Source organism: Cydia splendana, chromosome 25 (genome assembly GCF_910591565.1).
Source record: "Cydia splendana chromosome 25, ilCydSple1.2, whole genome shotgun sequence".
In the NCBI taxonomy this organism is placed as follows: Eukaryota; Metazoa; Arthropoda; class Insecta; order Lepidoptera; family Tortricidae; genus Cydia; species Cydia splendana.
Window position 1 is genome coordinate 3,093,963 of NC_085984.1, and position 244,822 is coordinate 3,338,784.

The 244,822-nt window shown below is 37.9% G+C and overlaps 5 protein-coding genes and 2 non-coding genes across 11 annotated transcripts; 2 read left to right on the top strand and 5 right to left on the bottom strand.

The window, feature by feature from the left end:
* Nucleotides 1-17,804: 17,804 nt before the first annotated feature.
* On the top strand, nucleotides 17,805-50,036 carry LOC134802746 (serine proteinase stubble). 2 transcript variants are annotated; one of them, XM_063775429.1, is made up of 9 exons: nucleotides 17,805-18,421; nucleotides 35,572-35,751; nucleotides 41,261-41,584; nucleotides 44,006-44,183; nucleotides 46,459-46,558; nucleotides 47,599-47,691; nucleotides 48,287-48,391; nucleotides 49,214-49,321; nucleotides 49,850-50,036. In XM_063775429.1, the coding sequence occupies exons 1-9, from the start codon at nucleotides 18,094-18,096 to the stop codon at nucleotides 50,027-50,029; spliced, it is 1,596 nt and encodes a 531-aa protein (XP_063631499.1). In that variant the 5' UTR covers nucleotides 17,805-18,093; the 3' UTR covers nucleotides 50,030-50,036. The 2 variants fall into 2 exon arrangements, with proteins under 2 accessions (XP_063631499.1, XP_063631500.1); XM_063775430.1 differs by lacking the exon at nucleotides 41,261-41,584.
* Nucleotides 50,037-59,059: 9,023 nt separating this feature from the next.
* LOC134802765 (uncharacterized) lies at nucleotides 59,060-152,353 on the top strand. Its single transcript, XM_063775459.1, has 10 exons — nucleotides 59,060-59,380; nucleotides 114,202-114,273; nucleotides 121,312-121,465; nucleotides 122,087-122,228; nucleotides 143,983-144,155; nucleotides 144,886-144,964; nucleotides 146,562-146,704; nucleotides 148,195-148,351; nucleotides 148,891-149,019; nucleotides 149,972-152,353. The coding sequence occupies exons 2-10, from the start codon at nucleotides 114,204-114,206 to the stop codon at nucleotides 150,158-150,160; spliced, it is 1,236 nt and encodes a 411-aa protein (XP_063631529.1). The 5' UTR covers nucleotides 59,060-59,380; nucleotides 114,202-114,203; the 3' UTR covers nucleotides 150,161-152,353.
* On the bottom strand, nucleotides 109,935-110,006 carry Trnad-guc (transfer RNA aspartic acid (anticodon GUC)). The gene has a single exon. It is a non-coding gene; the product is annotated as a tRNA-Asp (tRNA).
* Nucleotides 152,354-155,258: 2,905 nt separating the features above from the next.
* On the bottom strand, nucleotides 155,259-206,357 carry LOC134802869 (NAD kinase 2, mitochondrial). Its single transcript, XM_063775604.1, has 11 exons — nucleotides 205,941-206,357; nucleotides 196,945-197,062; nucleotides 187,919-188,083; nucleotides 173,790-173,891; nucleotides 171,882-171,990; nucleotides 170,459-170,568; nucleotides 163,132-163,267; nucleotides 161,606-161,739; nucleotides 159,043-159,179; nucleotides 157,947-158,072; nucleotides 155,259-155,481 (listed from the first exon to the last, which is right to left on the bottom strand). The coding sequence occupies exons 1-11, from the start codon at nucleotides 205,987-205,989 to the stop codon at nucleotides 155,363-155,365; spliced, it is 1,305 nt and encodes a 434-aa protein (XP_063631674.1). The 5' UTR covers nucleotides 205,990-206,357; the 3' UTR covers nucleotides 155,259-155,362.
* Nucleotides 191,723-191,806, bottom strand: Trnal-cag (transfer RNA leucine (anticodon CAG)). The gene has a single exon. It is a non-coding gene; the product is annotated as a tRNA-Leu (tRNA).
* Nucleotides 206,358-208,753: 2,396 nt separating the features above from the next.
* On the bottom strand, nucleotides 208,754-222,970 carry LOC134802775 (endoplasmic reticulum junction formation protein lunapark-B). Of its 4 annotated transcripts, none has more exons than XM_063775476.1 (10): nucleotides 222,601-222,970; nucleotides 217,900-218,135; nucleotides 217,330-217,462; nucleotides 216,257-216,344; nucleotides 214,881-214,999; nucleotides 213,794-213,856; nucleotides 213,156-213,285; nucleotides 212,798-212,938; nucleotides 212,352-212,426; nucleotides 208,754-211,681 (listed from the first exon to the last, which is right to left on the bottom strand). In XM_063775476.1, the coding sequence occupies exons 1-10, from the start codon at nucleotides 222,625-222,627 to the stop codon at nucleotides 211,602-211,604; spliced, it is 1,092 nt and encodes a 363-aa protein (XP_063631546.1). In that variant the 5' UTR covers nucleotides 222,628-222,970; the 3' UTR covers nucleotides 208,754-211,601. The 4 variants fall into 4 exon arrangements, with proteins under 4 accessions (XP_063631546.1, XP_063631545.1, XP_063631547.1 ...); XM_063775475.1 differs by having other exon boundaries at nucleotides 216,227-216,344; nucleotides 222,601-222,966; XM_063775477.1 differs by lacking the exon at nucleotides 213,794-213,856 and having other exon boundaries at nucleotides 216,227-216,344; nucleotides 222,601-222,966.
* An 839-nt stretch (nucleotides 222,971-223,809) lies between these two features.
* Nucleotides 223,810-236,196, bottom strand: LOC134802761 (uncharacterized). The gene is made up of 9 exons (XM_063775456.1): nucleotides 236,082-236,196; nucleotides 232,579-232,708; nucleotides 231,962-232,072; nucleotides 230,935-231,070; nucleotides 227,525-227,610; nucleotides 226,201-226,410; nucleotides 225,176-225,380; nucleotides 224,501-224,586; nucleotides 223,810-224,026 (listed from the first exon to the last, which is right to left on the bottom strand). Exons 1-9 carry the CDS (start codon nucleotides 236,166-236,168, stop codon nucleotides 223,827-223,829), a joined length of 1,251 nt encoding a protein of 416 aa, XP_063631526.1. The 5' UTR covers nucleotides 236,169-236,196; the 3' UTR covers nucleotides 223,810-223,826.
* Nucleotides 236,197-244,822: the final 8,626 nt, after the last annotated feature.

Consider the following 244,822-nt stretch of genomic DNA (forward strand, 5'->3'; position numbering starts at 1 on the left):
TGGGACTGTCTGCATAGCGGCTGTTTAAACGTTCACAAGATGCCTTATAATTGTTTAGAGGTTCACTCGTGTATCGAAATAACGACTTGGACTGTATAGTGGTTCACTTAAGTATCTTTGTCAGATATATAACAGTCGTATGCTGCATATTAGAATTTTAAAGGTTCACGTTGCTTTTTAACATTGACCGCCATTTTATTACATACATTTGTATATAACCTACAAAATTGAAATTGCTTTTCCAACTTTTAAGGGTAATAATAAGGTTTTGTGCCTGAGTTCTTAACCTAAATCATTAGTTTAGTACTTCCTATAACGTATTATTAACTTTTTATCTCATAATTCTGTCCAAACCACTGAAATATTTTTTACACATAGCTTATTTATATCATTTATTTAAATAAATACTGATTATTTTTGTGGCGCACTGAAATTTTCTTAGATAATGTATATATATAATGTCAATAAACTTGCATTCCCAAACATCTTTCTCGCATTAATATATAAAAGATCATGTACAAACATTTAACTAAACACTTTAACAAAATGACTTATGGTGTCGTTGCGCTTAACGTTTTTGTTTCAATATAAATATGTTCACCTCTGCGTTCGTCGTCACTATACGAAATATAATAGCTGATTTTTAAGGCAGAGGTGTAAAAGTATGTTATTAATTATCTTTTATTCAGCCCAACGTCAATCTTTCCCGGTATTAGGGCGCACATGTGACATATTAGCTGAATAAAGGGTAACTGGTGGTCTCTTACCCAGTCAATATACATCTCTTATAACTCCTGTTACCCCTTATAATTCCGTTAAATTGCTGCTACAACGCTCTTAAGTAGCTATGTGAACTTAAGGCTGCCTAATTTGTGCCCATTTAAGAGTTATAAAAGCTGAAAAGACGCTTATACAGCTCTTATGCCGCTTTTATATTCCAGCTTCAAGCGTATTCGTACTTCATTATGCGGCTGCTATACAGCTAATCTGTGCTACTTGGGCAGTCATTACCCGCTTTAACAACAGCGTGCGACAGCGAATATGAATATAAAATGCCAATTAACGTAACGAAAGTAGCGTGTTGAGCACCTCTCACTTTAGTTCACAGTTTTCTTGTCACGGCAGACTCACAGTGTCGCGCCAGTGCTCTCTGAGGCACGTTCGACAAAAAAATGACGATCGGTTACGTGTGAAATATTTTAATTTTTTTGGAGCCGAAAAAAGGTTGCGCGCTACTGGTTTTTGGTTGGTTTTTGCTGTAGTGTTGTACGGTAAGTTGTAACGGTTTTAGTGTGTGTGGTGTGAAAAAAAATAATTCATAATTTATATGATTATTTAAATGAATAACAATAAAAAACATTCTAAATATAAATGAAAATATTCATTTATTGAGATTCTAAAACTATAAATAAAACATAATTAAATAACTAACCTATATAACTTAAAAAATAAATCTAAAAATAAATAAAACTAATCTTAAAATAAATAACCACAAACTAATTCCCCTGCGGAATGGTGCCGTAGATGCAGGCAGCATTTCCTCGCTGTATCGCAATAGGTACTTATTCTTTGTGCGTTGAAGCTGCCAGCTCTACGAACACCAGTGACGTCTGCGAAAATGAAATATAAAAATATATCTGGCAAATAATAAAATATACAATAAAAATTTCCTACAAACTATTTGAGACTATTCTCAAATTAATTCAAATTACGCACGGGAACGCCCGCATTTATAATATTATTAATAATATAAGTAAGCATTGGAAAATATTTTTAATAACATTTATTTTCGTCTGCTGTTAGTTTAAATAATCTTCTTCTTCTTCCTCGCGTTATCCCGGCATTTTACCACGGCTCATTGGAGCCTGAGATCCGCTTGACAACTAATCTCAAGAATTGACGTAGGCACTAGTTTTTACGAAAGCGACTGCCATCTGACCTTCCAACCCAGAGGGGAAACTAGGTCTTAATATTAGGATTAGTCCGGTTTCGTCGCGATGTTTTCCTTCACCGAAAAGCAACTGGTAAATATTGGTGTTGAAACTCTAGGTCCATGGGGTCCCAGCGCGCATAAGTTGTTCGCAGAAATCGCGAAGCGTCTGGTTGACGTAACTGGTGACCGAAGAGCTGGCGGCTACCTCGCACAACGTATCAGCATTGCGATACAGCGAGGAAATGCCGCCAGCATCCTTGGTACAATGCCTCAAGGGCCTATTTTAGATTTAAGCTAGTTATTAATTTCGTTTAGTAGTACCACTGTATATATATTGTATGTAAATAAATTATTTTTTCCTCCAAGAAATTAATTTCGAAAAAAAAAAAAAAAAAAAAAAAAATCAAATGATATTTCGTACATAAGTTCAGAAAAACTTATTGGTACGAGCCGGGGTTTGAACCCGCGACCTCCGGATTGAAAGTCACACGCTCTTACAGCTAGGCCACCATTAAATAAGACCTTTAATAAATCGGTCCATTGTCCTACAATTGTCCCCAGAAATGCGGATTACAGATGAAGGCATTATTGCCTCCTCCAATTGAGGGGGGATTTAAATCTTCTCGAGGCAGAGGTGTAGGGTTGGAACCGGTATAGCTTTATTTGACGTTCATAAGCGCATTGTGATATGCCTACTTGATTAAACTATCTTTATCTTTAACTTTGAAGTGCATAATTGTTTTATCGTATTTTCTCGGAAAATTTCGTATAGTCTGTCAAGCCATTTCCGTCAGTACAAAAAAGCGGCAAATTTAAAAAATGTAGACGCGAAGGGTAGTCCTCCCATAGAAAATTAGAATATCGCGCCTTTTTCTTCTGACAAAGTAGTTTGACCGGCTATATTTGTCATGGTACTTCAGTCAACCTCAGTACTTTTTGTACCGAGACTAACTGAAATATCAAGACACGTTCGTACGTTTCCGTGAAAATACGATGGAAAATAATTATGCAGTACAACTGTAGGTTTGTATGGAGAAGATCTCGCCCACTATCTTTAAACGAGCAATTCTCCCCGAAATATATAAATATTTATAAGGCCGAATTATTTAAGTTATTATTTAAACTATCAGCGGAGGAAAAGAAATGTTATTTTTGATAATTTCCAATCCTTTCTTATGTTATTAATATTATAAATGCGGGCATCCCATGTGTAATGTATCTATCAATCTATCTATCTAATCTAATAATACCTTTAAACAAGCAATTCTTGTTTATTTATTTATATATGTATTTCGGGGATCTCGGAAACGGCTCTAACGATTTCGATGAAATTTGCTATATGGGGGTTTTCGGCGAAAAATCGATCTAGCTAGGTCTTATCTCTGGAAAAACGCGCATTTTTGAGTTATTATATGTTTTCCGAGCAAAGCTCAGTCTCCCAGATATTCAAGATAAAGCTAGCAATATCACAACTAGCTATTAAGACATCCTGAATAGGGCCTCGGTCGTATAAAGTGGTCGTCGTATATCTTTCTTTGATCGTCAATATCTAGAACGTTTCTAATCTACCATTTACTTTCAAATTTATTCAGAAAACTTGCGCAGTGACCCTAAAGGGACTATTAATAGATCTACGGCCTTATTCATAAAACTTTACGGACCTGATTTAGTCAAATTATGTTTTATCCCATTCTTACAAATACATAAGTCATAATGACAGATAAGGACAAACGATTATTAGATAATTGAGGTTTGTAGCGCGTGTATGACTAAGGGGCTAGTTTATAAACGTTTGTTCCTAATTCTAGTTATTCTAATGAACTAGAATAACTATAGAAGAGTGACTAGAGCTAAAAAAACCGGAGTCGGACTCGCGCACGAAGGGTTCCGTACCATACGCAAAAAAAACCGGGCAAGTGCGAGTCGGACCCGCGCACGAAGGGTTCCGTACCATAATGCAAAAAACGGCAAAAAAAAAACGGTCACCCATCCAAGAACTGACCCCGCCCGACGTTGCTTAACTTCGGTCAAAAATCACGTTTGTTGTATGGGAGCCCCACTTAAATATTTATTTTATTTTGTTTTTAGTATTTGTTGTTATAGCGGCAACAGGAATACATCATCTGTGAAAATTTCAACTGTCTAGCTATCACGGTTCATGAGATATAGCCCGGTGAGAGACAGACGAACGAACGGACGGACGGACAGACGGAGAGACGGACAGTGGAGTCTTGGAGGGTCCCGTTTTTACTCTTTGGGGACGGAACCCTAATAAAAAGGTTGAAAATATCATAAAAAGTCACAGATCACGGGGACTTGATACACATACCAAATGTCATCAAAATCGGTTAAGTAGAAGTGGCCGAAAACTCGATAGCAAGATTTGAAGCTCTATATATACAAATAAATTTAGGTATATACGGGGTCAAGCTAAATAAAACCGTTTTAAAACTAGGGCAAACCATGGTATAATAATATACTCCGCCTGGTACTCCATTCCCGTCTTTTCTAGGTCACCTAACTGACACGGGCCTACGTCATCATGCGACAGCGCTATATGATAATATGCGATAGCGCTATATATAGCGGCCATGTTGTTGTGACGTAGCCCCGTGTCACTCTGGGAATGGAAGACCATGTTTTATTAGACTATAGGGCAAACTATAAATGCCACTATTAAGGGGTCATCCATTAACTACATCACACGAATTTCTAGGTTTTCTGACCCCTCCCCCCTCATTGTCACACTTGGTCACTAGATGTAACGTCACATTTTTTCAAAATGTTCAACGATATCGGCAAATCGAATTAAGTAGGTTATGTACCTATTATTAATAATTTATCAAAATATTTTTGAAAAAAGAAATATTAGTAATTTTATAACCCAAAACTGATTAGGAAAGAAAATTAAAGAAATAAAAATGGTTATCGTTCCATACACTTGTTATTTAACTGTACAGCGAATTAAATAATTTAAATAAGTTAAAGTGACGTTACAAAGTTTGTGACTCCCCCCTCCCCCCTGTCACAATATGTCACATTTTCTTGACCCCCCCCCCCCCTAAACGTGTGATGTAATTAATGGATGACCCCTAATATTTTTAAAGCATGGTTAGGCATGGCATGAAATCGGGGGCAGTGGGGACCCGAAATGCTCCGTTTCGCCGTCACGAGAGGAAACAGAGTGTGACAGACAGATGTGTAACTTGTGGCGTAATGTATTCTTTTCCTTTTGCTGTAAGGGCCAGGGTTCTGCATAACAAAAACAGTTTATTTAGGTGAAATAGGTTCAGAGGAATCTAAATTACTACAAGACATAAACAGGAATATAAAACTAAAACTACCTACAATTAAAATAACTAAAACTAAAAATTAAAAATACCTATCAAAATTTGGTGCCTTCGGGAGGGTGCCCAACACGCAGGCAGCGTTCCCGCGCTGGATTGCGATGGCAATTCTCTGCGCGAGAAAGCTGCCCGCGCGGGGGTCGCCCGTTGCCTCCCTCAGCCTTTTCCCGAGCGAGGAATCTTGTAAAATGGCGCTGGGAAATAACAAGAGATGCCACGAATATTCGGTATTCGGCCTTTTGCGGAATATTGGGTATTCGGTCGAATGTTGCTTACTATTCAGCCGAAAACCGAATATCTGTTGCGCCTACCTAAAAAAAATTACACTATAAAAAACCACAAACTAGGTATAAGTATAAGTATTTAATAAAACGTATTCTTGGAAACTTGTTAAATACAAAATATTACAAAATATTTTATTTTTATCACGGGTCTGATTTGATTAACTACATTCATTAATTCTGTCCAACAAAAAAATATAGCTTAGCAAACGTTGTGCTTTTCTTGGCGAACTATTTTCATAATATAATTGTGACTCAAAATGTTCGCATGATAGTTCCACTACTTGACGTTAGATGTCGACTACGAAATAACGAGCTTTTTGGTAAGAAAACTGATGTATGGAGTTACCACTCCTTCTTTACTTATATTACTCTATGATATACAAAGATATCAAAACCACAGCGATTTTCGCAATCTCCCGCGGAACCCCGACGCGAGAGATTTGCAAATGTGATTGTTTGTGACCGGATGCGCAAACGCATATCTTGTTCCAACAACTCTCTTAGTGCTAGTCGAAACTAGTGCTAGCAGAACTAGAGTCCGACCAAGCTAACTCTGCACTGCAAAATGTGAAAATATGACGTCTATAATGACATTTCCCCATATTGTTCTGTTCAAGTCGGTCCAAAGTTAACTAAAGGGGCCCTCATTAACAGTCCGTGGACGGTATGGGCCTGTCAGTTGTTCGGAACTGTCAAAATTTTGTTCTAACTGACAGGCCGATACCGTCCGACGGACTGTTAATCAGTGGGCCCCTTTAGACGTACTCTACCTTGCTTTGACAGAAGGGTTTAAGTCTCTTGTTATAAGCAAAGAGAATTTGAAATAGAGAGTTACTGTGAGAGTAGGCCAAAGGTATGGTGCAATCTTTTCGATCGATGGCGCCATAACCTTTGGCCTACAGTCGAGTAGATGGCGTTAATTTCAATATTTAACAAATTAACACATTATCAGTGAAAGAATAAAGATCAAAGTCAAATGGCGCTCTAACAGTTTTAATCTTCTGTCGATGGCAATAAATTTACAGTGGCTACATATTTTACTTTGACAATCCGCCTCTATACACTCTATTCTGTTTGTTATAGATAAGTAATGATAAAATTACATCTTTTACTTAAGTAAAAGCTTGCGAAAGTTTTAGTACTTTCAAAAGATTTCCTTGCCAGGTAATCCCTACTATCCCTAGGTTAACTAAGAATTCGTGGTTAATGAAGATAGTGATGAACGATCATCATCATCATCTTTAGCATTGTTCCGGCTTTTATCCTTTTACTTATATAATATACATAATGTACCTATATACTAGCTTCTAATACCTATACCTGCGACTTCGCGTACGTGGATTGATGATGATGATGATTGATAAAAACTATCCTAGTCTAAATGCGAAGTCGGGGTTTCAAGCTATCTCCACTAAATTTCATCTAAATCGATTCTGCGGTTTAAGCGTGAAGTGGTAACAGACAGACAGATAGAAGAATATTATGGATCGTTTTATCCACGTGATAAAATAACTGTCACTTTTTAACTCCGCGGGATAGAAAGTGACGGACACCGTTTTATCACGATGTCACGTAGACAAAAACGACCATCATAACCGTACAGTACTATACCGGGTGTGGCCCTGTAATACGAGCAAAAAATTAAACTGTAAGCTGTACTCCTCATACTGACCAACATTTGTTCAGCGACTTTTAAAAATAACTTTTGGTTTGATTTTTAATACACTTTAAAGTTTATTCTAAGACGCAATGTATTCCGAATTTTGTTATGTTTAAAGCATGACAAGCAACGTCAATCAGAAATGATACATGGCATGGCAATGGCGTCCATCTCGGAGTAATTAACAATGGAGCCGCCATTAACAGGCGTTCCCCTCTGTCGAAAATAGGCGGCCAATGGTCAACCACATGTCAACCATATGTATGGACTGACGTTTATCTGACATGACGTACCTATACATTTGATGTGCCCCTCCCCCGCAAAAAACGGCAGACTATTTTGTACCGAAAATTTTAGACATGGCGTCTCCGTTGGTTATATCCTCTAAGGCGTCCATTGAAGATAACATTTATTTTGTATGAAAAATAGGAAGTCTAAGTACTTCATAATTTTTAAAAGTTGTTTAACAAAAGTGTCAACGTTTGAGGAGTACAATCTATGTTTTAATTATTTGCTCGTGTTACAGGCTTACAGGCCACACCCGGTATATATACATATGTATGAATATAATAAAGAGATTATAAATCTTTTCGCAATCTCACGCAGAACTACGGCGCGAGAGTTTTGCAAATGTGATTGTGTGTTACCGGATGCGCGAACGCACAGGCATTGTTCCTAACTAGCGCGCGAGTGACTAGCTCACCTTAACCAGTATAAAACTGAAATTATTCATATTTAAGGTACAAAACATGTCAAAAACAATAAATAATAACAACTTAAAATTACAATTAATCTAAATACAAACTATTCTAAAATGAAACTACACTAAACTAAACTGAAATTGATTATTTCGTCGGGTGACAAGCAAAAGTCACTAAGTACTATCAAAAAATTAAAGTAACAATGCACTTTATTACACTTGTAACACGGTTTATTGTCCAATAATTTCAATGGTGTTAGTTAGTGACTTTTGCTTGTCACCCGACGATTTATTTGTCAATAGTGAGTTTACAAAGAGGTGTTATGGCCAGCCCCAACCCTATCCTGCGTTTGATAGCCGAGAGGTTTGACTGCCCATATATGAGGCACTGTGATGACATGCATGTTTCTAGAAGTACTTATTATTATAAGATGCCACGAATATTCGGCAACTATTCGGTATTCGGCCTATTCGGCCGAATGTTGCCTACTATTCGGCCGAATACCGAATATCTGTTGCACCTACCTAAAAAGAAAAATTACACAAAAAAATAACCAAAAACTAGGTATATTTAATATTTACAATGAATTCTTGGAAAGTAGTTAAATACGAAGGCAAGTTTTTGAACATTTGTTGATTACAAAATATTTAATTTTTATCATGGGTCTGATTTGATTGACTCTAACTACATTCTTTAATTCTATTCAAAATATAAAGAAATCTTAGCAAACGTTGTGCTTTGTTGGCGAACAGTTTTCATATAATAATTGTGACTCAAAATGTTCGCATGTCATGCCGAATATTCGGTATTCGGCCGAGAGAAGGGCCGAATATTCGGTTTTCGGTATTCGGCCAAATTCACTATTCGGGGCATGTCTAATTATTATGTATAAACGCTACTTAATTGGTATGTTGTACTTCTAGAAACTTTTTTTTTCTGTATATATAGTGATAAGTGTAAACACTAATATAGCTATAAGTACATACTAACAAAATATATGAGTCTGTAAAGTTACTCGAAATAAATGATTTATTATATTAAGTACCTTTTGAATACATCAGACTAGTTTTTATGTTGCTGGATTCATCGTACTATGAACTGAAAACTTAAACGGCCGTTTTAACTTTGGACGCATAGATTGACGAATCCAGTAGCTTGAAAACTAGTTTGATGTATTTAAAAGGTACTTAAGTACAATTTACAGTACGGTAGCGGCCCCCTTTTTTAAATATCTTTCGTTAAATTGAAATAATCACGATTATTTAGCTGTGGCGCTAGTGTGCACGTTGATGGGCTCTTAACAATATTACACAATTGATAATTTCATAGACAAAGCAGCGATTGCTTTTAGTTACGGCAATCAAAAGTAGATGGGCTTTATTTCCTACGGTCCAGGCTACATTACAAAGTAACTAATATTAACTTTACAACGACTTTTAAACATCTTAATATTCATAGAAATTTGTCATTAATACGTAATTTCCACACTTTGTCATTGCAAATGCCATGCAGAGCTACTTTGGTCTGATACTATAAGCATTCAAGTCGCTTATGTTGGAATATATTTTGTATGTCATTTCATTGTTTTGTGTTTCGACACAAAACGACCTCGGAAGGACATTTTCTTTTACGAATAACATATACTTAAGAGAAAATGACGGTTTGGCATGTCAGCTTCAAAACTACAATATTTATTCATGCAATTACAACATAATTATGTAAATGTGTACTATATAAAAACAAAGACACACGGTAAGGTGTGACTGTTAAGGTTGACTCACGCTATATCGGGCCGAAGCTTCCGGGGCATCGTTTTCTATGGAAAGTATCACGTAAGCCCCGGAGTCTCCGGCCCGGACACGGCCCGGTCTAACGTGAGTCATACTTTAAGGTACCTTTCGGATACATAATACACTAAAATTAGTGCAGCACTATTGCAGTGACATTACAGTGGACTGCATTGCTCTCGGAGTAATTAACAATGGAGCCGACATTAACAGGCGTTCCCCTCTGTCGAAAATAGGCGGCCAATGGTCAACCACATGTCAACCATATGTATGGACTGACGTTTATCTGACATGACGTACCTATACATTTAATGTGCCCCTCCCCCGCAAAAAACGGCAGACTATTTTGTACCGAAAATTTCAGACATGGCGTCTCCGTTGGTTATATCCTCTAAGGCATTGCTGCAGCAAATGTCGAAATCCGGGCGCTATAGTTCGAAAACCATACCTAAGATGGCGCCATACCTTTGGCCTATGCTCGTGTAGATGGCGACAATTTTTGACATTTAACTTTAACGCATATCAGTAAAAGAACATAATAGGGATGTTTCCTGTACTTAAAATAAATTATTTCAAACCGTGCACGAAATGCGTGCGTGCCGTGTACTGTTCCGATTGTTTGTGCTTACGAATAAATCTATTCTATTCTATTCTATTCTAAATAAAGCACCAGATAATTATTAGAAAAACATAGATAGCAGCTATTTTTAAACACAATTTGTATTTAATAAATCGGATTGAAATATAAACAAGTGCGAGTCGGACTCGCGTTCCAAGGTTTCCGTATATTACACAATTTTTAACAATCAGTGCCGGATTAAGATATGTTGATGCCCTAAGGATTTCTAGGTGCCCCCTCTCCCTCGGATCATCAAGATTACATTGATTTTTTGGTAAATTGAGAGAAGTTCATTGCCGCGTTACAGCTGAGAATGGAAATCAGTCACATCATTTTATCACGAAAATTGACAGTGCCGCAGCAGTAATGTTGCAATAGAGTACCTAATGCTGTTGCAGTCGCCACCCGAATGTCACCTTTATCATAGCTTAGAAAGTAATAGAAACGCGAGCGAAGCGAGTGCGGAAATTTTTCGATATAAAAACGCAATATGATAGACAGTTGTAAATTTTTACTTTTAGTATGGAAATCAGTCACATCATTTTATCACGGAAGTTGACAGTACTGCAGCAGTAACGTTATTTTATTTATTTAATCGTATGGCATAGTATGATAAACAGAAAACAAACAGTTATAAATGCAGATTAAGTCCAATCAGCCACTTGGTGGCCTCGTCGTTAAGGACGATCAGGTCTTCAGGAGGTCCGTTGGCATAGCGCGTTATGGGGCAATCCTCTATAATGTGCTGAATTGTTTGTACAGTCTCGCCACAAATGCAAGCCGGGGATTCCACCCATCCACAGCGGTGTTTGTAGTAAGCACAACGACCATGGCCAGTGCGAAGTCTGTTAAGGTTGCACCAGTGCCGTCTTGGGAGGTCAGATCCTTTAATTATGGCACCTGGGGTGATTCCGGAGCCCAGCTTTCCCGCCATCAATGAGTTCCACGACTGTGACCACTCACGCTTCAGGTTGAAACAACTATCGACAAGGCCCTTAAAGATACTGTAAGAGGCATTCCTAGATTTTAAGCGACAGTTGGCTGGGTTCAGAAACTCCGTATGAATTGGTAGGGCTGGGTTCTTTTGGATCCTTGCCGCTTCTCGCATCAGGGCCTCTTTCCTTCTCAAGTCTGGCGGAGCGATCCGAGAAAGCACTGGAAGCCAGTGGGAAGGGGTTGAGAGTAGCGTACCGGAGATGAGTCTCATGGCCCTATTCAGCTCAGCGTCTACTCTGGTGGCGTGGGCACTCCCCAACCATGCCGGTGCGCAATATTCAGCCGTGGAGTACACCAATGACAGAGCAGAAGTTCTCAGGACATCGGTCGCCACCCGAATGTCACCTTTATCATATATAAAGTTATTGAAAACGCGAGCGAAGCGAGCGCGAAAATTTTTCGATATACAAACGCAATTTTACTTTTAGTCCCAACCAGGCGCGAATCCAGGATTTCATACAGAGAAGGGATGGGACAGTTTTCTATCAGCCTAGCTTCGCATTGGGCTCGATATTTCTTAGGCTTCGATATTCGAGGTTGTTTTCATGCATAAAATATGCAAGAAAGCAGAGCTTGGAATTGAATTGGCGAAGTGTGAGAAAGGCAGTAGGCCCAGCTGCGAAAGAGGAAAGCTTGGATTTGGATCCACGCCCAAGTGTAATTAAGGCAGAAGGCCTCGCATAAGACCTAACGCCGAACCGCAAAAGAGTGGGTTGAAATCGAATCTATGCATGTAATCACGACTCTTCTACTGCGACCGATTGTTTCCCAAAGAATTACGCGCCATTATTTTTGCAAATTAGCTTTTGGACAGCTAAAAAAATCGTGTGGTAAAAACGATGTGTCTGTCCCTAATTTTAAAATTTGTTCACCTTTTTCAACCTGGCATTTTGGTGCCCCTCCTGAACGTGGTGCCCTAAGCACGTGCTTGTTTTGCTTATTGGTTACAAAGTCTTTATTAATTCAACCATTAAAGTCGACGAGTACAAAAAACTTTAAGCTAGCTCTCAATTTAACATTTTTTTTAAACATTATTTTTAATTTGACCTTACAATTACTCGTAAGTAGGTAAGACCGTTAAATATTTAAAATGATTATCTTATCAGAAAATTATCACCAATTACTCTAAGAAAACTACTACTCTAAGTAATCCGGCACTGTTAACAATGTATTTTTTATGTGAAACGTGAGTGAAATCTCTTTAAAAACTCCGTAGGGGTCGGATTTAAAACTGTAATTAAGTCCGACTCATGCTTGACTGTACATTTCTAATAGGTTTTCCTGTCATCTATAGGTATAGACTATTTTATGTATTTTTCTCAAAATTTTAGACATAGTAGTTTCGGAGATAAGCGGGGGGGAATGGTCATTTTTTGCCTATTTTCTTGAATAATTTCTAAACTGTTGATTCGAAAATTATAAAAAAAAAATTATTTGAAATCCTTACAATAAGCTCTTTCATTTGATATGTAACATGATATAGTTTGAAAAAATTTTTTTTTCATTTTTTCATTTATCCCCCAAAAGTGGCCCCCATGTTTAAAATTCATTTGTTTACGTTACATGTCCGTATTCGGGTCACAAACTTACATATGTGTACCAAATTTCAACTTGATTGGTCCAGTAGTTCCAGAGAAAATCGGCTGTGACAGACGGACAGACAGACAGACAGACAGACAGACAGACAGACAGACAGACGCACGAGTGATCCTATAAGGGTTCCGTTTTTTCCTTTTGAGGTACGGAACCCTAATAGGTGAGTTTACCGTGACGTCACTCTACATTTGTTTTCATATAAATTCCATATTAGCAAATCGTTTTGACAGTTCTAAAAAAGAAGCTGATTTCACTAGTAGGAATGTAGCCTATTGTAATTGTAAGAATTTATTAATACCATAGAGTCACCATAGTTTTTAAGTAAACCATTACCAATCCAATAAACCATTTGTATTTGTATTTTGTATTTGTATTTGTAAGTGTTATAACATTTGTACGCCAATAGGCAAAACACAGAGCTCTGTAATCACCTATTTTTACTTAAGACCTGTATCACCTGTGTTCTACAAATAAAATTTACTTTACTTTAACAAGGATCAAAGTCAAAAGTTTTAATCAATAGTCAAAACATGGCAGTAAAACTGTGGCTACAAAAATTACTTTGACAATCCGCCTCTATATAAAATTCTCTTTGTTTTAACATTACAATTGTATATTAATCAAAAGTCTGTCACTTCAGAATGTCTAATTGTATCTCACACCAGTCAATTATCATTCATCATTCACTCATTCATTCATCAGCTCAAATATCTCGACATGTAGCACATTAATCTAATTTTCTTCGAATGCAATTTTAATTAGGTCGAAGTTAATTACAAATTATGCAACATCATTAAGATTTGTGAGAAATTTATAGGACCTATTGTGTTAGGATTTAAATAGATAAAACGAAGTCAAAACAAGCAATTATGCAAGTTGTAGAATATTGTAGAAAATGCAAAACTTTCTGATAAGTGATAAGTTGATAACCTACACGAGCATTTCATGCAAGAAAAAATCTTGGGAGATTAAAAAATCATTTTAATATTGGTTCCTGAGTTATGGATGTTTTCTATGTATATAAGTATTTATATATATATATATATATATATATAGCTTTATTGAGCTTACTGTGGGACTAGGTCGTATTGTGTAAAATTGTCCTATAATATGTAAATTTATTTAATATAATTTTATAAATACGTATTAGTTAGACAAGTAGTAGAAATTGCTAAATTTAAATTTCTGAGTATACTACTTCTCCTATAGAAATTCGACAACTTCTAAAAATGTACCAGGTATTAAACATAATTATCAGGACTAATTTTGTCACGGAAAAAAGGTTACGGTAATTTATACACTCTTTTTTATTAAAATGCTCTCTTATACCATTTAATTTCGATAACAATCAATTTCAATTAAAAATAATTAATTTTCATCATTCGATATTCAAATCACTAGAACCTTATAAAAAGTCCCCTGCCGCGTCTGTTTGTGTGCATGTATGTTCGCGATAAACTCAAACACTACTGAACGAATTTTCATGCGGTTTTCACCTATCAATTCAATTAGAGTGATTCTTGAGGAAGCTTTAGGTGTATAATTTGACAAGGTTTTGTGTAACCCGTGCGAAGCCGGGGCGGGCCGCTAGTGATATTTATAAGACGAAACCAACACATTCCATTATGAGACGTAATTACATACCATTAAAATTGATTTTCGTTTGAAAACCAATACGCAGTTGATACGTTTTTTCACTGGAGGTTACCATTTGCGAGCGAAAGTGAAAAGCTGTGAATCATCTGGCTCGTCATTCCTAATGCTCGCATAATCCGGGCGGATCAATATGGGCAAAGAGAATAGATAGTATAGAGGGGTCCTGTCATAGTAAATTTTGTAGTCACAGTCAATTTATTGCCATCTATCGACACACGACTAAAACTCAAAATGAAAGCGTATAAAATTATCAAAAAAATGTATATATATGGATAAATGATTTTATTATTTTTATATCATTTTGACCCATGTTCATTCACTGACATATACGAGTATGTGTTAAAATTGTTAAATATGAAACGGTGTCGTCACGCCATCTAGCCGAGCCTAGGTCAAAGGTGTGTGCGCCATCTATCCGAGAATGACTTTTTCTTGATTTCCGAGGCACTTTTTTCCTTAGACTTTATTCATCTTATACGAAGTTACATATGTCTTTGATATAGGCATTAGGTGAAGGTCTCTAGAAAGCGACAAAATGGTACGATAGTTATATTTATACATTTTTTTTTTTTTCGTTTTCAATAAAGAAGGAAGTTTGAGTCATTTTTGTTAATTAACATTTCCTAACTTGTTTAAAAAATAACTTTAAGATATATTTCTACAAGTAGTACATTCGTTGACGTGTTTTAAATACACCATATTTATTTTTTATTTTTTAATGAATATGTAATACCTACCTTTAAAAGTATATTTAATGTTACGTAATCGCTTTTTCACGACGCGCGCGTTTCCCGAAAATGAGGCGCGGAGGGCTGTGTTCAGCGTTGAATAAAAAGTATAAATAATGGAGATACAGTTTTGCAAGTATGGAATTATTTATTGGAAGTATCCTCCTCTTTTATAATATTAATTTTGGTTTCAAAAATATTAATACTTTTTGAGATATTTTGAAAATAAAAAATATCTACGTTTTTCCCCTTTTTTGTTTATAAATGTTGATATTTTTTGTGTGCTAATACACGCTTCGAATACATTTTTCTAGGCATCATGACGAATCTAATGAGGTATCACACGTATTTTTAGGAGTAGTATCTCTATTTTTTACCGTTTTTAGTTTCTCGAGCAGTCTATAGTGAGCGTTTGGAACATCATTCATTATTATTTTGTCTGTGGTGCGTTCTGAATTCAAATCACTTTCGATTTCTGTTCGCGGTTACGTAGTGGTGTTACATACATTCGGCCACTTGACATTGTAGAAGATAAGATGATTTGACATATTTATTTTATTTATATTTAAAGAAAATGCCCTATGGAGCCATGAAGTCCGTCTGTTGTTTTTCATGTGCAATAAACTTTAATAAACTTTAAATTTAAAAAAAACAATAATTTATTTTTGGAAGCATACGGTTCATAAATAAATTAATAAAAAATTCGCTAAAGAAAATAAACGAAAATTTTGATTAAAATTATTTTTTGACAGTTGTGGACGGTTAAAATTGATGGCCAGGGTAGTTGAGTTCCTCAGTGGCCTTAATTATGATAAATATAAGAAATTCAATAATTACTATGAAATAGAGTATCAAAAATACTTTAAACGAATCTTCATAAAGATATATTCTTAATAAACTAGACTGTAGTCTAGTTCATTAAATTCTAGAGAATAGTCTTAATTCTAGCCAGTTATTTTGTTAAGATTACTATTTTATGGGCTATCGAATGAATAATGTTTAAAACTTAAATGACATATCTAGGTTGTAGTAACAAAAACCAATTATAAAACGAAAAAGAGCTTTTACATAAGCAATTTTATGAAAAACAACTACAGGTACCTAATATATTATACAAATTAACGCTACAGAGCCTTTTATTGTCACTCTATACCATAACACTCCTTCAAAATTGGACCTTATTATAAACTCCTAAGGTCCATTTCAAAACGTATCTAATCAAAGACGCAAACAGTTTTGAAGTCTCGCAAGGCGCCAACTTTCGCTCAGCTTTCCAAAACATTCGAACACTGGCTTACTAAACGTCATAAACGCATTAGCATTCAATCCGAATTCAACCTTAACATCAAGATATGAGAGTACAATTTTCATTGAACTATATTCTCACTTCATGTCTTAATTTTTTAAATAGGCATTCAAATTTCGAATTTCAACTTTTTTAAACGGGTGTAAAGTCGACAATCGGTTGGTGTTTTAATAATGAGATTTGTTGAGGTTATTTTCGGTTCGAATTGCGTAAAATTGACAGCTAATTGGTATTTGATAGGGCCAAAGAAGGCAGGAAGGAGGGCAATTTCACAAAGGTACTATGGTATTAGTGAAAACGGACATGGTCGTTATTGTCTTTTTATACAATTATCGGGTAGAGAAAAGTGGCATGTGTTTTTCCATTGAATAAATATAGTTAGTCAAACCAATTTGTCAGTCAGTAAGAACCAGGAAAACTATAAGTACTCATCCTTTTCTTTTGGGTAGTACTAGTGTAGATAGATAGATTTTTATTGGTATTAATCATACACTGTCAGTTACATACTTAGCAATAATTAATTAGGTACAAAACGATTATAAATTTAGATTCTCATGTCAATAATTTAAATTCGCATAACTATAAATTGATAATGTCAATAATTCAATAATTCAACAAGACAAAGATAGTATGATTCTCTCTGTCTATGTTTGAAATGAGACAGTCCTTGACAAACTATACTTAGAGTTAGACCAAGAAAATTCTGCAGAGATTTTGATAGCCCAAAATTGAAATTTTCTATTTGAGGACAACCCTTCGCGCGTTTTTTTAATTTTCCGCCTTTGTCTACTGATGGAAATGACTTGACAGACTATAATTGTTTTAATTTTATATGATTATACTTTTTTCTACGAATTAATTTGGTCACAAAATATTCATAAAAACATAACGTAGTAGGTACATAAATTTACTTTGTATGTAATATGATTAATTACATTCAATTTATTTATTTATCTTATATTATTAAAAAAACTATTTCTAACGTAAGAATTACCTACTGCAATTTAAACAAGTAGAATGTGTACCCCACACATAAAATTTTCAATAAAATTATAGATAGATATATTGCAATAAAAATGTTAATACCTACAAGCTACCGAAATAAATATAAATAATAATTAAATATTGCGACACCTATGCTAATCACATCACGCACACTAAGTAAATCAACTTTATCAAGGAAATAAAACGAAAGCCATTTACCAACCTCGTTAATTTTACAGGTAATGTTATAACTTATAAGCCATTAAATAATTATACCAAATCAGTATGGCAACATAACAGGAAAATAAGGCAAGAAAGTGAAAAGGAACTCAGTCGCCGCGCGGCTGTTACTTCCGATTTCCCAAGCCTAGCGCGCGGACGCATCGCTTTAAAAAAAATAAAAAGGTCTTTTATAGTCCGCACTCCGGACGGCCGACCGCGCGAAAACCAACAAACTCGCCCTCATAAAAAACCTAAAATGGAACGTTGAACAGTGATGTGTTGTGCAAACCGAACCAATGGATACGAATATAAAAATAAAAATTTCAAAATTAGAAGAAGAAACAGTGCAATGGGGTTCAAGGTGTTTTTGTTGTTCGCGATTTTGGGTGTTGTGTGTGCGGAGATAGAGAATGATGTGTTGACGCTGCAAGACGATTTGGACCTTAAGGACGAGGAGATAAAGTCGGAAAGGAGACGGCCGGCGAATGAGCAGGAAAAGGATATTTTATTGTTGGATGCTTTGGGACGGAGAAAAGGGTCGTACCATAGTTCGTATGGCGCGTCGCAAGAGGATGATTCCATTATGGATTTGTTGGGTAAAAGTGAGTATTTATTTTCTTTTTATTCTTAAGAATTAATATCGTCAATTTATAATTTAAAAATAAATAAAATAATACATAAAGTTTAAGAAAATGGTTATATAAATATAAGACAACTTTGGGTATTTCTAATAAAAAGAAGGTAATTTTAATTAAAATAAAAAATACATTCTGTGACAGTTTTGTTACGTATGCTAACATACACTCTAAACGAACATGCATTTTTTTTTAAATTATTACTACTTATTTTATTAATCAACACCTAAATTCTCTTGTCTTCTAAATTTCAAAACAAATTTCAAGGTGTCATTGTGTCATAGTTCTAAATAGGCATAAACAATTTTTTTTTATAAATCAAAATTAGATTTTTTTTTTCTATCCGCCCCTCTACAAAATAAAATATAAAAAGACTCCAATTACATTAATTTTTAAATTTATAAATTAAAATTGCATTTATTTTGGCAAGTTTTGATTTGTGATAATAATAGAAGTACATATTTTATATTAATATATAAGTAGAACTACTAAATGCAAGTTAACTTATAACTAACCTGAATACAGGAGGTTTTTATGAACACAGTGTTCCTTAAGGGTTGAAACACCCTGTACGTAAGAACAGGACTGCACACAATGTCATATACTAAGAAAAAGTGACCAAGGCCTCCAGTGCCCCAGGCTGGAATCGAACCAGCGTCCATACCATACTGTTAGGGATGGCCAGGGGCCGCCATATGCCATATGGAAAAATTCGCCCTATGCCGTTGTGGCCCGGTGGCCGAATGGCACAGGCACCTGCCGCGATGCAGAGGACGCTGGTTTTATTCCAGCCTGGGGCACTGGAGGCCTTCGTCACTTTTTCTTGGTATGTGACGTTTATTTCAGTTTATAATTTATATAGTAGTAGAAATCTACTTGAAATAAAAACAAATTAAAATATTAAATTAATTTAAAATAATTTAATTAACTCACATTTATAGACGGGTCTAACGCGAAACTTATTCAATTACCTTTATTTACCGACGTTTCGACACCGGTTTCACTGGTCGTGGTCGCGACCACCGAAACCTGTGAACCTGTGTCGAAACGTCGGTAAATAAAGGTAATTGAATAAGTTTCGCGATAGACCCGTCTATAAATGTGAGTTAATATGTGTTCAAAACGCGAAAGATTTAAATATTATAATAATTGAATTTGTTCTAATACTTCTAATAGTAAGAATGCACGGTATATTATTTATAGGTAACTTTAATTTCCAATAACCTTATTAAAGCGATATTAGCATAACTTTCACATAATAATGTAATTACGAAATTATCGGAATCGTGTGGGTTGCACAATTAAAATCAAATTAGAGCAAATTGCGAGTAACGACATCCGTTGTTTAATATGTCTATAAATAAATAACAAATAAATATGGAGCATTATCTATGAAAAGGACCTTATTGTCGATGGCGCTTACGCCGCACAGCGTCGCGCGGCATTGTATTTATATCGGAGCATCGTTAATAATGGCGTAAGCGCCATCGACAATAAGGTCCCTTTTCATAGATAACGTCACATATTATAGGACAATTTTACACAGATCGACCTAGTCCCACATTAAGCTCAATAAGGCTTGTGTTGTGGGCACTAGACGACGATATATACATATATAATATACACACATATATAAATACTTATATATGTACATAGAAAACATCCATAACTCAGGAACAAATATTTGTGATGAACACACAAATAAATGCTTACCAGGATTCGAACCCGGGACCTCCTGCTTCGTAGGCAGGGTCACCGACTAGGCTAGGAGGCCGTTTAGAGTAAACAAATGTTGTACAACTAAATAACAGTGGTACCTACAGTCACCTGCAATAATATGACACACAACGAAGATCGCATAAGCTCATCAAATTCAACCTTAACATAATGATAAGAAAGTGCAATTTTCATTGGACTGTATTCTCACTTAATGTCTTAATTTTTTAAATTGGCATTCGAATTTCGATGTTCAACTTTTTCGAACGGGTGTAAAGTTAACAATCGGTTGGTGTTTTAGTAATGAGTTAATGACATTTGTTGAGGTTTTTTTCGGTTTGAATTGCGTAAAATTGACACGATTTTATTTGTAGAGCCATAAGAGCGTGTCACATATTTTTGCGGTCTTCGAAGAGTAACATATTATTGCAGGTGACTGTACCTAATTAAAATCCATCCTTACTAATATTCTAAATGCGAAAGTAATTCGGTGTGTCTGTCTGTTTGCCTGTCTGTTATCTCTTCACGCTTAAACCGCTGAACCAATTAGGATTCCCCCCCTCCTCCTCCCTTTGCAACACGCTCCTCCTCCCTTTGCTCGTCGTCGCACCTATCTCAAATCTGTCAAATAACTAGACCTTATATTATATAAAAAATTGACACATAATTAAATAGTCACGAAATCTGCCAAATGTAAACTAATAAACCGGACAAGTGCGAGTCGGACTCGCCCACCGAGGGTTCCGTAATTTTTAGTAGTAGGACAGACGGACAGCGGGGTCTTAGCAATAGGGTCCCGTTTTTACCCTTTAGGTACGGAACCCTAAAAAGCAGATAAGATAAGGAAAGTCGGTTAGTAATATCATGAGTCTTATCACAGAATTACAATGACACACACAAATGTCTTTAATTACGTAACAGCGGCTTCTAACTTTCTTATTACAAACTTTTATTTAGTTTCACCTGACCGTTGTCTGTCTGTCTGTAATCAAATCTTGCAAGTTAAATTTGATCCACTTCCCGGTTTCAGATTGAGCTGAAATTTTGCATGCATGTATAAATCGGATGACAATGCAATATTATGGTACCATCGAGCTGATCCGATGATGGAGACAGGAGGTGGCCATAGGAACTCTGTGATGAAACAACGCAACCTAATTGTGTTAGGGGTTTTTAGAATTATCTCGATGAGTATTAGTTGTCTGTCGTAAGAAAAGTACAGTCAGCGATAAAAGCTTGTACCAAAAATTAAATTTTTGCCAAAAACTTATTTTGATAACCTGTTTGCCATCATGTGTGTGTGTTTATTTCTTACGGCATTTTTAGTCTGTTCGAGAAACTGATAACGGTGAAAAATAGAGATAGGTACTACTCCTAAAAATACGTGTGATACCTCATTAGATTCGTCATGATGCCTAGAAAAATACTGCAGAGCTGTATCTCATATTAAATATATTAAAAACGGGTCACTCACGTATTTTAAGTCGGTACGGAGTGAAACATGTCGAGCGTTTTTCGACTTAAAATACGTGAGTGACCCGTTTTTAATATATTTAATATGTCTGTGTCTCACGGAAGTTTTGTTATTAAAAGAGCTGTATCTCCATTATTTATACTTTTTATTAAACGCTGAACACAGCCCTCCGCGCCTCATTTTCGGGAAACGCGCGCGGGGTGAAAAAGCGATTACGTAACGTTAAGTACGTTGCAGACGAGACATACTGCCGTATTCGAACTTCAAGATATTCACAAGAGACGACACGTACTAGATCCATTCTAGATACAGCGCAATTCCGGGAACCAATGTCACTTTTACGTTAGATAGAGTAAGATATCTATTAGTTGTGAATTGGATCACTAAGTCATATCCTGTGGAATCCGTTCAACAGTATCTCCAGAATCGCGCAAATGTCAAATTTGACAGGTTAAATCTTAAACATAACGTTATCGTATCTTGGTGATGTCTAATAGATGTCTATTTCAAAATCCGAATCGGGCCCATAATATCAAACAAAAAAAATTTATCTACCAAGTAGATTTCGTAATTATATCATATTTCGTAAATACATAAGAAGCGCCAAATATTTAGAATCTCTACACCTTATGGAAGCGATGGTGACCGAGTGGATATGACGTCCGACTTTCAATCCGGAGGTTGCGGGTTCAAATCCTGGCTCGTACATTGAGTTTTTCGGAACTTATGTACGAAATATCATTTGATATTTACCACTAGCTTTTCGGTGAAGGAAAACATCGTGAGGAAACCTGCATACATCTGCGAAGAAATTCAAAAGTGTATTTGAAGTCCCCAATCCGTATTGGGCTAGCGTGGGGACTATAGCCCAAGCCCTCTCGCGCATGAGAGGAGGCCTGTGCTCAGCAGTGGGACGTATATAGGCTGAAATTATTATTATTACTACACCTTATAAAACAAAGTCCCCCGCCGCGTCAGTCTGTTTGTGTGTTTATATGTTCGCGATAAACTCGAAAACTACTGAACGGATATTCATGCGGTTTTCACTTTTCAATAGAGTGATTTTTGAGGAAGGTTTAGGTGTATATTTTGTCAACCCGTGCGAAGCCGGGCGGGTCGCTAGTTAGGTATATTACACAAAGTAAAATGGTATTTTAATTCTAAATCATACATTTGAAGCTTAAAAAAAAAATCTAAATTAAATATGTGAAATAAATAAAACTAAATTTATTTCGTAAAAAAAAGTATTCTAAATTTAATAGTATCATGTTTCACCTCGTGTTTCACAGTTCAATACCTGTTTAGAATTGTGAACCTTTTTTCTTAGGTTACCGTAAAATGGGGTGAGTAGGGTCAAAACTGAAATTCAAACCTCGATAACATTTTATTTTTACATATGAAAACTGAATGGTGTATATAATAAGTGTTCCGGATATTTGTATTTTAGTTTTTATTTTATTTTGGGTAGTTCTATTTCATAACTTTGACGATAAAGAGGAAAACCCACCTCATCCTGTAGTGCCTCGTATTTGGGGTGAGAGGGGTTTTCATACAAAAGTGATTTTGGAAGATTGTTGGATCGATTATTTTTTATTATGCGTATTACTATAGCTCCATTTTAAATTGGAATACATTATTTTTGTGGCCTTAAATCCCTTCTCACCCCCCTCTCAAACCTTCTCTCCCCATTCATAACCCACCTCTCCCCGCGAAACCTACTCACCCCGTTTTTGGGTACTATGTGCTTAGAGTTAGACCAAGGAAAGTCTGCAAAGTTTCGGGAACTATTTTGATAGCACACGCAGTGCAAGTGTTATTTTAAACGTCAAACTTCTATGAAATTATGATGTATAAATAACAAGTTTACACTGCGTATACTATCAAAATCGTTGCAGACTTTTTTTGGTCTAAAGAGTTAGAGCAAAAAAACTCTGTATCTTTAGGTATTTAAATAAAAGTGTGATAAAAGTAAACAAATAATTAGTAAATTTTAGTGATGTACCGACTATTGATTTGGCCGACTAGCCGACTAGCCGACTAATCGGCGCTCGAATGGCCGATTAGTCGGCCGACTAGTCGGCTAGTCGGCCAGATCATTAGTTTCGTATAAGTTTAGGTGAAAAACAATATTTTTGCTCCTTTGGTTGCGCTATTCATCATATTAGCTTGGCTAAAAGGTGTTCTCTACAGGTTTAAAGACCTATCACAAGAATCCTCGTTCAATTTCTGTCTTTAGTTCTTTTATTTTGCGATCCTGAGCAGACCGTCAGTACAGCTTGTAGGAGGTATTTCTAAGGATCTATTTCCCGTACGTAGTCGCCAGTTAAGAACCTATCCCCTGTGGTCAGCCTTATTACGAGCAACGTGCCCTATCTAAGTCTCTAAATTTAACAATAAAATTGATAGTTCCTCGTGGCTCCACCATTAAAATAATGATAATAAAAAAATAACTATAGAACTTGCACATGAAATTACACGAGAATCAGTTGAGATCGACCTGTAGAGGAAAAAACCAGCCCTCCAACATACGATAACGATCAAACGGTCAATTATATGAACAAAAGTTTTCGTATGCAACCCTGAATAGGTATTTTAGTAAAATAAACATAAAACATATGGTAAATATTGACTGTTGATTTTCTATATTTTCTATTTTTCTTTCACTAATAAAGTGCCGACTAATCGGCCATTTTTGCCGACTAGTCGCCGACTACAAATGTGGCCGGATAGTCGGCTTTCCCGACTAGTCGGCGACTAGTCGGTACATCCCTAGTAAATTTTCGGGTAGTTAATAACATTTATTGGTTAAGGTGGATGTGTAGGGCTGTCCTGCCGACTAGCCACCAAAAGATGGCGTGATTGTGCACAAATTGCGGATTATCACTATTTCTTTCAAAACCCAAACAATTTTCTAAGATGTGTTAATATTGGCGCAAACAATAAAAAATATTACGTCTAAATCGAAATATATTCCACTCAACAGTGTCTCATTTCATCAAAATCTGACAAAACTGCAAAATATTGCAATTTCATGCATTCACGCACACTACCATATCCCCCAGTGTCAGTCTTGTGACCATTAAGCCAAAACAGACTAGAGGTCGCTAGTACAGAAGATGGCTTTTCTGATTACTCTCATTAGCTAACTAGGGACAAAAGTGTAAACTAGATGGCGCGGTGTAAGAGATGATTTTTTTTGCAAGATTAATTTAAGGTAAAGGCGCATCCAGACGAACTGAATTTAGCACCAGAATGGGCGGATTGTCTATGGTCACGGACGGTATATTCTGTAAGGCCTCGACAGACCTTGCTACAAATACCGGAATGGAACGGAAATCACATGCAATTATCGGTGAGGTATATAGAGGTCCATACAATAAATTCGTGACCGTATGCAGACCTTTATTATTCTTTTTTGCTCGACGCTGCCTTCGACTGCCATACATTTGTTATACTACCTACATAAGCAATACCCACATTATATGCACGTAGCGTACGTTTCGTGGCTCCTGGCCGAGGCGTTAGCTTGGTCCGATTTTAAGCTACCTACATTCCAAATTGTAAATTTCAAAGGTCACGATTACATACTTTCTACAATGTTTGTTTTCACACCGCAATGAATGATGAGTGTTTCCAAATGGTCCAAAAGAGCTTTTTCCAAAAAAAAAATAGACCTGAGTCTCACAGACCCTATATATTATAATAATTTGTTTATCTAGTTCTTCCAGCTCAAAATCACTGGCATATTCAATCCTGATAGTAAAAAAATCCTCCAAATATTTGTGGCTTTCCATTACAAATGGGTCCTTATACTTCAAGTGCAATAAGGTCCTTTCCAACTGAAATTCTTATAAAAAGGTTCTTATTGCACATGAAACATAAGGACCATTGCATTGTCTGAATGGAAAGCCACATTTGTATGGAAATTGTAGATTCCACTAAGTAGGTACGTCAAACCATGAAGTTATATTGTTTAAACTGGAGCGAGTTGTCAGTTTTTTTGCCATACTAATTTGAACCTTATCACCGAGACAGAATGTTGTTCGTACCAGACTAGAGAAAACGGTCCACATGAGATAGAAAAACCTGAGCCCTGTGTCTCACTCGCACATGTTGCCAATGTTAAAAAGATACCATTGTGATAGAAATTATATCAATATACTACTGAAATTCATTACCTTCTTATACTATTTTAGTGCTATATTCTAATTACAGTTCTGATATCTTTTAAGTAATTTGTTAATTATTATGATGTTAATATTATTAACTGATTAAGCCAAGCATGTGCGCAACAAAAAAAACAGTAAATTGAATATGGTAGAAATTGTAGTAACTTTGAATATTAATTGGTATCCCCAACTTGATGACGATTAGGGTCACCATGATGTCGGTACGATTTGGATCGGTCTTACAAAATTGTTATTTCCTACTTAATGTAAAAATAACTTTACCTAAATAGTATACTAATAAATAAATAAAGATATACTTATTTTGGCATGTTTAATTATTCGGTTCACGTAATGAGAGCTACATAATTGCCAAAAATTAAATCCGAAGTCCTTACATTACAGATTGGACATTACAGACTCATATTTTTATACATAGTATTTAATTACTGGAACGTTAATTCTAACTATTTATATATATGTAATCGATTCTATATAGGTTGGGCCGACATTTCCGTCAGTATACAAAAGCGGCAAATTTGAAAATGTTGTTTCAATTACAGATCTACGATGACGCTAACGCTTAAAGAATAGCTAAAGTATGCAAAAGGGAAGTCATCACGTATATGAACACACCATGAGTATGATATTGATAGTGATAGGTATTTTGTTAAATTATGAATTATGAAGAGCATAAATAGTGTAGAATGCCGGTTTACACAGTTAAATGTAAGTTTTTATTTCGTCGTGTGCTAATATTTTATCATTTTAGTCAATAATCAAGATAATTTCGTGTAAAAACATAAATTGTTACGCTACGCTAGGGCTTCACAAAATGACTAGTATCGATAACCAGTGGGCATAGTAATAATATAAATTTATTTGCGTTGCAAGTGTTGAAAGTAGGAATTAAATTCGCAACGAGTGGTGATAAATTAAAACACGACCGAAGGCAGCGTTTTTAATCGATACGATTTGCGAATTACCAAGTACAACTACAACGTTTTACCCGACCCTAGATATTTGTCTCGCTCTCTCTTATAGCTGTCTTTGATAGAAATAGAAAATATTTATTTGGCGTACAAAAACATACCTACATTACGGTAAGTACACCATAAAGTTAACAATACAGTAAACATACACCAAATAGGATGCCGCTCAGCATAAGCAGTGTCTGTAAGACACTACGCTGGTTTTCACCCAATACGTACGATGGACGTACGGCGGACCACCTTCCTCACAATAAACCACGATCGCATTGATCGCGATCCAATACGCCCATCCCATCTGTAACAGCTTTTATAACGACTAAAAGCTTTATAACGACTAAATTAAGTAAGGTTGTGTGAAGCGTTTTACAGAAGAGAAAAAAACTATATCCATCTCTTTTCTGGGGCAATTATACTAGCATAGGGTAAATACAGTATGATTCTCTCTGATTATGCACGAATGAGAAAAGATCCTGGCCAAACTATACATTCCATCTTATGCTAATATCCCACATTCATATGACTTATGGTCACCCTAATTAGAAAGAGATGGAGGGCTCAGGTTTGACCTCTCATGTGGACACACTTTTTGGCCAGTGTACACTATCCAGTTTACTCTCTACGTCCGTGCGTCAAACACGTACAAGTGAAGTACTAAAACGTGACGTAATGGAACGGACATCTCGGGACATTTTTTTAAGTGGTAGTACGGAATGCTGACGGTGTAGAATGAGCCCAAAAATGTGCATGGACACAAAGTTAAATTTCAATGCAGAACTGAAATATTCATGTTTTAGTTTAGGGGAAAGTACCTACCTAACCTAATGCAAGCTTTAAACACACACACTTTTTTATACTAAGATTTAAGCGTATACTTGCACGAACAATGGATACCAGCAATCAGCTGTACGGCATACGGCCGCTTTTATGTATGACATATACAGGTTGTTTTTTCAGTCGCCATTGAAGGAAAATATGAATCTATAGAGGATAACGGGCGTCTGAATCCAAACGGCAACGACAGTTTCCTGTTATCGTCTATAGATTCGTATTTCCCTTCAATGGTCACTGAAAAAACATTCTGTATGTCATACATAAAAGTGGCCTTATACCGTACCGCTAATATAATTTCTGGTATCCATTGTTCGTGCAGGCGCACGGTGCACGTGCATGCTAAAAAAGTGACGTACTCAGAAAGTGACGAACTCCGAATGTGACGTCTTCAGAAAGTGGCGTTCTCAGAAAGTGACGTACTCAGAATGTGACGACCACAGAAAGTGACAAACCCAGAATGTGACGTCCTCAGACAGTGACGTCCTCAGAAAGTGACCTAGCTCGAAAGTGACCTCGTAAGAAAGTGACATACTCCGCCTAAACCCTTCCGACGGTAGTGCGATGGCCTTGTATACACGAGCAGTAATAGTTTTGAATACTATTTCTTCCAATAACAACACACAACACTAAGGGCCAGTTGCACCAACCACATTTGACAGACTGATCAACGTCAGCCGGCGCGCCCCGGCGCCTTACTATGAAACTTTCCATACATCAAAAATTAGCGAACTCTTTAACGGTACGAACAGTTTGGTGCAACTGACCCTAACACTATCTCGTACACATACTGTTGAATAACTTTTTTCTGCCGGTTGATACATAAAAAAAATTACATATTTAAAAAAGTGAGATTAAATTCTCTATTTTAAAACTAGTTTGGTCTCTGTACGGGAAAGTTCATAAAGCGGGTCAAAAACGCCCAATGACCTTTGACGTTTCCGCGATTCTGGAGGTCCTCTTGAACGATTTCGACAAGTTATGACTTAGATATCCAAGTCACATCTAGTCGATATCTAATGTAGATCTAGTTGATCTCTAAATCGTTGCAAGATCTTGTGATTATCTCGAAATCCGAATAGGCCTGTTACTTCCCGATTTCCGATTGAGCTGAAATTTTGCATTCATATGTAACTTGGAGGTTATTCCCACTAGTTACCACCATGTTGTTACCACCATCGAACTTTCCGTTTTGGTTTCTTGTGAACAATATGATAAATAATTATTAAAGCGGCAGCTGCACGACGACGTACGTCCATGGTTCCTGAGTACAAACTGGTCGATCGTCGGATTGCTTGCCGCGCGCGGCTGCCGCGCTATAATTCAAGATGGTGCCAAAAATGGCTCGCGAGCCAAAATACAGATTTGCCGCGGTCGAACAATGCTTATCGAATGCAATGCCGCCGCGCGATATCGAGTCGCGGCTTAAGAAAAAGTGACCAAGGCCTCCAGTGCCCCGGGGTGGAATCGAACCAGCGTCCTCTGCTAGGTCACGGCGGCAAGGGCGAATTTTTCTATGTACAGTCGACGTCTTTGATATGTTTACATTTTTCGGTTTATTACAAGGGAGTAAGGTGCAAACATGTAAACATATCTTTGACGTCGACTGTATGTACATATTATTATATATTTTAATGTTTGTTATTACCTATTTTAATTTGTTTGACATGCCTAGAATTAATTTGTTATTTTAGAATAAGAATTGCTGTGCCCTTACAGGGTTCATGTCACTGTACTCGAAATTGTATTGTAACACCTTTATGTAGCAACATGGAAATGCAATACACAATAAACAATGATGATCGGCCTAGCCTAGTCAAAAAGAATCTGAAGTAGATATGCATGATGCAGTTTGCAGGACAGGACCAGGTGCAAAAAAATATAAAGAATTAAATACGAATGTCACACATCGTGACAAACCATAAACGTTTATCGATTATATTATATATTCCTATACATATTTATACTCGCGCACGAAGGGTTCCGTACCATTAGGCCGCCGCCCCACTGCTGCGCACGCTATGTACACGACCCACGTTCCTATTAGTAGGAGATCCCACATATATGGTCGACCTTCACCAACCTGTCTGACGGATGAAACTATGAAAATATGAAAGAAAATATGTTCCAGAACATAAATAAGGGGTCATCCATTAATTACATCACACGTTTAGGAGGAGGGAGGGGGTCAAGAAAATGTGACATGTTGTGACAAGGGGGAGGAGTCACAAACTTTGTGACGTCACTTTAACTTCATCAGTAACCGAAAATTTATTTAAATTATTTTATACGCCAATATACATTTAAATAACAAGTCTTAGAAACGATAATCGTTTTTATTCGTTTAATTTTATTTCTTAATCAGTTTTGGGTTATAAAATTACTAATATTTCTTTTGTCAAAAATATTTTGATAAAATATTAAATAAATATTTGCCGATTTCGTTGATGTGACGTCACACCAGGGGGGAGGGGTTTGCCAAATGTGACCAAGTGTGACAAGGAGGGGGGGAGGGGTAAAAAAACCTAGAAATTCGTGTGACGTAATTAATGGATGACCCGTAAATAGGGTTGCCTAAAGAAATATGGTCAAGGCTATTTTTAATAAACTTTTAAAAAAAAAATTTTTTTCGTCAAATTTCACCGATTTGTCTGACGAACGAAATAAGTTTCAATGGAAAGTATACAACTTGTACAACATAAATAAACTAGGTTGCCTATCTTTTTCCGGTCACTATTATGTGGTTGCCGTGTTTAAAGAGGTGATTTTATATCGATAATTGCACTCATCTATCTGACGCTTGAATTATACATCAAAATGATGGCAATTTTATTGCAAATACAATGGTATAGGGTTGCCTGCGAAAATCCGGTCACAAATAAGGGTTGCCAGGATTTTAAATAAAATAAGAAGGGAAGACTTTATCGATAACTCATAAACGGCTTAACTGATCAAGTTTGTTTTAATTTTATTTGAATGAGTTTTTTAGGCACTATTTTCATGATTTTTTTCATATTTTTTGTTTATATATATTATATTGTTTGCATATTTATCCAACGACATGTCACACTATGGGATTGAAGCGAAAAAAATGGATACATACATTTTTTTATTTTTCTTCGGTTGATACCTATGTTGTGATATGTCATTTGATATGAATTTTAAAATGAATAAGGTTCTTCAAAAATTTTTTTTTGCTAAAGTGAATATTTTAGGAAATAATCGCTTCGAAAGAAACAAAATGTATGTGAGGATTTTTTTTTTCGTTTCAACCCTATGGTGTGGGGTGTCGTTGGATAGGTCTTCCAAAATTAATAGGGGTTTTGGAAGAACATTTTTTGATTAAGTGAATATTTTCGGAAATAATCGCTTTGAAAGAAACAAAATGTGTGTGACAATTTTTTTATCGTTTCAAACATATAGTGTGGGGTGTCGTTGGATAGACCATTCAAAATAAATAGGGGTATATAAACAACATTTTTTGATAAAGTGAATCATTTCGGAAACAATCGTTTAGAAAGAAAAAAAATGGCTTTTCCTTCTAACTTTTGAACCATTGGTCCAAAAAATATGAAAAAAATCATGCCTAAAGAACTCATTCAAATAAAATTAAAACAAACTTGCTTAGTTAAGCCGTTTATGAGTTATCGCTAAAAGTCCTTCCTTCTTATTTTATTTAAAAGCCTGGCAACCCATATTTTTGACCGGATTTTTGCAGGCAACCCTATACCATTCTATTTGCAATAAAATTACCATCATTTTGATGTATAATTCAAGCTTCAGACAGATGAGTGCAATTATCGATATAAAATCACCTCTTTAAACACGGCAACCACATAATAGTGATCGGAAAAAGATAGGCAACCTAGTTGATTTATGTTGTACAAGTTGTATACTTTCCATTGAAACTTATCTCGATCGTCAGACAAATCGGTGAAATTTGACGAAAAAATGTTTTTTCAAAAATTTATTAAAAATAGCCATGACCATATTTCTTTAGGCAACCCTATTTATTTATGTTCTGGAACATATTTTCTTTCATAAAATATAAGTTTCATCCATCAGACGTATTGGTGAAGGTCGACCATATATGTGGGATCTTAGACCATATACAAAATTTCGTGGGCTTGCCCACGGTTTGTATTAAAACGTGGGCCGTGGATGTAGCGTGCGCAGAAGTGGGGCGCCGGCCTTAAGCAAAAAACGGAAAAAGAATCACGTTTGTTGTATGGGACCCACTTAAGTATTTATTATATTCTGTTTTTAGTATTTGTTGTTATAACGGCAACAGAAATACCCGGAATGGTGGTGTGGTCTGGCCTAGTGGGTAGTGACCCTGCCTATGAAGCCGATGGTCCCGGGTTCGAATCCTGGTAAGGGCATTTATTTGTATGATGATACAGATATTTGTTCCTGAGTCATGGTTGTTTTCTACGTATTTAAGTATTTATATATTATATATATCGTTGTCTGAGTAGGTACCCACAACACAAGCCTTCTTGAGCTTACCGTGGGGCTTAGTCAATTTGTGTAAAAATGTCCTATAAATGTCCTATAATATTAAATACATAATTTGTATGAAAATTTCAACTGTCGGACGACAACGGAAGACGGACGGACGATCAAACGGACAGCGGAGTCTTAGTCTTCGCCGTATTCCTTGAAAGGGGTTATTCTATGGGTCATTTGAAATGATTTAAGTCCAGTCAACCAGGGGTCAAAACTCATTGGTTTTCAAGTTATATGAGTTTTTAGTTTTTTGTTTACAAAACCCGCCTTTCGACTAAAAAGTGGTAATTGTGAAAAAACTACTCAAATTTGGACGTAAAAAAACATTCACCTAATAGCCAATAAACTACTGATTACGTGAAATAAAAAAGAATTGCCAAAACTTTCCAAAATTTTCAAAAAAAAAGGATTTGAAGTCACAATGTTTTTGTAATTTTCCCCAAACTTTGTAACATTTTAAGGCATTACTTTAAAAAAAAGTATGACACTTTGCGTACAAAATACAGAAATGAGTTCCTCAGCTTTCCAAAAAAGTACGAATGTCGACATGTTCTCTTAAACTTTTTAAAATAATAATAATAATAGCAGAGCAGGTAGGTACCGAAGACAAAAAATGCTTACGTAGAAACTAATTACCGTAATGACTTGACATGTATTAGGTACTTACCGAAAATGTAAAATAAGTTTATGGCAAAAATTTCATTTTTGGTACAAGCTTTTATCGCTGACTATACTTTTCTTACGACAGACAACTAATACTCATTATAAATTCTAAAAACCCCTAACACAATTAGGTTGCGTTGTTTCATCACAGAGTTCCTATGGCCACCTCCTGTCTCCATCATCAGATCAGTTCGACAGTACCATATTATTGTATTGTCATCAGGCGGCTTAGCACGGTCGTGTTTTTATCCCTTGTCACCATGCCTGTCACGTTCTAACAAGTATGTAAGTGCGAAAGGGACGCGCATAGTGATAGTCGATAAAAATGGAACCGTGCTGAGCCCGCAGAACTACATACAGCTGTAAATTTTCATGACGCTACGATCCTTGGAAGATGGTTAAATTAGTTACCTTAGATTCCATTACATAGTTAGTTACATACAGGTCGAGAGTTCCTATGGCCACCTCCTGTCTCCATCATCAGATCAGTTCGACAGTACCATATTATTGTATTGTCATCAGAACTACATACAGCTGCCAATTTTCATGACGCTACAATCCTTGGAAGATGGTTAAATTAGTTACCTTAGATTCCATTAAGTACATAGTTAGTTACATACAGGTCGACCTAATAAAAGCCTGTTAATGAGTTTTAGTTTAGGCGTCCGTATAAATAAATCCAGCGAGTAAACCACAACCACAATACTCTTGCGTACAATAGTCTAATTTACGGTGAACGGGAAAAAAATAGAGCGGTAGGTAGGTAGTTTAAAAAAACGTATGCAGAAAAACGCACAGCTTATCTATGGAATAAGTACCCTTCACACTCTCGCGGACTTAATAATAATTTATTATAAATGTTATGATCTTATAAATTTGTAAAATCAATGAAAATTCATTTATAATTTATGAATATATAATTTTTATTTAAAATCATTGAAAAATTATCACCTTACTACCAATCCCAGTTTTGAACTGATAATTGATTAACGAAAATTCCTAGAAACCCTTAGAAAGCAAATCTGGCCTGACCTCCGATTAGGTAGTTACATGTACTAATGTAGGGATCAAATTTTAACGGAAATGGTTTGTAAGCTAAACTATTACAACATATTTTGTGAATTATATACCCTTACGTTATTACCATCTATTGAGTAAATTAGACACTACTTAGTTAGGTCACCTGTGTTAAAGTGACATCTATGTTGGTTATTATTAAACTGAATCTCGCCATCTTGTTTTACATGGATAGTGTAAAGATCACTCACACAAACAAGCGCTTAACTAAAATCTTCGCATTTTTCAAATGGTTTTTAATTAAAAATATTGAATAATTGGTCATTATTTTTAACTTGGCGACGACAGACGATTATGCACTACCTAAACATCAAGGTTGTAAGTGCTGTAAATCTACGTATTAAGAGAAAATTGACCAATAAAATTGTATGAAATTCGCATAAGGAGAACCACCTTAACCAACCAGATACAAAACCGCCTGGATCTGTCACTGAACGACCTGACTTTAACCTACATTATTTGATCATGTAATGTTTTCATCTACCCTCGACTGGCTTAACGAGCCATTTTAGGGTAGATTTTGTTTACTTTTATTTAAATACCTAAAGATACAGAGTATAGTAAACTCATACTCAGTATTAAGACATATGTTTACTAATAAAACAGGAATCGACCATAACCATTATTACTTAAATCACGTAACGCTATGCGCACGCAATGATCTATAGATCAATATGGCGGTGAACGACCCTCGATCGTTTCACTGTCGCGCGCACGGGCGAGAGTATTATGATGTATGATCTATAGATCATGCAAATTATAGGATAATGAAGTTATAGGCATATTTTATGCTTGATGGAGCTTGAACTTGTCAGCTTCTAAGTAATGGTATTAATTATTGAATCGTCTGAAAATTTCCGAAATTGTGAAATTTCCACTAAATAAAAACTAAATTTCCACTTGGATAAATATCGGAAATTTCTCATATTTTTTTATAAGAGTCGAAAATTTCCATTTCTTAAATGAAAGTTTCCTTTGTGAAATTTTCGAAAACATGTCCAATTATTGGAATTTTCTGCAATTTGCACAAATTTGTAGCGTTTACTAAAAAACTGTGGAAATGTGGAAAAATGTCACCATTTCGGGTGTGGCTTTAACTCGTGATCACTAACATACAACTGAGCTACCAAGTTTTCCCGTTGACAGCGAATATTTCAAGTGAAATGAACTAAAATATTAAATGTCTGTGTCGACAAAACGACAGGCATTTTATTTATACGAATGAGTGAAACTCGGGAAAACAGATCGCACTAACACTTTATGTTGTACCTATACCTACAGTTGTACAGAACATACATACTCGTACTGTATATATCTTTGATTTTATACTACTATCACATACTTATACTTTACTATGTGGCTGGTGTCCTCACGAGTCCTAATGTACTCGGGGGTTCACGTCGAATATCGGCTACGTCAGCCATCTTATGCGCACGAGCGCCGAGCTATAGCGCGACATAAAATAGTAGAAATAAAATAAAATGGAACAAAAAAAATCCATACTAAATTGTTGCCATGTTTATATACCTATACGTCAAAAATGTAACAGTTATGTAGGAAGTGACGCCCTCAATAATTTTCTAAAATAACTTGTCAGACTATAACTAAGAGTCGAAGTGGTCGCCAACGGTCGAAATCGGCCGGATCTTTTTTTTTTATAATTTTTTTATAGTCCTTATTTTCTCTTTCCAGTGATCCCCCAAACATGCCGCTACCGAGGCTCGCGGTACCCCTGTGGCCTCAGCATCTCCTGCGTCCTGGGGGGCGGAAAACCCATGGACCTCTGCTCTGGGGGCATGATATGGGCCTGCTGCGTGGACAGAGAGACCACTGAACGGCCTGCGGAGGTCGCTCCTACCATTCATAATGCTAGTAAGTTTTTAAAAAGTGTTTTTTCTACATCGACTGTAATGGTTGAATTAAGATTTTGTATACCAAACTATAATAAAATTATTAAATTGCACAACGGGACTTAATCGCGTATTTAAGTTTTAAGATTCACCTCCGACGTTTCGATGACGGCGTTGTCCCCGTGGTCTCGGAGAAGACTGAGTACGCGATTCAGTCCCATATTGTGCAATTTAATAATGTTCAAAATTCGTGAAAGTTTAAATCAGTGTATAATAAAATTGCGCGCTCTTCATGTATGGACTCCCAACTCAACTATAATATTCATTTCGATACGCTGTAGTCAACTATAAAAGAATTTGACCAATCACGTGCCGCCGCGCTCCCGTAGAAAAGACATAAACGCGGGACTATTTTTGTCTACTGAGACACTTACCAATTTTCATTAATTATTTAGGTTTTATAGTAAAAAAAAGTATTATTTTAAATGAATCGTAGAAAAAGTATTTTATACAATAGTGATATACTTAATCAAGCTTTTCAATCTCGTACCTTACTAAGAAATGAAAAAATCTGTATTATATCACGATTGTATAAAATACTATAATAATATAACATAACAATACTAAAGCGCTAAATGTCGTTTTTGTCAATGAAGAGACATGAAACACACTTTAAGTATTCGTAAATAATATGCCTTCTACATATTAAGACATTATAACACTTTAAACTCTCGCGTTTCATACACATATTTAATACACAAACGGGTCTACCGTGATTAATCAGTTATGGAAAAGGTCTACCTAATCACTTATTAAACCTCAAATTCCAACTCGAAATTCCGAGTCGAAATTTGAGGTAAAAACAATGAAATTATATCGCGGTAGACCCGTTTTTGGCATTAATCAGTTATGGAAAAGGTCTACCTAATCACTTAATATTTAATTACACAAATATTAAGTGATTAGGTAGACGTTTTCCATACTGATTAATGCCAAAAACAGTTGTCAATTGTTGTTTGACAATTCAAATTCGACTTAAAGTTCGTGAAATAGAGGCCAGGGGCAGAAATCATGCCCTATTGTTCTAAAAATGAGGGCACAGATTAAAGAGATTCACCAAATCTTATGTCACATGACACGTGATGTGCAAAGCATTGTGTCGCAATATGGGGACATTTGCACACAATAGGTGTATAGTAAATATAAGAACGAGAATGAGTGCTTTCTTGTGGCGTAAGTTAAGAGAGTTAGCGTGTTCGTGAGTCAATAGTTTGTGATAATTATTTATAGTACATTGTGCTACGTTACCCCCCGGCAAAGACGAATAAAGTCTAAGGAAAAAACGTGCCTCGGAATTGAAGCAAAAGTCATTCTCGAATAGATGGCGCACACACCTTTAGCCTATCCTCGGCTAGATGGCGTGACGACACCGTTTCATATTTAACAATTTTAACACATAGATATCAGTGAATGAACATGGATCAAAATGATATAAAAATAATAAAATCATTTATCCATATATATACATTTTTTGATAACTTTATACGTTTTCATTTTGAGTTTTAGTCGTATGTCGATAGATGGCAGTAAATTTACAGTGACTACAAAATTTACAATGACAGGACCCCTCTATACTATCTATTCTTTTTGCCCCCGGTAATTGAAATATTGTACGAGAGTCTATATATTCACGAAAGCCGCAGGCTGGAGTGAATTAAAGACTCGAGTAATAATATTCTTACCCCTTGAGTTACACACGATGTTTTTCATCACACTTACGAAGAAAAAATTAAACTTTAAGCGAAATTATTCTTAAATACGGTGACATTTCAAAAATTCGTCCGCCATTATCAATTTTTTTGGCAGTTTAGGCATCGAAGGCACAGACCTATCGACATTCAGCCACAATTGAAAATCTAGTAAAAATATTTTTCACTTCTCATGCTCAAAAAGTGCATCTTTATGTCGTGCGTAGACGACATAAAATCACATTTTATGCTCTAGAGCATAAAAGTAAAATTTTCTTCTAAGACTAAGGTAATCGGTCTCAACAGCCAAACAGTTAAAACATATTGCACAATTTTACTGAGCAATAAAATTGTGTAGATGACAAAACTTGTTATATTATTTTATTTTTGCTACAATTTATTAGAAATCCGTATTTTCTGTCATTAAATTTAGTAAATCACATAAAATAGGAGTCGATTATCGTTCAAAAATGCTCCGAAATGTTTGAGTTGGCAGAAAACCAAGCATCTGAAACTCTGATCACATGTTGAAAATTAAAAAAAAATTAACAAGTTAGTTGGCGGGAATTGGTTATGTATTATGTTCTTTCGCTTTACGACAATTTCGTGGTGTAAATTGCCGTGAAAAATATAATTTTATTTTCCTCGCAATCGAAGTGAAAAGCAGAGTGTACAACAAGGGCATAAATGTCCATTTTTACCCTCGTCTACTATTGCCTCGGGTATAAATGGGTCACTTTATGCCCTTGTTGTACAATCTACTATTAAACGGCTATTACAAATTACATAGTTTTAAACATAAACAAAACAATAATGTATAAACGTCAGTATTTTCAAAGTAAAGCTCATTTATACTCGTATAGCTATAACTCACGAGTGAGTTATTGCCGTTTTTTTTTTCAGAGTTCATAACTCCCGCGGGAACAATATAGGCCTTTGTCCTTCAGTACCACCTGCATGAAATAAGAGCTTTATCGAGCAAGTGTGATGAAAACTAAATATGTTGCTTTTTACAAATTTGGGGTGGAAAATTGAATTGCTACGAGACGCCAACATTTTTTTTAAAAGTTGATGTTCCTTGTGTACAGGGATTGAGTCCAAAAATTTAGTCCGACTCGCACTGTCCGGTGTTTTGAACCTCAGTTCGTTAAAACAAATGAATTTGATTATTTAATAAATACAACAATACAATAGAAGTTCCATCAACCTGCAGCAAACTGTAGTTTTTCAAAGTAACGTGTCTCGCTTTAGCTTCTAACTTGGACCGACAAAATTCACGGGCCGGTAAACACCGCGTTACCTTCCGGGCACTAATTCGACCCATTACGCAACTCTTTGTTTACTTTCGCGTAAGAAGACTCTTATAATTTGCGAGTTTTAGTTTCAAATTGAATATGAATCGACTAAACTTAACGACCGCTTCGCGAAAGGTCCGCTTTAAACATAGTGTCAATATTTTAACATCTTGTCTATGTGTAATAAGGATCCTGATCGAATTTTTATAAAATATATCTTAAAATTAAATACACACAATTTTACATATGATTATAAAATATATCTTAAAATTAAAAATACACAATTATAACTGCAATACACTTCGCAACCCCACAGTGTCAGGGAGCCAGCCGCGGAACCGCCGGAACTTGACACCCTTCGGCCAAAACTCCTCCATGGTTAAAGTTAACAACTTAGCAGCAAAGAGAATATTAACGCCATCTACTCGAGAGTAGGCTGGCCTACAGTCGAGTAGATGGCGTTAATATTAATATTTAACAAGTTAACACATATCAGTGAAAGAATAAGGATCAAAGTCAAATGGCGTTCTAAAAGTTTCAATCTTCTGTCGAAAGATGGCAGTAAATTTACAGTGGCTGCATAATTTACTTTAACAATCCGCCTCTATACACTCTATTCTCTTTGTCCATGGTTAAAGTTAACCAGTTAGTAGTAGTCAAATAATTTATAAGACCTACACAAATAACACATATAATATATACGTGGCGGACGCAGCAAAGCTATTAGAATATATTCCCGTCTCCCGAGCCTCGAGCAGTGAAACTGAGTGAAAGTGCTCCAGTGGAGCGTGCTAGACAGCTTTATTGTTCCGTGTATCTTACTAAGCTATTACTCAGACTGTGTTGTAAGTTAGTGCAATTATTCAGACAGTGTTGGGAGTTAGGCTGCGTTTCGAACAGAGATGTGCGAGGACGCGTAGCTCAGTCACAGTCAGGAAACTAGCATAACGAACCGTAACGATTGCGTTGCTCTTGAATAAGTCAAGTAACGCGTTTCCCGTTCACGTAACGTTACGTTACTCGTTCACCAATAAGTTCCGATAAGTATGTTTATTGCTTAATTATTTAATTAGCGTGTTTAACTGTTTAGCATGTTAACACTTTTGGTTACGTGGACTCAAGTCGTGCGTACAATCAGCAGCAGAAGTTGCTGAGCGAGCGAGGTGTTCAAAATGATCTTGTCGCGACTTTATTGTTAAGAGAATAAGAGCGTGTCAAGGTGATTTTGAACACCCGCTTAGCAACTTCTGCCGCTGACTGTACTATTACGATACAAACTTATCTAAACTATACTATCAGTGTTAAAGTTAAAACAGAGCAATAGAGAGATAAGAAATAGTAGATTGTTAACCAAGGGATGAAAGGCACTAATTTCTGCCTAGGTAGTTTGGCGCTCGAACGCAGTGAGCGCCAATAGTCCGAGGCTGAAATGCTGCCTTTCACCCGAGTTAAACACTCTACTTTTCGTTTCGAATATGAGGAAATTAAAATGCATGTGTTTTTTTATAAACGTGACTAAGTATTAATTTTTATAGTTTTTTTGAGGGTACTTTCAATTAACAGTTTAAGCAAAAGTATCGTTATTAGTTAGTCAAATATCAGAATGGAAATTGTATAAAAAATCCATTTATACCCAAATTTCAATTGCTTATGGAAAAAAAATTAATAAAAACGTACTTGGAACCTAAAATGCTCTAGTGCAGAAACGTATCATTTTCTGCATACCTTTTAGAACAACAATGACCCTCTTTCAGAGCATGAGAAATGAAAATATATTATCCGTACAAAGAGTATCCGGTTCGAAGGACCAATGTTCGGGTTGCGGGTTGACGGTGATGTTAAAACGTCCGGCGAGTAGTAAGTAGTATCCGTATCCGTCCGGGCGGTGTGGGGAGGGGAGACAAATATGCATATGCATATAGACACTTGTACATGTAATAGATAGTATTTTGAACATACTGAAAGCGTAAAAAACTACATTCAGTTGAGATACGTTACAAACTGACATAATGGAAATAAAACGTAAAACTGTCTATTCATAATCTCTAGGCTTAAGTATATTTGGTCAAACCAAATTGTCAGTAAATAAGAACAAATAAAACTAAACTCGTCCTTTTCTTTTGGGTTCTAATACTAGTGTAAGACAAAGATAGTATGATTCTCTCTGTCTATGTTTGAAATGAGACTGTCCTTTGACAAACTATATTAATCATTCATGTATACTTGTCAATAACATAATGGCGCCCACAGCGCTTCACAGTGACTTACAACCTAACACAGGGATTGGCAAACTTTTAAAGAGAAGTGCATTAGAAATCACAAGTTTTAGGAATGTCCAAGAGCCATAAATATGGTTTTAAAGCGATTGAAGCCCTCTAATTAAAAAAAAAATTGGGTGTCTTGAAGAGCGTATCGTATCTACAAAAAGCTGGGGTTTGCCGGTCCCTGACCTAACACAGCACACTACAATCATAACCATTAACCACAGGTGACCTAATCGAACTCATCGGAACATTCCCCCACGAAATCGACTACCAAAACACAAATCAGTTCGAGGACCCCGTCATCGTGTACACAGACCACCACAAACCCCACAGACCCGACAAATGGGACACCCAAAAACCCTGGGAGACCCAGAAACCCGACAAATGGGACCAAAAACCCTGGGACACAGAAAAACCGTGGGACACAGACCAAAACCACTATTTTCACGTGAAGCCTTCGTATCACGAGAGTACGACGAAGCCGTATTTTGGTGATGATGATTATGTGCCCGTAGTGACGAATGAACACACGAGACCTAGTTATCCGGGTGAGATTTTGGGTTTTTTGGTTTTTTTGGTGGCGGGTTTGCTCAAAAGTGTTTAGTTTGGGCAAAAGTGTTTAGTTTTTTTTGTTACAGTTTTTCGTTCATCTTTGTTGACGATTCAGGATTATAACATGATTACGAGTATGCAATTACTTCAATTATCAGCACTTAATAAAAATAGCACCTTAAAAAAAAATTATCCACATTTTTATAGGTAAATTCGTGTATTCAACAAGTAAAAAATTCTGATATTTCTCATTTTAAATTTTACTAAAAAGATAAAATTTATGACGCAAGTTTTATAATACAGTACATTATATTAGAAAATTAAAAAATAATAAAAAATTATGCAAAGAATTTTTTTCCAATATTTTTATACTTATTTATTTGATGTTTTTTGTTGACATTGAAATTAATATTTTTTTACTTATCAAAGCAAAACACTTGAGTCGACTCGCCATTTTCTTTCTCGCTTCACCTTCAGCACTGCGTTTTCATAATCATCACACACCTTTTTATTTGTAGCACATAAGATGAATGCACAATTGCACATGCACTGACGGTTAAAGGATCACGCTAGACCGGGCCGGGGCCGGGCCGGAGGTTCCGGCGCTTCGTTTTCTATGGAAAGCACCACGTGATCACCGATCAGCCGTCATAGAAGATGACATGTTGGACGGACGCCTCGGCCCGGGCTCGGCCCGGTCTAGCGTGAGTCAACCTTTATTTGGACCAACGGTTGACTTTTGAAAGATTTTTTTGGACTTAGAATAAATATAAAAGTGGAAATACCAGTGGCTTTTCCACTTTTACATTTATTCTAAGCTTAATAGCATCGTTCGCAGACGTTTCTGCTTGTTACAAATTATATTGATTTTTTTGGAGTCCGGTTCGCGCTATGTATGCACATTTTTGTTTTTAGCACGCTTTTCTGTCAATTCTATTCCAGGGTACTGGTAATATTTTTTATTTTGTAATAAAATTTGTTAAAAAAAATATTTATAAAAAATATTACCTGGAGTAAACTTAGAAAGCTTGTTTAAGTGTTGTTGGTTGCTTGTATTTTGTAATTAATATATTAATTTTGATAATAATTAAATGTGTTTCATAGAATGCACGGAGTACCACTTTTTCTTTTGTTTATTTTATGTAGGGTGTTATTTATTTAGAGTTAGGTATACTCAGTACCAAAGACATATGTAACTTCGTATAAGACGAATAAAGTCTAAGGAAAAAACGTGCCTCGGAATTCAAGCAAAAGTCATTCTCGAATAGATGGCGCACACACCTTTAACCTATCCTCGGCTAGATGGCGTGACGACACCGTTTCATATTTAACAATTTTAACACATAGCTATATCAGTGAATGAACATGGATCAAAATGATATAAAAATAATAAAATCATTTATCCATATATATACATTTTTTGATAACTTTATACGTTTTCATTTTGAGTTTTAGTCGTGTGTCGGTAGATGGCAGTAAATTTACAGTGACTACAAAATTTACAATGACAGGACCCCTCTATACTATCTATTCTTTTTGCTCAGTACCTACTGTACCTTGGAGTATTTCTTTTAGCTCGTAGGAAATGAGTCGTATTAGATGATGGCATCGTCATGTTTTGTATGAACATAAGTTAGTTCAAGCACAATTTCATGAATGTTTACAAAATGCTATCATCTATCACGAAAGTGGAAATATTTAAAATTTTACATTTTGCACTCAAAACACACAAACATATCACGAATATACTTATACTTTACGCTACCCACACCTATAAAAACCTCAATATACTTTCACATAAAGTATAATTTTGCAATATTGTTTACTCTCTGTATTTTCTGTCTCATTATGACATCTTTAAAAATATTGTCTCTCATACTTGCCATTATGAAATATATAAAAATCTTGTACAAGATCTAGTGCCTAATTATTTTCCGTCGTATTTTCACGGAAACGTACACGTGTCTTGCTATTTCAGTCAGTCTCGGTACAAAAAGTACTGAGGTTGACTGAAGTAGCATGACAAATACGAACGTCACTTTTTCTTATTATATGACATTTATTCCAGTTTATAAATACGAAAGTTTCCGAGAAAATACGATGGAAAACAATATACATCTGTTTTTAGTTTAGTGAGTCTAAACCGTAAAATTATTCAATGTTAGTATGTCTCACAACAGTTTAAATTCGAATATACATCTGTATCTCTTTATCTTTCTAAACGAAGAAGAAAGGTACCTTATGGCCGCAATAATATTGGAGCGGCGTTAATAATAGCGTAAGCGCCAACCGCCATAGGGTACCTTTTATCGTGGAACGTCACATATAGTTACTATTTCATATCTAGTGGATGTCTAATTCATTTCCCGACTCGCGCCGTGAGTCCTATGTACTAAAGGACCCCGCACACATTCCAGGTTGCGGCGAGCACTTCACACGCTCCAACCGGATCGTCGGCGGGCACTCGACGGGTTTCGGTTCGCACCCGTGGCAAGCGGCCCTCATCAAGTCGGGTTTCCTTAGCAAGAAGCTGGCGTGTGGAGGCGCCCTTATTTCGGACCGATGGGTCATCACTGCGGCGCACTGTGTTGCTACGTAAGTAAAAACCAAAAAAATTGCTAAGTTTAGAAAATTAACAAAATTATACGACTGAAGCCTGATCAAGTACTCAGAATCAAGATCAACTCTGCATGGCATTTGCAATGACAAAGTGACGCAGTGGCATTATCAGGGGTGCGAAACTCCTCACTTCGGGCAAACTCGGCACCGTTCGGCTCAGCATTGCTCCGAGCAATTATTACTCCACACCACCACAGATAAGATAATTACTTGTATTTTGACAACCCTAAATAGTCGAAAAGTATAATGCCATAAGTTAGAAAGGGATATCATGATTCGACCCTGAATCGTTGTCAAACTTCGGTTTTGTAGGAAGTTTCCTTTCTGTACGGTAGTACTATTATTTATTCTGTAGCATTATTAATGTCAAATTTCTATGATAATATTTTCACAATAGGGTACTCCCTTACTGCAATGTTCTGCCGCCAGAGTGCAGCACTAATTTGTTTAGTAAACCATAGAGTTTTTTCACAAGTTTTAAACAGTTTTTTGACAAGTTTTCACTATGACATTGATGCACCAAGGCGGTTTGTTTAGAGGTGGCCTACCGCGTAAATCGAAATTTCGTTATCTGCCTCTCTATCGATCGAATAAGCAAGTGTGATAAGGAGGCAGAAACCGAACTTTCGATTGTCGTGTTTCACGGTAGGCCATGTGATTGAGCAAGTGACGTTCCCTACGCAGAGTTTTGCGTAATATTCCCTATTGTAACCATTTTTCTTCATTTTTCCGATTGCTAAAATTTCGAATTTATAATTCACATTTCCACACTATTTTACCTATGTGTGTTCCATCCATTTATCATTCATTCCATTCCCTTCTTACTAAATTAAAGATTGTTACTCACAACACCTAATATACTTAATCAATACTCAAAACCAAAACATACCTAACTTATGACGTAATCATTACCAGTCACTTTCACACTCCACTAATGGACGTATTACCGAATGCAATTGTAAAATACGATTTGCTATACTTTCTCCATTACTCTAAGTTTCGTAACGATAATTGTATGAGAGGTATAATTTAAGCTAATGTATGCTTATTTATTTGAAATAGTTTTGCGAAAGGTATGTGTGCAAAATTTGAGGTTTTGCAACGTCTTTGGATTATGTAAGTTTAGAGTTGAAGTTAATAATATACCGATAAAATTTTGCCCTTTAACATAACTTTGCCCATCGCGTCACAGTTCAGTAAAAGCGAAATTATTTTAAGGGTACGCTTACAGGTAGGTATACACTTTCTGAAGAAAGTGTATCGGTATCTGTAACTACTTTTAAGTTATTTCTCTTTTTACTGAACTGTGACGCCGTGGGCAAAGTTATGTTAGAGGGCAAAGTTTTATACTTTTACGGTAATGTGAGAAGCGCTGGTGGCCTAGCGGTAAGAGCGTGCGACTTTCAATCCGGAGGTCGCGGGTTCGAACCCCGGCTCGTACCAATGAGTTTTTCGGAACTTATGTACGAAATATCATTTGATATTTGCCAGTCGCTTTTCGGTGAAGGAAAACATCGTGAGGAAACCGGACTAATCCCAATAAGGCCTAGTTTCCCCTCTGGGTTGGAAGGTCAGATGGCAGTCGCTTTCGTAAAAACTAGTGCCTACGTCAAATCATGGGATTAGTTGTCAAGCGGACCCCAGGCTCCCATGAGCCGTGGCAAAATGCCGGGATAACGCGAGGAAGAAGGAAGAAGAAGAAGGTAATGTGAGAATGTCTTGATCAATATTTTCCATAATAAGTAGATCGACAATATCTTAGAAGGTGCATGTAAAACAAAAACCCGAGAAGAAACAATGTTAGAATTTAGAATTAGCTGGAATTAGGTTGGACAAATTGATAGCAGCCTAAAGACTACCAGGAGGCGAATTCTGATTGTAATTCTGGTAATGAATTTGATCTGGATATATTATAAATTTATAACAAAATCAGTCGTTCACTTTTACATTGTAATTTTTTATTTACCTTTTTGTATTATTTATTTTTTTATTTTTCTATAGCATTAGGTACATTGATATAATATATTTATTTTACTTAAATCTTTCTTTTTGTCATCCGCCTACATTATTAATAGTTTTAATTTTGACATTTAACATTATATTCAATGACAGGCATTAGAAACAGTATATTGTACGCCCAATACTGGCTGATTGTGACGCACTTTATGTAACATTAACATCATTTCTATTGCTCACTTTCCAGTAATAAATGATTTGTATTTTATTTAATGTTTTATTGTGATTTTTCCAGCACACCGAACTCCCAGCTCCGCGTCCGTCTCGGCGAGTGGGACGTCCGGGATTCCGGAGAACGGTATTCTCATGAGGAGTACGCTGTACAGAGGAAGGAGGTAATTAATAAATAAATATTATAGGCTATAAGTGCTAGGAATAACCACAAAATAGCATTTTGTTATTTGTTATTTATTTTTTAATCTATTTATAGGTAGGTACTTACACCTACACCTACTTTTTCGATTATTTCTCGCTACCCATAGGTTTTCTGGAAGAGATCGCTCTTTAGCGATAAGACCGCCTGTTGTCTGCTCTATATTTAATCAATTGGTCTTTTCTTTTGTATCCTTTTACTGAGGTCTACTTTTGACGATTCAGCCAGCGGTATCCAGGACGTCCAATCGGGCGTCTCCCATTTGGTTGTCCCAAGTACGCTCTCTTCACGGCACGATCCTCTCCCATTCTATCTAAGCGTCACTTGTACCATCCCACTAAGCCGGGGTTAACCGGTTAAATTGTTAACCCAGTGTCAAATTGTACTAGTAACCATGGTAACTCCAGGTTCAACCGCTTAACCCCAGGTTAGTGAATACTGCAAGTGGCCCTTAGTGTCCGAGCCACTGAAGCCACTCCAATAATGTTGTGTTAGGACACGAGGTCTTCTATCTCTATGTTTTTAACACGCTTTTATTAGGTCGACCTGTATGTAACTATTATTTAATTATTATTATTTTTTTAACAATAACACTATGTAATGGAATCTAAGGTAACTAATTTAACCATCTTCCAAGGATCGTAGCGTCATGAAAATTGGCAGCTGTATGTAGTTCTGATGACAATACAATAATATGGTACTGTCGAACTGATCTGATGATGGAGACAGGAGGTGGCCATAGGAAGTCAGTGATGAAACAACGCAACCTAATTGTGTTAGGGGTTATTAGAATTGTCTCGATGAGTATTAGTTGTCTGTCGTAAGAAAAGTACAGTCAGCGATAAAAGCTACAAAAAAAAAAAAGATAAATATGTAAGTTTTGCCAAAAACTTATTTTTGATATTCCACCTCTTGTCGTCCGCTTTTGTCGGTCCCAGAAAAAACAAAAGCGAAAGCAGGGTTTATGATATGTACGTTAGATAAAATTTTGAAAAATTTTAGGTGCACCCGTCGTACGAGCCTGCCGACTTCAGGAACGACGTGGCGCTGGTCCAGTTGGACAGGGGCGTCGTGTTCAAGCAACATATATTACCGGTAAGTCATATTATGACTTTTACATTAAAAATATTTAATAACACCCCTACGCTTAATGTCAAAAAAATTTATACCAAAAATGCCTTACATTATTCGGAAAAGAGCTAATACTTTCAATCTGCTGGATCAATTTTTATCCAACATAGGAAACTCGCTTTTACACAAAAAACGCATCAAAATCGGCCCATCCATTGGAGAGCTACGAAGCCAGACAGACAAACAGACAGACATTGGTGGCGCTCTTTTTGCATCGGGGGCTTAAAGTAAACCCGCTTAAGGAGATGCTATAGGATCCATGCATGCCAAAACCGCTTCATAAACGGGAAAGCATTTACCAGTATAAAATTAATTTAGAATTAATAGGGTGACTGCTATAGTTACTACTATATTTTTTCTACGCTAAATTTCTCAAAGTATAATAATACTTCAATTAGAATTCTTTGATACATAGTAATTGGTCTACTAAGTAATAAAATATATTTAGGTCTAGGTAGTGAAAATTAGCTTACTTTTGCTATAACTTTACTCAGTTTAAATTCGAAAATAAAAGGCTTTTTTAAATTGATATATTGATTGATTAACGTTTTGATTCCAGGTGTGTCTACCTCAGAAGCAGATAAAATTAGCCGGCAAGATGGCGACGGTGGCTGGCTGGGGCCGAACGAGGCATGGGCAGAGCACAGTACCTTCAGTACTACAGGTAATTATTTATTGACCTTAAAGTCCCAGCCATAGACAATGACAATAACTTTTAGGCGCCACTTGCACCATCCCACTAACACGGGGTTAACCAGTTAAACCTGGAGTTACCATGGTTACCAGTAGGTACAATTTGACACTGGAATGCTTATTGGAATTATTCATAGACTAGGAATCCTTTAGACGGAGTTTAGAGCAATTATTTCATGAAACCGATGCTGCCAAAAATACGGGGATGCGGAGGACAAGGTGAGTGAGGTCCCGTGCCGTGATTGGTCCGTTCAAAGACACGGACGTCACACAAAGACACTTTCGACTCGAAAATGGAGTAAATCTACCGTATGCGTGGCAGAGGGGGTAGAGCTACTATGCTGTCTGGAGGATGTCTTGTCTGTGGAATCATTATATTCCAGTACCGGTTTACGTCATTGTGAACCGGGCATAAGCGGTTAACCCTAGGGTTAGTGCAGACTAGGGTAAGGGTTAATATGTCGACTCTCTAAAGAATGTTTCTCCTGTACTGTACCTTCAAGTTTATTAGTTACTTATCGTTGATTTTCGTTGTTCCAAATCTTTATTAACCATTCTATGGTAATTATATTTATTACGTATTACATAACACCAACCATATTAGAAAATTGATTTGACATTTAAAAATATAAGCGCGAAGGGTAACCGTCCCATAGAAAATTTGACTTTTGTGCCTTTTGCTATTGACGGACTTATTTGACCGGCTATAATGAATTGTGTTTGTTAATTAAGTACCTGCGAGAAATAAAAGGCTTTTTTAATTATTTTATTTATTATCTATGGTAATTTTCAGGAAGTGGACGTAGAAGTGATCCCGAACGAGCGTTGCCAGCGCTGGTTCCGCGCCGCCGGCCGCCGAGAGACCATCCACGATGTGTTCCTTTGCGCAGGATATAAAGAGGTATGAAAAGAGGAGGTATAAAGAGGGTGAAACGGGGGGTAGAAATGGTGGAATTGAGATAGTTAATGTATTGCTTTTTGATTGATGTAAGCAATTAAGCTTATGCTGAAATTGAATGATTGCCATAAGATTTTATTCAGGCGCTATACTTACTCCAGCTGCTGTCACTAATTCCACGCAGACGAAGTCACGGGCAAAAGCTAGTAAGTTTGCGATAAGGCCGCCTGTTGTTACCTCTGTCTTCATGTATTATCTGTGTATTCGTAGTAGTGTATTGTATTGTATCGTATCGTATCGTATCGTATCGTATTGTAGTGTATTGTATTGTATTGTATTGTATTGTATTGTATTTTATCGTATTGTATTGTATTGTATTGTATTGTATTGTATTGTATTGTATTGTATTGTATTGTATTGTATTGTATTGTGTTGTGTTGTGTTGTATTGTATTGTATCGTATCGTATCGTATCGTATCGTATTGTATTGTATTGTATAGTATTATATTGTATTGTATTGTCTTTTTCCAGGGCGGCCGCGACTCCTGTCAAGGCGACTCCGGCGGCCCACTCACCATGAAGATGGACGGGCGGAGCACCCTCATCGGCCTCGTGTCGTGGGGTATCGGCTGCGGCCGCGAGCACCTGCCAGGTGTATACACTAACATACAGAAGTTCGTGCCGTGGATCGACAAGCTTATAACACCTTAAGAGGTCAGAACCCGAGAAGAAAATTCACTATGGTGTAAAAAACCCGAGACAAAAAAATGGATAGAACTTGGATTGACAAACTTTTAACAGCTTAAAAACTACCAGATATACTTTTAAAAGTAAAAACCCGAGAGAAAAAAATATGAAAACATAAAGTAAAAACCCGAAAGAAAAATATTACAACTTGGATTGACGAATTGTTAACAGCTTAAAAACGACCAACAAACTGTTAAAATCAAAAACCAGAGAGGAAGAAATATGGAAACAACCCGAGATGACAATATGCCCGAAACTACTACTCAGCGGCTTTAAAGCATCAAAATACCTTGAAGAGACAATATCCTTGAAGCAAAAACTCTAGAAATAAAATATATAAATCCTGAATAGAGTTAGACCAATATAAATCTGCAACGATTTTGATAGCACACGCAGTGCAAGTGTTATTTATACGTCATAATTTAGAAGTTTGACGTTTAAAATAACACACGCGGTGTGCTATCAAAATCGTTGCAGATTTATCTTGGTCTAACTGATCTGACCCTAACACAAGACTACCCGAAGACGTATTTTGCTTATAAGGGCTGATTTAGGCGATGCGAGAACTCGCATGCGAGTTTCGTACCATTGTGGGTTTTGGTCCGCAATGTAACTAAAATCGCATTCGAGTTCGCACGCCGTCTAAATCAGCCCTAAGGAATTTAGGTAACTATCCCTAAGTTACTCCTATATTCGGGTCAAACAGATAACTGTGTTATGTCTTTCCTGTAGACATACACAAGAGTTAAGGGCTATAAAGGTTAATTTTCTTATTTAACCCTTATCCACGTGAAAAGGTCCTCCTTTTATTTAGAGAACTATGATAAAATCATTGCTTACATGCCCACAAGCTGTTAACTATTGCCCACAGTAGAGAAAAATGTGCTGTTCGCGATAACACGCTAGTTTTCTCTCCTGTGGGCAATAGTTAACAGCTTGTGGGCATGTAAGTAATGATTTTATCATAGTTCTTTAAATAAAAGGAGGACCTTTTCACGTGGATAAGGGTTAAATAAGAAAATTAACCTTTATAGCCCTTAACTCTTGTGTATGTCTACAGGAAAGACATAACACAGTGATCTGTTTGACCCATTCCCACTGATAGAGACGACATACCAAACAATGAAATTGTCGTAATCACAACTTGTACCACACGACCAAAACGTCGTAAGCGCCGTAAAATTTATGGCGCTTACGCGTTTAGCTCGCGAGACTCGTTCCGCTTCTATGGTTTGTTGTCAAAACAACAGCAACTCATGGCGCAATATACTGGTTCTGTGTGCCGGTTCTATACGTTAGTAATCAAAGTGACCAATAAACAAAGAGAATAGGTATAATTAGTATACAGACATAGTGCATAATAGGCTAGATGACAAATTTTCATTTATGGTATCAATCGATCAGGTTTGTTTTTAGGATCAAATGTCTATATGGGACCCATTGCATTAAAGCAATACAAAAGTCAGAAATGATAGTTAAAGTCCGACAGTCGTACTTCACTCGCGAAACGCTCCTAACAAAACGATAAGTGAACGTGACGTCAAGGTCACTGAGAGTCCATCTTGAAGTATGGACAAAATAAGAAAATTGCGTTTTTGTCTTTTTGTCGGTGAAATATTGCGTTTATGTATATAGTTGCCATACAATCTTTTTTTGGATAAAATGTAAGGAATCGAATGGTATCCTTACTTATTTCCTTTTTGGAAGTTAAAAATAAATATATTTTGTAACTTTCAGGTCCTGTATTTTTGTATTATTTTCATATACATAGTTTCCAAGAAAATACGATGGAAAACAATTATGCACTACATCTATACATTTACATATCTACGAGATTTTCTCGAAAGTTGTGATGATAATATAAAGTAATCATTGATATTATCTATATCGTCATCATTCATCAACATCATTTTAATTTAATATTATTTTCATTAATTGTATAATCTTTGATTACACATTGTCATTTTTCATTATGTAAACACAACACGAACACAACAAAAACTAGGAGCTGTTACCAATTTTCATTAAGAGGAAAAGGGACGGTCACTTCTCCATACAAACGTAGTTCCCATTTTCCTCTCTGAATATTGACAATATGGAAAATATTTTTACATAATTTGATGTATATTTACCATAGCTATGCCCCTACATTTTGGCTTTCTTAGATTTTTTGATTACTGTAAAAATTGTGAGCGAATAACAGTTTTCTTACAAATATCTAAATGCTCCTACCTTTTATAATAATTGAAACCTCGAAAAAAATCTGTGGTGGATATACAACTAATTGTGTGAAAATATTTTGCTTAATGTTAATATCCAGAGAGGAAAATGAGGTCTACATTTGTATGAAAAGGCGCTTACGCGCGGGCCCTCCACTTTCGTCGTAAGTACTTACCTAATTACTAATTATTAATAAGAATTTTGTATATTCTTTGTATTTCTTGATACCTACTGAGAAATGGTTATTTTGACCGTATAACACAAATTTTGACAATCAAATATGTTCGAAGGACTTAGAGTTGGTCCATAAAAAGTCTGCAGCGGATTTGATAGCCCACGCAGTGCAAGTGTCATTTATACGTCATAATTTCATAGAAGTTTGACGTTTAATATAACACTTGTTGTACATACTGCCAGGGCTATCAAATCCGCTGCAGACTAGTCTTGGTCTGACTCTAGTTACTTTTTGACACATGGATTTGTAATACATGTAGTCATGTCGCTATAGTTCGTTTTTGCATTAGAAAAAACGGTGAACTATCGTTGACGTGTCCTTTTATTGAAAAACACTTTTGAAAAATGTCACGGCAAATATGTAACAATTATGAATCATATACGATGATTTATATTCTTTTGCTTTCATAGGTAATAGTTACTGATTTTTTAAAAGCGTTTTTCAATTTACACGTCAAGATCACGTAGTCTTATTCTAATGCTAAAAAAACGAACCATAGTGGCATTTATTATGCTAAGATATTTAAATGATATTTTGTTAAAGGTCCTAAATTAGGATTGGACTATGTGGTCCTACTATTGTTTTAGTTATAGGTTTTTACATTATTTATTTGTAGAATATTTTTATTTGTAGCTTTTTTATGTTCATAAAATAAACCATTGGAAAAATATACAAATTGTTTTTTGTCTCGTCAACGACCTATGAAGTACTAGACCTCTAGATCCCTACAGTAGATACCTACCTGAAGCACTATAATGCGTGCCCCCTGGTGTATAAATCCAGAACTACGTAATTGACAAGACAGCTAGATCACGAAACACTAGCGCCATCTATGAGCCACGTTTGGAACTGCTTAGTAAGTACTAATAACTTGCACAAAAGACTTCGAACTCAGCCGAGTTTGTTCTGAACAAAGATATCATTTTAGCTCTATTTTAAACCACTAGATGGACCTACCGTTTTGTAATTATAATTATTTTTAAATAACTGTAACTCGTAAATAATAGTTTTTGTAGAGGTTTTGTTATAAATATTTAATGAGTTTAAACCTGATTGGTAATCGTGTAGAATGTAAAAATCGGAGATAAAAAAATTGTTAACAAAATATATTAAGAACACAATTTTTACAAATTCTGGAAGAGAGCACTCTGATAATTTGAATATTTTAATAATATGATTAAAGTTATGTATAAATAAATAAATTAAATATTTTAAAAAAATCTCTAAAATTACACAATATTATTTAAATGACATTCATTGCAATAAGAATGCGCGCACGCATGGCATTGAACTTGCGCGTTGATGTCTTTTCTGAGAAGGTGACACATCCGCCATATTGAATATGTATACATTCTTAGGGGTCATCCATTATTTACATCACACGTTTAGGGGGGGAGGGGGTCAATAAAATGTGACATGTTGTGACAAGGGGGAGGGGGGAGTCACAAACTTTGTGATGTCACTTTAACTTTTTTTTTAGCTTAATTTTATTTTACTTTTAAGTTCATTAGTAACCGTTTGATGTTTATATTTTTTTATCCACTGTGCAGTTAAATAACGAGTTTTTGGAACGATAACCGTTTTTATTCGTGTAATTTTCTTTCCTAATTGGTTTTCTGTTATAAAATTACTAATATTTCTGCTATAAAAAATATTATTGTACTAAAATAATAATACCTAATCCGAAATGCCGATTTCATTGAAAAGGAAATCGCCAAAAATGGGACGTCATACCAGAGGGAGGGGTTTGTCAAATGTGACCAACTGTGACAAGGAGGGGGAGGCGTCAAAAGACCAAGAAACTCGCGTGATGTAATTTATGGATGATCCCTTATGTTAACATGTCATCTGTTATACATAACGTGTTATTAAAATCAGAATACGCCGAATAACAATCTGTTATAGAATCAAACTACATATTTCTATACATACGTGAATAGAGGCTATTAGGTATAACACTAAAAATCAGAGGTCGGACAAATCATCGCAAAACCATCAAAAATCATTTATCTCTCAAAATAGGACAAGATTTATTAAACTCATATTATGTACACAGTATCTTTATAAAATTTCCAGATTAGACTCAATCACTGCAGTTCAAAATTGTTAAAAAAATTGTATTATGTTCCATACCATATTTATTTTTGCGATAAACTGTCCGAAGTCTGCTAATAATATTTATTTTCTTACACACCTAGGGGCTATTCATAAATTACGTCATTTCAAATTAGGGGGGGGGGGGGGGTCTGGACATCGGATGACGGTAGCATGAAGTAGGAGGGAATGGGGTCATTTGAAGCATGATTTTTGGATGATTATAGGGGGGGGGGGGGGGGTCCAAAATCGTCAAAAATCGATGACGTAATTTATGGACAGCCCCCTACCGCTTTTTAGGGTTCCGTACCTTAAGGAAAAAACGAAACCCTTATAGGATCACTCGTGCGTCTGTCTGTCTGTCCGTCTGTCACAACCTATTTTCTCGGAAACTACTGGACCAATGAAGTTGAAAATACACATATACTTGGTACACATATGTAAATTAGTGACCCAAAGATGGACATGTAACGTAAACAAATGAATTTTAAACATGGGGGCCACTTCTGGTAATGGGGTACCTAATACGGTAAATTGGGGGTAAATGAGAAAGTTTAAAAATAAAGTTTTTCAAACTATATCTTGTTATATATCAAGAGCTCATCTTGAGAATTTCAAATATATATTTTTTATAATGTTAAAATATATATGTTAGAAGTTATTTAAGAAAATAGCCAAAAATGACCATTCCCACCCTTTTATCTCCGAAACTATTGGGTTTAAAAATTTGAAAAAAATACACAAAATAGTTCCTTACCTATAGGTGACAGGAAAACCTATTGGAAATATGCAGCCAAGCGTCAGTCGGACTTATGTACGGAACCCTTGGAACGCGAGTCCGACTCGCACTTGGCCGGTTTTTTATTATCACCCAATTAAATAATACCTTAAAAGTACATTTAGTCGTATAAAATACTTAATAGCAATGATCCAAGCCGCATAAAGGCGGCCATACACGGGCGTAGGACTCCGCAAAAAACCCGTTAGTGCAGCTTTTAAATATCCTTCTGACATCATTGAGGGGCTAGCATGCTGCACGTTTTAGGGCCATTTTATTTAAAGTTGTCCCCTCCACTTTTTTTTTTAATTTGTGAAATTTTACGTTATTTCTACTCAGAATCACGAGCTCTTTCTATCCTAATAGGAGAAAAAAGTGTCCCAAGGTTTTTATTTCCATTCCGTTACCATTTTTCATAGACTTTGTGTGGCGGTCACGGAATGGAAAGATCGAAAATTGTATGGAAATTTTGGGACACTTTTTTTCTCCTATTAGGATCAAAAGAGCTCATGATTCTGAGTAGGTATAACATACAAAAATCCCAAATTTGAAAAAACAGTTTAGGTTACAACTTTAAATAAAATGGAAATCTAACCTTTAATATAAACTAAAACTACAAAGAAATTAAAATTAAAACTAAAATAAAAGAAACTTACCTATAAAATAAAAATTATAAAAAGAATACCCCCTCTAGCAGGTCCGCCTGTGGCATGGTACCCATTACCCAGCTTCATTCAATAAAATGGCCCTTTATAAGCGCAACAAAAAAAGTCTCTGAAAACAGACTCCGTCAACAATTTTGTATGTTTTATCTAGATAGTCTGAAAAAAAGAATAGAAAAAGTGGCAATACTGTAGTGTCGTCCCGTTTTATAAAGATTGGTTTGAATAGGACGACACTAAATTACGAAACTTAATTTCTACTCTTTTTCGTCAGACTGTAGCAGTAAAGAAAATAAGCGTTATTGTACAGTCAGCAGCAAAAGTTGCTAAGCGGGCGAGGTGTTCAAAATTACCTTGACAAGCTCTTATTCTCTTAACAATAGAGTCGCGTCAAGATCATTTTGAACACCTGGTCCGCTTAGCAACTTCTGCTGCTGACTGTATGGTGTACCCATACCATGAATATTACATGAAGATAACGTAGATTTTTTTTAAGTCTTGAAATGACTCAAGTCTCTACAGAAGACTCGGGTCTAACAAGTTAAAAATAACTCAAATTTCGAATTAGGTAATTACAGATGCTTTTGTTACACTCACTAAACTCTGAGGGGTGAATATGTAGGTCATACTGAACAACTTTTACTATGGGGCCAACCACGAAATCGCGAAAAAAAGTCAGCTGTTCTATAGAAAACGTTGACTCTAATCCACCGAAATGTATGAAACGGTAGTTTTTTTTTCGCAATTTCGGAGTAGGCTCATAGAAAAAGTTTTTGAGAATGACCTATAATATTCACCCCTTAGAGTTTGATCAGTGGCAGTGATAGATAACAAAAGCACCCTGTATATGAGCCTGAAAAACCGAGTCGAGTCTTAAATAAATATTATAGGGCATTTTTTTTTTAATCATTTATTTACAGCTAGATGTAATGTCAGGCGTAATGTACGGCCAAGATGAGTTTGACCTGATAATGTAACAGCTGTATTGTACGTAGTAAAACTATACATAGTAATTTATTGTAATGTATTCTTGACTAATTGCTATCTTTGTCTTTTGTATTCTTATTACTATCTTTGTATTTTGTATGTATTAATTTTGTTGTTAATTCTCTTGTTATTCATGTTACCTGTCGTGATTGTTTCACCGGATGGTCTTATCGGAAGATCAGCGCTGGAAGTCGCCAGCAACATGCTGAGGTGAGACCATTTCGTGGCACTTTCTCTTTTTTATGTTTCTCTGTTTAGTATAAGTTTTTATTTTGTGTTTGTGCTTACGAATAAAATTATTTCTATTCTATTCTATTTCTATTCTACAGCGGTACTACTAAACGAAATTAATAACTAGCTTAAATCTAAAATAGGCCCTTGAGGCATTGTACCAAGGATGCTGGCGGCATTTCCTCGCTGTATGGCAATGCTGATACGTTGTGCGAGGTAGCCGCCAGCTCATCGGTCACCAGTTACGTCAACCAGACGCTTCGCGATTTCTGCGAACAATTTATGCGCGCTGGGACCCCACGGACCTAGAGTTTCAACACCAAAGTAGGACATTATTAGTTATTACACAAATTGACTAAGTCCCACAGTACGCTCAATAAGGTGTTGTGGGTACTTAGACAACGATATATATAATATATACATATTTATAAATACCTAAATACATACAAAACACCCATGACACAGGAACAAATATCTGTGTTCATCACATAAATAAATGCCCTTCCCGGGATTCGAACCCAGGACCATCGGCTTCACAGGTAGGGTCACTACCTCACTACCCACTAGGCCAGACCGGTCGTCAGCCAGAGTCAGTCTTAAGCCAGAGAACACCATTAATCGAGTGTTAAGTTAACTTAACACTACTATAGCCACTTTTTTTTTTTTTTTTTTTTCAGAAAAGTATGGTACATTTTAAACTTATATTAGGTTCGCCAAACTTACGTTTAACGGCGACTTGATAAATCATAAGTAATCACAAGTATATTGCATATGTAACAAAAAAATCAAAACAACTGTTTCAAAAAGCTCTGAACCCAAGGTTTACATAAGAAAGAAAGGGACAGCAAGCCCCACCATGCTAGCCTGTTCGCCGTAGAGGCGAGAATCGTAGGAATCGTTCACCGCCGCAGCCTTCGATGGCGACGGCGCCTGCGCGGTGTTGCCAGCTCTAGCGAAATTATATAATTTCGGGATTTTTTTATCTCTAAAAATCAGCGCAGAATCAATTTTGATCAAATTGTATTGAGATGACATCTGTACCCAATTTGATTGAAAAATACTAAAGTACGCTATTTATTGGAAATAGTTTTAGTAAAAAATACTTAAATAGGAAGAGTAATTATTAAATTAATGAAGTCATATTTTGTTTTATAAGATGCCTTGGTGTCTTTTCTTTAACGAAATAATGCTTGCATCTTGTATCTAAAAGAATTGATCAACAAATATAGGTAGAGTTAAACCAAGAAAAGTCTGCAGAGATCTGACAGCTCACGCAGTGCAAGTGTTATTTTAAACGTCAAACTTCTATGAGATTATGACGTATAGTCAAAATCTCGGCAGACTTTTCGTGATCTAGTTCTAATGAGTAAGGTACCTTACAGGTGTTTGTAAATATAATCGAGAAGAAAACCAAACTGAATGTTAATTGAATTTTACCTCTACTTAAATTGTCGGAAAAAACTTTTGGCCACCTCCATAATCATTTAAAAAACATTAAAAATTCAAACATTTTCAATTTAATTGTGATTAATTATTAATTGTAAAAGTGTTAATTGTAATTTATTGATAAGTTGTATAATTGATCTTTTAATTTAATTTTGATAAGCGTAATATATTGTAATTTGAGTTATTGTAGTTTTGACAAATTTAATAATAAATTTATGTCTAACATTTGACTCATTTTAATTGATCTAAACACTCAGTTAGCCAGGTGTAGAACGATTACATACTTGACTACCATACGAGTATAAAATATCCCCCATAATTCCACCCCACCGCTGGCAACATCAACGCACGCGCACAGTACCAACCCGACCATCGCCCGCGCGGCCGCGATGCCCATCGCAACGAAAATCGATAACGAAACGCAATTAAAACTAAACTAGAAACAACCAAAAATAAAACGCGCGACTACTCGAACCCTTCAAAATTTCAAATTTCGAATTTATACTTTTTAAATCTCGCAACAAATCGAGCATATGGCCAGTCCAAGGATGTGAACTTTTTTTGTTTCTCAACAGTGCAATGAAATGTGGATCTTAAGTGTATACGTGTAAAGTTCAGTTTTGAAGTGTTAAGGATTAAAATAAGTTTTTTATTAAGGTAAGGTGACCTTTCGGGGTATTTTAATGTTCTTATTGGTTTTAATTGTTTGGTATGTCGTTGATTTTTAAATTAAAGATGGCGAGATAGAATTGTTTTGACAATTGAGCCCTTGACAGAAAGGGCGTTTTAAGGTTATTGTTAAGGCAAATATAAGTACATAATAATATACAGGGTGGTCCAAACCTTGACGTCCAAAATTTTTCGTGGATTCCTCAAGTCGTGGGCTATCAGAATATACCCCATGTATGTTAGCCGATTTTCCATAGTTTTCGAATTAATTTTTTTTTAACATTTATTTTTTGTTAAGAAATTTAAGTTTTTTTGTTAACACTTGCACACTGTGCTATCAAAATCGCTGCAGAGTTAGCTTGGTCTGACTTTAACCATAACTTTTTTATTACATATTTGTTAGGAAAATAATAAATATAATCAATATATTTAAATTAACATTTAACTACGTAGGGTACTTAAAGGCGGTAGAGTTAGAAAGACGTAGAGTCCATAAATTATAGCAGGAAGAATGTAGAGCCATATTTATGGCGTGAGTTCACACTATAAATTAACGCTTGGAGTAATGTATGATTATATGTACAGTAAAGAACTTGGCGTATTAAATTTTAGGTACTTCTAATTCAACCATATTTTGAATTACGGACCGATTCAAATTATGATTATAAAAAGTCACAGCGGTACGATACCGATCTTTCAGTGTCAAAAGTGAGATTACTTCAGGCAAAAAACGTCACTTGATACTGACAGATCGATATCGTATCGCTGTGACTTCTTATAAGAATAGTTCGAATCAGGCCGTTAGTATTGATTATTAATTGGTTGACGAAGTTTTTTATACCGCGTGTCTATATTTTTTTTTACAAAAGCAGAATGATTAGGTAGTGGTATAAAGAATTTAACTAATTAGGGTTCCGTACCCAAAGGGTAAAAACGGGACCCTATTACTAAGACTCCGCTGTCCGTCCGTCCGTCCGTCCGTCTGTCACCAGGCTGTATCTCATGAACCGTGATAGCTAGGCAGTTGAAATTTTCACAGATGATGTATTTCTGTTGCCGCTATAACAACAAATACTAAAAAGTACGGAACCCTCGGTGGGCGAGTCCGACTCGCACTTGTCCGGTTTTTTTTCTATAAGCATCTATAAAAATTTAACTTGTACAAATACTTCAAATGCAAAGACTACGCTTTAAAAACTCAGATATCTTCAGACTCAGAAACGAGCAATTCTTGTATATGTATTTATTTATTTATATGTATATTTCGGGGATCTCGGAAACGGCTCTAACGATTTCGATGAAATTTGCTATATGGGGGTTTTCAGGGGCGAAAAATCGATCTAGCGAGGTCTTATCTCTGGGAAAACGCGCATTTTTGTATTTTTATATGTTTACGAGCAAAGCTCAGTCTGTTAGATATTTTCTCGTAATCTTAAATCGTAAAAATCGTAAAAGTAGGTACCTACTTGGTAAGTTGGTATATACTACATTAAAGGGGCCCACTGATTAACAGTCCGCCGGACGGTATCGGCCTGTCAGTTGTTCGGAACTGTCAAAATTTTGTTCTAACTGACAGGCCGATACCGTCCGGCGGACTGTTAATCAGTGGGCCCCTTAACACGTTTGATTGTATCTTACATGAGGCCACTCGTCAGATAATAGTGTAAAACAATACATTAAGTTTATATTTCCGCCGGTTTGAGAATTACCCAGACAATAACAGTTATCAACTTATCACATCGTCTTGGTTACGTAATGACAAGGTTTTCTTAAACGTAACCTTTTAACCTGCGAGTGTGTAACCGTGACGTATGTTCTATTCTTATACTAGCGACCCGCCCCGGCTTCGCACGGGTTAACAAAATTATACACCTAAAACTTCCTCAAGAATCACTCTATCGATAGTTGGAAATCGCATGAAAATCCGTCAGTCGTTTTTGAGTTCATCGCGAACACACAAACAGACAGACGCGGCGGGGGACTTTGAGATGATGTAGGGTTTTTAAATAAATAAATAAATAAAGAAGGAGGTAGGGGACCATTGGGCAGTCGCGAGGTTCGGGCACCCCCATGTCCTGATCGATCTTGTCCTGATTTACAAGGGGGTGCCCGAGCCTCCCGACTGCCCAATGGTCCCATACCTCCCCTACCTAAGTATCTGATTAGACACTTAAGCCTATTTTAGAGTCGTTTAGATATTTGTAATCACCTTGGCCGCTCCGATATGTATGAAGTGTTAACCATTTCGCACTATAGGTACAATCTGTAAGCTATAAGCTCTATACAAACGAGTCAAGGCCCCGCCCACAACATTGCGTCATAGACGGAACTGACGGCATTCGGTTTGCGTTCACTAGGACCTCGGAGATAGGTATCTGTACTATCTGTCTCTGAGAAATAGGTGATTGTCCATTGGGACAGTTGCAGTAAATAGCTCAGACGAGACTCATGAGACCAAACCGTGTTTTTAAATAAATTATGTTTATGAGACTTATATCGACCGGGATATGAACCGTGATTACCTTTTGTATTGTTATCAAGCTCCCGATTTTTCACGATTTTTTTTATATTCGATCTTTAAAGATAATTTAATCACGGTCATATCCCGGTCGATATAAGTGAATCATTCAAAACTGTTATGTTTATGAGACAAAACTAGGAATTAAAACGTATTCTAGCGATAATTTTGTTGCCGCACAAGCATTCGCAACACAAATTTATTACAAGTTTATTACAAGAGAATTAGAATTCGTCAGCATAATTATAAAATTATAATTATCACATATTAAGTACCTTTGGCTACACGGTATATATCATTTTGCGACAACTTAGTATGAAAAGCACTAGTGCAGAAATGAATTTCATTTCTAATTTTTGCATGCTTTAATACAATCCCATACCAGTCGGGTAACATAGGCCGCGAAGGGTAACTTTAGACATTAAGGTTAATGCACCGAATGGCTCTAGGTATTATCGTGCTGAAATTACAACATTTGCAATCTGGTTGGCTTTCGCTAAAGTTACCCGCTGTTGGGTTTAAATGGTTAAATTTCCCGAATTTACGCTATATAGACTTTTACTCCATTAGAAAAAAGTGACACTAGTCATTCATTCATTCATTCATTTATTTCTATAACAATATGATATTGTGTTAGAAAGTCTATTTTCACCGTCCTTAATAAAGGTTTAATACCTGGGAGACCGAGCTTTGCTCGGAAAACATATAAAAACTCAAAAATGCGCGTTTTCCCAGAGATAAGACCTAGCTAGATAGATTTATCGCCCCCGATAACCCCCATACCTACCTATAGCAAATTTCATCGAAATCGTTAGAGCCCGATATATATCTACATATAAATAAATATACAAGAATTGCTTGTTTAAAGGTATTAGATTAGATCCTTCACAAGCTTACTTAAGATATAACATATAACAACAAACATCTGATACAAACAACTGAACAGGTAGATGAGAAGCGACCTTGATGAGATCACTGCGATCTTAATAACTTCACCTTCATAGCTTCATAATAGCATATTTATACACGTATTATACTTCTTGTGGGTATGTTATATTGTATAGATCATTGGGATGACGTGTTTTAGAATCCGGTTTATTAGTGAGATATAATACTTATACAATATAGAACAAAACCGGGCATAGGTTTTAATTCGATTTTATCTCACGCTATATCTGTATCTTTAAGTATTTAAGTAAAAGTAAATAATTTGTACATTTTCGGGTAGTAATAACATTTATTGGTTAACCAACCAAATACAAAACCGCCTGGATCAGTCACTGAACGACCTGACTTTAGCCTACATTATTTGATCATGTAATGTTTTCATCTACCCTCAACTGGCTTTAGGAGCCATTTGAGGGTAGATTTTGTTGACTTTTATTTAAATACCTAAAGATACAGAGTAGGTGATTTTTTTTCTCATTCACTTCAACCATTGTATCTTTATATTTTAAACATTATCAAACAACACAACGGGACTTAATCGCCAGTCGGGGCTTGAGCCAGTCTTCTCCGAGACCACGGGGACAACGCCGTCCTCGAAACGTCGGAGGTAAATCTTAAAACTTAAATACGCGATTAAGTCCCGTTGTGTAGTTTGATAATGTTTAATAATCGTGAAAGTTTAAATCAGTGTTTTATATTTTAAATCAGATCCCCAGATCAGAGATGTTACATATATGTCAACTTACAATAAAAAGTATTTTATTCAATAACAAAACTTATACAAACTATTATTAAAATTATGTATAAACTAAATAAATTAAAACTAAAACTAATAAAATAAATAAATAAAACTTACCCACCTACCTTAGGTCCCCCAGATCTGTCCCCTGCGGAAGGGTGCCCATAAGGCTGGCTACATTCCCAATACTTACAATTGTGCAACCTAAATGTATGTTTGTGTACTCTCTCTTGCAAAAGGCTTACATTAACATTAGCATGCCGATTGGGTCCTGAGTTAATCAGTGATGTAATAACAGATTATACACGTTCCGCCTTCGCAAGGCTTTAGTGCCACGGAATATGGACTTTACTTTGATTGAAAAACGGTGAAAAGTTACAGTAGGATCCAGTACCGTCTTTACCATAAGGGCACACGGGGCCCGTGCCCAGGGCCCCCAACCTCAGGGCGCCCCGAAGGACAGACAGTAACATTATATTTGATTACCTATAAAAAATAGAAGATCATGTTAGAAAAATGTTAGTTAAATTCGCTTTCTTTTTTTCCAAAAGGGCCCCAAATTTGGATGTGCCCAAGGGCCCCAGTATAGTTTAAGACGGCCCTGGTAGGATCATCATATGACAGAATTGAGGAGAAAAATGACATGTCGGACGCCCCGGCCAGGGCACGGCCCGGTCTAGCGTGAGTCGACCTCTATTCGCAAGCGTGAGCGTATCTTACTTTAAGCTCGCTCATACTGACATGTTAGTGCGAGCGAGATATTGTATAGAAAGTAAGTTACGCATACGTTAGCGAATATGTCAGTTTGACACTGCTAAGGCAGTCGTGGTAACTTGATAATATGAATATGAATATTTGAATGAAAATTAAATGTATGTATAAATTTTATTTCTTAAGTGTAGGTATAATTATGTTCTAAATTCTAATGATTAATATTTAATTTACAACTTGTAAATTTTGACATAATGCATGTTGTATGTTTATAAGTAATATAGTATTTGTACGCCACTATTGGCAGAGCATGGTGAGACTACGAAACTGTAATGTAAGATCAATCATTGTACCTGTGTTTTCACAAATAAAGAATCTCTCTCTCTCTTAAGGCTACTGACGATATTGGGCCATTTTATTAAATACAAATACAAATTATTTATTTGCCATAATACAGTGAATATGTAGATGATGACTTAAAATTAGTCGTACAGTGTAGGTAATTAAAGTTGTCAACTACACCTTTTTTTCGAATTTGGGATTTTTTATGTTAAGTATTTCTACTCTGGATCATGAGCTCTTTTAATCATAATAGGAGAAAAAAAGTGTCCCAAAATTTCCATTCAATTTTCGATGTATCCATTCCGTGACCGCCATACAAAGTCTATGAAAAATGGTAACGGAATGGAAATAAAAACCTTGGGACACTTTTTTACTCCTATTAGGATCGAAAGAGCTCGTGATTCTGAGTAGAAATAACAAAATTTCACAAAAAAAAATAAGCGTAGGGGACAACTTTAAATAAAATGGCCCTATTATACAAATACGTTCAGTGAAAAGTAAAACCTAAATTGCCGAGCTATTACAGACAGTGACTGTACACCGCTACATGTATGCAACCTATTAATACGTCAGAGTTCACAAAAGCATTAACTTTTGTTCGACGATCAACTCTTTCGTAATAACTGTAGGAAGTTTACAACATCTAAGTAACGCTTGCTACTCTTTAAATGAATAGCGAGTGTTATGCATGTAAATTCAGCTTTTGAGCATAGGTACAGTCAACTGTAAAAATATGGGTGTAGCCAACTTACTCAAAAATATGTCCCATAGTTCTTAATTCACTGATCAAACATCAAACATCAAACATCAACATTTATTCAGCAAATAGGCCACAAGGGCACTTTTACACGTCATCATTGAATTTACATACAAGGAAAAATAATACATCAACAATTTTATAAAATAAAACTAACAATTCAATCTAACGTATTACAATTACTAAGAGATGTATATGGTCTCTTAATGTCGAATTACATAAAAAATACAGATACAAAACACAAAAAAAAAATCTATAATATTTAGAGGTGTAAATGTCTCTAGGTGTCAGAACTATAAGATTATATAGTTTATCAAGTTATCCTTAGAGATGTATAGGGTCTCCAAGAGTCAATATCCTGTATAATTAATACATTCATTAAGAGAAAAGAAACATACGAGAGCAGAATGAGGCGTCTCACTGTAATTAATTAATAAAAATAAAGTTACTAAGTATAATAGCTTGTGTTAGCTTAAACAGACCAAACTGACATAAGAGCAAAGAGAATAGATAGTATAGAGGGGTCCTGTCATAGTAAATTTTGTGGTCACAGTAAATTTACTGCCATCTATCGACACACGACTAAAATTCAAAATAAAACATACTTATACAATTATCAAAAAAATTTAGGTATATATATGGATAAATGATTTTATTATTTTTATATCATTTTGACCCATGTTCATTCACTGATATCTATGTGTTAAAATTGTTAAATATGAAACGGTGTCGTCACGCCATCTAGCCGAGCATAGGCCAAAGGTGTGTGCGCCATCTATCCGAGAATGACTTTTTCTTGATTTCCGAGGCACTTTTTTTCCTTAGACTTTATTCATCTTATACGAAGGTACATATATCTTTGCATAAGAGTTATGGGACATATTTTTGAGATGATTTGTACACCCATATTTTTACAGTTGACTGTACATGTACAAACAGCAACACTCCTAACTGTACATCGGTGGACCTTATTAAAGAAGGCATAAGGTCCAACGATGTAGCTAGTAATGATAGACTATCACCACAGAATAAATAATAGTACTAGGTACAGAAGACTCAGTCTCTAACAAAACTCTGTTACGATCAGGACAGATATGTCCGCTAGGTGGCGACAGCGCCACGCGCGGCTTATGGCTAGCCACCAAAATTGGTGTGGAACGGATGTACTTTTAGCTACCTGTAGCAAAGCGACGAAATCGCGGAGTGAGCCACGCCTGCTTGTACCTACATTTAGAGTAGGACCAAGCTAGTAGCAAGAAGTGTGGCAATTAATGTCAAAATCTATGAAAACACGACGCTGACACTTCCTCACCTTGTTTTTTTCAAATCGGTGCAAAGTTACCTTAGACGAATTGTACACTCTTGAATGGACTTATTGTATTCTAAAGTTAAACCCCCATCATAAGACTTAGCAACCTCTTACAAACCAAACGATTATCAACAGTTTGTTAAAGGGCCCACTGATTAACAGTCCGCCGGACGGTATCGACCAGTCAGTTGTTCGGAACTGTCAAAATTTTGTTCTAACTGACAGGCCGATACCGTCCGGCGGACTGTTAATGAGTGGGCCCCTAGATTAGACAGACGTTTAAAAGTCAATATCGGACGGTAATATTACTAACTAGCGACCCGCCCCGGCTTCGCACGGGTTAACAAATTATACACCTAACCCTTCCTCAAGAACCACTCTATTGATAAGTGTAAACCGCATGAAAATCCGTTAAGTAGTTTTTGAGTTTCGCGAACAAACACACAAACAGACAGACGCGGCGGGGGACTTTGTTTTATAAGGTGTAGTGATTATATGTGCCGTCCCACGGGTAAAGGTACCTTATGACGGTTGGCGCTTACGCTATTATTAATGCCGCTTCAATACTATTGCAGTGCTATGCGATGTAAGCGCCAGCCGTCATAAGGCACCTTTTCCCGTGGAGAGTCACATATTATTTCATACAACGATGGGCACTTTCTTAGTGCAAAAGACATTAACGCGTCAAATTTATGGAAAATTACTTAAGATTAGGGCCGATACAGACGGACTGCGACCCGACTGCAATTTGTATGGGAAATGCACGCAAACTGCAACGCACTACACACGAACGTGGTAGCCGTCGTCGCCATACGACCGCGTACAATCTAAGCCATTTTAAAACGAAAGGTATTTTTAAATAACTTTAAAGGCATGGACTTTTTCTTTACTGTCCGTAAAATGGGGTGAGTATAGGGATTACGAGGGCAGTTGGGTTATGAATGGGGTGAGGAGGGATGATACCCCGGTGAGATGGTATTTTTAGACCAGAGTGTTATCACATTGTTACGTAAAAACTTTATTCTCTTGAGAAGTCAAGCTATTGTGTTGTAATATTGTGTCACTTCTAGCCAAAGACGAATAAAGTCTAAGGAAAAAACGTGCCTCGGAATTGAAGCAAAAGTCATTCTCGAATAGATGCCGCACACACCTTTAGTCTATCCTCGGCTAGATGGCGTGACGACACCGTTTCATATTTAACAATTTTAACACATAGATATCAGTGAATGAACATGGATCAAAATGATATAAAAATAATAAAATCATTTATCCATATATATACATGTTTTGATAACTTTATACGTTTTCATTTTGAGTTTTAGTCGTGTGTCGATAGATGGCAGTAAATTTACAGTGACTACAAAATTTACTATGACAGGACCCCTCTATACTATCTATTATTTTTGCTTCTAGCAAAATTGTCCCATCTCACTCAATTCCCCCTAACCCCGACCACAGAATAAGTAGGTAATAGTACCGACTTCGGGGTGAGCTGGGATTTCCTATTATTTTGTGTTTATCGTTGAACCTATAAAATGAAACGACAGATTATCATTGAAAAACTAAAGTTCATACCACCGGAACACTTTTCAAGTATATAAATCAACGTGCCACATATAAAAATAAACTTTTATTGAGGTTTGAACTTCGGAGTTGTCCCAACTCACCCCATTTTACGGTATGATATCTATTACAGTTTATCATTACCAAAGAGAAAAGAGTGTATAGAGAGTTACTGTCATGGTAAATTATGTAAGGATCAAAGTCAAATGGCGTTCTAACAGTTTTAATCTTCTGTGGAAAGATGGCAGTAAATGTACAATGGGTTAATTCACTTTGACAATCCGACTCTATTTTAAATTCTCTTTGTCATTACGGTTGCTCGGTACCTTAAGCAGACGTTTCTCTTTAATCAGGCGTGGGTCACTCCGCGATTTCGTCGCTTTGCTACAGGTAGCTAAAAGTACATCCGTTCCACACCAATTTTGGTGGCTAGCCATAGGCCGCGCGTGGCGCTGTCGCCACCTAGCGGCCATGTCTGTCCTGATCGTAACACACGCGTTTTGTTAGAACGTGAGTCTTCTGTACCTAGTACCGTAAAATGGGGTGAGTTGGGAGAAATTTGACTTTCAAACCTCGATAAAATTTTATTTTTACATGTGAAAACTAAATGGTGTATATAATAAGTGGTTCGGACGTTTGTATTTTAGTTTGTATTTTATTTTGGGTAGTTCCATTTCATAACTTTGACGATAAAGAAGAAACCCCACCTCACCCCGTAGTGCCTCGTATTTGGGGTGAGAGGGTTTTTCATACAAAGGTGATTTTAGAAGATTGTTGGATCGATTTTTATTTATTATGCGTATTATAGCCCCATTTTAAATTGGAATACATTATTTTTGTAGCAATAGCCTTAAAATCCCTTCTCACCCCCCTCTCAAACCTTCTCTCCCCATTCATAACCCAACTCTCCCCGCGAAACCTACTCACCCCGTTTTACGGTACCTACTATTATTTATTCTGTGCCTTAAATAATACAAAATTAATCGAGCGTTGTCACACACTCGTAAGGCTGGTAATAATCGTAGGTGTCGCGAGGCTGTGCGCGGGCGGCGCCCTTGCCGCGCCGTATCAGGCTCATCCTTACTTGTGAAACAGATGTCTTTATCAGATATCTAAGTAAGATAGTTTCCTAATTATTTACACGAAAATCTTTTTATCTCGGTATTTTATAATGTAGTGGCCATTGGGGCGGAAAGGTTCTCGAGTGGCAACCACGTACAGGAAGGCAGCGTGGGTAGACCCCCCACAAGGTGGACTGACGACCTGGTAAAGGTCGCGGGAGTCCGCTGGATGCGGGTGGCGCAAGACCGGTCATTGTGGCACTCTTTGGGGGAGGCATATGTCCAGCAGTGGACGTCCTCTGGCTGATATGATGATGATGATGATTTTATAATGTCGGCTGTACACACTCGTCGAGAGCCTCTCGCCGAGATTCTTGGCATCGCTCCGACAGTGGAGGGTCTACCATCTTGTGGTCTGAATCAGGGGTGCGAAACTCCTCACATCGGGCAAACTCGGCTCCGTTCGGCTCAGCATTGCTCCGAGCAATTATTAGGGTTTGGCACCACTTGACTTCCTTTTGCGTGCACGACCACAGATAATGACTTGAATTTTGACAACCCTAAATAGCCGAAAAGGATAGTGCAGACATTAGAAAGGGACAGCATGATTCGACCCTGAATCGCTGTCAAACTTCGGTTTTGTAGGAAGTGTCCTTTCTGTACGGTAGTACTATTCTTTATTCTGTGGCTCCGATCCAATCGGAGAATCGCGAGATGAAACAAGGAATAGCGAGACGAGAAGGGAGCAGCATGCACACACTCGTTCTCGGCCTGTCTCGAGGTCTCTCGACGAGTGTGTACAGCCGGCATAAGGATTCAAAGGAAAGAACTTTTTTTATAGAAATAACTGAAATCTCCCAGTGCCGGAAATTGTCCCAATAGTTGACTTTTTCAATCTTAAATCCAAGCATAAAAGTGACAAATTGTGGTCGTCTATTGGATTTAGGCTGTCAATAACTAGGACTACATATTTCTCAGAAAGTAGTGGAAATTTCTCAAATTTTCAGGAAATTTTCATGTAAAAACTGGAAAATTTCTATTCCCATACAAATATAATATGTATTTGACAAGTTTCTCATTTCATTTGATAATTTTGGAAACTTTTCCACGGCATATCAGTAGCTAGGACCTACCTCACACATTTCCTTTTAAGATCGGCTCATATTGGTCAAGCACTTGGATACTGAGATAGCCAATCAGCGGGAAAACCGATTAGTCGAATAAGGAGAATGTCACAATCAACTCAAATAGACATGTTACGACATCCCGCCACGGCTTATCTCTTGCGCAATAAGGACGGATATCGAATTACTGTTTACCATGACATGACTGACATGTCTGTGAAAGTTTATTGGACTATTTAATGATAATACATAGCCCACCGGATTAGCAAGCTGAAGTGGCAATGGGCAGGCCACATTGCACGCAGAGAAGATGGCCGATGGGGTCGAAAAGTGCTCGAGTGGAGACCACGGACTAGCAAGCGCAGGATGGACAGACGACCTTGTTAAGGCCGCCGGAGGACGCTGGATGCGGGTCGCTTCCAACCGGTACGAATGGAGGTCCAAGGGGGAGGCCTATGCTCAGCAGTGGACGTCTTATGGCTGAGATGATGATGATGATGAATAATAATAACTCCGCGGCCGACTTCGGCCACGGCGACTGCTGTCAACTCCGTTGCTGTCGCTGGTGTGCTCGCAAGTGGCTGATGTAGCCGATCTTGTTAGTAAAAGTTCGCGAACATTGCGGGCATGTGAGCACACCGTTAACATAGTTTTTATAGGGTATTGCCGCAGGTGGTCTGGCTTTTATTCTATCACGCTTGGCATCAAGCTCTAAGCGCCGCGCCGCGTCTAGTCTATTGGACTATTTACTGTATGTATGTATGTCGTTGAGTAATTTTGCCACTGGACTTTTTAAGCCTTTATAAGGCAGAGAGAAATATATTTCCCACGTGATTTTGAACTTTATTTTAAAGCGATGGAGTTCAATTTTACATAATTACTGACACTCTAGCCCACTCTACCCTGGCTAAGGCACCCCCTTGCCCTTTATAAGGCAATAAAGCAGTGGTGGGCAAACTTTCTTTATGGGGGGCCAGAAAGTTTAGGAAATTTAAGTGGAGGGCCAGAATTGTAGCCAAATTTTATTTTGATTTGTGATAATCGTGGGCCAATGTGCAATGTCATATAGCCCATATTCTAATTATTTCATACGACCGGCGGAGGGCCGGATAAAATCCTTTCGCGGGCCGGAGATGGCCCGCGGGCCGTACTTTGCCCACCACTGCAATAAAGGGCCAGGGTATTATAAAGCCATTTGTTATTGATTTACATTCTTAAAATGTATCGGTAATTTACAGCAAGTGCAAGCTACATCCTTTAATTATTAATCTGTTACAGACGTATCGATAACAGATGTATCGATGTTTCATTTTCTCAAACACTCGATTATGCCACAAAAACTTCTATGTCCGTTTATATGTTTTGCAACCTCTAAGTCTTTTGACTTCTTTAAATGCCACTAGACTAATGCTCCATACCCAAATCAGTCGAGCTTGATTCATTCAGACCAAAACTGAGTAGACATTTTATTATGAAAATGTTAGAATTATATCTGCGAACTGTCACTGGAGGGCATCAATTATGTTGTCTAAGGTGCCGCTAATGCCAAAACAAGAGAAATATACATACAGGTTGTTTTTTTAATAACTTGCAATATTTTACGGGACCAACGCCAAAATCGCGATAAAATATTGACTCTCCCATAAAGAATATCAAAACCAGAACAGCAAAATATATGAAACAGCCACTGATTTCGGGGTTGGTCCCATAGTAAAAGTTGCTCAGTATGACCTATATACCTATTAACATCGTAAATTATTGCAGATTATTAAACAAAAACAATGTATGTAGGTATACTAGCCTATAAGCCAGCAGCTTCTAGCGTGTAGTAAACAATTTTAGGCATTAGCCAGCTAGCCACAATTAGGAAGCTCACCGCATTTTTTTCTAGCTAGTTATTTGACGTTAATTGATTTTACTCTAATAGTCACTTTAAAAGCTTTCAAACCGGACAACCACTTATATAAACCTGCAGAATGAATCACATTGCAACACCTGATATGTCCATAAAGAATATTTTACTTAATTCGTGTAGGATTTGAGGTTACACGCCCACACTGTGTTCAAGGAAAACGTATGTTGGCGAAATATATGTGCGAAGTTTTACGATTGGACTTACTAATTTATACATAGATTTATCATTCTCGAAGATAGATAATATTTTAATTTATTTTCTACTCCTATATAAGGCAACACAGTTAACATCTTAGAGCGTTTTCACATTGTCCGATCCGATATCGGATGTCGGATGTGGGAAGGATACCTATTTATGTATGCATTTAATAAATCATTATTACTAAAAAACGATAAATAACGCAAAAAGGCGGACTTAATGCCAATGGCAATCTCCACCAGCGGTTGTCTATTGTTTGTCCGAAAATTATATAAAATAATACTCATATGCCCGAATTTAATTTGCCCGAATTGTTTGTTTACCATAAAAATTATGTGACTCTTTGTTTACCCGATTATTAGATTCCAGAACGTACGAGTGCCATACGTGTTGTTGTCCATATTATTAATTGTAATAATATTATTTAATAGAATATTTAAACCTCACTAACCCACTTTTCCAGTAGTATTTCTTTTCTGTAAGGGTCGCAGTTCAAACCTAACCTAACCCATTTTTCTAGTAGCATTTGGTTTCTGTAAGGGTCGCAATTCAAACCTAACCTAACCCACTTTTCTGATAGCATTTCTTTTCTGTAAGGGTCGCAGTTCAAACCTAACCTAACCTACTTTACTAGTAGCATTTATTTTCTGTGTGGGGTGCAGTTCAAACCTAACCTAACCCACTTTTCCAATAGCATTTCGTTTCTGTAAGGGTCGCAGTTCAAACCTAACCTAACCCACTTTTCCAGTAGCATTACTTTTCTGTAAGGGTCGCAGTTCAAACCTAACCTAACCCATTTTTCTAGTAGCATTTGGTTTCTGTAAAAAAATTTTATTATGGCTAGTGATAATTATGGCTTACAATGATGATGACAAATGATATTATTGAAATTGATTTTATGGGAAACAAAGTTTCTGGCACGTGACTAATATAGTAATCAATAAGTATTGCATATGCAATTATGGGAAACAATATAATGGCTGTTGACTATTATGGCAAATTAAATTATGGTAAATGAAATTCTGGCAAGTGGGTGTATACCCTCCACCAGCTGTTTTTGGTATAGGCGCCCTCCGACATCCGATATCGGAAAGGCGCTTCCTATAAATTCAGCCATGTCGGAGCCCCCCGTCAGCTGTCGGACTGATAACATCTGTTTGTGTGTGTATGTGCAGGCATTATGTTTGTTGTAGTGTGCGTGACCGCTAAAGACGGCGCCCCCGCGGCCTGACTACGGGGATGTAGGATCCTACATCCGATATCGGATCGGACAATGTGAAAACGCTCTTAGGCGTAAATACCTATTATTTTTTATATAAAAAACCAGCCGTTAAGAAATTTTAACCTCTTTTTCCTCCAATTAGAGAATTTGTGTATATGCTATAGTTTACATTCAGATGTAATATAGGGTATTTGACTACTAGGCAAATCAGTTTCTTTTTTGAACTGTCAAAACGATTTTGCTACTATCATACTATGGAATTTATATGAAACACTAGCATGTATGTGACATCACAATCAAATTACCTACTCTTTATAGTTTTACACCGGTTTTAAAATAGAAATTGTGTCTAAAAGTAACTGTTGTCTACGTTTTTGTATTAATCTTCTGGTGCTTTATTTCATGCATGGTGAATAAATAATTTATTTTAAATACAGTCAAATACCCTATTGTATTAGACAGCTAATATTACAAATAACATGTAATAAATCCACTTATATATTAACAACCAGTAGTATACAAAACAGCTAATTTCACAGTTTTATAACAACATGTACTTATATTTATTCGAGATAAGAATCACGGAAAAATGAAGAATGGACGGCGTGAGAAACGAGATGTAAAGATACTATTGTACCTAAAAATTACTTTACTTAATGCAGAAGCCAACGTTATTACATTTTCTCACTAAATCAATACCTTTTTAGAACTTATAAAAGAAACTGTTATATAACTACATAACAGTCCAAAACGCAGACTATTCGCAGACAAGTGTCCGTCCCTACAACGTACCTAGTATCAGGATTTTTTTAAACTCTACCTATGATACTTAATATCAGGATTTTTTTAAATTTGTTACTTAGTAATACATATGTATGTTTAATTTAAGATTCTATAGATAGTTCGAAAAGTGTATACATGTTTATGATACTGACTATGTATAACAGTATTAAGTGTCTTAGCATCCTGCAGCTGTATACTTATATGTACCTAGTGTTTGTTTGAATAAAGAATAAAGAACTAATTATTAGTAAAGGAAACTATAAAATATATAAATGGTTGTTTGTAGAGGCTATTATTTATATATATATATACTTAAACACACCCACTTTGTCTGCTGCCAGAGTATTGACGGTTTAAAGACTTTAAAGTAATCTTACTTTCTTAAAAACTCACAGAATTCCAATAAAGGTTTTTTTTTATTCAACCCATAAAACTGTCAAAAAGGGGTTTAAACTTTTTAACGACAAAAGTCGTTAAAACCTTAAAAAAAACTGCAAAAAAAGGTAGTAAAGTCGTGTGCGGAAACTAGTTATTATACAGAAGACATTTAAAAGTTTTTACAAATTGCCTTTTAAACTGCTTATTCAACAACATGCGGTTTTACAATCGATAATAGGCTTTGATGTGACGTAATAAGGTTGTAGCCGATGGCAGATTAGCGCGGCCTCGAGGTGAGGTCACCTGTAATCGCTCGTGGCTTCTGCTTTGGTGTGAAAAATGAATACTAAGAACAGCCGGGCTAGCGCATGATCGGCGCAACAATATCGCCCGCGAGATAGACTACCCGTCCCTCTTTTATACTAGATTCTGTCACGACCATCATGTGCTAGGCCTACCAGTAAATAACTGTACCACAGAATAAATAATAGTACTGCCGTACAGACAGGAAACTTCCTACAAACCCGAAGTTTGACAGCGGTTCAGGGTCTAATCATGCTGTCCCTTTCTAATATGGCACTATCCCTTTCGGCTATTTAGGGTTGTCGAAATTCAAGAACTTATCTTATCTGTGGTCGTGCACGCAAAGGGACGTCAAGTTGTGTAAACCCTAATAATTGCTCGGAGCAATGCTGAGCCGAGCGGAGCCGAATTTGGCCGAAGTCAGGAGTTTCGCACCCCAGACTGTATCTACCTAACCTACCTATAATAAATATAACATAAGTATCCTTATCCTTTGGCCGCCTAGACAAACTTGCCACGACAAATTTAATGCAATTTTGAAATGTCAAAAATAAAGACTCACGCAGTTAGAATGGAAAGAAAGACCCTTTTATAGGCCTCTGGGCGGTAAGCGGAAATAATAGACCTAGAGCCCCGTACGAAACGTCTCAAGAATTGTTTTATAGTTTTAGTAATAAACATAAAGACGAAATTGAGAACCTTGTAAGTACATACATAGGTAATAAAGGATGACTCACGTTAGACCGGGCCGTGTCCGGGCCGGAGCTTCCGGCGCTTTTTCTATGATATGATAGGCGCTCACGTGATGCTTGCCATAGAAAACGATGCGTCGGAAGCTCCGGCCTGGACACGGCCCGGTCTAACGTGAGTCATCCTTTATACTTACGAAGGTATTTAATACCTCTAAGTCCTTGAAAAATAATTAAAAATAAGAAAATATACAGGGTGTTTGGTACATCGTTTGCCAAATTAAAACGGCAGATAGGTTGAGTCATTTGCTATCTTCCCAGGCCTAGAAATTTTTAATTTTGCGAACTTTTTTTTCGCAGCTCTATGCCCGTTTTTCGTAAAATTCAATTTTTTACTTGCGCTGTAGTAAAAAATACATGGCCAATTTTTTTTTCTAGGCATGAGAAGATAGCAAATGACTCAACCTATCTGCCGTTTTAATTTGGCAAACGATGTACCAAACATCCTGTATACATTAATTAGGTAATTTAATTAAGTAATTATTGCCGTTGTAAACCAAATTTAGAACAATTTCGTTTTCAATACATCATAACTTCTAAAGAGCGTGTGTACATGTAAAGATACAATAAGTGTCAGGCTTCACCTGTAGAGATGACATCACACTATGTCGTCAGACGCCGGCGTGGGCCGACATGTTCTGATTTACCGACTCCTCAACACGTCTCAAGGTGACATGTTTGCAGGTCATCCGTTACAAGTTACAATAACATTAAATACCGTCAACCGGGGTGAATAGAGACAAAACTTGAAATGTGATTTACCTGACAATTTCTTAAATGACGCAACGCAATGCAAATATGTATATGAATATGAATAAAAGAAGATATTTATCCATACAATAAAAAGTCAAAATGTCAAATATTCTGTCCGATTAAAGGCTAAATAACAATAATTAAGAAATTGCAAGGTAAATCACATTTTAAGTGTTGTTCCTATTCACCCCAGCCATCCCTATTCACCCCGGTTGACGGTATGTAACACATAAAAACTATCCTATGTCCTCCCCCGGGACTCAAACTATCTCCATACCAAATCTCAAGTAAATCGGTTCAGCGGCTTAAGCGTGAAGAGGTAACAGACAGACAGACACACTTTCGCCTTTATAATATTAAGTATGGATCATAGATTCATAAGATCGTGACTGAGTGTCGTCAAGCTGTTTTGCTTCATTGCAAGTAAGATTCACCTGTATAGATGACATCACTCTATTTCGTCAGACACTGCCGTAGGTTAACATGTTCTGATTTACCGACTCCACAACACGTCCCAAGGTGACATGTTTGCAGGTCGTCCGTTAACGCATTCACTACCAGGCGGCGTGGCCTAGGAACAAACTTGTATGACGGTGCGCGGTGGACGCACATGTGCGTCGGGGGCAGTGAATATGTTACAAGTTACAATAACATTATCAATATGTAGCATATAAATACAAATATTTATAAACGGTCACAACGGTGGCTGTTTATAACGACTTCGACACCAAAGAGACCGATAATAGTTATAGAGTCAGACCAAGAAAAGTCTGCAACGATTTTGATAGCAATGCAAGTGTTATTTATACGTCGGAATTTCATAGAAGTGTGATGTTTAAAATAACACTTGCACTGCGTATGCTATCAAAATCGTTGCAAACTTACCTTGGTCTAACTCCAAGTTTATAACCTATAGTCGTTCTAACGAAGATTAAATGCTCATATTGTAATAAAACAGGACCTCAAAACTTCGTCGTTATATTGTACCGATTCGTCGTTATAAGCGAAGCCGCTATAACGGTTTTAACTTATGTAGAAAAGTAATTTGACTTCTTAATTATTTTAAACATCTCCGCATGGTCTAATAAAACATGGTCTTCTATTCCCAGAGTGACACGGGCCTACGTCACAATAACATTGCCACTTTATTTCAACATAACATGTTACATGGGTACATTATACCTATGGTTAATAAGTTAAAATATTTCTTTATTATTTTATAATTTTCATTTATATGTATTTTATCTTAAATTTTACAATAACACGTCATTTTTAATTATTCGTTAGCAATATCTTCCGATTCACGAAAGAAATTTCAGACGTTCGGGTAATTCTGTTTACATTACTGGCAACACAGGATAGCGCTGTCACATTTGACAATTCGGATCTCGATAACTTCATGCCCTGACCGTCATCCTTGTCGAACGCGTGTTAATTGTTATTTCCTTCTCGCTCAGTGTCAGCAGTCGCAGTGTTTTCCAAACTTTTCACGTCGTAAGCTTGGTAATTTTTTTTTTTTTTTTTTTTTATGATCAATAAAACATTTATTTACATACAATGGGACGTTTAGCGTCACATGTAGGTAGAGATAGATAGGTTAGAAATGAAAGTTTAATTTAGAAAAGGTATTTAATATTATTTAAAATTAATAACAAGTTAGTTAGGGTCGTGAGTCCGTAAAACTGAGCTGACACAGAGATAGAAATATAGAAGCCAAAAAATAGAGAGAGCCAAACTGTGAATTAGTTTTTCAAACGTTTGTCTTGTATAGATAAATAAAGTTTAATTTAATACATTAGATTTGTTTTATTTTACTATGTTTCTACATGAATAACTTAAAATTAATGCCGTTAAAATAATTTTCACCGTTGGTTAAAATTCTCCCACATTTTAAAGTTTGAGAACCTGTAAACAGCATGATGACGTAGGCCCGTGTCAGTTAGGTCATATGCGAATCTCGGAATAGAGTACCAGGCGGAGTATATTATTATACCATGCATCTCCGTAAACGATAGTTTAATACTATCTCTGTATCTTTAGGTATTTAAATAAAAGTAATCAAAATATACCCTCAAATGGCTCCTTAAGCCAGTTGAGGGTTGATGAAAACATTACATGATCAAATAATGTAGGTTAAAGTCAAATAAATCTTATAACTAGGTACCCAAAAATGTAAAAATTATTTGTTTACTTCTGAATAGGTACAACTCATTGCACAATATTGTTAAAATAAAATAATAAAATAAAAAAATGTTTATTGCCAAAAAAACGAAATCTTACAGTATAAGTACATTATAGCTTACAATAGACAATTATTAATACTAACAAGTTTTACAAGTGCAGGACAGCCTTTCTTTTGGTACATAGGCAATGGGCACCAGTCTCAGGTTTTGCTAGATTGGTGGTATTATCCAGCCCTGATTTTCAGCCTGATCCCTCTGGTCGGAAGGCGTTTGGCGCGACTGTGTGTGCGTGCGTGTGTTGTTGTTGTTGAACTGTTTCATTTGTCCGGCAGTGTAACCGCTTTGTTTGTTATATTTGTGAAAACTACGTAAGAATAACCAATAATAAATACCTTCTATCGAGCGTCAATCAATAAATCGACAAGCAAATTATATAAACTAGTATCTATTAGTAGAAAAATGAACCGCAAGATAAAATTAAAAGTGATAGTGAACTGAATTGACTGCGCAACCTTCGCTTTGGTATCTCGTTTGTGGTTTCAATTCAAACAGCTGTCATTTCGAACAGAGATATGTCAAATTACAATTCTGTGACCTAATTAATTTTATGATGATTTTATTTTCCAGGCGTTAATGTTAAAATAATACTTACCCAAAACCTGAAACTAACAACTAAATATCTCTCCAAAGCTACCCGCTTTAATTGTCACGTTATAAAAATCATAAATGTCGGGAGGAGAGTTGAGGTGAATGATAATATCACAGGTCTAGAACGCCTGTAAAAAAATCATGTCAAATACCCTGTGAACGTGAACCATAGATCTAAAAAATATGAAAATATCATGAAAATAGAGCTTAACGAAAACTATAGCGAACATGAACAGTTAAGCCGTTTTTGAATTATCGCAAAAAGTCTTTCCTTCAAAGTAAAAAGATGTAGGAACTCCCTTTTGCTTGTTATGTACATGATACTCACTAATAACACTCGTTCAAGGTCTATTGTAATGGACTGGTAGCTACGGAACCCTACACTGAACATGGCCCGACATGCTCTTGGCCGATATTTTTCATTTAAAGTCGCATTCATGAAATGCTCACTTCAATCATCTAAGCGTAGATGGGCGGTCTAGCATGAGTTGCGTTCTCGCGCGCGAGTCCATACTTGAAGTCGCGCTAGATGTAGGTATAGAGTCGCGCGCGAGAACTCAACTCATGGTAGACCGCCTGATCTGTGTGCGTGACTTCAATTGTTATGCCAATATCAAAAAGAATACCATATTTGTCGGTATAACCTTAATAGTCGATCCGGAATTGTCATAGTCGTCACGACAAATCGTAATACTTTAGTCGGTCGCTAAACGTTACATAAGCATTGTCACGCTTAAGGCCAAGTACCGAGGTCGACATGCGACTCCAATATGAACTGACAAATACGAATGAATGTATTTATGGATTATTTTCGTGATACAAAATCGCAATGTTGGTAAGGGGTTGTGCACAAATCACGCGAGGTGTTTTCGGCTACTTTTTGATACTCCCCCTTGGTGATATTTGGTGAGGTTTTTGGCTACCCCCCTCCCCCACATAACCGCACGTATTTTTTTGGAATTTTTCTATCCGACCGGTCTCGGCCACGCGCTCCAAAATTTCGTAAAATAGACTCGCTATTTTGAAGTGCGGAGTGAAAATGTATGTTTCACGAAGCCGAGAAAAGTATCTACTCATATGGTAGGTATTTTTTCTTAGTTTCGTTTACTGTAGAAAAATACACGTGAGGTCTCCTTATACCCCCCTCCTCCAACGTGATCTGTCGTGATTTTTTCGTGCCCCCCCCCCCCCTATCGAACCTCGCGTGATTTGTGCACAAGCTGCCTTAAATAGGTACAGCTGATTTTGAAGGATGCAAATCTTGAGAGTATTTGTGGTTTTCCATATACTATGAACATCTGTACCTATGAACATGTATTATGTAGGTATTTATAGTATTACGTTATAGCCTTGAAATGTCTTCCTAGTAGGCGGTGTATGATTTTAAATACGTAATGAATATCATGCGAGATAAGAATACAAGTAGTGGCATTGGATGCTGCGAATATCTATTGGTACCTACTTCCTTTGTAATAACCTTCATTTAATTCGTAGGTTGGTATTTATGTAAATAACAATGTAAAATTAGTATTCTTAGTTTTTTTTTACTTAGCCTAAAACGTTTAAACTCGGTAAGATTTAAAAAAATATACGGAACCCTTCGACGAGTGCTTGCAACTCGCACTTGGCATTTTTTTGTCGTATTGGTCAGAATATCAGAGTGAACACTATTTAAAATACTGTCTACTACCCACATATTTAATCTTATACCTTTAAACGACAAGGATTGCTTGTATATTTATTTATATATATGTCGGCGGCCGATCGTAAGTTCAGGCATATCGTGAAATTCCTAGGCATATCGTGAAACGTGAAAATCTTTGACTCGTTCCCTGAGTCGACGGAGCCCCGCTACGCGGGGCTCCTATTTCTGGGCAGTTTGCCCTTCGGGCATCTGAAGCAACCTAACTAACCTATCCTACCTATACCGGGTGTGGCCTGTAACATGAGCAAATAATTGAAACATAGATTGTACTCCTCAAACGGTGACACTTTTGTTCGACAACTTTTAAAAATTATGAAGTAGACTGTTTATTTTTCATACAAAATAAATATTATCTTCAATGGACGCCATCGCCACGCCATATCATTGTGATTGACGTTGCTTGTCACGCCTTAAACATAACAAAATTCGCAATACATTGCGTCTTAGAATAAACTTAAAAATCAAACCCCAAGTTATTTTTTAAGTCGCTGAACAAATGTTGGTCAGTATGAGGAGTACAGCATACTATTTAATTTTTTGATCATATTACAGGCCGCACCCGGTATATTGGTTTGATGTAACTATCGTCAAAACATTACACAGGAACATTACGATCTGCCTGATCGTACGATCGCCCTACGACATATATATTTCGGAGATCTCGGAAACGGCTCTAACGATTTCGATGAAATTTGCTATATGAGGGTTTTCGGGGGCGAAAAATCGATCTATCTAGGTCTAATCTCTGGGAAAACGCGAATTATTGAGTTTTTAAATGTTTTCCGAGCAAAGCTCGGTCTTCCAGATATTTTACCTGAAACCATGAAGAATCCTAATAATACTACATTAACTCACAAGGCCAAATAAAAGAATGAATAGTAGTTTGTGTTACAAGGGATCAAAATGATATATTTCCGTCAAGGGCGTACATTGAATCCTGAATGAAGCGATGGATTCTACAATAGAATTCTAAAGTAGAATCCTGAGCGTAATGAGGGATTCAAGAGTTAACGCCCAAGACGAAATAATTTTGATACCGTGTGACACATACTGCTTTTCACATCAACTATGAGGAAAATAAAAAAATCTTAGTGTTGACACTACAGTGTTGCCACTTTTCAATTTCTACTCTTTTTTGCCAGGCTGTACATACGATGTTCATAGTTAATTATATTAATATTTTATACTGGCAATGAAATGTCCTTGAACAGAAAAGTGCCACTTTGATCCCTCCTAGCAGGGAAGAAAAATCCATTTTCTGATTAGGTGATGTGAAAAGCAATTTTTCCCCCTATTAATACCATCCATTTTTAACAAGATAATAACTCCAATTATTTTTCATTTGAAAAGTAACTTTATTATAAATCATTAAAGTTTCAAATCCAATATCAAGCTTTAACGTTTAAACTACAAACCGAATTTATATTTCGAACACCATAGTTAGCCACGATATTTATTGCAGTTTGACAGAACCCTGTTTCTTTCAAAATAGGGCACATTTTCCAATGAACTAGGTACAGAACAAGATTTCACACCGCTCGGCGATTGTTTTATGGGAATATTGAGAAACAAAACAAGCTGATTTATTAGAAGTAAAAGGTAATAAGTGCATATGAATTATGTATAATTTTGTAACATTTTGGTATGAGATGGACATTTTGCAACGATGTAGTGATAGTCTAATAGCATAGATAGACAAGCAAATAAGGAAGACTGCTAATATCCATAAATAGCTTTTAAGCTATAGCAAATAACAAACAAGTGTTGTTATAATATAACTTTGAAATAGAAGATCGTGGGTTCTTAATCCTGACTCATCCCAATGAGGTTTACTTTACATATGGTACCTATTTTATTATTTGTAATATTACTTCTCGAATTATGGTGAAGAGATACAACATCAGTTAATAGCAGTCATCATTTAAGGATGATTCACGTTAGACCGAGCCGTGTCCGGGCCGGATTTCCGGCGCTTACTATTCTATGACATGACAGGTGTGATATACTTTCCATAGAAAACGATGCGCCGGAAGCTCCGGCCCGGACACGGCCCGGTCTAACGTGAGTCATCCTTTATTCGCCTCTGGGTATGGCTAGACAAATAAACATTTCTTATTCTTATTCTTATAAATCAAATTGTCGTTACTATTAACTAGTCTCTACTAACAACTACAATGACGTTGGACCTAATTATATAATTTGTATTTTCAGTACAATTGTTACAAATGAGTAGGTACTTTCGACACGATTGGCATTGTGAATGGAATTGGTTGTTCATTGAGATTTGGGCAAGAATGTAGAAGTTGTGTAAAAAACCGGCCAAGAGCGAGTCGGAATTGCGCACGTAGGGTTCCGTACCATTACGCATAAAACGGCAAAATAATCACGTTTGTTGTACGGGAGCCCCTTTTAATAATTTATATTATCCTGTTTTTAGTATTTGTTGTTATAGCTGTGTGGCCTACTCCACATTAGTATTAAAATTACGCAAAAGAAATAAATCCACAAAACCTTCTTCGTGTGGACCCACAACGTAAGTCGACAACATGGCCGCGCGCGAGCCGGCAACCGTTGCTAAGCAACGATCGTCGCTCGCGCCGATGCCGCGCGCGCCGCGCCCCTCCGGCAGTGTTACCTACGTCACGGGATCAGACGCACGCGCATCAATAACTTAAATCCTATCCGTGTACCGACCTACCGACTGTGATATCTTATTATAAAACCCTGACACTAACTAAAAGGCTACTTGACTGATTATGTATGGTGTGGTGCATGAACTTAACAAGTGTTTTGGTGAATTGTGTGTGCCTGTACTAACCGCTTGTTTAAATGCTAATCCCGACAAATAATAAACCTTAAACTGTAATTCCAGAAACATTACATACTGTTTACTAAGTGAGTGCATTATCATTTACGATCCACGTAGGATTAACACCCACACTGGTGACCACGACAACAAGAACATGGCTAACCTAAATGGTGATAATTCCGTCAAGATGCCTCCCGAAAACGACGCCGAAACTAATAGACCAATAGTGGGACCGGATTTTTGCACTAAAAGTTTTGATAATTCTAAAGATGAAAAAGTGATACTTATCTGACATGGGACATATTTTTAAGCATATTTGTAAAATATGACGAAAAGTTAGAACGAGCGTTAGATATAAATTAGGTATTTATATATTTTTAGTAATGATTTTTTAATATTGAATTAAAGTGCAATGTTTAAGTTCCATCGTTTATAATATGTATGACGCTTTATAATGTAAAATTATTAGAATTTTTTTTAACGTGCTTCTTAGTCAAACTACAAATTAGCTTATTATTTTGTCGATATTGAATTAAAGTTTAATAAATCCACAACAACATATCTAAATTCTTAAGTTAATAGGCAAGCTAAAAATTTAGAAGAATAAGATATATGCTTTAGAATTAATATGCGTTTTTTGTCTTATAATATCTAATATTGAATTAGAGTCTGTAAAAATAAGTCTATTACTATAAAATAATATACGCAGCCATATTATGGAAAATAAGAAATTTCGGTGTGTAGCTTGCATTGTAATAGTAAAATATATTTAAAAAGGCGCGAAATTCATACATACGCCGCGCTGGTCCGTCAGTGTCGCCGGCGCGGCGCCCGAGACCCTATCATAGCCTACCTATACCTCGCCCCTCGCCTCGCCCCACCTGCCGCTCACAGCACTGTCTGTCTTTTCTTATCATTCATTTGTTTGTTTACTGTGGACATATATAAATTAGATGCGGACATTACGTGAAATCAAAGGGGTCCCTTTGTTTCCCATAAAGTTTTAAGTCGTAATGTATGTTTGTCATATAAGAACCTTCGGGCTCTCGAATTAAGGTTTATTTTTGAATGGCCTTAGTAGCAGTTTGATAGCGTTGACTCGGCTCGGAGAGTTGGCGAATTGGCGATTCATTCGCCGAGTTAGCGGATCGGATACCAAGTTATCAGTTAGTTTAGTGGCCGAGTTGATTAGGAAGAACATTTGAATTTCGAAATTGTAATAACAATGTACATGATATTCACAACTATTTTTTACCATAGTTTGTCAAAGGACTGTCTCATTTCAAACATAGAGAGAATCATCATACTATCTTTGACTTACACTAGTACTAGCACCCAAAAGAAAAGGATGAATATAGTTTTTTGTTTTTATTTACTGACAAATTGGTTTGACCGACTATACCTATTTCTGGTTCCTATTGTCTGGTCCTATTCAACGTCAATATCATATTATGTATATTATAAACCAACTGCTCAATATTACACGTATACATATTGAATATACAATAAGGTAAGTGACCTCACCTTATTGTATATTCCGTGTCGGCCGTATATGCCTATATACCTTAAATTAAAATGTTTTTTTTTTTAATAAACAGGATATTAAGTATGAAAAACTCACTCAAATAGGTATCTTATTTATTGAAGTTTCTTCATTATACCAAAATAGTTATAAAAATATTACGATACTCTTGGAAAATATACCTTTTATAAAAGTCCTATTGTGGGCCTTATTGAACACTAGCAGGGTATTACTTAATCCCGCAAAAAATAATAATTTTGACAGTAGACAATAACAGATTTTATTGTTTTTAACTTAAGAGTTATACATATACAAATAACAATATTTGGTACTTCACAACAAGAGGATATTTATAATAAGTTAAAAATAATTCTTTTGGGCCTTATTAACTAAAGATATAAAAATTGTCTAGTTTATGCGAAAATAGTAGCTAAAGTCACTAAACATAAAGCTTTATTATTATTATGTTTTAACATCTGGGGGCACAGCAGTGCCCCCGCCAAGACGAGCAAAGCGCAAGGGCACTATCTACCTTTTCTCGAAGCGCTTCGTCGTTTTTTGGAACCCTCATAACTTGGGGTTGGATTATACTAGATAAACAAAGTTCTCGGACTTATTAAGCATATCAATTGCATAGCTCTTATACTTTAGATTTTATTCATATCTAAAAACTTCGATTTCGTCACTGACTCACTCACTTGATGATTATCAATACCTTTAGGGTACTTCCTGAAGTCCTCTAAGAAGCTGAAATTTGATATGTAAGATAGTTTTAGTACACAAACAACAAATAAATTCAAAAACTTGATTTTTTTAATCCTTAAGGGGATGATGAGGGGGTTTAATCTTGTATGGGGAATCAATAATCGCTGAACCGATTTAGTTGATTTTTGGTATGTAGATAGGTATTGTTATGGGGAAGGATATAGAATAGATTTCAATCTCAAAGTTTACCCTTGCGGGCTGAAGGCAGATTTCAACCCCAAAGTTTACCCTTACGGGGTGAAGGGTTTATATGGGGAATCAGTAAGAAGTACATTGTGTAACAGATGCCCCCAGATACTTATTTCAGGATGTTTAATAGTAAATCACCCCCAACCCTTTAAATTAGGGGATGGAAGATTGTCATAAGCAACTTACAAAAAGAAGTGAAATCCCACCAAAAACATTTTGATGTAAAATGTTGCCCAGACGAAACCATAAGGCTCGCACTGTCAAAAAGTTATCAGATCTCTTGCCAAGCTTCTAACTCTACAAGCCCTAACTTCACTAGCTCTACACCTTAGTCAAAGTATGTAGCTCGGCCGTTTCGTTTCTACAAGAACTATTGTATGTATAATAAAAAAACCGCCCAAGTGCAAGTCGGACTCGCGTTCCAAGGGTTCCGTACATTACACAATTTTTAACAATATGTTTTTTTAGTGAAAAGTGAGTAAAATGTCTTTTAAAAACCCGTAGGGATCGGATCAAAAACTAAGTACTTAAGTCCGACTCACGCCACAGATTATACAATAGTTCTTACGAACTGATACTTATCTCTCAAACAAAACGCAAGTACCTACCGTTTTGATACCTACACAAAAATACAATGGAGTGACCTTCAACGCGCCGCTCCCCGCACCGCGCGCACCGGCACAACGCTAGGGTTGCTGACGCTTAGAAATGATAAATAAATACCCACTTAAAATAAACAGAGGAGTGAAATAAAAGGAAAGCTAAATCTTAAATTATACCTAATATTCCGATTATACAGGTCTTACGCTGAAAACAGAGTTGATACGTAGACTGTCCGTGTCACAACAACAGAAAGAGAAGCAGCTTCTGATGCATGAGGAGTTGGGTAGTAGAAAACCATCTCAGTTTCTTCGCCACCTGATTCACCTCGCTGGCCCAACTAAATTACCAGAAAATTTCATACGCACTGTTTGGTCCAGCAGGCTCCCACTCCACTTACAAACTGTAGTAGCTCAACACCCAGATATTCCTCTGGCAAAGTTGTCAGAATTAGCAGATCACATTCATGAGATTGCCTCGCCTAGCCCTCGCATTGCGGAAGTGTCACCCACAGCTGCTCAATTGCAACCGCACTTACCCGGCGCTACGCCTTCAACGTTATCAGCGCACAACCCCTACTCTACGCCGCACCCGACGTCGCCTCTAGAGACGATGTCCTTGCAGATCGCTGAACTCACCCGACAGATGGCAGCACTCACCAGTCACGTGTATGAAGTTCGCTCTCGCTCCCAGACCAGGTCACCCCGTCGGAGCAATAGTCGTTCGCGTTCCAAGTCCGGCGCACGCTCACAAGTGCGCGACGGCGTGTGTTGGTACCATCGTAGATTCGGTTCGGATGCAACGAGGTGTACCCATCCCTGCGATTACAAGACGGAAAACTAGCGCGGCAGCCTGAAGTGGCCGAAAATGACTGCCCTACGCGACCCGGCCGCCTATTTGTAACAGACAAAAACAGTAAAGTACAATTTCTAATCGACACGGGAAGCGATCTTTGCGTTTACCCTCGATCAGATGTCAGAGGTCGTCGATCCAAAACCGACTTCCAGTTATACGCCGCAAACGGTTCTATCATCGCAACATACGGATATGCTCACCTGGAGCTGGACCTAGGCCTGCGACGTTGCTACCGCTGGCGATTCATTGTTGCGGACGTCACTAAAGCCATAATCGGAGTCGATTTTCTGTCCCACTACAACCTCCTCGTCGACTGCACCAACAAGCGTCTCATAGACTGCCTAACTTCGCTGCATTCCCCAGCGAAACCCGTTCCATCATCAAATACGATAGCCTCAATCAAGACTATCATTGGAGAATCAAAATACTACGATATTTTACGCGACTTCCCTGACGTCACTCGCCCGGCCGGCACCCATCGTCAGTTGAACCACGGCACCGTTCATCACATACGTACAACACCCGGTCCGCCAGTCGTCAGCCCACCTCGTCGCCTAGCGCCAGACAAGCTGAAGATAGCGAAAGCGGAATTTCAGTCGATGCTCGAAAGTGGAACAGCTCGACCTTCTGAAAGCCCATGGTCTTCACCCTTACACCTCGCGCCGAAGAAAGATAACGGATGGCGTCCATGCGGTGACTATCGAATGCTCAATGCCCGCACCATACCCAATTGCTACCCCATCCGTCACATACATGACTTTACACAGAACATCACAGGCTGTAAAGTATTCTCCACCATCGATCTCGTAAAAGCCTATAACCAAATCCCAGTCAACGAAGACGACATCCCAAAAACTGCCATTACTACGCCATTTGGTATGTACGAGTTCCCCTTCATGACCTTCGGACTTCGAAACGCTGGTCAGACTTTCCAGAGGTTCGTCGACGAGATGACGCGAGGACTAGACTTCTGCTACACATACCTGGACGATTTCCTGGTGTACTCTACGTGCCATGAAGAGCATGAAGACCACCTTCGCCAGTTGTTCTCCAGACTCCAGCAATACGGTATGGTTATAAATACATCAAAATGTGTCTTCGGGAAGTCGCAAGTTACTTTCCTCGGCTACAGTATTTCGGCAGACGGTATCAAACCTCTAGAAACAAAGGTTCAGGCCATTAAGGATTACCCTGTACCCAAGACGGTAAAGGAGCTTAGAAGATTTTTGGGCATGCTTAATTTTTACCGCCGTTTCATCCCACATGCAGCCAAACTCCAAGCGCCGCTTAACGCTTTCTTGACTGGCTCCGTGAAAGGCTCACACCCCGTGGACATATCGGGTGATGCACTCATAGCATTTGAGGACTGCAAGCAAAGCGTATGCGATGCAGCACTCCTAGCACACCCAGACTGCAATGTTGAGCTCTCTTTAGTCACAGATGCGTCTGACACATCGATCGGCGCAGCCATACATCAATACAAAAACGGAGCATGGCAGCCTCTGGCATTTTTTTCGCGCAAATTAACTACAGCACAACAAAAATATTCTCCTTATGACCGGGAACTTCTTGCCATCTACGAATCCGTACGCCACTTTAGACACATGCTGGAGGCAAGAGACTTTATTGTGTTTACCGACCATAAGCCCATCACTTTTGCTTTTACCACAAGACGCGACAAGTGCTCACCAAGGCAATACCGTTACCTTGATTACATCGCCCAGTTCACCACAGATATTCGCCATATCTCTGGCATAGATAATTCAGTCGCCGACGCGCTGTCACGCATAGCATCCGTCGCAGTAACCATAGACTACAAGGCACTGGCAGAAGATCAGGATTCAGATTCTGAACTGCAACACCTCCTAACTAATGGTTCCTCCCTAAGACTGCAAAAAGTGAACACCGAAGGCGCAAGTATATACTGCGATCTCTCTCAGAGCGCACCAAGACCTTATGTGACACCACTGTTCCGCAAGCAGGTGTTTGACAGCATTCACAATTTAAGCCACCCAGGCGCCACAACATCGGCCAAATTAATCGCTGACAGATATGTGTGGCCCGGCGTTCGTCGCGATTGCAAGATCTGGGCACAGAGTTGCCCAGACTGCCAGCGCAGCAAAATACATCGCCACACTTCAGCTCCACTTTCTCCCATACAAACTCCTTCCGATCGCTTTTCCCACGTGCATATGGACCTCATTGGCCCCCTTCCCGTCTCTTCAGGCAACAGGTACTGCCTCACCGTCATCGACCGGTTCACAAGATGGCCTGAGGTGTACCCACTACCAGACATGACGGCAGAGACGTGTGCAAAAGCGTTTGTCTTCGGCTGGGTGGCACGTTTTGGCTGCCCAAACAAAATAACGACCGATCGTGGAAGACAATTCGAGTCGCAACTATTTAAAAGCATCACAGGTTTCCTCGGCTCCAACCATTGCCCCACAACATCATACCACCCTGAGTGTAACGGCATGATCGAACGTCTGCATAGACAGCTAAAAACCGCAATCATGTGCCATAATAACCCACAATGGTCAGAGATCTTACCACTCGTACTCCTGGGAATAAGGAGTGCCTGGAAGGATGACCTCAAAACTTCGGCAGCAGAACTGGTTTACGGCGAACCCCTCAGATTACCAGGTGAATTCTTCAACCCTACTACCAACCTGGACATTGACGTTACTGACTTCGCTTCTCGCCTGCGTAGACATATGGCTAATCTGAGCCCAGTTCCAGCGTCGTGGCATACAACAAAGACGTTTTATGTACCAAAGGATCTGCTCTCTTCAGAATATGTTTACCTGCGTCAGGGCCCCGGCCGAAGATCCCTGGAAGCTCCATACTCTGGTCCCTATAAAGTCCTGGAGAGATGCGAGAAAACTTTCAAAATAGATATACAGGGCAAAGAGTCAACAGTCACTATAGACAGATTAAAACCAGCTTACCTGCTTCGCAACTCCTGCAATCAGCCACAACTACAATCAGATAAAGTCCCCGAAAAACAGACCAGAAGCGGCCGAGTAGTTCGATTTCCAGCTCACCTAGATCACTATCGCCCGTGAAACGGTCTCGGCGGGGGAGTATTTGTGGCCTACTCCACATTAGTATTAAAATTACGCAAAAGAAATAAATCCACAAAACCTTCTTCGTGTGGACCCACAACGTAAGTCGACAACATGGCCGCGCGCGAGCCGGCAACCGTTGCTAAGCAACGATCGTCGCTCGCGCCGATGCCGCGCGCGCCGCGCCCCTCCGGCAGTGTTACCTACGTCACGGGATCAGACGCACGCGCATCAATAACTTAAATCCTATCCGTGTACCGACCTACCGACTGTGATATCTTATTATAAAACCCTGACACTAACTAAAAGGCTACTTGACTGATTATGTATGGTGTGGTGCATGAACTTAACAAGTGTTTTGGTGAATTGTGTGTGCCTGTACTAACCGCTTGTTTAAATGCTAATCCCGACAAATAATAAACCTTAAACTGTAATTCCAGAAACATTACATACTGTTTACTAAGTGAGTGCATTATCATTTACGATCCACGTAGGATTAACACCCACAGCTGCAACAGAAATACATCATCTGTGAAAATATCAACCTACTAGCTATCACGGTTCATGAGATACAGCCTGGTGACAGACAGACGGACAGAGGAGTCTTAGTAATGGGGTCTCGTTTTTATCATGCATGTTTGGTTAAATTAAATGTCATAAAAGTACATACGACAAAATTTATTCGGTCAAGTTATGTCGTAATAGTAATGTATGGGGAAGACAAACTAATTACCTATAGCCAGCATTAAATTAATGTAGTATGATACCTTTGGGTATGATACTTTACGCACACTAGCGTCCCCTCCCCTCCTCCTGACGCAACTCCCCCTTTAAGCATGAAATATGTCCCGGTTGACGGTTTTTTTTGTGATGTGATAATATGTGAATTGAAAAGCGAACTAATCGGTTTTTCTTCAATTTTTCCTACACTTTATTTGTCGAGAGATATACATATACAGTATGTATCTGAACGAAAAGCAATTACTCAAACCCGTTAATGTTTAGGTCATACTGAGCAACTTTTACTACATGTAAGGTTCATAATGATAACAATATGTATAACAGCTAATACTAATTCTGTACTATATCTCTGTATGTATGTTCAAGGGTGTTATTAGATTTTGATATGACAACTCTATGTCAAACTGGGTAACGTCATTTTGATATGGCAATACTATATATTATTTTTTTAATGAGAGCCTGACAGATAATTCGGAGGGAGGATTGACGTTTTTGCTGTAAAACATTGTCCTGTTGATTTTCTTAATTTCACTAATAATATATGAAAATATCTACTGGAAGTGAGTTTGATTCAAGACCAAGACAAGACCTTTATAACTCAGAAGTGGCACAATTACCGAAGAAGCCCACAATTGTTGAAATAAATGTGACATTTTTGTTTCGTCGTTGTGGACGAAACTTCCAACGATGGATAGTAACGAGAAAGAGAATGATCGCAGCCGCAGTAAACACAAATCTGTGCGTGTAAAAAAGAAGGTCCAACGGCGCCATGAACGCGAACAAAGTAGAAATATACGGAATCGGCGTTCGAGAAGTGCTCGTCGTGTAGCGTGCGAAGAAGGTCGGAGGAGTCGGTCCGAAGAGAAGCGTGACCGGTACCGTACGCGAAGCAGAAAACCCAGTCGAAAACGCGACTACGAAAACCGAAGAAGTCGTAGTACCAGCCGTCGGCGCAGCTCAAACCGTGGTCGACGTAACCGTAGTTCCCATGGTAGAAGCCGCGGTTTTCATCATAGGAGCCATAGTGGGAGCTATAGCAGTGGTCGTGAGAGCGGCGGATGTGATCAGCAGAGTCGGAGCCGTAGTCAACGAAGCTGTAGCCGCGTTCATGACAGCAGGCGCAATCTAGGGAGCCGCAACCATGCAGACATGCCGGGTACTTCCAAGCAGAGCGGTGAGAATCAACCAGTTTTGACGACTATTGAGAATGTGAATACATTTCAAGGTAATGAACATCAGCTATTTCTTAGAGAATTAGTTAAAACATTAAAACAGAACAGGCCAGAGGGTAATAAATTTCCTATGTTAGGCAATGTAATACCAGAATTTAACCCAATGGTTAAAGAGCAAACTGTACATATGTGGCTGAATAAGGTAGATGAGTGTGCAAAATTGTATAACTGGGGTGATGATCAGATCATCCATTACGCATTACCCAAATTGTCTGGTGTTGCGAAGAATTGGTATTTAGCTTTGCCATCTATGTCATTTACATGGCCGGAATGGAAAACAAAATTAATTGAATCATTCCCTAGCATTGATGATTATGCTGAACTGTTAACAGAAATGCTGAATAAGCGAGTTAAGTATAATGAATCTTTAGAGCTTTACTTTTATGCCAAATTAAATTTATTAAATCGTTGTGATATCCATGGAAAGCGAGCTGTAGATTGTATTTTGAGTGGAATTGATGATAGATCGGTTAGGTTAGGTGCTAAGGCTTTAAAATGTCAACAACCAGAACAAGTGTTGGAATATTTTCAATCTGCCAAACAATCACGAGATTCAGAAAAACAAAAATTTAATTCTGGTACTTGGACAAAACAACTCAAAACTTCAAATGCGGTAAGTGATAACTTAAAAAGCGTTTCAAATACAGATCCAAAATCCTATTCAAAATCTATTGTGTGCTACAACTGTAAGGAACCGGGTCATTTTAGTTTTAAATGTACAAAAACCATTTTAAGGTGTAATATTTGTCATAGAATTGGGCATTTGTCTACAGACTGTCCAAAATTACCAGGCAATGACAGGGGTGAGAGTGTTCCTGAAAAAAATGTTCTGCGTGTTAATTTTGATAAACACTTTGAGGGCGACACTAACCGTGATAGCAAATATTTTAAAAATATTAAAATAAATAATTTTCTTACACATGGCTTTATAGATATGGGCAGCGAAGGCACATTATTGAGATATAGTGAGGCAGTTAGGATGGGAATAAATTTGAAAACGCATAGTCAACTTCCACTTTTGAAAGGAATAGGACCAAATGCCATTGTGCCTTTAGGTCATGTGAGTGTTGAGATGGAGATAGATAATATAATTGAAACGGTAGATACATATATTGTTGATGATTGTGTCATTAAATATCCAGTATTAGTAGGTCATAGTTTTACAGAGAAACCTGGGATAATTATTACAAAAACTGATTATACCCTTATTATTGAAAAAGGATTCCCGGTTAAATTACAGCTTATACTACTAGAAGACACAAAAATTTCACCAAATAAAATGATGGTTATCCACGTAAGAGCAGACACAGATTATTCAGGTTCGGTATATGTAAAAGGTGGTTTGCGCGGGAAACCGAATGCTGAATTATATCTTTTGCCGGGTGAATATATTATTGAAAAAGGTCAATGTGGAATACTAGTACAAAACATCTCTGACTTACCACTCACATTGCTAAAAGGGGAGCTGGTTACTCGCGTAACAACAACTAATTTCTGTCTCAATGTAAAATCTCTCAACCTTGTAGATGATACTTGTACAGATTTAAATATAAGTGAACACCTCTGTGATGACGAAGTATCAAAATTGAAAATGGTTTTAAAGAAACATGAGGCTTGCTTCTCAAATAACTTAAAAGATTTAGGTTTTACAAATGTAGTTCAGATGGAAATTGAATTGACAGACAAACAGCCAGTTGTATATCGTCCTTATAGATTGTCTTATCCCGAAAGAGAGTTAGTGCGTACAATGGTACAGGAAATGATAGATGCTGACATAGTATGTGAATCAAATTCGTCTTACGCTAGTCCGATTTTATTGGTGCAAAAGAAGACTGGCGAAAAGCGACTCTGTGTTGATTATAGGGCTTTGAATAGCAAAACGCGGAAGGAACATTACCCCCTTCCACTTATAGATGATCAGCTGGACAGGTTAGCAGGTAATTCTCTGTTTATTAGCCTTGATCTTGCCTCTGGATACTACCAGATTCCGATTGCGGAATCATCACAGGATCTGACATCGTTTGTGACCCCGGACGGTCAGTATAAATATAAACGTATGCCTTTTGGGTTAGCCAATGCGCCGTCCGTGTTCCAAAGGACGATGAACAAGGTGCTTGCAAAAGTTAAGTATGTTATCATCTATATGGATGATATACTAATTCCAGCTCGTAATTTTGAAGAGGGCTTAATACGTTTAGATGAGGTATTGAATCTCATAAGTGAAGCTGGATTAACACTTAAATTAAAAAAATGTTACTTTTTCTATAAAGAATTGGATTTCTTGGGTTTTCACGTAAGTGGTGAAGGTATACGACCGGGTGCTCGAAAAACAATAGCTATCTCAAACTTCCCGACACCAAAGAATGTTCATGAAGTACGACGTTTTATTGGGTTAGCTAGTTTTTTTCGAAGATTTGTCAAAAATTTTGCTTTGATTGCACGTCCTTTAACTGATCTATTAAGAACTAAATTAGAATGGAAATGGTCAACCGAACATACAGAAGCTTTTAACGCTTTGAAACAGAAATTAGTAGAACGCCCCATCTTGGCGTTGTATGATCCTAAATTAGAAACAGAATTGCATTGTGATGCTTCTAAATTTGGCATTGCTGGCATTTTGATGCAACGTGGTTTGGATGGGTTGCTGCGAGCCGTAGCGTATTACAGTCGAAAAACCACAGCAGACGAACAAAAATTGCACTCATTTGAATTAGAAACACTTGCTGTAGTCGCTTCTTTAAACCGTTTTAGAGTGTACTTACTTGGCGTAAAATTTAAAATCGTAACTGACTGTAACGCGTTGCGGACTACACTTACCAAAAGAGACCTTATACCTCGTATATCTCGTTGGTGGGTGCAGTTTCAGGAGTACGACTGTGAGATAGAGTACAGGCCAGGGTGTCGTATGGCACACGTAGACGCTCTCAGCCGTGGTCCTGTTGCTGACCCCACGAATGATTCACGGCCTCATGTTATCGATGTTCTGAATATTGATGTTAAAGATTGGATAGCAACAGTACAAGATGACGATGATGAATTGAAGCGTATTAAACACATTTTGCAAGACGAAGATACTAAATTGATAATAGATGTTCAAAAGAATTACCGGTTGAAGGGAAATTATGTATATCGAATTTTAAAGGATGGGAGTCTAAGGTGGGTTGTGCCTCGTGGTGTTAGGTGGCAGGTTTTGCGCATGAATCATGATAATGTTGGGCATTTCGGTTTCGAAAAAACTTTAAGCCGATTGCGTAACACTTATTGGTTCGCGAAAATGCGGCGATTTACAAAAAAATACGTAGCCGCGTGTCTTGAGTGTGCTCACCATAAGGCTCCAGGAGGATGCAAGGAAGGGATGTTGCATCCGATTCCAAAGATCGAAAAGCCGTTTCACACAGTTCATGCCGACCATCTAGGTCCGTTCGTGCGCTCTAGAAGAGGCAATATGTATATACTTGTTATAGTTGATGCGTTCACAAAGTATGTTGCTATTCGGGCTGTAAGAGACACAAAAACGAGTACTGCTATAAAAGTTTTTAAAGAACACTTTAGTTACTTCAGGCCTCCGTCTCGTTTGATAACAGACCGAGGGTCCTGTTTTACTAGTGCTAAATTTAAGGAATATACAAACGAAACAGGTATTAAGCACGTGCTAAATGCAGTTGCCTCACCAAGGGCGAACGGCCAAGTTGAACGGTTTAACCGAACAATACTGGACGCTTTAAGTACTTCATGTCATGGAAAAAATGATAACACTTGGGATGAATACGTAGGAGAAATCCAATTAGGAATTAATACTACCGTAAATAAAACGACAGGTAAGAGTCCATCGGAATTATTATTTGGCTGTAACTTTATAACTACATCAGAAAATAAGTTAAATGATGCAATAGATGAAATTTCTGAGCGAGTAACAGGTGATAACTTAGTACAATTAAGAACGGAAGCTAAAGATAAAATAGATAAACAACAGGAATATTCTCAAAGGAAATTTAATAAACATAGGCGGGTAGGCAAGTCTTATAATATCGGCGATTTGGTTAGAGTAGAAAGGACTATTACAGATAAGGATCACATTGGTAAATCAAAAAAGTTGATCCCTAAGTTCCATGGGCCGTACCGGATTGTAAAAATTCTACCGAACGATAGGTTTCTAATTGAAGATACACCTCTAACTAAAAAGGGAAACAGAAAATATGAAAATGTTGTAGCACTAGACAAGATTCACCCCTGGCTTAGTTTTAAAGATTATACCAGTGATAGTAGTGATATGAATGATAAAGATAATTGTAACTCAAGTGAGACTGATTAAAGTTAACGTTATTATACTGAACATAGAAGGATTAACAAAAAGAAAAACAATAATAAGTAACCTAATATGAAAAAGAATGAAAGATATTGCTGTTATATTGTTTCTTGAGGATGTTTAGTGATTAGACTATATTCAGTGCAGAAATGAATGGTATTATGTAATTAATACTGCACATATGGCTATTTACTGTGATGAGTTGATGAGACTAGTATAGTTGTTATTTAGTTTGTGAGCGATCAGTGCAGAACTGAATGGTGTTAAGCAATTAACATCGCACAGATGGTCGTAGATCACAACATATTATGATGAGACTGGTAGTGTTCTTATTGTTGTTATTTAGTTTGTGAGCGATCAGTGCAGAACCGAATGGTGTTAAGCAATTAACATCGCACAGATGGTCGTAGATCACAACAGATTATAATGAGACTGGTAGTGTTATTATTGTTATTATTTAGTTTGTGAGCGATCAGTGCAGAACCGAATGGCGTTAAGCAATTAACACCGCACAGATGATCGTAGATCACAACATAGTTTAATGAGATTAGTAGTGTTATTATTGTTGTTATTTAGATTGTAAGTGATCAGTGCAGAAACGAATGGTGTTAAGCAATTAACACCGCACAGATGGTCGTAGATCACAACAGACTGTGTAATTAGATTTACAAAATGTGAAGTTCCCTTGTTTTGTTTTGTTTGAATATTTAATGTGTTAATGTTGCAATTTTAATGGAACTTGTTTTTCTCTTTAATTATATGGGGAGGACCCCACTTTAAAAAAAGGACGGCCGAGCTGTAAGGTTCATAATGATAACAATATGTATAACAGCTAATACTAATTCTGTACTATATCTCTGTATGTATGTTCAAGGGTGTTATTAGATTTTGATATGACAACTCTATGTCAAACTGGGTAACGTCATTTTGATATGGCAATACTATATATTATTTTTTTAATGAGAGCCTGACAGATAATTCGGAGGGAGGATTGACGTTTTTGCTGTAAAACATTGTCCTGTTGATTTTCTTAATTTCACTAATAATATATGAAAATATCTACTGGAAGTGAGTTTGATTCAAGACCAAGACAAGACCTTTATATACAGTACGGTTACCATCAGTTTGTCACTGACATAAACGCCGTCGAGAACGTAATTTACTTTCTATCCATCCCGCTCGCACTCGCATATTAGTGCAAACGGGACGTATAGAAAGTAAATTACGTTCTCGACGGCGTTTATGTCAGTGACAAACTGATGGTAACCGTACTTGAGACTCCTATAGTAAAAGTTGCTCAGTATGACCTAAACATTAACGGGTTTGAGTAATTGCTTTTCGTTCAGATACATACTGTAGGCTGAGCGATTTTTTAAATCCTCCTATCAATCATTTTTTCAGTAGGTACGAAAAAAATGATTAATCGATTAATCAATCAAAATAGCATCGCTCAACGGAGTTGATTTCTGTGCACTGCAATCGGAAGCAGGTGTGGCTCATTCCGCGATTTCGTCGCTTTGCAACAGGTAGCTAAAAGTACATCCGTTCCACACCAATTTTGGTGGCTAGCCATAAGCCGCGCGTGGCGCTGTCGCCACCTAGCGGCCATATCTGTCCTGATCGTAACAGACGTGTTTTGTTAGAGAGTGAGTCTTCTGTACCTAGTACTATTATTTATTCTGTGTCCGAAGGTCAATACCGATGCACATCACTGCGCGCGCGCAGCGTTCACGCTACTATGATCTGTGACCAAATAGTAAATATTTGATAATTTAAGAGGGGGCTAACGAAAAATTGTAGTAATTATATTGAAGATTTATCCTTTTTTATCAAGGCCAATTCCATAAATAATTAACGCGAAAAATATACAGGGTGGCTAAAAAATAACAGCATTCCAGTTGCCAGGGAGCTTTTGGGATTATACTAAGCAACTTTTACTGTGGCCCCAACCCCGAAATCGCAAATTCGGTACAGCCTGGTGACAGACAGCGGAGTCTTAGTAATATGGTCCCGTTTTTAGTTTATACCCTTTGGGTACGGAACCCTAAAAACCATGACACTCGCCAAGTCACGGCAATCCTGACGCAGGCCCAAAAATCCTGATGTATCAGGAAAAATCCTGAAATATGGCAACCCTAAGTGCAGTGGTCAGAGTCGCACGCGCAGGCAGCGATGTGCATCGATCATGACCTTGTGTGACCTAGCTGTTCACTGGGTAACCTGCTCACTAGGTGAACATGTTCATATTCATACTAAGTGTTAATTATGTATGTTCACGTACAGTTAGGTTAGTTAGGTCGGGTAGTATTTTAAACGGCCCCGGCTTCGCACGGGTTAACAAATTATACACCTAAACCTTCCTCAAGAATCACTCTATTAATAGGTGAAAACCGCATGAAAACCGTTCAGTAGTTTTAGAGTTACACACAAACAGACAGACGCGGCGGGGGACTTTGTTTTATTAGGTGTAGTGATACGCTTGAACAGATCACCATTAAAAAACATTGTTTGGCATCAGAATGTACTCTACTTACACCAGAGTCCAATCAAATAGGACACAAACGAGGAGATGAATCGCCTGATGGTAAGCAATTACTGTCACCTATGGATACCCGCAACACCAGAGCGGTTGTAAGAGCGTTGCCGGCTTTTAAGATGAGTAAGTTCTTTTCTTGGATCATCATTCCACACTACTCTGACACACTATTTCTGACTAGTCGCACTTGTTAGTAGTATAGATATTATGTACACGATGTATATTTTAAATGTAGTACCTATTACCATGTGTGATGAATAAACTATTATCTATCTATCAAAGTTCTGGCAATGGGGTTGTCCGGTGGAAGTTTTTAGCAGATGGCGCCATCATAGCTTGCCCTGTCAATCCCTAGAATTGTGTCAAATTGTTGTTTTTTTAATACCCTGGATGCCAGCCCTTTAAGCCAATTTTCATAGAAAAAGGGGCAAGCTATGATGGCGCCATCTAGGCAAACCTTTGACAGTTGCCAACCCCATTTATACAATATACGGTTGTGGTAAAGGTCCACGACGCGGTCCCAGTACATGTCATCTTGAAACTTAAGTACGTCATTGTCAATAGAGGTGACAGCAGGGTGTCATCTATTGGGCATTAGCATGTCGAGCATTAACCACCACCTTAGATATAGGTCGTTTTTTTAGCATTAGAAAGAACTTGAAAGAAGGTAAGCGATCTTGACATGTCTTTTAATTGAAAAACGCTTTTTAAAAATCAGTAACTATTACTTATGGAAGCAGAAGAATATAAATGATCGTATTAGATTCATAATTGTTACTTACATATTTGCCGTAAATTATTTTTAAAATGTGTTTTTCAATTAAAAGACACATCAAGATTGTTTACCTTATTTCTAATGCTAAAAAAACCGGGCAAGTGCGAGTCGGACTCGCGCACGAAGGGTTCCGTACCATAATGCAAAAAAAAAAAACAAAAAAAAAGCAAAAAAAAAAAACGGTCACCCATCCAAGTACTGACCACTCCCGACGTTGCTTAACTTTGGTCATAAATCACGTTTGTTGTATGGGAGCCCCATTTAAATCTTTATTTTATTCTGTTTTTAGTATTTGTTGTTATAGCGGCAACAGAAATACATCATCTGTGAAAATTTAAACTGTCTAGCTATCACGGTTCGTGAGATACAGCCTGGTGACAGACAGACGGACGGACGGACGGACGGACGGACAGCGAAGTCTTAGTAATAGGGTCCCGTTTTACCCTTTGGGTACGGAACCCTAAAAACTATAGTTATTTCATATCTTACAGGCAAGTTTGCCACACAGTGTAATCAGGTTATTAGCTTGCTATTTGGAGGCAATGTCAGTAAAGGCGAAACCAGTTTGGCTTCGATAATGGCGGCGATAAAAAAATGCAATCTGCCGTGGAGAGTGTGGGTTGCTCCACTTGGGGCCACATGTTTCATAGAAACTTTGCACCGTATTGAAAAAAACCGGCCAAGTGCGAGTGGACTCGCGCACAAAGGGTTCCGTACCATTACGCAAAAACGGCAAAAAAATCACGTTTGTTGTTTATAAACCCCACTTTAATATTTATTTTATTTTGTTTTTAATATTTGTTGTTATAGCGGCAACAGAAATACATCATCTGTGAAAATTTCAACTGTCTAGCTATAAAGGTTCTTGAGTTACAGCCTGGTGACAGATAGACGGACGGACTTCTTAAATCCATCCTTGGGTCCTAAGGACCAATCCTGCCAAAGGAAATCTTTTGTTCATGCAACGCCGTATTTTAGTAGGTATTAGGTATACATACCTAATTCAATACACTCTCGACTAAGATATACCTACTGACGTTAGAGTCAGACCAACCAAGATACATCTGCGGCAATTTTGATAGCACAGAATGCGAAACTGTTGTTTTGAATGTCAAACTTTAATGGCGTTCAAAATTACACTTGCACAGTCTATGCTATTAAAATCGCTGCAGATTTATCTTGGTCTGACTATATCGTACTATAAAACCGCAGACGGGTACAGTGAGGAGCAAACCTGTCCGAAACGGTCGTACGGTGACGTAACCCGTACAGCCTTGTGAAACACAGGCGCGGTACACTCGCGTACACAAGGGTTAGACGGTTTGGTTGACACCGTACGCTGCGTGCAGCGTCATATTTTATGGATATTACAATATTTAAATTCAGGACAACATTCTGGACATCTACTTGGCAAGAGATAGTATAATAAAGCCACCATAAACCTTCTTCCTTCATAAGCCTTCTTGAGCTTACCGTGGGGCTTAGTCAATTTGTGTAAAAATGTCCTATAATATTTCTTTATTTATTTATTTATAAACATCAAGTTCCCGTGAAATTACGTTTATAGTATCGCAGGCATACTTTACGAGTAAAGCAGACAGAGGCAAATTCGAATGTACACTGACATCAGAATGATATTTGAATCATATTATTTCTTATCGTGCATCTCGCCCGCGTTAGTACATGTATGGACAAGTACAAGCGAAATGCACGATAACACCAGTTAGATCCTGACATCTAAGTGATGTCAGACTGATCTGATGTCAGTGTACTCGTGCGTTCGAATTGGCCTGAGAGTTAGTCAAGACGGGCTCTTTACTTTTATTTAACACTTTTCTACGCAACAGTCCCGCACCGGCGCGCGGTACAGTTTCGATATTACATACTAATAACTTGTGTCTACACAACGTCTGATATGGACTTTCTATGGGTTTATAGGAGCATTTATTTATTTGTTTAGTTATAATGTGGGCTGTGTGAGTTCGATAGATAGTAAGGGAGCCGATTCATCTATCTATCTAATCTAATACCTTTAAACGAGCAATTCTTGTATATTTATTTATACATAAACTTCTAACGATTTCGATGGCTATATGGCAAGTGTATGGGGGTTTTCGGGGGCGATAAATCGATCTAGCTAGGTCTTATCTCTGGGAAAACGTGCATTATTGAATTTTTATATTTTTTCCGAGTAAAGCTCGGTCTCCCAGATATTGTGACTTATCCTAACATAAAATATACATACATACTTTCGTGAAACACTTTTCTACGCAACAGTCCCGCACCGGCCTGCGGTACAGTTTCGATATTACACACGTGTTACACACTAATAACTTGTGTCTACACAACGTCTGATATTGACTTTCTAGGGGTTTATAGCAGAATTATTTATTTGTTTAGGTTATAATGTGAATTGCGTGACTTCGATTGTAGGAGCAGGTTCATGTGACTAATCCTAACATAAAATGGGGCATTATCTATGAAAAGGGACCTTATTGTCGATGGCGTTTACGCCGATCGGCGTCGCGCGGCATTGTATTAATATCAGATCATCGTTAATAGTGGCGTAAGCGCCATCGACAATAAGGTCCCTTTTCATAGATAACGTCACAAATATACATACTTTTATTTAACACTTTTCTACGCAACAGTCCCGCACCGGCTCGCGGTACAGTTTCGATATTACATACTAATAACTTGTGTCTACACAACGTCTGATATGGACTTTCTATGGGTTTATAGCGTTTAGAGCAAATAGCTTTAATGTTTACTTTCGGCCCGATTCGAACTAAAAGAAACGATATGGATTAGATATGACAGTGTCAAATGTCATACAAAAACGTCACTTTTGCCACTGACACATATAATCCATATCGTATCTAGATCTATCAATTTACGTATCTTAAAGTTCGAATCGGGCAGTTTCTTATGTTATATCAAAAATATTGTAAGTAGGTACCGGTAAAGGTACTGTTTAGATTCAGATTGCATCGGCCGGTATTTCGTCGGCGGCTATGTCGCACTGCAGCAGTAGGTAAAGGATGACTCACGCTAGACCGGACCGGAGCCGGGCCCGAGCCTCCGGCGCTTCGTTTTCTACGGAAAGCTCCACGTGATCACTGATCAGCCGTCATAGAAAATGACATGTTCGACGCCGCAACCCGGGCCCGGCCCGGTCTAGCGTGAGTCATCCTTAATGCTGGTGTAGTCCTAAACCCAAAGTATCTTTATAAAAAAAAAAATTAAATTATTTAATTTAATTATTATTCTCTTTATTTATTTCTCATCTTAAGTTTAATTTAATTATTATTATTATTATTTAATTTAATTTTAATTTATTTTTTTAATAAAATGATTTTTATTTATTTATTTTATTTATTTATTTATACCTCAAGCCGTCATCAATTTCGCTCGAATTTTTTTTTTACAAATTTTGACATATCGGCCTAGGCCCACCTCACCTTAAGAGCCCATCAACGTGCACACTAGCGCCACTGCTAAATAATCGTGATTATTTAAATTTAACGACAGGTATTTAAAAAACCGGACAAGTGCGAGCCGGACTCGTCCACCGAGGGTTCCGTACTTTTTAGTATTTGTTGTTATAGCGGCAACAGAAATACATCATCTGCGAAAATTTCAACTGTCTAGCTATCACGGTTCGTGAGATACAGCGTCGGGACAGACGGACGGACGGACGGACGGACGGTCCGTTTTACCCTTTGGGTACGGAACCCTAAAAAGGGGGCCGCTACGTACTGTATTGTGCATGTATTTAAGTACCTTATGAATACATCAAACTAGTTTTTATGTTGCTGGTTTCGTCGAACTAGGACCTCAAAACAAAAACGGCCGTTTTAACTTTGGACGCATAGATTGACGAATCCAGCAACATAAAAACTAGTTTGATGTATTCAAAAGGTACCATAAAATGGGGTGAGTTAGGTGAAATTTGACTTTCAAACCTCGATAAAATTTTATTTTTACATGTGAAAACTGAATGGTGTATATAATAAGTGGTTCGGACGTTTGTATTTTAGTTTGTATTTTATTTTGGGTAGTTCCATTTCATAACTTTGACGATAAAGAGGAAAACCCACCTCACCCCGTAGTGCCTCGTATTTGGGGTGAGAGGGTTTTTCATACAAAGGTGATTTTGGAAGATTGTTGGATCGATTTTTTTTTATTATGAATATTACTATTGCTCCATTTTAAATTGGAATACATTATTTTTGTAGCAGTAGCCTTAAAATCCCTTCTCTCCTCCCTCTCAAACCTTCTCTCCCCATTCATAACCCTACTCACCCCATTTTACGGTACTGAAATACACAATACAGTACGTAGCGGCGCCCTTTTTTAAATACCTGTCGTTAAATTTAAATAATCATTAATTAGCAGTGGCGCTATTAGTGTGCACGTCGATGGGCTCTTAAATGTCTCGTATTTTCCAATACATCTCAGACAAAGGAAATACCAACGAAACCGAGATGCGTCATTCACATAAATATGCGATCTTGACCTACTACAGACGACACAGATAAGCACAGCATTACATAATGTTTTACTTTGTATGTTAATTCTTAAATAGTCATTATTTCGCGAATTGTTAAAATCGGATGCGGGTGTTGAATTTCAAAGAAAATTAATTTGTATTTGACCCCTGTGTCACCAATGAAAGTGAAAGACGAAATCTAAGAAAGTAAGTAAGTAGATACTCGTACTTTCGTAGGTTTGCAACACGCACATTTATCGAACTGATTAATGTTAAATATGACAAGAGACCCTCAGTCCCCTCAGAGAACTCTCAACCTTTGAATGTGAATTACAGGATGACTCTAAAACACGTTGACAGAGATTTTTTACTGCATTGTTGATCATTTTAACATACACATTGTACAAAATGTTTGCGCTTGTGTATCGCCGAAAGAGAATATTTTATGTCTATTTTTGTATGGGATTTTAAACCGCGCCAAGCGGGGCGTTTTGGAAACTCAAAATCCCATACAAAATGACACTTAACGCAAAAGCGTACGTCACGTCACGATATCGAATGAAATTTACACTAAGTACAGAGAATACAAAAACGAATGTACCTAACAGTAAAGTACACAGGCGGGCGATCTATAATCAGATTACTATACTTTCTGGGGCCCATTTCTCGAACGATATTAGTCTAATATTATTAGTGTGTTGCCATGGTAACCCATACGATTTGACAGTTCGTGGACTAATATTATTAGTCTAATACCGTTTGTGAAATGGGCCCCTGGGGCCCGTTTCTCGAACGGTATTAGTCTAATATTATTTGTGTGTTGCCATGGCAACCCATACGATTTGACAGTTCGTGGACTAATATTATTAGTCTAATACCGTTTGTGAAATGGGCCCCTGGTGCCAAGTCTGTGGTGCTCTACTGTGCCAAGTTGCGACACTGAAAAGATATCCAGACAAATGAGACATCGCATCGACTTTCATAGTAATGAGTATTAAATAACTGGAAGTGTGTCAATGATAACACTGTTGGTAGTGTTGGTTATATAATATAGTGTCGAATTAAGGTATTGGATTGGTGAAATGGTGCCTATATAGTGTTGGAACAAGCCAACTCTACATGGCAATGACCAAATGTGGCAACCCATCATTAAAGTTTGACACAATTCTAGGCATTGATAAGGCAAGCTATGCTGACGCCAGTGACGCCATCTGCTAAATAATTGGACCGGCCAACCCCATTGTCTTAGAGAAATCGAAGAATCTCTGGTGTTGCAGGCGTCCATAGTCCATAGGCTACGGTGACTGCTTACCATCAGGCGTATGCTTGTTTGCCATCGACGAGGTATAAATAAAACATAATAAGCATTGAAAACCTACTCTTTAAAGTCGGTTAAAAACAAGTCAGCTGAAAAGATGGCCAGCCAAATAAGCCACTTGGTCGGAATGAATGGAAGTGTGTCAATGATAAGACCGGTCGTTATGTAACATGTCGAATGCCGGTCTGTACGGCAGGGTGTCGGAGAAATGTGACCCACATTACTTACATTGTATCTTCGACCACAATCCTGCTTGTTTTTATCGCACGTCCCTAGACTAAAGTGGTTGGGAGATATGCCCGAATATAAAATGTGGATATTATTATGTTTAATGATTATGATTTTTTTTTTGTTTACTTGTCTGTGTCTTTTTACTTGTCTTTTGTATAAGTAAAATATTAATTATTACTTATGTTTGTCAATTGACGTGTTTTTTTCATGTTCTGGCGTTTGGTTTCCGCTGTGAGCCGGACATGATTGAAAATAAATAAATAATAATAATAATTGTATCTACGACCACAATCCTTACTTGATCCCTACTTAATATTAATAGGCCAATCAAATTAGATTTTTCTTGGAATTTATTCCCAGAAAGCTGGAAATCGTCTTAATACCTTCATTTGGTTCTAAATTAGTGTAATCCGAGTTTGCTCCATTCCAGGAGTTGTGGAAAAAAAATCCTCACTATTTAAAAAATTTCCTCTTTTACAGTTTTTTGCTTGTAGTTCAAAAGCGGTACGTCCGACGGAAAATTTGCTTTAATCATGATAGAAATTGATACCTGAGATATCCGAAAAGTACCTTAATATGAAAACGTAATACCTAGTCAAACATTGTAAAAAATGGCCGCCACTTTGCATTTTTTTTTTTTGTAAAATCTTGTTAAAATCCCTACTAGTGAATTGAATCAGGCTTTACTTTGCGGAAATCCATATTAATTAAAACCAAAATATTACTTTGCTAATCCGCGAAAAGATAACGTGCTAGTCAATCAGTGCTAACCCGTTATACTTACTTGCGTATTTTTACATGCAAATAATGTTCCCACCCTCCCACCGCAAAAATAAATACGCAAATAAATATAACAAACCACCACCAACAGAACACACTCGACACGTGTTTCGCCTCTCTACGAGGCATCTTCAGGAGATGTTGACGTTGACGGTCTGACGCCCGGGCCGTTCCGTTGCCGGGCGTCAGACCGTCAACATCTCCTAAATTAAAATCCCTACTTAAATACTAAAAATACTTAAATACTAAAGTATACTGTGTGTATCCTGTTTATAGGTTTATACCTATCATATTTATGGCAAGCGAGTCAAGCGACTTGTACTTATGTGGTTACAATAAACATGATGGCGATCGCGAAGACATGAAATCGTCTTCCTGTTACGAGAACAAAAACTCAATTACCAAATTACCACTGAGTCACTGTGGGACAGTCTACGTTGGCAGTACTTTAACTCTGTATTAACACAAAATAGTAGGTAAAACAATAACAGAGATATTACAGCAATTTTCAACACTAGCATAGTTAAACTGTAAACATCAGAGCAACTGATACATAGGTACCTACTTGAACACACCTAACTTGTCAGTAGGAAAATGCGCAAAATTCTAATTTCTTAAGGAAGATCCACCCTTCGCGACAATTTTTTATTTTAATTTGTCGCCTCTTTCTATTGACAAAGTGTCAAAAATATGACGTTGTTGTATCAAGGTTTGTTTACCTACTGTTTGGGCTAGTGGCGGCCCTACGGAGAGATTTGCGGAAATTTACAACCATTGCTATTGCTATTGTTGATTCTCCACATCTCCGCTCCACTCCGCCTGGACAGGCAGCCTAACAAATGTTATCTGTTAGAAGTTCTATTGTTTACTATTATTTTACTGTTTTATACTAATGATTTCATTCAATTAGGTACTGACAAATCGAAATCGCATTTGTCTCGAAAAGTTTTAGTTAAACGTCAGTGTAAAGGGTGACTTAAAATACTGTCTACAATATGTTAGTATACATTGGGTAGTAAGTTTTTTGCCCGAACCCGGAAACGGCATGCTCTGCCAAGCGTAACAACATAGGGCGCGCAAACGCATGTATGATTATACGCACGGAACTTATAAATATATAGCGATGGAGAATCGTAAATACGATTTTAAAATCAACAAAAACTGGTTAAAATGAGGTGCATTTAGAGTAATGACACATGAATGCGTTATCATATGTGAGCGTTTCTTTTCTCTTTTGCCATTTTTATATAATTATTGTGAACTTTTTTCCACTTTTGTATTATTTCTAGTCAGGATTGCGAGCCCTTTTCATCCTTATAGGAGGAAAAAACTGTCCTAAAATTTCCACACATTTTTCCCTTTTTGTTACCGCCATACAAAGTATATGGGAAAATGGTAACAAAATAGAAAAAATTTTTTTTTATCCCATTAGGATCGAAAGAGCTCATGATTCTGTGTAGAAATAACACAAAAGTGGCAAAAAAGGTCACAATATATAAAAATGGCAAAAAATAAAAGAAACGCTCATGTAGGTATAGTCTTGACAAAAAAGAGTATAAATTAAAAAGTAGAAATACTGTAGTGAATCCCGTTTTCTTGGGTACGGATACGGAACCCTAAACAGTTAACTAAGTTTTAGTTTGCAATTGAAAACATAATTTGAATTATATGGGAGAGGGAGTGACATTTTGGCGGCGAGTTCGTATGCCCCTTAAAGGATACTCATGTTAGACCGGGCCGTGTCCGGGCCGGGGCTTCCGGCGCATCGTTTTCTATGGAAAGCATCACGTGATCGCCTGTCATGTCATAGAAAAGTGCCCGGAAGCTCCGGCCCGGACACGACCCGGTCTAACGTGAGTCACCCTCAGTGTGGACGATGGACTGACACCGCGCCTAGTCAACAAAGGCTAGTCTAAGCTAGAACTAACTTAGTACACTATTACATCACAGTGGGCTTTCTCTAGGTACCTACCTACCTACCTGTTTACACAATTATTTACCTTCTTACTTTGTTACTAGCCACCGCACGGGTCACACAAAACCTAACAAATTATACACATATAAACCTTCCTCAAGAATCACTCTATTGATGGGTGAAAACCGCATGAAAATCCGTTCAGTAGTTTTTGAGTTTATCGCAAACATACATACACACAGTCAAACAGATAGACGCGGCGGGGGACATTGTTTTATAAGATGTAGTGATTTTACAACTCTTAGTTATCCTTCCTTACCAAGCAAAAGAATAATCAAATTATTTCCTTCCCCTTTCATTGGTGGTCTAAAATGGTGTTTAGACTTTTAGAGCCAAAAAAATCAGCATCCTCGTCACACACAGAAAAAAGTTAAAAACTACTTAAAACATTAAAAACAGATAGATAAACAATGATAACGAACGTAAAACAAAAATGCAAAAAAGCTTCTCTCCGGCGGGGAATCGAACCCCGGTCTCCCGCGTGACAGGCGGGGATACTTACCACTATACTACCGAAGACTTGCACGTGATATCGAATTTAGCTATCAGTAACTGCTTGGTATTTGCGGATTGTGTTTGCAATCAAACGGTCGAAGTGATAAGCATAATTTACATATTTCTTTGATATTCAACTTTATTTCAAAGTAAGAAAGTTGATTTTCTTTTGACGAATGGTTAAACTTCTGGTCAACCGTGCGCGTTGGAGGGTCTGCCATCTTTTGGCCTGAATCGGAAACATATGTGCACATGTAAGGGGCTATTCATAAATTACGTCATTTCAAATTAGGGGGGGGGGGGGTCTGGACATCGGATGACGGTAGCATGAAGCAGGAGGAAATGGGGTCATTTGAAGCATGATTTTTGGATGATTATAGGGGGGGGGGGGGTCAAAAATCGATGACGTAATTTATGGACAGCCCCTAAGTACATTGCCAAAGCCAGTGCTACCATCTACCGTTCTCGTAGGTACGTTTCCTTGTGCAAAGTAGGTTCTGCCATCTTGTGGGCTACATCGGACTCATAAACTACACATTTACGCCTCGCGCCAAAAATCTGACGGCTCCTTTGCTGCCCCCTATAGTTCATGCACGGGGCCTTTACATATTAATTAGGTTAATCGATTGTAATGTAACAATAATAAACAATAGCGCTATTAATAAGCTTAATGAACTCACCGCCCACGTCCCACAGGTAGCTTTCGATTTTATCCGTAACGGTTCATCCTTTCATTTGATTATATGTATGTGTTGCGTAACGGTGAAAATACTATGAAATACCCTAGAGGTATAGAGTATGAGACTAGGGAATTTACGGACAAAGAACAGTCGCCATCATATTGAAGTGACCAGCATAACGGATCACCGACATTATTTTTTGCAATAACCTGCCACGGAAGAAAGAATGAGCGCACCGCGCTGTAGTGAATAAATGACTAAATGACTAGGTATACACATCTTATTGTTAAACTAGTGTGGGTTAACACATTATTGCTTATCAGCATCCTTTGGCAAAATAAAATGTCTGAACAAAAACCTATTTTATGAAAACGTTAAAGGTGCATGTTTAGATAGCACGTTTATCGCCAAGACATAACGGGGTGCCTAGCCTAGATGCCAATCGTTTGGGCTACGACAACGAAACGCTATCTGTCTCTCTATCGCACTCACGATCGCACTATTACTGTGTAAGAGCTAAGAGACAGAACGCGTTTCGTTGTTGTCGTAGCGCAAGCGATTGGCATTTTGGCTAAGCCCTTTGATAACGACTGTTCTTAACACGGATTAAACAAAAGTTTGTAAAAAGTCGACTTAAATCTAGCCGCTAGACGGCGCTATAGCCATGCACATAGCCAATACAAATTGAAATGACGACAACTCGACTCGGTAAATTGGGCCAAAATTTGGCGCATACTTGTTTACATACCCATTGTGTTAGTTATAAGTATTACAACTGGATTACAACACACATGTTTGAGTAGGTATTACAATGTAGGTGTGTAATACATACTTATACAAACAATATATGTATACAATTATATTGTTAGAAGCCGCGACTTACTGCCCGATTCGAAGTATAAGATACGACAAATATTACGGCTAGAGATACGACATGGATTTAGATATCTCAGCACAGAATAAATAATAGTACTAGGTACAAAGTGGTACAGAAGACTCACTCTCTAACAAAACGCGTCTGTTACGATCAGGACATATATGGCCGCTAGGTGGCGACAGCGCCACGCGCGGCTTATGGCTAGCCACCAAAATTGGTGTGGATGTGGAACGGATGTACTTTTAGCTACCTTGTTGCAAAGCGACGAAATCGTGGAGTGAGCCCGCCTGATCTCAGTGTGAAAAGTGAGCTTTCATCAAACAAAAACGTCACTTTTGACACTGACATATCTAAAACATGTCGTATCTAACCGTAATTTTGACGTAACTATCCTAAAGTTCGAATCGGGCCGTCTCGTTAGAATCATGACTCCCGTGATGGAAAACATCCTATATCCTTCCCCGGGGCTCAATCTCCATGCCAAATTTGATCTAAGTGTAGGTTCAGCGGTTTAAGGGTTTAAACAATTAAGTAGGTTCCTAATTTTTACACCACACACAAATACGATGTAAAAAAAATTATGCACTAGGGGGCTATTCATAAATTACGTCATTTCAAATTGGGGGGGGGGGGGAGGTCTGGACATCGGATGATGGTAGCATGACGCAGGAGGAAACGGGGTCATTCGAAGCATGATTTTTGGATGATTTTAGGGGTGGGGGGGTCAAAAATCGTCAAAAATAGATGACGTAATTTATGAACAGCCCCTAGGTACCTACATCTGTATGGTCCATAATTGACACATTTAATAACACCTGTGCAGTTATTGCCAATAGCAAACCTAATTAAAATTAAACTAATACAAAAGTAGATCGCGTCTGTATGTTTGATTGGCCTGGATTCTGTAACTTCGGTAAATACTAGTGTTTACTGTTTACACATGTGCGGAATTGTTACGTATAACCCGTTTAATCTAATAAACATATAATAATGGTACCATTTTGTACCATTTGGAGTCGAAACTCTAGGTCCATGGGGTCCCAGCACGCATAAGTTGTTCGCAGAAATCGCGAAGCGTCTGGTTGACGTAACTGGTGACCGAAGAGCTGGCGGCTACCTCGCACAACGTATCAGCATTGCGATACAGCGAGGAAATGCCGCCAGCATCCTTGGTACAATGCCTCAAGGGCCTATTTTAGATTTAAGCTAGTTATTAATTCTTTTAGTAATACCACTGTACATATCTTGTTTGTAAATTGTATATGATTTTAAAAATATAAAAAAAATATACATAGATATGGGTAGTGAACCCCTAGTGTACATTCGATAACGTGACGAACGTTGGCGTTTGCGTTGTCTATTTTTGTATGGGATTTGTTCACAGCGCGCCAAGCGGGACGTTTTGAAAACTCAAAATCCGTAAAAGTTACGTTTTACGCTTAGGTTACGCTTAGGCTGTTCATAAATTACGTCATCTATTTTTGACGATTTTCGAAAAAATCCCCCTCTAAAATCATCCAAAAATCATGCTTCGAATGACCCCGTTTCCTCCTACGTCATGCTACCATGATCCGATGTCCAGACCCCCCCTCCCAATTTGAAATTACGTAATTTATGAATAGCCCCTTAGTACAGTGCGCCATAAGTTTCTTGCCATCCTCTCATACAATAAAGTTGTCGTAAGCCGATAGCAGGCCTAGTTACTGTTACCTGCCGCCTTTCAATAGGAAGTACCTTTTAACAAGTCGTGACCACAAACACTTTTATTTTGTTTGATTAATGTTAGTTGTTATGCAAACGTAATGGTGTGTTTGGCAAGTCACTGGTTTTTTGTCAATGTTACATTATAACATTTATAACATTACCTACTTATACTTACATATCAGACCATGGAGGTTAACGAATTGATTTCAAACCAAGTAAGTTATATACAAGCTTATAGTTTATTTTGAGTTTTTTTATAAAATTCTAAATATGGAAATTCAATCACCGAAAAGCAACCGAAAATTATCAGAATCAGAATCAGAATCAAGCATTTTATTCGTGGTAAACTTAAAGCTAAGATTACATACAAAAGTATAATTAAAAACTACAGATATTAATAAAATTGGTAAGCGTTAAAGTTTACCGCGAAAATGGGCTCGCCTCAGCATAATACTGACCCGAAAGTCAGCGCTGATCTTCCGGCGAGACCATTTTGTTAATTAGTACCAGGGGCCTATTTCATCACGAACGGCAAAGAGGGTGAAACACGCCGGAGTAGGTATAGTGGATAGGGCCAAATTCTCCCCCTCTCTCGCCAGGAGAGGGGAAAGGAGTGGCGAGTCCCACACACCACACACCGTGCGTAAACGCATGTAACTCCGTAAAAAAAGCCCTATTACACCACGCTAACAATTAACACCTGACATTGACAATTTCCTGCCATCAATACCTATTTGTAGGACTGATATGATTTTGTATCATCATCAGCCTACTATCGTCCACTGCTGGACATAGGCCTCTCCTAATGCACACCATTGAGCACGATTTGCGGTAACTCTGATCCAGCTCTTGCCAGCCGCCTTGCGAAGGTCATCGCTCCATCTAGTGTGAGGGCGTCCTACGCTATGATTTTGTATTGATAATGTTAATAATGTAGTTTTCTTTGTTCCAGACTGAGCCATGTGGAGTATACTTCTAGTCTTGGCGCTACTAGCGACCGCGCGTTCAAAACAGCTCCCGACTTCCACAGGTGAGATGATGATTACAGTATAAGATCCTATAGTTATTTTTACAGGCTTTAGGGGTTTGTTGCGAGATGCTCCCATGAGTCATGAGTGTGAAGGCCTTCGACACGGTCAACAGAGAGACTGTATATGTAGCTCTAGACTCTAGAGAAAATAGGATGTCCCCCAAAGCTGTAGTCTTGTAAAATCCTTTCACGCTGGCATGAAAGGTTCCGTTGGCTTTAACGGTCAATAGTCCGACTCGTTTGAGATGCGAAGAGGGGTTCGACAAGGCTGTGTTTTAGCACCAACGTTATTTGGGCGTATTTTTTCTCTGTTGCTAAAGGTTGCCTTTGGCAACACGCAGCATAATCCACCTACATACAAGAGCCGATTGAAAGCTGTTTGATGTTAAGCTTCTAAAATCATTTATTTACATACAAGATATATATTGTGAGAAGCGCCGCTGGTGGCCTAGCGGTAAGAGCGTGCGACTTTCAATCCGGAGGTAGCGGGTTCAAACCCCGGCTCGTACCAATGAGTTTTTCGGAACTTATGTACAAAATATCATTTGATATTTGCCAGCCGCTTTTCGGTGAAGGAAAACATCGTGAGGAAACCGGACTAATCCCAACCAGACCTAGTTTCCCCTCTGGGTTGGAAGGTCAGATGGCAGTCGCTTTCGTAAAAACTAGTGCCTACGTCAAATCATGGGATTAGTTGTCAAGCGGACCCCAGGCTCCCGTGAGCCGTGGCAAAATGCCGGAATAACGCAAGGAAGAAGAAGATATATATTGTGGTATATCCTCCTGAGTCCCTGAGGCCTTTATATAGGATTTAATCCAAATGGAATTTTGAATTATAATAAGAAGGTTCCAAATTCAAAACTGCAATAGGTAACGACAAGGGGGACTCAAGAGGATATATTATTAGTATACCTACAAATGAAATTAAACTATGTAATAAAGAAGTCTGCAGAAACATCGCCTTGGGTGGTCACAGAGCTATAATATCATTACCGCCGCAAACTGACCGCACAATAGTAGCAACAGTTGCAATGTAGCTTGCAGCCATCTTATAATGATATGTTTCATGGCTAGGCGTAGACACAAGTTTGAAAAAGAGACTAAATTTATTTCTGCCCTATGGCATGTTTACAAGGATACAGATGTATAGTCTGTATCTTTAGGTATTTAAATAAAAGTAAACAAACACATTGTATATTTTCGGGTAGTTATAAGATTGATTGGTTAACTAACCAAATACAAAACCGCCTGGATCAGTCACTGAACGACCTGACTTTAACCTACATTATTTGATCATGTAATGTTTTTATCTACCCTCAACTGGCTTCAGGAGCCATTTGAGGGTAGATTTTGTTTACTTTTATTTAAATACCTAAAGATACAGAGTATATGTCAAATTCCTTAGAAAATAAAAGACAGAAAAGGGAAAGCCGGATTGCGAGTCGTTCCTTGTGCAAAGGCTGTCCGTGATAAACTAGCGTGGTAATGCTGCGAGCATCATGGGCACCTTTGCACTGGGAGCGGCAGGTAGCGGTTTGCCTTTTTAAATTTATACTTTTAATTTTTATTTGTAAGCCTTCTATGTAGTTGTCATTAACGCGCGAGTTGTTCATCTGTAAGTAGGGTTGCCAGATGGTCGGGATTTGGCGGGATTCTCCCGATTTTTAATGTGTTCCCGATTCCCGACAAAGTGAAAATTGTCCCGAAAAACAGCTTCACGTTATAAAACAATAATTTCAAGTTCTGAACTGTCGTCGAGCCGCTCGACGCCGCGAATTTTGTTTGTTTGTTCAAGATCTCAAAGAATTTATACTATTTTTATATAAAAACGTCTATGGGCAGAGTAGCTGACGTAGTGCCAATAATGTAATATATCGTTGTTTTTAATACAATTACTTTAATTGGAATGTTTTTATTTCTCCCGACTTAAGTCCCAAAATCCCGAAAAAAATATATTTTTTCCCGATAATAGCGCCCTTCGATCTGGCAACCCTATCTGTAAGTTGTGTTAATATTTAATTCTACGAAAAAATATTATTCAAATTCATAAATATGATATTGTAACAGTTCTTAATGATAGAATAGAATAGATAAAACTACAAACGTTATTAATAGTTAATATTGAATATCAGCAGATATGGCAAAAAGTAGAGTCATTATTTTGTAATTTAAATTGTAATTTGTATCGTTTTTTTTTGTTTTACCAAATATATCATCCAATAATGACGTTTATAATACTTAACAAGTAATGGCACTCCAAACTTTGTCACTGCATCCTGTGCAGAAATGTCATGCTCTACACAACTCTACAGCCACACTTTTGACATTGGGTAAATCATCATAAATTTGATGGAAGCCGTTTATTAAAATATCTTTAAAGCACCTCAAAATCATTACCCCTCCCCCTCCCCTTAAAGACCTCGCCAGCCGTCGAAAAAAGACAATCAAATGGCGGGTCCCGCAACCGGACGGGAGGTCAGTGACCCTGCGCCTGCGCCGATACTTATTGAGACGTGTTTAACGCAAGAAACGCCCTAAAGTGTGAAGTTGGGTTTAAGTATATTTTATTTTTGAGGTTTTAACACATATCAGTGTCTTTAGTATTGAAAGGGACAAATGTGGGACAAATCAAATAATTTTATTGAAATTTGTGATTTGTATTTTCTGTAGTAAGTACGTGAAAACTGTACGTGAGCGTTTTCCAAAAAAATACAATTCATTCATGTCTTCAAAATATTGACTTTGGGCTCATTTTACTCAGAATCATTTGTACATTCACGCCCCATACCTAAATTACCTAAATGAAAACATGTGTCCCAAGATTTCCTTTCCAGATCGTCACATTTTTGTATGAATAATTGTTTTATTTGTATGAACGTGACGCACTGGAAAAATAGTTTTTCATACAAAATTTTGGGACACATTTTTTCATGTATGAGGCGTGAATGTACAAATGATTCTGAGTAAAATAAGCCCAAGAAGTCAATATTTTGAAGACATGAATGAAATGTAATTTTTTTTTTGAAAACGTGACGTGAGCTTTTCCAAAAAAAATGTATGTTGAAGAATTTTTCTTAGATTTAATTAAAGTGTGTGCACACTTTTACAATAAAAAAAATCGCTATTAAATAGAAGAGTGCAATCAAAAATTTAAGCTCGTGAATCAAGTAGGTAAGCGACAGTCTGCAGCATAAATGTCTAAATCAACTGATATGGACTTTTTGCTGACTATCGTACCTACATGCGCATACATATTTAACTGTACATTTATATACATAGTTCGTGGTACAATCAGCAGCAGAAGTTGCTAAGCGGTCGATGTATTCAAAATTACCTTGACACGCTCTTATTCCCTTAACAATAAAGTCGCGTGAAGATCATTTTGAACACCTCGCCCGCTTAGTAACTTCTGCTGCTGACTGTACATAGGACTCATAGGGGTGAGCGGTCAAACCCGATAAGTCGAGAAAATGGGTTTTTGAAATTGGAACTGTGTGTGGTATGTGTAGAGTTCAAATTTAAATGAAAAAAATTCTGGACTTATTGGGTTTGACCGCTCACCCCTCGCATAGGAGTCGCACATCTTTCATTCCAGATTTTATAACGCTTCTGGCTAAAAATTTAAATGGCAAAAAAACCAGTCCGCTGGCCAAATACCGCTAATTCTATAAACATTTTATGTTTGCGTAACGTTATATTTTTAAAGTTAATGACATAAACATAATTATAACGGTGTATTATAAGGAAAGAGTTGTTTACAAGCAGGTTGAAAATTCGTTTTTTAATGTCCAGGTTGAACTGTATATAGCACTTTAAACTCTCGCGTTTTGTACACATATTTAATTACACAAACGGGTCTAGCGCGATATAATTTCATTGTTTTTACCTTAAATTCCGACGTCTCAGCTGAAAACGTGCAATGAAATTATATCGCGGTAGACCAATTTGTGTAATTCTAGGTCTATAATCTATTCTATTCTAGGTCTAGCTGTCATAATCCACCAAGTCTTGTTTAACCATGTTTTTTTTATTGGTGGATTTTGACAGCAGCTGTCAACAAAAAGACCTCTCGTCACGGTGCTGTCATCTAGTGAAAAACTCGATCGCGGAAACCCTCATATGTTGTAATTAAATATGTTGAACTGTATATTTGGTAAATAACGGCTTCCTAGTCTTTTTTATACTGTTGGTGGCAAACAAGCATACCTACGGCCACAATAAGGGGCAAATTATCGCATCTCAATAAGGGCATTTGTGTGTTCATCGCGAATATTTCCTGAGTCAGTAAACATAAGTAACATAACAAATAATAGCAATTTTGGATATTTACAACAGTATTTACAATGTTACAGATAATAATATATTCCAGCGAGCGTTCTACATGTCATTAAAGCTCTCCAAGGGGCCTCTACGTGTTGGATCTATATCCCCACGCAAGCCTATCAATAGACCGGGATTTATAGGCCCGTGAAATCCAAGGAGATGTATTGTGAATAATATTTACTTACTGATTCGACTAATTCTATACTCTATTTGCTCTAAGGTCAACCAACGGATTTTTACAACCTAAAATTACAGCAAATTGTATGTCATATAATTATGTAGACCATAGAGACTTGGACCCAGAAAGCATCACAAATTAATAGCTAGCTTAACATGTGGATCGCAATACAATTATTACAGACAGTATAGAATTTTTATATTTGAAACAACGAAATAAAAACATAGTAAAATACTTAAATTAAAAACATACAAATATTTTTTCCCTAAATCATGATCGCTTGGTATTTTTGGTATCTATTTGAAAGTGGTCACAAAACAATCAAGCGCGTTTGTCCAGCAATTAAAATTGACAATGCCGCTTAAATGCAATGTTTTTTTTGCGTTCAAGCCTCCGAAATAGAGGGAAGGTGAAAAAAAAACAAAAAGAACCATCTTTTTTTAATCACATGACGAAACAATCGGTGGTAACATGAATCATAATATAAATAGTTCTCTCATTCGCCTTGAATCTGGTATATAACTAGCCATTTCATATTTTCCCACCATCTATTTATTCTTTCGTTCTATAATTTTGGTTTTAAATGCCTCGCCTACATCATTTCTGTTGTGCAATCAATATTAAATAAGTAAATAGCAACTAGTACGGCTACCACCACCACCAATTTGACACAGGACCATACCATACATTACCATTCATTTTACTAAGTGTACATTTCGTACTAGTAGTGCAGCTGCGGTCAGAAATGGAATGTTACCCTTACTTTCTATGAATCTCGCTCGTACTCGCATATTAGTGCGAGCGAGATATACAAAGTAAGTTACGATTAGCAAGTATATCAGTTTACACTGCTAAGGCAGTCGTGGTAAGGCACCAACAGTGCGTGAATCCAACTCGCATTTGGCTTGACCAGTTTTTATTAAATTAACGTTTATTGACTGTGTAGTAACTTATACCGTGGTAGAAAGCCCGCTGTTAGGCTGTGACTAGGGTTGCCAGATCGAAAGGCGCTATTATCGGGAAACAATATCAATTTTTCGGGATTTTGGGACTTAAGTCGGAAAAAAAAAATTAGAGATGCCACGATTGCCACGATGCCATGATTCGGCAACTATTCGGTATTCGGCCTATTCGGACACTTTGCCCAATATTCGGTATTCGGCCGAATGTAGCCTACTATTCGGCCGAATACCGAATATCTGTTGCATCTACCTAAAAAGAAAAATTCCAAAAAAAATTACCAAAAACTAGGTAAGTATATTTAATATTTAAAATGTATTCTTGGAAAGTAGTTAAATATGAAGGCACGTTTTTGAGCATTTATCGATTACAAAATATTTTATTTTTATCATGGGTCTGATTTGATTGACTCTAATATACATTCATTAATTCTGTTCAACATAAAAATATATCTTAGCAAACGTAGTGCTTTATTTGATGGCGAACAGTTTGCATAATAATTGTGACTCAAAATGTTCGCATGTCATGCCGAATATTCGGTCGCCGAATATTCGGTATTCGGCCGAGAAGAGGGGCCGAATATTCGGTATTCGGTCAAATTCACTATTCAGGGCATCTCTAAAAAAATACATTCAAATTAAAGTAATTGTATTAAAAACAACAATATTTTACATTATTGGCACTACGTCAGCTCGCTCGACGACAGTTCGGAACTTGAAATTATTGTTTTATAACGTGAAGCTGTTTTTCGGGACAGTTTACACTTTGTCGGGAATCGGGAACACCTGCTAAAAATCGGGAGAATCCCGCCAAATCCCGACCATCTGGCAACCCTAGCTGTGACTGCGAGGCGGAACCAGGAACCGACGTTTAGAGATGATGATGATAGCACACAGAAAACGTTAGGGTGTTTACTAGCTTTGTAATAACGTATCCAAAGGCACTTATCCATGTAAAGGTACATATGTCTACATAGACATTAGACAGACACAAGCTATACTGTTATAGTTCGTTTATTTTAGCATTAGAGAAAAGGTAAACAATCTTGATGTGTTTTTTATTTATTTATTTATTTATTTTAATCTTTATTGCACAATACATGAAGGTACAAATGGCGGACTTAATGCCTTAAGGCATTCTCTACCAGTCAACCAATGGGTCAAACCAGAAAGATTAAGTAGGTGCAGTGTCTTTAAAGTAAATGAATTTGTAAACAAGACTCTATATGAATATAAACTATGTTGATAAACTTACACATATACTTAATACAAATAGACTTACATACATAATATACATAATTATATACCTTGTTTTTTAATTGAAAAACACGTTTTAAAAATAATTCACGGCAAATATGTAACAATTATGAATCTAATACGATCATTTATATTATTCTGATTTCATAAGTAATAGTTACTGATTTTTAAAAAGCGTTTTTCAATTAAAAGACATATCAAGATCGCTTACCTTCTTTCTAATGCTAAAAAAACGAACTATAGGCACCTGACAGTTTCTGAATAATGCAACTTTTGAGTTCATAAGATGACAAAAAACTTGATTTTTCTTTTTTTTTCCAGAGCTATCCACAACAGCGATAGCGAAAGCGACAGACGAGGACACAACGCCATGGCCCGGCTCTCTCGCTCCTTTAGATACGCTTGCCGTCGCGTGCGAGCGAGACAGCATGCACGTCACCATCACACTGGCACCTAACTCTGTTTTTGGAGACAGGTAGGTTCAAGATAGGTTAAATTTACTCAGAAGAAATCAAATTTTAAACGATTACAATTAAACGGTTTTTTTGTTCATAAAATTTACAAAATACCTATAACAAAGGCTCTATTTATCCTTCGTTATCAATGGGCAAAGTTGCATTTTATCATCTCATCATCTGTAAATTTTGACTTGTTACTCACGTAGTTTAATGCTAATATTTACTTATGCTATTATTTGCTTTTTATTTAGATATGTTTTTCATTTAAGCAGCAATTTTGCAGCAAAGTTTATTCACATGTCAAGCCTTGAAACCCTCACAATGCTCAACGTTGCACTTTCGAACAGCTCGTTATTTCATCTTGATCTGTATTGACATATCAGATTAAACGCGAGAATAAACAACAATTTTGCTCCCTTCTTACACAAAAACCAATTTAAGAATAAGAATAAGAATAATTTATGTATTAGGTAGGTAGGGAATACATTAGGTACATGCACAAGAGGTAAGCCCCAAACTAGGCTGAGCCTGTGTCTTAGGGCTTAACAAAAAGAGTATTGTAAACTTAAAAATTATGTGTGAGTGATAAGGTGTGAGAGTATTTTATCACTTGTTTTAACTCTGACTTCATTCCACAGCCTCTACGACACATTCAACGGCATAGTGTACCCAGCCGGTCTGGGCAGCAACTCCTCCTGTCTCCGCGAGTACGTGGCAGCTCGGGGGGACCTGCAGTACACCCTGCCTCTGAAAGGGTGCAATACAATGTCCACAGATAACGTGAGTTATATATTCAATAAGGAACTAAGCCACAAAGAGCTTACATACACTTTCTTCTGAAAAAATAATATTGAAATTTCCCCAAAGAAGGGTGCCGTATCTTAAATAAAATCTAACATCGTACCTTCAATATGCATATTTATTATGTGACATTGTGAGGTAACCTGGAGAACTCTCATGGCTAATAGTTAAGATTACACGCAGTCTGGTAAAAATACTATAATTTAGTAGTAAGCGTAAGAATACGGATTTAGGAGTTTTCAGGTACACAGCTGCAAAAGTACATACCCGCTTCATAAATTAATTCCATTCATTAAGTGGATACACAAACGTAGAGTATACCTATAAAGTCAGTTAAGTTAAAATAAAGAGGCATTGGCTTGTCTAATTCTATATTTAGTAGACAGTTTGACAGACGCGTATATTAGCGGACATCTTGACACCGGCCATTGTGCTGTCACGAGGCGCGCGCGCATGCAGGCTCGACGCACAGTGAATGCACTATGCACTTTCAGTTGCATTATACTTACGTCTAGGATTATATTAGGTTCTTGACCCTCGTTGCCATGGCTTAATATATTGTCACTATAGTCTGTATCTTTAGGCATTTAAATAAAAGTAAACAGAATCTACCCTCAAATGGCTCCTTAAGCCAGTTAAGGGTAGATCAAAACATTAGGTACATGATCAAATAATGTAGGTTAAAGTCAGGTCGTTCAGTGACAGATCCAGGCGGTTTTGTATTTGGTTGGTTAACCAATAAATGTTTAACTACCCGAAAATGTACAAATTGTTTGTTTAGTTTTATTTAAATACCTAAAGATACAGAGTATAGAAAAGCCCTGGTTATAGTTATATGGTATTTAAAATTAACCATACATGCATTTTTGACCTAAACCTTGTAAATAATAGAGTATCTGCTTTACTAAGCATTTGTTTTCTAAAAGAACATTTCTAGTAATTTTCTACCAACATGTGCTATTGTCCCCAAATGAAGGGACAGACTCATCATCATTCGCTTGCCCTTATCCCATTCACTTGGGATTCAGCATGTCTTTTTCCACACCTCTCTCTCGCCCGTCATCTCATCATTCACTTGCGTTCGTTTCATATCATCTCTCACACAGTCCATCCACCTTTTCCTTGGGTTTCCTCTTACTTCCCTCCACATTAATTCATAGTAGTAGTAGTAGTAGGTACCCAGTAGTATTAGTAGTAAAACAATTTATTGTACAAAAATCAAAACAAAACAGGAAAAATAACATTCGTCATTAGTTCAAAGGCGAAGTTATCCCTCGTAATATCTTTCTCGTCACATGCAGGGGCGTATTTTGAAATTCGGCGCCCTGGGCCAATACGTTTCGCCGCCCCAGAAGTCAAAAGCCTCCTCCACACTCGTGCGCGAATCGCGGCGCAAAGCCGCGAACGCGAGTGTGGAGTCCTGAACGCAGACCTGCGAAATCGACTCCACATTCGCGTTCGCGGCTTCGCCCGCGATTCACGCGCATAGTCTGGAGGGGGCTAAAGAAGAAAAACAAAAGGCAATTCGGCAGGGGCGCCATACGGCCCATACGCCGCCCCTGGCGGATTGGCGCCTCGGGCCATGGCCCGGATGGCCCTAGGGTAAATACGTCCCTGGTCACATGATATTCATCGCTTAAATATTGTTATTACGAAATCACCCAAGACGAAAAATATTTACCGTCTGTAAGTATGTATCTTTAAGTTAAATAAAAGTAAACAAAATCTACCCTCAAATGACTCCTAAAGCCAGTTGAGGGTAGATGAAAACATTACATGATCAAATAATGTAGGTTAATCAGGTCGTTCAGTGACTGATCCAGGCGGCTTTGTATTTGGTTGGTTAACCAATAAATGTTATAACTACCCGAAAATTTACAACTTGTTTGTTTACTTTTATTTAAATACCTAAAGATACAGAGTATAGCAATGTGCGGCGCCCTTTAGCGGGTTCGCGACGGTCACGTTACGTAAGCGGGAAGCGTGATACGCATCGCATCTACGCAAGTTTTATACAAGTAGTCGGTGTTACTTGCGTGTACGCAAGTGAGGCGAGTTTTCGATTCCAGTATTACGTGACCGTTAGATCAGCAAAATTGTTTCTTCTGTTCTTAGAGAAAAATATATCGCCTGCAACTGGCCAGGGCATAGGTTCATGCGGGCTTGGTTTCCGCAACTCGACGTCATATTATTGCGCCTATTTTGCGTGGTGGGTTGGCGGCACTATTCTTGCCAACCCAACTCTACCAAGAAGCCTAGCAGACCCTTGACGTTGCCGACGACTTCTGGGAGAGACCCCGGTGAGCCGAGGTGTTGTGCCCGGTATTCTGCCACCCCTGGGCATTCGATAATGACGTGGGTGGCTGTCTCCTCTGCCTCCATGCATGCTCTGCAGAGGGGGCTATCTGTAACACGTAGGGTTAATAGGTGCTTGTTAAATGAGGCGTGGCCAGTCATGGCCCCAGCTATAAGCCGGAGCTGTGGTCTCTTCAGCTGTCGCAGTCTCCGCGACAGATTGGGGTTGAGTGTCGGGAGGGCTTCCTTCGCCTGCCTGCAAGTGCCTAGGTTAGACCAGTATTGTTGGTGTTTTACCTTGGTGTTGTGTCGCAGCATGTTCCGGAGCCATCAGGCATATGGCAGAGGTAGGATTGGCTCAGGGCCTGCCACCTTCAGTTCCGAGCCTCCTCTCGCCAAGATGTCGGCTGCATCGTTACCTCGTGAGTTGCTGTGTCCTTTGATCCACTGCAGAGTTACGCCTTACACTAAATACTCCTGACATGTATAAATATAATTTGTACCTAAGCGGTGCGCGGCAACTACTATGACTAGACACCAAAATTGGTGTGGGCCGCATGTACTTGTAGCGACGCGACAAAATCGCGGAGTTAACCACGCCTGGTACAGTCGACAAAATTATTACGTTAACATGCATGCATACATTTTATGTGAGCAAATAGTTTTACTGAATAAGAATGATTTCATTTATTCATGGCAAACTAAAACTACATTTCATACAAACGTATTACAAAAAGTATATTAAATGCATAAAGTATATAGTTTACCACGAAATGGTCCCGCCTCAGCATAATGCTAACCCGAAAGTCAGCGCTGGTCTTCCGGCGAAACCATTTGTGGGCCTATAGGTACATTGGTAGGTTTGTCAGACAAATCCCTAAAGGGGCCCACTGATTAACAGTCCGCCGGACGGTATCATCCTGTCAGTTAGAACAAAATTTTGACAGTTCCGAACAACTGACAGGCCGATATATACCGTCCGGCGGACTGTTAATCAGTGGGCCTCTTAATAGCTATGTATCTGTATATACTGGATCGTCTAAGGGCTCGACTCGCTCTTGCAGTACAAGCATTTGAATGACAACTATGTTTATAACATCGTCTGCACATCGTTTTAGTAGGAATCGTTATGCGTGGAATCACGTAGAATGCTGGTTCTTTGAGATGGCATGCGGAAGTAATTATTTGATATGTATTTAAATTCAATTTATTCTTAACGCAACTAGATATTAAGGGCAACTTTATGACTACTAGAAGTTAAGCGAATCCCTTCGTTTGACAGAATTATTGAAAGTCATCATTTAATGATTGTCAGATTATCATTAGTCATAATGCTGAAACCGTTAACTTTTCAGGATTTTCGTCAGGTTAGCCTATAGATAGGTTAGGTTAGGTTTGTTTTATGGCAATCCTGAAAAGTTTCTGAGAAAAACCAAATTATGACTAACGAAAATGCGGACAAACAATACATTATAACTCAAAACGTTATGGGAAACAATAGAGACCATGAACTTAAGTTTTAATATCACATTGGTGGCATACGAGCAAGATGTACGCCTGAATGTAAGCGGTTGCCGTAAATAAGGACGTTGCTAATTATTTTGTTACATGTAAGTAAATAGTGCCTTGAGAAAAATTCGGCAAGGGATTCATTACATAGCCGCAACTTATCGAAATTAAAAATCTTATTTTATTACCCTGCCTCTTTATCACTCTAGGCAATATTCTAGCGATAGAGGTAGGTAATGAAATTTTAACCCTAACCTTTGTACTTCTTACTAATTGTATTGTTATTTTTAATATGTCTTTTTGTACAATAAAGTGTTATTTTAAACGTCTAACTTCTATGAAATTATGACGTATAAATATGTAACAGTTGCACTGCGTGGGCTATCAAAATCTCTGCAGACTTTTCTTGGTCTAACTCTATTAATAGTAGTTAGTAAATTCTTTATTGTACAAAAAGACATATTAAAAATGTATATCTGAAACGTGCGAGGCTCTATTTTATACTCTGTATCTTTAGGTATTTTAAATAAAAGTAAACAAACAATTTGTAAATTTTCAGGCAGTTATAACATTTATTGGTTAACCAATCAAATACAAAGCCGCCTGGATCAGTCACTGAACGACCTGACTTTAACCTACATTATTTGATCATGTAATGTTTTCATCTACCCTCAACTGGTTTAAGGAGCCATTTGAGGGTAGATTTTGTTTACTTTTATTTAAGTACCTAAAGATACAGAGTATATACCATAGAGTTCTTATTCCGGCTATTTTTTATTGTTATATACGTTCTGCTGCTGACTGTACCAATTCCTACAGAAAATAAACAACCTGTCAAGTTTATTGTAAAACGTTCTCGATTGACGAAATGTTTGTTCCGTCTGTTTGTTTTTCGTAATTGTGAGTCAAGTCGGCTGGTTTAGGCGTTTGTAAACAAAACTGTTTGGTTTAAGGTGCGAAGGCTGAGCCGAGGTAAGGTGAGAACAGGTATATTATTCGTATATGTTATTTAGTTATTTATTTATGAGCCTAAGAATGTCCCACTGCTGGCCAAAGGCCTCTCTCCTCCCTTTCCACGTATCCGGGTCTTGATCCGTCTCCCATCTTTCTTTCTTCCATTCGAGGTTTGCCGCGACTCCGGATTTGATGTGGGATAGGTATATGTAGGTAGTTTAATATCTGGAAAACCGAGCTTTGCTCGGAAAACATATAAAAACTCAATAATGCGCGTTTTCCCAGTGATAAGACCTAGCTAGATCGATTTATCGCCCCCGAAAACCCCCATATACCTAGCAAATTTCATCTAAATCATTAGAGCTGTCTCCGAGATCCCCGAAATATGTATGTATATGAATAAACAAGAATTGGTCGTTTAAAGGTATTAGATTATCTAATCTATAGGAATACAAGTAAAAACGTTTTAAATCTATCTAGATCTATCTAGATATCTAGATTGAAAACGTTTTTACTTGTATTCCTATTTATTCTAGGTAAAATTACCACGTTTTATCTGGCGAAGGTTTTACTAATAAGTACAGTCAACGGTAAAAATATGGGTGTAGACAACTTACTCAAAAATATGTCCCATATTTCTTAATTCACTGACATAAGAGTTATGGGACATATTTTTCAAATGATTTGTACACCCATATTTTTACCGTTGACTGTATATAGGTACCTACTATAATCATAGCTTAGCAAAGCTTCAGCGTGGTCATAGTCGGGTAAAAATTAAACAGTTTACATTTAACTCCATGCACTTGACCGTAGGTACGTTGTAACACAACCTACTTTTGAATCACGTAACGACCTCGCCGACGAAAGGCTTTATTATGTTAAGTAGTTTTAAAATGCAAGCCGCCATTGCAGTTTATAAATGCGCTGTTGACATTTTGTGATAATTACGTTTGTACAAATACAAATAGTGTCGCTCGTTGGAGAGGACTTTACTTTACTTTAGCAGCTGTTAAAAATCGCCATGTAAACAAATCCGCAATAGCTGAGCACTTGCTGACAACAAGAACGAATCACTGGATTGAGCTACATAAACCCAAAGTCCTCTCCAACGAGCGACACTATTATCCGCGGATCGTGAGAGAGGCGATTGAAATTAAAAAATACAAATAATAGAAAAACGGAATAGTTATACCTAATCATATATTTTTATTTTTTTGTTTACAGAAGTGACAGAAGTTCCTAAAATGTGTTTAAATAACCCAAATTCAGTAAACACGTTAGCTCTAGATTCTTATTTAACAAATTGTTATGGTTTTGAACTGGTTCTGATAGGACCTTGACTATCGTCTTGGTGACTGGCTCGCATCTCACGCACGCACGCACTATTCAAAGCGATCTTCCAAGTCGTATCAAATTAGATCACTGTATGATTAAAGGTGACAGTCCATTTCCAACGACAGCTGCACTACTGTTTATTTTACTATCTGTCAGTTGTTCGGAACTGTCATAATTTTGTTCTGACAGGCCGATACCGTCCGGCGGGCTGTTAATCAGTGGGCCCCTTAAGGAACCAGTTGTTGAATTTGAATCGGATTCTAGTTTCCTTAACTTTCGGTTACAGAAGAGTCAATTACAGTTTTTCTGCTTATGTATGATCCATACAGGATGCATGACGCATCCATTTAACACATAATGTCATGTAACATCCCGTCTGTTATGTAAAATGATTAGAGTTAGAGAAGGCTGAATCAATTGGCTCCTACGCTTAAAGTAAGTAAGGTCTTCTGTTGTATAATAGTTAGGCTACCAGCCTTCCGTGTAGACGTTTGTTTTTTACAGCTGACCAATACAGTGTTTCTTATAGATCAATAATATTTGATTTGATTGGCTGAACCGTCACTATAAATATACTTATTATTGAAAGTCAGGCTCAAATATGAAGCGATATCAAATATATCAACTATAATATATGTTAGGGTGTCGCGTTCAATACGGATCAAACGAGGATAAATTATTGACCTTAACCCTTTACCAGACTGACATTTCAAAAATGACACTCTTATGTCAGTCCTACTCATCGAAAATAGAACACATATTAGAAGTGCCGTATGTGGGAAATATATATCCCTTAGCCTGGTAAAGGGTTAAGAGCTACCGATTTGACCTCCATATTCAGCTAAAATAATAGGTTTCATACGAAATATTCGAAGAAAAATTCTGAATGCGACGTCGTCGACGTGCGATGTGTGAATTGTGAATGTGTCGTCGACGTGTGTCGTGCGTGTATTTGTTCCTGATCCCTATATTAGCCCCATATCTCCTCTTATGGTGGTATCACTAGTTTGTTGTATGGGAGATGGAAGCCCCACTTAAATATTTATTTTATTTTTACTATATGTTGTTATAACGGCAACAGATATTACATCATCTGTGATAATTTCAACTGTCACGGTTCATGAGATACAGCCTGGTGACAGACAGGCGGACAGCGGAGTCTTAGTAATAAGGTCCCGTTTTTACCCTTTGGGTACGGAACCCTAAAAAGAGCCTAATGGCCCCATAGCTCCTCTTATGGTGGTATCGCTAGTTGCAAAAACCAGTGACCATCCGATGAAAAAGTGACCGAGGCCGTAATCCTTATTTAGCCAGATTACTCACGATGACGTCAACTGGCGCTAAGATTCACCTTCAATCCACTCACGCGCACACCTACGCAATCGCCATTTTGTAGCTCCAGGGGTGTCACATGTGCGTTTCTGCGGGGCCGTCTTAAACTATGCTGGGGCAATGGGCACACAAGAATTTGGGACCCTTTTGGAAAGTAAAGAAAGCGAATGAAACTAACATTTTTCTACTATGATCTTCTATTACGGGTAATCAAATATACTGTTACTGTCTGTCCTTCGGGGCCCCCTGAGGATGGGAGCCCTGGGCACGGGCCCCGTGTACCCTTATGGTAAAGACGTTGCTGACCGTTTAAGGCAGGTGTTTGAAGTTTAGTAGGTAACCAAGGAAGGTAAGAGGAAAAGGAAAACCACGAGCAATCTATACACAACAACTAAAAGCAAAAGCAAATGTCGTGTCTTACAGGGACCTAAAGAACCTGGCCGAGGACCGCAAAAACTGGCGCATACTCCACCGACAAGAGCCATGCTCTTAAATTATGATGATGATGAGGTAACCAAGGAACAAATAGAAGTAGGAGGAAGTCTCGCATCAGTGGCGGACGCCTAAGGTTTTTTGAAGGAACTAAAAAAATTAAAAAAATTGCCTTTATTTATGAATTGTTTCAGTCAACAAAATTTAGATCGAAATAAAATATCACAAATGCAACTTCTACATTAAACTAATTCATTCCCAGCGTTTATACGGGCACTTCCCCCTAAATGAAATGTAAATAGGAGATATTACTGCAATGTTTTGCCGCCAGAGTGCAGCACTAGCGCCTCTAGTAAACCATAGAGTAACTTATACATACTGTGCCTTAAACTGTTTTTTGACAAGTTTTCACGGTCAATAAAATCAGACATTGATGCATCATGGGCCATGGCGGTTTGTTAACTGGCCTACCGGGAAACGCGAAAATCGAAACTTAGTTATCTGCCTCTTTATCGCTCGAATATGCAAAAGGTTAGATAACGAAATTTAGTTTTTCGCGTTTCGCGGTAGACCCCCAGATTGTGATGGATTGTGGTAGTGGCACCCTCTACGCAGTTTCGCGTAATATTCCCTATTGTAAAGGAACATAAAATTGGAAACAAGCAGTGCGTGTCGACCCTCGCTGAATGGCTCCTCTACACGATGGCCCAGCGCCGGCCACTCCAAGTTAGAGGGAGCAAGTGATATTGCTATCTCATTCTATCGCATGGCTGCGTCCCTTGGAGTGGCCGGCGCTGGCCCATCGTGTAGAGGAGCCATAACAGACGGTTGTGTACATTATGGGTACCTTTTACAAAAAACGAAAATACAATATAATCTCTATCATTTCGCGGCACTTATATCTTTATATTAAGAAAACTTAGGATTAAAACTCCAGAACTCCTCATTTCATGAACATTATTGCGGGTTAACGAACTAGAATAACTATTTTTCTCAAAAATGGACGGCAAAGTCGACTTTGCCGTTTAAAAAATAGGTCGCGAAGCGCATAGTTTATGGTCAGTCAAAAATTAAAAAGTTAAAAACATTGCAGTCTCGATTTTGGGACTGCAATGTTGCATACAAATTCCATTATTTGTCGAGTTCCAAACTTTTTAAAAGTTGAAATGGTCATATCAAATGAAGGCACAGGCCCATTAAACAGCCAAACAGATGATTAGTACCGCGACTATTTAGCTGTCTCAAATAGGTTGACGTATTTTCGGTAGAAAAATACACTTCTATTTTTTTATTAAAAAAAATAAAAAGGCGGCAAAGCTAATTTTTTCAATTGTTTCTACTTTTTTCTGTGAAAATATATACGTAAGAACGTTGCTTTTGTAAAATATTTCTATGATATTTATATTTCTTGCACCATTTTTGAGAAAAGCACTATATATGACTCGGCTGGAAGGCTACTTGCTGGCTTCGGATTCAATTAAACGGACTCCCAAGGTCGTCCGTTTAAAACGAATCCTCAGCCTGCAAGTAGCTACTTCCGAGCCTCGACAATAATGTACTATTGGGTGTTTGAAGCGATTATCCCATAAATTACCTAATTGGTCATTACCAAACTTAAATGGAGCTGGGCGCCATGTTGGCAGGCAGAGTGTTGGCAGGTGGGCCAAAATGTTAACGGAATGGTGGCCGCTTTCAGACGAAAGAAGCGCCTGGCGTCCGTTGGCTCGTTGGGTGGACGACATTCGGAAGATTGCGAGGCACTTCTGGATGAGATTGGCTCAGGACCGGGATAAGTGGCGTACTCGAAGGCCTATGCTCAGCAGTAGACGATAAAAGGCTGACATGATGATGATGACATATACTCTGTATCTTTAGGTATTTAAATAAAAGTAAACAAAATCTACCTTCAAATGGCTCCTTAAGCCAGTTGAGGGTAGATGAAAACATTACATGATCAAATAATGTAGGTTAAAGTCAAGTCGTTCAGTGACTGATCCAGGCGGTTTTGTATTTGGTCGGTTAACCAATAAATGTTATAACTACCCTAAAATTTACAAATAGTTTGTTTACTTTATTTAAATACCTAAAGATACAGACTTATAGATATAAATGACGTCATGATGTCTCATGACTTAAGTCAAGATCCTTCATTCAACTCACGCGCATTGCTTAGCTACACTCATACGCAACAGTCATTTCGTTAGGACTTGTAGGGTCCCGACCAAACGGTCCAAGGCTCTATTAGGCAAGGAGTCTCCTAACCTAAACAAGTCTTGACAAAATAGCGACGGGACTTAATCGCGTAAAACTTACGTTTATTTATGGCCTGACGTTTCGAACGTGTCGTTACGTTCGTGGTCACAGGCAGACTATAGAAGCATGAGTGAAAATCGTGTTAAGTAGTTTAAATGGTTTAAATCAATATAAAATAGTGACGGATACGTATGTACATACACGGTGGCAAAAAAATAAGTGCATTCCCGTTGACAGGGAGGTTTTGGGATTATACTGAGCAACTTTTACTATGGGACCTACCACAAAATCTCGAAAAAAAATTGCCTGTTTCATACATTTTTCGCGATTTCGGGGTTGGTCCCATAGTAAAAATTGCTCAGTATAATCCCAAAACCTTACTTGCAACGGGAATGCACTTATTTTTTGGCCACCGTGTATAGGTGCGTCTGTGAGATCTGTCTGGCAGTTGTGTCTAGCGGACAAATCTATCAGTGTATGGCGGCCCATATAACCATTCCAGTCGCAGAATCACAAAGTGGTAACTAAATGTCAGATGTGTCGTAACAGAGTCCACACAATGTGTCTAGAATTGTTTCGAAACAAAGTGTCGTCGCCGTGTCTACACTTTTCCGTAACAAGGTGTCGACACATTTGTGTGCACTTTGCGTGCGGTTTGCGACTAAATCTGACAGCAAATTTGTGACAGCAAATGTCAATATAAAATACCTCTTGAAAACCAAGGTTTGTCAAACTACTATTAGTGTCTCGTGTGCTCGTAATTCTAGTAAGTCATCATGGGCAATGCAAATGATAATAATCGACCGAAACCATATAAACACCCAACACCCGTCAACCTTTTACAGAAAAGTTTTTAAAGAAATTCAATAAGCTACTTAGGTCAGGCAACGAATGCTCCAAAAGTTGTAGAGGGAAATGCTCGGAACACAATTTTTGACTCCGTAACTTGGTTTGACAAGTTAGGAGGTGAACATATCAAAAGTCCCCGGCCCTTGAGCGGGGGGGGAGAGAGGGGGCTTTGAAGGTCCCATTTTCCCGTTTTTCGATTATATCTCGGAAACTATGCATCTCAGCGACATGGCCACTTATACAAAATGAAAGGTAATTTAATTTGTTACAAGTTTATTCCGTCAATTTTTTCGATATGTTGAATAGTTTTTGAGATATCCGCTCTTGAAAGTTTATTTAGGGCTCTCAATTTTATCTTGATATATCTATAACAGTGAAGGTGCTAGGCCGTGTGTGGTATCGTTTTCGTATAAATCTGGGGTGCTGAATCCATTTAAGATATCACATTGACACCATTCCACAAAATAAAAATAAATCTTTTTAGGGTTCCGTACCTCAAAAGGAAAAAACGGAACCCTTATAGGATCACTCGTGCGTCTGTATGTATGTCCGTCTGAATACACAAAATAGTTCTTTACCTATAGATGACAGGAAAACCTATTAGAAATGTGCAGTCAAGCGCGAGTCGGACTTAATGTACGGAACCCTTAATACGCGAGTCCGACTCGCACTTGGCCGGTTTTTTTGAAACTCTTCTTGACGCTTAACCGCTGAACCGATTTCGTTGAAATTTGGTATAGAAATAGTTTGCGTCCCGGAACAGGACATAGGATAGATCTTATAACCAAAATCATCTTTTGAAGGTGTGAAAAGTGGCGTGGAAATTTGTACGGGAAATCAATAACCGCTGAACCGATTTATATGAAATTTGGGATGGTCTACATCTTTGATTTAGTTAAAAATGATGAAAAAACATGACTTCAAACCTAAACTTAAACAGTATTAACTTCAAGAAGTCAATTCTGAATTCCCCCCTACACCTCATTTCACACCTTTAAAGGGTGATTTTTGAGATAACTTATTATATCCTGTCTCGGGACTCAAAATATATGTGTACCAAATTTAAATTATAACTGTTCAGCAGTTTAAGCGTGAAGAGGAGTTTAAAAGAAAGACTTTCTTTAGTATTTTAATAAGTTTATATGTTTTTACTTCGGAATGGTGTCAATGTGATACCTTAACTAAATTTGATACTGCGAATTTATACGAAATCGATACCAAACATGGCCTCGTAGCTTTACTGTTGTAGAAGTCAAAATAAAATTGAGAGCCCTAAATTCTTATTACTTGGCCAAACTTGTGTAGAAGGAAAAGGTAAAATAAAAGTCTTCGGCAGGAATATAAGACACAAATATATTTTTTTTTGCGTTACTATTTCATTCATCAAATATGAACATACCTTGATTATACTATTCTAGTGAGATCCTCATAGATAAACAAAAACATTTACTTAAAAAATTACAAGGTCGAAATGTCACGGAACTTTTTTTTTTTTTCCTTTATTAAGGGGCTTTTTCGATTGAACGAATATGTCACCCCATAAAAAACAGACTTAATTAACAAAGTTAAAAGAAAGTAAATAGCTACATCTAGTTTAATTACATCACACATTTCTGTCCCTCAGACCGCACTTAACAATATTTAGTACCTTTTCAACAACCTCAGACATGGGGTTCGAAAGGTAGGTATTACATAACCCAATGGAACTGTCAATGTCATGAAATATCTGTCTTCTAAGTCGCTCATTTCGGACACACTCCATTAAAATATGATACACATCCTCGACGCGATTACATAAGGTGCATAATTCCGAATTCACTTTACGCATGAGGTAGGCGAACTTATTCAATGGAATGTGTCCAGAGCGCAATCTCAATAATAAAACTAGATCCTGCCTACACAACACACTATTATCAATCCAAGGAGAATTAAAGGGTTGTGGCTGTATTGTCTTATACCAAATACCTTTGTCCCTAGATCTCTCGTCGAAATATTCCTTCCACAATTCGCGACACTTTAATTTGACTAAATGTAAACAGTCATTATTGCCCCCATATAATGTTTCAAGTGAAATTGAATTTTTTGAATTTGAATTTTAAATTCAATGCCATCGCTGCATGCCTGTTTTGCTAATGCATCAGCTGTCTCATTGCCACTTATACCTACATGCGATGGAATCCATTGCAATATTATAACTTTTGCCATAGATTTAGTAATATGTGAAAAATATAAACTTTTATGACAAAAAAAATCTGGACACAATTTAAGAATCACCCAATTGCGTCGAGGAAGCATCTGTATTTTTGCTTGTTTCATTACCTCCTCGCTTCTTTTTTGTCCTTTGTATTCTGTAGTAATTTGTTAGATCTGAAAATAAAGATAACTTGCGTCGTCACGGATGTCGATTTATAGGTTTTAGGGAGTGCAGAATTCGAAAACGATGATCAATTTATAATCCAAGATGGCCGCTACGTATTTTGTCATAAAAGTGGAATCCAAAATAGTCATCATTTTCGAAATCTGCGCCCCCTAAAACCTATAAAACGACATCCATGACGACTTTTATGACATAGTGCATGGCCGCCATCTTGGAATCCAAAATAGTCATCATTTTCGAAATCTGCGCCCCCTAAAACCTATAAAACGATATCCATGACGACTTTTAGGACATAGTGCATTGCCGCCATTTTTAAATTGAAAATGTTATCATTTTCGAAATCTGCGCCCCCCAAAACCTATAAAACGACACCCATGACGACTTTTATGACATAGTGCATGGCCGCCATTTTGGATTCCAAAATGGTCATCATTTTCGAAAGCGGGGCCCCCTAAAACCTATAAAACGACATACATGACGACTTTTATGACATAGTGCATGGCCGCCATCTTGGAATCCAAAATGGTCATCATTTTCGAAATCTGCGCCCCCTAAAACCTATAAAACGACACCCATGACGACTTTTATGACATAGTGCATGGCCGCCATTTTGGAATCCAAAATGGTTATCATTTTCTAAATCTGCGCCCCTCAAAACCTAGAAAACGACACCCATGACGACTTTTATGACATAGTGCATGGCCGCCATTTTGGATTTCAAAATGGTCATCATTTTCTAAATCGGGGCCCCCTAAAACCTATAAAACGACATCCATGACGACTTTTATGACATAGTGCATGGCCGCCATCTTGGAATCCAAAATGGTTATCATTTTCGAAATCTGCGCCCCCTAAAACCTATAAAACGACACCCATGACGACTTTTATGGCATAGTGCATGGCCGCCATTTTGGATTCCAAAATGGTCATCATTTTCAAAATTGGGGCCCCCTAAAACGTATAAAACGACATCCATGACGACTTTTATGACACAGTGCATGGCCGCCATTTCGGATTCCAAAATGGTCATTATTTTCGAAATCGGCACTCCCTAAAACCTATATATCGACACCCATCTCGACTTTTATGACAAAGTGTTTTGCTACCGTCTGCATGCAAGACATTTCTATTATTTTTACGTACAAAAATGGCCCCCTGTCAACTTTCAATCGAGATTTAATCGATAATTTATTCGATTAATATTCAGATTAATTCAATTTCAATCTATGTTAGGTCGACTAAACTAATCGCGATTAAAATTTGAGAATTAACTTTTTTTATTCCATTAATTAGTCGAATAAACAGTTAATCGATTAATGCCCATCTCTGACCACGGCATTTTTACACTTTGAGAATATCTGAAAACAAATCAACACAAGGAGCCATTTTGCAAATCCAGTAACATACCAGTAACTTTGTTATTACTTTTGACAGCGCGTGTCATGTGTCAACACAGAGTCGACACAAAGTCGAAACATTTGTGACTGCAATATTTCTCAGCCTTGAACCATATTTATACATCATAATTAACAAGTTTCGTAGTATGTAAAGCGTTATTTCTGTTATTTAAGTATAGTATACGCATCGAAGTACTAAAAATGCTTCAAATAATATAGTTATGAACACAGGCACTGAGAAGTAAACAATTTCATTTCCGGCTAAACTAAAACAATGTGGTGGCGCGTTGATTATATTACACTTAGTTTATCAAATCACTCGAGCAGTTTAATTCCCCATAATAATTTAAGTCATATTGTAATATAAATGCAAACAATATATAATTACGTCTTGTAATCCGTTTAAGAGATGGCGTATTAATGTCACTTATTTTTATTTAAGTATTTTTCCATCTGACAGTTTCCATTTGACAGGAACAAAATGAACGAATGAACGAATGATTTTGGCATAAAGTAGTCGCAAACCCGAAACAATGTGTGCACACGGCGACCACACTTTATGTCACTTTGTGTCATGTGTCGACCCTTCCCCATTTCTGGTAACTGTGTCGACACGGCGACGACTCTGCGACTGGAATTGTGACCGAAACAGATGGTGTCGACACAAGATGTGTCAACACCGCGTCGTAACGGCGACTGGAAATGGTTGTATGGGGGGAGTTAGGTACTTACAAATATGTTTATATAATTTGGGATCAAATATATAGATCGATAGATAGAATTACATTCTTACACTACTCATACAATAGTAAACAGTTTTATAAAACCCAATTAAAGATAGAGCAGACAGCAGGCGGTCTTATCGTTAAAAAGCAATCTCTGTTATCTCTGTAACCTTAGGATAGCGAAATTATTAATCAAAAATAGTTCACGAGTTTGCGTTGCTCAAACGCGTTTAATGAAACCCACAAAATAAAAACTGAAATTTAGAAAGTGCAGTAAGTATATATTTTTAAGAATACTTTAAAAACTAAACAATATTCTTTCTTGTAGCATTTTCACCTAGTGTCATCAATCAAAATCACAATACTCATCCATAAAAAGGAAATACCCAAAAGCTAATGACCATAAAGGGATTAAGGTCAGCGAACTGATTGAATTGGGTACAGTTGTCATTAATATTGGTGCACTGAAAGTCGTGACTTGTCTATGGTCTATTGTTAGTCGGAGTAACGTTCCCTTAAGGAGTTTCGGTCAGTTGTGAACGTTATTATGCAGTTTTCGTGATTTTTATAAATAGGTGCACATTTTCTGTCAATTTTACGGTTTCCCAGAAGTAAAGAGACTATTTGAAGTTTTACTGACTGAAAGTTGGTAAATACTTGACGACCGGTTTGGCCTAGTGGGTAGTGACCCTGCCTATGAAGCCGATGGTCCCGGGTTCGTTCGAATCCCGGTAAGGGCATTTATTTGTGTGATAAACACAAATATTTGTTCCTGAGTCATGGCTGTTTTCTATGTACAATATAAGTATGTATTTATCTATATACGTGTATATATTGTCGCCTAGCGCCCATAGTACAAGCTTCGCTTAGTTTGGGGCTAGGTCGATCTGTGTGTGTGTGGGGTTAGTTTGGGGCTGTGTAAGATTGTCCCCAAATATTTATTTATTTATTTTACTTAATTATTAAATACCTTAATAAACCATTTTATTATTAAGACAACGCTGCCTAAAATGTGTTTGTGTTTATTTTATTTTATTTTATTTTTTGTAAATGTAATATGGGTCCTGAAACCTGAAATAAATGATTTTTATTATTATTTATTAGAATTGTCTCGATGAGTACCTATTAATTGCCTGTGGAGAGAAAAGTATAGTCAACGATAAAAGCATGTACCTACCAAACTACCAACACATAAATTTTCGACAAAAAAAATATTCTTAACACAATTTGAAACTTTTAATAAACCACAATGTGAGCAAGGACCCGATAACTTTCCAGCCATACATTTAAGTCACAAACCGGACCGCCTACCACAAGGCCGCGCTAAAGGTCACTCACTCCCACCGTACTGTATGTAATGGCTCCTGTGTTGCCTTTTAAGTCTAGTCTATATGGCTGCTAAATTGGTACATGAAAGAGGCATTCAAATAACTGTTAATTTAGAGACCTGTGGCCCTTGGTGCCCCAATGCAAAAAAATATTGGGTCAACTCAACGCCCCCGGGAAAAAGTGGAGACTCGGAGACTCCAGCTGCGGCGCATATTTTTTTTTTATATTGGGGACATCTTACACAGATCGACCTAGCCCTAAACTAATCATAGCTTGTACTATTGGTACTAGGCGACGATATAAACATAGGTATATAGATAAATACATACTTATATACATAGAAAACAACCATGACTCAAGAACAAATATTTGTGTTCATCACACAAATAAATGCCCTTACCGGGATTCGAACCCAGAACTATCGGCTTCGCAGGCAGGGTCACTACCCACTAGGCCGGACCGGTCGTCATATTATGTATTAATTGTTTAGTAGTTCAACATATTTAGCTGGCAGTTCAAAAAGGCAACGCGATCATCGTGTGGGCATATTTATCCGGGTACCTGTCGTTGCCAGGGAGGTTATGGGATTATACTGAGCAACTTTTACTATAAGACCAACCCCGAAATCGCAAAAAAAAATTGGTTGTTTCATACATATTGGCTGGTCCATTTTCTATGGGAGGGGACAATTTTTTTTTCGAGATTTTGGGGTTGGTCCCATAGTAAAAGTTGCTCAGTATAATCCCAAAACCTCCCTGGCAACGGGAATGCAGTTATTTTCAGCCACCGTGTATAGTTTTAAATATTTTTATTTAAACAAAAACCTTTTAAAATTTTTAAGTTTTTAAGTTTGTAAATAATTGTATAAAATTAGTTTTTAATATTAGTTATAAAACTGAAGTTATTTCTTCGAATGGCAATGTCCTCCGGACATATCTTTCACAACACGGTAGTGAAGGTAGCCAGTACCTACTTATAGATCTAAAAGTCGCGGCCATTGAAGTGAATGTGATTGTTCTCAGTATCAACTTATCAAGGCGTATCCAGCCCAGTCAATTTTTCGCCAATCTGATTAAATTGCCCGATCGAATCAGGACGTGCGGACGCAAATTATTTAACAAAACATGGAATTATTTTTTAGTTTAGTAGTTATTATTCGTTTTTAGTTTATAATTATGATTCTCACGACATATATTATGTATTTCTGTTCTGCTTTAGATATGCATTGATTTGTTGTTAAGTTTAATTGATTGAATCGATTATGCTTACATTTAGTGAAATGTAATTTTATTTTATGTACTCCTGACGTGTAATTAACTTTATGAATAAAATATGAATATTAATATGAATAAATGCCAATTTGGCTCGCCGAATTCAACCGCCGATAATGACCGATATTACCGATAAAATGAGGTGCGGACGCAAGAATACCAATTTGTGAGGGCAGTATTTTCGTTCTGGAGCATTTTTCAATTTAAAGGGCTCTATATTAGATATCACCATAAATCTAAAATTGGAGATCGACGCCAATTTCATTTCTGATCAAATCGACCGGGTTGATCAGTCCCGTCTGGATACCGCTTCAGTCGCGAATCGAGGGAGGGGAAGGAATTATGGCTTTAATAAGGCCGCTACTACACCACAACGGAACTTTTTTTAAATACCACATCGGTGGCAAACGCCAGATGGTAAGCTTTTACCATAGACTATGGACGCCTGCAACTTCAAAGTTGTTACAAGCGTTGTCGACCCTAACACCCCGCACCCTCGTTGAGCTTACTGAAGTGTTATTTGGCTGCGGGTTTGTGAAAGGTGGAGGTAAGTACTTCCCCGGTTGGGCTCTAAGGGCTGATTTAGGCGGCAAATCAAAAACCACAAACAAATCAAAAACCGCAATGTAATGAAACTCGCATGAGCCCTAGTAGCAGTAAAAGCGACTGGTAATTATGAAATGATACTTCATACATACGTACCATTAGGTTTAAGACCTTCCCTGTAACATTACTTATAGTACATTACTACAGAGGCCGGGACGAAAGGGGTTGCCGGCCGAACACATATAGACGGATAGGTCTGAGCGCGGGCAACCCCATTTCCCGCCGAGGTATGTATAGTGCTTTTCTCAAACAAGCAATGAAATAAATAAAATAAAAAATCCACGAAACCCAAGTTTTATTTATAGAAAAAACTAAAAGTAAACTACACCCAAAATATAACCAACACGTACCTATATCATTATCACGCGTATGTTTTATACGAGTCGTGTATTTTTACCACCCGTATATTTTCATGTATCTTTGATTTTTTCGCCATATCCGTCTGACTGTCGTTTTCGTCACATAAGTTTACATAGTCTTTCATGTTGATATCATGTTTCACATACATCGTTGCTTTATGCATGGAGTAAATAAGTATAATTTCCACAGTGTTGACGAGTTTGTAGTTACATTCATTTAAAATATGCCACAAAACTGTTTCTAATAAACTGTAAGCCATTTTTCTTAGTTTCTCAAATAATAAAATTGCCATAAGCAACCATATACATACATACTTCGTCTTTGACTTGGCGGCAGAGGCAGCATGTTATTAAAATCAATTCTGCTTACGCTGCCAATTCCAACACCTACGATTACAATTAATATTAATTTCATTATTTCGTCGGAACTCATATTAAAGTCAAAAAATTAACAACGTATGGTGCGTTCCACTCCAATATAACAGAATGAATATTTTTCAACTTTACCTCCATAACGATTTAAAAAATATAACTACGCGGGTTTGAGTACACCTTTTTACCGCTAACGTTTAGATGAAATATTTTAAATGTTTTTATTTGTGTGGTTAAATTTATAATTAAAAATTATAAAATTATTGAATGTATTATTTATTAAGTTCATGTTGATTTTATACAAATAAAACTGCAAATTATAGCAAACATTGTTTTTCGTTTTTTTTTTTATAGGCGTAGTGGCAGAGTGTCATTACGAACCATAAAGCAAATACTTCCTCTAGTTTTTTTTAATGGACGAATGCCACGATGCTGTGTCACAAATATCTGTGAAATGAAAATTAAAAAAGAGGACTTTGCCGGCCTAGGCCTGCAAGATGTGTATGAAATTCCATTAACGACCTTTTGTCCTAGCCGCACCTGAAACGTCATACTTCGCAGCCTATTATAAGGAACATAACATCAATATTTCATTGCATGTTTGAGAAAATAATATTATTAGGGTGCACAATGGGTGGAAGTGACGTCACGTCCGGCGCGAGCGCACGACAGAAAAAACCGTTCGGAATTTGAATTCTGTTCGTTGTGACTCAGTTTTGTCGTGTCGGGATCAGGATGTGACATAATTAGTAATTCGTGTGTAGACTTATAAAATTAAATATAAGGGTAGGTATATATTTATTTATATTATAATTCTTATAATCAATCGCATACCAGACATAGGTAGGTTGGTCAGTTTGCATTAAAATCAGTTTGTTTTCGTTATATTAGGTATTGAAAATGTTCCAAACGGTAAAATATCAATAGTAGTATACCTACATATGTACTGCTACATAAGGAAAGGCGTATGTACGAGTATGCGTTTATGAAACGAACTAAAAGCGAGTTTCATAAAAACATCACACAAGTGTTTTAAAATAAACCTATAATCATAATATAAATACATACTTATATTACTCTCCATAACACATACGAGTACCTCCCAGATAATTAGGACTTTATAATAGATAGGTATAGAAAAAAAAATAATGTTGAAAATTGACTGTTATATAGGTAGTAGAGGTCTGATATTTAATTGCACCGAGATGACAAAAAACACTATTTATATAATAAAATCTCAGCGAAACCAAAGACAATATGTAACTTCGTATAAGATGAATAAAGTCTAAGGAAAAAACGTGCCTCGGAAATCAAGAAAAAGTCATTCTCGAATAGATGGCGCACTCACCTTTAGCCTATGCTCGGCTATATGGCGTGACGACACCGTTTCATATTTAACAATTTTAACACATAGATATCAGTGAATGAACATGGGTCAAAATGATATAAAAATAATAAAATCATTTATCCATATACATATATAATTTTTTTGATAATTTTATACGTTTTCATTTTGAGTTTTAGTCGTGTGTCGATAGATGGCAGTAAATTTACTGTGACTACAAAATTTACTATGACAGGACCCCTCTATACTATCTATTCTCTTTGGCGAAACTAATGACCAAAAACAAATTACAGAAACAGAAGAAGAAATTATAGAACAAGGTTCCGTGAAGAAACGCTAACTCGCGTGACCACAACGAAACAATACAAATTAACACTAAAAACTAACAATTACACAAAAATAAACTTTATTATCATCAAGCTAAAAGCTATGTGAGACGCTTTTGTTAACTTGGTTTTGGATAAAAACAATTAGATAGGAATACTTCATCGAATGAAATTGTGTTTTATTTAATTGAAAATAGAGTTGTATTTTTGGTTTATTAATTGGAATGTTGATGTTTAGGTTTTCAACCTTCTGATGAAATTCTTGTAATGTCAGTTTCACACGGACCTTAACGTTGGGTTGAAAACGATGATTTAATATAAAAGTAACTAATGGTATAATCAAAATAAAGAAGAGACGCCTAGCGCGAGAATTTTCGTATATCGTCTGTTTCTACCTTCTATCTCTACTTGATTGAAGACACCACTGGAAAGAAACTTGCAGGGCCAAGATGGTCGGTTTTTTATCATCTGTCACCATGCCTGTCACGTTCTTACAAGTACCTAAGTGCGACAGTGACGCATGACATGACAGGTGATAAAAATGCGACAATGATACCGCCGTTGGCCTATGTACTGTAAAGCTTATGTGGTAGTACTTATAACACTTTATTCTATAAAACAAATAGCAACAGGAGAAATAACACACAATTGTCTTTATTTCCAGGATGATGGGACCGTAGAGTACTTCAACAACATCATAGTCCAGCCCCACCTCCGCCTTGTCACCGGCCAGGGTCGCGGCTATCATGTACGGTGCAGATATAGACGAAGGGACTTGGCACAGTTCCACATCTTCCCTAGGGCTTCAGCGCTTAGTTCCAACACTCTTGAAGAACAGTAAGTACAATGTAATGAGTCTAAAACCTCTTAGACACAAGACAGCAGCTATCATGTACGGGTCAGATATAGACGGAGGGACTTGGCACAGTTCCACATCTACCCCAGGGCTTCAGCGCTTACCTCCGACACTCTTGAGGAACAGTAAGTTAAACAACTAGGCATTAGATAGGGCAGCTATCATGTACAGTGCAGATATAGAGCTAGCCTAGTTCCACATCTACCTTCGAGCTTCAGCGCTTAGCTCCGACCGTCGTGACGTGAACAGTGTTGATTTTGAACAGGAAAGTCCTGATTTTCCTCGTTTTCGTGTATTCAGTTAGCTCCTGCTTGGTTCTGAAGGGTCAAGTGCACTTTTAGTAATGAGCCGAAACAGGGGTAAGAAAATTATTTAGTACCTACAGTTCCACACATTACATCTACTTTCTCTGGTAGCTCTGCTGCTCAGTTCAAATGCTAAAAAATTAAATTAAATTAATTTATTTCGGACAGTAAAATCCATAGGTATCACATGAAAACGTATAACTAACTTACATTAAAAATAAATCATGTCACTTTAAAATAAATTTTAAATATCATTTAAATTACCTAATGCAAATGTAAATCTATTGCCCGATTGGCGATTGCTCCAATCCAGCTCTCAGTTGAATAGGTACAAAACCGGAGATACCTATATAAAATACCTACGTATATTTATCTATATTAAATATTTTTCTCTTATTTATTTCAGAGAGGACTTTGACGAGGACTCCGGTCTGCTCCCATCCGTTACGATGAAGATTTACAAAGGGGACCCGAAAGATAAACAGGTAAATAACATATCTTCTATAAATGATTATGTAATCTTAACTTAAAGGATGACTGACGCTAGACTGAGCCGGGACCGGGCCGGAGTTTCCGGCGCTTCGTTTTCTATGGAAACCACCACGTGATCACTGGTCAGCCGTCATAGAAAATGACATATCGGTATGGGCCCAGCCCGGTCTTATAGCGTGAGTCATCCTTACGAGACTGTGTATTGTTAAGTAAAACCGCTCGTGCCACGTGCCACAACCACCTGCATAAAAAGTACAGTACTTCGGTTACTGAGTGCCGGCGAGTCGAACACTACAGAACCAGTCAGATGTGTCATCGGGATGCGTAACAAAGGCGCGTTATCAGAGAGCGCACCTACACCTGGTTTTTTGAGCGTTGGACTAGCCCGCGCTCAGGTGCCAAATAGAATCATTAAGACCCTTTTTTGCAGGTAAGTAGCACGTGCGGTTTTACTTAACAATAGATAATAGGATTAGCCGTCGGGCTCTATTAGAAACCTACGAACCTATATCCACAAGAATGCCAACTTTTATTTGAAAATCTGTTATGCTCGTAAATATCGTAATTATCTATGACGTGGTCTTTGAATACGGACCGCACAATTAATCGACGTCAAAGATATGTTTACACTTTTGCACCTTACTCCTTTGTAATAAGGCGAAAAGTGTAAACATAATCTTTGACGTCGACTGTACCATAACGGTTAAAACCGCTAGTAAAAATTAATTAGAATTCAGCTGTTGCTTCGTCCTAATTAGTACACATATAGTAAGCTACTTATACATTAAATATTCATATAATTCGACTTTTATTATATAAAACGTATGACAATAAAAATAAAAATCAAGTGTTTTTACAGATGATACATATTAAATTAACAGTTTAACCACAGAATAAGGGCTTGTGCACAAATCACGCGAGGTTCGATAGGGGGATCACGAAAAAATCACGGCAGATCACGTTGGGGGAGGGGGGTATAAGGAGACCTCACGTGTATTTTTCTACAGTGAACGAAACTAAGAAAAAAAACCTACCACATGAGTAGATACTTTTTCTCGGTTTCGTTAAACATAAATCCTCACTCTGCACTTCAAAATAGCGAGTCTATTTAACGAAAATAGAACAATAAACAAGATTTTCTATATACAATACTATTTATTTTAAAATTAGGTCGAATGAAAAAATTTCAAAAAATACACGTAAGGTTGTGTGGGGGCAGGAAACCTCACCAAATATCACCAAGGGGAGGGGGGGGGTCAAAAAGGAGCCGAAAACACCTCGCGTGATTTGTGCACAACCCCTAAGTAATACACTAGTCGTACAGAAAAGAAACTTCCTACAAAACCGAAGTTTGACATCAGTTCAGGGTCGAATCATGCTGTCCCTTTCTAATATATGGTACTATCCCTTTCGGCTACTTACGGTTCTCATAATTCAAACCATTATCTGTGGTCGTGCACGCAAAGGGACGTCAAGTTGTGTCAACCCTAATAATTGCTCGGAGCAATGCTGAGCCAAACGGAGCCGAGTTTGCCCGAAGTCAGGAGTTTCGCACCCTTTTGTAATTATTTTAACCATTTCACTTCCCAGGTGGCGTCCAACGTACGGATCGGCGATACGCTGACCCTAGTGGTGTCTCTAGAGAAACAGAGACGTTTTGGTCTCCTCGTCTCCGAGTGCTCCGTGAGAGACGGTCTGGGCTGGGCCGAGCAGAGCTTAATCGCTGACGATGGGTAAGACTATTAATACTAACATTACTGGTGTCTGTGAAACAGAGATGTTTCCGTGAGAGACGGGCTTGGCTGGCTTAAGTAGAGTTTGATCACTGATGACGGGCAAGACATGCGAATACTTAGGGTTATTAGCGTCTTTGGAACCAAAGATGTTTCGGTCTCCTCGTGTCCGAGTGCTCCGTGAGAGATGGGCTTGGCTGGGCCGAGTAGTTTTATGATGACGGGTAAGACTTAAGTATGCCAATAACCTTTGTCTTTGTAAACAGAGACGTTACTGCCTTCTCGTCTTCGAGTAAATTTTGGGTCAAAAATGTGTCAAATGTGTGCTGCATTTACATTACGGTACCAAAACAGCAAACGTTGTGTATTGTGGTATAAGTGAATACAGTGAAACCTGGTTAATAAGCACCTGGATAAATGGAAAACCTCAATAATTGCAACCAAAAGTCCGGTCCCGGTCCCCTGAGACCAAAAGGCCTCTATAATTGAAATTTTGGAACCTCTATAATTGCAATTTAGATTTTAGTGCTTTTCGTAATTTTGCCTCTGTAATTGACCACATCGCAACTAAGACCTCTATAATTGACACTGTGCTAAAAACATCCGTTATTTTTGCTCTTCTTTCTACCTCTATTATTGAAACGAGTCTTACTTATTACCTCTGTAATTGAAATAATGTAGTTGTAGACATCAGAAACAATATTTTAATAGCAATGATCATTTTATTTATATCTTCATCCAGAATTCAATTTATTTATTGGGTATCACAGCCTGTAGTAGGTGAAATAGTTTGGATTAAATCAAAAACAAAGTATGCTTTTTACATTCTAGTAAAACTTTCTTCTACAATTCAAGGGAATTTTTTAAACCCAAATGATTAATAAGAAAATAAAGTAGTAATTAATGTAGTGTAAAAGTGCAAGTATAGACAGAAGCTATATATAGACCAGAAACCCAGGACGTAAGCGTGTAAATATACTTTCAATGTTTATTTGCACCTCCATAAAAGTAATTTGTCAGAACGCAACCTCTATTAATGAAAACCTCTGTCACAACGATTTTATGAACCTCGTTAATTGACACGACCTGCTTAAACGAAAAACCTGGTTAATTGACAAAAAATGGCCGGTCCCTTGAGATTGCAATTATCCAGGTTCCACTGTACTAACATTAATGGAGTTTTCTTAATTGGTGTGTTAATTAGAGCAGCGGTCGGCAACAGGAGGAACCCTCCCTTCACTTGCGGCCCGCGAGCCTCCCTGGCTATTTTGTATATTTATAATATTTTGTAATATTGACAAAACGATAATGTCTGATAATTAAAGTCATAAATATTAACAAAGTGCGGCCCGCGTCAACTTCGTTAACTACTATGTGGCCCTAGGCTGCTAAAAGGTTGCTTACCGCTGAATTAGAGGATGATATCGTCGTCTATTTTATTTCTTTTTTCAAAACCACTGAAAATAAAATGATTATAATGTCTGTTTCAGTTGCCCGTTAGATGGTGATATAATGGGCATGTTCCAATACGGCGACGAGCGACAGGACGCACGCGTGTCGTTCCCGGCCCACAAGTTCCCGTACACCGCCAGCGTGTATTACACATGCGAAGTGAAACTGTGTGATTTGAACCACCCCACCGACTGTGTAAGTACTGTGACGCATACGTGTCGTTCTTGGCATATTAGTTATTTATTACTGCTAGCGTGCATCATACCGTGACGCTTTGACTTGAGTCGTCCAATTGTTCATAGAAATAAGATATTTATGATGACATTTTTTGATGACCACACTTTTTTATATGGAAATGCCATGATGAGTTAACCTTGTTCGACTCTAGATTAATAATTATACTTACTTATTGCTATGGCGCAACGACCCGAAATGCATCTTGGCGTCCGACACCAAAGACCGCCATGCTACTCTATCCAAAGCCGTTTCTGTCCAGTCGACGGCGCCGAGTTCGCTAAGGTCTTTGCACTTTGTCTCTCCACAATTAATAATTACGGCTCATTTAGACGGCGCGCGAACTCGCATGCGATTTTAGTTACATTGCGGACCATTGCGGTTACATCAATTCAGCCTACCGATTACCGATCAAATAACGCAATGTAATGAAACTCGCATGCGCGTTCTCGCACCGTCTAAATGAGGCCTTATACTTACTTTTTGTATTAACGTTACAGGAGCCGTGCTCTCACAAGCGGCGCGTGCGCCGTCAAGAAGAAGGATCACCGGCCACTGTGGAAGTGTTCTCCGGACTTTATGTCAACGAACAAGACTCCCTTGATAGCGAGGAGGTTACTAGTGAGAAGGTCAGTCATTCATTCATTCATTCGTTCATACCACTAGTGTGAGCAGAAGGGTCTCCAGCCACTGTGGAAGTGTTCTCCGGGCTTTATGTCAACGAACAAGACTCCCTTGATAGCGAGGAGGTTACTAGTGAGAAGGTCAGTCATTCATTCACTCATTCATTCATTCGTTCATACCACTAGTGTGAGCAGAAGGGTCTCCGGCCACTGTGGAAGTGTTCTTCGGACTTTATGTCAACGAACAAGACTCGCTTGACAACGAGGAGGTTACTAGTGAGAAAGTCAGTCATTCATTCACTCATTCATTCATTCGTTCATACCACTAGTGTGAGCAGAAGGGTCTCCGGCCACTGTGGAAGTGTTCTCCGGACTTTATGTCAACGAAAAAGACTCCCTTGACAACGAGGAGGTTACTAGTGAGAAGGTCAGTCATTCATTCATTCGTTCATACCACTAGTGTGAGCAGAAGGATCGCCGGCCACTGTAGAAGTGTTCTCCGGACTTTATGTCAACGAACAAGACTCGCTTGACAACGAGGAGGTTACTAGTGAGAAGGTCAGTCATTCATTCACTAATCCATTCGCTCATTTATGGTTAAAATATTAGAAAGTACCTAATAAAGAATTAAATAACTACGAGTATATCCAATTCGATCCTTAAGGCCTGTGCACACCGAGTGCGTGTGCGTACGTGCACGTGCACGTGCGCGTTGTAATATACACTAATCAAGATATGTACACCGTAATTCATTCTGAATTTCAAACGCCTTAATAGCTACACGATAAAACTCCATTAGTCGATACCGAGCTTACCTAAATTACAGCTACATGCAAGTGTTATTTTAAACGTCAAACTTCTATAATATTATGACGTATAAATAACACTTGCACTGCGTATGCCATCAAAATCGTTGTAGACTTCTCTTGGTCTAACTCTATAACATTTCTACTTCCAGAAAGACGACGAGATCTGCATATCGCAGCGGAACTTCGCCATCGGCATCTGCATCGCCGGTGTCATCCTCATGGCGTGTGTCATCGCCGCCATAGCTTGCATCCTCGCGCGCAGGCGCGGCAAGAGCCATTCCGGTAGCTCGCTGTATAGCGGCCCTTATACTAATACTGGATATTCGCATGCTAGCTAGATGATACTTCCAAACTGTAACATCAGTACTTTTCCATTTGTTTGGTTCTGTTACAGTCTCCCCCTTGTATTTTAACACTCAATTTCGCAAGTCAAGGTAGTGAGCTTAAACCTCCTTGCTTGACGCTCATAGGTTTACAGGTTACAATAATCCTAATGACTTAGAAGGCAAATGCTAAAAAGGGTCAAATTAAGAGTTCTGACTCCGAAATTAGGTTTTAAACGTACCTCTTGTACAATTCTAAGGAATTTGACAAAAATGTCAAGCATGAGAAGTATTCTAAAGTATAGAGGGAGGCTGTAACGAAGCTAATAGAAAGAGGAAAATGTTTAATTGTTAAACAAACGAAACATCAAAAAAGTGCCCGTGATCAGTATAAGTATTAAAACAATTTGAAGGTGCCACGAAAAAAAAAAAGGAATTAAGGGAAAAATAAAGGAATAAAATGTCGGATAAACTTGTAGGGAGGTTGTAGCAATACCAATTAAATTGTTATTCGTGCTCATGTCATTAGTGTGAAGGCATAATGGCTAACCTCAAACTCTATCAAGTAAAAAAATTAAGTAGAGTGCTATTTCATAACTTCTTAGTGTAAACTTTTGAGTTATGTTTACAAAAAGTAGTTATGCTTTACCTTTTCGACGCCGTGTATAACACAAAAGATGTCACTCAGACGCCACGTCACCGAAGTCTTAAAACTGAAATTGAACTTTATGCATATGCGCGTAGGTCTATGTTGCTCTGTGGTCTGGGACGGATTAATCAGTGTTTGGCGTTGGACCTGCGATTCGGATATATCCGTCGTTGGCGCCGAAAAGGTTAATCTTGTGAAATAAATACAAAATAACATTAAATCACAATTTAAACGCTTTTGTCGGTTTCAAAGACATCGAATAAATTAGATAGTGGATAGTCGGGTTGAGAAACGAATTAATAATGTAATGATATTAAAATAAAAATAGGTGTTCCTTATAATGATAAAAATTGCGAGATTTTTATCGCAATATTTTAATGTAAGTATAGCAACACTTTTTTAATGTATTCATATTATTATCATATCTAGTGTTCTAAGCATTGGCCAACAATTTGATAGTCAAAAAGCAACGAAATTTCGAAAGACATTTTAATAAAGTTGGTGTCAATAATGTCACTAGATGTCAAGAAACTTTAAACTTCGTAACCAGCAGTTACAATCGTATTATTACTGTTTCGTAACTGTTTACGAAAATTCGAAATTCTTTAAAATTAGAAATATATGTTGATCTAATGTAGGAACACCTCATTCAGTCATACTTAGCATAAGTTTAGTTTTACAAATATGTATTTAGCATTACCATGGAATTTAGATATTTATGTTGTGATAATGATATCGAATCCGTCCTGTAGCAATATTTTAGTTGCAATAATTTTCATTTACAACGTAACGTTTTACTATAACATTTAATATCTATATTAAGTCAATGACTTGAGTAAATATTTAATTTTGTATTTTCTTATAACCAGGGACTTGTCATATAGGCCAGTTTTGCATAATGATGTGCAAATAGGGCCTTTTACCTCCAAGGTGGTGGGATACTTTCCTTTTTAAAGTGTTTCAGCGACTCATTAAAGGTAACTGAAAGGTTTGAATTATTGTTTTTCTATTATGAACAAATAACTATAACTATATTAGCATTTTTTGCTAAACGAGTACTGAAACACTTAAAAACTTTTCTTCTCTATAATTTTCAGCCGTTTTAAATAATTTGTGGATGCCATATTCCTTAAGTTATCATTAAGTCCTTATATGCCATTTAAGTGATTGGTGCTAAAACTTATTCTTTATTCACACTTATTTTATTATTAAACAAAACAAAAAAAAAACTCGAGTTTCTAAAAACCACTCGTGATTCTACACAATTATAATAATTAACGTTATTTTCTTTTGTAGATCCAAAGTAAACGGTTTCGTAACTTGTTACGAAACCTTGACTTGTTACGTTTGTTTTGTCTTATATTGAAATAAGTAGTAAATCGCTGCTTATCCTGTGTATCTGTGTACAAGAATGAATATTATCGGTATGTGTTTCATACTTACCTCATTGTGTACTAATCCCGATCTTAACTAGATTTTAAAGACAATGGGGTTCTGGAACCATATCGGCATGAGACTGTATGCAATATTTTTTAACAAATATACTGACTTAATTAAAATATATTGTTTTTTTTACCTATATCAATGTAATACCCAGTACAACTGAAAACATCGACAAAATGTACTTACACGTCACAATGAGAAAAAGTGTATGTGTACTTTTTTTTAAATGCCGACCTCAAGATTTTAAGAGCCGACCTGCAAACTAAATATGAATTATTAAGTTTCGTAACCATTAGTCTGTTTCGAAATTAGTTACGATAGTTCATAAAAATATCAGGTGATTCAGAGAATTACCGCTACTAGCGCTGCGCAAGTAATCTTAGGTAAAGTAGTAAAAGTATTAATATAAATATTATAAATTAAAAACTTTATTTTATTTATAACTGTAGTATATTAAACCAATCATATTGGCCATAAAAAAGTATGAAAGCATAAAAATGGAATCATAAAAACATGAAACACAATACATAATCATAAGTAACATCACAAAAATGCAAATGATGAAATAATCTTTAATTTCATGGGTACCTACAGAGGTAGTGCATAATTATTTTCCATCGTATTTTCACGGAAACTTACGAACGGGTCTTGCTATTTCAGTCAGTCTCGGGATAAAAAGTACTGACAATGACTGAACTAGCATGACAAAAACGAACGTTTCCGAAAATACGATGGAAAACAATTATACCTCTACCATCATCATTTATTACCTCTATACAATATTCCTTCATTTAGGAACTCTGACTTTAAAGTGTCATTCTATGGAACTTGCTAACTATGTAAACAAACCGCCATATTGAAACTGTCAAAAATGATGAATTTACTATTGTTTACATAGTTAGCAAGTTCCTTAGAATGACACTTTAGAGGGTCATTGGTTTATAAGGACATAGTTTTACAGTGATTTATGAGTGCCATTTAAATTTTCTTTTGGAACTAAATTATTAAATAAAATTTTATTGCACATTTCGAACAAAAATAACGACATACAACTATTTTATGACAAACATATTGCATATTAACTGTCAGAAAAAAAATGCAATCCATTTTATGCTATATAAAGTATTTCACAATAATACGGAGCAAAACGGCGATGCTGTCTAATATATCTATTTTTAAATTATCTACAGTGGCATACTCGATCGTGCATGGAAAAATATATTTTGTCTTTTGTGTGTCTTATAAACTTGAACATTACAAAAAATTGACAAGAAAATAGGTCGTTCAGTAATATGAGTATATTCACTACGTGTTGTAATATTAAACAATGTGCAATAGATGTGTGAGCCTTACTCGCAACTCTTCTTACATCTTAAATGAATAAACTTACAAATAACTAATTACAATGCAAAATAGTTCAGTCTTGCATCAGGATATAAAAAACGTAAGCACAAATCACAGGTAGAGATAATTTTAATCAGCGAGTACTTTCACAAAGATGCTTTCGAGTAAATTTATCAGGATTTTTGGCGTAAAATAATCAAGATATTATCATTTAATTTAATTTATATGTAAATATAATAATTCTTTGTTGTGGATTATACTCGCTGACATAACATTATCCTTATTTATAAATAATTTCATTCCTATATATAAACTTTTATTTATTTCAATATTTAGAACATTCCTAGGTTTGACAAAAATAACGAGCAGAAATGCGGTACGGGGACAGGCCTAAGTATGAAAAATATTTGTGACTTAATATGCACTATTAATTATAGTAATGTTCTTTAATTGCCAGTTTCATTTTGTTTTTCTTTACATTTAATTAATTTAAAATGGTTACGAAATTAACTAGAAATATTCCTTTTTAGGGTTCCGTACCCAAAGGGTAAAAACGGGACCCTATTACTAAGACCCCGCTGTCCGTCCGTCCGTCCGCCCGTCTGTCACCAGGCTGTATCTCATGAACCGTGATAGCTAGGCAGTTGAAATTTTCACAGATGATGTATTACTGTTGCCGCTATAACAACAAATACTAAAAAGTACGGAACCCTCGGTGGGCGAGTCCGACTCGCACTTGTCCGGTTTTTTTTAGTAACTAGTAACGAATTGGGATTATTCTTGCCCACATCGTAGCTGTAAGTTAAATATGGTTGATATGAAAATAATTACTGTGCAACGATAGAACCTGCGCTGTGGATAGCTAACATACGATATTTTGCCATTTTTAAATGTCAACTTTGTAACCGGATACAGAATCAAAGGCAATTTTAACCCAATTCAAAGTCATATCACTTCTGAGGTAAGTTTTTAACCATTTTTAGGGTTCCGTACCCAAAGGGTAAAACGGGACCCTATAAGACTTCGCTGTCCGTCCGTCCGTCCGTCCGTCCGTCCGTCCGTCCGTCTGTCCGTCCGTCCGTCCGTCTGTCACCAGGCTGTATCTCACGAACCGTGATAGCTAGACAGTTGAAATTTTCACAGATGATGTATTTCTGTTGCCGCTATAACAACAAATACTAAAAACAGAATAAAATAAAGATTTAAATGGGGCTCCCATACAACAAACGTGATTTTTGACCAAAGTTAAGCAACGTCGGGAGTGGTCAGTATTTGGATGGGTGACCGTTTTTTTTTTGCTTTTTTTTTGTTTTTTTTTTTGCATTATGGTACGGAACCCTTCGTGCGCGAGTCCGACTCGCACTTGCCCGGTTTTTGTATATTACGCAATTGCACCTAATAGGGAATATTAGGCAAAGCTCTGCGTAGGTGGCACCACTAGCACATACAGTAAACAAACCTCATTGACATCATCAATGACACATCATGCGTCACTAGGTCAATCACATGGTCTACCGTGAAACACGACAAACGAAAGTTCGGTTTCTGCCTCTCTATCACTCTTGCTTATTCGATCGATAGAGAGGCAGATAAATAAATCTAGATTTTCGCGTTTCGCGGTAGATCACCTGTAAACTGTTTAAGGCCTAGTATGTATAAGTTACTAGCCTAGTGTGTATGGTTTAGTAAACAAATTAGTGCTGCACTCTGGCGGCGGAACATTGCAGTAATACTCCCTATTGTAGTCTTTTATTTAAGCTCCATACAGGGTACCTTGAACATCAATATGGCAACGAATCGTCCATATGTACAGTCATGAGCGCGTCCTCGGGGTGTATCTCGAGTAGGGCTTCCGTGCCGTCGTTGAAGGGAAACGAGACGCTCCCGTCGATCACCAGACCTGGAAAAGGTGCCAATTACTGGTTGGTTTCATTTTATGGGGGGAATAGAGTTATCACTTTAACCTTTTCGACGCCGTGTCAAACACAAAAGCTGTCTCTCGGACGCCACGTCACCGAAGTGTCAAAACTGAAATTGAACTTTATGCATATGCACGTAGGTCTATGTTGCTCTGTGGTCTGCGACCGATTAATCGGTCTTTGGCGTTGAACCTGCGGTGCGGATATATCGGTCATTGGCGTCCAAAGGGTTAACGTAACTCTATCAAAAAAAGGGCCTACCAAAACTGTGCCTCAGACAGATGGTGGCCTAGCGGTAAGAGCGTGCGACTTTCAATCCGAAGGTCGCGGGTTCAAACCCCGGCTCGTACCGTTAAGTTTTTCGGAACTTCTGTACGAAATATCATTTGATATTTACCATGCGCTGTTCGGTGAAGGAAAACATCGTGAGTAAACCGGACTAATCCCAGTAAGGCCTATAGTTTACCCTCTGGGATGGAAAGTCAGATGGCAGTCGCTTTCGTAAAAACTAGTGTCTACGCCAATTCTTGGGATTAGTTGTCAAGTTCCCCAGGCTCCCATGAGCCGTGGCAAAAATGCCGGGATAACGCGAGGAAGAGAGAAAAAAAAATGGCAACACGCTTAACTGACAATGGACCTTACGTCTTTGTAATAAGAGTTATTAACTGTTAATAATGATGTTGGTACTTACCAGCATCAACGCAGTGCGACTTCACCCGTACGGTGTCGGCGCGGTCGCGAACACGCAGCCCTCTTGGCACCGGCCAATCCTCGAACGTGATGTATTCCGAAGGCTGTCTTATACTTACAGTAACACGCTTAACTGGCAATGAACCTTCCGTCTTTGTAATAAGAGTTATTGTCAGTTGGCAATGATGTTGTTACTTACCAGTATCAACGCAGTGCGACTTCACCCGTACGGTGTCGGCGCGGTCGCGAACCCGCAGCCCTCTTGGCACCGGCCAATCCTCGAACGTTATGTATTCCGTAGGCTGTCTTATACTTACAGCAACACGCTTAACTGGCAATGAACCTTACGTCTTTGTAATAAGAGTTATTGTCAGTTGGCAATGATGTTGGTACTTACCAGCATCAACGCAGTGCGACTTCACCCGTACGGTGTCGGCGCGGTCGCGGACCCGCAGCCCTCTTGGTACCGGATCCTCGAACGTGATGTATTCCGTAGGCTGTCTTATACTTACAGCAACAGGCACTGGCAATGAACCTTACGTCTTTGTAATAAGAGTTATTGTCAGTTGGCAATGATGTTGGTACTTACCAGCATCAACGCAGTGCGACTTCACCCGTACGGTGTCGGCGCGGTCGCGGACCCGCAGCCCTCTTGGTACCGGATCCTCGAACGTGATGTATTCCGTAGGCTGTCTTATACTTACAGCAACAGGCACTGGCAATGAACCTTACGTCTTTGTAATAAGAGTTATTGTCAGTTGGCAATGATGTTGGTACTTACCAGCATCAACGCAGTGCGACTTCACCCGTACGGTGTCGGCGCGGTCGCGGACCCGCAGCCCTCTTGGCACCGGCCAATCCTCGAACGTGATGTATTCCGAAGGCTGTCTTATACTTACAGTAACACGCTTAACTGGCAATGAACCTTCCGTCTTTGTAATAAGAGTTATTGTCAGTTGGCAATGATGTTGGTACTTACCAGTATCAACGCAGTGCGACTTCACCCGTACGGTGTCGGCGCGGTCGCGAACCCGCAGCCCTCTTGGCACCGGCCAATCCTCGAACGTTATGTATTCCGTAGGCTGTCTTATACTTACAGCAACACGCTTAACTGGCAATGAACCTTACGTCTTTGTAATAAGAGTTATTGTCAGTTGGCAATGATGTTGGTACTTACCAGCATCAACGCAGTGCGACTTCACCCGTACGGTGTCGGCGCGGTCGCGGACCCGCAGCCCTCTTGGTACCGGATCCTCGAACGTGATGTATTCCGTAGGCTGTCTTATACTTACAGCAACAGGCACTGGCAATGAACCTTACGTCTTTGTAATAAGAGTTATTGTCAGTTGGCAATGATGTTGGTACTTACCAGCATCAACGCAGTGCGACTTCACCCGTACGGTGTCGGCGCGGTCGCGGACCCGCAGCCCTCTTGGTACCGGATCCTCGAACGTGATGTATTCCGTAGGCTGTCTTATACTTACAGCAACAGGCACTGGCAATGAACCTTACGTCTTTGTAATAAGAGTTATTGTCAGTTGGCAATGATGTTGGTACTTACCAGCATCAACGCAGTGCGACTTCACCCGTACGGTGTCGGCGCGGTCGCGGACCCGCAGCCCTCTTGGTACCGGATCCTCGAACGTGATGTATTCCGTAGGCTGTCTTATACTTACAGTAACACGCTTAACTGGCAATGAACCTTACGTCTTTGTAATAAGAGTTATTGTCAGTTGGCAATGATGTTGGTACTTACCAGCATCAACGCAGTGCGACTTCACCCGTACGGTGTCGGCGCGGTCGCGGACCCGCAGGCCTCTTGGCACCGGCCAATCCTCGAACGTGATGTATTCTCGGACGGAGTAGGCTAGCTTGTCGCAGTCTGTCGACAAATAGGCAAATCACAATTAGTGTGTTTTTAAATCCTTTTTATTACGCGACTTAGAAAATGACATCTTAGACATGATAAAAAAACTTCATTTATATTTCAGTTTTTTTTTTCATGTCAAAGATGTCTTTGTTATATATATAAAGAATTACAACAACTTATTATCACATTCTCACATTTGGTCACATAAATTTGGCAAACCCCTGGTGTGACGTCACATTTTTTCAACGAAATCGGCAAATCGAATTAAGTAGGTTGTACCCAATTTGATATTTTCTCAAAATATTTCAGAAAAAATAAATAATAGTAATTTTATAACCCAAAACTGATTAGGAAAGAATTAAACGATTAAAAATTATTATCGTTCCATAAAGTTGTTATTTAACTGTGCAGCGAATTACATAATTTAAATAAGTTAGAGTGACGTCACAAGGTTTGCGACTCCCCCCTCCCCCCCGTCACAACATGTCACATTTTCTTGACCCCCTCCCCCTTCCTTCCCTAAACGTGTGATGTAACTACCCTTAAGGAAACTAAAACCAACCGGCGGCAAACATGAGTTTTTGATTATATTTCTCTGCGAACTCTCTCGCTTTCTCCAACGTGGTGTCAACGGCTATGCCCTCCCTGGAGAGTATCTTCATCAGCTCCAGCACAGAGTGTATAATGAATAAGTATACCAACCGGCCGCAAACATGAGTTTCTGATTGTATTTCTCCGCGACCTCCCTCGCTTTCTCCAACGTGGTGTCAACGGCTATGCCCTCCCTGGAGAGTATCTTCATCAGCTCCAGCACAGAGTGTATAATGAATAAGTATACCAACCGGCCGCAAACATGAGTTTCTGATTGTATTTCTCCGCGACCTCCCTCGCTTTCTCCAACGTGGTGTCAACGGCTATGCCCTCCCTGGAGAGTATCTTCATCAGCTCCAGCACAGAGTGTATAATGAATAAGTATACCAACCGGCCGCAAACATGAGTTTCTGATTGTATTTCTCCGCGACCTCCCTCGCTTTCTCCAACGTGGTGTCAACGGCTATGCCTTCCCTGGAGAGTATCTTCATCAGCTCCAGGACAGAGTGGGTGCGGAGGCAGTTTATACTGGAATAAAAAATATTTTTAAATACTTATTTTCTATATAGAATATGGCCAAAAAGAATATTTATAGAATTTCGTATGAATTCTCATCGAAACTTGAGTTTTTTGTACTACCTACGTATTACAGGACACATGGAATATTTAAATTGTAGAAAATTAAAGATAAAAATAATTAAGTATAAAAAAAATCAAGTAAGAGCAGTAAGAGTGCGCGACAGTAGTCCGCGAGATAGACTGTCTTTTTCTAATTGTATTATTTAACTAGGCAATTAACTAAGTCTACCCATCTATGTTTAAGTTCCCTCTGCCAACAAACTGCCCTTTTTTTTTTTTGACGGAGTGGGAATGCATTTACGCACAGTGTGTGGGACTCGCCGCTCCTTATCCCTCTCTTAGCGAGAGGGGGGGAGAATTTGGCCCTACCCACTAAACCCACTCCGGCGTTTCACCCTCTTTGCCGTTCGTGAGGGCGCACTGGGATCGAGGTCATTCCACCACGGCGCCCTCCGGCAGCCCCGGCTTATCGCCAGGGCACCCTCACAATGCAGGGGGGGATCAGAAACGCTTGATCCCCACCCCTACGACGTGTGTGGGGCCGATGCGATGCGATCAACAAACTGCCCTGCAGTTTGGCAGAAGAAAAAAAGTAGAAGTAGGGTTTATTTCGTCTGAATAAATGTTTTTTTTTTTTAAATAATCATCTGTCACAGATAATTTACAAACAATCGCTTGGTACGAACTAAATGCTATACAAATGTAGTGCATAATTATTTTCCATCATATTTTCTCGGAAACGTTCGTATTTGTCATGCTGCTTCAGTCAACCTCAGTACTTTTTGTACCGAGACTGACTGAAATAGCAAGACACGTTACGAACGTTTCCGTGAAAATACGATGGAAAATAATTATACACTACATCTGTACCTTATTTTATGTCCCGCTCTCTTCCATGGTAACAGAGTGAGATACCTGTAATGCCACGACGTGCTGCCGGTGCCCGTGCTCACACAGAGCCCCGAGCTCTTCGTGTGCGTCCACGCGCCCTTGTCTATCTGCAGGCGGAGCACCGACACTCGTGACGTCCCGCTCTCTCCAATGGTGACAGAGTGAGATACCTGTAATGCCACGACGTGCTGCCGGTGCCCGTGCTCACACAGAGCCCCGAGCTCTTCGTGTGCGTCCACGCGCCCTTGTCTATCTGCAGGCGGAGCACCGACACTCGTGACGTCCCGCTCTCTCCAATGGTGACAGAGTGAGATACCTGTAATGCCACGACGTGCTGCCGGTGCCCGTGCTCACACAGAGCCCCGAGCTCTTCGTGTGCGTCCACGCGCCCTTGTCTATCTGCAGGCGGAGCACCGACACTCGTGACGTCCCGCTCTCTCCAATGGTGACAGAGTGAGATACCTGTAATGCCACGACGTGCTGCCGGTGCCCGTGCTCACACAGAGCCCCGAGCTCTTCGTGTGCGTCCACGCGCCCTTGTCTATCTGCAGGCGGAGCACCGACACTCGTGACGTCCCGCTCTCTCCAATGGTGACAGAGTGAGATACCTGTAATGCCACGACGTGCTGCCGGTGCCCGTGCTCACACAGAGCCCCGAGCTCTTCGTGTGCGTCCACGCGCCCTTGTCTATCTGCAGGCGGAGCACCGACACTCGTGACGTCCCGCTCTCTCCAATGGTGACAGAGTGAGATACCTGTAATGCCACGACGTGCTGCCGGTGCCCGTGCTCACACAGAGCCCCGAGCTCTTCGTGTGCGTCCACGCGCCCTTGTCTATCTGCAGGCGGAGCACCGACACTCGTGACGTCCCGCTCTCTCCAATGGTGACAGAGTGAGATACCTGTAATGCCACGACGTGCTGCCGGTGCCCGTGCTCACACAGAGCCCCGAGCTCTTCGTGTGCGTCCACGCGCCCTTGTCTATCTGCAGGCGGAGCACCGACACTCGTGACGTCCCGCTCTCTCCAATGGTGACAGAGTGAGATACCTGTAATGCCACGACGTGCTGCCGGTGCCCGTGCTCACACAGAGCCCCGAGCTCTTCGTGTGCGTCCACGCGCCCTTGTCTATCTGCAGGCGGAGCACCGACACTCGTGACGTCCCGCTCTCTCCAATGGTGACAGAGTGAGATACCTGTAATGCCACGACGTGCTGCCGGTGCCCGTGCTCACACAGAGCCCCGAGCTCTTCGTGTGCGTCCACGCGCCCTTGTCTATCTGCAGGCGGAGCACCGACACTCGTGACGTCCCGCTCTCTCCAATGGTGACAGAGTGAGATACCTGTAATGCCACGACGTGCTGCCGGTGCCCGTGCTCACACAGAGCCCCGAGCTCTTCGTGTGCGTCCACGCGCCCTTGTCTATCTGCAGGCGGAGCACCGACACTCGTGACGTCCCGCTCTCTCCAATGGTGACAGAGTGAGATACCTGTAATGCCACGACGTGCTGCCGGTGCCCGTGCTCACACAGAGCCCCGAGCTCTTCGTGTGCGTCCACGCGCCCTTGTCTATCTGCAGGCGGAGCACCGACACTCGTGACGTCACGCTCTCGCCTATGAATACCTGTTAAGAATTGAAAGAGATGAGTAAAAAGCCAAAATACATGGAAATTGTCGGACAAAATTGTAATGATTGAAGATTATTTGGATTTAGGTGGACTACATAAAATTACCTAGTCTATGTTAATTATTATATATTAATAATTTCAATTAATTTTAATGTATTTATAAATCTTGATCTCATTGTCAATTGTCAAAACATTGTGTCAATTATTTACCTATATGTACCTATAATGTTAATGATTAATTTTAATGTACTTACTAACATGTAGCTGTAATGATATGATACTAACAATATTGTATGGAATTTTTTTTTTAATATTCTGAAATAAAGATATTTTATTTTATTTATTTTATTTTTATGTTATTTCTAGAATTGAATTGAGGTAAATTAATTGTTTGAGTGTAAAAAAATTATATCTGTATCGTAGTTCACAAAGAGATGGGTGGATTTGGATCACTTTAGCATACTTTAGTGTAGCGAGGGATAAGATTGAATCACGTGCAATTTTACAGCATGGGGTTAAAAGGCATTATGTTTGTGAAATGAGCGTTGTCCAAAAAAAATGTACATTTCATCATGTCTTCAAAGTATTGACTTCTTGGGCTAATTTTACTCAGAATCATTTGTACATTCACGCCTCATACATGAAAAAATATGTCCCAAAATTTGGTATGAAAAAATATTTTTCCAGTGCGTCACGTTCATACAAATAAAAAATTCATACAAGAATGTGACGATCTGGAAAGGAAATCTTGGGACACATTTTTTCATGTATGAGGCGTGAATGTACAAATGATTCTGAGTAAAATGAGCCCAAGAAGTCAATATTTTGAAGACATGAACGAAATGTACATTTTTTTTGGAAAACGCTCAAATGCGTTTTTGGTAAACATAATTAAAAATCCAATATTTTAATCGTGTTTTTTATAAGATGACATGACTGTAAAGAATTTTCATTTAGCTGTTACACAAAGTTAATAAAATAAGGTTTTTTATACACTATACCCTCGTAAGCACTTGAAATATTGTGAACCGCATGTTAGTTAAGTATTAGTATTAGGTAAGTGGTATAATATTCATATGTTCTCTGTGAGATACGTTTATGGAAGCATCTATATTTAAGGCCATTTATGTTATTTTAAGTTTTATGTTCATCCCATGTATGTTTTTCTGTGTTATCTCCTCAATAAATAAATAAATAAATAATAAGCCCCTAGAAAGTTTTCCAATTTTTAATTTGAACCTTGTTCTATAAGTAAATTGGAACGCATTTCGTTTGTTTTAAAACGCAATAAAACAAAGCAAGTACTACTTTATTTGTTTCACGAAAGGTTCAAATTAGATTGCAACGAATATGTACATTTAGACTCACGGGGATACTACAGTTTTTACCTCATTGAGGGCCAAAAAGGGTAGCACTTTAGTATGCAGCACCGAATTCCTCTGCTCTGTAGTGAACTGCTCCCGGTGGGGCGCTGATGATAGAGGGTTGTCCGGATTGTCCAGGGCCTGGGACACTGCTGAATATCTGCAACACGGTATTTGACTGTATTTAAAATATATTATTTTACACCGTGCATGAAATAAAGCGCCAGAAAATTAATAGAGAAACGTAGACAGCAGTTATTTTTGGACACCACACCGTGTAAAACTATAAAGAGTAGGTAATATGATTGTGACGTCACATGCCAGTGTTTCATATAAATGCCATAGTAGCAAAATCGTTTTGTCAGTTCAAAAAAAGAAACTGATTTGACTAGTAGTCAAGTACCCTATAGGTACCTACGCCAATAATAAATTTCAGATTTATTGAGTAACTAGCTGTGCCCGCGGCTCCGCCCGCGTGGAATTCGGTCTGTGTCAGTAAGCGGATAATTTCTAAGCCTAATTTCTCTCCCTCTCCCCTGGAGGCGGAACTTGAAGTAAAGTTGACAGATGGGTATGCTAGAGGACTGTAGTCCAGATAAAATATTTTACAATTAGGTACCACTAAATAAAACTACTGTCCAAAATCAATAGTTTTTTTCGCCCTTATTCAAATTTTACACGTGATTTAAACGACAGAGTAGGTAGATGTATATCGGACGATACAGTAAGGCATACGCGCGCGAGCGAAAGCGAAGCGGCCTGCCTGGCTAGAGCGCCACCCACTCACCGTGGTCTTCTTCATCAGACTCCTGAGGAAGATCACGTGCCCCTTGTAACCTCAATGCGCTGCGAGACTTTCCCGAATAATTTGTTTTTTTTCGGGAAGGCATGGTAATGCGTATAAAATGCGAGTCCCAAATCGTTTCACTCCGCAAACGACCAGTGCCGGATTAAAATATTTTGATGCCCTAAGCATTTCTAGACCATGGTGCCCCCTCTCCCTAGGGTCATCGAGATTACATTGAATTTTTTTGGTAAGTTGAGTGACGTTCATTGCCGCATTACAGCTGAGAATGGAAATCACTCACATAATTTTATCACGAAAATTGACAGTGCTGCAGCAGTAACGTTGCAACAGAGTAATGGTGCTGCAGTCGTCAAGTCTTAGAAAGTTATTAATAACGCGAGCGAAGCGAGCGCGAAAATTTTTCGATATAAAAACGCAATTTGATAGACAGTTGTACATTTTTACTTTTAGTATGGAAATCAGTCACATAATTTTATCACGAAAATTGACAGTGCTGCAGCAGTAATGTTGCAACAGAGTAATGCTGCTGCAGTCGCCATATCTTAGAAAGTTATTGAAAACGCGAGCGAAGCGAGCGCGAAAACGTTTTGATATAAAAACGCAATTTGATAGACAGTTGTACATTTTTACTTTTAGTATGGAAATCAGTCACATAATTTTATCACGAAAATTGACAGTGCTGCAGCAGTAATGTCGCAACAGAGTAATGCTGCTGCAGTCGCCATATCTTAGAAAGTTATTGAAAACGCGAGCGAAGCGAGCGCGAAAATGTTTTGATATAAAAACGCAATTTGATAGACAGTTGTACATTTTTACTTTTAGTATGGAAATCAGGCACATAATTTTATCACGAAAATTGACAGTGCTGCAGCAGTAACGTTGCAACAGAGTAATGCTGCTGCAGTCGCCATATCTTAGAAAGTTATTGAAAACGCGAGCGAAGCGAGCGCGAATATGTTTTGATATAAAAACGCAATTTGATAGACAGTTGTACATTTTTACTTTTAGTATGGAAATCAGGCACATCATTTTATCACGAAAATTAACAGTGCTGCAGCAGTAATGTTGCAACAGAGTAATGCTGCTGCAGTCGCCATATCTTAGAAAGTTATTGAAAACGCGAGCGAAGCGAGCGCGAAAACGTTTTGATATAAAAACGCAATTTGATAGACAGTTGTACATTTTTACTTTTAGTATGGAAATCAGTCACATAATTTTATCACGAAAATTGACAGTGCTGCAGCAGTAATGTCGCAACAGAGTAATGCTGCTGCAGTCGCCATATCTTAGAAAGTTATTGAAAACGCGAGCGAAGCGAGCGCGAAAATGTTTTGATATAAAAACGCAATTTGATAGACAGTTGTACATTTTTACTTTTAGTATGGAAATCAGGCACATCATTTTATCACGAAAATTGACAGTGCTGCAGCAGTAACGTTGCAACAGAGTAATGCTGCTGCAGTCGCCATATCTTAGAAAGTTATTGAAAACGCGAGCGAAGCGAGCGCGAATATGTTTTGATATAAAAACGCAATTTGATAGACAGTTGTACATTTTTACTTTTAGTATGGAAATCAGGCACATAATTTTATCACGAAAATTAACAGTGCTGCAGCAGTAACGTTGCAACAGAGTAATGCTGCTGCAGTCGCCATATCTTAGAAAGTTATTGAAAACGCGAGCGATGCGAGCGCGAAAATGTTTTGATATAAAAACGCAATTTCATAGACAGCTGTACATTTATACTTTTAGTATGGAAATCAGTCACATAATTTTATTACGAAAATTGACAGTGCTGCAGCAGTAACGTTGCAACAGAGTAATGCTGCTGCAGTCGTCATGTCTTAGAAAATGATTGAAAACGCGAGCGAAGCGAGCGCGAAAATTTTTCGATATAAAAACGCAATTTCATAGACAGTTGTACATTTCTACTTTTAGTATGGAAATCAGTCACATCATTTTATGACGAAAATTGACAGTGCTGCAGCAGTAACGTCGCAACAGAGTAATGCTACTGCAGTCGCCATCCGAATGTCACTTTTATCATATCTTATAATGTTATTGAAAACGCGAGCGAAGCGAGCGCGAAAATTGTTCGATATAAAAAACGCAATTTGACTTAGAAAGTAATTGAAAACGCGAGCGAAGCGAGCGCGAAAATTGTTCGATATAAAAACGCAATTTTATAGACAGTTGTACATTTTTACTTTTAGTATGGAAATCAGTCACATAATTTTATCACGAAAATTGACAGTGCTGCAGCAGTAACGTTACAACAGAGTAATGCTGCTGCAGTCGCCATCCGAATGTCACTTTTATCATATCTTATAATGTTATTGAAAACGCGAGCGAAGCGAGCGCGAAAATTGTTCGATATAAAAAACGCAATTTGACTCAGAAAGTAATTGAAAACGCGAGCGAAGCGAGCGCGAAAATTGTTCGATATAAAAACGCAATTTTATAGACAGTTGTACATTTTTACTTTTAGTATGGAAATCAGTCACATAATTTTATAACGAAAATTGACAGTGCTGCAGCAGTAACCTTACAACAGAGTAATGCTGCTGCAGTCGCCACCCGAATGTCACCTTTATCATATCTTATAATGTAATTGTAAACGCGAGCGAAGCGAGCGCGAAAATTTTTCGATATATAAAATGCAATTTGATAGACAGTTGTACATTTTTACTTTTAGTCCGAACCAGGCGCGAATGTAGGATTTCATACAGAGAAGGGATGGGACAGTTTTCTATCAGCCTAGCTTCGCATAGGGCTCGATATTTAAGGGTCTCAGCGAGGTTGTGTAAAGGCCCGGCTGCGAAAGAGGAAAGCTTGGATTTGGATCCACGCCCAAGTGTAATTAAGGCCTCGCATAAGACCTTACGCAGAACTGCAAAAGAGTGGCTTAAAATCGAATCTATGCATGTAATCACGACTCTTCTACTGCTCGCTCTATGGCTTCACTCGAAAGCGCTACTTGATAGGATGCTTTTAGTTTTCGGCTTTCACGGGGCCCCTTATTAACACTTTGACAGTTAGGTCTCAGGATCGCGGCTAAGGAGCAACTTGGCTTGGTTGACAGCAAAATTCGCTATTAAATCGGTAACCTATGTCGAAAAAATCGGCTGGCCGCAAGCCCGAAAGCAAGATTATTTTCCATGACTTTAAGGGCCTCCGCGTAAGGTCAAATCGAAAGCCTACGTTGGAGATGTTCTTACGTACCCTCACTCTCTTACTTGATCCCTACGACCCTTCGTTATTAGATGGTTACTTGTACACGTATAAAAGTTTCATGTAGGTACCTACTCCACGACGACTGCAATGCTGATGCAGCCTGCGCGTTTTTTTGCCTACGGTTTTGGTGCCCCCTAGACGTGGTGCCCTAAGCATGTGCTTATTTTGCTTAAAAGGGTTAATCCGGCACTGCAAATGACAGAGATCAATGTTTTTTTTTTTTTCAAAGTACCCACCTTCGTGGCCATTATTAAGTGCTTAAAGAGGCGATACCTCCGTATGAATATAGATTTGATATGGACGGGGTATAATTACAATTAGGTAATTCATGATGGAGAAAATTTATAATTTTAAATAATTATGCAATTATACGCGTGTTGATATGTGTGTTTATTTTACCACTACATAACTATGTAACCTCATTTTTAGTTTTCTTGATTACTTAATGTTTACTCTGTTCCCCAAAAGATGGCACTGTACAATGAGGGGCAATTAATTTACTGTCGTTTAATTTTGTTGTATTATTAATTTATTAAATCAACATAATTATTCAATTATTTTTGTTGATATCCGTAACCCCTCTTCTAAACTTAGAGTTAATTTGGCAAAATCTTTCCTCGGTGGCTTATTCATGTCACTACGTATTAAATTCAGCGCCATCTGTTAGTTTACCAGGGTACTCAATAGTGGTAGCACATATTTGAAAAAAGTTTGCCCCTCCTTCCTTAGTAGCGCCATAAGATTCAGGGGCAAACTTAAGTCAATCGATTGTTGTGGCTACCCCCCCTTTAAGGGGTTGAATTTTTAATAGCCTATAACCTGGCCGGGAATTTCCTCGACAGATTAGTAAAGTTTTCATCAAAATCCGTTCAGCCGTTTTCACGTGATGCGCGTTCAAATAAACAGACAAACAGATAAACAGATAAACAGACAAACAGACAAAAATTCTAAAAACTTTTGGAACGTGTTCTGTTATCGATTCTAAGTATCCCCAGCCAACTTTTTTCAAATATCTTCCATGTACAGACTTTCGACCGTCTTCAGCTTTATTATATGTATAGACTACCATAATTTTCCAATAGGGTATTATACTGTATTCAAAGTAAATGATTTTACACCATGCATAAAATAAAGCACCAGATAATTATTAAAAAAAACATAGATAGGAGTTATTTTTAAACAGAAGTTCTATTTAATAAATCGGATAGAAATATAAAAAGTAGGTGAGTTGACCGTGACGTCACGATGTAATGTTTCATATAAATTACATATTAGCAAATCGTTTTGACAGTTCTAAAAAAGTAACTGATTTGACTACTAGGAAAATACCCTATTTCCGAAAATTTAAAATCCTATTTTTAAAACCCACAACGCGTTTTTTCTAAAAACCTTTTGAATTATTAGAAGGGTCACAAATCTAACCTAACCCGATGGCTTCTACAGGATGCCTTTTTCAAAAGTTTGGAAAATAAAACGGTTTTTGAAAAAAAAAAAAGCGTTCGGTTAAATGAAAATTGGGCAAATGAAACATCGGGCAAACAATATATTTCGAAGTTGCAGAATGTTACCCAGAAAAATAAATAAATTTTAACAAAATAATTGTATAATCTTTAGTTTCATTAAACTAAGAGTTAATTTTCATCTTTGGTTCGTCAAATCGTCATCCATTACTGGTGCCTTAACTATACTCTGTATTAGGGTGGTTCACGTTTGTATGGGAAAAATTCAAACTCTAGTTAGAAGAAGCGGCACCCCCTCATTTTGTTACACTTGTTATGTTGACAAAATACGCCAAGTTTTGTAATCTTATCTCAACTACAAGGGGGTGCTACAACACTTTGAAATTTTTCAAAGTTGTATGATATCCAAAAAAAAAAGTATTTATTATTCAGAATTTTATTTAAGTATCTGGTTTCACACTATTTGCACATGTGATTTATAAGTTTTTAAGTAGAAAAACATTTTTATTTCTATTTTTTATAATTTTTCAAAAGTAAGATTTTTTTTTTTTAGATTTTTATGTAAGTAGTGGTTTTCACATTATTTGAAAGTGTGATTTAAAAGTTATTAAGTAAAAAAAAAAATATTTCTAGTTTTTATGACTTTTTTAGGCGAAATTCAAAAAATCTTACTTTTGAAAAATTATAAAAAATAGAAATAAAAATGTTTTTCTACTTAAAAACTTATAAATCACATGTGCAAATAGTGTGAAACCAGATACTTAAATAAAATTCTGAATAATAAAAACTTTTTTTTTTTGGATTTCATACAACTTTGAAAAATTTCAAAGTGTTGTAGCACCCCCTTGTAGTTGAGATAAAATAACGAAACTTGGTGTATTTTATCAGCATAATAAGTGTAACAAAATAAGGGGGTGCCCCGTAGGAAAATAAAAAAAAATGTTTTTTGAACCACCCTACTCTGTATCTTTAGGTATTTAAATATAAGTAAACAAATAATTTGTACATTTTCGGGTAGTCATAACAATGATTGGTTAACCAACCAAATACAAAACCACCTGGATCTGTCACTGAACGACCTGACTTTAACCTGCATTATTTGACCATGTAATGTTTCCATCTACCCTCGACAGGCTTAAGAAGCCATTTGAGGGTAGATTTTGTTTACTCTTTTTTAAACACCTAAAGATACAAACTATAGCTGAGTATACAGTTTCTTTGTATACCTGAATATACTATTACTGATAATTCTAGTGTTTCGGTACGGTACAGATAAATATACCTGCTATAATGTAGCGTATGTAGATCAACTGGTGTGATGGTGTCCAATAGTTTAAAGTTTTGACACTGTAAGCAGCTAGGTACTATTGTTGGACACTAAGGTAACAGGACCCATTGATGGACACAGCTGACAGGCCCCAGTTATTGGCCCTCCTAGGTTTGGTGTTTTGGCATAGATAATATACAATACCTGCTATAGTGTAGCGTATGAAGATCAACCGGTGTGATGGTGTCCAATAGTTTAAAGTTTTGACACTGTAAGCAGCTAGGTACTATTGTTGGACACTAAGGTAACAGGACCCATTGATAGACACAGCTGACAGGCCCCAGTTATTGGCCCTCCTAGGTTTGGTGTTTTGGCATAGATAATATACAATACCTGCTATAGTGTAGCGTATGAAGATCAACTGGTGTGATGGTGTCCAATAGTTTAAAGTGTTGGACACTTTAACCAGATAGGTACCATTGTTGGACACTAAGCTGACAGGACCCAGTGATGGACACAGCTGACAGGCCCCAGTTATTGGCCCTCCTAGGTTTGGTGTTTGGCATAGATAATATACAATACCTGCTATAGTGTAGCGTATGTAGATCAACTGGTGTGATGGTGTCCAATAATTTGGCCTCGCAGGTGACAGTCGTTCGTATCCGCGATCGCCGCATCCATCTGAACCGACCCTGAACAGTTGTGAGATAATAATTAAGTACATATAGTCTGTCGAACCATTTCCGTCAGTAGAAAAAAGCAGCAAAATTAAAAAATCGGGCAAGTGCGAGTCGGACTCGCGCACGAAGAGTTCCGTACCATAATGCAACAAAAAACGGCAAAAAAAAACGGTCACCCATCCAAATACTGACCCCGCCCGACGTTGCTTCGGTCAAAAATCACGTTTGTTGTATGGGAGCCCCACGTAAATCTTTATTTTATTCTGTTTTTAGTATTTGTTGTTATAGCGGCAACAGAAATACATCATCTGTAAAAATTCCAACTGTCTAGGTATCACGGTTCGTGAGATACAGCCTGGTGACAGACGGACGGACGGACGGACAGACGGACGGACGGACGGACGGACAGCGGAGTCTTAGTAATAGGGTCCCGTTTTACCCTTTGGGTACGGAACCCTAAAAATGTAGGCGCAAAGAGTTATCATCTCATAGAAAATTAGAAAATCGCGCATTTTTCTACTGACGAAGTAGTTTGACAATATTTCACTATACGCGTAAAATTAATGCATAACTAGCAACCCAGTGTGTGCCCAATACATGTGTACCCAATACAGAATACTAAACGTAGCGAGGTATTCAAAGACAATAAATTATCGCAAATAAAGATGCTTATTAGCAAGTTGAGTTGTTAAATTAAGACTAGAGCGCTGTGAGGTACTCATTAATTACTCATGTACAAGTATTTGTATAGAAACAGATGTACCTACACCCAGCTGCAAAAGTGCATGGCCACTTTATCAAAGATTTCCATTAATAATGTGTTCATGGAGCATTCCATGAAATTGTCTACCGTTTGTCCCGTACAAACGCTAATTTTCTGAAGATATGTAGGTATAGGAGTTTCTTTTTCTGTGAGAAATGTGCACAGAAAAATAACCGTCGGCTTTAAACGCCGAAGAAAAAGTTGTAATATATGAAATAAAATGCGTTTGTACGGGACAGCCAGTGGAATGCTCCTCATCCAATTTTACAGCTCTGTGTAAAATAAGTTTCGCATATGGATTCTCTCTCTTCCTAGCTATCTATCGCACATGGTGGTGGTGTCAGCTTTCCTGCTTAACCTTAATTAATTTCGGATCACGGATTAGGAAGGTAATTACCTCCTTCAAAGCGTGGAGCGCACATTTGACATCATTCGAGCACCAGGTCGGCAGGCAGAGCCGGCCGACGGACTTGTGCGGCGCGCTGTTCAATCCGATCACTGGCTTGCTGGAGCAATATGCCGGGACAACGCGAGGAAGAAGGAGGGTTAGGAAGGTAATTACCTCCTTCAAAGCGTGGAGCGCACCTTTGACATCATTCGAGCACCAGGTCGGCAGGCAGAGGCGGCCGACGGACTTGTGCGGCGCGCTGTTGAACCCTATCACTGGCTTACTGAAACAAAACGTATTTCTAAATAAATAAATAAAAACTTTATTTTTTAACTTTCTCATTTACCCCCCAAAAGTGCCCCCCATGCTTAAAATTCATTTGTTTACGTTACATGTCCATCTCTGGGTCACCAATATACATATATATATACCAAATTTATTTGGTATATGTGTACCAAATTTCAACTTAATTGGTCCAGTAGTTTCCGAGAAAATAGCCTGTGACAGACGGACAGACAGACAGACAGACGCACGAGTGATCCTATACGGGTTCCGTTTTTTCCTTTTGAAGTACGGAACCCTAAAAAAACTTTACTAAGGTGTAGAGTTTGTTAAGTAAGGGCTTGTAGAGTCAGGGCGTGTAGAGTTAGAAGCTTGGCTCTACATGAGATCTGATAACTTTTTGACACCTTAATTGGTTTACTTAATTGACATGTAAAATGTAATATTTAATCAATAAAGAAATGAATGAATGAATGAATGACAGTGCGAGCCATGATCTCGTACTGGCAACATTTTAAATTTTTTGGGACGGAGCATGTTGCTGATTTGCATTTGTAGCCACCGGACGAAGCCTGCGTTGTGGATTTCTTACATATAACTGGAGCATCTTTTAACATTAAAATATCGGGTGGAACAGAACGAAGGACTTTTACGCAAACGGGGAATTGTTTAGGCTACGTACTTTATTTTTCACTTATTAATCACGTTAATATTTCTAACCGTTTGTGAGATACAGTTTGTTAAACATGAATGCAAAAATCTGTATGTTACAACCCTAGCAAGTAGATCGTATTGTATGACATAACATGTGTCAATTTAAAATGTAAATATCTTTGTAGGGTTGTCACTGATATAAAAATATTTCATTTTAGTGATTTTGTTTTAATTGTTACTTCAGCTTTACGATTATAATAACTCGATTGTAGATCACTTAGATAACATTATCCTTTCAGCTCAGTCTCTAGAAATGTTCCACCCTGTATATATATATAAAAAAAACCGGTAAAGTGCGAGTCGGACTCGCAAACGAAGGGTTCCGTACCATTATCTATAAAAAACGGTCACCCATCCAAGTACTGACCCCGCCCGACGTTGCTTAACTTCGGTCAAAAATCACGTTTGTTGTATGGGAGCCCCACTTAAATCTTTATTTTATTCTGTTTTTAGTATTTGTTGTTATAGCGGCAACAGAAATACATCATCTGTGAAAATTTCAACTGTCTAGCTATCACGGTTCGTGAGATACAGCCTGGTGACAGACAGACGGACGGACGGACGGACGGACCCGTTTTACCCTTTGGGTACGGAATCCTAAAAAAGAAATAAAAAATTACATGAATATGTTTTTGGTGGAATAAAATTAACACTAATATTTTTATCTGCTACCATTTTAATGTTTTTTGAATTGTCAAAAATTTTAAGAAACAAATAGGTAACAAACGAATGGAATTATGTATAATAATTTATTACCACACAAACAAACGCAAAAAAAGTCACAGGCACGTCAAAATCAACAAATGTATTTTGAGTTTGACAATGTATTTAAATAAAAGTTTATATTTATTCTTTGATTTCCAAGTGGTCCATTATACAAACTTTCAGTATGATAAGCGAAACACTATTGAATTTTTGAACTGGTAGGCCTGGACCGGCCTGGTAGCCAAGAGTAAATTGGGAAGTCAGATGGCAATCAAAGTCTTTCAAAAAAGCTACTGCGTGAGCCAATTCTTGGAATTCAGTTGCCAAGAACCAGGGGCCCTTTAGAATGCATCCGAAAAAGCACATACGCATAAAACTTACTTAGCATCCCTTACTCTAGAAGCTGCTAGAAGGAACGTGCCGTCCCCGCCGCACGGCACGACAACGTCGCACCACTTTATCAGATCCTCGTTGTACGTTAATCTGAAACCATACAAATGATAACATTTTTATTTTTCTTTTTCTTTTAAGCTTGAACAGTCAAGTGTAAAAATATGGGTGCACAAATCATTTCAAAAATATGTCCCATTAGCTCTTATGTCAGCGAACCAGGAGTGTATTATAGTCTGTCGATTTGTAACTGGCCCCGATCCGCTAATCCTTTGTCTATTGTTAAGTAAAACCGCACGTGCCTCTACTACACTGGTTTTTTTCTGCGTTGGACTAGCCCGCGCTCAGGTGCCATTAAGAATAATTAAGACCCTTTTTTGCAGTAACACGTGCGGTTTTACTTAACAATAGACAAAGGATTAGCAGTTCAGGACCAGCTACAAATCGACAGACTATACCTACTGTACCCAGGGCTCGGAACCGGTATTTTTAAAAAACCCCGAAGTAGACCAATATTTTGAATTATTTTATGCTCTTTACGTAAGACTGAATCATATATTTGGCTAACGACTCTGTATTATAAGATTGTCCAATTAAAAATAAAATAATAAACCAAAGAACGAAAAAGAACTTAATAATACCGGTATTTTTGTATGGAGCAAATACCGGTTTCCGACCCCTGACTGTACCTACGACAGGTACAGTCAAGTGTAAAATTACTAGATTCTTAAAGTACTATTAATACTATAACACTATGTATACTATCAGCAAAGAGAATAGAGTGTAGGTATAGAGCCGGATTGTCAAAGTAAATTATGTGGCCACTGTAAATTTACTGCCATCTTTCGACAGAAGATTAAAATTGTTAGAACGCCATTTGACTTTGATCCTTATTCTTTCACTGATGTGTTAACTTGTTAAATATTAATATTCACGCCATCTACTCGACTATAGGCCAAATGTATGGTTCCATGTTTTCGAGCGATGGCGCCACAACCTTCAGCCTACTCTGGAGTAGATACCGTTAATATTAATATTTAACAAGTTAACACATATCAGTGAAAGAATAATGTACAAAGTGAAATGGCGTTCTAACAGTGTTAATCATCTGTCGAAAGATGGCAGTAAATGTACTGTAGCTACATAATTTACCATGACAGTAACTCTCTATTTCAAATTCTCTTTGCTATCAGGTACGTCAGATAATCATATCTATCAACAAAAACATGCCAATAATAATCTTATCTATGATTATAATAGCACGTAAATTGCTTTAAAATTAAATACCTATGACTAATATGAGTGAACCGCGACATTTCGTTAAGAAGTGGGCGATTCAAGCATGATTCCTAGATATATAATTAGTTTAATTACACAAACGGGTCTACCGCGATATAATTTCATTGTTTTTACCTTTAATTCCGACGTTTCAGCTGAACGTTTTTATAAACTAATTTCGGGTAGTTTAGTGGTGTTTTATTAATATCTCCGTTGACATTTGTTGGGACGTCCATGGTCTAATAAAACATGGTCTTCCATTCCCAGAGTGACACGCGATTACGTCACAATAACATTGCCACTTTATTTCAACATAACATGTTACATGGGTACATTATACCTATGGTTAATAAGTTAAAATATTTCTTTATAATTTTATAATTTTCATTTATATGTATTTTAGCTTAAATTTTACAATAACACGTCATTTTTAATTACTCGTTAGCGATATCTTCCGATTCACGAAAGAAATTTCAGACTTTCGGGTAATTCTGTTTATACTACTGGCAACACAGGATAGCGCTGTGGACATTTGACAATTCGGATCTAGATAACTTCATGCCCTGACCGTCATCCTTGTCGAACGCGTGTTAAGACGAAACGGGAGCTGAGCTAAAAGTCAATTTTGAGATTTCAAGCTGAATATACCCGTCGCTCTGACGGGGCGTGAGAGACTGTATTTGTGTGTGTAATGCACGCACACAGATGCGTACGCTTGCACCCGCGCGCGCCTCATTGCCGACAATTTGCAATGTTATTTTTCGTGCGTTACTGCCACGAGGCGTTCACTTATTACTTACTGTGTTGCGATTGAATTTTTTGACCCGGCTTACGTTTACGGAACTCGATAATCTTTCTACTACTGTGACTTGGCTTTGTTTACTTGACTTTGCTGATCAGCTTATTGTTTTGGACTCCGTGAGTTGTGGTTACCTATTGGACCGCACGCAATTCATCTACCTTTATTCAAGTAATTAAGCGTAATTAGCCGAAACCTTTATAAGAGTGTAATTCATAAGAAGTACATAAGATATAATTTATGTACTGGTTTGCTGTTAGCTTTTAATTGTATCACTTTACATATATGTTACTCAAATAACTAACACGGTTACACTGTTGTAAGAACATTATTTTTCAGGTAGGCCTTATTATACCTACTATAGGCCTTATTACCTCCTAGTACCTTAGTAGTAGTAGTACTACTACGGAAATTGATTCAAAGACTCAAGACTGACTTAAGTGGCAGTAGGGTGTAAGGTTTTTTCTAGGCTTAATGAGTTCGCTGAAGCTTATTTTTTATACTTAGCGCACAGAACCACTAGTTTAACAGTATCAGCTCTAACCACATGTCACCATTTTGTCCTTTACGCAACAAACTCAGGGGCCCAGAATATCCGATGTACCTATCAAATCAAGGTTCTGTACCAAATAAGGCCCGGTTATTATAGTTCGTTATTTTTTAGCATTAGAAAGAAGGTAAACAATCATGACGTGTCTTTTTATTAATAATTATTGAAAAACGCTTTCAAAAATTAGTTTATATTACTTATGAAAGCAAAAGAATATAAAAAAGTATATGATTAATACATACATACATACATACATACAATCACGCCTATTTCCCGGAGGGGTAGGCAGAGACCACGGATTTCCACTTGCTACGATCCTGACATACCACTTTCGCTTCCTTCACATTCATAACATTCCTCATACACGCTCGCCGGTTTAGGGTGCTCTTGCTCAGTAATATGATTAATATGATTTATAATTCTAACATACTTGCTATGACTTATTTTTCAATGGTGATTTTTAATAAGACATGTCAAAATCTGTTACCTTAATGCAAAAACTAGGGTTCCGTACATAAGTCCGACTCACGCTTGACTGCACATTTCTAATAGGTTTTCCTGTCATCTATAGGTAAAGAACTATTTTGTGTATTTTTCAATATTTTAGACCCAGTAGTTTCGGAGATAAAAGGGGGTGAATGGTCATTTTTTGGCTGTTTTCTTAAATAACTTCGAACCTATGTATTTTAAAATTATAAAAAAAACATTTCCATCTTTAGGTCACTAATTTACATATGTGTACCAAATTTCAACTTAATTGGTCCAGTAGTTTCCGAGAAAATAGGCTGTGACAGACGGACAGACAGACAGACGCACGAGTGATCCTATAAGGGTTCCGTTTTTTCCTTTTGAGGTACGGAACCCTAAAAACGAACTTTAAGCGTGCTAACTTTCAAAATTTCATTTTTTATAAGATAGTATAAGTAGATGGGCAAAAATTTTGCGTCCATGTCCACCAGTGAGTAAGTGATTGAGATACCTAAACATTTAACTTTATAATGTAAAATGATATAATTTACTAACCTACTCGTTTAATTTCAGGTAGGTTGAATAAGGAACCAAGTAACCATGGGGAGGAGCAGTATTTACTAACATTTTCTTTTTGGGTCTTCAGAGTGTATCGTTTCCTTTTTTTTGCACATATTACACTTAAATATATATTCTCTGTGTAAACCCTTACGTCTTTCAATGACAAAGGCAAGATCAGCAAATGTACAATTTTTATGATCGTGCCTGATATTTGAGATCACAGAAAATAAATATTTTAAATCCACTATTCTGCGACCTTCTAAAATTTTGTTTTATCATGATTCATGATCAAAAAGCTCGGATTCAATAGTCATATCAAACGTCGATTATGCAGTTGATGATGAGCTTGCATTTTCTACCATTGGTGCTGCAAATGCATCAACCGGTGGCGATAAACTTTGCCCTCTTGTAAAACAAATTACTATTGTGATTGTGTCCAGCAAAAGGCCAAAATTCGGTTTACTTTCCTGTTTAAAATATTACTAATTTATTCATATTTCAGATTAGGTACATAGGTAACTGTCTGAATGTTACAATGCCAGCTGGCAAATTCTATCACATTTGTTTGTTTGGTAGTCATGGTAACATTCACTTACATTGATATCCTTATTAAGATCTGTATCTTATTATCCAGACCTTAATATTGCCACCGTTGCCCTTTAAAAAAATACTGTTTAAATAATTGGCTACTCAAACAATGCTTCTATAGTATAAATAATGACTACACAAAAATGGGTAGTATTGTATATAATGCACGAAATAAGGCCCGATTCTTAAGCGGGTTTAAATTTTGAGGCCATGTCCGCTAATACTATAGACAAAATATCAAGTTTAATAAACACAAAAAAAAAAAACATTGATGGGCCTTATTTTATAATTTAGGCCTTACTTTGTAATTTAAAGTAGAGTTAGGCCAAGAAAAATCTATAGCGATTTTGATAGAACACGCAGTGCAAGTATTATTTCAAACGTCGCTTCTATGAAATTATGACATATAAATAACACTTGCACTGCGTGTGCTATCAAAATTGCTGTAGACTTTTCTTGGTCTGACTCTAAAATATTCTTTATTACACCACAAACATAAAAACAAATTAAAAAAAAACCGGCGAAGTGCAAGTCGGACTCGCACACGAAGGGTTCCGTACCATTATTTATAAAAACGGTCACCCATCCAAGTACTGACCCCGCCCGACGTTGCTTAACTTCGGTCAAAAATCACGTTTGTTGTATGGGAGGCCCCACTAAAATTTTTAGTTTATCCTGTTTTTAGTATTTGTTGTTATAGCGGCAACAGAAATAAATCATCTGTGAAAATTTCAACTGTCTAGCTATCACGGTTCGTTAGATACAGCCTGGTGACAGACGGACGGACGGACAGCGGAATCTTAGTAATAGGGTCCCGTGTTTTACCCTTTGGGTACGGAACCCTAAAACCGATTTACAATGTAGATAAAGGTAGCAACAGGCGGTCTTATCGCTGTTAGTTCTTATTCTTCGTTTGTTTAGCATTAGAGTGAAGGTGACGTGTCTTTTTTAAGCATGCAATCGTATAATTATTTAGCTTTTTTTGTAATAGTTATGTACTTAGTGGTTAATATTAGTATTTACTATTTTTTTTTTCAATAATGCTTAAAAACGAAGTATAGACATGACAACCAAATATTAACGCCATTGTAGGGCAGGATATACAGAACATGAATCATTTGTACTGTCACGCTCCGTGATTGTTGAGCCATTTAGGGTTCTAGCTAAATTGGACATTCCATAGAGCACGCCCATACAACCATTTCCAGTCGCCGTTACGACGCGGTGTTGACACATCTTGTGTCGACACCGTCTGTTTCGGTCACAATTCCAGTCGCAGAGTCGTCGCCGTGTCGACACAGTTACCAGAAATGGGGAAGGGTCGACACATGACACAAAGTGACATAAAGTGTGGTCGCCGTGTGCACACATTGTTTCGGGTTTGCGACTACTTTATGCCAAAATCATTCGTTCATTCGTTCATTTTGTTCCTGTCAAATGGAAACTGTCAGATGGAAAAATACTTAAATAAAAATAAGTGACATTAATACGCCATCTCTAAAACGGATTACAAGACATAATTATATATTGTTTGCATTTATATTACAATAGGACTTAAATTATTATGGGGAATTAAACTGCTCGAGTGATTTGATAAACTAAGTGTAATATAATCAACGCGCCACCGCATTGTTTTAGTTTAGCCGGAAATGAAATTGTTTACTTCTCAGTGCCTGTGTTCATAACTATATTATTTGAAGCATTTTTAGTACTTCGATGCGTATACTATACTTAAATAACGGAAATAACGCTTTACATACTACGAAACTTGTTAATTATGATGTATAAATATGGTTTAAGGCTGAGAAATATTGCAGTCACAAAGTAGTTGCAATGTTTCGACTTTGTGTCGACTCTGTGTTGACACATGACACGCGCTGTCAAAAGTAATAACAAAGTTACTGGTATGTTACTGGATTTGCAAAATGGCTCCTTGTGTTGATTTGTTTTCAGATATTCTCAAAGTGTAAAAATGCCGTGGTCAGAGATGGGCATTAATCGATTAACTGTTTATTCGACTAATTAATGGAATAAAAAAAGTTAATTCTCAAATTTTAATCGCGATTAGTTTAGTCGACCTAACATAGATTGAAATTGAATTAATCTGAATATTAATCGAATAAATTATCGATTAAATCTCGATTGAAAGTTGACAGGGGGCCATTTTTGTACGTAAAAATAATAGAAATGTCTTGCATGCAGATGGTAGCAAAACACTTTGTCATAAAAGTCGAGATGGGTATCGATAGGTTTTAGGGAGTGCCGATTTCGAAAATAATGACCATTTTTGAATCCGAAATGGCGGCCATGCACTGTGTCATAAAAGTCGTCATGGATGTCGTTTTATACGTTTTAGGGGGCCCCAATTTTGAAAATGATGACCATTTTGGAATCCAAAATGGCGGCCATGCACTATGCCATAAAAGTCGTCATGGGTGTCGTTTTATAGGTTTTAGGGGGCGCAGATTTCGAAAATGATGACCATTTTGGATTCCAAGATGGCGGCCATGCACTATGTCATAAAAGTCGTCATGGATGTCGTTTTATAGGTTTTAGGGGGCCCCGATTTAGAAAATGATGACCATTTTGAAATCCAAAATGGCGGCCATGCACTATGTCATAAAAGTCGTCATGGGTGTCGTTTTATAGGTTTTGGGGGGCGCAGATTTAGAAAATGATAACCATTTTGGATTCCAAAATGGCGGCCATGCACTATGTCATAAAAGTCGTCATGGGTGTCGTTTTATAGGTTTTAGGGGGCGCAGATTTCGAAAATGATGACCATTTTGGATTCCAAGATGGCGGCTATGCACTATGTCATAAAAGTCGTCATGGATGTCGTTTTATAGGTTTTAGGGGGCCCCGATTTAGAAAATGATGACCATTTTGAAATCCAAAATGGCGGCCATGCACTATGTCATAAAAGTCGTCATGGATGTCGTTTTATAGGTTTTAGGGGGCCCCGATTTAGAAAATGATGACCATTTTGAAATCCAAAATGGCGGCCATGCACTATGTCATAAAAGTCTTCATGGGTGTCGTTTTATAGGTTTTGGGGGGCGCAGATTTAGAAAATGATGACCATTTTGGATTCCAAAATGGCGGCCATGCATTATGACATAAAAGTCGTCGTGGGTGTCGTTTTATAGGTTTTAGGGGGCGCAGATTTCGAAAATGATGACCATTTTGGAATCCAAAATGGCGGCCATGCACTATGTCATAAAAGTCGTCATGGGTGTCGTTTTATAGGTTTTGGGGGGCGCAGATTTCGAAAATGATAACATTTTCAATTTAAAAATGGCGGCAATGCACTATGTCATAAAAGTCGTCATGGATATCGTTTTATAGGTTTTAGGGGGCGCAGATTTCGAAAATGATGACCATTTTGGATTCCAAGATGGCGGCCATGCACTATGTCATAAAAGTCGTCCTGGATGTCGTTTTATAGGTTTTAGGGGGCCCCGCTTTCGAAAATGATGACCATTTTGGAATCCAAAATGGCGGCCATGCACTACGTCATAAAAGTCGTCATGGGTGTCGTTTTATAGGTTTTGGGGGGCGCAGATTTCGAAAATGATAACATTTTCAATTTAAAAATGGCGGCAATGCACTATGTCATAAAAGTCGTCATGGATATCGTTTTACAGGTTTTAGGGGGCGCAGATTTCGAAAATGATTACTATTTTGGATTCCAAGATGGCAGCCATGCACTATGTCATAAAAGTCGTCATGGATGTCGTTTTATAGGTTTTAGGGGGCGCAGATTTCGAAAATGATGACCATTTTGGTATCCAAAATTGCGGCCATGCACTATGTCATAAAAGTCGTCATGGATGTCGTTTTATAGGTTTTGGGGGGCGCAGATTTCGAAAATGATAACATTTTCAATTTCAAAATGTCGGCAATGCACTATGTCATAAAAGTCGTCATGGATATCGTTTTATAGGTTTTAGGGGGCGCAAATTTCGAAAATGATGAATATTTTGGATTCCAAGATGGCGGCCATGCACTATGTCATAAAAGTCGTCATGGATGTCGTTTTATAGGTTTTAGGGGGCGCAGATTTCGAAAATGATGACCATTTTGGAATCCAAAATGGCGGCCATGCAATATGTCATAAAAGTCGTCATGGCTGTCGTTTTATAGGTTTTAGGGAGCGCAGATTTCGAAAATAATAACTATTTTGGAATCCAAGATGGCCGCCATGCACTATGTTAAAAGTCGTCATGGATGTCGTGTTATTGGTCATGGTCATCAATTTCGAAATCTGCACACCTGTTTCAAATAAGGTATCGGTAGATGCATCCTAGTAAGGGCCAGTTGCACCAACCACATTTGACAGACTGATCAACGTCAGCCGCCGCGCCCCGGCACTTTACTATGAAACTTTCCATACATAAAAATTTAGGGAACTCTTTAACGATACGAACAGTTTGGTGCAACCGACCCTAAGTCAACAACATCTATATCTACTATCGAAATGTACTTTTGATAGTACTTATGTAGTAGTACGAAATGTAATCTGAAAGGAATCAAGTAATATATATTCCTGTACCTAATGAAGAATCGACATTGATTTCTATTACTAGTAATTGTAGTATTAGAAAAATTGATTCCTGATTCCTCAAATGGAATTGTACTTGGTAATTCGGTATTGTTAGATTACAAAGTAATCTAGGAATCGGTACTCAGATTACAAAGTAATTTCAAGTAATCGTGGAATCAGGAATCAATTACGAAATGCCCATCTCAGACTAAGTAGCACTGCATTCAATTGATCTGTTTGGCGAACCGCGAGTTCACAGTTCGGGGCGAACTACTATATGTATAGGTTTTAGGGTGTGCAGAATTCGAAAATGATGACCATTTTGGAAACCAAGATGTCTACCGTACACTTTGTCATAAAAGTCGTCATGGATGGACTCCCGCTCACAGCACTCTGTCTTTTCTTATCATTCATTTGTTTGTTTACTGTGGACATATATAAATTAGATGCGGACATTACGTGAAATTAAAGGGGTCTCTTTGTTTCCCATAAAGTTTTAAGTCATAATGTATTGTTTGTCATATAAGAACCTTCGGGCTCTCGAATTAAGGTTTATTTTTGAATGGCCTTAGTAGCAGTGTGATAGCGTTGACTCGGCTCGGAGAGTTGGCGAATTGGCGATTCATTCGCCGAGTTAGCGGATCGGATACCAAGTTATCAGTTATACTTGGTCAAGCAGATCTTGTCAGTAGAAAAAGGCGGCAAAATTGAAAAATGTAGGGTCGAAGGGATATCGTCTCATAGAAAATTTGAATTTCGCGCCTTTTTCTACTGACAAGATTTGCTTGACCATGTATAGTTTAGTGGCCGAGTTGATTAGGAAGAACATTTGAATTTCGAAATTGTAATAAAAATGTACATGATATTAACAACTATTTTTTACCATAGTTTGTCAAAGGACTGTCTCATTTCAAACATAGAGAGAATCATCATACTATCTTTGACTTACACTAGTACTAGCACCCAAAAGAAAAGGATGAATATAGTTTTTTGTTTTTATTTACTGACAAATTGGTTTGACCGCACTCCCTAAAACCTACAAAACGACATCCGTGACGACGCAAGTTATCTTTATTTTCAGATCTAACAAATTGCTATAGAATACAAAGGACAAAAAAGAAGCGAGGAGGTAATGAAACAAGCAAAAATACAGATGATTCCTCGACGCAATTGGGTGATTCTTAAATTGTGTCCAGATTTTTTTTGTGATAAAAGTTTATATTTTTCACATATTACTCTCACAAGTTCCGTGACATTTCGACCTTGTAATTTTTTAAGTAAATGTTTTTGTTTATCTATGAGGATCTCACTAGAATAATATAATCAAGGTATGTTTATATTTGATGATTGAAATAGTAACGCAAAAAATATATATATTTGTGTCTTATATTCCTGCCGAAGACTTTTATTTTACCTTTTCCTTCTACACAAGTTTGGCCAAGTAATAAGAATTTAGGGCTCTCAATTTTATTTTGACTTCTACAACAGTAAGGCTACGAGGCCATGTTTGGTATCGTTTTCGTATAAATTCGCAGTACCAAATTTAGTTAAGGTATCACATTGACACCATTCCGAAGTAAAAACATATAAACTTATTAAAATACTTTCTTTTAAACTCCTCTTCACGCTTAAACTGCTGAACAGTTTTAATTTAAATTTGGTACACATATATTTTGAGTCCCGAGACAGGACATAATAAGTTATCTCTAAAATCATCCTTTAAAGGTGTGAAATCAGGTGTAGGGGGGAATTCAGAATTGACTTCTTGAAGTTAATACTGTTTAAGTTTAGGTTTGAAGTCATGTTTTTTTATCATTTTTAACTAAATCAAAGATGTAGACCATCCCAAATTTCATATAAATCGGTTCAGCGGTTATTGATTTCCCGTACAAATTTCCACGCCACTTTTCACACCTTCAAAAGATGATTTTGGTTATAAGATCTATCCTATGTCCTGTTCCGGGACGCAAACTATTTCTATACCAAATTTCAACGAAATCGGTTCAGCGGTTAAGCGTCAAGAGGAGTTTCAAAAAAACCGGCCAAGTGCGAGTCGGACTCGCGTATTAAGGGTTCCGTACATTAAGTCCGACTCGCGCTTGACTGCACATTTCTAATAGGTTTTCCTGTCATCTATAGGTAAAGAACTATTTTGTGTATTCAGACGGACATACATACAGACGCACGAGTGATCCTATAAGGGTTCCGTTTTTTCCTTTTGAGGTACGGAACCCTAAAAAGATTTATTTTTATTTTGTGGAATGGTGTCAATGTGATACCTTAAATGGATTCAGCACCCCAGATTTATACGAAAACGATACCACACACGGCCTAGCACCTTCACTGATATAGATATATCAAGATAAAATTGAGAGCCCTAAATAAACTTTCAAGAGCGGATATCTCAAAAACTATTCAACATATCGAAAAAATTTACTGAATAAACTTTTAACAAATTAAATTAACTTTCATTTTGTATAAGTGGCCATGTCGCTGAGATGCATAGTTTCCGAGATATAATCGAAAAACCGGAGAATGGGACCTTTAAAGCCCCCCCCCCCCCCCCCCCCCCCCCGCTCAAGGGCTACGGCCGGGGACTTTTGATATGTTCACCTCCTAACTTGTCAAACCGAGTTACGGAGTCAAAAATTGTGTTCCGAGCATTTCCCTCTACAACTTTTGGAGCATTCGTTGCCTGACCTAAGTAGCTTATTGCATTTCTTTAAAAACTTTTCTGTAAAAGGTTGACGGGTGTTGAGTGTTTATATGGTTTCGGTCGATTATTATCATTTGCATTGCCCATGAGGACTTACTAGAATTACGAGCACACGAGACACTAATAGTAGTTTGACAAACCTTGGTTTTCAAGAGGTATTTTATATTGACATTTGCTGTCACAAATTTGCTGTCAGATTTAGTCGCAAACCGCACGCAAAGTGCACACAAATGTGTCGACACCTTGTTACGGAAAAGTGTAGACACGGCGACGACACTTTGTTTCGAAACAATTCTAGACACATTGTGTGGACTCTGTTACGACACATCTGACATTTAGTTACCACTTTGTGATTCTGCGACTGGAATGGTTATATGGGCGAGTAAGTATGGAACAACCAATTCAGCTAGGACCCTAAATTGCTCGACAATTACGAAGCGTGCCTGTAGGTACCTAAAAATTTTGTTAACCCATTTTAACCATGCAATAAAATATTTTTGATTTTGATTTCTAATTTGAAATATTAGAATCAAAAAGTTCATAATAGATTGTATATCATAACTACAAAAATGTGTTCCCTACTCTCAACCCAAAACCCCTTGTATCTTAGGATCTAGATATTTTCACACAAGACGGTTTATCGATAACTTCTTACATCACTAGATTATCGACATTAAATGTCGACTATTGCCCATCACTTTTCTGGCTGTGTACGTATTTAGAAACTTGACTCCGCCCCTAAAATTAGTGCGATAGGGACAACTGCAGCTGAGGCGAAAAATCCTGCGTAAAAATGACAAAAATCGAGGTTTCGTAGTCCTCTTTTTCCTCCCCCAAAACTTAACCAATCGTAACCAAATTTGGAAATCTAAATGATTATGAAATTATCTGTGTCGGACCGTTTTGCTTTTTTGGCTAATTGATATCAGTTTTGAATACCACGCCTCTCATTGCGGCATAGTCTATTAGGCCATTTTGGCCGTTTTTGAAGGGCTCTAGCGCCTTAAAAAACAAAAATATCAAAAAAAGCAAAACGGTCCGACACAGATATTGACAATATTAATCTGTGTTGAAAAAATCATTGCTCTAGCTTCAAAAACCACGGAGGAAAACGAGGACTACGTTTGTATGGAGGAATTACCACTCCTGTTGGCTCTTAATTGTTATTTCCTTCTCGCTCAGTGTCAGCAGTCGCAGTGTTTTCCAAACTTTTCACGTCGTAAGCTTGGTAATTAATGTGTAACTGTGAATTAGTTTTTTAAACGTTTGTCTTGTATAGATAAATAAAGTTTAATTTAATACATTAGATTTGTTTTATTTTACTATGTTTCTACATAAATAACTTAAAATTAATGCCGTTAAAATAATTTTCACCGTTGGTTAAAATTCTCCCACATTTCAAAGTTTGAGAACCTGTAAACAGCATGATGACGTAGGCGCGTGTCAGTTAGGTCATACGCGAATCTCGGAATGGAGTACCAGGCGGAGTATATTATTATACCATGGGGACGTCAGTCTTTCCGTGACCACAGCTGGTGCAACTCAGCTGAAACGTCGGAATTAAAGGTAAAAACAATGAAATTATATCGCGGCAGACCCGTTTGTGTAATTAAATATGTGTACAAAACGCGAGAGTTTAAAGTGTTATATATAATTAGTTCTATGTAGTAAGTATGTATTTATCTATATAAGTATGTAACTATATCGTCGCCTAGCCATAGTATAAGCTATGCTTAGTTTGGGGCTAGGTTGATCTGTATAAGATGTCCCCTAATATTTATTTATTTTATTAATATTTTTACTCCTGGCCACTATTCCGACCAGCGTATTAATATCGCCATACAGCGGGGAAATACGGCCAGCCTTCTGGGCACCTTGCCCGTTGACGGCGATCTGGGCCAAATTTTTTATGTGTAAGTTTTTTTTAAGTTTTATTATGTTTATTTGTTTCTTTCTTTGTTTTTATCAATAAAGTAATTTTATTGATTTTTAAACATTTATTAATATAATATTTAAATCTCGTCTAAATTGCCCTACTGTCGACAAAAAACCTGCAACCAACTTATTTAAGGCCCGTACATAAATAGACCCATGACTGGTACCCCCAGTGTCCCTGATTGGGTAGTATTGTAGTTTAAAATATGTCAACACACCTAAGGAATTTACAAAGCGCCTTATATATAGCGCGTTCGGGTAACCAGAGGACTGGCCAATATTTCGGCCACCCTTCTGGACCATGCGGCCACCCTTCTGGGCATACTAACAAGCTATCACGATTTAGATTATGTTGTTCCCGACTTGTACATATATGAGCATTTCTATTTCAATTTGATCCAAAAAAATGTTGAGTTAGCTTTTTCCATTTTAATTTTTTACTGAGAAAAAAAGTATCCCCAAAATTCTTGGTCCGTTTGGTTACGGTTTTCAATAGATATAATCTTCTATGACCGTAACAAAACGGACAATAAAAATTTGTTTATGGGGACAGTTTTTTTCTCGTATTAGGATCGAAAGAGGTCGTGATTCTGACTGAAAAAACTAAAGTGCAAGTTGGTGGTACAACTTTAAATACAAATGCCCATTTCGTTGCACTAAAAAAATCCATGAAACTCACCTGCTAGCCATTTCTACTTTTCGGCCCATCTCCCCCAGACTCCTCGCCACACTCTGCTCGAAAGCCTTCTGTTCTCTATGGTTCTGCAGCATGGCGTCGAAGTCTGACCCTCGCTTTCGAAGAACAGCTTCCAATTCAGCGTCGGATATGTTGTCGAGACTGTGTCTGTAAAAAAAAGATTTTAGTCAAAACAAAAAAAAACAACGGGTTGGACTCCGGGGGTGCCGGCAGAAGTGAAAACTCAATGACATTGTAACAGTTTTTCGATCAGGTCACGTGTTCGTCTTACGAATTTTCAATCTGTCGAATCTGTCGGTCACGTGACCTGTCGCGAGTTTAACATTTTTTCCCCATCACAAAAAGTGCACAGTGTAACTATTATAGCGCCGCTAAAGAAGTTTTCACTTCAAAAATTAACAAGGTTTTAACGGTGACAAAATTCATAAAAAAATAAGTTTTAATTTCTTTCAAAATCCGGTAGACAAAAATGGGAATAAGAGATTGAAGAACCGATAGCCGTTTGTCTTATAATTCTATCTGTAGTGCAAAAGTAGGAAATACCATTCCAAACTTGTCAAAAATCGATGAAAACCTCGGGTAGCCCCTTAATTCAGCTAGTTTTGGTTAAAATAAATAAAAACTGTAATTTTTGCATCCACTCCAAATTTCCGTTTTTAGGTTTCTGTACCCAAAGGGTTAAAACGGGACCCTATTACTAAGACTCCGCTGTCCGTCTGTCCGTCCGTCCGTCCGTCTGTCACCAGGCTGTATCTCATTAAATTTTCACAGATGATATATTTCTGTAGCCGCTATAACTACAAATACTAAAAAGTACGGAACCCTCGGTGGGCGAGTCTGACTCGCACTTGTCCGGTTTTTTTCTACACGTAGCGCTGTCATACTACATAAATGCAGAGAAGTAAATTAAATAAGAGTTTAAACTTTTACCCCCTATTCATAAACGTCTACTAAAATTGACAAGCCAATAATAATCGTTTATCCCTTTCCGACGTATTGGTATGATGGAAAGGGACAAACGATTATTAGCGGCTTGTTAACTTTAGTAGACATTTAGGGGTTAATCTTTATACAGCGCATGTTTGATCATTGTTATTCAAGACTCTATAATTGTTTGTTGATATTTTAGCTTAGTGCGTATTAAGACCGTTATCATACTGCTATTTATAACTTAAAGACGTAAATTTAGACTTGTTTGACCGCTATCACAAACGCAACACACAATAAAGTCATTTTAAGAGGGAAGTATAGCACGTGATCGACACGTGCACGTGACAAAAAGAGAAAACGTTTGCCACTTCTAAATATTTTCCATTCTTCATCATTTTTAACCGACTTCAATTTCATGGAAGGAGGAGGTTCTGTATTCGGTTGTGGCTATTTTTTTTTTTTTTCTATGTACGTTCACCGATTACTCCGACATCCGTAGTCCGATTTGAGTAATTCTTTTTTTGTTTGAAAGGAGCTACCTCCGAGTTGGTCCCATTTTAATTTGGTTCTGTTCTGATGATGGGATCCATGAGGAATTGAGGGAACTCCTCAATTTTTAAAGGCACATGCATGGTGTTTTGGGCGTTTTCTTAAGCAACTCGAGCATTTTCTCCCGAAAACCACCAATTTGATGAAGTAGACCTGATGATGATGATTATTTTGATGATAATGATGATGATTTCTTTAAATTTAAGTATGTTCAGCGATTACTCCGGCACCTGTGATCCGATTTGAGTAATTCTTTTTTTGTTTGGAAGAAGTTACCTCCAAGGCGTTTCCGTATTATTTTTGGTTCTGGTCTGATGATGGAATCCATGAGGAATTGAGGGAACTCCTCAATTTTTAAAGGCACGTGTTAAGTGATTTCGGGGTTTTCTAAAGTAACTCGAGCAATTGCTTCCGAAAACCACCAATTTGATGTACTGCAACTGTAGCCTTACCACAAGTTTGACATTGACACATTCGCTAACGTCTTATGCATCTAAATGTAATTTTTTATGCATCTCGCTCACACTAAGGTTAGTACGAGCGAGATGCATAGGAAGTAAGTTACAAACATGCTAGCGAATATATCAATGTCAAACTCGTGGTAAGCTGGTAAGGCTACTGATCGGGGATTAGGGTTAGGAGTCAAGGGGTCAGGGATTAAGGAGTCGGGGAATGGCGGTTGAAGAGTTGCTGGTTCAGGATCGAGGGGTTCCTGGATCAGGGGTTGATGTGCTGTGAGGTTGAGTGATCGGGGGGCAGAGGGATTGGGTCAGTGGCGGGGCGGGCGGATGGATTTAGTTGACAGGAATTATAATTTCCTAGACGGACTCGAGAAAATTTCTGGTTCAGGGTCGAGGGGTTCCTGGATCAGGGGTTGATGCGCTGTGAGGTTGAGTGATCGGGGCGTTGAGGGATTGGGTCAGTGGCGGGGCGGAGGATGGATTTAGTGTAGTAGTGACAGGAATTATAATTTCCCAGACGGACTCGAGAAAATTCCTGATTACATATTTATTAAAGAAATAGGTAGGTACACGAATTTAGTGTTAAACATGATCTTGTTTTTCATTCATGCGTCGCGCTCTTAACAATGCGTTAAAACTAAAAATGGAAAAATAAAAACTTTTTACAAAAAAAAGCAAACCGACTTCAAAAAGGATGAAATAAAATATTATCCTTTTTGAAGTCTATGCGTTACCAACTGATATGTTTGAAGTCGGTGCCAAGCTAAGTAGTAACAATTCACAAATAATCAGCTTTATGGCTATAAATCCCATTAGAACTGTACTAATAACTATTACAAATGTGTAAGTAATTCTGTCTGCCTCTTTGTCGCCTTTTCATGGCTAAACAACTGAACCGCTTTAGGTGAAATTTGGCAAGAAGGTAAATTTCTTGAATTGTTTTATATTTTGAAATGTAGTCCTCTGGATAAGGGACGGGAAATTACTCAGTCCCAATCTCACACTTGCGTGCTATAGACTGTTGGAGCATTAGTAAGAAATGCTATTTAAAAAATACGACGGAAAAAAATGCATTGGATTTCCACTAATGTGCCGACAAACATGGTACAAACTGCGCCAAGAAGGTTTGATCGTGTGTTCTGAGGTGTGTTCTTAGATACAATCTACGTCAATTATATGTTTACACTTTTGCACCTTACTCCTTTGTAATAAGGCGAAAAGTGTAAACATATTTTTAACGTCGACTGTACCTACAGAAAGTACGTTCATTGTCGTCGTGTAAGGCAATCCAACGTAGGTACATCCTTATCGAATCGCACTAAAATCATGGTATGCTTCAAAATTTGACTTGGCACCGACTTCAAACATATCAGTTGGTAACGCATAGACTTCAAAAAGGATAATATTTTATTTCATCCTTTTTGAAGTCGGTTTGCTTTTTTTTGTAAAAAGTTTTTATTTAGTGTTACTGACACAATGAAAAAGTAGTCATTTTACCTATAAGTTTACATTTTTTCGAAATTTGCAATATAAAAATTTTTTTTTTAATGCGAAACCTATAAACCTGGAATATATTATGCTGAAGCGATCGACATCAAAAACAAAGTGATATGTTAAAATTTAGTTAGTGGAAACCGTTTTCTCCCAAAATGGAAATTGTATGAAAAAGTACCTTTTGTCAGTAGCTATAGGTACTTCCCTCAAGGAAGTAGGTATTTATGTATTTAACACTAAAACGATATATTTTTAACTATTATAAATATTATAATATAACGCCGTCTACTTTTAACTCTTTCAAAAAATTTATTAACATTTTTTTTTCCTTTCAACAAAAATAAAAAAAGTTTGTCAGAAGTGGGATTCGAACCCACGCCCACAGAAGTGGACTGCGACCTGAACGCAGCGCCTTAGACCGCTCGGCCATCCTGACTTGTTCTGTGTCGATGAAAATAGCGTACGGGATCACAATGACAATGAATGCAAATAATGCAATCAATCAACCATCGTAGTCCTATTGCAAACGGGTGACGTGTCACGTGGCCACACTTTTACTTTGCAGAGTCTGTGCAAACTGCAGGGATATTGCGGAAGCAGATTTTTTGACATCCGCAGATGCGGATGCGGATGCGGATATTTAAAGGCTCACATCCGCGGATGCGGATGTCAAGATTAGGTACTTAAAAAACTTCAAATATTAAATTTTTAGTCATTTTTATTAAAAAAAACGAAAGCTTTAGTATTTGAGCAAGAATAAATAGTAACTTGGCCGACTTTTCTGGATCTAGACGATTTCGTTATTAGGTATTATAGGTAATGACGAAATTACCTAGCACCAAAGAGAATAGACAGTATAGAGGGGTCCTGTCATAATAAATTTTGTAGTCACAGTAAATTTACTGCCATCTATCGACACACGACTAAAACTCAAAATGAAAACGTATAAAATTATCAAAAAAACGGGGCAAGTGCGAGTCGGACTCGCGCACGAAGGGTTCCGTACCATTATGCAAAAAACGGCAAAAAAAACGGTCACCCATCAAAGTACTGACCCCGTCCGACGTTGCTTAACTTCGGTCAAAAATCACGTTTGTTGTATGGGAGCCCCACTTAAATCTTTATTTTATTCTATTTTTAGTATTTGTTGTTATAGCGGCAACAGAAATACATCATCTGTGAAAATTTCAACTGTCTAGCTATCACGGTTCGTGACATACAGCCTGGTGACAGACGGACGGACGGACGGACGGACGGACGGACGGACGGACAGACGGACGGACGGACGGACGGACAGCGGAGTCTTAGTAATAGGGTCCCGTTTTACCCTTTGGGTACGGAACCCTAAAAATGTATATATATGGATAAATGATTTTATTATTTTTATATCATTTTGCCCCATGTTCATTCACTGATATCTATGTGTAAAATTGTTAAATATGAAACGGTGTCGTCACGCCATCTAGCCGACCATAGGCCAAAGGTGTGTGCGCCATCTATCCGAGAATGACTTTTTCTTGATTTCCGAGGCACGTTTTTTCCTTAGACTTTATTCATCTTATACGAAGTTACATGTCTTTGCTAGCACTTACGCCGCCGCTTAAGACGTTCCTGTACCGACTTGTTTGACATCCGCATCCGCATAAGCTCCGCATCGATTTAATGCGGATGCGGATGTTGAAAATAATGCGGAAGTTCCGCGGTTGCGGATGCGGATATTCGCAACATCCCTGTGCAAACTTAGCTTGGTCCGACTCTCCGTACAGATCAAAGAGAATAGATAGTATAGAGGGGTCCTGTCATAGTAAATTTTGTAGTCACAGTAAATTTACTGCCATCTATCGACACACGACTAAAACTCAAAATGAAAACGTATTCAATTATCAAAAAAATGTATACAGGGTGATTCAGGAGACGTGAGCAGGACTAAAACTGCGCATATCGTTAGTTATAAGCAACTGTTTCGTATCAGTATTAGTGAGGTTAAGAGCCAACAGGAGTGGTCATTTCTCCATACAAACGTACTCCTCGTTTTCCTCCGTGGTTTTTGAAGCTAGAGCAATGATTTTTTCAACACAGATTAATATTGTCAATATCTGTGTCGGACCGTTTTGCTTTTTTTGATATTTTTGTTTTTTAAGGCGCTAGAGCCCTTCAAAAATGGCCAAAATGGCCTAATTGACTATGTCGCAATGAGAGGCGTGGCATTCAAAACTGATATCAATTAGCCAAAAAAGCAAAACGGTCCGACACAGATAATTTCATAATCATTTAGATTTCCAAATTTGGTTACGATTGGTTAAGTTTTGGAGGAGGAAACAGAGGAGTACGAAACCTCGATTTTTGAGATTTTTACGCAGGATTTTTCGCCTTGTCCTTATCGCACTACTTTTAGGTGCCGCTTCCGTTAGCGAGACGGGTATATTTACCTAAAATATTTAAAACTCAGCTCCTGTTTCGTCTTAACGTTAATTTTCTAGTCGTGTTGAAAAAAAAAGTTATTAATTTTTTTACGACATGCATGGTCACCCTAAAATTAGAATACTAAACTACCGATATTCTGTGTCAAATTGAATGTCATCACTGTCAGCAGGTCATCACGGTCTGGTTAGTTTTGAAAACTCGTATCTCACTCAAGTTTGACAGTTTATTTTTTTCGTAATCAAAATGCCATTACGGTTAAAGAGGTTTTATGTTTATTAATTAGGTCCTGTAGGGTGACCATGATTGTTGAGAATTAAATTTGCTCTCACCAAAAAGTTAAAAACTAGGAAAAAGTGTGGTTGTTTCTCCTAAATACGACGGTGATCGATCAATTATCAGTTACTGAGTGTGCAGGATTAGTCCTGCTCACGTCTCATGAATCATCCTGTATATATGGATAAATGATTTTATTATTTTTATATCATTTTGACCCATGTTCATTCACTGATATCTATGTGTTAAAATTGTTAAATATGAAACGGTGTCGTCACGCCATCTAGCCGAGCATAGGCCAAAGGTGTTTGCGCCATCTATCCGAGAATGACTTTTTCTTGATTTCCGAGGCACGTTTTTTCCATAGACTTTATTCATCTTATACGAAGTTACATATGTCTTTGGTACAGATGTAGTACCTACATAATTATTTTCCATCGTAATTTCACGGAAACGTACGAACTCGGCTTGCTATTTCAGTCAATCTCGGTACAAAAAGTACTGAGGTTGACTGAAGTAGCATGACAAATACGAACGTTTCCGAATGGAAAACAATTATATACTACATCCGGACTATAGCGCTCCCAGTTCAACAAATCATGTATGCACATGTTATCACTCTAAATATACGTGATGTATCAGAGTGGAATGTTTTCCAGTTCGTACTGGCTTGTGACCCGATATCACAGCGGACCCGGTAAACACAGCGGCCAGGAAAATATGAATTATTGATCGATCGATAACCTTTCATTCTTGTTTCATGACTGGTTTCGGACTTTGGAGGTTTAAACTCTTACATGGGGGTTTCAGAAAAAATGGTACCATTTACTTTTTTTCGAAAAACCATTAACTTTCGGGTTATTTAGACTCAGAATCACGAGTACTATTGAATGAGACAAAGAAAAAAAGTGTCCCCAGATTTTCATATAAATTTTGGGTGTCAGTTTTGTAACGGTCCATACAAAATGTATGTAAAAATTAGGGATGTACCGACTAGTCGCCGACTAGTCGGGAAAGCCGACTATCCGGCCACATTTGTAGTCGGCGATTAGTCGGCGACTAGTCGGCAAAAATGGCCGATTAGTCGGCACTTTATTAGTGAAAGAAAAGCAGAAAAAAAAGAAATCAACAGTCAATATTTACCATATGTTTTATGTTTATTTTACTAAAATACCTATTCAGGGTGCATACGAAAACTTTTGTTCATATAATTGACCGTTTGATCGTTATCATATGTTGGTGGGATCTTGTTTTTCTCTATAGGGGCCCGATTTTTGAATTTTGACCGCTAGTTTTCATGTATTTCGTTCAATAATATCTCAACTACTAGGCATTTGAATTCTACGAATAGAATTGAAAACGAGTGGTCAAAACCACTCGATTCCATATTTCTATCGCTCGTATTTCAAAAATTAGCATTTCGCCGTTTTCCACCGATTTTCGAGTTACGAAGTCGAGCAATCGAAATTCAAAAATCGCTCTCCAGGCCCCAATTTCACCACGGTGACAGGTGCGACAATTGTAAAATCACTGTTGCTGACGTCACAGGCATCCATGGGCTACGGTTACTACTTACCATCGGGCGGGCCGTATTCCTGTTTGCCACCATCATTGTTTTATTAAAAAAAACTTTATTATACCGGAAAACAACAGATATTTCTTTTGCGAAGTTTCTGACAATTGTCAAGATTTAGAAGAATTGTAGGTAATTCTTGACAGGTAATGAGTTATATGTCGGAATTTCGTGACAATTGTAGTTTTTTTGTGACAATTGTCATAAACTTAGAAAGAGAAATATCTGTTTTTTTTCGATATAATAAAGTTCTTTTTAATAAAACAATGATGGTGGCAAACAGGAATACGGCCCTCCCGATGGTAAGCGGTAACCGTAGCCCATGGATGCCTGTGACGTCAGCAACAGTGATGTTTTACAATTGTCGCACCTGTCACCGTGGTGAAATTGGAGCCTGGTCGATCTCAACTGATTCTCGTGTAATTTCATGTGCAAGTTCGATAGTTAATTTTTTTTATTATTATTCAGTTTTTGTTTTTTTTTTTAATGGTCGAGCCATGAGGAACTAATTATGTTATTGCAAAATTTAGAGACTTAGGGCACGTTGCTCGTATAAAGACGCTGACCACAGGGGATAGGTTCTTAACTGGTGACTACGTACGGGAAATAGAGCCTTGGAAATACCTCCTACAAGCTGTACTGACGGTCTGCTCAGGATCGCAAAATAAAAGAAATAAAGACAGAAATTGAACGAGGATTCTTGTGATAGGTCTTTGAACCTGTAGAGAACACCTTTTAGCCAAGCAAGATATGATGAATAGCGCAACCAAAGGAGCAAAACTATTGTTTTTCACCTGAACTTATACGAACCTAATGATCTGGCCGACTAGCCGACTAGTCGGCCGACTAATCGGCCATTCGAGCGCCGATTAGTCGGCTAGTCGGCCAAATCAATGTTCGGTACATCACTAGTAAAAATGCGTTACAAAACTGACATTTTTTGGAAACCATTTTTTTTTTCTTTTTAAATCGATAGTCCTCGTGATTCTGAGTAGAAATAACCCAAATCTTGATAGATTTTCGAAAAAAAGTAAATGGTACACCTTTAAGTGAAAATGCCCATATTTTTTATAAATCTTTACCTGTTAATACTTGTTCATAATTTCTGTTCCACCAAGCATACAGCGCAGCGTTAACCTTAAACCTATTTCTTTGTATTAAATTAGACACACTGGAACCGTCCTACCTCCAATGGACTAGACAGCTTTGGACAGAGTAGCATGGCGGTCTTTGGTGTCGGAGGCCAAGATCCACTTCGGGTCGTTGCGCGACAGCAGTAAGTATTATAGTAGTATACTACTCACTTCTCATATTCGTAGCGGGTGACCTTAGACACTATGAGGCATTTGTCCATATGCAGCTTAGGCTGCTCCGTGCTCGCGCTGCGAATGGCCCCATTTAGATGTTTTGATTTCCGGAGACCTGGAAAGACATGTTAATTATTAAATACTGATCAGCTAAATAAGTAAATATATTAACGAAATCAGAGAAATATAAGTAAAGAAAGAGTGGTAACTCCATACATCAGTTTTCTTAGCAAAACGCGAATTATTTTGTAGTCGACATCTAACGTCAAGTAGTGGAATTATCAGTACCGCTACTTGCCACCAGATGTCACAAGTGTCGCTACTGATGAAAAATGTACTGCTAAAACAATTTACAACTAATATTATAAGCAGAAGGAGTTCAAAATAGAGTTCCGGTTAATCCGGTTATAATATTGCTTGAAAATTGTTGAGCATTAAAGTTTTCGTTTGTCGCGACATCTATTGTCAACTAGCAGTACTGATAAATTCCGCTAATTGATGCTAGATGTCGACTACGAAATAACTCGCATTTTGATAAGAAAACTGATATATGGAGTTAGCACTCTTTCATTACTTATCATTAAACCTTACAAAACAAAGTCCCCCGCCGCGGCTGTCTGTTTGTGTGTGTGTATGTATGTTCGCGAAAAACTCAAAATCTACTGAACGGATTTTCATGCGGTTTTCACCTATCAATAGACTGATTCTTGAGGAAGGTGTAGGTGTATGATTTGTTAAGGTTTTGTGTAACCCGTGCGAAGCCGGGGCGGGTCGCTAGTATTATTATTAGTTTCTAGGACAACTCGCATCACATAGGTGCTATTCATAAATTACGTCATTTCAAATTAGGGGGGAGGGGTCTGGACATCGGATGATGGTAGCATGATGTAGGAGGAAACGGGGTCATTCGAAGCATGATTTTTGGATGATTTTAGGGGGGGGAGGTCAAAAATCGACAAAAATCGATGACAAATTTATGGACAGCCCCATAGGTAAATAAATTCGCGATAGACTCGATATAAATGTTTTAATAATGTCTGTGTGTGACATGTAAGTATAGGTTGAATATGTATCGTCCGGTATATTCAATCGATCATATCTCCATATCTGAAACGAGTATTTCATTAAATACCGTAAGATAACATTGATAACAGCGGCAAACAAGGTCTTGGTGACCCACTGACCGTCTGTTTCCTCCTCGAGACTATCAGAGAGGAATACTCCATGGAAGTTTATTTTTAGATAATTATTTATAACTAATTCCGTAGAAGTCTTTAAACTGCCGGAACGGAATAAGTCACGTCTGACTAAATGGTAGTGATCCAAAAGACTCGAGCCTATGGAGCTCTATTTTTTAGGGCTCGCCTCATCTCTTGACACCTAAAAGGCTAAAAGCCTATTTAGCTCTTTAGCCCCCGAGCCTAGTTCTATTTAAGAGCCTAGACTCTTGGGGTTAATAACCTTATTAAGCCCCTAAAAAAAAGCCTATTTAGCTCTTTAGCCCCAAGCCTTAATAAGGTTATTAGCCCCAAGAGTCTAGGATCTTAAATAGAACTAGGCTCGGGGGCTAAAGAGCTAAATAGGCTTTTAGCCTTTTAGGCGTCAAGAAATGAGGCGAGCCCTAAAAAAAGAGCTAAAAGGCTCGAGTCCTTTGGATCCCTACTAAATGGTCAAAAGCGTTCCGAAAACGGGCATCTTTGCTGTGGACAATCCTAGTAGAGAAAATGTGACTATTAAAATACCTAAGGACGCGGTGGTGGCCAAGTGGTCATGACTCTTTCAATCCGGAGGACGCGGGTTCAAATCCTGGCTCGTACCAATGAGTTTTTAAGAAACTTATGTACGAAATATCATTATATTACCACTTGACTTTTCGGTGAAGGAAAACATCGTGAGGAAACCTGCATACATCTGCGAAAAAAATCAAAGATGTATGTGAAGTCCCCAATCCGCATTGGGCTAGCGTGGGGACTAGCCCAAGCCCTCTCGCGCATGAGAGGAGGCCTCTGTGCCCAGCAGTGGGACGTATATAGGTTGAAATTATTATTATATTTTAAATAAAATACTTAAAACACTAAAGGTCTATCATATCTGAAATACCTATCTCAATTTGTTGGCAATGGGGCCAACAGTGAATTAATAGACAAAATAGCGGCCTAGTGCGTGTCGGAGCACGCATTTCTAACGCTAGCGGATGCCCTAAAACAAAACACTAAGATCAATGTGGCTAACTCCGTCATAGGGTATATTCCGTCCACTACCGTTTTTCTCGAACAACGAACAACATTGATAATTTCGTCGACAAAGCAGCGATTGCTTTTAGTTTCAGCAATCAAAAGCAAATGGTTTTTTTTCCTACGTTTGAAAATCAAAGAAATATATACGCTCGTGGACGGAATTAGCCAGATTGACCTTGTATTTGACTAGTCTGAAATCGCAATTCCTAATTAAACGGACTCCAAAATTAACTTTAAAATTAACTTTGCCAGCAACGGCCTTTTCCGCCTAACGATGAGGTATGCTGTATGTTGCTGTGTGAATATGTGCAATTATAATATAATGCTAGGTTAAGAAAACACAATATTTACATTAGAATGTTATCATGTGTTATTTTAACTTATTTACCCGTAGATACAGTATGACAACATATTTATGCTCTGTCTATGTAAACATAGGTAATAAATAAGTAATAAAATAATATAAACACCATTTATATCTAAAACCTATAGTCCCTATTCACAATAATGCTGCCAGTACTGAGAAAACACTGTGTGAGAGTGAGAAAAAAACCGGCCAAGTGCGAGTCGGACTCGCGCACGAAGGGTTCCGTACCATTACGCAAAAAACGGCAAAAAAATCACGTTTGTTGTATGGGACCCCCACTTAAATATTTTTTTTTTTTTTAGTATTTGTTGTTATAGCGGCAACAGTAATACATCATCTGTGAAAATTTCAACTGTCTAGCTATCACGGTTCATGAGATACAGCCTGGTGACAGACAGACGGACAGCGGAGTGTTAGTAATAGGGTCCCGTTTTTACCCTTTGGGTACGGAACCCTAAAAATATAGGTAGATCTCTGGCCTCACTGTCATTTTAGCCCAGGGGTGGCCAACCTATTTAACATCGAGTACACCTGCAATTATATGTTACTCTTCGAAGGCTGCAAAAATATGTGATACCTTCTTGTGGCTCTACATCTTATTGATCGTGTCAGATATTTTTGCGGCCTTTGATGCGTAACATATTATTGCAACCTACCCTTTGGTAAAAAAAATTGTGCCCCTTTTAAATTTTGTGGTAGTAAAATACAAAAAAAACCTACGGGTATTTTTTACTCAATTAGGGAGAACGTCTTCTGCTCTAGCAGATAGCTGCATCCCGCTCTTTCAGACCGTGAGTACTAGGTTTAAGAGGTCTAAAGTCTAGCTAGAATAATACATATAATGTAAATAAGATCTGTTTTTGTTCAGGCAAGCTTTTGAAAATTGAGTTGATAGTGTTGAGACTCCGCCCCGTCTTTGATGTGTACCTATATTAATTACACACACGATTTCGAACCATGTTCAAAACATGATTTTACGTAACTGTTAGATAACCGTCTCCTAAAAACCTACTGGTAATATAATTTTATAATTATTTACATTAGAACAATATAAACATTCATCTAATGATGTTAGGGTTTATCATTCGTGACCTAGTGCTAATAAATATTGCAACAGCTTGCAGACTACCTACGTTCGCTCGTTAGGATGATATTCCATCCGTCCAATATATTGGTCCAATGTCATTGCGTCTCTCGCCATTAAGCAAAATGTGAAACAAAATACAAATTGGACAGGTGGAATACCACCACAAAATAAGTAATAGTACAGTCACCTGCAATATTATGTTACTCTTCGAAGGCCGCATAAATATGTGACACACGCTTAATGCTCTACAAATAAGATAGTGTCAGATATTTTTGCGGCCTTCGAAGGGTAACATATTATTGCAGGTGACTGTACTACCGTACAGAAAGGACACTTCCTACAAAACCGAAGTTTGACAGCGATTCAGGGACGAATCATTATATCCCTTTGTAACTTATGGCACTATCCCTTTCGACTATTTAGGGTTGTCAAAATTCAAGTAATTATCTTATCTGTGGTCGTGCACGCAAACGGACGTCAAGTTGCGCCAACCCTAATAATTGCTCGGAGCAATGCTGAGCCGAACGGAGCCGAGTTTGCACGAAGTCAGGAGTGCCTCCCCACTGATACCACCCTTAGACCAAACGTATGACCTCGAAATAATGTATAGAGTTAGACCAAGCTAAAATGGCAGCGATTTTGATAACACAGATGGCAGACGTTGGACCTGCGGTTCGGATATATCCGTCGTTGGCGTCGAAACATTGACGTATATATAAGGACTGGCCTTACAGGCACTAAAAATGGTTCTAGTCACACTAAAAATGGTTCCACAAACCGGTCACCATAGGGTCGGGGCGATACGCCCCTAAGACTAGTTAATATTAAGTTTTAATTTGTAATTATGTAATTTAATTTTAATTTTATTGTACAGTCAAATAGTTTAATTTTAATTTTATTTTATTGTAATTTTATGGAAGATTTCTGGAATAAAACAATTTCATTTCACTTTCATTTTTCATTTCATTTCATTTATTTTCTAGTTCAACGGTGTCACTCACGAATTCGAGCCAATCGTGCAGTCTAACGCAACTAGTTGCGATCAATCGTGTCACACCGCATTCATGTCCCATTCATATTGCCCGTAAGGCCAATCCTGAGTTGTCAATGCGTCGAAAAGGTTAAACTGGCTAGTTTGAGGCGAGTTCTTTGTAAGTGGTGGGTATAGTCAGTTTCCTCATTAGTCTATCTATTTCTAGCATCATGATAAGTGGAATAATAACATGTTTATCTTAATAGATCAATCAACAAGAGGCGACCTTGGTGCAATAGTTCCGTAGTCGTATGTCACAGCAAAGATATATGTAACTCCGTATAAGTAAAGTAGAGATGCACCGGATATGCGGTTACTATCCGGTATCCGGCCTTTCCGGCTATTATTTTAATATCCGGCCGGATACCGGATAGTTGTCAACTACCCGGCGCCGGATACCGGATAAAACATTGCTTGATTTCGGAGTAAACAAAATTGGATTTAAGAAAGAGTCACGGTCATAATCGTACTCGTTATTAGTTATGTATTTTAAAACAATTTAGACATTACACAGACATGCACGCGCACTCATTTCGAACCTAGAAATGAGTCCGCACGAACGTTCACTATTGAAACAGGTCAAATCTGCACAATGCGCACGTGAAAAACTGAAATGTAGGTATAGTTCCGCCGGCCGAATATTTTGCGGCCAGATACCGAATATTCGGCCGATAGGCAGGCCGTATATCCGGTATCCGGCCAAATAACTATCCGTTGCATCTCTAAAGTAAAGTCTATGGAAAAAACGTGCCTCGGAAATCAAGAAATAGTTAGTCATTAGGTTTCAATCTCGGAGTAATTAACAATGGAGCCGCCATTAACAGGCGTTCCCCTCTGTCGAAAATAGGCGGCCAATGGTCAACCACATGCCAACCATATGTATGGACTGACGTTTATCTGACATGACGTACCTATACATTTGATGTGCCCCCCCCCCCCCCCCCCCCCCCGCAAAAACGGCAGACTATTTTGTACCGAAAATTTTAGACATGGCGTCTCTGTTGGTTATATCCTCTAAGGTTTCAATAGGTCATAAGGTTTCAATAACTGGCCAGACTTCAATAACTAGCCACCTTATACTAAAATGAATTCTGTTTATAGGTGAATAGAATTGAGGTGAATGACGACCGGTCTGGCCTAGTGGGTAGTGACCCTGCCTACGAAGCCGATGGTCCCGGGTTCGAATCCCGGTAAGGGCATTTATTTGTATGATGATACAGATATTTGTTCCTGAGTCATGGTTGTTTTCTATGTATTTAAGTATTTATATATTATAATCTTCGAGCAACACCGGCTTCCGACACATCGGAAGGGAGGGGCCCAAGCGATATCTCACCGTACAAATCTTTCTGCCATTTTTCGCGGGGGGAAAGGTGCACACAGTCGCACTTCTCACACACTTACATACAAAATCCAATCTGAAATGACGACACAAATACATAGAAAATGACACACGTCAAAGACAAATCTTGCAAACCTCGATCTCTTTTTGTGTACGGACGAGTGACAAGTGTCACAACACGCACACTAACACATTTTCGTTGAAGTGTGTTATTGTATTCTGAGAGATGAGAAGTCGGATTTGTCGCTCGACCGATCCGCAATTTGTACTGAGCGAGCAAAATCGATAAATCCAACAATTACATGAGACTAAAATATAATAATTGTGTTTGAATGTAATTAAACGTATGATATGTAAAAAAAATATTACATGTGAAATGTAACACTTTCTTTTTGTAAATTTGATGTCCCCGGCCTCTTTTTATAACAAAAAACCGAGCAAACAGGCATTTTTGTGCAGCAGTGTTCACGCGCGCGTCTGGACTCGGTCTAGTGAAAAATCCAAGTGCAACTAGTTTTATTACCCGCGCTAGATTAGATTGACGCGCTAATCTTGTACCTCGGCAGAGGGGAAATGGTGCGAATGCCGCCTCCCTTCCGTGTTGCTCGAAGATTATAATATATATCGTTGTCTGAGTACCCACAACACAAGCCTTCTTGAGCTTACCGTGGGGCTTAGTTGATTTGTGTAAAAAATGTCCTATAATATTTATTTATTTATTTTTTAATTCATGTTTAGTTTAGGGTGGCCAGTTACTGGCGAATTTCCCTAGGTATATTATGAAATAATGCCAACTCTTGTAGACAAATCCCACAAGTGTACTCAAATAAATGGAGTAATAGATAAAACTCTCAACTCAATTATCTTAGAATTAGTTGTTGCTTCCTTATTAAACACTTCCTAATGAAATGCTTAAGGGTTATCTTTAGATATTTCTACAAACATACTGAAGTAGATTATAAATATGACAGTTATAGTCTTAGATAATAATAATATGAAGGCATCATGTAATACCATAACTTTTTTCTTAGTTTTTAGGGTTCCGTACCCAAAGGGTAAAACGGGACCCTATTACTAAGACTTCGCTGTCCGTCCGTCCGTCCATCCGTCCGTCCGTCCGTCCGTCCGTCCGTCCGTCCGTCCGTCCGTCCGTCCGTCTGTCCGTCTGTCTGTCACCAGGCTGTATCTCATGAACCGTGATAGCTAGACAGTTGAAATTTTCACAGATGATGTATTTCTGTTGCCGCTATAACAACAAATACTAAAAACAGAATAAAATAAAGATTTAAATGGGGCTCCCATACAACAAACGTGATTTTTGACCAAAGTTAAGCAACGTCGGGAGTGGTCAGTACTTGGATGGGTGACCGTTTTTTTTTTTTTGCTTTTTTTTTTGTTTTTTTTTTTATATGGTACGGAACCCTTCGTGCGCGAGTCCGACTCGCACTTGCCCGATTTTTATAAAACACAAAACTTTTAGACTAACTAATTTATCTGTGTTGTAAAACACAGATAAATTAAAAGTTAAAAGTGTTAAAACACAAGATTAAGTTTTGTTACCCAGAAATATTAAAGCCTTTTACAATTTACAATATTATCTATCAGTTATCATTTGATACTATTTACTTCAGGATGGCACGGATATTAGAAAAGTTATTGAGCGGACAAGCCAAACATGTGTAAGTGAAATGATTCCGTTTCTTTGGAAATGAGTTTAAATGCTTGACTTTGCATATTTTTCACCAAAGCAATAATAATTACTATAAGGGAAATATTTAAGTGAACAAATTAGTGAACTATAAGTCAGACGTATCGGCCAAGTGATAGACCAAGAGTAAATGTGACCAAGTGTGACAATGAGTCAAAAAACCTAGAAATTCGTGTGATGTAATTACTGGATGACCCCTAAATGACCGGGCTCGAAAGACCCGAGAGTTTTAAAACGGAGAAACAAATAATTTTTATATTAAACTAAATAATGTGGTAGATAACAGGAACTAATTTAAACTATATGACAAGCGAATTTCACATAGATAAACAGCAAGGTCAAGTTTTTAAGTTTAGTTAAAACAATATTTTTGTTTTAATTAGAATAGTTGTTATAAATAATCTTATCTTTACAGGTGAAATGTTAATTAGTACTGTTATCATTACATTTAATAACAGTAAAACCCACTTAATATGATCATACCTCATGATTATGATTTAGCCCACACATATTGAATTGAGTAGACCAGGTATGTAATGCCAGACTTTGCATTTTTTTTTGGTCGCGTTTTTTTTTCAGTATTAGTCGGTTTCCCTTTTTTGAGCTTGATTGTCTTTACTGATGTTAACGAAAAGAAAAATCGGGCAAGTGCGAGTCGGACTCGCGCACGAAGGGTTCCATACCATATAAAAAAAAAACAAAAAAAAAGCAAAAAAAAACGGTCACCCATCCAAGTACTGACCACTTTGTTGTTATAGCGGCAACAGAAATACATCATCTGTGAAAATTTCAACTGTCTAGCTATCACGGTTCGTGAGATACAGCCTGGTGACAGACGGACGGACGGACAGCGAAGTCTTAGTAATAGGGTCCCGTTTTACCCTTTGGGTACGGAACCCTAAAAATGAAAGAAGGGATTACCATGAAATAATGATGTAGCCTGCTAAGTCCCTGTGTACTATTACAAGTAGAAATACAATTTATGTTTTGAACTCTTATAGAGCTAAAACAAGTTTCAAATTTAAAAGTGCTAAAATTGCCTTTGGTTTTACGATGATAAACAGGGCAAAAAGGCGAGTTTAAGATCGGCAAAAGGAATTAAATGTAAAATTGGAATGAAATTAATCCCAAAAATTAAAGGTTTCATTACTTAACTGTATGGAATGATAACATAACTGTATGGAAAAATAAAAGGTACTAAACATGAATATTTACTTACGCCTCAATCCTTTACTTATAGAAACACTGATTTTATTTAGCACTGACATTGCAAAACTTTAGTTACAAATAGTTCACTTAAATAAAAGTTAAGCTTACACTATATTGTTCACACAATATTGTTCACTGATTACAACGAAATTGGCTAAATTACTCGTGCGGCGCGTGTAATGCAAAGTATATTTTTAATTATGTTTTTAAAGATTAAATTCGCCAAGGAACTTGTTTATCAAGTAAGTGGTGGTTATCAACTGCCGACGTTTACGTTGATATTATACTAATCATTTATAGAGGCGTGGCGCCGACATTAATACGTTCTAGTGTATGCGATAAGTTGCTTTCTAAAGATAAAGAAAATCGCAAAAGTCCTCAATACTCAATGAGATAAAGAAAATATAATGAATGACCACCAAATGACAATGACAAAAGCGAACAGCGGCCTTTTGACAGTTTTGACGTTTAAGAGAAGTATTTCATACTTTTTAAAAACGCCTCCACAATGTCAGTTGCGTTTCGTTTCTGCACGCTCACTCCTTTCTACACATATTTTTACTAATATTATTATTCTCTTTATTTATTTCTCATCTTAAGTTAGGTTATTTTATAATATGAATATAAAAGTAAAATATAAAAACACTTACAAAACAATAAAAATTAATATAAACACATTATAAAAAAACCTAACCTAGGGTGCCGCCAGCAGCGGGGCAAGGCCCAAGCTACCGGTGGTCAGGGCTGCAGAGAGAGGAACCGGCGGACTACCCGCGCCGTGTCCAAGATCACCGCCTTCTGCATCTGACCCTTGATCCAACCACCTAGCGAGAGTCTCTCAAGGTGTTGGTCGAGACTCTTCGCTTTTAGACCGTTTACTGAAACGACTATCGGGACAATGATCGTCGAATCAACATTCCACATGGCGGTTATCTCGTGAGCCAAGTCTAGGTACTTACTGGACTTGTCCTTCTCGGCCTTCACGAGATTCTCATCATGGGGGATGTTGATCTCAACGAGCACGGCCCGACGTTGCGATCGATCTATTATCACAATATCAGGCTTATTGGCTACAATAGTCCTGTCAGTGATGATAGATCGATCCCAATAGAGCGTGGCACGACCATTCTCGAGAACAGGCGCAGGTAAGTACTTGTAGTACGGTACTTCGCGGTCCACAAGGTCATATAGAAGAGCAAGTTGCTGGTGAATAATCCTGGCTACGAGATTATGTCTGTGCAAGTACTCGCCGTTATCAAGATGAGAGCAACCGGAAATGATATGCCTGAGTGACTCTCTTTAGTATTTGTTGTTATAACGGCAACAGAAATTGTCTAGCTATCACAGATCACGAGATACAGCCTGGTGACAGACGGACGGACGGACGGACGGACAGCGGAGTCTTAGTAATAGGGTCCCGTTTTACCCTTTGGTTACGGAACCCTAAAAACAGAATAAAATAAAGATTTAAGTGGGGCTCCCATACAACAAACGTGATTTTTGACAGAAGTTAAGCAACGTCGGGCGGGGTCAGTACTTGGATGGGTGACCGTTTTTATAGATAATGGTACGGAACCCTTCGTTTGCGAGTCCGACTCGCACTTGGCCGGTTTTTATACTTCGGCAAGCCAATCAGTAGAAAAAGGGCAAAATTCAATAGTATGGGATGGGATATCGATTTTTCGCGCTGCTTCGCATTTTTTCAAATTTGCCGTATTTTTTAGGGTTCCGTACCCAAAGGGTAAAACGGGGCCCTATTACTAAGACTCCGCTGTCCGCCCGTCCGTCCGTCCGTCTGTCTGTCACCAGGCTGTATCTCACGAACCGTGATGATGATGATGTATTTCTGTTGCCGCTATAACAACAAATACTAAAAACAGAATAAAATAAAGATTTAAGTGGGGCTCCCATACTTAGTGATTTTTGACAGAAGTTAAGCAACGTCGGGCGGGTTCAGTACTTGGATGGGTGACCGTTTTTTTTTTGCCGTTTTTGCATTATAACCCTTCGTGCGCGAGTCCGACTCGCACTTGCCCGGTTTCTACTGACAAAGCTGGTTTGCCAGGTACAATTTAAGGATTTCTCCTTTCGTGTCTTATATTTGCATACCATGTCCTTCGAGATTTTAGTCCAAAACTGGATAAATTGCGCAGACCATAGAGTTATTCTAGGTCCATGGCGCAGACGTAACATAAACCTAAGTATCAAGTACCTAGTTCTTGTCAGTTCCGGTAATTGGCACTTAAATGTAAAGGGGCCCACTGATTAACAGTCCGCCGGACGGTATCGGCCTGTCAGTTGTTCGGAACTGTCAGAATTTTGTTCTAACTGACAAGCCCATACCGTCCGGCGGACTGTTAATCAGTGGGCCCCTTTACACATCAATGGAGGTACTAAACAGATGAATATAATTATTATGTTACTTAGGTACCTATTTTAATTTTACTTATTAGCAAGTGTTTTCATCATCATCATTCATCATTTCAGCCTATATACGTCCCACTGCTGGGCACAGGCCTCCTCTCATGAGCGAGAGGGCTTGGGCTATAGTCCCCACGCTAGCCCAATGCGGATTGGGGACTTCACATACACCTTTGAATTTCATCGCAGATGTATGCAGGTTTCCTCACGATGTTTTCCTTCACCGAAAAGCTAGTGGTAAATATCAAATGATATTTCGTACATAAGTTTCGAAAAACTCATTGGTACGAGCCAGAATTTGAAGTTTGAACCCGCGACCTCCGGATTGAAAGTCAGACGTCATATCCACTCGGCCACCACTGCTCAGCAAGTGTTTTAATAGAAATAAATAAAACGCCAACAAACTGGGTACTTGTATATTAGTTCAATATAAAATACCTAATGAATACAAGCATAAATAACAAATACAACAACACTTATTCACTTGACTCCATTATTTACACACAATGAAGATTCATTCCATAGTAAAACCTCAATATTGGACACTAGGATACCACTACCACAGTTTTTATCATGTATATTGACTAATACAGGTAAAATAACGAAAAAGGGCATACACCGCCAACTTCTAAAAATGTAAAGTCGTCACCTGCCTCTCTATCGCTCGAATTTGCAAGAGCAAATAGAGAGGCAGATAACGATTTTCAATGTTGGCGGTATCTGACGCAAATGATGTGACATAAAAGAATGTGAATGAACGAATGTATTTTCCATTCCATCACTCATTCGACCCATTCACGTCAACTTGCGTAGATTTACCTGTACTGTAATTGTTGTTCAAATGAAAATTTAATGGTGTACATGGTGGCTACAAAACAAACATTTTGGCTGTATAGGGCTTGTACTAAGGCCAAACACTAAACTACAAAAAACATCAGGGAATGTCTAGGAATACAATTAAAAATATATTTTGCTCATGATTAATCGGACAATTTAAAAAAAAGGTTAAAATGACAATTTTTTTAACCTTATGTTAAAAATTATAAGTGTTATTTTAATTTAAATTGCTGGTGATCCAAATAAGATGTTTAATGTTAATAAATATTTAATGACAGTTATGATTATAGTTATGTGTTCAATGCATTTGGTTATTAAATGCAACTTTCGGATCACCAAGTAAATGTGACTAGAAAAAGCGTTTGAGTATATTTTTAAAAGTAAGTTTTATTTTATTTTTAAGCTACATTCTGGCCGGATAAAATAGTCATTTGAGTTTCCAGTTCATTTCATGCTACTCAAAGTATTCGATTATAATAAGAAAAACCAAGTCACTATCGAGCAATTGCATAAGAAAAGCAGGTAATAAAAATAATATAATGTCGAATATTGCAACTAAAAGGACGGAAACCATATTAATATCAGATTCTACTTTGTTTTTATTCTGAAAAACATAGCTTTAAAAATAAAATAATATTACTAAAGAATTTCTAATGTTGTTAGTAATTGTATCAATTGAGTAAAATGCAGGTAGTGATAGGAAATGTTAGTACATAAATTAAAGTATTTGGGGTTATAATTGGTTTTATTGCTGTCATTACTTGTTCAATTCCAAATCCAGGACACCGAACAAAGTAAGGTATGCAAACAATGCTACTCGCCTCATCATAGCAAAGTTTACACAAGATTGGTAAGAGTTATCCATAATAATTAATAACAAACCTTTACACTCAGAATTAAAGAAATAAAAACGTTATTTTCGTGCTACTTATAGTAATATTGTAGCATTATTGTGTCGAGTTCCTGTCCTCATAGATATAATAAAGTTATGTATTTTATTATCTTTGCAAAACTGGCTCTGAAGCATTATTATTATCCAATCATAACCCCAAGCTCATTTAAGTAGCGGGCCCAAAAATATATTTAAAATAAATTATTTAAACCAGCTTAAACTAGAAACTATGAAGATTCAAAATAACTTATTAGTTGACAAAAATTAAATAAGAATAAATATTCGTTCGTATCGAGTTAAATATTAAACTATAGGAAAAACTTAACAGAAAATGTATTTCATACTTGATGTGAACAAATTATTGCTGGAAACAATACTGCTACAAAATCTACTTTTCCATTAAGTTTTTTACCTAAAATAGAGATAAACCAAACGCAATAAAATTATTAATTAGCAAAATTTTTAATCCGAACTGAATGTCAAAATGGATATCGGAAAAGCTTACTAGCAACACCGTTTGACCCTTTTAGTCAATCATTGCATGTAATTTACCTCTAAACGATCCATTTATTAACAAGGCACGAATATTTTCTTCGAGAGCCTCATGTCAAAACTAAATAATAAACGAAACATAATTTTCTATTCCAATTTTCCACAAATTTATAAAAAAGAGCGCTGACAGTTTTGGGTATAAAATGGCATCTTAAGCAATTTTTCTTCTAAATTTTGTTATTCATAAACAATAGCTCGTTGTAATATAGGAATTTTATAAACTAGCTTAGCCTTATTACCATCCAATGTTACATTTCATTATTTTGGAAACAATTTTATATTTAAAATCACTGGCTGGAAGCATCATTTCGCATCTATAAAATAATGTTAACAACACTGTCGAAGCCATTTTTGGCGCGGAAATAATTTAGGCACTTTATTTTGCGACTTACGATGAACTTTCAAGTAAGCCTCTACTAAGAGAGCCAATATAAATGTTAAAAATTCATGCAATCTTGTGAGGTAATTCATTAGCGTCATAAGATAATTCTATTTACTTTAATTACATCTAACGACAATAGGTCCTAAACGCCGTTTTCTTACAACGTACCTCACACTGAACATAACCGACAGTATCTCTTTAAAATAAAAATAAATCACAATTTCGATAAGACCCCAATGCTGGTACACAAAACAACCAATATATTCGCCTTTTATTACCTTTTAACGCAAAGTTTTAACTAATTAGTACTTTTGTCTTTTTCCACATCTAAGACAGAACAGAAGACTGCCGTGTTATTTCCAGCCATATTTCAACTTTAATAACATATATACTACCTGTTAAAGTCTAATTTTAAGAAAAGGTTAAAAGGTTCAAACCATCAACCTGTCAGAGACGAATACTTTTAAACTGACAGCGTCTTTACAGACCAATTCGCCACCAGGAAATCATATTTTCCGTACATTATTTTGAATATTTCGCACTCTTTATAGAGAAGATTTTAAGGAACAAGTTAGATTTTTATTCGTTCAGTCTTCTTTCTTTTCGGTGGCGGATTTCGGAGTCCCTTCCAATGAGGAGGGGGGCCGATCCGATTCAGCTTCTGAACCTGAAAAATTCGAATAGGTTATTTAAAAATAGCATAAAAAGATCAATAGATTTAAGTAGGTCGGTACATGACATGTATTTTGCATGTATCAATTTACACATTGTGGACTTGCAAATTCGTACCCCAAATTTGAATTGTTAACGAATTTAGTGTACATACTGACAAAGTAATAAAACCGTGAGCCATTGTGAACCTTATCACTTTATGACGCCTTAAACCCACATTATGACGTCTTTGGCTATTAAATGGTTAAATAGAAACGCATTTATAGGCCAGAATGAGACATCAAAAACACTGTCTTAAGCCATACCATAAGGTATGAGCTTTTGCCACAGATAACACATCGTTACTTAAATACATATTAAAGGGCGATGGCGTGCCAAGTCATATTATACTTATATCGATCGGGATATGAACCGTGATTACCTTTTTTGCTATCATCAGTTTATTACCCATGTACAAGATGCATGTAACTGGGTCTAAATATCGGGAGCTCGAAAACAATAAAAAAGGTAATCACGGTTCATATCCCGGTCGATATAAGTCTAGTGAAACTAACCGTGAAAAATTCAAAACTTTTAAGTCATATTATGTCGTTGAGTGTTAATTGACTATTCACAACCTTATTACAACTAGATAAGGTCTACCAACTAAGTGTGCCTTTACTTACTTCCAATTTCAGATATCTTGACTTTCTTGTCATCGTCGCTGTCGCTGGAACTGGATATGGAAGAGTCGTCACCGCCTGTGATATGAAAGGGCTATATAGGGATACGTGCAGTATGGTGTATTTTACAATGTAGCTATTGTACTAATGGAAGTTGATATTCGTTAGTTTTTACTATAAAGGAGCTATAACGTATGGTAAAGTGTACACTGCGGGTAGAATTTTTTACATCTGGTAATAGGATAACATCCTAACATTTGTTAATATTTGGTACGTTATGTTTTGAGGACTTAATTTTAACATAAGGTTAAAAGGTAAAAATGTTGCTTGTCGGCAGTTTATAAAAGTAAAACAAGCATCATGCTCCATTTTGCATCTGTTTGACATTACCCGGGTTATGTAGTTGCATGTGACATAACTTTAAAATAAGGTTAATAGGTTAAACTAACCCATTCGGCGCGGTATGTCCGGCAGTGCTCTTGGCGAAGACAGCAGTGGCGCCGCTGGGCGCTGCTTGCGAGCAGGGTTGAGGCGTCCACAGTAAGCACACACGTACGAGACGTAGTCGAACTCTTCTACCATTGCCATTCCTGCGAATAAAAATGTATAAAGTTCTTCTGAAAAAAAAAATGAATCTGGGTCTGGTCACCGTATTGCAATCAACCATTAGTTATTGCAGCCCGCCTCCAAGTCAGGAAATAAAAATAGCGATCGATTTTGGAGCGGTAGTGGACTAAATTCTTTTAAATTGATGTATGTGTATTTTAGTTACAATAAGTTTCATGAAGAGGATAAAAAACTACTCACCATTATGAGAAGAGCATTCGTTGCAAATGAGAGCCATGCGATGGTTGGGCCCGTCCTTCAGCAAGTAATCCACCACTTTGTCCAGGGCAGAGCGGTTCTTGTCCAACAAAGGGCGAGGCAGTTGGTCAGACTGAAAATAGATTTTAACTATTTAACTTTTTTTTTTAACTACGACGGCGTTACACGCGTGTTTTCGATCGGTGCCACGTTTTCGGGGTATGAATGGGAACGGATTTAGTTTATTCAATATAATAACATGAAGATATACACGATGAAATTTTTGTCAGTGCACGAATTTTAACGCATGTCACATTCAAATGATTTACATTAAATAAATAATAAAAAAATACTGCTGTCTTAAAAAATGCTATTCTAAGATCAATTTAATTTGAATACTGCTGTTTAAATGCCAATATGTTCTATTTACAATCACAATCACACACCGAATAAAATTTCATCCTATATTTAAATTGATAAATCATTCCCTTTGAACTTTTACATGGAAATTGCAAACCAAATGTATATAATGTTCCTAATCTAATCTAACACAAAAAAGAGGGTTCAAAAGGGTCTAGAATATATACATTTGGAATAATGGAATATACACAAATGAACAATCATAATGATAAATTGATTACTGGTTTGTTGTCCACGTCGGCAAAACGGACAGAGGGCACACCGTTGGCTTGCTTGTCCGACATCTGCCAAAGATTGGTTAGATAACCGGTGAGATTGGCACAGTACCCAACAGCAGATAGTCATATAAAAAGATGACAAATATAAATAAGTTTAATAATACACCCAGATCACATACACAGCTAAGACGAACCTAATGATACCTCATTATCCCCGAAAAACATAACCCTTGTTCTAGTCCGCTAAAATCCCAGAATTCAGTTTCATACATATCACCCCTAACACTACTTATATGATAATTTGTAAGAGTTTAAAATAATTGTAACGCATACCTTGACTACTTATGTAAAATGGACTTTGTCAAGTAAAATATAAATAATGTTTTGGCAAAAACTTCATTTTTGGTACAAGCTTTTATCGCTGACTTCATTCATTCTGATTCCATTACATAGTTACATACAGGTCGACCTAATAAAAGCTTGTTAAATAAGTTTTTGGCAAAAATTTCATTTTTGGTACAAGCTTTTAGAGCTGACTGTACTTTTCTTTCCACAGTCAACTAATAATCATCTAGACAATTCTAATAACCCGAAACACAATTAGTTTGCGTTGTTTTATCACAGAGTTCCCATGGCCACCTCCTGTCTCCATCGTCAGATAAGCTCCATCCGATTTACATATGTATGCAAAATTTCAGCTCAATCGGAATTCGGGAAGTGGGTCATATTTAGCTTCCAAGATTTGACCTACATTAACAAAATAACTAACAGGGCAAGTTAAATAAAAGCTTTAAAAACCAGCGGCGCACAGTCAGACTCGCCCACGATGGGTTCCGTACCATTACGCAAAAAACGGCAAAAAAATTACATTTGTTGTATGGGAGCCCCACTTAATTATGTAATATTCTGTTTTTAGTATTTGTTGTTAGAGCGGCAACATAAATATATCATCTGTGAAAATTTCAACTGCCTAGCTATCACGGTTCATGTGATACAACCTAGCGACAGACAGACGAACAGCGGAGTCTTAGTAATAGGGTCCCGTTTTTACCCTTTGGGTACGGAACCCTAAAAATACAGGAAAACTCACCCTCAACCTGTGCCCTTTGAACGTCGACCCCATATTGTTCATAGCCATCAGCTCTCTGTTCTGGTTGATCGGAGTCGATGTCAGCGCGAGTTGGCGTTGTCTCAGCTGACCAGGCGTTGCTGTGGATATGCGTAACCATTTTGTAAACCTTATCGCAAAGGAATACGATCTAGCAGTGGTCAGCTAAGTGTGTTCTGAACAAGGCTCGGTCTTTCTTCATATAAAAAATACCGGTATTGTTACGTTGTTTTTCGTTCTTAGGTTTATTATTTGACTTTTAACCTTTTGAACGCCACAGACGGCAATTGACGTCAACGCAAAATCGAGACAATGACGCCAAAGATGGCATTTGACGTCGATCGTTTTTTGATGAAAATCTACTGAAAAACACCCCACTTTTAGGTTGGCATTATCTATTCACAAAACTAAATTTTACCCCCGTGGCGTCAGTGGCTCGACAAATGGATGCGCCGTTTGGCGTTCAAAAGGTTAATGGTAGAATCTAATAATACGAAGTTGTTACGTAAATTAAATACATGATAAATAAAATAAATAATTCATAGTCCCGAGCCCTGGTTCTGAATTTTAAAGCTTTATTTTTTCAAACCCATTAAATTATTATGAAACTTATTACTACGAAACATATAAGCAGCAAGAACAAATAATATTGTATAAATAATTTAATTGAGATCTATTTTATTTAGTTAGTTAATATAGACCGTAAAACAGCTAAAACATTTCCATTCGCCGTTTACCCTAAGGCTCTGTCTGTGTACATTATATTGTACATATTGAACATTTTTTTTTTAATTTTTTTTTTTTATCGTGCAATTAATCATTTATTTACAAACAAGATATATACAGTATAAATTACTAAAAGACATAAACACGAATATAAAACTAAAACTAACTACAATTAAATTAACTAAAACTAAAAATTAAAAATACCTATCAAAATTTGGTGCCCTCGGGAGGGTGCCCAACACGCAGGCAGCGTTCCCGCGCTGGATTGCGATGGCAATTCTCTGCGCGAGAAAGCTGCCCGCGCGGGGGTCGCCCGTTGCCTCCCTCAGCCGTTTCCCGAGCGCCTTATGGAGCATCTGTGCACCTCTGCCCCACGAACCAAGCGTCTCGACGCCAAATGCGACGAATTCGTATTGAGCGCCGAGACAGCTGTATTTAGCTACCTTTTGACGCTCGCGAGTGTCCGCCGCCGCGCCACCACGCCATTTTTTAATTTTATTAAATCATAGGTTCCAAATTCAAAACTAAAACAATTGCTTCGGGAGGTTACTAGGGAGCAAGCAGTTAGCAAGGGTAAGAGGGCGCTATATTAAGTAGACTACCTGGGGGCGTGCTAGGGTTACCGCTGTTACCAGGCACGTTGACTGTAGGCATGAACGGCTTCAGGGCTTTAGACTGGTCGTCAGGGCTCCCGTACTTGTCCAGGATCTCTTTCGCTACCTGGAATTGTACCATTTTTAAAATTGATTTCTTGCGTAATTTATTGATTTTAACCTTTTCTTAAAATTAAAATAAATATTCATTACTATAAGCGTTAAGCGTTAATCATGTCAATTATTTTATGAAATATTTTGAATTGTTATACTTTAACAAGAAACACTACATACAGAATTTGCGTTAAATAAACTATAAACTGAAATAGTAACCAAAAGAAAAAACCAAGGCCGCAGTTGAAGATCCTTGTGTCAGGCACTGAAGTTTTTGGTCACTTTTCCTTCGTATAAGACATACAGGTTGATTCATGAGACGTGAGCAGGACTAATCCTGCACACTCAGTAACTGATAATTGATCGATCACCGTCGTATTTAGGAGAAACAACCACACTTTTTCCTATTTTTTTACTTTTTGGTGAGAGCAAATTTAATTCTCAACAATCATGGTCACCCTACAGGACCTAATTAATAAACATAAAACCTCTTTAACCGTAATGGCATTTTGATTACGAAGAAAATAAACTGTCAAACTTGAGTGAGATACGAGTTTTCAAAAGTAACCAGACCGTGATGACAGTGATGACATTCAATTTGACACAGAATATCGGTAGTTTAGTATTCTAATTTTAGGGTGACCACGCATGTCGTAAAAAAATTAATAACTTTTTTTTTCAACACGACTAGAAAATTAACGTTAACCTCACTAATACTGATACGAAACAGTTGCTTATAATTAACGATATGCGCAGTGTTAGTCCTGCTCACGTCTCCTGAATCACCCTGTATATTTCAGTTATCATGACGCAGAATTCTTTCGAATCGTAGTCTGAATTATTTTTTTGTATACTACGCACCTATGCTGCTCATCGGCGCACTTGTTGTGATCTTTTCGTGGACCCAATATTCACGCTAATTGAAATGAAACAACTAAAATAACTGATGTGTCCCATAACCGCCAAGCGAGCGCCACTGTTGACTTTTTTAGGCTTACCTTGTAGGTCTCAGTGTTCATGACCTCTTCGAGTATCTTCTTCTTCTCTTCTTTCATTTTGTTCAGCTTTATCCTGTTCTTGCTGATCGTCCAGTTGTAGTACCACGATATTGCGGTGCGTAGGAAGATCACACTGTAATGTAAAAGAGTGTTTGTTTATCTATATTTGCTAATACAGAACTTAAAAAAAAAGGTTAAAACCCATACACCGCAGGGTAACCCCAGTAATGAAAGGCCAGCCTAGCCGCAGTGTTGACTCTTTCCCACATACATAAAATAGTAAAATATCGCGAATAACACGTAAAGACCCACTGAGTACGCCATGACGTACCTACACCTAGCTGCAAAAGTACATTATCCACTGTGTAAAGTGGGTATTGGGGTGGTACCGAATAATAAAGAACTTTAAAAAAAGGTTAAAATACTTACACAACAGGTAATACAGCGTTGACTCTTCCCCGCATACATAAAGTAGTATTATGCGAACAACACGTAGAAGTTCACAGAGTACGCATTACGTTTCAAGCTAATAAAAAAACTTTTAAAAAAGGTTAAAATTCAAATACTCACACAACAGGCAACACCAATAGCGGCGAAGCGTGTAACACTGAACTCAGCCAATGTTGACTCTTCCCGACATACATGAAGTAGTACAATATCGCGAACAACACGTAGAGGCCCACAGAGTACGCCATAACGTAGCCGATGACCCGCTTGTGTTTCTGCTCTTTGCTCTGGCCATCTTGTTCGATTCGTTTTATGTTGGTTTCGAGTTTCTCTAGAACTTCTGTTGTCGTCTTTTTGCGCTAGAACAGAAAAATAGATCATTGGTTAACAAATGTGCCGTACTTTATTACACTATAAACAACTAACGAGAATGAGACCCCTAAGTCGAATTTGGGTGTCTTGCAGAGCCCCAATTATTTGCCGACCCCTAAACTAAATCCCGATTTAGAATGTAGCGGTTATAGTCACATTCGTCGTCGATCAACTACATTCAATGTAATCTGTAGTCAGCAAACAACTTTGCATACAAGTTATCGCGCCGTGTAAATGAGGTTTTATGCATCACTCGTCCACACGCTGTATCGCTGTAACAGTCACCTGATAAAGAAGTTAACCTTTTAAAGTGAAGTTAATGCTTCACATTTTAGCGGTCAAAAGGTTAACTTCTTTATAAGGCTATTTACTTTATTCTTTCAACTCGTTCTTGTAATTATTTGTGATTTGTAGTTGTTTAAGTATTGACGCTGTTACTTTAAAAAAAATGTAACGCTTGACCGACGGCCTGTCTAAAGTTCTACAGATTTAGTGCATAATTATTTTCTATCGTATTTTCACGGAAACGTACGAACGTCTTGCTATTTCAGTCAATCTCGGTACGAAAACTACTGAGGTTGACTGAAGTAGCATGACAAATACGAACGTTTCCGAGAAAATACCATGGAAAATAATTATATTAATTATGCACTACGTCTGTAACATATTTTTTAACATTTTTACTCAAAATACCTACAGTCCTACAACCATTAACAATAGCATAGGGACTACATTCAGGGCTATAACCGCGAAAATCGAAGTTCGCTAATCGCGGGCATTTTTCTCCGTCACTCTAATTACGTCTTAATTAGAGTAAAAGTGAAAGATCCCCGCAATTTGCGAATTTCGGTTGTCGCGGTACGCCCCCAGTTTCCAAACATAGACAACATTCGCCCCACGCTCTTTTCAAACATGCAAACCAATTTTGTAATCATTAGAGATGACAAATGCCACTTTTTACTTCAAGAGACTCGTCTAGACAAAACGTCAATCAAAATTAGACCTAAATTTCATGGAAATAAGAGCTAAATCGAGACGGTAATTCGACTTTTTACTTATAGACGTCTATAGACTAAAACAGATGAATGCTATTTTTTGTTAAATTTGAAAGTAAGTCTGCATTATTTGGAGCATGACTAATGGAAGCTTGTTAAATGATTTTGAACTTTACTGCCTTGTATTAGAAACTATAATTAAAGATTTTGGAGTTATATGTAGGAGGAATTTGTATCCTTGGTGAACAATTGAACATCCTCTTTTTTTTAAATAAAATTTAAAATATTGTTTTATTTTGTGTTTGTAAACATTAATGTTGTTATTCATAAACGCCTAGAGTCCGCTCGGCAACCTAATCCTAATTGATATAGGCCATTAATATCATAATTAGTGTTCAAAGATATCTTTCAGTCTTGACTTTGATTATACCATTATCCAACTGATGAGACAACCTATAGTTGCCGCCGCCGTCGCCGACGCGCAAAGTCGTGGCCGAGCCGTATGGCGCTTAGCACACTGGATACGATTCACACGTAGCTCCGATGTTTGAGCGAGACAACGCTACGCTATGCAAGTATTATAGCGACATCCCGCTCGCACATCGGAACAACGTGCGAATCGCATCCAGTGTGCTAAGTGCCTAAGAATCGGGCATGTTTTCCAAGCATGAATACATGTATATATCAATTTCTATAAGACGCCGCACAACCCAGAGATTTATTGACTGACTATCAATATAAAATACACATACATACATATATACACATTCCACAATAGTGAATGAATGTAAACCAAACTGTATGCTGCATTGTTCTGAAGGGCATCAGAATAAATCAAAGTTCATTATAATACTTGAAGAATGTTAAACTGAATTCATTTACTTGACAAGTCAATACTATCGAGAATACTATTAACTGCTTTCCTTGTCCATGACAAAGAGATATTAATATTTTTTTATCCCTTTCATTATTCATTTTGATAAAAAGTGGTAGGATTGAAGAGCTCTTCATTTTGGTTGGAATAAACAAGAAATCCAATTTTTTTTTTATCAGCCTATTCATGCCCCACTGCTGGGCAATCCAAATATGAGATAATAAAATGTATGTAAATTGCGCTGATGTTGTACAGAACAGACAATTCTATGTATCTACCAAATGTTATCTAAATCTGAGAAAAGTGAAAGTTTTAACCCCTGGAGCGCCCCAGAATGACCGTAGTATGGAACTCCTATACTAGTTACCAGCACACGTGTCTGTTTAGGGCGCTCCACGGGTTAAAACAATTTTTTTATATTGCCTTCCATTCTAAAACCAATTTAATATCAACCGTATACAGTTAATATTATGTTATTTATAAAAGTGTCATGTCGTATAAGATGACCAATCATTTTCCCTCTCCTACTCCCTATTCTCCTCAACAGTTGCCTTTTCTCTCCTACTCTATTTAACACTTCTTCTTTGTGATTCTTTCTGTCCATTTGATCTTTTCCTTCTGTTCTCTGTCTTTTTGTGTCATGGTCCATGCTTTGCATCCATACAACGCTATGCTCCATATAAAACTTAATAGAGGGAAAGATTGCAGGCAAGATAGGAAGGGGAAGGCAGAGGATAAGCTACATAACAAAAATAAAAGAAAAGGTAGCTGAAATGGTCTCGCCGGAAGATCAGCGCTGGCCCTCGGGTCAGTATTATGCTGAGGCGAGCCCATTTCGTGGTAAACTTTAACGCTTTCCAACTTTATTAATATTTGTAGTTTTTAGTTATACTCTTGTATGTAATCTTAGTTTTAAGTTTATCACGAATAAAATGCTTGATTCTGATTCTGATTCTGATTCTGAAATGTCGTACAAGGAAATCAAGGAGGCGGCCGGATAGAGTCAAATGGAGAGAGCTACACCGACAAAAGTCTAACTCTTAAATTTACGATGACAACAGTTAATATACTAGCTAATTCTATTATTTGCATTGTCTTTAAACATGTATGTTTAGAGTTCTACATTGTAATGTAGAACTGTAACATCTATAAATAATTACGTCAAGAATAAATAAAAATGTAAATTAGCTCCCAATATTTAGCATAATAGGCCTGTTGCAAGTAACAAAGAATCATGGAAATAATGGTTTCAACGAAACATATATGTTAATATGATTCTAAAAAATGGCCCAATCTCAGTATAAACTGAAGGATTATTAATATATTCAATAAAATAAAAGTGCAAAATTCTCCAATCGGCCATTTTTACTGAAACGCCAATCAGAAACGTTCCAAACAGTGACGTCATCAATCCATAACATATTTCTTAGAGCAACATAGACAACCTCATTGACCGAAATCTATACGTGGGCACCAAAGAGTTCGAAAGGTGCAAAAAAAATGTTATTTCGCCACTAAACATTTATTACGTCCAAAAAATATTATTACACGATATAAAGTAGATATCTATTTGTTATTACTTAAATAAAATGCTAAATAATACGATATTTCAACAACAAACATTTTTAATTATTTGGCTGAATGGAACTATCATTGCCATGTTGGCTGTCGTAACTAGAAAAAATGAAAAATTAAAAAGTAAAACCGGCGTTCGGTGATTTTCACTCAAAATGTACATGTATCTAAATAATTCATCTTAAACTGCAACCGTGTGAGAGTTTTTGTGTAAAATGAGTTATTGTGATAAATTTTTGTAATGTATTTATCATCCCTAATCGTAATATATGGTGCTGAATTAACAATATCATTCGGATTCAAGGGAAATTCGTAACTGTAAGTATGTAAACAATATCTACCACCCTACCACCAACTAAATAATGACGTCACAAATGGCATGCGAGGCGTTTTCGCGCGAAGTTTAAACTAGCTATAATAAAATGCAATTATCTATGTTAAATCTTATGAGTATAACTGAAATATAGTGTTTTTCGGAACTAATACAAGTGTACCGACGATATTAAAAGGGTTTTCAAAATTTGTCATCAGGCCTATTATATCAGTTGACATAATATCTATTAAAGCATAATGTTTGATATAAAAGCTAGATAATACAGTCGGACCAAGCAAATTTCAAATGCCATTGAAATTACAAAGTGTGGTAATGTTATCATTAATGTCAAATTTCTATAAAAATATGACATTAATAATGACACTCCTCACTTTGGTTGGTTCAAGTCAGTGCATAGTTAAATTAGACGGACTCTAGACATCTAATTTGAAAGCAAGTATCATTTATAATGAAAGTGAGAGTGAAATACTGTGGAGGGGACAATGGTACAAGCCCACATGGTAATTGTAATAAATTATATCTAAAAACTAAATCAATTGAATAATATTTCATAGGTCATGGTCGTGTATTTGAACTACTGCCAGGTGATTATTAGACATATGTTCAACCATCGAAATAGTTCTGGCAACGTTACAAATAGAAAAAAATGATTAATACAAATCCAAAGTACTTACTCGAAATCTGGAAATTATCAGACCCATTTTCACCGGCGAATCACTCCGACACGTTAATCGACGTAAATTCTAATTAACACTCGAAACATAGGCTTCGTTAAAGATTTATAACAATCTAAAAATAGGTCCGGCTGAAGCAATGATGTGATGACGATACTAAACAACGAAATAGGTACACTTTATAACCTACAATGCCGACTCAATTGAAGGCGTGTGCGTTTATTACAGTTTACAGAACAGGCTACATGTCAGAAGAGATGTTTTCAGTATCGACTTTGAACATATTAAATGTTTAACAAAACAAAAAGACGCGAAATCGTGAAAAAACATTCACTTTTCTAGCAACTTGACAGATGGTTGACAACTATATTTTTTATGTCAAGTCAGCGTAGAAGCCCGGATTCTAGTTATTTCAGCTCTCGTGCAGTCTTTACATAGCAGTTACAAAACGCAACTGCGCACAGATACAATATATTATGTACAGATTAGCCAACCGTTTATCAGCGTGAAATTCAAAATATAGCCGGTTGAACAAGTTTGTCAGTAGAAAAAGGAGTGAAATCCAAATTTTATGTGGGACGATACGCGCTAAATTTTTTTTATTTGCTACTCTTTTCTACTGACGGCAATGGCTTGACAGAAACAAAGTTAAACAAAGTAATGGTCGCGTTTATACGCATTTCACCATATTAAATCAACAATTCTTTTGCACCTAGCCAATTTTATGTGTCGTATGAGAAAATTAAAAAAAAACAACGGGTTGCACTCCGGGAGTGCCGGCAGAAGTGAAAACTCAACGACATTGTAACTCAAAACATTAATAACAGCGCCATCTAGTGCAAAATGTCTGCAGCACTATGCATAATTGAGGTTAACGCCATCTAGCGTTATTTCGTCGCATTACTTGAAACCCCTAAGCACATGACTGTGAGTACCTACTACAGTTATATTAATACCAGTTTGTGGGAAACTCACTAGATGGTATTTAAATCAAAATAGAAAACACAATGACATTGTCCGTCACAAGTGACGTCACGCAAGCGCCCTGCGCCGCCTTAACGAAACAGCAGGCTCAGGCATACATTTTCGCCGCGCGGTAGAAAGAGAGGGTTACGCCTTACGCTGTCTCGAGTTTAACATTTTTTCCCCACCTCAAAAAGTGCACAGCGCCGCTAAAGAAGTTTTCACTTCAAAAAAAACAAATTTAAATATACAGTAAACATTTATTAGCATGTTTTCCATCCCTCCTGTCCCCCGTAGCACGACAACTCGGCCACATCGGTAGACTCCACGCCGACCTGCCGCCCGTCGCCGTCCACGCAGCGGCAGGCGCCGCGGCGACACTGTATATGCCGGAAGTTGCCGTTGCTGCAGCATACTGGCTTCTCGCTCACAGAAGCCATTAGTAGGGTTGTTAGGGCACAGTCTGGAAAAAAAAAACGTTTTTTTTTTTATTTCACGCAAAATTGACTTTGAAGTGACAAATTGAGTCGCTTATCTTCTAACTCGGGTAAATCCATCTGTCAGATTATGCGATTATGGTATTAACAAAAGCTAATAGGGTAAATATTTGCTGAGAGGGTCGAATGGATTTACCCGAGTTTGAAGTTAAACGACGCAATTATTTGACATATATTTTGGTTGGATGTCCCGTTGACACACCGGAACCGGAAACCGGCTGATAACACGTATAAATATCTGGAAATAGGCCTTGAACTTACATATAGTGCAAAATATCCCTAAAATTTCAGGAAGATCTCAGAGGCAATAAAGGAAAGTTTCATTTTGGTTATGGAAAATTTCGAACTCCATGCAAAAATATGAAGTTTCAGAAAATGATTACATGTAGAAATTTCGCATTTTTAATACATTCCGACGGCACATCAGTCCTAGAACTTACTGCAATTCATTTCCTCATACTCCGTTGTGCCGGGCATCGCTTCGTAGCCCTCTATTGGCTGCCCACGCTCATCCACGCAAACTTTACTGCAATAACAAAACGCTAATCAGTAGGTACTGCCAACCAACAGAAAATGTAATCGTTGAAAGACCAACCACTTCCGTCAAAAAGGCGGCAAATTAATAATATAATATTAATCCGTACACTCCCTATACTCTGTATCTTTAGGTATTTAAATAAAAGTAAACAAAATCTACCCTCAAATGGCTCCTTAAGCCAGTTGAGGGTAGATAAAAACATTACATGATCAAATAATGTAGGTCAAAGCCAGGTCGTAGAAGTATTTAAATAAAAGTAAAGAAAGAATTTGTAAATTTTCGGGTCGATATAACATTTATTGGTTAACCAACCAAATACAAAACCGCCCGGATCAGTCAATAAACGACCTGACTTTAACCTATATTATTTGAGGCTTAAAGAGTTATTTGAGGGTAGATTATGTTTACTTTTATTTAAATACCTAAAGATACAGACTATAGGTTGGTATTCCACCTGTCCAATATCGTGGTCCAATGTGCATTACCTGATGCGTCTCACTCTCTCATTAAGCAAAATGTGAGACACAAATACAAATTTCATCAAATATTGGACAGATGGAATACCACCCTTACTTACGATCCGTTAAACGTCCTCACGACCCTTCCATACGTGGCATCAGGCAAGCACTCCGGTATACTGCTGAAGAAGTCGACGTTGAATCCGTCCCGCTCGCTCTCCTCCAGGAACGCTATCCTCTCTTCCATTTCCTCGAGACATGGGGAGGTATAGTTGTAGGGGGGAGTGCCGGTGTTGGAGGGGAAGAGGTCGAGAGACTCGTCGTCTGTAAGAAAATGAGGAACAATATTGATTACAAAATATGGCAAATTTTTTTTATACCTTTTGTCTATTTGTCATTATATTGTTTTTACATTTGTTTTTTTTGTTGTCAGTGAATGCTTGATCTGAATGCTGGCTTTTTCGTTTCGCTCTCCGCATATTAGCTATCGAATGGTTTAAATGTCCTTAATTCCTGGACACCCGTAAACACCCATGTTATAATTTGGAGTCGACTTTTGCCAAGTTTCCGGAGCTTTTTGCACCAGCCATTCTACTCTGCGCATAAAGAACGTTGAGTGATTTAGGCCCGTCCAATTATTCCACTCTAGTCAGGTGTTTGACCTTAGATTGTCCTTTAATAGCTATAATAATGGTCCCCTGTGAGCTTATGACCTAATCTTGACCAACACTCTGTGCCTAGAGTTAGACCAAGAAAAGCTTTTAATAGCCCACGCAGTGCAAGTGTTATTTTAAACGTCAAACTTCTATGAAATGATGACGTGTAAATAACACTTGCACTGCGTGGGCTATCAAAATCGCTGCAAACTTTTCTTGGTCTAACTCTACCTACCTCAGACTATCAAAAGGCCCCGTGCATGAACCATAAGGGGCAGCATAGGAGCCGTCAGATTTTTGGCGCTAGGCGTAAATGTGTCGTTTATGTTTCCGAAGTAGCCCACAAGATGGCAGAACCTACTATGCACAAGGGCACATACCGACGAGAACAGTAGATGGTAGCACTTGCTTTGGCAATGTACATGTGCACATAATTATGTTTCCGATTCAGGCCACAAGATGGCAGGTCCCTATAAACACATACTTACAGCAGGACAACTCCGAAATCGGCTCAGTCTCCAAATTGACCTTCTCATCCCCCTTTATAGCTCCAGTGATCTCGTCCACGCAATAACAGTCGTTATTTAAACATTGCACAGGGTTGAAGTTCCCGTCCGACGTGCAGCGGAGACCGATTACGGGTAATTTGACCCCGGGAGAGATGGATTTCTTGATTTGGTCGTGAAGACGGGAGCAACCTGAAAATAACAGAAATTATTCGGCTTCTTGCTTTCGAATTATTCGGCAGACCTCGAAGGAGATGACGGCACGAACTTGACGTCTTTCAGAAAGATTGGCCTAAAGCGGTACCTATCCAGACGGGATGATCAAATCGACCGATGTGATCAGAAATGAAATTGGCGTCAATCTCCAATTTAATAACCAATTTTAGATTTATGGTGATATTAGAGCCCTCTAAATTGAAAAAATGCCCCTGATCAAAAATACTGGCGTCTTAAATTGGTATTCTTGCGTCCGCACCTCATTTTATCGGTTATATCAGTCATTATCGGCGAGCCAAATTGGCGTTTGCGTCCGCACGTCCTGATTCGAACGGGCAATTTAATCAGATTGGCGAAAAATTTACTAGTCTGGATACGCCTTAATATTGCCATAGAACGTGACGCGTGGGAGAAGGAGACGGAGGTATTTGCCCAGCAGTGGGTCCCAACAGAGGCTAACAAATAAATAGTAAATATTCTTGCTTCGCCCTTCGTAGTCTCTTCCTTTTTTATAAAACAACAACTGCAAGTTACAATTTTACAAATATTAACCGGCAACACTGTCATAAGTTGCTTTGGGGAAGGCCGGTAAAAAGCATTGCAGATGGCGCTCTTAGATAATCTAAATGACGTACCTAATAACTATGCGGTGGAACAAGATAGCAAATAATTTGGAAACTTTACTAGTCCCTTATTAACCTTACGTAGTATGCTTAATTCATTTCTCTCTATTGCCAAGGCTACAATTTATAATCCAGAATTTGTTGATAAACCCTGTGTGCGTAGCCAATTTAAGATACCAAACATTCGCTCCGTTGCGAAATGGTAATCTGTCTCTATCACTCATCCATATTACTGCGACAGAGACATTTAGCGTATCGTTCGCTACGGGGCGTAAACGACTGGCAACTTGACTAGCCGCCGTATTCGGAAAACGAGATAATCACAAGATCTATAAACGAACTAGATAACTAGATGAGATCGTGTCTAGTATGTCTCTTTCAAAGCTCGATTCGAACAACCTAGTAAGATCGTTTTGAGAACTGAGAAGGGAGACACGGGAAATGTTTTGAGAACAAGGCATACCAACCACAGTGCATATTCCGTTCCGTCACTGCTCCCTGATGAAGAACTTCTCCAAACAGTCGCTCTCCTTCGTCCGATTGGCAGAAGCACCTGGAAAACATAAACGTACATACAATTTAATTTTCGATGTACTCTGCTAATAATAGAGACTGTAGGTATTATTGAAGATAAATATGACAGGCGTTCGACTCTCAAAACTGGCCCTTTCGGTTGATTTCGGCACTCATTGACGGTGCACTCGAAACGACGTAGGGTCACCCCTAGCGAGAGGGATTCCAGCAAAGGATCATACATGAGTAGCAATGCACGCACGAGAACTTTCCAAAGTTGCGAAACTTTCCACATGAGAATTTCTCGGTAACTTCTGAGAATGTTCTCGAGAACGAGAATTTATTTATTTATCGTAGTTTATACCATGAATATTCACGATAGTTTAGGTGTAGTATCCTTACCCCCAGAAAATTCTGACTTTTGGTCTACCGCTTCCGGTCAGAAAAATGTATGACGGCCCGGCCAAACGGTCAGACCTAGGTGGGGGGTGCTCGACCAAATGTCATAGAGAGACCCTGGCAGTTTTTGACGCGGCCATGTTTTTTTCAATATGGCCGACTTTTTTTTTTCTTTCAAGTTTGTCCTAGCACGCAGAAATTTTGGTCACGGAATTTCGGGGTCCCCTAGATACCTATGAGAAAAATTTTTTTGGAAAAATGCTACTATTGCGGGAAAACTGGCCACTTCTATTTTGTATGGCAACTTTTAAACGGTGCGTGATAGGTGCTCGACCAAATGTCATAGAGGGCCCCGAGCATAGACTTATAATATATAGAGACGGTGTCTCAGCGAGCTGTCACTGTTGCCACTTTTGTTTAGTGTACGATTAACAATGAGGCCCACCTTGCTGTAGCCATGTCGATAAAGTCATATCGATAAACTATCGACATTTCTTGCAATTTTAATTTTACTTCGAAGGCTTAACGATATCTAAAATGACCAAAAACGCTTTTATTCTTTATTGTGGTTATCAGATCACAATTTTATAGTCACGCCCCAGCAGGGAACCAAGGGAAAGTTCAGATATTTAATTAAAATACATAAATACCTCCTAAAATAGGTGTTCCGCAATAATTGAATTATATTATTATATTATAATATATTCATTATCCATTAGCATTTCAATTATGTTTATGTTTAACGAAGATATTGAAGCTTCAATTAATCGCTATTTCGTTCCGCTGTGTAGCGTTTATCGATATATAACATGATTAAAATCGACTTTTCACATCCCTAAAAGAGCACACATATACGCTTTTACGCACACATACACAGCCTGGGCGCATCAAGAAAGGCAACACTTGATTTGAAGTTCACCTTGTCAACAGTATGGTTGTCCTTTTTTGACAAACGGCATTTTTAAAAGAGCGAGGAGCGAGAAATGATACTAGTTGCTGCGCCGTGAAAGAGAACAGAAAACGTTGGGCCCTTGGCCCCGAGACAAAACAAACTGCATTAAAAAAAATCAAAATGGCCGACTTTTTTTTTTAATTTTTTCAAGTTAGTCCGAGCGCGCTGAGATTTGGCATGGCGGGAGATAGAGGCCTCTAGATTCCTATGACAAAAAAAGTTTTTTTGGAAAAAATCTAAGATGGCGGAACAATAAATTTCCATGTTGCAGAATGTTCTGAGAACATTCTCGAGAACGTTTCCGCTTTTTGGGAATGTTCTGCAATTTGTACATTGCTATACATGAGCTAATGATCTCAACCCAATGATGATTAGGGTTCATGTAGACGGTGCGAGAACTCGCATGCGATTTTCATTACATTGCGTTATTTCATCGGTCTACTGAATTGATGTAACCTCAATGGTCCGCAATGTAACTAAAATCGCATGCGAGTTGGGGCGCCGTTGAAATGAGCCCTAGATAATTCTAGGGCTAATACCCAATGATGAGGAAGTCATGTTACTCTGTAACCTAGGTAGGTAAGCATCTATTAGGCTGTTGCTTTGTACTCAACTCCTCGCTTTGTCCCGGCTCTTTGCCACGGCTTCTGAGAGCCTGGGGTCCGCTTGACAACTAAGTTGTGCTAAGCACAGGAATGATTATTTATTAGCACTTCTTATCATTATCTTCTTCTTAGGATTGATGTCTATAAGTACTATAACCTGCAAGGTCTTATCCTACTCAAGTCTACATAGGCACACAGTGGACTCTTGCAAACGCATCCTGGTCGTTGCAAACTGGTTGCTGCTCCATGACCCACTCTGCCCAGATTTATGGTAAATGGTGGCGTTTCATAATATGCCTGTAGGAATTTCATGATCTTGCGGATTTTACGATCGGCCGCTACCACAAATTAATATAAGAATAAGAATAAGAATAAGAATAAGGATGGCGTAGGGATGTGACGACCCCATCGCCCGCTGGTTTTACCAGTGCAATCAGTCAACGCAGGGCAGCTTGTGGCGAGCTGTTGGGGATTAGCGACCTCACGTACCCGAGTGCTCCTGGGGAGTTCTGTTACCCGCAAGGAGGGTGGGTGGGACAGGATTCTCTGCCTCTGGCTTGCCTTAGCCGGCCGGCCAGAGTGGAGTCGTTAGAGCTATAAGCTCCAGGGGTGGAAGTGAAATATGCATAAGACGCGAGTTGGCACAGTGGCTGTTAACAGCCACTGGGTAGAAAGCGGCGCACACCTCTCGACACCCCTGAGCCGCTCACACCGGTGTTGCCCTTGAGCCATCCTAGATGTCGCTTTTTGTGGGGGCCCATCTTGTGAGGGCGAGTCACCGTCTGCCGGAAATAAAATTGCATACCGTTTTATTAGGCAGGCGTCCGGTTTTTTTACCCCATAGCTCAGTACTTAGTCCATCGCTTTCACCCAATAACCTAGTTCATTTTAGATTCCATCAACTCTCAATAGCCCTTACACCCTGGCGGGTGCTGCCTCTGCGTGCGTCCCATGACACGGGCAAGGGCAGCATCCGCTCGGTGTACCCCTTACATTTCATTAAAGTGTCAAAAGGGCCTCTACGTGTTGGCTTCGGCTCCGCGCATGCCTCCCAAAGGTCCGGAACACCATTGTTCCGTGATGGGAAAGACATAAGAATAAGGAACCATTTATTGCAACACAAAAAGCACACTGGTTACATAATATAAAAGATTTACCAAAGAATTTGTGCGGCAAAAGGAACGGGCTCAGCATACGCCGCGTCAGTCATTTCATTAGAAATTGCCTGCGCAGCGCTGATTTTCAGTCCGTCCCCTTCACTGAACCACATTGTCATTTATACAGGTTAGTGGAAATTTACTTGTATGTACATCCAAAGCATAAAACAAAAAAAAAGGAACTACGAAGATAACACATCTAGTCAAAGTAGCGATAATATCCATCGCCTATTGATGTGCCTTGTACTTACGTCTGTGTAGGCACACAGTGGAAATGCTGATATCGTCCCTTGCCGTCGCAAGCCGGTCGTTGTTCTAGAGACCCGATCTGCCCTGATTCATAGCGTGCATCATACTCGTCCTGCGCTGTGTGACAATCGGATTCCACTGAAAAAAAAAACAAATTTGAACTTGTAATCTTGACGAGAAGGAAGTTGTTAGATATTTATGAGCCCTTGCGCTTCAATCATAAAGGCCGTAACACACTATCGCACCGCACCAAGGTCATTGTGCGACGCACCCATAAGTAAGAGCGAGAAAACGATATCTCTTTCTCGCTCTTACTTATCGGTGCGTCGCGCATTGATTAACACCTGCATGACCGCGCGATATGTAAAGGCCTGTGCACACCGGCTGCGTGTGCGTGACGTACACGTGCGCGTGCGGCGTTGTAGTATACAGATCTTTATGAGAGACGGCACACCCCTTGCGTGACGTGTGCGTGTGCGGCTCCAACATTTTAGCACACGCGCACGTGCACGTCACGCACACGCAAGCCGCTGTGCACAGGCCTTTATGGTTATCGCCGTGATTAACATTAACAACGTCTGTCAATTTGCGTATACAATTCTGTGGTTGCAGAAATCTGGCTAGTAATCCAGGTACCTAATTTCTTATAGTTCTGTCTGATTTTCTATGTGCATATCAGTACGGATATGATGGTCGTTCTTGTCTACGTGACAGCGTGATAAAAAGGTATCCGTCAATCGCGCTCTGTTAAAAAGTGACGGATATTTTATGACGTGGATAAAGCCATCCATAACAGGCCTGCAGACCTATTCATTAATGCCAATAGACCAATAAGCCACAACATATATCTTTAGCCCCCTCCAGACTATGCGCGTGAATCGCGGGCGAAGCCGCGAACGCGAGTGTGGAGTCGATTTCGCTGTCTGCGAAAATCGACTCCACACTTGCGTTCGCGGCTTTTGACGGCCTAAAGTGCGTATACTTATGTAGTTGGGCAACATGGTCGAAAGTTGCACGGTAGGTACCTACTTCTTCTACAAAAATTGCCATCCTGCTCTGCGACGCAGGTGAGCCCATCGCCGCATCTACCAACCGTGGTTCCTGTCCCCGGCCCGCCCAAACTGCAATGATCACCTTCCACTGAAATCATTAAATATTCTTTCTTAGACCTGGGTGCCTATGCCTAATAATAGCCAAGGCGACAATTTAATCGCTTGCGCTACGATAAGGAAACGCTTAGGGTCTCTCTAATATCACTCTTTTATACTAGTGCGACAGTGACAGTTGCGTTTCGTTCGCTACGGAGCGCGATTGGCATATGTTGGCTACGAACCCTATGGCCAAGCCAAGCAGCTCCGAACAACTGACAGGCTGATATCGTCCGGCGAACTGGTAACCAGTTAACCAATTCCTACTGTTGCTACAGAAGAAAGAGCCTCTAAGATATGCCATTTTCAAAATCACCCCGCTTTCGGAGCTACCCCAATTAAGGATGACTCACGCTAGACCGGGCCGGAGCTTCCGGCGCTTCGTTTTCTATGGAAAGCACCACGTGATCACCGATCAGGCATATAGAAAACGACATGTCGGACGCCTCGGCCCGGGCACGGCCCGGTCTAGCGTGATCCTTTAAGAGAGATTGTTACCTATAAAAGGCAGGCAATAATCGCAGCAGTTGCATGTGGTCGGCGACAGCAGCCAGATGCCCGAATGTGTCGCGTTGTTGATGCTGCAGTGCTGCGCGGCGGCCGTGCAGCCTACGTCGAACCCGTACGTCTGTAAGATACATCGAAAGTGACGTCCTCAGAAAGTGACGTATGAGGAAAGTTGCCTACTTCGATCTCGGTTGTGACCTACCCCGCCGGATATATTTTAACACATTCGGTGCGGCAGCGCAAAACCCAAACTTGCTGCCAGTGCGTTACGAGTCATATACTTCCCGTATTGAGGAAGCCAAATTTGCTGCACGACCTACATTTTCCCGTACCATATCCTGACTTTAAAGGTCCCTATAGACCTGGAATGTTATCAATTTGAACTAAAAGTCATTCTGATCAATAAATAGACTATATCCTCGTGTATATACAGCTGCCGTCGCCCGCGGATCTGTATAAAATTCTAAAAGATATAGGCATTTTTCAAAACCCTTAATTTTACGGGAATATACTTCCCTTGCCGCACAGGCCGTATATAACACTAGTGATGGGATACTAAGGAATCGATAACGACTTTTATAATCGACAAAATATTCTAAGGTTGACTGGTAGAGAATGCCTCATGGCATTAAGTTCGCCTTTTGTACACTAAGTTATTTCTTTTGTGCAATAAAGTATAAATAAATAAATACTAAAATAAAATATTTATTATCGTTATGGTGTCTGTACTGTGTTCAAACTAAATATTATTCATCCTCATATAATTATAAAAAGGTGTCGGACTTTTAGAGTAGGTAATTAGGGTTCCGTACCCAAAGGGTAAAACGGGACCCTATTACTAAGACTTCGCTGTCCGTCCGTCCGTCCGTCCGTCCGTCTGTCACCAGGCTGTATCTCACGAACCGTGATAGCTAGACAGTTGAAATTTTCACAGATGATGTATTTCTGTTGCCGCTATAACAACAAATACTAAAAACAGAATAAAATAAAGATTTAAATGGGGCTCCCATACAACAAACGTGATTTTTGACCAAAGTTAAGCAACGTCGGGAGTGGTCAGTACTTGGATGGGTGACCGTTTTTTTTGCATTTTTTTTTTTTTTTTTTTGCGTTATGGTACGGAACCCTTCGTGCGCGAGTCCGACTCGCACTTGCCCGGTTTTTTCAATATAGATGTCGTAGTCTTGAATTGTCGCATTAATAAAATGTCGTATCGATGCGGAAACGTGAACAATGCGCAGCACTATGACCAAACTGAGCGTTGCGTACCCGCCTTTCAGTGCGGTACGGGGTGATGGAGTACGGACAAATAGTACCCGTGCCGCGCTAAAGAAATAAAAATACCTTTTAGTGCGTTACGCAAAAATACTTCCCGTACATTTTTTCTTTTGAAATAGAATATACTTGAAGTAAGAATATCGGGAGTATAGTCATCTTCTTCTTACTCACACGAGAACATAGAAAAACCACCGCCGCACCGGGGGTAAGACAAGCGTAGATAGCTGCCGCACCGGCGGAAAATCAAATACGGCCAAATGCTTCCCGTAACGCAGCGAATGTGTTAAAAGAATATTTATAAATAATATATAACATAAAGTAAGTTACACAACTACTTACACAAAGTACCTATAGAAGTATATGTCTAATAGGGTAAGTAATCATAATAATTGTCTTCATAATATATGTTAGATGATCATAAAAATCTTACAAGATATTTTTTCAATGAAAAGTCATTTGCGAGTTAAATATTTAAGGTAGGTGTAGGTAAGTAGTGAAAAACTTTGGGAAAAAATCTTCCTTCCTCGTCATACATTTTATGCTTAGAAATAAAGGAAAAGTGGTTCGCTGTCAACGATTAAGCAGTGCTATCTGCAGCAGATAGTAACCCGGAGTCGCGAGTTCGAGTGTCGTCGTAAACAGTGATTTTTTCGACTTTTTCTTTGTATCTTCTAAACTCTAAAGCATCGTATCGTACCTTTTGCTGACATTTTTGATTCATACGAAATTAATTTCATTATTTAATAGTTCAGGAAGTCAGGTTTACGCTATCTTGAAGCTGGTTCTAGTCATTGACATACCTAGTAATAGGACTCAACATCATGTAATATAACGTCACTGAAAATTCAGACAGACATAGCTTACAGGGTTCGGAAAAAGACCTTTTCATCACACTCGCTCAGTAAATGTGGAATTGCACGGAGGTTTAGCGGGAGTTATAGAAAAAGCGTTCTCCCTAGGGAGTTATGAAGTTTCTAGTGCCATAATTAACACTTTTTTGTCTTTATACTTAATGTTTGTATCGCAAGTGTGATGAAAAACATTGTGTGTAACTCGGGGCGTAATAATATTGCAAACTCGAGTCTATAAATTACTCTCGTTTGCAATATTCAACTTACGCCCCATGTTGTACAAAGTACTAAGTAGAATGTCTTCGAGAACAAGAGGTACCTTTAGAGATTTAACTTTTATGCAGTGTGTTAGAGCAACACGGTAACATTAGGTAATGTGACACAGTTGCTCCACAAAAGTTAAATGCAGTGTGGATGCACCTTTAATTTTGCTTAACTTGGCTGGGGCATTGCCGTGCAGACATATGGTACCGTAAAATGGGGTGAGTAGGGTTCGCGGGGAGAATTTGGTTATGAATGGGGAGAGAAGGAATGAAAGGGGGGTGAGATGGGATTTTAAGGCTACTGCTACAAAAATAATGTACCTAAGTATTCCAATTTAAAATGGAGTTATAGTAATACTCATATAAAAAAAAATCGATCCAACAATCTTCCAAAATCACCTTTGTATGAAAACCCAACTCACCCCAAATACGAGGTGAGGTGGGATTTCCTGTTTATCGTCAAAGTTATGAAATGGAACTACACAAAATCTTAAAAAAACTAAAATTCAAACGACCGGAACATTTATTAGGGGTCATCCATTAATTACGTCACACGTTTAGGGGGAGGGAGGGGGTCAAGAAAATGTGACATATTGTGACATGGGGGAGGGGGGAGACACAAACTTTGTGACGTCACTTTAACTTCTCAGTAACCGAAATTTTTTTTTTAATTATTTTATTCGCTGTACATTTAAATAACAAGTTTTTAAAACGATAATCGTTTTTATTCTTTTAATTTTCTTTCCTAAGCATTTTTGGGTTATAAAATTACTAATATTTATATCGTCAAAAATATTTTGATAAAATATTAATAATACTTAGGTACTTACTTAATTCGATTTGGCTATTTCGTAGAAAAAATGTGACGTCACACTAGGGGGGAGGGGTTTGCCAAATGTGACCAAATGTGACAAGGGGGGGGGGGGGGGTCAAAAACCCTAGAAATTCGTGTGACGTAATTAATGGATGACCCCTTATGTATAAAAGATTGCCACATATAAAAATAAAGTTTTCTCGAGGCTTGAATGTCAGTTTTGTCCCTACTCACCCCATTTTACGGTAATTGCTCCTGTATACTACATACCAGACATATGGTACTCACCCTACAATATCCATCCTCACACAATATCTGACTATACACTACACCAAAACACACAAACAAAGGAACAAACACGAATAAAGAAGCCATTTGTTCATCGCTGTCCGTCTTGTACTGATTTATTCACTGTTATAATCTTATCAAACGGGAAACTGATTATTATCGGCTGATAATCTGTTAATAGTGAATAATATTGGTGAAGTACCTAGTGCAATCAGTGACGTGATCTCATCAAAGACTTGTACAGTCACCTGCCATTATATGTTACACAACTAAGACCGCAAAAATATGTGACACGCTCTTATGGCTCAACAAATAAGATCGTGTCAGATATTATTGCGGCCTCCGTTGTGTAACATATTATTGCAGGTACAGGTAGAGTCGGACCAAGAAAAGTCTGCAGCGGATTTGATAGCCCACGCAGTGCAAGTGTTATTTATACGTCATAATTTCATTGAAGTTTGACGTTTAAAATAACACTTGCACTGCGTGGGCTATCAAATCCGCTGCAGACTTTTCTTGGTCTGACTGTAACAAACTTGGCTAACGTCACTTTTCCAAGTAGATTAAATAATAGTACATTACGATACGAGTGCGGAAAGTAGGAAATTAGCAACGAGTGGAGATAAATTGAAACACGACCGCAGGGAGTGTTTTTAAATCGACACAGTTGCGGATTACCTTTACGCATGTGTACAACGTTTTCCATTCCAGTACATACTACTACTACTCTTTAAATTTTCGATATAGGCACGTATTGTGCTAATTGCCAACCTAGGGCGGTAAAGTATAGCACCATATCACAGAATAAATAATAGTACTAGGTACAGATTAAGCCTCACTCTCTAACAAAACGTGTCTGTTACGATTAGGGTTGCCATACGTCCGGATTTGTCCGGACAGGCTGGATTTTTGACCCTTTGTCCGGATTGCGGCCGGACTTGGCATGTGTCCGGATTTTTAGGAATGACCTTATAAAAATAAAATGCGCGCCCGGGGAGGGGGCTACGGGATCGGGCGAAGGGAAAGGGAAAAGTAGATCCACGATACAGTACACCACAGAGAGCAGCGCGCCGCCGGGGCGTCGTTCAAGTTACGCCAAATCTCTGCTATAAGAAATGTCCGGATTTTTAGGGTGATGTCCGGATTTTTATCAGGACATTTAATTCTTCCATATGGCAACCCTAGTTACGACCAGCACAGATATGGCCGCTAGGTGGCGAACTGACGACAGCGCCACGCGCGGCTTATGGCTATTAGCCACCAAAATTGGTATGGAACGGATGTACTTTTAGCTAACTGTAGCAAAGCGACGGAATCGCGGAGTGTGCCACGCCTGTAGGTACTGTAAAGAATATTATATTACTAACCAAGCATTAGCGACGTCTTCGTTTGAGTTTGGGCAAAAATGTATTGAGATGTTCACCGATGCAGGCTGTAGCATTTCTCAACTGTGAGCAGGCCCATAGTCTAATAAAACATGGTCTTCCATTCCCAGAGTGACACGGGCCTACGTCACAACAACATGGCCGCTATATATAGCGCTATCGCATATTATCATATAGCGCTGTCGCATGATGACGTAGGCCCGTGTCAGTTAGGTGACCTAGAAAAGACGGGAATGGAGTACCAGGCGGAGTATATTATTATACCATGAGCAGGCCTATCTTAGTTAGTAGGCAGTTGATTGGATTTTTCTTTCGTTTCATTTTTTGGAAAATGTGCAAAATGACGGAAACTGGCATTAAGGATGACTCACGCTAGACCGGGCCGTGGCCGGGCCGGAGCTTCCGGAGCTTCGTTTTCTATGGAGAGCATCACGTGATCACCGGGGCCCGGACGTGGCACGGTGCGGGCCCGGCCCGGTCATAGCCCTGACGTCCCGGAGGCCCGTGACAACCCGGAGACTCAATTTTTCTCTTCGGGTGGTATTCTACTTGTTTAAGATTTTGTCCAATATGCATTGCGTCTCACTCTCTCATTAAGCAAAATGTGAGCCGCAAATACACATTGGACCAAGATTGGACAGATGGAATACCACCCTTCACAATATACATGCCCGGCTGTGTCGGAATATATTTGCCAAAATAAGAAGGTTGCAAAACGTCATAAATTTGTTTGTTAAATATGATGGTATAGCTAATTCGTTACTTGGTCGGTTTATATTAGGTACTTGGCGTCATAGCTCTGACGTCACGGAGGCTCCTGACAGCCCGGAGACTCAATTTTTCTCTTCGGGTGGTATTCTACTTGTTTAAGATCTTTGTCCAATATGCATTGCGTCTCACTCTCTCATTAAGCAAAATGTGAGACGCAAATACACATTGGACCAAGATTGGACAGATGGAATACCACCCTTCACAATATACATGCCCGGCTGTGTCGGAATATATTTGCCAAAATAAGAAGGTTGCAAAACGTCATAAATTTGTTTGTTAAATATGATGGTATAGCTAATTCGTTACTTGTTCGGTTTATATTAGGTACAGGCGTCTTTGATATAATATACGTCAAGATTATATAGGTTGGATAATGTCTTGATTTATTTTGTGAAATATGGAGGTGTTGCTGAAATATAATTTAGTCGGATTATATTAAATGAGACACCTATTGATGTTACTGCTTGTAAAACTGATTCAATAATGAGAATAGAAATAAAGATACTAGTTTTTTCTCACATTCCCACTTATTACTTAGATACTTTTTATTTCGTACGAAGTTCATAGAAATATATATATCAATAACATATCTATAGTTAGTCAAACCAAATTTGTCAGTAAATAAGAACAAAAAAACTATACTCATCCTTTTCTTTTGGGTGCTAGTACTAGTGTAAGACAAAGATAGTATGATTCTCTCTATGTTTGAAATGAGACAGCCCTTTGACAAACTATAAAAAACATTTTTATTCATTCATTTAGAGTTCAACTGATCTTCTATAAATCTGCCTGCACAGAGTACAAACATATATCATATTTCAGTTGAGACCAGAACTTGGTTATTGTATGTATAGGCTATGTTTAGGCTTTGTGTTTAGAGTCGCACCAATAAAAGTCTGCAGCGGATTTGATATCCCACGCAGTGTAAGTGTTATTCATACGTCATAATTTCATAGAAGTTTGACGTTTAAAATGACACTTGCACTGCGTGGCCTATCAAATCCGCTGCAGACTTTTCACGGTCTGACTATAGTTGTGGTGGTTAGTTTAAGTGTTGCCAGAATGCAGCACTAGCATGTATTGTAAACCATAGAGTAACTTAAGGCTTTGCGCCGCGATTCCCACACGAGTGTGGAGCGGGCTAAACAGTTTTTTGTCAACTTTTCACTATGACATTGATGCATCAAGGTGATTTGTTTACAAACTGCCTGCCGCGAAACGCGATAATCGAAAGTTCGTTATCTGCCTCTCCGTCAATATGCAGAGAGGCAGATATCGAAATTCTTATTTTCGTGTTTTGCAGTAGGTCCTGGGGTTAGTGCTAGTAACGCCCCCTACGCAGAATTTTGCGTAATATTCCCTATTTCCTGCCTAAAATTACCCAAAGGCACTAACTACTGAAATAATACAATAAAACTCTTCGTATATTTTATTGTTCTTAAGTATAGAGTCTGGCTACTGAAATATTACACAAATGTTTGGCGGGAAATTCAAAAAATCTTGGGCTGGTCACACTTTGTGTAGAAGGAATTATAGTTTTGATACTAGAAAATATTTTTGATTTTCTGTGAACACGTAGGGTACTTAAGGATATAAGTTAAATATACGTTGACGTGCACTCAAAGCAGCTCACATAATTTCTACCACTATGTAAAGTACAGTCAACCATCAGTCAACGATAAACACATATGTTAACACTTTCTCACCATATACCATTGTAACAGGCGAAAAATGAAATGTAGTTTAAATAAGACCTAGCTCGATAATACCGTAATATTAATCCATCACCAAAAAAATACATAAGTACTATGCCAAATATGCTAAATGCTAAGTATCAAAATATTTATAGAGCACCAACCTCCTAATTTGTTTACATTTGTTTAGGAGTTGTAAACATTGCAATTTTTCGTTATACAACGCTACATGTCGACTTCACACATTGTCGTAATTATTTAAGAGCTTAAATAATAGTTTGCGAACCTCACTCAGTATAGACATTATTAATATTATTTGAAATAAACCCCTTATAAACCGCAAACAATCCGCAAACAGCATCAATGTATACTAATATGTAGGTATTACAAAGGCGAAAGCAGCAGCAGAAGTAGCTCTGTCGATCTGGTTCCTATGCTGATACAAACGGCGCTACACCATATCATACCAATTAACCAATACCTTGACACGCGGGGTAACACGATACATATACCTGCATTCAACGTGTTCTTGCGTATAAATTCAAATACATTTAGTATCTTTCTACAAATTTAATATCACTATTTTTTCTCTCTTGACATGTTTATGATACTATTCGAAAAACATGACAGCGTCAAATATTTAAAAGTCGTAAAATGTATATAAGTAAAAAGGCATTAAGAAAAGAGTCCACAACATATTATTTATTAGATCTAAGTATTAGAATCTTAGTAATTACAGGCTAAGCCTAAAGTGACATTGCAATGCAAGCTTACGAATAAATATAAACTAGCGACCCGTCCCGGCTTCGCAAGGGTTACACAAAACCTTAAAAAATTATACACCGAAACCTTCCTCAAGAATCACTCTATTGATAGGTTAAAACCGCATGACAATCCGTTCAGTAAGTTGTTTTTGAATTTATCGCGAACATACATACACACAAGCAGACAGACGCGGCGGGGGACTTTGTTTTATAAGGTATAGTGAAATGGAAACGGCTGCATACATACTTATAAGTCACAGGAAATCTGGAATTTACATATTTAAAGTATTATATTGTTATCTTCATCTGCACGGCTTTTTTGTATGAGGGCGTTGAAAGCGCTAGAGTGTTACTTGCGTTCTGGGCGCCCCGCACTTTTAGTTACATGTAAGGAGCAAAGAGAATATAGTCACTGGTACGGACTGTACGGAGTGCCTAAAAAAATATTAAATTATTATACATTTGAACTTCTAAACTAAGTAGTGGCTTACAAAATATACCTACTTTCCAAATTCGTTATCTTATACTTTTTGAGTAAAATAGCTGTGACATATGGACAGACAGACAGACGGACATAATAATATCAATATCCAGTGAGGAAAACGGGAAATATGTTTGTATGGAGAACCGGTCATTCCCTTTCCTCTTAATAGCTTAATATGCTTCGGCACATGATTATACATATTTATTTGTAGGTAAGTTGCCTATCTTACCTTAAGCAGAGAACCAGACGGTGACTGCTGGATATTGGTTTCTGAAATCTTGTTTTTGTTTTACCAAACGTTGTTTAATTCTGTCGTGAACGGCTTCGAAAAAGTCTTGGGTCATATGTAAATAAAGCTCTTTACATCATGTTGTGTATTCTCATTTTTCCGAACGTGTCGACCAAAGTGGATGTACGCCCCATTACCTAGAGTATGCAGTAGCCTCTTCATTAGTCATTAAGGCAGCCAGGGCCAATATTTTGATTTTATTATTTCCTTCCATATCCGCTTACTTCCTCCGATCGAACCATTTTTTTCAATCTGATTGACAGTTATTATGACATTTGTCATGAACAGTCAGCTCGGACGTCCCGGTCGGCTCGGATAGTGTTGGGTAGGACTCGAGTCCTTTCAGTCCTCTGCTTGAAGACTACTCAGTTTTTCAGACTCTTATAATTAAGTTAAAACTAGAGTTCTTTTCAACTAGAGAGAGACCCAAGTCTCTTGTAGAGACTTGAGTACTTTTCAGAGGACTCTCGTTTTTTTTACTAAAAATGTCGAAATGCATTGTCTTTATGTATAACTTGTAGATTAGATAGATACATAAATCATACACTAACCCTTAATTTCTTTACTGTTATACAGGAAAAACCTATAAAATTGTTCACGGAGTCTTTATTTGGAGGCTCGAGTTCTTTTGAGTTGCTCTTAAAAAAGACTACAAAGGACTCGACTCGGGAGAAGTTTTTTAAGCGCAGTCTTGTGAAAACGATCTGTTCTTCAAATTCAGACTCAAGAGACTCGAGTTTCTACAAACACTAGAGGCTCGGACATTGCTCGGACAGCACTAGTGTTAATGTAATAAACTAGTGTCGGGTGGCCCTGACGCCCCGGTCCCGGAACGGCCCGGTCACGGTGGCGCTCCTGACAGCCCCTGTGTCGGCTCGCTCCGGCCCGCCCCGGTCCGGGCACGGCCCGGTCTAGCGTGAGTCATCCTTTAAGAACTAGAATAACGAAGTAAGTATATAGCTATTTTTTTATGTTTACATTCGAGGCCCACAGCTCACAGAGCCACTTTTGTATTTTATGATGGTTGTTATCTAGGTTAACTATCAAATATTACAAATATGTAGGTACATACATCATGTTGTATAAATTCTGCTAGCGGTTAAACTAAATATATAATATCTGTTTACTACATTTAATTTAAATGAAGAGGTGTCTACAATACCTAACAAATATGGACCCGCTCACTTTTCAGAAACCCTAGAGAAACCAACAGTGGTTTCTCGAAGGTTTCTGGGCTGTAACCGCCCTGCTATATTTTTGTAGCCACAGTAAATTTACTGCCATTTTTCGTCACATGATTAAAACTTTTAGAACGCCATTTAATATATCCTTGTTCAAAAACTGTCGCCATCTACATGAGCATAGGCCAAAGGTATGGCGCCATCTAGAGATATACCTTAGCCATACCCTTGGCCTACGCTCGTGTAGATGGCGACACTTTTTGACAATTTGAACACATATCAGTGAAAAAAGAAGGATCAAAGTCAAATGGCGTTCTAAATGTTTTAATCATGTGTCGAAAGATGGCAGTAAATTTACTGTGGCTACAAAAAGTACTTTGGGATTTTCAAAGTACTAAATTCTCTTTGATAATACCTAAACAGGCGCAGAGGCAGACCCAGTATCGCGCAGTTGCTCTCAATATTCAAGTATACATAATGCTTGATCAAACTCATCTTGCTCAACTCAAACACTCTTATCTGATAGCTGAAGATCCAACTGATAAGAGACAAGGCAAACAGCGACAGAATCACGGCGTTGGCTAATTGGAAATATTTTAGAATAAAGATGACTTTATACTAAACAAAGACATATATTTTCGTATAAATATAGCCTTGAAAACCTGCAACCCAGAGGCCTTCATAAAGGACAAATTCCAAAATGTAATTTTACCTTTAATCCCTATTTATTTATTTATATTTTACAATTTACATTTCAACACATTAATAAATTCATAATAGAGTTAGACCAAGAAAAGTCTGCAGCGATGTTGATAACCTACGCAGTGCAACTGTTATTTTAAACGTCAAACTTCTATGAAATTGTGACGTATAAATAACACTTGCACTAATACGTAGGCTATCAAGATCGCTGCAGACTTTTCTTGGTCTAACTCTATACTATCTAAAATTTACATTATAAAATAAATTACTATTATCTAAAAGGGTCAAACAGATCACTGTGTTATGTCTTTCCTGTAGACATACACAAGAGTTAAGGGCTATAAAGGTAAATTTTCTTATTTAACCCTTATCCACGTGAAAAGGTCCTCCTTTTATTTAAAGAACTATGATAAAATCATTACTTACATGCCCACAAGCTGTTAACTATTGCCCACAGGAGAGAAAACTAGTGTGTTATCGCGAACAGTACATTTTTCTCTCCTGTGGGCAATAGTTAACAGCTTGTGGGCATGTAAGCAATGATTTTATCATATTAGTTCTCTAAATAAAAGGAGGACCTTTTCACGTGGATAAGGGTTAAATAAGAAAATTAACCTTTATAGCCCTTAAATCTTGTGTATGTCTACAGGAAAGACGTAACACAGTGATCTGTTTGACCCAAAAACTAAATTATAACTAACAAAAATGTGACGTCCCACGGTCAAAGGTACCTTATGGCGGGTATGGAGTTATGCATACCCCAGTAATCTACAATAAATAAGCCATCGATAACACAAAAGATCAACCTTCTAGGTTGCGTAGTTACAGAGATATGATTTTTTGAAAATAATGTTGTGAAATTAGCAACTTTACGATAGAGAAGTTTTAAGTTTAGCCGCCTAAAAAACTATGTTCCTGAAGTAAGTTACATAGTTGACTACAAATAATAATACCTTATATATGTGAGATTAAAAAAATATTGCGACTTGTTCTGTAATGCAAATAGAAACTTTTGATATCGACTGATTTATGTGTATACTAGCCAATCTCTTGAAAATAAAGTTTTATTTCATTTTCACGATTGATTGCAATGAGCTCTCAAGATTTAAATTCTATCTATTAGAAAACGACACTGACAGACAGTTTAAGCAAAAAACAATACCGATTTAGAGGTGAAAATGTATTTTCTGACTTTTTCATATAAAATCACAAAATTGAATATTTTTACTTTTAATGTGACACACAATCAATTTTTCTGAGCACATATGAAAGAAATTCTGTCATTCAAATGAAATAAATCCTAAAACCCCAACTAAATACTATATTTAACCCCTTATGCCACTTTAAACTTACATAACAATAACAGTATTTGCTCCATACATTTACGAAAAGGTACCTTATGGAAATAAATCTAATAATACATCACTACAAAATATCAATCATATTACAGTTTATCTTTTATGAATAGAAA

Coding starts and splice junctions, on each gene's coding strand:
- LOC134802765 (XM_063775459.1), top strand. CDS start 114,204: ATGTGGAGTATACTTCTAGTCTTGGCGCTACTAGCGACCGCGCGTTCA. Junction 121,466..122,086: donor AACTCTGTTTTTGGAGACAG/GTAGGTTCAAGA, acceptor TTCATTCCACAG/CCTCTACGACACATTCAACG. Junction 149,020..149,971: donor AGGAGGTTACTAGTGAGAAG/GTCAGTCATTCA, acceptor TTCTACTTCCAG/AAAGACGACGAGATCTGCAT.
- LOC134802869 (XM_063775604.1), bottom strand. CDS start 205,989: ATGTCAGTGCTAAATAAAATCAGTGTTTCTATAAGTAAAGGATTGAGG. Junction 173,892..187,918: donor AAAGTAGAAATGGCTAGCAG/GTGAGTTTCATG, acceptor GTATGGTTTCAG/ATTAACGTACAACGAGGATC. Junction 171,991..173,789: donor TCTAGAGTAAGGGATGCTAA/GTAAGTTTTATG, acceptor GTTTTGTTTCAG/TAAGCCAGTGATAGGGTTCA.
- LOC134802746 (XM_063775429.1), top strand. CDS start 18,094: ATGTGTTGTGCAAACCGAACCAATGGATACGAATATAAAAATAAAAAT. Junction 41,585..44,005: donor CACGAGACCTAGTTATCCGG/GTGAGATTTTGG, acceptor CACACATTCCAG/GTTGCGGCGAGCACTTCACA. Junction 46,559..47,598: donor ACGCTGTACAGAGGAAGGAG/GTAATTAATAAA, acceptor GAAAAATTTTAG/GTGCACCCGTCGTACGAGCC.
- LOC134802775 (XM_063775475.1), bottom strand. CDS start 222,627: ATGGGTCTGATAATTTCCAGATTTCGA. Junction 213,857..214,880: donor TCAAAGGGCACAGGTTGAGG/GTGAGTTTTCCT, acceptor AATCTTTGGCAG/ATGTCGGACAAGCAAGCCAA. Junction 213,286..213,793: donor CCGACGTGGACAACAAACCA/GTAATCAATTTA, acceptor ATCTATTTTCAG/TCTGACCAACTGCCTCGCCC.
- LOC134802761 (XM_063775456.1), bottom strand. CDS start 236,168: ATGGCTTCTTTATTCGTGTTTGTTCCTTTGTTTGTGTGTTTTGGTGTA. Junction 227,611..230,934: donor CACTGTGTGCCTACACAGAC/GTAAGTACAAGG, acceptor TATGTTTTCCAG/GTGCTTCTGCCAATCGGACG. Junction 224,587..225,175: donor GTGAGGACGTTTAACGGATC/GTAAGTAAGGGT, acceptor TTGTTATTGCAG/TAAAGTTTGCGTGGATGAGC.